At 51.9% G+C, this 285533-nt stretch overlaps 1 protein-coding gene and 1 long non-coding RNA gene across 3 annotated transcripts; one reads left to right on the plus strand and one right to left on the minus strand.

The window, feature by feature from the left end:
• The first annotated feature begins 14413 nt into the window (after positions 1–14413).
• TRABD2B (TraB domain containing 2B) lies at positions 14414–231871 on the plus strand. Of its 2 annotated transcripts, XR_009258143.1 has the most exons (8): positions 14414–14789; positions 16833–17393; positions 192222–192368; positions 198753–198927; positions 214435–214525; positions 217608–217877; positions 226448–227285; positions 229568–231871. XR_009258143.1 is itself a non-coding variant. In XM_058717455.1 (7 exons), the coding sequence occupies exons 1-7, from the start codon at positions 14688–14690 to the stop codon at positions 226665–226667; spliced, it is 1566 nt and encodes a 521-aa protein (XP_058573438.1). In that variant the 5' UTR covers positions 14414–14687; the 3' UTR covers positions 226668–231871. The 2 variants fall into 2 exon arrangements, 1 of the variants encoding a protein (XP_058573438.1); XM_058717455.1 differs by having other exon boundaries at positions 226448–231871.
• On the minus strand, positions 231253–239703 carry LOC131504761 (uncharacterized). Its single transcript, XR_009258144.1, has 3 exons — positions 239557–239703; positions 237571–237620; positions 231253–231772 (listed from the first exon to the last, which is right to left on the minus strand). It is a non-coding gene; the product is annotated as an uncharacterized LOC131504761 (long non-coding RNA).
• Positions 239704–285533: the final 45830 nt, after the last annotated feature.

The following is a 285533-nucleotide window of genomic DNA, read 5'->3' on the forward strand; positions in this document are numbered from 1 at the left end:
TCCAAAAGGTACATGGAGGAATACAAATGTTTTTAACCTAAAAACTTTAAACATAAAAAAAGAAAGATGAAGAGAGAAGAACTCACTTTTCCAGATACCGACATGCTACAAAAACATGGTAATTAACACACTGTAGTACTGGCACAAGACTGGATAGACCAATACACCACTGGTAAAGAATAGAGAACTCAGAGAATCATACACTCACTCTCACACATGTGTCATGATAGATATCCTCTGTTCACTCTTTTTGGTTTTTTCCCCACCCTGCTCTACTCTACTCTTGCGCCAAGAGTCTGGCGTCTCTGCGTTGCATTAACTACTCCCTTGCCCTGTGATTCCTAACTGAGTCTGGCCATCGAGAGGCACAGGAGGGACACTGGAGGGAAAAGGAGATGGAAGAGGGATAGCTATGTCCTAGCTCTCTCCCTGCCAGGCTGCAAGTAGGCCCGGGACACATTCCTCTCTTAAAGACCAGAAGAGGAAAACCGGATCCCTTACTGAATACCACATACAGAGGTGGTATTATGTGGATTAAAAGGACAAATAAGAAAGGTAAAAAATAAAGTTAACAGAAGAAGGCAAAAACATAAATGGAACACGTTGAAGAATATCTTTGTGACTTAGATATGGGGAAGAATTTCCCACACAAAATGTTAAAAAAACAAGGAAGTAAGCAATAAGGAAACAGATACGAATTGGATTTCATTATTAAAACAAGACTTCTTATACCATAAAAACATTTATTTTTCACTTTATTTATTTATTTTGAGGGATACGGTGAAAGCATGTGAGTGGGGCAGAGCAGAGAGAGAGGGACAGAGAATCGCAAACAGGATCCATGCTGTCAGTACAGAGCCCGATGCAGGGTTTGAACTCACTGTGAGGTCATGACCTGAACAGAAATCAAGAGTCGGACACGTAACCAATGGAGTCACCCAAGCGCCCCAAGAGTATAATTAAAAAAAAAAAAAAAAGATTTCTTATCAATGAAGGGGACTATACAGAAAATAAATAAATAAATAAATAAATAAATAAATAAATAAATAAATTTCACAATGTTTAAAACGGACAAAAGATTAACATTTAGAAGATACAAGAAATTCCTGAAAATCAACCAGAAAAAGGAAAACTCAAAGCAAAGGATCTACATGGCAATTTTCAGGAGTGGAAATCCAAAAAAAGACAAAAAATATATGCAGAACTGTTTAAAACCATTGGCAATCAGAGAGATTGAAGTTAAACTACAATGAGATATCATTTTCTATAATTTACATGAGGAAAAATGAGAAGGCTGGATATTGGCAAGGTTAGCAGAGATATAGGATTCCCTATATCCCTCAGACTGGCAGGATTATGAAATGGTGGAGCTCTTCTGGAGAACATTCCCTTTCAGGTAGTCAAATTCAGTATATGCATATTTTATAATTCAGCTATTGAGCTCCTGGGTATGCATACTCCCAAAAACTTATAATCCAGGTTTATAAGAGAATATGTACAAGGATGTTCATTGCAGCATTGTTTGTGGAGTCAGGGAGTTGGAGGCAACCTGTAAGACCATCACTCAGAGAGCAAACAGGTAAAATGTATGGGATACCACCATTGCATATTATGTAGCCATCAGAAGAAATAGAAATTGATTGTAAGAGCATATTCTGTGGTGCAAACAAGTAAAAAAAGAAATGGACTAATATAACAATACCATTTACACACATTACAAAAATACAGGCATACAAAATAGCAATGTGTATTTTTAAGAACATACACAAATGAAAAATACACATTCAATTACTGATAACAAGAATAGAGAGGGAATATCATTACAGATTCACATGATCATCTCAATAGATACCAAAAAAAACCAAAACCAAAAACAAAAACAAAAAAACAAACTTGTGGGAAATAAGAATTTACAAAATTCAATTGTATTTTATATACTTGCAAAGGAGTTATAAACTGGAAAATTTTTAAATGCTGTTTATAAGAGCATTAAAAACTACCAAATACTTAGGTAACAACTTTTATAAAAGATGTATAGGGGCGCCTGGGTGGCTCAGTTGGTTAAGTGGCCGACTTCGGCTCAGGTCATGATCTCGCGGTCAGTGAGTTCAAGCCCCGCGTCGGGCTCTGTGCTGACAGCTCAGAGCCTGGAGCCTGTTTCAGATTCTGTGTTTCCCTCTCTCTGACCCTCCCCCGTTCATGCTCTGTCTCTCTCTGTCTCAAAAATAAATGTTAAAAAATTTTTTTAAAAAAGATGTATAGGTTATATACACTGAAAATCACAAAATATTGCCGGGGGAGTTAAAGAAAATCTAAAGAAAGATAAGCCCTGTTTATGGACCATAAGATAATATTATTAAAGATGTAAATTCTCCTCTGACTTATCTGGAGATTCATTGTAATCTCAGAAACTCAGCAGTCTTTTGTGCAACAATTGACAAACTGATTCTAAAATTTGTATGAAAATGCAAATGACTTAAGGTAGCTAAGGAAATTTGAAAATGAAGAATAAAGTTGGAAGACTTTATACCACCTAGTTTTATAACTAATTATAAGCTTATAATAATAAAGGCAGTGGTGTTGTCATATATATATATGTATATATATGTGTGTGTATATATATATATATATATATATATGTATATATATATATATATATACAATGGAACAGAATAGAGAGTTCTAAATATAGGGCCACATATAAGTAACCAATGCTTTTTTATAAAGGTGCAAAGGCAATTCAATATAGAAAGGATAATCTTTACAACACATGGTACTGGGACAATAGATATTCCTTTCTAAAAAGAAAAAAAAAAGGAAGCAGCAGCCCTTGATTCTTATTTCACACCTCATAGAAAATGGATCACTGACCTAACTCTAAAACCTAAAACGGTAAAACTTCTAGGAGTAAACAAAGGAAAGAAAGCCTTAGTGACCATGGATTAGGCCAAGATTCTTAAATATGAAACAAAAAGCACAAATTATAAAACAAACAAAAACATTGATAAATTAGATTTCCTAAAAATTAAAAATATTTGCTCTCCCAAAGGCATTTTTAAGAAAATCAAACTGCAAGCCATATCCTGGGAGAGAATATCTGCACAACTATGTTTGGCAAAAGACTTGTGAACAGAATATGGAAAGAGCCATCATAATCCAGTAAAAAGTCAAATAGCACAGTAATAAGCGAGCAAAAAATTTGAACAAAGGATTCACTAAGTAAGAATGTCAAATAAGAACATGAAAAGATGCTCAACATCACTAGTCATGGGGGAAACACACATTAAAACCACAATGAGGTACCATTCACACCCACAAGGATGACTAGAATTACAAAAATGGGCAAGGTTAAGTGTTGGTGAGGAGGGAAAACAGCTGGAACTCTCCCAACTCACATTTCTTTAAATGCCTGACAGTGGAGTGCTCTAGTATGTTACCAAGTAGTCGTAGCAGCCATCAGGAACATGAGCTATGCACAAAGTTAAACGAAAAACACAGACACGGTCTCTACCCTCATGAAGCTTCTATCTAGCCATACTCTCTCCCTTTGTATGTGACAATCCTTTGACTTCACTGCCTTAAGAACTCCTCTGTTTTCCCAGCCCTGAGCTAATGTTTTGTGTTATAGCTGGAAACAGTGACCACTCCAGCCGTGGTATGTCTGGAAGTCTGGAGGAAAAAGGATCTAGAACCGTGAGGAAACAGTTGGCATTGACTTGGCTAAACCGCGAGCATGAGCTGCTGATTTGAGAGGAGAAGAGAGAGGTGGGACTGCTAAAACACTCTGGGCAGATTAAGAAAAAGCTCTGAGGCAGAAAATTCAACTAATCGGGGGCGCCTCTGCCACTACGAAGGCTGACTGGATTCCAAGGCCACTGCGTCTCTACGGAGGCAGTGAAAGAACAGGAGTTACAGTCGGAATAGCTTGGCAGCTGTAAGATCTTGGAAAATCAATTCATCTCTCTTAACCTCCAATCCCTGAGCATATAGATGTCAGATGAATAATGACTTAGTAAAACAATGAATGAGAAAACTGTAGAATGTTGGAACCAACATTCGTTCTAGACACAAGGAATTTTTTAAATGGTGATCAGGACAGTAGAAAGAAGCAAAATCTTTTATATAAGAAATGGAGGAAAGAACAATGAGACACAGAGTGACCTGGTCTCTGTGAATGTATCACTAGCTATCCTGAAGAAAATAGAGAATATTTGCTCCATGTGATCCCAAGGATGGGAGCGAGGCAACTGGCTGTTATAAGGTATGGAGACGCATACCTCAGGCAGGCAGATGCAGATTCAATACGTAGAAGTTTCTGAGTGCTAAGAGTTGCTTACAAGTGGAATTGGCTACCTCACAAGGTAGTGAGCTTCTTGTCACTCGATGTCATAAGCAGCATCCAGGTGGGATAGATAAAAAGGAGTATCAAACACAGCAGGTGAGAAGTAGAGAATCCAACCCAAATTCTGAATTGAGAAAAGTGGAGTTTTGAATACAGATATGGTGAGTTTGAAAGGAAGGCAGGGCATGTAAGTAGAGGAGAGACTGCCTGTCACTGGAGATACAGATGGGAAAGTCGTTATGAAAATGTCCATCGCTGAAGAAAGTCAACTGACTCCCCGTTACCGGTTTTGGTAAGCAAAGGCCAAGTGATTCTAAACATTTACAGAAGTGTGCTGGTGGGTGCCCTTGGAGCCACTGCCGGCTTGTAGAGTGCCTTGTGGAATCAAACATAGATGCAGCCCACTTGCTGCTGGCTGGATGTCAGTGCCCACTCACCTGCTCAGCAGAGCACCCTTGTGCATGGTACAACCTACCCAACTATCCAGTGCAGGCCACTATGCCACAGACACCCACAACTTTTTCATAAAGTGTCCACGTCGCACAGGACTCATGGTCGTTTATAACATTCTAGAAGACCATGAAAGTGTTTATCCTAGGAGAGGAAATACTTTTGAGTTCTCTTCTTATTGGTATTATTAGTAGTAATCATAAAAGTAATATTCACAGCCCTTTACACACAGTGCTTTCACATCCATCAGCTTGACCCCCATGCCAATCTGTGAGCTACACATTGCTATCGTTTTCCCTTCACAGATGAGGAAATTGAGATCTAGAGGGATTAAGCTAGCACGTATTTTGCAGTTACAAACTCCTAATCACCAGGGAAATGTATACATTGACTTGCACAAACCACATTGATCCTGCAAGGGCCCAAATAAAAGGAAACAGTGGATAAGCACGCAGGGCTCCCAGAATTAGCTGAACCACCAATAGCCCCACTTAACCCATTTACACTTGACTTAGCTCTGCTTGAGTCCTTATTGACAATCTCTATAATCTCTCTATCCTGCCTCAGCCTGGGTCTCCCATTCCAAATTTTGGTCCACTGTGATAGCCTTCTGTTCTTGGCTCCTTCTATTCAGACACTCCACACAAATGGTTCTACTCAGAACAGCCCCTCCTCTGACAGGTCCTGGGAACTCCCCTTTTTGAGATTATCTTGAAGGCAGCCCTCATCTGTTGATGAAGGCTGGTGCGGCTGAACGTCTGTCCCAAACATTCTTTTCAGCTATACAGATGGGTTATGTTGAGTCATCCATGGGCTCTCCCAGGGGCTCCCTTGTGAACAAAGAGAGATGGTTGATAGGATTAGATATTCAGTCCAGAGGGCAGAGTTCAGTCTGGATCGGTGGTCAGGGCTAGAGGCTGACCAGTAGCCCAGGTCAGGGTGTTGATGTTCCTCTGAGAAAGTACAAGTATTTACTTCACAATGACTTTATCCACCATGCACATCATTCACATACTTGCTGCCTTCCCTGGTGTAAACAACAGAATGAAATGTCCTAACAAGGATTAGCCTGCCCATTGTCTCTGGATCTCAAGCCCCTTGCTTTCTCTAGTGCTTATCAAGGCCTTCTCCAGTGGAGCCCTCTCTCCCTAAAACCGGAAGTTCCTTCCTCTGGGCTAGATGCTTCATACCAGCATAGAAACACGATATAAGACTCATGTTTTAAAAAGTCTCTCCATGAACCCTATGTTCCTATGCAACTCCACTGCTTTACCCTTCTCCACAAAACCCAAGAAGGAGTTGTCTGAACTGGTTGTTGCTGCTTCCTCTCCTCCCTCTCTGTTCTCAACCCATTGAGCTTCTGTCCCCGGCTGTCCACTGAAATGGCTCCTGTCAACCTTCCTGTGGTCAAATCTAATGCTCACTTCCCTGGTTTATTTCACTGGATATCTTGACCTCTCTCTCCTGGGATTTCTTCTACTTCTGTTGCTTTGGGTGAAGGCTTCTCTCTCGAACCAGAAATGATCAGGTCCTCTGGGCTTAGACGCAGGCTTTCCTTAATTCTCAATCTCTGTCTTTCAGATGAGCCCTTAGTTTTTTTTTTTTTTTTTTTTTTTTTATTTTTTTAATATATGAAATTTACTGTCAAATTGGTTTCCATACAACACCCAGTGCTCATCCCAAAAGGTGCCCTCCTCAATACCCATCACCCACGATGAGCCCTTAGTTTAAATATCATCCTATGCAATGGAGCCTAAAGGGATCCTTCCATCCTGGACCTCTCCGCTGAGCTCTAGGCTCCTTTGTAAGCCGTCTCCCAGCACTGCCACATGGACCCCAGTAGGCAGCTCATATCCAACATGACCTAAAATTGGATTCTCGTTACCTTCCTTTTACTCAGCCTTCCCCTCTCTGTGAATGCAGCCAGCTGCTTGGGACAAAAACCTCAGCATTCTCCTTGATTCCTGTCCCCCTCACCCCCATGTCACATGTGCCACCTTTGGCTCTAACTCTGTATGATCCAAATCTGCTCCGTGGACAGAGCCACCACCATCCTCACCCTAAGTAATGCCCTAGTGCCCTTCCTGGACCCCTGAAGGTCCTCACCCACCTCCACAACACGGTCTGAACCATGTTCTAAAAATGTGTTCTTGTGCCCTACACGTCTGGCTTTGCTGGACTTCTCTCTGTTTCCTAAACACGCCAACATGGGTTTCTCTTTTAGGGCTTCACCCTCCGCTGGGAATGTTCTTTCCCCAGGTCTTTTCCTGGCAAACTTCTCATAATTCACCAGACACTCCATCACTTCTACTATCTCCACGGGTAACGGTTACTTCTATATTATTGTTCTTCATTAACTAGAAAGTAAGGTCTGTGTGAGCTAAGACTCTACCTATCTTGTTCACCAATTCTTTAGCACCAAGATCGATTAGGCTCGCAACACACATGCAAAGCATTAATGAATGAATGACCCCTCTCATGCTCTCTGATAGTCGCCATCACTCCCAAGCACCAGTCTCTGAAGCAGGCACCTGCTAAGCGTGAGCTCCATCTTTCTCTGGAGCCACACTGCCTTGTGGCAAACCCTGGCTGCACCGATAACTGGCTGTGTGACTTTGGGCAGATTTTGGGCTTCAGTTTCCACACCTGTAACATAAGGATAATAATAGTATCTCCCTCATCAATTGACTATGAACAAGTGAGATGGAACACATTTAAATAAAGTGACAGAATGGTGCGGGGCACACAGTAATTCTCAATACAAGTTAGTAAAGATTATGTCCTCAAAATAGCAATTCTGTAAGGCAGGATTCTTCAATCTTAGTATGACTGATATTTTGGGTGGGCTAATTCTTTGTTGTGGGAACTGCCCTACTCACGGTAGGATGCTTGACAGCATCCCTGCCTCTACCCACTAGCTGCCAGTAGCACGTTCCCAGTAATGAGAACCAAAAATGTCTTCAGCTATCACTAAATGTCCCCGAAGGGACAGGAAGGGCACAACCATTTTCTACAGGCATATACTTTTACTCCTGTTGACAGGTATGAATTAGAAGTTTGCAGAGTCTAAATAAGTGGCCCACGGTCTTAGGGATACAAAGAGAGGAAGCAAGGTTCAAACTCCAGTCTTTCTGGCCCCACAGCACATGTTCTTTTCTCCACGGCTTACTGTGCTCGAGGCCCAAGCCCCCCTCCCTCACCCTGGTCAGCTCGCACACTCACAGATCCGTGCTAATTACATAGCAATGTAGAACGTTATATGTGGTTTGTTATTTTATATCCAGGAACATGGTCTATAGCCTTCATTACATAAAGCAGCTGTGTGTATACTTGGGGTCTAAGTGCTATTTAGTGGTCAGCTCTATGGGGTATTTTGTTTCAGGCATCACATTTCTTTTTCCCCTTTCCATACCTCTATTGAATCCTGAAAGGAGGTATGGAGCATGGCACAGCTTGGGCTAGACTGAAAGGCAAAAGTCTCCTAAATGACGATGGTCCCATGTCCTAATGAGGTTGGGAGACACAGTGCAGGATGGGCCATATATGCAGTGTGAATTGGCCCCCCAGTGGTTGTGTGTGTGTGTGTGTGTGTGTGTGTGCAGAAGCCACACCCAGTCAGCCCATGCTACCTGTACCACCTTCCCATCTGTGTCTGAAAGGAAGCAAGTGGTTAAGTAGAAAGACGTAGACAGTCCAGGCCTCTAATTATCAACCGTGTGACTTGAATATGCCATGTGCGCCCTCTGAGACTTGGTTTCCTCATCTTTAAAATGGGTGTGAAAATATCTGTCTCACAGTGTTGCCGAGACCCTTTAGATAAAAGGTCCTGCACTGAATCAGTCTACCACAACTCCCAGCTGCCCTTCCTTCTGCACTTGCCGACGCCCGCGACCATGTCACCCAACCCCCCACTCCAGCCCGCTCTCGGTACCACCCTCTTCTCCAGCCAGGATGTTCTCTTCCCTTTGCTTTCTCTCTCTATTTAAATGCTACCTTTCCTTCGCCGCCTAGTTCAAATCCCCACTGCTCCTGGAAGATGTCCTTGACGCTTCAACTCCCACTGACTTCTCCTGGACTCTTACATCACTCACCTGGCAGCTAAATACATTGTAACTAGTCACCTGAGTATTTCCATCTTGTTCCAAAATTGCAAGTAGCCAGAGGTCAGGACTATATTCCTTCATGCCTCACACACTATATAGTACACCTGGGGACCCAATAAGCATTGGTGAGTTAACAGTCAACACACACGATTGTTGTTGTATCACCTCTGTCTGCACACATCTCATCTAGAACCTGAGTCACCCTTCAACCAGCACCTGCAATTTATGCAGAGCAAGCTAAGAAGATTATATCCTTTGAAAGCCAAGATGAAGGGCTTTCCACAATCACGCATGGCCCTTCCTGCTGTAGTCTTATTTCCAGCCCTTCCCAACGGTTCTTGAATTCTCTCTCCCCCCCCATGATTATTCACAGCTCCCCAAATATGTCAGACACTTACACTTCCACGCCACGGCACATGCTGTTCCCACTGTCTGAAATGACCTGCCTCTCCTCAACCTCCCCGTCCAAATCCTGCTCATCCTTAAAGGTCAGCTCAGATATTGCCTTCTTGCAAAGACCTTTGCTGAGGTCCTCTCTCCTAAGGTTGTTCCCCCCAACACACACACACACACACACACACACACACACACACACACACATTTGTCTCCCAAATTGCACTATTTGCATCTGTCTCCCTCACTGGATGGCAGGCTCTGTGAGGACAGTATCTGAGCTGATCCCTCTGTGCTCTCCACACCCCACTCATCGAGCTGCACCACCGGTGGTGGTTTGTTTTTTAAGAGTGCCATCTTGTACAGCAACTCTGATCCTTTGTTGTGCTTCTATGATCTTGTGTCTATTTCCCTACTTCCATGAGGGAAGGCTCTTTTCTGAATCACCTCAGTGTCTGATGTTTTTCTAGTTGTTTCCATCACTCTAGACTGTCTTAAGCATGGCTGACCGCTGCGTGGTCCTAGAATCTGCCGTCCTTGCCCCCACCCCATCCCCAAGGCAGTCCTGTCTTTCAGTCACCAAGGATTCACTTCCAGACAAGGAGGGCTGGGGTGGAGGAGGCAGAGTCTGGGGTGGTAGGAGATGGGCACAAGTGGCATAGGAGCTGAACTGAACATCAGGCCAGGCTGAGGGCAGCCCTCAGGCCCAGAGCAAAGTGCCTCCTTTGAGGTCAACTGAGCATGGGAACCCCTCATCTCCTTCCCTAAGAGACGCCCTGTGGCAGGACCCAGGGCTCCTGGATCTGCTCAAGAGGCAGATTTTGTTGGTTTAGTTCCGCTACAAGGCTTCTGTTTCTGCCCAGGCTGTTATAGCCTACAGATTCCTGGTACTCATCTGATTGAACATCAATTAAATTGCAATAAAAGGAAAGTGGGCCGGATGTGCCCTGGGAGAGGGGGCAGGTGGCTGCGTCCACTGCCTGCTTCCTGAGCCCTGTGCCTACAGGCCCGTGGGCAGGCAGGGGCCATGGATGCTGCACTCTTGCGTGGGACACAGAAGACCCTTATAGGTTATCTGCTCTGTGAGCTTGTTCATACTGATGGCAAGGAAACTGAGGTACAGTGAGGCCAACGGAACTCCCCACAGCTGCTCAGGGAGACATAAGCAAAAGCACAGTGACTCTCTAGGAGTTTTAGGGGTGTTCATCCAGGGCTTCTCTCACTATACCAGGTGGGAGAAAAAATTATTGGAAAACACTAAGACCTTTGTTCATGAGGACTGTCTCCTGGGGCTCTAAACTTGTTTGTTCTTTGTTTTTTAGTAACAGCTTTATGGAAATATAATTCACATACCATATAATTCACCCACTTAAAGTGTAAAATTCAGGGGTACCTGGGTGGCTCAGGTGGTCAAGCATCTGACATCAGCTCAGGTCATGATCTTGTGGTGTGTGAGATTGAGCTCCGCGTCGGGCTCTGTGTTGACAGCTTGGAGCCTACTTCAGATTCTGTGTCTCCTTCTCTCTTGGCCCCTCCCCAACTTGTGCTCTGTCTCTCTCTCAAAAATAAATAAACATTTATAAGTAAATAAATAAATACATAAATAAATAAAGTGTATAATTCAATGGTTTTTAGTATATTCAGAGCATCGTGCAAACTTTACCACAATTAATTCTAGACTATTTTCATTACTCCCCAAAGCAACCCAGGACCATTCAGCCAAGGTCCCTTAATCTCCCTGTTCCTTCTAACCTTAAGCGACTACTAATCTACCCTCTTCCTCTATATATTTGCTGCTTCTGGACAATCCATATAAATAAATTGTATTATATATGCCCTTTTGTGACTGGCTTCCTTTTATTCAGGGTAAAGTTTTCAAGACTGGTCCATATCATAACATGTATAAATACTCCGTTCCTTTTTATGGACAGATAATATTCCATCATGTGAATATATCACATTTTGTGTGTCCACTCATTTACTGATGGACATTTGGGTTGCTTGTCCCTTTTAGCTATTTTGAATAATACCACTACCTTGTGTGGATGAATGTTTTCAACTCTCCACTGAGGAATGGAAAAACCTGTTTGTTCTTGCACCTCATTAATAATATCAGTAACAAGGCTGGTGGAGATCCTAAAGTATTATTGTACACATTGACTCAGAAAAATAGGACCTAGGAAACTAGGTTGAAAAAGAGAGGCACAGAGACATTAAGTGTCTTGACCCTGATCACACAGCCCTAGGTTAGGGCCATGAAGGAAGAAGTCATAGCTGGCATTCGTGACAATTAGCCAACGAATCTTTTATAATTTTAGGAAAAAAGTCTCGGAACATTTTAAAAATCATGCACACATGCACCATCACTTTAATGATATGGATCCACTTTTAATGCCATCAGGTCCCTTCTTACCCTCTATCTGTCTCAAGTCTTCTAATTCTCCATGAAGAACATCACACTGCCTCTCACTGGAATTACCTTCTCCTGATCCTCAGCGGTTTCACCTCACCCTTACCGAGCGAGCACATCCTTACCTACTCCTTCACAGCAGGCAGCTTTGGAGCCATAGGGAGCAGGGACTCTTCAAAGGACTTCTCTTTTGTCACCGCTGTGGTCTTGGAGCTCTGTGTGTGGGAAACACGGAGCCATGCTGTTGTCTCACACCACCCGGGCACTCTGGCCTGCTCTGCATCTGTCGCCAGATGTATGCTGGCCTGAGACCCAGGTTGCTCTGGATCCTAGTTGGTTGAGCCATATGAAATGGCCAATATCAGTTATTTGGGGCCTACAAAAATGACAGTCTAATGTAGTTCAACCTGCAAGTGTCTGGTGTCCCCCTCCTTCCCTCCTGTGTTCTGCCCAAAGGCCCAGGTCTTGTGCTCTGAGCCCTTCTGCCCCTCCGGGCCAGCTGTCTTCCTTGCCCAACCTTCTAGAGTGGCCATTCTCCAGCTGCTCCACTGGTGCGTGAAGACGTGAGTGCTCCGGAGGTGATGGGAAAGCACTGGGCTAGGAGTCAGGTCACCTCTGCAATGACTGCCTGTCTCCTCACTGACCTCTCTGCCCCCAACTGGCCCCCTACAGTCATGTCTCCTAAAAGAACAGATCAGCTCCAGCCACCCTCTAACTCACATCTTGCCATGTCTCCCTGTCACATAGTGTATGTAAAGTACAAACTCTTCAGTCTGGCCAGAAGACACAACTGAAGCTCCTGCCACTGGCCTTTTGTTCAAGCCATGTCCAACTGCTTGCAGTCCCCTGGAGGAGTTTATGCTCTCTTGGCTCCGCACCTGGCACCTGCTCTTCCTCCACCTGGGAGACTTTGTGTGGCTCCTTCACTCAGCTACCTGTGACTTACCCTTCAAGACCACTCCCAGGAGTCTTCCCTGAGCGTCGGAGCTGTGTTGGGAGACCTTCTTCTCTGTTCCCATTCTCACTGCTTCTGTCTCTCCTGGTACTCATTGTCCGTTTTTTTTTTTTTAACTTTTTTTTTAATGTTTTTGTTTAGTTTTGAGAGACAGAGCACCAGTGGGGGAGGGGCAGAGAGAGAGGGAGACACAGAATCTGAAGCAGGCTCCAGGCTCTGAGCTGTCAGTACAGAGCCTGATGCAGGGCTTGAACTCACAAACCGTGAGATCATGACCTGAGCCAAAGTAGGCCGGTCAACCGGCTGAGCCATCCAGGCACCCCTCATAGTCTGGTTTTAATGGCCTTTTTGCATGTCTGACCCTGTCTGCCTATCTGGGCTATGGGCTTCTGACAATTCTACCAAATTCATACTTCAATCTCTGTTGTCAGCATAGGTGTCATGAACTTTCATTTAACAGATCTAAGCAAGGCTTCTGTGACTCAGTTTCCCCATTTGCTGAAAATGCAGAAGCTTGCCCCTGTCCCTTGGTTTTCTCTAAGCTTCATTTGCCCCTCAGGAACAGAAAATTGGATTTAAAGGTTCTCTCAATTCCCATGGTGTAAGGATTTGGGATATGAATCTTCCCTGTTCCCTGGCCATTTACAGGGATCCTATGTGGGTCCAAGGAAGTTAATGGGAGAAGATTGTTCAAATGGAGGTGCCAAGGAATTGTGAGGAAGATTACTTTGCTGTTCTGTTTTGTTTTAGTTCACCTGGTGTCTGCAGGGCACGTACTAAGCACATGCCAGTGTTAGCCAGGCACTGTATGATACAAAGTTGTAATTACCAGGTTCCCTGGATTTCCTTTGAGTGCTGCCTTCCCAGCCAGTCTGGGAGTGCCTGCCCACTCCTGCTTCTTTCGCTGTTAACTCCCTCCGCGACCTGCGCATCAGATGCTTTGGGCGATGCTGGCCCAGGTCCCCGGAATTCGTCCCCTAGCCTAGTCCCAGTCCACGGAAGATCCCACAGAGTTTGGCCGAGCGGGGCCTCGGCCCGGGCGCCCCCTGGCGGCCGCGCACCGAAGCTAGGGCCGGCGGGGAGCGGGCCAGGGGAAGGGGGAGCGATGGGGGAGGAGGAGGCACGGGCAGGGGAGGAGAGGAAAAAGTTGCGCTGGGAAGTTTGGAAAGTGGGGAAGTGGCTGCTGCGGGTTTCGCCTCCCTCCGCGCGTGTGTGAGGGAGCGAGCGAGGGAGCGAGAGAGGAGCGAGCGAGCGCCTGCCATGCCCATCAGACCCCGCCTCGCCGCGCCCGGGCGCGGAGCTCGCCCCGACTCCCTGCGGCCCGGCCCGGCCCGGCGCGGCCCGGCGCGGCCCCGGCCCCCCGCCCCCCGCGCCGGGTCCTCCCTTCCCCCCGCCCCGGCGGCCCCAGCCCCCCGCCCGGCCCGGCTCCGCGCCGCTCTCCCGCCCTCCTCCCTCCCTCCCTCCCGGCCGCGGAGCAGCATGGCGGAGCCCGGGCAGCGGCCGCGCGGCCGCCCGCCGCCCCTCTGAGCCCGGCTCTGGGGCAGCCGGGCGCCCCAGACCCGACCCCCGCCCCGCCGCGCCCGCCGCCGCACTTGTCCCACCGCGCGCCCCCTGGAGCGCCGCGCACCCCTGGGACCCTTGCGCGCCCGGCTGCCCGCGTAACTCGGGACCCCGCGCGCCCTGGGAGCCCGGTACCGCCCCGGGACCCCGCGCGCCCCTGGACCGCGACGCAGCTCCGGAACGTCGGCGCGCCCCAGGACCCGCGCGCTCTCAGAACCCCGGGCTGCGCCAACGGGGCTGCGCGCCTGGGGAGGGGCCCGCCCCAGAGGGTCCCCCTCTTCCAGCAGACGGAGCCCCGCCCCAGAGGGACCCCCGGGTCCGGCAGGGACACCCCGCCCCGCCCCAGAGGGCTCCCAGCATCCCGCCGCTGGAGCCCCGCGCCCCAGAGGAACCTCCTTGCCCAGCTGGGGGCTCTCCGCCCCGCTGAGAGGGCGCCGCCCGGGAGGGTCCCCGCGCCCCGCGGGTCCCGGCAGGATGCACGCCGCCCTGGCGGGGCCGCTGCTCGCCGCCCTCCTCGCCACCGCCCGCGCCCGCCCGCAGCCCCCGGACGGAGGACAGTGCCGGCCGCCCGGATCGGTGAGCGAGCGCCTGCCCGGCCACTCTCCCGGCCGTCCGGCCACTCCAGCCCGTGGGGACGAGGGTTCGGGGGTCCTGCCTTCCGCACCCAGCTCAGCCCACCCGCTCCACCTCCGCCCGCCGGGCGCTGCCTCGGGCGCCCTTCCCTGCCTCCTGCCGCCCGGGCTCCAGCTCCGTGCCGGGAGCCGAGATGGGGCGCTCCCTCTCCAGCTCCCTCTCCGCACGCTGACGCTCTCGGGCTCTCCTCGACTTTCGGTCCTGCTTGGACGTTTCCTCCCTGTGCCCCTTTGACTCGCTTCTTTCTTACTTTATCCGTTGTTTACCCTTCTGGTTGCTCTCTGCCCACTCCTGACCGTGTTTCTCCCATTCCTTGCTCTACTCTGCTCTGACTTACATCAGACCTTTCCGCTCTCCCATTCCCACTCTGTCCCCCTTACAGACAGGCTTCCCTCTCCCCTGTCCTCCCACTCTGACCTAAAGCAAGCTTTCTCCCTGGTGCTGGTTCCCACCTCTCTCTCCCTCTCCAGCCCAGGCCCCCCGCACCCAATCCTCCAACTGCCCCCATTTCACAAAAAGGGGGAAGATTCCAGAGGAGAGGAAAAGGAAGTGCCAGGGCAAGCTGGCCTAATATCTCCTTGGGGGTTGAATAATTACTGGTTCTCTTAATTTTCCTTCCCAACTACAGAATCCCTTGATTTCTCTCAGCATCCCTCCCTCAAAGTGTAAATTAATGCATGGAAAATAACCCTTAACTGGAGGCCAGTGACTAGGAAGAGGTTGTATAGGGTCCTCACTCACTGCCCAGTTAGCAGGGAGTTAGTGGACCTTGGGCAAGGTGCACCTCTGCTGTCCTGACTTGTGTGGGAACGGGGAGGTCAGAGCTAGTCTAGCTCCAGTCTGCTGGGATCCACGATTTTTGGTTGTTCGGAAAAAAAAAAAAAAAAAAAAAAAGGTACTATTCCCCCACTCACCCCATCACACACTTTTCATTTGTGCTAGAAGCAGGCAGAAAAGTTTTGAGTTGACCTCAAGTTTGCAGGTGGTCAGTGGGCAGTCCAGGGGCTTTTCTGGATGGGAAATGACTGCCTGAGAGAAATGATAGTCCCTTTCTCATGCCCCTTAACCCCTGGTCCTTAGCTAGATCTGGAGAAAGGATCCCTGTCTCCATGCCCCTCTTTGCCCCTGTGCACACTCCTGATCAGAGCTTCTGTCTGAGAAGATGCCCGAGAGTGGGGGGGTGGAGGCCAGGTACAGCATTTTAGGGGAGGAGCCTGAAGCACATTTCTTGGGATGAATTCTAGGGAATCTTCCCCTCCCAAATCAGGGCCTTGTGACTTTACTTAGGCTGCAGCTTATAAAGCACTTTCTCATCTGCAGTGGAGCAGAGTAGCCGACACCCCAGACCTGCCCTCCAACAAGAAAACCTTATCCACCCCAATGAATGGGAAGTAGCTGTTTAAATAGGTGTGCTATTTTTAATAGGTGTTCTGCTTTCAAAGTGCTCTTGGCATGTATCTTCTAATGGTTGGGTTTAAAAGTTATATGACTTCCTCCCTTCTTGCCAGAGCAGGACTCTTGGTCCCCCTTTCCCCACCCTCCACATGAAACACCACCGGTGAAGGTTTGGCTTGGCTGAGCATGAATATTCTCAGGTGCTGTGGCAGTCCTTGGCACTCAAGGGGGAAAGCTAATCATAACGAGAGAGCTTCCTTCATTGTCTCCTTCCTCTGTGCCTGGTGCTGCTCTTAGGGCTTACTCACATATACTGTGTCTTTTCATCCTCCCTGGGGTAGCTGCTCTCACCCCCAGTTCACAGATGGGGAAACAGAGTCTTGGGAAGTGGAACAGCGTGCTTAAGATGATCCAGCTAGACAGGTTTTGAATCTGGGTCTTTCAGCTTCCACAGCCCTTGCTCTTTCCCATGGCCCCATGTAGGCCTCTGCCTTCCACCCCACCTCCACCTGCCTCTGTCTGTGCAACCCCTGGTTTACTCCCCTGCCATTAGCCTCACTGCCTGCCTTGTCCTCCCCCCTTCCCCTGCAGCAGAGGGAGCTGAACTCTTTCCTGTGGACTATTCGGCGTGACCCCCCCGCTTACCTGTTCGGCACCATCCACGTCCCCTACACCCGCGTCTGGGACTTCATCCCGGACAACTCGAAGGCAGCCTTCCAGGCCAGCGCTCGTGTCTACTTCGAACTGGACCTGACGGACCCCTACACCATCTCAGCCCTGGCCAGCTGCCAGCTGCTGCCGCACGGAGAGAACCTGCAGGACGTGCTGCCTCGGGAGCTCTACTGGCGTCTGAAGCGCCACCTGGACTACGTGAAGCTGATGATGCCCTCGTGGATGACACCAGCACAGCGGGGCAAGGGGCTGTACGCGGACTACCTGTTTAACGCCATCGCGGGCAACTGGGAGCGCAAGAGGCCCGTGTGGGTGATGCTCATGGTGAACTCGCTCACGGAGACTGATGTGCGCTCCCGAGGTGTGCCCGTCCTGGACCTCTACCTGGCCCAGCAGGCCGAGAAGATGAGGAAGAGCACCGGGGCCGTGGAGCGGGTAGAGGAGCAGTGCCACCCGCTTAATGGGCTCAACTTCTCCCAGGTAGGCACTTGGCTTTCCCCGGCCCCCGGAAGCGGCCAGCCCCTTTGTCCTCTTCTCCCATTGCCTTCCTCCTGCTGTAGCTGGAGCCCTGGCCTTCTTCCAATGGGAGAGGCTCTTTCGGGCTGCGAGGCAGCTCTCTGGCTGCTTTCGGGGTGGGTTGAGGGCAAACTGGTGTGTGCTAGAGTTAGGGATGAGCGTTTGGGTGTTTGCTTCTCTCTCAGTGGTGCTACCTGTTGGGGATATACACTCCCCACTTGCTGTGCTTGCCTGAGCAGAAAGAATTTTCCCGGGAACATCAGAGTGAGGAAAACAAAAAGAGTGAGTTGCAGGTTTGCGTCCAGCTTTCCCGAGGCCCTGGGGTCTCCAGAACAGAAGGCTGTCCTGAAGCTGTTGTGTGGGCACCACCCCCCCAGGCAGCAGCGTGCATGTGCAGAGTAAGAGTCATGGTTCTTGCGGCTTTGCAGGCAGGGGAGGTGCAGTGGACCTGGTGCCTGTGTGACTCTGGGTTGTTGCTGTTGAAGGTTAAACACTACTGAATTACCCAGGCCTTTGCATTGCTCTAGGCGGCCCTCGGACCTCCTCCCTAGGCCTGGAGGAAGTCAACAAGGATAGTTTTGGGGTTAATAATTTCAGAGAAATGTGTTCACTTAAAGGTTGACCGTTTTGATTTCTGAACCTCAAGAATGGGGGCAGGGAGAAGGGAAGAGCTTAGGAGGTTTAAAGTCTCTGGCTGCCAGAGACCTGATCCAGCAAAATGTCATGAAAAGCCCCATCTCCATGGGCAGAGGTCACTTGCAACTCACTGGCCCCAAACTCAACTCTGAGACCCTGGGAACAATGAGTTCACATCTGTGCCTTGAGAACAGGCTGTCAATCCTGAGATCCAGGATCTGAGTCAGGGCCGGTGGCTCCTGCAAGGAGGCCCCAAAACAAGGCATGGGCCAATGCCCTGAGTGAGGTGTGGCCCCCAAGATGTGTTCCTCCATTAAGGAGACAGCCTCATAATTTGGCCAGGCTAGAAACTCCACCACTGGGACCAGACCTGCTCGCTGCTCCCGAGATGTTGCAGACTCTTCACCAGGGAAACAGCGGCAGAAACTGATCCCCCTTTGGAGATCTTCTGGCCTTTGTTTTTCCAGGGGAAATGCAATATTGTCCCCGGGGAGGTAAGAAGCCAGATTGATTTGCCGGCCAAATGAAAGGCGGGTTTGTCGGTTCCCCTGCTGGCTCTCCCATAATTGTGGAGTCCTTACCCAGAGGGCCCCGGTGGCAGGAATATTGGGGCAGTTAGTCACGCCCCGCAGGGTTCTGACTACGCCTGACTCCTTCTCCACGGGGGAAAATCCTGTGCATTCTCTGGCCCGGGCACTGAATCCTCTGAACATACCGGCTCTCTCCCTCTGAAGTGACTTTTCCCTTGCCAGCCTCGGGAGCTGATATTATCTGTATCGGGCTCCCTAGCGCTCACCGCCCATCTCATTTTAGAGGCAGGTTTGTGGGAGGCCTCTCTGTTCAGAGACCTCACGTCTGGCCTGGATATCTTTTTTAGGCCGGGGAGGTGGGGCGTCCAGCATCACTGTCCGCACCCTCTTTGTACCCGACCACAGAGGAATCCGAGGAGAGCTGGAGCGAGCACACAAACCCTCTGGTTAAACAGCCCCTGGCTTTAATCTGTCTCTCTTAAAACAACAAAACTATCTTTCTTCGGCGTCTGGAAACACTGCTGCTCAACCAAATGACGGCTTTTGGTAGGTTGAAAACATTTGCTGGAAAGTGTGTGAAGTTATGTTTTAGGAAAAGTTCCTGAGAGCCATTTATCGGCCAGCAAGGAGCCCGCTGACAGTCTCCAAAGCCCATGTTTGAAGATCAAACGGACTCAAATCTCTGGTTTCAAAAATGCACGCACCCCATCACCAGCCTGGGCCCGCTCTTAAAATTGTTCTTGGGTCCAGCTCCTCAAGAGGGCTGCAGGAAGCAAGTCCAGAACAAAAGAGAACAGGACTCCTCTTGGTTCCCTAATCTGTACACCCTTCACCACCTGCCAGAGCGTCCAACCTCGCCAATTTGTCCTGTTATCATTTTGGAGCGAGGTGATGAAATCTCTCCTCCATCCCTGTGGGCAGCTGTGGGCTAACTGGGAAAGGAGGGATTCCAGAGACTGGGTGGATGGGGGTGTTAAGGGTCCTCAACCCCAAAGTCAGAAATGAACAGCCTTCTCAGTAAAATCGTATGTGCGCGTGCACAGTTTGATATGAACATCTGTGATGCATTATTGTACCGAAATATCTGTTAAGTGCATCAGATTTTTATTTTTTCTTTCCTCTCAGCATTACTGTTATTGCAAAATATTTGGTGGTGGGGGGGGGGAACAAGGAGAGAGGAAGGCGGGAAAAAGAAATCTTAAAAGAGAGAGCCTTTTTGTGAAGCGCTGGGATTTTAGTTTTAATTTTAGTATTTCTCAAATGTTTGTATTTTCTTCTAGGCAGAAATACCACATTTTTCCTTGCTAAGTGAAGAAAGAAAGCGTACATTTTCAGATTCCATGGGTGGGAGGAGCCAATGAAAAAGTCTCTGGTCTCTGATCTCTGTATAAACAGAGAGTGTGGGACCCAGCATCAACATGGGCTTGCGGCGTGGCCTTGGGCAAGTCCGTTCCCCTCTCCAGACCTTGTTTTTCCTGTCTGTGAAATGAGATGCCGGGATTAGGTCATTATTCAAGCCCCTTCCAGTCCTGACATTTCAAGCGACAGTTATAATCAATTCCACATGCCAGGCACCCTGCCCGTAGGAGGCATGCTTTTCCATTTTGTTGGGTGCTCTCCCAGGTGAGCATTCAGAAGGGCTGGATGACCTGCCCAGGGTCATGTGGCTCATAAGGAACAGCCACTCTACCTGCCCCTAAATGAAGTGTTCATGTTGACTAGGTATTTCTTGTCCTGCAATTCTTCCTTCAGTCCTTTCTGCTGTTTCTTTCTCTCCATTAGGACCTGAGGGCTTAAAATTTTACTTCTTGAAGAATTTATAATTACAGAGAAGGTATTTCCTTTGGCTGTGGGGCTTGTGAGAGGATGCTAAAGGCCCTGATGTGTTACAGACGGCTCACACAGTGGCTGAGAGCAGACTTCTAGGTTTCAGTCCCTGCTCTGAATCTAAAGCCAGTGACTTGTGTATAACTTCGTGTTCCCATCTATCAAATGGGGCAGTAGTGACTAGCCTTTCACAATTGAGCTGGTTTTGTGAGGATATGAGAAGACACTCCTTGTGGGAGTTTAGAGAGAGTATAAAATGACTACCTCGATGTAGGTTCTGTGCTTGGAAAACTGTTCAGGCTGGCTCCAGGACAGGGGGAGAGGAAGGTTGCATGGGAAGCCTCATCTCTGCTCTGTTGGCACCTTTTCCCATCAGCCGTGTCCACTGTCCATCCCTTGTAGAACAACGCAAAGCTGGAGTGAGATGGTGGCGGCCCCTGTCCTCAGGGACCTGGGGATGCCTGAGCCTTGAGCCAAGATCTTGTGACAATCTTGGGACCTGCAGATTTCAATTGGCTCTGTTGGCTGCCTCCCGGGACTGGCACTGGCTGCCACCAACAGCTGACCTGATTAGGAGACGCCCTTCTCCCTCTAGGGGGCGTCAGTCCTCCCCCACCCAGACTGGTGGAGTCACTGGCTGAGAATACCTTGAAGTCCTGTACTTCCCGAGGAATAATATAGCAAGGACCCTGCCACCATTCTGTACTTCGCCGCGTTTTAACAAACATGCCAATGTTAGCCACTCAATGTGTGTAAAGCTTGAGCACTTGGGCACAGCCACTGAGGGCATCCAAAATGTTTGTAAAATACTGCAGCCCCCTCAGTGGGGAGTTAGAAACCACAAAACCATCACTGATTGAGCTCTGTCTCCACACAGGGCACTGCATAAAACCTCACAACGACCTCGCCTTTAATCCTCACAGAGATGTGACAAGTCATATCATCATATCTGTTACAGACAATGAAAAAGTTGTCGCGTGGCTGTGATTACACAGCTAGGCCAGTGGAACCAGGATTCCAACTCAGGTGTGTCTGACGCTAAAGCCCCAGCTTTTCAGACATCTTGAAGATGAATTCATTTTTGTTCTTAATAGTGAGATGACATTATCTGGTGACGTGCGTGTGCGCGCGTGTGTTGGAGTTGGAGGAGATCATCTTTTTTTGCTAAAAAAATGAAATGAAATAAAATATGATAGAGATCATTGAAAAGTGCTGAAATTGATTTGACTTGTAAGTTGGATCTGAAGGTGATTCTAAAATAGGAGTTGCCAAAGACATTCTGGGTACCAGTTGCTTCCTTGGAATGATGGGCCCCTAACATTGGCTGAGCCAGCACAGTTAAATAAAGAAACGTCTCCTTTTAGTCACAGTGCCTGTATATATATCCTGAGGGGCCAGCACATATTATTAGGTGCTCAATAAATATTTGGGGAATGAATGAATGAATGGAGACTGTATAACTGGAGAAACCACCATATGACCATCCCTGTTTCCCTTCTGCCATCCAGCACTGTGGGATGAATGAATGAATGAATGAATGAATGAAGACTGTGTAAGCCACAGTGAAGAACCTCCTCCTTGAACTTTAATAGCTCTAATAGCTTTAATAGTGCATTCCTACAGGGACACAAAATGTCGACATCAAGTGGGTAGGTAGTTCACAAGCAGACCCTAGCCCTGACTCCATTCCTACCTTACCTGTGACTTTGGGCTAGTTCTTACCTTCTCTGGGCCTCGATTGCGCCCTCTGTCCCTCGAGTGTTAGCTGGATGATTTCCAGGGTCGACCCAGTTCTGACTTCTGTGGTGCTCATCTATGACCCCCGTATCTTAAAGGCCCTGGGCCACCCTGAGATTTTGAGCCTGGGAAGGGCTGACAGTCTGGTCTTCAGCAGGCCGCTGCTGACACCTAATTCTCTGGAAGCCTGTTGGTTCCAGTGGGTGATCCTACTGCCTCCCGCTGCCAGTCTGCGGAGCAGAGAGCACAGCCTGCCGTGGCACAGCCCCTGGACACCTGCCCGGTCTTGGAGCCTCTCCTTCATTAGGGTTCCTCTCCCTCACTCGCTTCCTCATTCAGCCAGAATGCCCTGCTGTGTTGGGCCAGTGCAGTGCTGGGGGCAGACCTGGGAATGGCCTAGTTTTTACCTGCAGAGGGTTCGCTGCCCCGCCAGGGAGAGTGGCTATTATTAGTCCTATTTTGCAGCCATAGCAACCCAGGCATGGATCTCGTGCATCAGTCCCTCCTGTGACCTGATTCTCCACCCTCAGACTCTGTCTTTCCTTTCTCTTCCTGTTGTATGCCCCCATCTTTCAGCACCCGGCTCTCATTTCCCATCCTCCAGAAATGGCCATTCTCAAGCCCTGCCACCCTCCCTGGGCCTCCATGGCAGCCACAGCAGCACCCACTGTGGCCCCTGGAGCCATAGCACTGGTCCCTGCTCATGGCCTCCTGTCAGATCTACGTGCCCTCCCCAGAGTGAAGGGAACAGACACCTCCCTTCGCCTCCGGACCATGCTGAGCCTTCTTGTCCCCAGAAGTTTACTCCAGAGAGTGCGAACCCCTCAGTCAATATCGGATCAGGGCAAGTTGGCCTTGTCTGCACCATGTAACTCCAGATCCTAGACTGAGAAATAAGGTTCTCCTGGCCCCGCCTCCACCCCGTGCTTTTGTAGGCTGCCATGCCCTCTGTGTCTCTCACAGGAGCCCTGTGGTTGGGAGCTGTTCAGCAAATGTCTGTCGCATGGTATGGGAGACCCTCTGGGGAACCCCAGCGTTGACCCCTAGGCATGTGTATTCTCAGATTCTTTGTGTGCACCGAGAGCTGTTTGCAAAGAACCCCTGCTGGCTCCACAGTCTCTATTCCCTCTCTCTGACCTGGTTAACTCAGACTTTAATATTGAATATATTTTTCCAACCTATGGGGGGAGGAAAACAAACTCAGAAGCAGACACACAGGATGGCTTAGGTACGGCCATCAAAGGAGAAGGAGGCCATAAAGCCAGAGGTGACCACGATGTCATGAAATATTCTAGTCTCAGAATCAGAAGCTCACAGCATGAAGTCTTCCACACTTCCACACTCTTCGAATCATAAGCCAGGACTCAGAGGCTCAGGGAATCTAAGAATGGTGAAATCTTAGAACATTAGGCTCAGATGCATTTTTCGACTCGAAGAATCTTCACATCATGAAATTCTAGCCTCTTAGCTTTGAAGAATTTTCAGCTCATAGACACAGACTTTTAAAATCTTGGAGTTGGAAGGGACCAGTCCTCAAGAATTCCAAAAAGCCCCATCGGCAAACATGTTCATCTCCTTCCGACGACCTGCCAGCCCATCTCAGGCCAAAGGGAGAGAGCCTGAGCAGGGAAGCACTTTGTGACGGAGATAAAAATGGGAGTGTGCCTTTGTTAATAGTTCCCATTTGCACATCTCTCAAAGCTAGGAAGAGGTCGCCTGGTAATGCAGCTTTCCTCGGGAGGAAACTGAAGAATGTGAGGAGCGCGGCGGCTGGCAGGCCAGGCCGCCGCCCTTCTTCCCTCCTGAGTTTGCCTCTAAGTAGTATCCACTTCACTCCTTTTATCCCCCATCGCTGGCTCTCTGTCCACCTACTTAATCCACAGGCAGCTGGTGGCCCAGCCTTCGGTTGTGCTAAGCGGCTGCCAAGCCGTCTCGCCGAGCAGCTCCTCCAGGATCCTTTTAAATCTGTGCAATATATCCGCTGGAACACAGAACTGTTGCCCCAAGCTTGGAAACGCTGTTGCTTTGCTGAGCCCCCTCCCTCTCCAGGAATTTCCTTCCTTTCTCTTCTATTTCTGAATCCTAGGAAATTTCCAAGGCTCAGCTCAAAGCTGTGCCTCCTCCAGGAAGTCTACCCAGAATGCTCCTAAATCTAATCTGCTTGGGAAGACTTGGTCCCTGCTTTCCCTGATGGCCCAGCCACATATGTTCTTTCCCTCTGTGGACTTTTTTTTTTAATTTTTTTTTTTTTACATTTCATTTATTTTTGAGAGAGAGAGAGAGAGAGCATGCGCACAAGTGGGGGAGGGACAGAGAGAGGGAGACACAGAATCCGAAGCAGGCTCCAGGCTCCGAGCTGTCAGCACAGAGCCTGATGCGGGGCTCCAACCCACGAACCATGAGATGATGACCTGAGCCTAAGTCAGTTGCTTAACCGACTGAGCCACCCAGGCACCCCAGTGGAATTGTTTTTATGAAATTTTATGATATTCTTTCAGTGCTTCTGTATTTTACCTAATATTATAAAAATGACTGAGATAGTCTTTTCTTTTCTTTCCCAATAGACCCTGATTCAAAATCTAGCTCCAGATATGTTCACAGTTGATTACAAACTTAGGTGGAATGTGCTCCAGTTTTAAAGTTGGGGCTTTGTGATGGGGCTGGGGTATTGGCAGCTCTGGATGCTAAAAAGGGGCCACATCTTGGCCTCTGTATGCACAGAAAGCCCTCAGACGTCCTGCCTGTCGCAGCAGATGAGCGCACTGTTGCTGGCCCATTTGGTTAGGACGCTGTGACATCCATGGGCCCTGTTGGATTTCTCTCTCCATCCTGGAACACTTTGTTGTCTTCTCTTTCTCATCTGTTATTTGCAAACAAAGGCCTCCTTTTTCCCCTCTTCTTTACCACCCAGAGCACACGTGAATCTCTGCAGGCTCACTCACCACCCTCCTGCTTTATTTTCATTTCAACGTGTTTAATTTAACCCCCCGACTTGCTACTTTGGTTTTGGGCCCCAATGATGCTGACCTGTTCTAGTTCTTCCTCCTTCCCTCCCTCAGGCACAGTCCTTGGTCGTGCCTCCATACATTTCCTTGTGCCAGTCCCTACCTGAGAGCCCTTCCCAGTTTTTATTGTTTGGCTAACTCACACTCCTCTGAAGTGGTAAGGATTCCTGAGGGCAGTCATTTTAAAAGTCTGGACTCTTCAGATGCCGCTGTATAGCCAGACTTTTATCCTTGGTCACCAGGTTGGACTGTACCCTATGGGCAGATGTGACCTGATCATAACTCAGCAGTTTGAATTTGGGTGCAGTGATGGACCTAAATCCAAAGCTTTCAGCATTGCGGGTCTTAATTAATTAATTAATTTATTTATTATTGAGGTGACGTCACATTTCAGGTATACGACGTACTGATTCAATATTTGTATATATTGCAAAATAACATTGTGTTTTAAAAGGATTGGTGGATGTCTTAGTCTGCTGACTGCTGTAATAACAAACTACCATAGACAGAGCGGCTCATACAACAGAAATTTACTTTCTGACAGTTCTGGAGGCTAGAAGTCTGAGATTAGGGTGGGAAAGGTGAAAAGAGAGAGTGAGTGAGAGAGAGAGAGAGAGAGAGAGATGAATTGAGTTGAAAGGTGGGAAAGAGATAGCTTTCCGTGTCTCTTCATAAGGGCGCTAATCCTGTCACGAAGACCCCACCTTCACGGCCTCTTCTAAACCTAATTATCTCATAAAATCTCCATCTCCAAATACCATCATTGTGAGAGTTAGGGCTTCAGCATATGAGTTGGGGATGAGGGGGACACATTCAGTCTCTAACAGTGGGTGAGTTGCACCTGTGCTGCCCTGAGTGCCTGACTACCCTTGAAAAGAGCCAGGTCGCCAGACCAGGCCTGTGCAAGTCAGAGCCCTGGGCCATCCCCAGCGACAGCCTGGGACCTTAGAACATGTGCAGTGTCTGCAGTGGAGGCACCTGTGATAGAGTCTGTGTTCCCCCCTCACTAGGCGAGGTTGTTTCCCGGTGGGGGGAGAGGGGGTCTGCCAGCTTTCAGATCAGTACCTGACCACCACCTCCCTCCCCTGCAGGCAGTGCAAATATCCCTCTGCCCTGTGTGCTGAAACCTTGACACCCTTTATTCTCCGGGTTCACTCTTTTCTTGCCATTGGGTCGGAAGGGCAAGGGGAAGCCTTAAAATTTACTTTTCATATGCTCTTAAGTTGTGAGCCTGTGCTTTTTTTGTGTAAAGCTTTCTCCCCACCTCCCTCATTCAGAGGAACATCTGGTCTGATTCTGCCTTTAGAAACAAGAATTAGTCTTTATGTATATGGCACAGACTGGGCTCAGGAACCCCCACCACTGCAAAGCTTCCAGGCATTGGCCCAGGACAGCTCAGGGCTCCTGCAGGGTCCAGGATCACTGTACTTCTAGAGAGTGTCAGTAACCTTGGACTAGTTACATGACCTTTCTGTGCCTCAGTCTCCTCATCAGTCAACTTCATCCAGCTGCTGTGAGGATTTATGGATTGGCATAAAGCACTGTAGTGCCATACCAGACACAAAACCTGTTCTTTGTAAACACTAGCTCATGCTTATTATTGGATTTTTAAATTAACATCATTACACAATTTTTCAAGAAATGCTTTGTAGTTCCCACTTTGTGCCAGACATGGGGGATGTGCTGGAGATCGAAATGTGAGCAAGAATGATGATGCTGTCCCCGCCCCCCCACGCTGGCTGCTTGCTTTCTGAGTCGGGAGGAGGTGTAGGGGGAGGAGGTTCAGGGAGGCCAGGGCAGGTAAGGCGTGTGGGGAACACAGAAGACTGCGCACTTCTCAGTCCTGGGCAGACCTGGGAAGGCTTCCTGGAGGAGCCTAGATCTGAAGGAGTAAAAAGTCAGCAGGCGGGCATTTGGGGTGCTAGGCTCTGGAGACGGGCGGGGCCTACACGGGGCGGGGGGCAGGCGCTGGCTGTGTGTCTGGGGCTGTCTGCAGTGCAGCATGGCCCTTCTGCGTGGGCTGTGGTGACACGAGGCCGAGTGAAACAGCCTGCCTGAGGTATGCCCACCTCCGCCGCACCCCGGCGCCCCTCGGGGCCAGGACCCAGCCAGGCCGGCTTTGCCCGGTCCCGGGGCCACCTCTCGGGACGATTCAGGGAGCGCAAGTGCAAGTTTCCTAAAAGCGCGGGGCGCGCGGGAAGGGCGGAGGAGGGTGGGTCCAGGCACCACCACGCCCGCCCCTTGGCCTGCAGGGCCACCGCAGCGGGTGGCACGGGCACCTCCGGGCGAGCCGCGCCCGCCCCCTGCCTGGGAAGCCGCAGGGCAAAGATAAAAGGCGAGGCCTTTTTTGTTTCCGCTGCTTCTGTTTAAGGGACTTACCTGCTTCCTCCCTATTAAGGTTATTTAAAGCTTCCTGGCCAGTTTTATCTCCTAGGGACTTAACGCGCCTGCTAGGCCGTTGGTAATTCAAACCTCCGTCCCATTTTAAAGCCCTTTTTGAAAAGGAAGATGCGGCAGAGAAAGCCTTTTGGAAATCTCTCTGGCTTAGCACACAAGGTTTCCATTTCTTGAACTGCTCAGCCTTGAGGTTGAGACAAGACAAGAGCGTCATTGGCAGTGGTAATTCAACCATTTGCGCCGCGCTTTGCAATTTCCAGTCTTTTACCTGCATTACCGCCCTTCCTCCCCTCCCCCACGAGGACACCTACTAGGGGCCTACTTCAGTTTCCTGTCCTTGCCTCCGATTTTGGACTTCCAGTGCTCCCCTCCTCCTCCATCTCCAGCTGGGTGGCTGTAAACATCCATCGGCTTAGGAGACATTTTCCAGCAGGAGACACTCTACTGGGGCTGAGAAAGCTTGAAGAGCTGTGGATTGGTCACAGGAAGGGTTAACTGAGACACTTCAGGACCTCAGTGCTAATGATGCTTGGTCATTGTGCTTGACCTTGACTGAGATGTTTCATTGACCCAGCGAGACATAGCTCCCGGGTTTAGGCGTGCTGGTTGTCTTGCAGGTGATTTTATATTATTCTGATTCCATCAGTAGAGTTTTGGCCAGACGGTGGGTGAGAAAGGAGTGCAGGATTTTTGATGGAGACGATGCAGATTAAACAGGATCAGGGCCCTGGAGATGGGAGTGGAAAAAGCCATGCAGGGGAAGGAGACCCTTAAGCGAAAGTGCCAGGATGGGAACATGCAGAGGGTATGCAAAGAAAAGTGTTTCTACTCCTCCCTCCACTGACTTTTTCCTTCCTTTTCCTAATCAAGATCCCAAGAGAGCCATTGTTATTTAGTGCCCAATATGTGCTGGGCCTCTGGTTTATCACAGTAAACTCCTAAAACAATCCTGAAAGGCAAGTATTATTTTCTCCAATTTTGAGGAAATTGAAGCTAAGTACTTTGTGCAAAATGGTGGAACCAGGATTTCTACTTAGATCTTCTGATAGACGAGCAGAGAGACTGGGCTGGAGTTGGAATTCCCACTCCATTACTTTGGCTAGATGACTGGGGTGTGTTTTCACATCTGAAAAAATGGAGTTCACAGTATTCCCCGCCCACCCAACGTGTTGTGAAGACTAAATGAGGTAATGCATATAAACCACCTAGCTGAGCGCCTGGCACTCAGTAGGAGGTGGTGAATGTTAGCTGGGGCAGTTGAAGTTGTGGTCATTTTAATTATTGTGATTGGCTCATTTTCACACTGTTTGTGTCTTGAGGTGAAACCCATTCCGTAGAGAAGATGGTTCTTGATCCCTCAGTCTCTCAGGCACCGAGCAGGGATGGGTATGCTTGGTTGACCTGATTGAAACCATGTGACCCGACCACCCAGAGCGTGATCATTTCTTTGCTGACCATCTGGTGATGTGTAATGTCTGACTGTACTCTTCCTGGGTCGGCTTCCCTGTGATCTCTCACTGTTCCCTGGAGTGCGGACACATCAGAAGGAGGGATCTAAACGTTTGGGCTGGAGACCTAGGCTCCAAGCCCAGCTCTGGCACTGGTTAGATCCATGACCTGGGGAGATTCCCCACCTAAGGGTCCTTTCCCTCCATTGTGAATGGGGTGAATGTTACTAGCAGCAACTCCAGAGTCCTGGGGAGAATCACGAGATACAGCCTGGGAAGGACTTTATTAGCCCCTAAGTGCTCTATGTTCCTAGTAGTACTCAGGGTGCAGGTGTTTTTCCTCTTTTCTTTCTCCCAGAGAGAAATATGGGTTTGTCCTGCCATCCAACAAGGGAGAGTGCCTACAGTGTAAAGCAAAGAAGCAATTACCATTAATTTATATGGAAAAGTTTGTGAGCATTCCCAAACCCAGAATATAATCTCTCAAGCTTTTCTGATACCTTAGGACGCATCTTGCTAATGGGTGCACGAAATAAATCGACATACAGCACCGATGCTCACAGACACAGTTTGAAGCTAAGGTGGCTTGAGTGCTTGCTGCCTCTCTAATGGCTCACTGCAAAACAAACACTGCATGCTATTTTCACTTGACGCCCCTTTTCATAAAGAAATCCTCTTCGGATTTCTTTCGGTTGGCGAAAACAGGTACTAATGTAGGTCTTTTGTAAAAGCAAATTGGCGTAAAGTGAATTTTCAAAAAGCGGGGGATACCTGTACCCTGTAAGTACTTAACGAATTGATTTTTTTTTATTATGAAATTTATTGTCAAATTGGTTTCCATACAACACCCAGTGCTCATCCCAACAGGTGCCCTCCTCAATACCCATCACCCACCCTCCCCTCCCTCTCACCCCCCATCAACCCTCAGTTTGTTCTCAGTTTTTAAGAGTCTCTTATGTTTTGGCTCCCTCCCTCTCTAACCATTTTTTTTTTCTTCCCCTCCCCCATGGTCTTCTGTTAAGTTTCTCAGGATCCACATAGGAGTGAAAACATATGGAATCTGTCCTTCTCTGTATGACTTATTTCACTTAGCATAACACTCTCCAGTTCCATCCACGTTGCTACAAAAGGCCATATTTCATTCTTTCTCACTGCCACGTAGTATTCCATTGTGTATATAAACCACAATTTCTTTATCCATTCGTCAGTTGATGGACATTGAGGCTCTTTAGTTATTATGAAACTGTTCATCCTTTCATCCATTCCTTCGTTTGTTTGTTTGACAAGCACTGCTGGGAATGACACTGTGCCAGGCTCAGGTGCAGGCTCTGGGGTTCAGAGATGAATGTGGGGCTGGTGGGGAAGGGAAGGGTGAGGAGACATGAGGAGAGAGGTGCCTCACTGCCGAATGCCAGGAATGGGTCTGAGGCCTTGACAGGCACTGCCTCATCCATCCCCCATGACCATCTGTCAGGTTGTACTGTGTTCCAGCCCCATTTTGCAGGTGAGGAAACAGACACAGACAGCTTAATTCATTTACCTGTGGCAACACAGCCGGTGGATGGAAGATCTAGAATTCAAACCCGGGAAATCTGTCTTCAGAGCCTGTGCTCTCAACCCCTCTGCATCTAATGAAAAGGAACTGGAGTGTGATAGTCGGGGGGGGGGGTCTTTTTCTGAGACTAGAGGTATAAAATTTTGGTGGGGGTGGGCAGGGACTTAAGATTTCTGCTCTGGGAAGAGAGGGTGAGCTGGTCAGTCCATTGGCCGGGACCTAGGGGGAGGAGAGAGGCCGTGCTGAGGACTGAGAGCAGAAGCTGACATTGGCAGGTGAGGGGATGGCAGGGCAGGCTGAGGGCCCAACAGAAGAGGAAGCTGTATGTTTGTAATGTCACCCATGTGTGGGACACTTCTCTGTGGGGCTCCCTGGTGTGGATGGGGGAGCAGGAAATGTGAGAGGGCCACCCCAGCCTCCAGTCCTGTGGGGTCCCCATTCAGTGTGCAACAGTAGCTAGACAGAATGTCAGCACCTACTTGTGTGTCATTGTTGAGCACTGACGCTGAGCCTCCAACCCCATGGTGGCAGGCCTTTGCAGGGGCTCGGGTACTCTGGAGGCTCTACAGATGCTACCAGGGTGGAGAGGACTGCATCCTTGCTGTCCGGGAACTGTCTTTGCTGGTGAAGATGCTCCATGTGTAGATGCTAGACAGACCCCCTCCTTATCAGACCTGGCTTGGCTTTAGTGTAACGTCGCCTGAGCTCAGTATTGAAGGACAAATGGGCATCCCGGGTTCAGGAGGAGCAGCAAGTACGGGGCGGGGGCTTGATGGAGACGCTGATCCCAACTGAGGGACTGTCCTCACTCACATGTGGAAAATGTTTATGGGAGGTATGGGAGACTAGGGAATTGGCCATAGAGGCTCACGGGCCACCTCATGGAGGCCTCACAAACCAGTTGAGAAGTTTGGGCTTGATCCAGGTGTGCTGGGGGGCCATTGTCCCCCAGTCCCATACTTTGCAATTCATTCATTCATTGGACTGGAGGGTCTCACCCAAGTCTGCCTGGGAATTCTCAGATCCCTTGGCTTGAGGAAGGAGCTGCCATATGAGGTTCTTTTGTCTCATCGGATCCAGGATGTTCTTACTGCTGGGCCCGAGGAGGACTCTCAGCTTCTGGAATAGGAACTTAGAGATGTTTTCTCTTAGAACTAGATCCTGAAAGTAGTCTGGCCGCTGAATGAGACCAGCGGTAGCTATATATTACAGGGTCTTTTGTGGGGGGAGCCTGAGACCTTGACCACCATTTCTAAAGTACTTAGTATAGGACAACATGTCCCTGCATTTCATGTGACCCTTTTAATGGCTGACCTGGGGGAGTCCACCTGTTCCCCTGGGGTGGGGTGAGGCAAGTGGTTCCTGAATGCTCCCCAAGCAGAAGTAGGGGGTGGAGGGATCTGTGGTCTATACACAGCCCTTAGATAGTGAGAGCACTGGATTGGGAGTCCAGCAGCATGAGCTCAGGCAGCTCCCTCCCCTCACAGACAGCCCTTAGAGGGTGTGAGAGTGCTTGGTAAACCATAAACCGCACCCCCGCCGCGGTAAAGTCAAAGCCACTTTCTAAACCAGCTCTGACCTCACTGGGAAAGGGCATTTTTAATTTTATTGTCTTTTATATATTTATATGTCTGTCTCCTCCAGAGACTGAAGTTCTTTGAGGGCAGGAGCCTCATCATTAGATGAGGTTTGCCAAGGGCCTGGCTCCAAGTATGCACTCAGGGATCTGTGTGTAGCTGTAAAATTACTGGCTGTATCTACACATCATCGCCTGAGTATCCGGGTGGAAAGCAGAAAGTCCCTAACCGCACCCCACATTGTTCCCAGATTTCCAGATGTTTGGTTCCAGGAGGTTAAACATCTAGGCAGTGGCCTGCATTTCCCACTGTGGCACCCAGGCATTTGGCTCTGAGCAGCCGTGACTCCTGAGCGCCTTCTCGCCCTCGTGTTACAACCATCTCCTGGTGGGGCTGTGGTTTCCCACTGGCCCTTCATTCCCACAGGGGCCTAAGTGCTTCCACTGGGCCACCCTGTGGGTGGGAGCTGATTTTCCTGGGATTGGAGGGATCTTCCCGGCCCCCCCCCCCCCACCCTCCTTCCTCACACGTCCGTGTTTTTTCCAGGGCACAGAGCACAGCTTCTGTTTGCTGGCCATTCCGTGATCCTCACACAATATAAATGAAAGCTGCTAAAACCAATAAATTCAAACCATGTGTGGGCACTGGGGAAGAGCAGGATGTCAGAGGCCTGCCCTGTGAGGTGCCGTCAGCTCTGACGGCACCCGAGCTGATTTGTATATGAGAAAAGTAAATATCCAAAGTGGTAAACAGCCTTGGGTCTCTCATCATCGCTGAGATTTAAAGGCATTTAATAGGAATACATCCTCGGTCTCTTATAAACAAAGAGAGATTCTCTGTGTGTGCTGACCTAAATTCTGCATTTTTATCTTTGGGAAGGCGAGCCAGTCATTCTAGTTGGGAGACCACAGGCAGTCTGGGCCGTTGGGTTGAGTCCTTTCTGGTTTTGGCAGTTGGTCTAGCACTTTTGCTTTGCACAGAGCTACCTTTTCATCTCTCTTTGACCTTAGAGCAAGTGGGACAGGTGACCATTGTCACTCCTGTACCAGTGAGGAACATGAGCCCAGCGATGTGAATTGACTTGCCCAAGACCACATAGCAGACCCAAGCTGAGCCAGGACATCTGTCTTCTCTCCTCCTCTAGAACCCTCTAGCTCTCCAGTCCTCTTTCCAGGAGTGGTACTTCTGTTCTGTCTAACGTAGACTCCCAGAGACCTCCTGATTAGCCCCTTCCTCATTTGCTCTCCTTTCCAATGTCTGCTGGAACCTGGCCCTCCGCTGGGTTCCTGCTTCATCTGCTTTTCTATTCAGGCCATTCTTATGTTCCACCCCATTTTCCTTCAACTCTGGACACTTCCAGTGGCCTCCTAATTGCACATTAAAAACGGATTAATCCTTAAAATTGCATAACGCTGAATATGCCACACACATATATGCAAATAAGTACATGTCCTACTGGTGACATTGGAATCACATCAGTAGATTGCCTCAGAGTCAATTTCAGTGGATTTGATATTATACAATGGTCATGTGAAAGATGTAGTGTAAGGTTATGTACTATTGTACTATGGTCATGTGTAACATGACACCATTGGGGGAACTTGGGTGAGGGGTATTCTTTCTTACAACTGCATGTGAATCTATAGTATCTCAAAATAAAAGAGAAAACTTTAATTAAAAAATGAATTAACCTTCACAACATAGTCATTCTCCCATGCCTGCTGCATGCCAGGTACCTGCTCTAGGTACTAGGCATAGATCAGTGATCATAAAAGAAAAAAAAATGCCTGCCCCTACCTCCCTCAGGCCTTTGCTTGAATGAGGTCTTCCTGTGACCACCCTATTCAAAATTTCAAATCATTCCCTTGAACTCCCTGTCCTTCCCTTTTTCCTCCAATAGCACCTGTCACCAATTGGTGTCCCTATATTTTACTTTCTTATTTGTTTTTTTGCCCTTCACCTGATCACTGGAATGTCGATCCCATGAGAGTAGAGATCTTTGTGTTGTCTATATCCGTAGCACCTAGGACATGGTAGGTGTCCAGCTAATGTTTGTTGAATGACTGAAGGTGACAGACAAGAAACAAGGTCAAGGCAGGGTGAATGCTACAGGAAAGCAGTGCAGGGGGAGGGGCTGGTGTAGATGTCATCATTTCTATCTAGAGTGGACTGTCCGCACACCTCACAGGTGTATGAGGGGTTGAGTCCTGGTGGTTTAGACTGTAACCCATCATTAATGCTCTCTTCCTTTTATTCATTCACCAGATATTTCTTTGAGCCATCACTCTGTGCAGGACCCTCTAGAGCAGGTAGAAAAGGACCTTGCCCCAGGAGGCTTATGGGTAGTTGGGAAAGACAGGACAAGAATGTAAACAGCATGTGAAAAGGAAGAACAAGCCAAGTATGAGAGCTGCGGCAGGGCTGAGGAGGGAGGGCTTACTGCAGCCAAGGCATTTAAGGAAGGAGGAGGTGTTGATTCCTGGCCTTAAAAGTCTGGGAGGATTTCAGGGTTTTTTTCTGGTCCGGTGGGGCTCAACTTACCAACTTCCTCTTCCATGGTTCTCCTGGGGGGCACCACAGCCCTCATGAGACTGCTCCCCGCAGGTGGACCTGGACGCCTAGCTCTGCTTATGCTGTGACCTCTGCCCAGAGTGCACTCTCGTCTTCCTCTTGTCTCTCTCTAAATCCTGTTTCTTCTTCCAGATCTAGCCTGGCCCTTCCTGTAGGAAGGCTTCCTTGATTGCCCCAGCTCCCACAGTCAGTCCTCTCCGAACATCTGTGCCATTTGTAGTCTGTACCATACCATTTGACCCCTTGGGAGAGAGTTTTGTGTTGGCCCAGCTTCACTGTGGGTGGCACTTGAACCCCCATCTAGGATAGGAGCTGGCTGCTAAGCCAAAGCAGTGCTTAGGGCTGGATTGACTTAAGAGTAGTAGAAAAATGTGATTCACCCTCAGAGAAGGCGGGATTTGTTATTTTTCTTCATTGACCCCTACTGTCCTCATTTTGAACCACTGGAAGTTCAGTTAGGGGAGAGCCGAAGTCTGCCTTGACAGCCTTTCAGAGCACGTGGTGGACGAGCGCACAGCAGTAGCCCTAGACTGCTTAACAGACTCCAGGGCCTCCTCTCTTTTCTGACATCATTGCTGCAGTCTGTGCTCAGTGAATTCTTACAGAAAGACACGAAACATCTTTACACGAAAATATCTTATGTACAGTCACCTCACGTGGTTTTTAAAATTTTTTTTAAATGTTTTATTTATTTTTGAGAGAGAGAGAGAGAGAGAGAGAGAGAGGGAGAGGGAGAGGAGGGGCAGAGAGAGAGGGAGACACAGAATCCAAAGCAGGCTCCAGGCTCCAAGCTGTTAGCACAGAGCCTATCACAGGGCTCAAACTCAGTAACTATAAGATCATCACCTGAGCTGAAGTCGGATGCTTAACCGACTGATTCACCCAGGCACCCCTACCTCATGTGTTTTTAAATAAAATTTTTAAATCTTAGAGCAGTTTTTGATTTGTAAAATTATTGAGAATATAGTACCCGGTTTGCCCTTTTATTGAGATCCGACATTAATTAATTAATATGGTACATTAATATGGTACATTTCTCATGATGAATGCACTGATACTGATGCATTGTTATGAACGAAAGCCCATCCTTCCTTCAGATCTCCTCAGTGTTCCCCTACTGTCTATTTTCTGTTCTAGGATCCCATTCAAGATGTCGTATTACATTTACTGTCATCTTTCCTTTTACTTCTCTTGGCTCTGACAGCTTCTCAGACTTCTCTTGTTTTCAATGACCTTGACATGGAGTATTCACCAGATATGTGTCCCTCAATTGGGACACCCCATCTTACTTTGATGTTTTTCTTCTTATTAGACATTATGCATTCAAGGGAGGAAGACCAGAGATAAAGCACCATTTTTATCCTATCATATCAAGAGCACACACTATCAACCTGACTTACCACTGTTGATACTGATCTTGACCAGCTGGCCGAGACAGTGTTTGTCAGATTTCTCCACTGTGAAGTTACTCTTTCCCCCCATCTGTCCTTATGGTGCACATTGGAAAACAGTCACGATGAGCATCCCAGCATTACTATGTGCTGGGCACTGTTATAGATGCTGAAAAGATAGTGGCAAAGGAGACAGAAAAGGTTCTTGTCCTACATGAAACTTTTATTTGAGAGGATTTATGAATGAATGAATGAATGAATGAATGAACGAATGAGTGAATGGTTTCAGAGTGTGATAAGGGGCATAGGGGGAAAAAAGGCAATAAGCTAGGGAGAGACCAGGGTGCAGGGGCAGGGGTGGGGTGGGGAACGGGAGAGGAGCAGCTGCTGTTTTCTTGGGCTTTGGGGAGAAGGTGCCTTTCTAGCTGAATCCAGGAGGGTGAGGAAGAGCCAGCCATGGATGCCTGGGGAAGGCCCATTCCGGGCAGAAGGAACAGCAGATGCCAAGGCCCTGAGGCTCATTTAAGGAACAGGAAGAACGCTGTGACCGGAGCCCTGCATGTCACGGCTGTCAGGAGATGGAGCAGAGAGGAGGTGGGGTGAGATCTTGCCAGGCCTACCGAATCTAGGAAAGTGTTTGGAGTTTCTTCCAACGGTTGAAACTATTGATTTGAAGCAGGTGCAGTCCTGTTTGCTTTCATATATAAAAGACAGTCGGGGCTATGGTGTGCAGAATGGGCTCTCCTTGGGGCAAGAGCAGAGGAAGCTGGGAGACCACGTGGATGTAACTGAGAGATAATGGTGTCTTGGACCTGCTGGGAGCAGGGGAAGGTGAGTTTGGCTCAGTTTTGGAGGTGGAAGTGACAATGCGTCCGATGAACTGCTCGTGGAGAGAGAAAAAGCCAGGTGCACGCTTGCACATTTGGGTCCAGTGCTGTTAGCTGAAATTAGGGGAGGCTGGGGAGGGAGCAAGTTTAGATGGTAAAAGTACAGACATTGCGGGTCCAGCAGAGAAGCTCCTCTGGAAAGCTCTCTGTCAGGACCAGTGCTAGCAGCATCTCTGGGTTGTATCACGTACCTGCCAGGATTGGAATGGCGTTCTGTTGGTTCACGCTTTGCTGTCTTCCTCAGCAGTTCACACTGCTGATGTATGAGATGCGGACGGCACACGTCCACGGCAGGCAGTCTGGTTATGGAAAGCATAGCCGCTACTGCAGGGCCTGGCTGCCCGCTGCTTCCTGCTGAGCCCGGGCCGGCCACTGTGTGGACGCCCTCCTGCCTCTCCCTGCGCCCGGCCCAGGGGAGGTGATCTTTCCCCATCCCAGCCACCTCAGAGGAAGCGTGTGTTGGTTTGTGTTGAATTACGTCCGCAGTGGTGCCAGTCAGCAACTATTTGTTCAACACCAACTACTGTGTAATGCTGTTTTAGGCATGGGCTGTGGTCCCTGTATAGGTGAGTCGGTAAGATATAAATGTACTAAGGTGATGGGGTATGGGCAAAAAGTACACAGCCATATGTGTATAGTGGCCAGCAGAGAGAAAGAACATGTTCCCAGGGATACCTGGATCAGTCAGGGAGGACTCCCTGGAAGAGGTGGAAACAGAGCTGTGAATCTGAAGGGCCCTGAGGGGACTGGACCATGTGGCCAGTGTTTCTGTTAGGGAATTGGAGGGAGGAAGGGCTGGAAAAGTCGAATTACGGCCCATCTACCAGTGTGAGGGGCAGAATACGTGCTCAGAAACTGTTGCATGAGTGAGTGTTTGGAAAGCAGGCTGGTGGGAGTGCCCGGAGGGCGCCTGATACAAAGATGAGGAGCCCAGTGTCCCTTGTGGGCCGTGGGGAACCACTGCCAGCTACCCCCAGTGGCTATGAAAAGTGGAAGGAATCAGAGCCTGAAGACAGACTTTTGAATTTCTAGCCAGTATTTAATTTATTATAATAATGATACTGCTTCTAATAACAATAATTTTTATAACTACTTAATTAGCATTATTTTTGCCGGGAAGGCACTGTTAGTTACATGCTTGGCCCCTGTCTGTGTGTGATTACAGATTATTGACTGAGACTAAGAGGGGCTTTTTTATCTTGAGGTTTTGTTGCTTTCTTTCCTCTTGGTCTCTGCTGATAATCTGCCTCACTGTTGGCTCTTTAATCTGTTTGTGTTCCATGAGACACCACAAAAGCACACTTTCTGACAAGGTCAATATGCCAGCTCCTCATGGTAACACTTAATCACTTAGGGAGGTCTCACTCTGGGGTGGGGGTGGAGGGGTGGTGGGAATGGAAAGTCCAGATTGCTTTGATTAACTGCATTTTTCTTTCTGGGTGAGTGGGGGGCTTTGGTGGAAACCTCGGTCTTTGAGGCTGTTCCCAGGAAATCATGAGAGTGACGGAGGAGGTTCTGGAGTCTTGGGCATGGATGGGTACGGCTCACCTGGGCATGCTGGGCTGGGTGCTGTAGGAATGCAGGAAGAAGACACCTGTCTTCCTTCTAGGAGTTAGAACCTGTGAGGGCAGGGGGTTTGGGCCAGGTAGGCCTACCTGGCACAAGGTGGACCTCAGTAAATTCTCATTGGTTGGATGAGCTTTTAGCCACATGGTAATTTGTTTTAAGGATTCAGATGGGTGAATGATCACTTCCTACAGGATTCGCTAGCCTGGGCATCATGGAAGAAATGGTGTTCAATATAGCGCTTTCTCCACTTACAACTGTACCACATATGTACTGATTAGTATATGTGTGTATGTGTACTTATATATGCACTAATAACTGGCTACCTGCTTCCCGCCATCTTCTTGTGCATTGTCAGGTTGTTTCTCCCCACTTTGTGGATGAGAGAGGTGGCATTCAGAGAGGGCTGAGAGCTTCATTCATACCACCAGGAGAGCAGGGATGTAACTGATTTATTCACCGGTCCGGCTCAGGGTCTGGCATGGTATTCGTACACAGAGTAGATTCTCAGTGCATACGTGTGGAGTGGGTGAAGTATTTGGAGAATAAACTGTATTGGAGGTCCTCAGACAGTAGGACATGTAGCCTTGATACAAACCCAGGCCTTTCATTTCCAAAGCCTGGTTTCTTTTGCCGTCTGCCCAGTTTCATTAGGCAGAAATGGGGTGTTAAATTAGATTACTGTTAAAAAATATTCACTCCCTGCCTCCTCCTTTCCCCATGCTCTGGATGTAGGGTTTGGCCATGTGACTTGCTTTGGCTTCATGTTAGGGAAAATGTCTTACTGGCTCCTGGGCTTCGGGCTCTGTTGTGTAGACTTGCTGTGGCCAACGAGATGTTACTAGATGTGAAGCAAGCACCCTCTCATGCCTCTGCCAACACCATGAGAGGAGAATCCCCCAGGTAGCTGCTGCCCCTCTGGCCTGGGTCCCAGAATGAACACAGCACACCTGAGCCCAACCCACGACAAAGAGCCAAGCCCAGATGGATGTGCGGCTGGAGCCCAGCCACGCTCAACCCTCGTCAGCCAACCCCAGCTGGCCCACAGTGAAAATAAGCGATTATTGCTTTAAGCCGCAAAGTCTTGGGGAGGTTTGTTATGCAGCAGTAGCTGATTGGTGCAGACAAGAAGAGTACCTCAGGCAGGGGCTGGCCCATATGGAATGGAGGGAAAGAGGGCATGGAGGACAGGGGGGTGAGGCTAGAGGTAAAGGTGTCAGCTAAGTCTCAGAAAGCCTCTAATGTCAGTGTAAGGAATTTAAGCATTTTCCAGTAGGCAGTGGGAGGCGCTAAAAGTTGTTGAGTACAGAGTGATGAGACCCAAGCCACCTGTAGAAGGGTGGGTAGTTTGAAGATAAGTACAGAAGGTGAAAATGTAGAGAAGAGGAAACCAAGGCCCACGGGCCTGTTAGAAAGCACTGTTCTTTGCCGCCTGCTCTGTGCCAGAGCCTAGCACTGTGTCCCTTATGTGGTAGGTACTTAATAAATATTTGTTGAGTGAATACATGTATAACAAAATTGCCCAGGGGGTTGATAACGAGGGCTTGAGACAGTAGAAGCCTCTGACAATTCAGCCATTGACCCATTCATTTATTTGCTCGTCAGTGTGTGTTGAGGTCTTCAAGTGGATGAGTGGTTGCATCTGGGTCAAGGCTGGACAGAGACTGAGGAGAGACCTGTAGGACTCTTCCCCGTACAGTTTGGAAGAGGGGTCTGGCCGCCAGGGAGGAAGGACTGGGATGTGAGAGTGAGGAACAGTGGGGGAAGTGGAGTCAGGCGTGGGGAAGGGGTAGCCTCGAGGGTGGGCGTGTGTTCCTTTCTTGGTCATGAGGACACAGTCAGGGCGGGCAGCGTTGCCACTGGCTTCCCCTGGGACCTAGTAACATTGCTTGTGCTTCTGCGAAAATCCACCACTAGTTCTGCAGGGACCCCTAGGTTTGGGAATTCAGGTTTCCTTTTAGACTAAGTTGTCTGATCTTTTCAGGCTTTCTGCTTGCAGCCCTCCTTCATTCGTCTGCCTGGGTCGGGCCCCAGGCTGGGTGAGGGGAAGATGTAGACGACTGACAGGTGGTCCCCCGCTTAGAGGAATGCATGCAAAGTCCAGTCATTCATAAATCCCTCAAGTGTGACTTTCACAAATTGTGGCCCTCTCCCAGCCTGTTTCCTCCTCTGTAAAATGGTCATCCAGAGGCCTGGGTTCAAATCCCAAGTCTGTGCCTTGCTGGCTGTGTGACCTCGAGCAAGTCACTACTTGAGGAGTCTCTGAAAGCTGGTCTGGTTCCTTTCTTGCAAGGTGTGAAGATCTCGCAGTGGCATGTGTGACAGAGGCTAAGCAAGAGTGTCAGCTATTAGAAAGAGCCCAAAGCTGGCTGAGATGAAGAGAAGCCTGTTCCGCTACGGCCCGGCCCGCATCCTGCTGCTGAGAGCGAACTCCCCCAGTGACCCTTTGTCTGCACCTGCCCCAGGTCAGGGATGGCAACCCCCCACCTGTGGATCCGCTGAGGCAAGAAAAGCAAACAAGCAAACAAAACCTCCAGGCTTCAGTGATAATAGCATAGGCCAGGAATGTAAGCAGAGTTCACTTCCTGTGTTAAGGAGGAGCTAATGGTAGTGGCTGCCTGAAATCTTGGGTTGAGAATGATTCTGAGGCTCCCTTGCACTTATTGGGACACAGGACCGTGATGTAGGAATGACAGGCACAGGAGAAACTGGAGGCGGGAGATGTACCAAGTGCTTTCCAGGGCGGATATCTTTCTTTCAGCTGCAGGGTCAGCCAGCCATCCATTTATCATTCATTCAGAAAATTGTTACTGACGCACCTGCTCTGTTTCGGGGAGTGTCCTGGGTGCTGAAATTGCCACTCCAAAATGAAACCGTGTCGGGGCCCTCGTGCATCTTACATTCTAGTGGGAACAGACATGTGGCAAAGAGTACACATAATAAGTGAATAAAATAGTGGGCTTGAAGGTAACGTGTGCTGTGAAGATAGGAGGACCCTGAAGAACACCTACCCTGACCCCCAGTCTCAGTCTCGTCTCATATACTCAGAGCAGCATCTGACCCCTAACATGTGGGTGCTTCTGCCCCTGGGGCTCATACACGCTGAGCCACGAGGGTAATTCTAAGGGGTGTTGTGGTCTTGGAGTATGTGTGTACGTATGTGTGCGTGCAGGCGTGTGCGCCCTTGTGCACATGCACATGAAGGTGTCATTCTGTGTTCCTGAAGCCAAGATGAATGACTTTGGATTAAACATTGTTTGGCATTAGCTGTACTTCCCTAGCTGCCCAGATAACTAAGTTATTGTCCCTTCATGGCCGCTCACGCCCAAGGTCCTGGCCTTCTGGCAGCCGGCTTGGGGGTTTGGGGGGACGGAGGGCTTGAAACCGCAATTATTGTCATAGGAGCAGCCTGCCGTCGGCCTTCTTGGGCTCTCTCAGAGAAGGGTGTACTGAGCAAATTAGAATTTAAAATAAATATTCATGAGGAAGTGTGCATCTGGGTCATGAACATGGAGTTATCACAAGACAGGGATGTTATTTGTTTTGAATCAAATATTAACATGCTAATTTCACCAGTTCTTATCTCTCTGAGAGCAGGTAATGTAAGTGTCCTGACGAGGCGGTACTTTCCTGCCTGGTTCCAGTTACCATGGGAACCAGCCAACCGGGGTGGTGCCCAGCACGTGCCCATCACTGCACCGTGTATATAGTCATTGGGATCACTGGTCCTTGGCAACCACATTGCACCCTGTGAGATAACACACAGTGACACCTCACTCAGTTTAGAGTGGTCTCTCCCACCCAAAATGAGTTATCTGGATAATAAAATCATAACCCTTAGGCAGCATGATGTTAGCTGACATACCCACTTTGGATGGGAAGCTTTCAAAAGTATGTCTGTCAGACACAATGGCAGACTCTTCAGTCGGAGAGGTCCTCTCCGGTGGCCCCAGCCATCACGCGATGAAATGCATGCAGCAGATGACCCAGGGCTGCTGTCATTCCTTAGATTCTCTGAGTCTTGCTGACCATTTTTCCACCTCCCCCACCAGAGTCAGGCTGCACGTTGTGACTTCTTACTGGATTCAGCATCCTTTCAACTTACTGGCTGCTTTTAATCTTTTGTGAAGTAGGAAGCTGGAGAACCAGATTTATTAAAAGTGAGTCCAAAGCTAAGCTAACTCATTTCAGATGAGAATACTGAAGCGTTCTCCTAGGAGTCAAGTGCACGAGTGTGGTGTGGTATCAATTTTGTTGTTTGAACATGTATTCTGGACATGGGAAATTACTAGACAGGGGACTTCTGGATACACGAACTATCACCACGTGTGTGTGTGTTGTGTGTGTGTGTGTGTGTGTGTGTGTGTGTGTGTGTGTGCGCGCGCGCGCGTGTGCGCGCGCATGCGCATGCCCGCGCCTCTGTGTGTGATGGGAGATACTGGTAATTAGTTAATTCAGTTTCTGTAGGGCTCTCTCTTGGAATAAGGGTCCAGTGTGTTCTTCACAGCCCCGATTAGTGGATCAAAACTTCCAGGAGGCTGGGGTGCCTGGGTGGCTCAGTTGGTTAAGCGTCCGACTTCAGCTCAGGTCGTGATCTCATAGTTCCTGAGTTCGAGCCCCACGTTGGGCTCTGTGCTGACAGCTCAGAGCCTGGAGCTGCTTTAGATTCTGTCTCTCCATCTCTCTCTGCCCCTTCCCAGCTCATGCTCTGTCTCTCTCTATCTCACTCAAAAAGAAATAAACATAAAAAAATTTCCAGGAGGCTGATTTCAGCTCTGTAAAGGAAGAATTTTCTGATAGAGAAATCTGGTTGTCGAATGGCTCCCTTGGGGGGCCCATGAGTTCCCATCATAGGAGCTGTTCCAACAAAGGCCAGGTAACCTACTCATCCAAGCACATGGTTGAGGGCCTTTAAACATCTCTCAAGTGATTGACCTGGTCTTTAAATTTTTTTAATTTGTTGACTTTGTTAAAGTATAATCAATGTGTACTAAACTGTATATATTTGAAGGGTTGGCCCGATTATTGTTTTAAAATCTGTTCTTGAGACTGGGAAAGGCTATGTTATCCCGATATAAGTCTGCATATCTGCTGCATCCTGCAGTTCAGGTTGATGACTGTTGTGGACTGAATGTTGGTGTCCTCCCCAGATTTGTATATGGAATTCTTAACCCTCAATGTGATGGTATTTGGAGAAGTGGCCTTTGGGAGATAAGAAGGTTTAGATGAGGTCCTGAAGGTAGAACCTTCACAACGGGATTAGTGCCCTCCTAAGAAGAGACAACAGAGCTCCCTCTCTGTCTCTCTCCCTCCCTCCCTGAGATGTGCGGCCACAGCCAGAAGGTGGCCCTCTGCAAGCCAGGAAGAGACACCTCCCCAGAACCCAGTCTTGCCCGCACACTGATCTCGGAGCTCTAGCTTCCAGAACCATGAGAAAGCATACTCTGTCACCTTGGCTACCTCCTCTCTGATGTTTTCTTTTGGCAGCCCTCTTCCCAGGTGAGGCTCAGTTACTGAACTTTCTACCATGTGTCCATCAGGCAGTCTAGGGGGCTCCCCCTTTCATCATTCTCACTGAAAGCTGAATGTAGATGTACTTCTAAGGTGAGACCTTCATCATAAACGGCTAAAACTGGATGGCATTTCTTTTGCTGTCATATGACAGCTGGACAAGTCAAGCGCCCAGCCTTAAGGCCATAAATACTGACAAGCATGGGCCGCTGCCTTCCAGAAGGCTCTGGGTGGCATGTGTCCTTGTTGGGGAGCAGCCACCTGGGCTCCCGTGGCCAGAGCTGGCGAGAGCTTCCAGATGTCCCAACGTACAACCCTGCCACCTCCCTGCTGTTTGTGGCTGACTCAAACCCTCAGACCCTGTGCTGATGTTCAAAAGGATTTAATAGGCCTCTTTGTAAACGACACCAAACAGTTGTTCAAGTGACATGTATTGCTTCATGTGGCTGTGATGCTGAGTGGCTTGGGTTTTTGTTTGTGTTCATTCCCTCCTTTGTAAACAGTGAGGAGTGTCTGACTATAAAATTGTCTTCTTGGTGGGTTAGGGAGGGTAGAGGGAAGGGAATTCTTCCTTCCCTGCTCTGCTCTTCATGGCTCAGGGACTGCCCCAAGTCCAAATCCTTTTTGGAGTACCACAGCTCTCTGTGACTTCGAATGCCCAGGCTGAGAGGTTAGAGGTGGGAGGGGCTCTCGCTGACTCTAGCCAGCCCCAGGTCAAGTCCTGTCAAAAAAGTAGATGGATGGGGCCTCTGGGTGGCTCAGTTGGTTCAGCATCCAACTCTTGATTTTGGCTCAGGTCATGATCTCTGGATCTGTGAGATGGAGCCCCATGTCAGGCTCTGTGCTGACAGCACGGAGGCTGCTTGGGATCCTCTCTCTCCCTCTCTCTCCGCCCCTCTCTCTGCTCATTCTCTTTCTCTCTCTCAAAATAAATAAGCATTAAAAAAAAAAAGAAGAAGAAGAAGAAGGCAGGTAGAACCTGTTTTCCCAGGTACTGAAGTAGGAAGAGGGTATGAAGTCACATTTAGAGATGTGGTAACTTTGTCAGAGGCCCTGCTGAAACAGACTACCCCGGAGGTCAGTTTCCTTCCTGGGTTGGGGAATGGGTCAGCTGGTCAGCCACCCTCAGATCATGGGAGGGAAGGGGCAGTCAGATGTCAGATGTCATCAAGGCGAGCCAGAGGGCATCTGGCTGGCCCTCTCTGCCCTGACATCTTCTGCAGGAGTTTAGTAGAATCTCTGGCCCCAAAGCGGATTTTATTTTGTGAGGAGGAGGATGCTTAATTGAAAGTCTGGATCTGTAACTTGGTCCTGGACCCTGTGAGATATTCCCATCACTTTGTAATGTGAAGATGCAGCCCCCAAGTTCCCAGGAAAGTCAGACTTATGCCCTTGTGGGAACCGCTTCACCCTCCCATCTGATAGGCTATGTTATCCATAGCATCTGGGGAGGCATCTCCCCTCCCCAGGGCCTAGAAACCACAACGTGGACTTGGGGCTTGAGTTGAACCTATTTGATCTAGTCCTGGAAGAAAAATCAAAGGCTGTTGAGAAGGAATCAGGTGCAGTGTGTAAAGTCCCTGAATACGTTTCCACACAAAAAAGACGTTTTCTTTGGAGACCAGGTCAGCTGGCTCAGCACCCTGAATGGTGGGAAAGGCGCTGGAGAGTCGGGTAGAACTCTGGAATGAGAAGTGGTGTTTGCTTGTGGAAGGGGGCAGTACCTTTCCTGGGCAGGGCCTTGGGGGTGGGGGGGGCTTACCTGCACAGTACCTGGTGAGGGGTGTTGTGGTCCTCCCCGGCACTGCCACCACCCGTCTGCAGCATGAGAGAGGCTGCGTGAAGGGAGCACCCCAGCCTGGGCCCCACGTTCCTCAGCTGTGTAGAGGATACTAGTAGAAATCCCAAGGCTGTTCAGTATTAAGCAAACAACTAAAGCAATATTGTATTTATCAGAAACAAAACTGCAAAGGTAACTCAAATGGCAAGTTTTTACCCCCTCCCCCACCAAATAATCTATGGCCATCCATGGCTGCAACTGTTCTCTCTTTCCTGATCAGAAGCCTGGGCTGGCATTTTGACAAAATCACTGGGCTCAAGGATGCAGTTTGTTTAGCACGGGAGGTATTTCAAAACATGACACTCAACAGGCATTGGGTGGGAAGGTCTTTGCTCAGTAAAGAGTTGAGAAACCATGCTTCCAGCATTTTGGAATTCTTAACGAAGGTTATGTCCTTCCCTCAAGAACACTATGGGTGATCTTTGCCAACTCTTCCAACCTTAAAATTGCAGAGTGTCCAAGACTTCAGGTCTGAAAAGCGCTAAGCCCGCTCACAGGAAGCTCCAAGGTGCCCTCGGCACCCCCTGCACTCGCTCAGGTAGGGATTCTGTGTGTAATGTAACCAGAACACTCCTTTTTCATCTCTGTTAATTTCCAAATTGGCTTGTTAAATCTATACATTCCAGAGACTTGGTCCAACATTCCAGGGAACCTGTCCACGGACAATCAGAGCAGAGGGGTTCTTTTCAGCAGGATTTGTTTAAGCAGAGGGAATGTGAAAGAAAAAAAAAGATCTCCAGAACAGACGATCTTCATCTTGCAAAGGGAACCTCAGATGGTAGCCTCACAGTTACCACGGCCCGCGTCCCTCTCGCTTCACGAGGGGTCTAGATTGGTCCAGCTTTGGGCCCAGCCCAAGTTCACTTCCTCGCATGTGAGTGGAGCTCCCACTGCAGATAATACGCTGTTAACCCGCAGCCCAGCCAGAGAGTCAGTACAGTCAACTCCCGGCTCTTCTTTTCTGCGTTGTTGCTGTTGGGACACAAACGTGAACGTGTGTCTGAAACGTCAGAGCACGGCTGCCAGGGGAGGTGTCCGTCTTGCTGCCAGATGGGTACATAATGCACCACACATGTGAGCAGGGCACTGGGGACTTTTAGCTGGAATTAACAACCGCACAAGAACTGGAAGCAAATAAATAAATAACCCAAGTGTTCAAAGGCCGTTTATCAGCTCAGTTTATCTCCACTGCTAAATGCCAACTTTTTTTCTCAACTTACCTTTTCCATTCCTCTGACCTTCAGAATTCTTCCCACATTCGGGACTAATTGACGTTGTTCTGGCGCTTCGGGCTCTTGCTTAAAGGAATGGCCTGCTATTTTTTTCTGAAGGGCTTTTGGAGGGGGGGAGTGTGGGGAGAGGAGATCGTTTTCCTATTCTCCAAGAGAAGGCAGCTCCGAGCAGTGGGGGGGTCAGGAGAGACTAGTTCTGGTGCCCAGCATTCTGCTCTGTTTATCGCTTGTCACCTGGAGGGGGAGGGATGGGCAGTAAAAGATATACAAGCCTTGTGCCGGTGTTGCCCTGCCGTCCGTCGCTGTCTTCAGCAAGTACGTTTTGAACACCTAGTGAAGGCGTGTTGCCAGGCACCTGTCTGGAAGGTGGTCCCTGCTCAGGAACGAGCAGTGGTAGGCCTACAATCAGTATTTGAATGAATGAATAGATACCGGAATTACAGGAGGAATTCAGTTCCAACTCAGAGGTAAATCAGCAGCCAGCCTTACCTTGTTACCACCTGCATGGTGTGTCTGCGTGTGTTGGAAATAGGCACCCACCCCGCGGAGTGCCTGCAGTCTTCCTCTTGGGATCCCTTGAGCGGGAGTCAGACTGCATCAGTGTGTGCGGTGGCCCTGCCCGCTGGGGTGGGATATGGGGGCAAACAGAGGGGTGATGAGCAAACACCGGAACTGGAGCGCTTACGTTCATGTGCTAAGGTCACCACGTGGTACCAGGGCTCTGTCTCTTCATCTGCCACCTGGAGGCATATTAGTACCCACTTCAGAGGGTTGCTGTGTAGCCTAAATGAGTCAATATGTATAAAGTGTTCAGAACAGTGCCTGGAACAGAGCGAGCACTAAATAACTATTAGCTCTTTTTCATGTTATTATTATGGGGACAGGGACAGGTATCGGGATCTGAGTGTCGAGAGAAGCCGTAGGACGGCACGGTTTCTGGAGGGGTGAGAGGGTGGAAGGAGGGAGAGGTGCAGTTGGAGAGAGATCGTTTGGTGCACTGTGGTCAGTTTGAGTTGAGTTTCTGAGGCTGTAGCTCTCTCTAGCCCTCAAGTTCTTCCCTGGTGGGTGGGTGTCTACAGTGGTAGAGGCAGAAGGTCATAGGTGAAATTTGGGGGGCCAGCAGCCTCCTCCTGGTTCTGGTTCTGAGCAGCAAATACCTGCCTCCCAACACACACACACACACACACACACACACACTCACACACTGAATTGCAGGTAATATAACAAACAGCATCCAGGAAACTGGCAAGATGAGGCAGAGCAGTCTGGAGCCCACTAGGTATGCCAGGATCCAGTGATTTGTCTAGTGGTCACCAGGCATACGGAGGTAGAAGTCTGATACAGGTTGCCCAGCGTTTCTGGCAGGCGTGACTGAAAGAAATCAGGTGTGTGGCACCCAGGCCACACGCCCTGCCGCTGGCATTGCTGATCCGTGCACTCCAGGCCTGGTGTGAGGATCACAGGAGCAGAGCCCTCAGTGACCTGCATTCGAATGGGAGGCAGGTGGAGAGGAGGCCTGGAGACCCCCGAGGCTAACCAGCTAAGATGGAAGGGGCTCCATGAAGGCCGTCAGGACTTGGATGACCAGAGCCGAGGCATTCCCGGCAGGGGTAGGCAGTCCAGCCAAGGTTGAAGTGGGCTTGTGTGCGATGAGATCCAGAAATAGGAATAAAATTGTGTGCCTGGAACACAGTGATGGCCTGTGCATGTAGGGGAGAAGCCGGGATCAGACTGAGGAGTCACAGCTGGGGCAAGGCAGCTTTAGAAGCCACGCTAGTGATGAAGAGCCACTGGCTGTGGTTGGAGCAGACTTAACAATGAATCACGTGGCAGCCCAGGGTCTCTACTATCCTGTATCTCTGTGCTGGAGACAACTGGATCGGGAAGGAGACGCAGGGCTCTGGAAGGGTGGTGGGAGGAGCAAGAGCTTGGGGCAGGAGATGATGAGAGGTGGTTGGACTTTCTTAGCTTAGTCATTGTAACCAACAGCCTGCAAAGCGCAGAGGCCTTGGTGGAGGCAGGAGGAACAGTGAGCAGAGGAGGGAGAGGAGAAAGATCATGAAAGGAGAAGCCATTGGGCCTAGTGGCTGATGAGATGCAGAAGACACGTGTGTGTGGAGGGGCATGCAGTTTGGGAGGCGAGGCCCCCGTGGGTAGAAATAAATTCCACTCCCCCCCGAGGACTCGAGGAGAACGTGAAGGGCCCCAGTGGACAGGCTGTCAGCGGTGGGGCTCCAGGGCCAGAGATGAAGATTCAGGAGGCCTCGGGGGCAGGGCTGAGGCTGTGGGCGGGGAAGAGAGATGCGCAGAGAGAAAGAGGAGACAGTGACAGAAGTTGGGACAGTAGCCATCCTCGGGGCCAAGGAGAGAGAGAGGAGGTGGAGCAGCCTCGGAGGCCTGGTCACCGTGGCCCTGCAGCTGTTGCCGCGTTGTCCAGGCTGGCCCTCTGCTGAAATCCATGGCCCCCGACACACATGCACCCCTGCACGCCTCACAGCTCGCCCCCGGCCCTCCATCGAGTGCCAGCTCAAGTATCATCTCCTCTGGAACACCGCCCAGCTCCCTGCCCCAAGTGCCATTTTAGTGACTGTCCCTCTGCATTCCCTCAGCCCCTCCTCACCCACTCCAGCACTCAGATGATGGGGCACTTCCCTGTGCTATCCAAGGGCCTCCCCACCAGACTGCGAGCTTTGCAGGTCTGTTCCCTGGGTGTGCAGTGCTACAGAGCCCTTGGTGCAGGCAGGCACGCTGGAGGTGGTCAGCTGGTTGCAGGGAGGGCCTAAGCAGGGAGCTGGGGCACATACAGTCCTGGAAAAGCCCTTGTGGGGGTGCTCAGCCTTGGCCTTCGAGGCTGCAACCTGCATGGAAGGTAGGGGGACACACCCCTTGTCTCCAGCTGCCCTACACCGGCTGTCCACCTGGCCCCTCGCCCGCCTTTTACTTGGTGCCTTCTTTTTTCTACGGTCTTTTGAAGCTGTAACCTGAACTTCTCCTGTAGCTGGACACATAGTAGGCCCTCAGAAAATGCTTCTTTGAATGAGTTGTGGCCTTATGTAAAGTGAGAAGCGAGAGGGCAAACTGAGGAAGAGTGGAGCTCAGGGCGTCTTGTTCTCTGAAGTCATTTGAACACGTACAAGGGAGCCATTGACTGGAAAGCACGCAGAGTGAGAGGCAGGAGCCCTGGGTGGGGGTTCAGCCCCTACTCAGCCACAACCCCGGGTGAGTCCCATTTTCTAAGCATCTTCTGAAGTCAAGCATGAAGCTTGCCGCTTTCACCAAACAGCATTGTGTTTCATTAATCCACAGAGCAACCTCATTCCTCTACTGATTCGTTATCTCCATCTTGTTTAAGAGCATCGTGTGAAGTTGCAAGAGGTGAAGTGTGGCTCAAGGTCACAGAGCTGGCAGGTTTTACGGGTTGCCAGATTGTGTGTTCCTTATTTGCCACCAAGATCAATTCTCTCCCAAGTGCAGAGCTACGTCAACACCTGACGCCTGGCCGGCTCACAGCCCTGTGAGCCACTGGAAGCAGAAAAGGTTTGCTTGTGTCTGAGAAGAGGCAAGAGTGAGCCTTCAGGAAGGTACAGAGTGGGAGGGAGTCCCGTGTCCTGTTGAGCCCTATGATTCTCAGAGCAAGGGACCATGTGACTTGAATACACAGTGTTTAGGGCCAAACTCTGTCTTGGATGCCTGGAAACATTTGACATGATGTCATGAAAAGCTATGAAAGTGTCTCTCCAAAGCTCCAAGGAAGGAATTAGGCTTTTGCACGTACGTATGTGTTCAATTTTCAGCTGTCCTGATTTCTCTCAAAAAGCCGCTGGTTATTCCTCGGAGCTGGTCCAGGCCCCTGTGTGCTTCATCTGCACTGGGATAAGCCTGCATGCCTGGCTTCTCTTGTCCCATTTTTCCGGGCTGGTGGCGCCAGCCTCAATGGCATTTTTCAATCACGCACTAAGGCACTAAGTAAGGCATTAAGAAAATTGAAACGCAGCAAACATTCCCCAACCCTGAGTGATAGCTGGGGGCTGCTGAGGTGCCTGCAGATTGAGCTGGGGACCTGGGGCAGGGGTGCAGACCAGGCAGAGAGTCTCTCTGCTGTCACAGCGGAATGAGGCCATCAAGGAGATGCTGGCCTTCCCCCGTGGGAACTAATAGCAGGAAAGGGCCAGAAGAGAAAGACGGGACCTGCCCTTGGGGAGGTCACAGTGTCCCCAGACAGGAGACAAGTCATGTGGGAGAGCAGTTATATAAGCACAGAGGTAATTGGTCTTACTCATTAGGAGCTCAGCAAATACTAAGAGTGGATAAAGGCACAGATCCAGAAGCCCTGGGAATGGCTCTGCTCTCTGCACTGTGCATCCTGCCCTTGAGGGGCTCACCAAGTAGTGGGAGAGACAGGTATGCACATGTGAGTCCAGGAGTGGGTGACAGGTGTGATTGAGGGCCCTTAGTTTTTGGGAAGGAGTCTAGAGGAGGAGGAGTTTGACTTACAGAGAAGAGGAGAAAGAGTGTCTTAGATACAAGGAATAATAGCCAGTGGATAGAACCAGCCTGGTGAAACAGCTTGGTATGCTCCTGGTGTGGGGCGAGTTTAGGCGTGGCTGCCCTTTGCACCCTACCTAAGGGTCACCAGATGTCCTTGCCTGAGGTCTCAGTGGAGCCCAGCTGCCAGGATGGGCAGTAGAGGCTATAAGGAGGGCTATATTAGTGGAGGCTTCCTGGAGGAGGAAGTATGTCTATCTGAAGCTACCGTGAAGGAGATGGTTTGGGCAAGTAGGAAGGAAAGCAGGACAGTAACCCCATGAGAGCACAGAACCAGGGGCCCGATGGGACTATGACATGGACGGGGGGCAGGCTGAGAGGTGCTTTGCGGTGGCACATGGCACCATGTCTGGCACCTTCGATGAGGCTGTAGCTCACCTGTTAAAGGGGCCAAAAAATGCCAGGGATGCCTCCTTGGGTCAAGAGAAAGCTCCTGCAGTAGGAGTGGCTGCTCTGTGGTCAGGTCCCGAAGATACTGAGTGTCTGAGTCAAGGTGTCAGAATAGTTGTCTTTTATCACTCTGTGCCTCAACTTGACTAGCTGGAAAACAGGGACATGGGAGGGGGGGACCTCTGGCTTTCTGTGATTACCTTGCCAGGCACATCACTCCTGGGACTCAGCTGCACCTGTCACCTCACTGAGCATTTGGGAGGACAGATGGTGACAGTGAAGTCACTCAGAGCAAAAGCTCCAGACAAACGTGAGGGCTCAGGAGACGCTGGGACCTTTTCTAACTTGGTGCCCACCAGGAACTGCCAGCCTGCTCTCCACAGCCAGGCCCCAGCCCTTCCGCTGATGTGCTTCCCCACCCTTTCCGCTGTTTGTCCCCTTGGGTTTGAGGACAGCACACGCTGGCCAGCTCCACCCCACATCTGGAGGGACTTCCTCAGGCCACATGGCCAGAGCCTGCCCCCCCCCCCCCCCGCCACCCGCCCAGGGCCGACTCACCCACGCGCCTGGCAGCAGCACTGCAGGCAGGCCCACCTGGCACAGGAGCCTGTTCGCCCCGGGAGGACGGCGTCCAGCCTGCTCCAGGCCCAGGGTCCTGGCTCCAGCGCTCTGAGCTCACCGAGGTTTATTTATTTATCATTTGTTTGGGGCGAAATGGGAGAGAATCGAATCCAATGGGCTGTTTTAAGCAGCAGTTGGTGAAAAGAAAGGCATGTCTGTTTCTCCCGAAAGAATCCCCTGCATTGTGGCCGTGGCCCCTTGGTTGGGTTTCAGCAGACAATGCCCTCCTTTCTGCCTGTGCCCGACAGCTCGCCCCCGCCCGCCCGCCTGCCTGTCTGCCCTTGGTCCAGTGGGCCTGCCACTGCCCGCTTGACTTGGCTGCTGGGCAGGAGACGCCTGAGGAGGCCCTGGCTGATCAGTCTGATCCAGCCCGGCCTACCAGCCCTGCAGGCCTTCTGGGGTGCTGCACCCCTGTGACCTCTTAGGTTACTCTGGAGCCCTAGTCCACAAACATGTGTTGAGAGCACACCCTGTGCCAGGCACTGTGCCCGCAGAGGTGAAGCCCTCCCCTTCCTGGCGGGAGGCTGACGTTCAGGTCTCAGATGAGCCCCGGGCCCGCCTCCCGCCACTGCCCGCTGAGTTTCCATTGCCATCTTGCGGAGGGAGAAATGGAGATGTGAAGGAGGTGGGTGATTTGCTAGGTTCGCATAGTGAGGTGTCTGTGGCTGAGATGTGCGGCTGCGCCTTTTCGCCACTTTGGGTGGAGGCAAGGACCAGTGGGTCAGCAGAAGCTGAGGGTGAGCAGGACAGCCTCCACTGGCGACCTCAGTATTCCCTGTCTGCTTGTCCGCAGCCTCCCTTCCCACCCACGTCATAACCTGGCTGAAGCCACTCACCTCACAAAGAGTAAAATCGACGTCTTGCCTGGCCTCTTTGTGCTCCCTGTTGGCCTCCCCAGCTTCACAGATACTTCCCCTCTTTGGCCTCATTCCAGCTTTGCTGTTTCTTCAGCTCACCAAAGTCATTTCTGTCTCAGGGCCTTTGCACCTGCAGCCCATCCACCTGAGACTTTCTTCTCTGATGCTGGCGTGGCTGGTCCTTGACAGATATTGGACGGGCACGGGGGGGTGGGGTGGGGCAGGGGTCATGCAGTTTAAGTGGTCTCCCCCCACCCACACTCCTTAACTCCTTACCTTTCTCTCCCCTTCTTTATATCATTTGTCACTTTCTGAAATCACAGTACTTATATACTTACCTGTATTTCTTTCTCCCCCACTAGGATGTAAGCTCTTTGCCCAGTCCATTCGAGGAGCTTTGCAAATATATATATTTTTAGAATGAATGAATGAAATCTGAAGTGTTATGTATTAATTTTCAGGGACTTTTTCTCAAAATACTTTAGTGTTTCCTCTGGCAAGTTTCTGGGACCCCGAGGACAGAGATCTGAAGAACCATGACCTAGAAAGTTCTAGTCATAGTGCAGACTGACAGGGAGAGGCCAGCAGAGTTGTGCAGAGAAGTTAGGTGACCGGGCTTCAGGGGCAGACAGACTGTGGGGCCTTGAACAATTTACTTAGCTTCTTTGCTTCCATTTTCTCATCTGTAAAATGGGACTAATCACGGTACCACCCTCAGTGATTGTTTTAAGGAGTAAATGACTTAATAAATAAGAAGTACCTAGAATGATGCTTGGCCCATGGTAAGCATCGTATTAGTATTATCTATAATTACTGTTATTAGCATTATCATTTATTAGCAATTTTACTATTAATAGGAGGAACAGTACTGTTATATTCCAAGTCAGCTCTGACATTTACAGCCCATGTACCCTTATGTTAGTCATGAGGATGTAGTGAAAAAATACACCTCATGTGCTCAGTGAGGTCATGGGAGCTGAAGACATGGGCCAAAGGAGAGAGACTCCAGGGGTGGGAGAGAGGAGCAAGGAGGCTAGGCTGGGGGTGGAGTGGGGCCAGGAAGAGGAAGTGACTTAGGGCCCAGGGAAATGGGGAGTGTACATAACCGAGAGAAAGGGAAACATCTCAGAATTTTGAGGGAGGAATGCAGAGATTAAGGAGGGGAGGGAGGAAGAGCATCTTATTCTGCCCCTTGGGAAGGTCTGGGAAACTTATAGAGGGGTAAGGAGCCTGTATTTCCCTTCCCAACAGACCAAAGGCCAAGAAAAGGATTCGGGGTAAGGTCTTTGAGCTGGGCTTCCTCTCTGTCACCGTCCTGAACATCCAGATGTGGTCCTGGTTTTTACATGCAAGGAGCAGAGAGAGGCAGGGAGGTCTACACACTTGGAGTCTGAATCTGAAGGCCATTCTTCACACCCTGTCTCCTTGCTCTTTGGTCAGAGGCATCCGGAAGTGAAGCATTAATGGCCTGAGAGAGGTGTGTTCGCCACCAGTTATTCCAGGTACTGTGGGTCGGCTGGGGTGACAGATGTGGAAGTTTCATTTTGGACTCCACCCTTTCTACCTTTTATGGCACCATTTTGCTTCAGGGTCTTTAGCCCCTATCTGCTCCCCCTAAAGAACATCCCTGGCACGCCGTCATCCAGAGAATGCCCTTAGGATTACAGCACCTTTGCCCCAAGATGCCAAGAGTCCTTGTCCCCACTCTCCCAGAGCCCATGCCCACTATTTTGTAGTCTTGGACCTCAAGATTGCAGAGTCTGGGCCATCAGATTTCAGGACTTTCCACTTCAAGATTCCAGAGCCCATGGTCCTCAAACTGAGAAGTTTGGTTGCCACAATTTTCAGAGCCTTCCAAGGTACCTTTCTGACCTCTACCCCATGCTGTCTGGTCTGCTCTGTCCCTTGCCTTTCTGCCTGAGGAATCCTGGACTAGGAATCGGGCCTGGCCCTGGGGCTTCTGATGGGTTGAGGTACATCTCCAATAAGCTGTCCGCCTGGCTGAGCCTCGGCGTCCTCACCTGTAAAATACGGGGGACAAATGACCTCAGGGGGCGCTTGTGAAGATCTGGGAAGACGAAGTGTTGGGGAGGAAAGTGCTTTGCAGATGTGAGCTATTCCTGTTTTAGTGCCTGTCAGCCCTGCTCAGCATCAACATCGTGACACTGGAAAATCCAGCTACGTGCCCTGCTTGTCTTGGCTTTCATTTGCTCCATGGGCCGTGTCCACCCTTTGCTGTTTACCCAGATTTTTAACTCAATCCACTCCCCAGCTCCTCCAGCCCTCTCTTCTGGTTTCACTGTTTCTCGGCTTTCCTGTGCATGTTCCAGGAGTGCCCAAGTCACGATTCATACCTCCTCTGCTTTCACCTCCTCTGTTCGTGCCTCTGTTGCAGCATGCCACAAAGCTGCTTTGTATACAGGTTATATATGTATGTGTTAATTATGTTATTATGTTAATTACCTCCTGCCTCCGTTGCTTGTGGGTCTTTGGTGTCTAATAGCATTAACTGACCTTGGGCCGGGTCCCTGGTCTTTCCGAATCTCAATTTCCTGACTGCTAACCTGGGAGAAAGTAACACATACCTCATAAAGTTGCAGTGACTAGTGATGGACAGAATACTAGCCTTCAAGCATTTAAAGAAGCTGGTGGGGACTTAGTAGGCACACATAAATATTAGGAGAGATGGCAAAATAAAGTGGGAAGAACATAAGCTTTGAAGCTAGGTTCAAGCCACAGCTATGTCCCATGAGAGCTGTGTGACATTAGGCAGGCCTCTTAACTTTTCTGAGCCTCCACTTTCTCATCCTTAAAATCCTTAAAACCGGCATAACAGGACTGCAGCAAGGTTTGGTGCTAGTGTTAGAAAAATGCATGGAAAAGAGCAGGCACTTAATAAATGGTACTTGTTATTGTCTCTTTACCTCCTTATCGAAGAAACCTAGTCTCACTTATCTTTGTGCACCCTGTTGTAGATAGCACAACCTAGTCTCTGAAATTCATTGGATTGACAAAACTAATAACCCAGATGGAAGAGACCACAAAGAGGAAAGAAAGTGACAATATAAAGCTTCAAGAGAACAGAGGAGGGAACTCTTCCCAGCTCGTGACTTTGTGAGACCAGCATCACCCTGGTACCAAAACCAGACAAAGACATTTTAAGAAAAGAAAACCATGGATCAGTATTCCTCATGTCCTCAATGTGGGTGGATCAAAACGTCTCATCTAAATATTAGCCAGCCACATCCAGCAGTATAGAGAAGGTTAATATATTAGAACTAAATGGGGGGTTTTCCTGGGATAACTGATTTAGTGTTCAAAAGTCAACTAATGTTAATTTACCGTACCAATAGACTAAAGAAGAAAACCCATATGATTACCTCAGTAGATGGCAGAAAGAGCCTTTGACAAAACTCAACACTGTTCATGATAAAAACTCTCAGTAAACCAGTATGAGAAGGAACTTTCTTGGTCTGATAAAGAACATCTACAAATGACCTACAACCAACATTAAACATAAGAGTGAAAGTTGAGTATTTTCCCTAAGATCAGGAACAAGGCAAATCATATATCTGATAAAGGATTCATATCCAGAATATATAAAGAACTCACAAAACTCAATGATAAGAAAACAAGTACAATAAAAAAAAATGAGCAAGCTATTCTAACACTTGTCAAAAGAAGATATAAGAATGGCAAATAATTACATGAAAAAATGCTTAATGTCTTTAGTCATTAGGAAAATGCAAATTAAAGCTGCAATGAGATGCTTCCACATACTTATTAAAATGGCTACAAATAAAACTGACAATACCAAGTGTTGGCAAGTTTAGGGAGCAACTACACCGCTCATATGTTGCTGCCGGAAATGCAAGGTGGTCAGCCACTCTTTGAAAAACAGTTATGCAGTTTCTTATAAAGTTAAACATACGCTTGCCACACCCAGAAATCCCACTTTCGGTATTTACCCAAGTGAAATCAAAACTTACGTTCACACAGAAACTGTACACAAACGTTTGTAAGTGGCCTTACCTGTAACAACCCCAAAGTGGAAACAACCCAAATGTCCCTAAACTGGGGAATCGATAAGCAGACTGTAGCACATCCGTACGATGGGATACTGCTCAGTGATGAAAAGGAAAAAGCCACTAAGACAGGCAGTACTGCAGATGAATCTCCAATGCATTACGCAAAGCGAAAGAAGTCAGATGCAGAAGGCTGCACTCCGTATGATTCATGTGTGTGACATCCTGGGGAGAGGAACAACTAGAAAGATGGAAAACAGTAACAGCTGTTGGGGGTGGGGATGAGTTTACTACAAAGGGACACAGGGGAATTCTCTGGGGGTGTTGGAACTGTTTTATATCTCAATTTGGGTGGTTATATGACTATTTGTGTTGATCAAAACTCAAAGAACTATACAGTAAAAAGGGTGCATTTTACTGTGTAAAGTATGTCTTAATAATGAAGAAAAAAAAAGAGCTCCAAGAGCAGATTAGCAAAAGCTTTAAGGTCTTTGGAGTAGGTAAGGGGTTTACTCTGGAGGTTTCTTCCTCTCTCTGGAACATGGCAACAGCCCCCTCCTCCTCATTGCCTTCCCTGCTTCCCACCTTCCACCCCCACCTCCTTCCTGCCTTCAACCCCCAGAGAGCTAAACCAGAAATGCAACAGAGCCCTTCCTTCCAAAGGCTCCCCATTGCCTGTGCTGTGAGGTCTGAATCTGCCCCGTGGCTCAGTAGGCCCCCTGCCATCTGTTCCCTGCTCACCTGGCTTCCCGGTCCTGCCAAAGCTCCAGGAACACTGTCCTGCTTTGTATTTTCTGCCCAAGTCAGACTCGGTCCCACATCGGTGTCTTTGGGGGCTGTTCCCTATTCTGAGAATTCCAGCCTTCTTTCTTCTATCTACTCAGACTCCAGGTCTCCGTTAGGTGCTCCCTCCTGGGGAGTCCTCCCACTACAGAGCTGCATACTTCCTCCTCGCTGTTCCCAAGTCAGTGTCTTGTCACATCTGTGACGGGTGGCCATGGCCGTGTGCGGCTCACATCTTTCTTCCGGGGAAAGCCTGCTGCCAGGGAGTGCAGAGAACTGATGGCCTCCAGGCCTCCAGTTGCAGTGCCTTGGGGATCTGCCCCTTTGAACCGAGTCTGTGCTCCTCCCGGGCAGCCCCAGCCAACAGAGCCCAGCATCTGTGCCGGGACCTCACCATGCCTGCTCAACCCACTCTGCAACCTTTGTTGGGTCAGCAGGGACGTCCTCCGAGTGGCTTTGGTCCATTGCTCTTTTTCTCAGTCCTCCTTGGCTCCTCTACCCTTTTCCCTCACCATGAACGACCTGCACGGAAGCCTTTCCCTGGCTGCTCTGCCCCCTCTCCCTTGACCTTTGGCGGGCATTACCCCAGTAAGTCACTCACACATCTACCTCTGTCTTGGCTTCTGTTTCCTGAAGGACCTCTCGTTGGTTATTCCTTCTGTTGCTCTTTACTTCTTCCTCCACTGACTCTTAATTCCTGCATCCATTCAACAAATATTTCTCAAGGCCCACCCACCACTCACCGTGCCCACCGTCCACAGCTCATTGCCAAGGTGGCTCTCTTCCCAACGCACCCAGCTGGATCCAACTTATCTGCCTCCGCCTCCCCCAGTACAAACACACACAGGAATTCCATGCCCTGTGGCCCATCTGTTCCTGGGCTCTTATATTCCCAGGTCTCAAAATGTCATCTCTTACTGCCTCAGTGGCTTCCTCCTTCGGGGCCTTCTGTGAGCTCTAGGTGAAGGCACCAGACCCCCGTGACTGCTTATGTTCGGGTGCAGAAATTACTAGTTGGGTGTCTGAGGGACTCCCATACAACTGTTGTCGGGATTGATTATAAGAGGTAATGTGTGTAAGGCAACAAGCATGTGGCCTGGCAGGCAGCAGGTGCATGGTAAATGCTTATGGTGGATTTCTGGTAAATTCCATTTGATGTCGTATCTCACAAATGGGGGCTGATGATTCCTTCTGTTGTATTCTGTGTCTTGTTTTATTTTATCCTTGCTACATCTCGTACAGTTGGGAAAGAGAGAGTCGGTGGCACCCTCTGTGTTGTGTGATTTCTTTCGTGAGACGCAGGATACAAACGGCCATGCCTCGTCCAGGGCTGCAGTCTGTAGTCAGGAGACCTGAGTGCTGGCTGTTCCAGGAGCTTGATACATGACCCTGTCCTTCTCCAGGCCTCAGGGTCACCCTCTGTAATAGAGAATCAGACTGTGCAACTAAGGTTCTGCGATGAAGTCCAGAAGCGATAGACATGAACTTGGATTTGCCTTTTTGCTGTGAGATTATTTGTGCTTTTTCTACTTCCACCTCCTTTCTCCGTGCAGGCTGAGAGTTCACCATATTGACTTGTAATGTGGAGAGTAGATGCTGAGTAAACACTTTATAACTCAGTATCACTTCCCTTTAATGGTTTACCTGTGGGGGAACATAGGTTTTCTGTCCCCCGCATTTGAGATTTCTTGTCAAACGTGGGGGCTGTGAACCGGTGTTTGCTTGAATGTTAGCTGTGTGCCAGCATCATCTTGTGTGCCGGCTCTCACTGAATCTTCAGAACCCCATTCTAGGGAAACCAGTGTTATCCTCGTGTTTTTGACCGGGACACCAAGACTCAGGGAGGGGAAGGAACTTTCCTAAAGGCTCGGAAGGACCCAGTGATTGAAGTTTGAACCCACTGCTCCCTGGTTCCAAAGCTTTTGTGCTCTTCTTTTGAGGTCGAGTGCTTTTGCCTTCAGATTTTCAAAAAAAGAAAACAAAAGCCCAACAGGTAACTCTATTTAGAAATGACAATTCAGGGAGTGCTTGAGGCCCAGAAAGTAAGGAGCCTGTACCCTCAAGGAGCCAGCCTAGTTCAGATCCCAGCTGTGCCCTTATACTAGCCTTCTGGTCTGGGGCAAGTTCCTCAACCTCCTCTGTTTCCATCTCTTCATCTGTGAAACGGGTGCAATAATAGCAACTACCTCTTAGGCTGTCGTAAGTATTAACTAAGTTAGTATGCAGAGAGCTTATAGTAGTGCCTGCTTGGTAACTTGTAAGTGTGCCAGAAGTGTTGGGAATTATTATCAGTAATGTTGTTATTATCGTTATCATAGCCATCATTATTTTGATCCAATCCTGGGACCTGGTGGGTTTCTGCTAGCTCTTCCGTTCTGGAGGGCACTAGGTGGGTGGCAAGGGATGTCCTTCTGGGGGCTGTCATCATAGCTGTCAAGCTGCAGTCCAGCCCATTTGACTCATGGTGAGGGACGGCACGGTGCCTGAGCCCTGCTTGGCCAGGGAGACCAGAGATTCCTGGAATAATGCTTGATGATTGCTGGAGCAGGACCCTGAAAATGTATAAACACCCCAGCTGTGGAGACACTGCCTCCTCTGCTCTGGCCCCATCACCCTGCCCTACCCCTTCCAACCCTGGCCTTGCTCTGATCTTAAGTGCTTAAGTGCTCAAGTCCTCTGGGCTGATGAGCCCAGGAAATGCCCTGCTTTTTCTCCAGGAGTGCAAGAGGGTGGAGAGAACGGGACCACACAAATGGCATACCTGGAACTCTTGGCTTCCCCAGTGAGTCAGGGAGCCTGAGGGCGAAGGGGCTAGACGAGGTCCTTTCAGACCAGTTCTCCACTACCGGGTGTGAGGGAATCTGGTTGCCTTACCCTTTTCCCGAATGGTGTTCATGCAAACATTCCCCGAGCTCCTGTGCTGCATCAGACAAAACGAAGTTACCGAGTATTAATTGGACAGTGGCATTCTATTGACTAACATCTGTCAAACACTTAGAATGTTCTAAGAGCTTCACAGCTGCACATCCATATAATCCTCACACTAAAACCCAGCGGGTAAGTTCTGTGATTATCCCAAGTTTGCCCATGAAGAAACTAAAGCACAGAGAGGTGAAGTAACTTGCCCAGGGTCACACAGATGGTGTGTGTGGAAGAGAAGGGACTCAAATACAAGTAGCTGGGTTTCAGAGCTACCACGCCATCAGTCTCTCGGGAGATGAAGGCAGGTCAGCACAGTTCAGCAGTACTTCTCAGGCTTTCTCTCCACCTTGAGGTAGGCAAGGCTTATTAGCTGGGTTTGTAAATAGGAGGAGCGGAGCTTCGAAATGATGTGGCGGGTTCACACGGCTAGTCAGTAGCCAGATTAAGTTGGAACTCAGGTTCCCTGGCTCTTAGTTTAGTTTTTCCTGCGTCTGGCTGTGTGTGTGTGTGTGTGTGCACCCACCTGTGAGTGTGAGTGTCTGCGGGCGTGTCCATGTGTGTTTCTGTGTGCTCACAGGCACATGTGTGTCTGAGTGTGCACACAGGTGTGTGTGTGTTAGGAGGGAGTCCAGTGGGTTAGAGAGGGTACTGCGACACAATGGAAGCTGATGGAGCCTGAGGGATTCTGACCTGAGAGCCTAGGCAAGAGTCCTGGCTCTAGCGCCAAGGTCCTGGGACCTTGAGCAGGTCCCTTCTGCTCCTCCCAGTCTCTGGCTTAGGATGTGGGATTGGCCGGGAGGGTCTCTGGCACTCTGTGCCGCTGAGGAGCTGCAGGGAGCCGGGAGTGGGTAGGGCTGGGGAGGTGCCCCAAGAACAAGATGTTTGGGACTGAATCAGACAGCCAGCAGTGGGTGAGTGTGGGCAGGGAGTGTCATTCATATGCCCTGACTGCTCTTCTGGGCTGGCGTCCAGGAATAGCTGTGGTAAGATCTACATTTTTAAAGTGGGTCTTAATGTTTTTCACTGCTGGAAAATATGCCATTATGGGCATTTTTCCCCTCCAAATTCCTGGACTGCCATGCCCCCCAAGCTCCCCTCCCACACTGCTCACTTTCTTTTCTCTCTGACTGAAGCCTGTCTATTTTTATTCCCGCTCACCGCCTCTGTCCCTTGATCACACACAGAAGGACCGGCTCAGGTCTTGTTGCTGTCTGTGTTGGGAACCTGTGACTGCAAAGATGTGACTCAGTTCATGGCTGGGCAGCAAGGTCCTGCCCGGGAAGTCAGGCTGGCCGACGGGAGCAGGGCACAGAAGTGGGGTATAGGAGGCTTCCGGGGCCGGCACTGCTGTTCGTCGAGGGATGTGTGGTGACCGTCACCCTGGGAGAGGCAGCGCCAGCTCGGTGCTTTCCAACGTGCGCAAGCCTGGGCAGGCTCCTTTATCCTTCTGTGCCTTCGGTTTCCTCGTGAATGAAAATTGAGATAATATGTGAGTGTCTAATGGTGCCTATCCGTAGTAATCCCCAGCGCATTCCAACACCCTTTCATTGTTTTTGAGGTGCTCGCAGTCTGACGGTGGGGACAGGTAACTGGCCCGTAACGGTGAGACAAGGAGGGGGGGACCTTGCTGCACTGGATGTCCTACAGGGTGCTGTGGGCTGGCAAGCATCTTTTGTTCCTCCTGGAAGCCAGAGGAGAATTTCCAAGCTTGTTCCTTGACGAGTCGGAGTTGACAGGACAGAGAAGAGGCCTCAGGGTGTTGTAAACAGAGGAGCAGAGAGTGTGAGCAGAGTCACGCCTGGGGAGCGCACGGTGCCCGGGGCCACGGGGAAGCTACTGGGGTAAAGGGGCATCTGGGACAGTGTGGGACCTCAGGCTGGAAAATGAAGTTGGGACCAGATCGTGATAGGCCTTCAGTGACAGAGCTTGTCCTGGGGGCACTGAGGCCCTGCAAGTTTTTTTTTTGTTTGTTTTTAAACTTTGTTTGGATCTCAGAAGGACCACTCTGGGTGCAGTGTGGAAGGTGGAATAGAGAGGAAAAGCTGGAGGCAGGAAGGTCAGGGAGGAAGCTGTGGAAAAGTCCAGAAGAGGAGTCCTGAAGTCCTAGGCTATTGTGAGCCCTGATATGTAAGATGCTCTGAATACAAGTTTCAGTGAAAGATGTGGGAAGGAGGAGACAGACTTACTGTGTGACCTTGAGTAAGCCAGGTATCCTCTGAGGGCTTCAATTTTTCCATCTCTAACAGTGATATTGAAATAGTCTCATAATTAAGAGCAGAGCTAGACTCCTGGCCCACTTCTCACGAGTTGGGTGATTTTGGGTGAGTTACTCAGCCTCTCAATGCCACTGTGATTTTTATCCATAAAAGGGGTTGACAGGAGTACCTGTCTAAAGGGCTTGTTAAGAGGATTAAAAAAGAAAGCCAGACAGAGCACAGCGCCTGGCCCATAGCAAGCCTACACGACTGCGCTCTCATTGCCATTGTTTATTGTTTATTTATTATTATTATTACTGTCATTTATTTAAAAATTTGTTTTCAATGTTTATTTATTTTTGAGAGAGAGAGAATGGGGGTGGGGCAGAGAGAGAGAGGGAGACACAGAATCCGAAGCAGGCTCCAGGCTCTGAGCTGTCAGCACAGAGCCCAACACAGGGCTCGAAGTCACAGACTGAGAAATCATGACCTGAGCCGAAGTCAGACACTTAACCGACTGAGCCACCCAGGGGCCCCTTATTATTATTACTGTCATTTAAAATCTTTTCTTATCATTCCATGATAACAAAATGTGTAGAACTCCCTGGGTGAAATCACCCTATCCACCCTTACATCCTTATCCCCCATGCCCTACGCTGCTCACTGAGTGCCTTCTCTTCCTTGTCATATTGAGTTTTATTGGATTTTGACTCCCCAAAACTTTTAAAACATTCTGCCTGATTAATTAACAGTAATGAGAGAATCTCCGCGATGGGGGGGGGGGCATTAGGAATTTGATGTCAAGAGCCTTGCTCCTTATGCTCTTCCGCGATGCTACTACCCCAGGCACTGAAGCTGGAAAGCTCTCTCCTGCCTCCCGATAGATCTTTTCCTAAGCTCTTTCTTCCTCCTGACACGCTGTGTCTGTCTGCCTGTCTCTCTCTTTCTTTCTCACATGTGCGGGCACATACGTACAAATGCACACACTCTTACTTTTCTATCTGTGGGAGTCAGAGCCTGTCAGAGTCAACCACTTATCCCCCGTCTTCCAAGAAGCCTTCTCTCCCGTTGTGTGCACGGCCCCCACCCCACACTTCTCAAGTGTCGTTTGCTTCATGCTTCAGTTGAATTGAATCCAGCCTGACCATTATTTTACGGATAGGGACACTGGATCCCACTGAAAGGGAGGTAGAAGACCCTCTGCTCCCTTCCACAGCCCCTGTCCCAGATAGCAGGATTCACCTGGGATTCCCCCAGGCTGTTAGTAAGGGAAAGTCACAGAAAACACGATTTCTCCAGGCAGGAGAGAAAGCTATCTTTTCCTAGTGGTTCCAGAAAGAAGACAGACTGAAACATGTGTCTTCATGTACTCCCCTCCCCCCACCTTGCCACTTATGTTTGGCCTAAGATTCAAGACACAGGAGACCATAGTTTTCAGATAAACAGATGGGCAGGGGAAAAGGTTTGTGGACTATTCCAGAGAAGGATGGAGCTTGGGCTAGAATAGCCCAGATGTCTTATGAGTCTTTAATTTTGAGCTTTTTCCCTTCTTTCTCACTTGCCCCTCTGCTCTGTCCTCCACCTGCCCTGCCCTGTCTATACCTGTAGCCTGAACCCCAGTCACAGGTATAGCACCCTAAAGGAAGAAAGAGCCTGTGAGTGGTCTGTGTGTCCCTTTCTGTTTGGCTTCTGGTCTTTTCCAGTCCTGAGTTCCCTTTCGCCTCACCTAATTTCCCTCAAGCTCTGCTCTGTGGGCCTGTGCCCGGGGTTTAGTGGCTATGATATGTAATTTAGGCCCCGTTTGCGGCTGGCAAAAAATATAATGAGTGGTAGAGCCGGAGAATGGTAATCTTGTTGGAGACCGCTGTGGGATTGGGGTGGGAGCTGGGGGTTTCCCGTTTCCTCTTGGAAAGGGAAGTCATGACAGATGTGTGCCCCCCCCACTCAACAACCCTTCACCGCATCTGGGGTGTTCGTTTTCTCTCCCCAGTGTCTAGGTTTGGGATGTTGCCCTCTGTCGCCGACTGCAGATGGTGAGAGCCTCGCTCAAGGACAGTGGGCTCCAGCAAGGCGGGAGGCAGTAATAAGGTCGGCCTTGAGAGAAGATGCCTTTGGGTAGACACTGGCCTGGTCTCCATGAACCCTGCTCCCTCATCGGGGATCTCTGGGCTTCCACTTGTCACAGGAAGCTTGTTTTTTAAAAATCCTGTCCTTGTTAGAAAAATAAAAGTGTTGGAGCCTGCCTCAAACTCCCTCTAAATCCCTTCCCTCTTTTGGGCCTCAGTTTCCTCATCTGTAATGATGATGATGATAATCCATACGTACTGGCCAATATGTTGTAAATGGTTTCCACGTACCTATTCCTTACAGCATTCCGATGTGGTAGGCACTATTCTCATCCCCGTTCTACAGATGAGAAAACCGAGGCATTGAGTAATTAACTTGGCAAGATCACACAGCTCGTAAATGGGAGAAGCAGAATATCTTTGACAACAAGGGAGTGCAGTGGAGTTTTAAGCTCCCTTCTAAGTCTAAAATATAATGGCAATCTAGTCTTGAAATTTTCTTATCTTTTTCTCATGCCTCCTGCTTTGTGTACCGTCCCGCAGTAGCTGGAGACATCCTTTCATGCAAGTTCTACCTATTCTTTAAGACCCAGCCCTTCCATGAGCTCCTGACTTCTCCAGTCCTAGTAAAGCTCCTCATTGGCATCTGGGTGCCCACGTGTTTGTCTGTCCTTCCCTCACAGCTTCCAGGTCCTCCATTCTTTTTTCTTATTGCTTTTGCATCCAGCACACTCTGAGCTTGTCGCTGGGAGGACGGCAGGATCTTGGCCATCTCCCTGCCTCCCTCTGCCCTAGCGTAGGGCTGGTCTTAGGGGAGACTGTTGTTTGACCCACACTCTTTGTGAGTCTGTAAGCGATGAAGTATCCAACTCATGGTGTCAGCCCCAGGGAAGCCAGTCTTCTCTCTCTGATCCTCCAGAGCACTGCGCCCTCTGCACTCACCTGAGTTGTTGCTAGGAAGGGCTCTTCCCTGACCTCATCTGAGGGACAGGGAGAGAGCTCATAATTCTTGAGCCCCTCCTGGGTGCCAGGCACCGTCCTAGGTGCTCTCCCATTTCTTCTCCTGTTTACTCCTCCTAACAGCCCCGCAAAGCAGCAATCATTAGGGCCATTTTTGCATTTGAGGCTCAGAGAAGGGAAGTAATGTGTCCGAGATTACATAGCTAAAGAGCGGCAGAAGTGGAATTTAAGCATGGATCTCTGCCTCTGAAGTCAATGTTCTTTTCTTCTGTGGCTTTATTTCCCAAATCTGAAATTACAAGGCACGATGGGACCTTTGGGATGCCTCTTCGAGGCATGAGTAATCATTTAGGAGATATGGTTTAGATACCTAAATATTGGGATTTCTAGGCCATTCTGGTGACGTAAGTGGCTAGTGGGAGATGATATTTGAAATTAGGACTAACCCAGAACACTGAGGTCTTTTGGTCCCTGTAGAGATGTAGCATTTTTGTCTGCAGTCATATCTTGCTTGCTCATTAAGCATTTGTCTACTGCCTTTTTAGTCGACTTAAACATCCTGCCAGTGACAGGTGACTCCCCTAATTGTATTACCTACTTTGCACAGCAGGACTTTCTTCACATGAAGTTCACTCAGCGGTCACTTCCTGAGCACCCGCCTTGTGTGGGGTCGGACCTGCTACTGCCCACCGCCCTCCGCCCGGAAGCTCTATTCCGGCCAAGTGCAGTATAGCGATGAGGTGTGAAAGCACAGGCTGTGGGGCTGATGTTTGGTGTTGGAATCTTCTGAATTCAAGTCTAACTCCATTGTTTGACAGCTGACTGACCTTAGGCAAGTCACTTAACCTCTCGGAGCTTTTGTTCCTTCTTAAAACGTGGATAAAGACAGTTTCTTCCCACAGAGATGGGGTGAGTAGACAAGATAAGAGGCATATTGTACCCAGCACAGACTCTGACAAAGACAGAGCGTCAAGCAATAGCAGGTGTAATTGCTCGTATTGTGTCCTATAGTAGAGAAGGCTTATAGGGAGCAGTCACTAACCACCTGCTGGGAAGTCCAAGGAGGCCTCTTGGAGGAGGTGACGGTAGAGCTGCCCCCTGCAGGGTGAGTGGCAATTTGCCAGTGAATAGGGACAAGGGCATTGCCAGGGCTGGGCTGCATTCTCCAGCGGCCCGTTTCACTAGGAGCTCTGTCTTCAGCTTCATTTTGAGAGGAGTGGAGCAGGCTCATCTGAGTACCACCTCGAAGGTTCTTCAGGGTGCAGGAGGCGCCTCTTTGGGGCTCTTATTGGAATTTTGGGCCCCCAGATTCCTCCTCTAGCCACCCTACTCTGTGTCCCGTGTCTGGCTCTGAACCTCCCCCGCCCCTCCCCCCCAACCTCGGAGATGCGGCCGATGACGAAACGGAGACATGAGTCCTGTTTGTGGCTCCATCGACTTTGGAAGCAGATCATGGGAATTTTCTGAATCTGGGCCCCCAGCCAGAAGGCATTTATAATCAGACATGGAGCAATCATTAGAGCAGAAACAATAAATTACAACAGCACCGGAGAACTCCCCAAAGCTGCTCACGCGAGTGGGAATCCAAGGAGCAGGATGCCAGCGGGCCGCCGGGGGCCCTCCCGCCCCGCCACACTCAGGCCCTGTCCCCAGACGTCCGCAGCGAGCGGGGCCACAGCAGTGCTGCCCGGCTGATGTGCACTGCAGGGACAGTGGGAGGAGGGCATTGGAGTGGGGAGGGGTCTTGCGCTGAAGCTTTTCAGGCCCAGGCCCCGGAGACGCATGCGGTCAGCGTAGCATGCTGGCAAGGACCAGAGTCGCGGGGGTCGGAAGACCTGCTGTGCAGTTTTCAAAAGGAGGGACTGCAGCGGGTCACCGCCTCTCCCCAAGACTGGGCTTCCCTGAATGTGAAGTGGGAATAGTAGTGTTTCCCATCTTCCAGGACTGTTGTGAAGATGAACCTGTTAAACAAGTGCAAGGCCTGGTGCACAGCAAGTGCTTCGTGACGTCAGTCCTCCCTGGCCCTCCCTTCTGCCCCTTCTCCGGGCTGTGCCATGGGTGACAATTGAAATTTCAGCTCAACTGAGTCCGTTTCTCACATGCACCAGCACATTTCAAATGCTGCGTAGCGCTCTCCCGTGTTGAGTGGTCACCGTACAGCACAGCACAGGTACGGAACATTCACATCCTTGCAGAATGTTCCATTGGACAGTCCCCTGGTCCGTCTGATACCTGGGAAAAGTTTGCCCCAGCAGATATTCTTTGGGCCGGGCCCTGGGGCTACAAAGATTATTGAAACTCTTTTCTCTCCCTCAAGGAGCACACGGTCTGCCAAGGGAGACAGGCAAGCAGTGTCAGCAATGCCAAGACGCTGGGCCCAGAGGGAGCCACCTAAAAACACCTACAGGGAGTTGGAGAAGGTTCTCTGGAGGGAGAATACCTGAGCGGATCTGGAGAGGACGCAAGGTGGAGAATGACATTCCAGGCAGAGTGGCTGAGGGAACGGTATTTCCAGATAGAAAGCTGGAAAACTGGGTGTGTGTGTTTCCGTGCACGCTCATCACTAGCAAAGCATGGAGTGCCAGGTGGGAACTGGCAGGAGACAGGGGCCACATCAAGGAGGGTCCTACCTGCCAGGAGGTGGCGGGCAGGGCTCAACACTCCTCGTCTAACTGCCTCGCTCCCCCTTCCCCTGACGGTGCTGAACCACAGAAAGCTCAGACCCACAGAGGGGTGTTGCATGCCCCGGGCCTGAACTGCTACAGCCACCGTCCTCTAAGCTAGTCACTTGGCAGCTGATAGCTTGTGTTACCCTCCCAACAGCCCTGTGGGACAGGGGTAATGAACCCCCGTGTGAAGATGAGGAAGCAGTGACTTGTCCAGAGTCAGCCTGGTACCCAGCCTTGGGGCCGGGCCGGGCCTGGCCACCTGGGATCTCTCCTCTCTGAACACCAGAGCCCTGCTGTCTTATGGCTGTCACAGTGGATTAACTGCACCTGCTTGGTCGCTTGGTTCCTTGTTCACAAATGCCTTCCCCTGCCGCGTGCATTTTTTTCCTGGGCATATCCCTTCTCTTCCCTGCATCATTACCCCTCTCTACGGATTGTTCAGTTCACACCCGTGTCGCAGTGTCTCCCATCTAGAAACAATTCTCTCGACTCAAACCACCTCCCCAGCTCCTGGTCCATTTCTCAGCTTCCCGCTATAGCTAAGCTCCTCTATTGACTCACCTAGTCACTGCCCCTGCCTTGCTTCCCACTCCCTTCCCAGCCAATTGTATCCTCACTGCTGCTCTGACACCACTTTCGTTAAAGCCACTACATGACCTCCATTTTGCCAGATCAAAGCATCCATCATTTTAGTCCTCTCCTTGGTATCCCTTCTTTATCTGCATTCCAGGTAGCCTCGGCCAACACCACGGTCCTCAACACCATGTTTGCACTCCCCTTGCATCGTCTCTTTTCTATCACGAATGCAGGTAGAGGTCTTAGAATTGGGGCCAGGGTTGGTAAGGACTCAGTAAGTGTGGAACTAGCTAGTGCCGTGCTGATTACTCCTGAGCTCTAGACTGGTATGTTCAACTGTTAACTCAGCAACTTTTCCCGGATGCCTATCAGGCATCTGAGATTGCACATGTCTGTGAAAGAACTCTTGATGTCAGGTACCCCTCCTGCACCTCCCAGTGCCCCGCCAAGAGACCGTCTAGGTGAATGGCTCGAAAGCCTGGGCGCCATCTTTGATTTCTCTCTTTTCCTCTCCACCCCCAGATCCAAACCATCAGCAAGTCCTGGCAGCACCGCTTCTTCCTAAATTCTGAATCCTGTCTCTCGCCACCTTCCCCGTTGTCACCACCCTCACCCAGGCCACCCGTATTGGTCGCAGTAGCCTCCCAATGGGTGTCCTTGCTTTGGTACTGCCGCCTGCAGTTTCTCCTCCTACGGAAACCATAGTGATCCTCCTTCCTCCCAATCATATGGCTCCCCTGCCTAATCCTTCCATGGCTTCTTCCCTTCACACTTAGAATAAAGTGCAAAGCCTTCTCCGTGCTCTGTAAGGCCTCCTGTGACCTGATCCTGCTGGATCTCGCCGTGTCTCCCACCTCTGTTTGCCTGCTCCAGCCTCTGTGTCTGCTTTGCCACTCCTGGAAAGAAAGACCCAGCTGATTTCCTTCCCAATCCAGGGCCTTGGGCTTACTGTCCCCTGCCTGGCATTTTCTTTCCCTGGATCATTCCATGGCTGGCTCCCTCCTTGGTTAAGGCCTCTAATCAAATATCACATTTCTAGAGAGGTACGCTCTTGGAAAGTAATACCCTTTTCACTCTGTGTTCCTTTATTCTGCTTTATTTTCTCTCCTGATGTTTGTCACTACTTGGCCAGTGGGTTATCTATTGCCATATAACAAACCATCCTAGACTCAGTGGCTTCACAGTCCTTTTATTGTGCTCACAACCTGTAGGTCAGGGATTTGGACAGGAAACGGCTGGGCCATTCTACTCCAAGTACCATCTTTTGAGGTCACCCAGGGGGTGTTCAGCTGGCCGTGGGGCTGGTGTGGAAAATTCGTGGAAGCCCACTCTAGAAGGCAGGTGCCGTGGAAGACCGGCTCGGCTGGGGCGCTCGCCCCCTTTGCGTAGTCTCAGGGGCTCTCCACGGAGTGTCTCCAGAAGCATGGCTGCACTTGTCACGTGGTGGCTCCAGACTCCAGGCGTGAGCACTCTAAGAGACAGGAAGCCAAACTGCCGGTGTTCTGGAGTCCCGGGCCAGAACACTGGCACCGTGGCACTTCCACCTGTGTCTCAGCGTAGTCACAGAACCCGCCTAGATTCCAGGAGTGGGGGCGCAGACCTCACCTGCTGTTGGGGGATGTCAGGGGCTTCGTGGCCACCTTCAGTTTGCTGCGTCTGCTTACTTTTCCGTGTCCCGTGGAATTCCTCGGAATGTAGGCTTTGCGAGGGCTGAGACCTTTTCTGTTTTAGTGACTGCTTTATCGCTAGCACTTGAATCACTGCTGGGCACGTAGGAGGGATCAGAACAACCAATGAGCGAATACACGAATGAATGCATGGTTATGTGTAGAATGACCCATTTATCGTGTGTGGGTTTGGGTTCGTTATTTGAAAATATTGAGATGGTTTTTTTTTCCTTGGCTTTTTTGTGTGGAGTCTAGAGTGTTCTAGAGTCGGGAGAACTTTAGAGAGCCTCTAACTCAGCCCCATGAAGGTATGGTCAGACCTTTCTCTCCCCACCACCTCCTGCCCGGGTGCACCTGCCTTATGTGTCCTCCACTTGGACAGGTGTGCTGACAAAGACCCTTAGGGTGTGGTCTTTGGGAGCCACCCGAGTCCACAGATGTGTGATCTGGTCCCAGCTCTTCGCACAAGCTGCTGTGGGCCCCTAGGTCAGACCCTTTCTCTCTCTGGGCCTCACTTTTCCTATGTATAAAGTGAAGGACTTGGCTGTAGATGGCATTCTGACCCTCTAGGGCTCTGAAGACAGGTCCCTGAGGGAGGGAAACAGAACTTATGGGACTGGAAGCCTCAAGATGTTTTTGGGGGATAAGTGATTCTGGGGGGAGTGCAGGGAATGAATGGGCAGTAGTCTCCGTCGTTAGTCTCCAGTCTCCATTAGCGTGCTGCCCACCACACGCGGAGATTTGTGTGTGTCCCCGTCACACAGCTGCTTTTGAGTCTCCTGCGCCCACCAGCAGTCCCTGAGGGGCAGAGTGGGGACGAGGAGGGTGGACAAAGTGGGTCTGGTTACCCATAGCTCCCTTCCCTTCCCCCTGCCCCAAACTGCCAGTGGCCTTGCTCGGTCTCAGGGTGTGGAGTCAGGGAGCTGTTGGAGTCAGCCAGGAGCCAGACCCTGATCCAAAGGGATCAAGGTGTGGATACCCAGAAAAATCCCACCGCCCGTCAGAAAGGGGCGTCGCCCTTTGCTCCTGTCTGCCCTAATCTCTGGGGCTCAAACTTTGTCAGAGCCAGCACTTCCCTCATAAATCACCTGGCCTCCTGGTCTTTCTCTTTCTTCTTTGGGGTCTTCTGTCAGACACCAAAAGACATTCGGGAAATCGAACACTAAACCTTAGCTGACCATGGCTCAGGAGCCACGTTCTGGGAGGGAGGAGGGGAAGGTCGCAGTGTGATTTGCAGGGAACTGGAGGGGTCTGCAGTTCAGCCTCTCCCAACACCTGAGCCACCTGCCTCTCTGGGTGCTGGGGAATCAGGGACGAGGGACAGTCGGTCAGTCCCTTGAGCACTGCAGTGTAAAAGAGTCGACGTGTGTGTGTGTGTGTGGATGGAGCTGGGGGCAGTGGGGAGTGAAGTCTACACAAGTAACCAGCTATATTCCTACTGGAGTCAGTGCAGGGGATCCTGGGAGAGGGCTTTTGGCTCAAGGAAGGTGCGGGACGAGAAACAAATATACAGGTGAAAAGCAGCAGGAAGAGTATGCAGGTAGAGGGAACAGCCTATGCAAAATCCCAGAGGCAAAATGGAGTGTCAGAGAAGACTCCCTGGAAAAGAAGGTGCCCAGCCAGCATCTGAAGGGGGGGCCTGGGGAGAGGGCATTCCAGCCAGAAGGATCAAAGTGGGCAAAGGCTCAAGTGTGTGAAACACCGCAGGTGAGTGTGTTACGTGTGCCCGTGTGTGAAGACAGCGGGGGTGGGGGTGGAGTGGGGCGAGGACAGAAAGCCCATGCAGCTGAGGGTTGGCAAGCCAGTGGCGAAGGCGGCCTGGCAGGAAGTGGCCAAGGTGAGTGTGGAGAGAGATCGTCACGGGTCCCTCTGGCTGGCCAGAGAGAGGCCAGAGGTGAGGACACGGGTGAGGTGCTGGCAGTGGTGTCCAGACCGAGCCCAGCCCTGGCTGCTGGGGGCGCCCAGACCCTCCTGCAGCCGCGCTCTAGGAGCTCCCCTCTGTGTCAGGCCCTGTGCTGGGTCCCGGGCACACCGAAGAGTGCCATCCAGCGAGACGGGGACGGTTGTACAGAGCAGAAGGCAGTGGGTGACACTGGTACTTCCAGTGCGATTGGAGAGGACAGGAGGGGGACCAAACTTTTATGTCCTTTCAGCAGCATTGCTTCAGTGCCTGCTCTGTGCCGGGGTCTGGGCTAAAGTGGTGAGCCAGCTGGAAGTGGCTCTGAACTTATAGTTCAAGGGGAGACTGATACACACGCAGGCAAGGACAGTACTCTTCAGGAAAGGGTACGATGAGGGGACAGCGCTGAGGGGGGCGGCTTGAAAATAGCTGGGGATTCAAGGAAACAGTGAAGGGACTAGGGTGAGGGAGGGAGACGCCTAGGACTCTCAGTGTAAGGAGATTCATCCTCTCAGGGTGGTGCTGGTACGGGGTCGGCCCCTGAAAGCCAGGGCCTCTGTAGACTTTGTAATCTCAGTACCTCTCTTGCCTTATCCCAGTCTGGCCTTCCAGGAAAAAAATAATTTCTAAACTAACATACAGGCTGAGGTATAAAGGTTGAGTAGGAATTAGATGAAGAGGGGGCTTGTGGGAAGAGCATTTCCAGCAAAGGGAACAGGATGTGCAAGGGCTCTGAGGCAAGAGGCACCCGCACTCGGAGAACTACAAGTCATGTGTTTAGCCAAAGAGGTTCAAAATGTGCAGCTGAGACGTAGACAGAGCCTTGTAAGTTCTAGAACAGTTAGAGGTTTTTTTGGGAAGATCATTCTGACAGAGGGGATCAGTATGGACTTTCTGGAGTGGATGATGTTTGGGTTGGGCCCTGAAGGGAGAGTAGAATCATGAAAATGGGAGGAGCAAGAATGCCTGAGCTCAGAATGAGGGCCTGGGGGACGGTTCAGCCACACGTGCATCAAGCTGACGTGCACTGTGTGCTGGGCACTGTTAGTGAGCCACGCAGCACCTGTTTGTAGATTAGCTTTTTGCTAGAGGGTTTGATTGGGAACTTTTTGGAATTTAAAGGACCAGGTGATCTAAACTTTAAATTTAAGGCGATCTTTAAGAGCCTTGCTGCCCCCTGCCTAATCTTTCCCTTTCCTCAGTCCACTGCGTGTGTCTGTACTGTTGGAATAGAGAGAAAACAGTAGAGTGCTTTCACAGACTCGTGCACAGCAACCATGGGATATGGATTTCAGAAGCAGCAGAGTGTAGAAAAAACACACTGTGACCGCCAGGCATAGGACACTCCCTGTGCAAGGTGCCTGACATAGCATCTCATTTTTTTTTAATGTTTATTTATTTTTGAGAGAGAGAGACAGGGAACGAGTTGGCAGGGGTAGAGACAGAGGGAGACACAGGATCTGAAGCAGGCTCCAGGCTCTGAACTGTCGGCACAGAGCCCAACGCGGGGCTCGAACTCACAAACTGTGAGATCATGACCTGATGCTGAAGTTGGACGCTTAACCGACTGAGCCACACAGGCGCCCCCATATCATCTCATTTTAATCCTCACCATTATCATAAAAGGTAGCAAGCTGTTATACCCATTTTACAGACCGCAAAACTAAAGCTCAGAGAAATTTGCTTTCTCCCAAGTCACAGAGCGTATTATGGCAGAGGCAGGGTTTGAACCCAGGTTGCCCTGATTTCAGGGTGTGTGATCCTTCCTTTGCACCACACTGCTACCAGGACCCATGTCTACCACGTATTAACGGTGCGCCCTGCAAGTGACTTAGTCCCAGCGAGCCTCAGTCTCTTCCTCTGTAACACGAAGGGGTTGGCCTCGATGGACTAGAACAAGGTGTTTCAAACTTCACTGTGCCCATGAAGCACCTGGCCGTCTTGTTCAAATGCACATTCTAATTCAGAAGGGCCGGGGGTGGGGCCCGGGAGTTGGCACTTCTGGCAAGTTCCCTGGCGATGCCGATGCCTCTGGTCCATGGCCTACACTGGGAGCACCAGGGCTGGGTCCTCGCCAAGGGCCCACCTATCCACAGAGACTGCCTCCTGCTGGGGAGAGGAGTGGAGGCACCTCTCAAACCAGGATCATTCAAGACATACCTTTCCATTCCGTTCAGCTTCTGTGAAGAGGTCGGGGCAAGGAGGCTGTCTCCCCCTTCACAGAAGAACTGGAGGCTCAGAGGGCACTGGGCTTGCCCACTCCTGGTGATGTCTGGCCGGTGTTCTTATCTGCACTTGGTGGGGGGCATTCTCCCTTAACCATCCTCTTCTTCTTGGTCCCTGGGGGGTCAGCATCTTCAATAGGCCTCTCCCATCATGGATGGCCCCACATTTCTCCTAATGGGACAAAGAAACGGCATCTTCTGTGGCTGCTGGGGCGTCAGCCTACCCCTTGCCTGCAGCCTGTGTGGCCTGGGGAGGGTGTGGACTCTCTGGAGGGAGGAGCCCTGGAGGAGGAGCTGGCTTACACCTGGGAAGCCTGTCGTCATGCCCGCAGCCGCTTCATAAGGTGCCGCCATGCTCACATCCTCTGGGATGGCTTTAGACTTGTTGACTTGGAAGGGAGAAGATACTGGAAGGGTGAATGTTTGCAGATGGATTTACAGGCCCCACATTTACCTGTATCATCAGGGAAACGGGGCTGCAGGACTGAGTCACCCTGAGCAGGAAGGCCGCACCTGGCATCTCTGGTGGTCTGTGCCCCCCAGCCCTCGGGGCCACTGTGCACATGCACCAGGCCTCTGAGGGCCGGTTCGGTGTCGGCGTTCACTTTAGCTCCTGCTGGTCCCCCTTCTAGGAAAGCCCTCTCGACTCCCGCCCTTCTCAGTCGTGGTCCTTCCAGGCCCTCCAAGGCTCTTCTAGGGGGCTTTCCCACCCACCTGCATTTTTCCCTCCATCATACAGTCCAGCACTTGCCTAACCTTGCACCTTGTGTATATACACGGGTTGCATGGACTTGTTTGTGGGGAGATCTTGGTTTTCATTCGCTTCTTGAACCTAGGTACTAGTATATACACTGCATTTGCACCTCTCAGCTCAGTACACAGTCAGCACTTAGAAAAGGCTGCTAGGGTGGGCTCTCTGAAGCAGGGGGCTGGAGGAGGGAGGGGATGGGCCGAAAACTTTGCACCACCCTGCAGCGCTGCATGCCCCCGAGAAATCGCCTTGGCCTTCTTCCTTTGTGAAAATGTTTGAAAGCTATGCCCCGCCCACCACCACCCCCACTCTCCCCAATCCCTCGGTACACGTGGCCATTGGGTAGCAGTGACCACACCTTCCAACTGGAAAGGGACCTACTGCCCACTCAGCTCATGGCCCAGCCAGTTGCCTCTTAGTGCAGTGGCAGGACCTTAGGCGGGCTGGGTGGTCTGCCAGGGGAGAGGTTATAGAAGGACAAGCTGGCCTCTGGCTGCCAGCACCAACAGCCCTGAGCAGGAGAGCCCTGGCAGATCCAGTAGGATAGAGGCATAAGAACTCCTTAAGGGGAGCTAAAGCCCCCAGGCAGCCCTAGCTCCCCTCGAGAGGCCGGAACACCTCTTTCTGGCTTCAGCAGCCCCAAGGCGCCATGATTTGGTCAGGGCAGAATCTCAGAGAGGGAAAGCAGATGTACCCTTGGCACTGGGCCGTGTCGTGGCGTCACACGTCACTTCCCCAGTGTCATCCCAGGCTTGGGTGTCTTTTCCTCTGTAACATGGTGAGCAGCTGATCGGCAGGGACCCATCCTCCTCTTTGGTCCTCTTCCTACCACACCTTGACAGGCTTAGACTTTGGGGGCACTCCCTCCTCCCTTCCGTAAAAAAAGGATAATACTTGTCATGCGACTTGATCCAAAAACTGGACAAAGTAATACCCGTGGCTTAGCGTGTGCTTGTGTATAGTAAATGCTTGAGGAAGTATTAACTCCATCTCTTGTACCCCCAGAAAAGACTTCACTCCATAGAATAAAGTGAGTGGCCCCAAGACTTTCTGTGCCCCTGAGATCTAATCTAAACCAAAGCAGTCCATGAGGCTCCAGCCTCCTCTGCACAACATACAATGGAGACAATAGTGGCAGTCACCTCTGTGGGATGTGTTCAGTGAGGATTAAATCAAAGAATTCCTATGAAATAGACCCTGGTAAAGTTATCGGCTGTCAGTCAATGTTAGCTGTTGCCACTGCTGCTCTACAGATATTTTCCCATTCACTCAGCTCTCAGTTTTTGAACCTCATAAAGTAAAATATTAACCAGGATTATTCTCAATATAAAATATAAAAGTTCTTCTTTTGAACCCCTGTTCTTTATCATTCCTTTCTCTTTTTTTAAACGTTTATTTACTTTTTTAAATTAATTTTTAAATGTTTATTTTTGAGAGAGAGACAGTGTGAGTGGGGGAGGAGCAGAGAGAGAGAGGGAGACACAGAATCTGAAGCAGGCTCCAGGCTCCGAGCTGTCAGCACAGAGCCTGATGTGGGGCTTGAACTTGGAACTGGCAAGATTATGACCCAGGCCCAATTTGGACGCTTAACTGACTGAGCCACCCAGGCACCCCTAAAATGTTTATTTATTTTTGAGAGACAGACAGAACATGAGTGGGGGCAGGGCAGAGAGAGAGGGAAACACAGAATCTGAAGCAGGCTCCAGGCTCTGAGCTGTCAACACAGAGCCCGACGCAGGGCTCGAACCCACAAACTGCGAAATCATGACCTGAGCTGAAGTAGGACACTTAACTGATTGAGCCACTGAGGCGCCCCTGTCATTCCTTTTTTCAATTTAATTTTCTGATCTGATGCCTTTTCAGTTCTGCTCAGTTTAGAAAGGAGAAAAGGCTCTGTGGAGGGCTACTCAGACCCTAGAGTCTGTTCCAATATCATTCCCCTGAACTGTGAGGAGGCCAGAGGGTGGAATAGAGGTGTTTTTGAGGGACAGTAAAGGAATTGGAGGTGTAGGACCAATAAGAACTAGAATCATGAGAGGTTTCTGATCTATTTTATGAGGTAGAGAAGCTGAACTTTCTGATTGGCTTTCAGAGTGTTGGTCAGCGTGCCAGAAACATTAGGGGACTGGTGCAGTTACTTGCTGGGCTGGATGACTTCTCAGGAATCAAAGAATCAAAGCCATCTGGGGTCACAACATGACACTTGACCCTGGGCCTGAGCTGAGCCCGAGTTCTGCCTCTGGCCGCTGGCAGAACCTTGCCATTTTCACAGTTGCAGGTCCTTAGTCACTAAGGGAGCACAACCACCAAGGGTGAGGATGACTCCTGTACCCTTCCCACCACCAGGCAGGGGAGCACTGGTCCAGTCCTTGCCACCACCCAGAACCCCTTTCGTTGAAAGAAGCAGCTGTGCAAGCAGAACAGGGGGAAGAGGCTCCGAGTCTGTGTTTTCTATCCTTGGTTCCGTCCGTTCCTTCTTCCGCTAAGCGCAGGCAGAATTACTCTTTGAAAATGCCACACCGTTTGTCCAGCGGCCCATCTTGGGTTCCAGGAGTACCCACTTCAGCTGAGGGGCAAGTAGGGGAAGGTGGGGAATAGACAGAGGCTCGAAGGGCTGGGGGCTCTGTCCTGGTGAGTGGGGTGGTCTTTTATCACTAGGTTGTACCCGGTCACTGCCATTCCTGTTCTCAGGGGAAGCTGGCGCGCTTGAGTTCCTTAGCGGGCCATGTTCCAGGGCAGGAGTCCTCATCCTGATCATCAGACGTCAGCTGGAGTGAAGAGCTTCTCGGCTCACAAAGCACTGCCGTGTTGTCTTCTGCTTTGATCCCATGTCACAGTCCCTGTGGGGAGCAAGGAAACAGGGCAAGTGTCTCTGGGACCCCTTTCACCTGTGGGCACCCAGCCAGAGCTCTAGAGCAAGGGAGGCCACCATGTATTCAGGGGCATGGTCATCTTCTCACCCCGAGTCCTCAGACCCCGGGCTCTGCAGCTATCCCTCTGAGTGGGAGTCTATTGAGTAAAGTTCAGGAACATTCTAGATCATAAATTCCAGGCATAAGTCAGGGTTCTCTAGAGAAACAGAACTGGTAGCATTGGTTGCAGTTTGAGTTTAAAGGCAGTCTGCTGGCAGAATTCCTTCTTCTTTTTTTAAAAATGTTCATTTATTTTTGAGAGAGAGAGAGAGAGACAGAGCGCAGGTGGGGAAGGGCAGAGAGGGAGACATGGAATCCGAAGCAGGCTCCAGGCTCTGAGCTGTCAGCACAGAGCCCGACACGGGGCTCGAACTCACAAACCGTGAGATCATGACCTGAGCCAAAGTCAGACACTTAACTGACTGAGCAACCCAGGCGACCCAGAATTCCTTCTTCATCCAAGGAAGTCAGTCTTTTTTTTAATTAATGCCTTCAACGGATTGGATGAGGCCCACCCACATTATGGAATTCAAAGTCTGCTAATTAGAAATTTTTCTTTACAGTTTATTTATTTTTGAGAGACAGAGAGAGACAGAGCACAAGCAGGGGAGGGGCAGAGAGAGGGGGAGACACAGAATCCGAAGCAGGCTCCAGGCTCCAAGCTGCCAGCACAGAGCCCGATGCGGGGCTTAAACTCACAAACTGTGAGATCATGACCTGAGCTGAAGTTGGATGCTTAACTGACTGAGCCACCCAGGAGCCGCTCAAAGTCTACTAATTTAAATGTTAATCTCTTCTAAAAAAAAAAAAATACCTTCACAGAAACACCTAAAATAACGTTTGATCGAATATCTGGGTACCCAGCCAATAAAACGAAGAGTTTACCATCACACCATTTCACATCTGAAGAGCCAGTATTAATGAAAAAAAACCCTTTCTAAGCCCTTCTTCCCCATGATCCTCTGACAGCCTTGTGGAATAGTTGGGAGTGGCCAGGACTAATTGGTTCATCCTGTGAATACGATACATTGAACCCTGACCTTGTGGCAGGAGCTGGGTTAGGCCCAGCAAGGCACCCCAGTCTCTTCCCTCTTAAGAATCCAGTGGTGAAGACAGACACTGAATGAGTAATTACCCAAATCTGTCCTATTTAGTGTTCGTGGTGGTGAGTCCCTCAGAACACAAGTAGGACAAGCTGTGTGAGGACGACTGGCACGGGACATGGCCTAGGGTCAGAGATGAAGGGGACGTTTCTGAGGAGGTGACATTCAAGCTGAGCCCTGAAGGGCGAACAGGTCGGGGTAGGGGAAGGTGGTGGAGGAAAGGGTTTGGGGCCAAGGAGCCATGCATGTGAAGCCCGTGAGGTGGGAAAGGGTTTAGCACATCTGAGAATTGGAGGAAAGCTGGCAGTATCCACGGGTTGTGTACTGTGCAAGTGAGGGAGAACCTGTTTTGAGGCTGGAGAGGAAGGCAGAGGCAGGACTCCAAGCTTTCTGGGTCCATTCAGGATCTTTAACTGTAGCCTAAAGGCACAAGGAGCCCCTGAAAGGTTTGAAGCAAGGGAGTCACTTGAGCAGATTTGTCCTTTTGGGCAAGTTGCCATCAATGGACTGCAGGGAATAGCCCGGAAAGAGTTAAAGTAGATCGGGAGCCTTAGGAGGTGATTGCAGACTTCCAGTGGGGAGACCGTGGTGACTTAAGCCAAGGAAGTGCCATGGGGGTGGACAGCAGAGAAGACCTTTGAGGAGCATCTCAGAGACTCAGCAGAAACCCATGTTTGTTTGGACCTGGGAGATGAGGAAAAGGGAGGAATCAAAGATGCATGCAGTTACCCCCCCCCCATTTATAAAATGGGGCACTGAGGCCCAGAGAGACCTGGTGTTTTGCCCAAACTTACCCAACCAGTCATGTGCAAAGCTGGGGTGCAGCCCAGGCCCACCAAACTGCACCCCTGGCACATTTCAGGCTGGTTTTCTTTAATTCAACTGGTTCTGTGTGGTGCTAATAAAGCTGAAGCTTAGATCCCGTTTTGTGACCCATCTCGCCCATTTTGAGTCCTTGACCGCAAGCTTCAGCCCTGACTCTGGGATTAAGCTCTGGCGGCATCCAAGGACTAAGCGATTCCCTGACCCTAGTAGTCACCCACTCAGTCCTGCTCTTGGCCTCTGTGTCATCCTGCCCAAGCCTCTTAATTCTGCCATCCTCCATATAGGAAGCAAGCCGCTGCTCTGTGCCTGGCACCAGGCTTGGCCCTGGGCCCCAATTCGCTGGTCAGCTCACACTGCTGTTAATCCAGGGCACCAGAGGAGAGGGTGGCCAGCTGCATGGAGCCCTGGGGGCTACAGCAGCACAGACAGCAGAAAGGCCATGGCTTTGCAGATAGACAGTCCTGAGTCTGAACCCTAACTCTGCCACCGTTTAGCTGTGTAGCCATGGGTAGCTTACCTTGCCTCTCTGAGAATGTGTCCTTACTGTCAGTCGGAGACCCCAGGACCTACTTTATAGTTGAGGTATGGATTAGAAATATTGTTTGTATACAATATAGCATATTTTAGGTACTCCATAAATATCAGGTCCTTTAACTTTTATTGCACACATTTATTGAACAGCTACTACGTATATGGATGTGGGGTCCTTTACTGGATACTGGGGATAAGAGGTAACCACCAGAGCCTCCTGGCATTGTCAGAATTTCTAGCACAGTCCCTTGCACATAGTACATGCTTTGCAAATAAAAGCCACAGGGGGTTTCAGAGACAGTTGGCCCTGCTAAGCCCCACACTATCATGTTCTCAGAAACATCTTTGCAACATGTAGCAAAAATCCAATCTGTTTTAAAGTGGAGTGGACTGGGGAGAGAGAGAGCCCCCAGCACTGAGGCATCCATGTGGGGCTCCTGGGGGGGGACAGTGACTCTGTGTTTCCTATCTTGTGACGAACACTGTGCACACCACAGTCCAGAGATTCCTTGGAAGCCTAGAAGGTGCTGGGAAGAGTCAGGAAGGGCTTAGGAAGCTTCTGTTCTGCCTGCCAGCCTCACCAAGGGCCTGCCTTCCTACATTGCCAGCCCCGTGCAGCTCTGCATCTTTAGAGATCACAGTCTCCAGCCCAGAAATGCCTCCACTTCGGGAAATTCACAGGTCAGCCTGACCCAGTGGTCGGGTCCACCCTGACCTGGCACACCTGGGGAGTCTGGGGATGGGGAGAGACACCACCAGGGGAGAGGTTTCTCAAGCTCCAAGCACACGTGAAATGCTGAGGTCCAGTTTGCCAGGCGCTGAGTGAGCGTGGCTGGCTAAGCGTGGTCAGTAGGCTGAGGATGCCAACCTCATAGGTGTGGCTCGATTCCTCTAATGAAATGAGTGGCTGTGTAGTCAGGGCGGGTTGTGCAGTGAAAGGAGCACTGTAATTGGAGTCCAAGAAGGTGGATGGCAGTTCTGGATGCATTTCTGACTCTGTGAACCTGGGAAGCCCCTCCACCCTCATGTAGCTGGGCCATCACAAAATCGGAGACAAGCCAAGTGACAGCTAAGAGGAACCCCAGGTCACCCACAGCATCCTCCATTTGTTCATCCTGAAGCACCTGGTACACACAGGCCTGTGCTCGGTGTTGTGGAACACAGGGTCCCTGTCTTCAGGAGTTACCGTCTAGGACGGGGACGGGCATTGCCAGGGAACCGGGCACAGGGCACAGTGTGGCTGCATTCTGTTTCTTCCTGCTTTGACTACAAGAGTCTTGGCTACTTCCAGAAACCAGACTCAGAAGACCTAAGTTTACCCTCTTCAGGGCCCTCCTGAGGACTGCTTTCTAGCCACCGGAGCCAGAGGCCACAGCCCCCAGGACAGGGTGGGTGGAGAAGCCCCTAGGGCAGCCACCCAGCTTCCCCACAGGCCACCTTCATCAGGCAGCACTCTTTTTGGATGAAAGTGCTGTGTGATCAGAGTCACGTGGTCTAGGTCATGCGTCATTTTGAGGACGGGAGAGACTAGTGTCCTAACCTGCAGCACTGTTGATCTCTGACTTTCTGGGGATTAGGCCTGGGGGCCCCCAGAGAACTTGGCTTGGCTTGCTGTGTGACCTTGGGTACATCACTTCCCCTCTCTGGATCTCACTGCCTTCCCTGTACTAAGAAAGATAATAGTACCTGCCTCTCCCTGTCCCTACAGATGCTGAGCTCTTACTATGTGCCAAGTATCAGACACATATAACCTCACTAGTCCTCAGGCAAAGCTCTGATACAGATACCACGGTTATTCCCATTTTACCATAAAAACATCAAAGTCTCACCAACTCGAAGGTGGCAGACCCTGTCTCAAAGGCTTTTGAGCTTTCTGTGAAAGGGCTGTTCAGGGAGCTAAGGCCTGTCTGCTTATTCCTAGATCCCTCTCCATCCCCCGTCCCCCATTACCGAGGGAAGCACTGCTTAGGCTCTTTGCCACCCCCAGAAGCCCTCCCATCACCTCTTCACCTGTTTCAGTCCTCCCAACCTTCCTGGCCCAGCACCAGCACGCTCCTTCCTCTAGAAAGTCCTCCTGGATACCCTCCCTTCTGGGCTCCTACAATTGTGGAGAATCAGTTGCACACAGTAACTCATACCGTGTGCTTGGTGTGCTGTGTGGGAGGCACTGTTTACACAAGCTGATTAGAAGAGTGGCCCAGCTCGGGCACAGGGCCTGGCATGGAGATGTGACCCAGCTCGAGCATGGGGGGGGGGGGGGTGCCACAGTGAAGTTCTCGTCCCTTGGGGTTATCCTCCCTACCACTCTTACCCTGTGCATGGTTCTAGTAGAAGGTCCTTGGGAGCTGTCTGTTCTGGTTCAGTCCTGTCGTTTTACACAGAGGGAGACTGAGGCCCATAGGGAAGCACCTGGAAGGTAATAGTGGAGTCCACCAGCAGCCCAGCTGCTGTCTCCAGATTCCCTGGGAGGGATTTAAGGACACTGCCATCTGCCTCCCGCTACCTGCAGGGGGACTAGCCTCAGGCAGCCCTCAGGAGACTTCACCGTTCGGCTCACCAAAGATTTCCGGGGCTTCCTGTGGCAGAGAGATCTCTCAGTCTCTTTGGATAGCTCGCTCTGGGAAGGGCCATGCCGTTCATTCGTTCGCCCAGCCAGCCAACCAGCCACCTTCATTCTCCCTTTCACTCTCTCGTCCATCTCTGTATGTATTTACTTCAATTTTTCACTTGCTCATTTAATCATTTTCTCACTGGCCCACTTACTTGTCTATTGATCCATTCATTTAACAAGCAAACGCAGAGCACTGAGCCCATGCTCACTGGGGAGACGGATAATCAAACAGACCGCTGCAGCACAAAATGATTGTCTCAGACAGCGGGCAGGCTGGAGCGGGGGAACAGGCTCCAGGAGGGCGGGCTTTGAGGGGACACCCAGTGGAGGTGGCATCCAAGGGGGCCTCCCAGGATGAGCAGGAGCTCTCCTGGTGGGAGAGGAGGAAGGACTGCCCATTAGCTCCTAATGAGGTTCTCCAGGGCCGCTTGACCTGAGCTGCCAAAATCCCTCTTTCCCCGTCAGCCTGGGCAGAAGGAAGCCCTGTGCAGGCTGCGGCCCAGCTCCAGCTGGATCTGTTCACCTCTGGCCTTGGCTCTGTGGCTGCAGTCTCTAGTTTTCCCCAGGCTGTGTGGGGGTGCAGGAGGTGGTAAGTCTGGTTGGGTGCGAAGAGCTTGGTCTTCTTTCTTTCTAGTCCCATCTTGGCTTATGGCCAGTCTTCCAGATGATTATCTGGGGTGCATACTTGCACGCAGCCTCCTCTTACTACTGCTTGCCTGCCTCAGAGGAAAGGAAGAGAAGGAGAGTGGGAGGGAGGATTAGTCAAGTCAACAAAAATGTCTTTATCTGGTAAGACAGCAGTTAAGACCACTGTGTCTGGAATCAGACAGACCTGGATTCAAATTCTACTCTGCCGCTTACTACTTATGTGATCTTGGATGGGTCCCTTTGAACTTCTTTCCCTCTCTGTAAAATGTGACTAATAGCATCTAACTGGCAGATTGCATTATTCATACGCCCATTCTGGCATAGCGGAGGTTCTCAAAATATGGTGGGAAATGTTTTATTATGCATCCACTCACTGCATAATTGTCCAGCCCTTCCAACGTGATGGACTGCCTGCGAGGTGTGGGGATCCAGACAAATAAAGCATTCACAGCCCAGCCACATGAGACGCACAGGTGAAGCTGCTCTTTTTATGCAGCCTGATAGAGCCTGGGTCTGAGGTCCCCTCAGGGCACTCTGAGTAGCCGTGGAAGGCTCTAAAAAGAAGGCAGCAATCTAACTAGGCCTTGAATGCTGAATAAATGCTCTAAAAAGAAGGCAGCAATCTAACTAGGCCTTGAATGCTGAAAAATTCCATTTTTTGTTTATTTTTTCCTGAGTCCATACAGTGCCTTCCGAGGGAATGTTTGGGGTTGGTCCTCTGTGCACCGGACTCAGTCTGTGACACCTGACCGCGTGGCTTCTGGATACATCCATTGCTCTGCAGCACCCACTGGCGGCCTTGGTCAAGTTACCGAGCCCTCTGGGGCCTGCTTCGTCCTCTGTCAATGGGAAGATAATACCCACCGCATCCAGTGGTTGTCAGTGCCCACACTGAACTGTGTCACATGCCCCAGCCAGTGCCTGAGACATAGTAGGTGCTCTCGAGATGTGACTTCTTGTCACAGCTGAGATAGGGGCAGGGCGGAAGCTTGGAGAGTGGGCTTCACTGGGGGAAGAGAAGAGGGCGGATAGGAGGGCATTAAAGGAGGGAGGACAAGCCGCCCTCCTGCCCCCTTCCTCTTCCAGCCCCAGGTCCTACTGCCTCCCCAGTGCCCTCTTCTCCAGCCACATGGAGTTTCTTGCCTTTTGCACTAAGTTTTGTTCCACCTCCATTCCTTTAGCGGCTGCTCCTCACCCTGTGTCAGATGCCACATTCCCCTTTTCCACCTGAACTTTGGCCTTCTGCACTCTGTAAAGTGCCTCCTCCTCCTGAAAGCCCTCCTTGACCTACGCTGTCCCTAGTAGTTAGCCCCTCCCTTCCTGAATGCCCTCTCCTTACCCCGTTCGCAGCACGGCTGGTCTGTTTGCTTAGCTGTCCCCTCACCAGGCAGACTGGGAGGCCCTTGGGGCTGCAGGCACGTGGGACCCATCTTTGTGTCTCCCGGCTCCCGGCAGTGGTGGGCTCCTTCTACATGCCCAGTGAATGTTTGAATGTTGAATGAATGAATGTATGTATGAATGAACGACCACGACGGGGAGAGTAAAGCAGGGGAGGCTTCTTTAAGGGCCTGTCCCAGCAGTTCTCACCTCCCTCTGTTGCTTCCTGCCCTCCCCCCACAAGCCTGTAACCCCTCTGCGAGTGAGGGGCCGGAGAGCCTGGCCATGTCTATGCCGCACCAGGGATGCCTTTCCTGCTCTCCTTTTCCTTCAGGGCTGTCTGCGGCCTCCTTAGCAACTCCGGGTCCTTGCAGACCTGCAGAAACAACTTTCCCCTCCCACCCAGCCGCGACACCCCCCCCCCCCCCCCCCCCCCCCCGCCAAAGCAAACACAGCCGCTGCCGGAGAGCCACAAGGGCTTGCAATGAAAAACAGGTGTCTTCCAGAGACCTGTCAGCCCAGGCTGTGCAGCAGCTTGGGGTCACCGCCTGGGGGCAGGGGAGGGGTGGGGGCGTGGCAGGGCTCACCCGGTGTGTTCAGCTCCTGGGGCCCAGCATGGGGCGCAGCAGCCACCTCATACCCTTGTCACAGGAGACCGTGACTAACCGGAACATCACCTCCCAGGCCAGGGTAGCCAGGGCACTCTAGCTCCGACTGGGTCCTCGTTGGGGACAGCCCTGGGGGGACAGCTAGGCATGGACGAAGGCATAGCTGTCATGTCTACCCCACTGTTTTAGACTTCTGCTCCATTCCAGGGAGTGAGAGACCATGAGTGTCCTAATCACCTGGCTTTAATCCCCTGCTAGGCCCTTGTAAGCTGTGTGAACCCAGGCATCTTATTTTTCCTCTTGGAGTCTTACTTTACTCATCTATAAAATGGGTCAGTAAAGATTCTCTCATCTCAGGGATGGGACTAGGGGTGGTAGCTTATACGTGCATGTGTATAAATGACCCCAGCGCAGGGCCTGGGCTATAAAACTGTTATTAAAAGTCAGCCCCCATGCCTTGGGCTCCAGATTCCATCACTAAGGGACTGCGTCTGAACTTAGGCAAGGCATGTTTAACTATCAGGAGCCTTTAAGAGGCATCCTTAGCCTCGACCCACTGCTCTGACCTCCTGAGACCAGTCCTAGGGAGGTGCTGCTTGTCTCCCATACAGGCCGGCACATCTGTTACCACTCCCGGCTTTGGTGTGTGATGTCCCCTTTGCCTGGAATGCCTTCCTCAGTCGTCTCATCCCTCTCAGTCACAAGGCATGCTCACTGAGCACCGAGGAGGCACCAGGCTGCTCTGAGCACTCAGATATGCAGGTGAGTGAGCTCCGTCTCCTCCCACATCTGCCTTGTGACACCTCCCTGTCCTGGGGCGCGATGTTCGCACACCTGTCCTCCCCATGACTGAGCTCCTGGAGGTCAGCCACCATGTCTAACCAGGTCTCTCCCCGCAGCACCGGGCACAGAGGGCCATGTCTGTTTGATTTGCCATGGAACCTCAGCATCCCTCTGAGAGCCTGGGAGGCTCAGGGCCCAGCCGGTGCCTGCTGGCTGGACAGGTGAAGGGTCCCGGCAAGTCTGGCTCCCCTGTGGCTCTTGCTGGAAGGGTAACTCCATCCCCATTCTCCCACCGCGGCCAGTTTTAGATTCTGTTGACTCAGCTCCCTCAGCAGTGCCAACACACGGGCACTTTCTCTCCTCAGAGGGGGCTGGGTCCAGACACTCTGGAAAGTTTGGCAATGGAGGGACAGAGGCCGGTGGGTGCTGCAGTGGTCTCCTGTGTTTGTACTGGAAGCAGTCTCCTTGCATGCCAGCACTCACCCCTGATTTCAATTATCCAATTGCACACTGCTGCTAAAATTGCCCGTGGGCAAGCGAGCTGGCTCTGGGCCCCTTCCTTCATTAATTCCAACAGTCCATCACGTGGCGCCCAAGCAGACCTGCTCTCCTCCCACGGCAGGCTCAGCAGAATCTGTCCAGGTCGTCAGGACCGGAACCTGAGAGAAGGGGGCGAGGGGAGAAAACCTCCTGAGAAAAACATTGGTGGTGGTAAGAGGCTTCGGCTTAGATCCTTGCGCCTTCCTGAGGCTCCGGGGTCTGCCTCACACTTGTGTTCCCAGGCTGGCTCTGGCGTTCCGAGGGTCGGGCCAGACTCGTTTTGCTAAGGTGACTAGGAACGAAGGCGTCTGTGACAGTGGGCCCAGCCTGCGGGGACATGGATCAGGGTTGGGACTCACAGCCTCACCTGCTAGGAACCAGAAGTTTTCTCAAAGATGGATGATCTCCTCCTGTTTCCAGTTATCCAGGCCCTGCCACACGGTGTGTTTGGGAACACAGGAAGTCTCCAAAGAATCTGGAAGCCTCGAAAGTCAGGAGTTTCCCAAAGTGGGAGGCCACCTGGGGCTGTGGATGTGACACAGAGTCTGGAGACAGGCAGGGCTGGGTTCCCCTCTCGTCAGGGCTGCTGTGAAGATTACACAAGATAATATTTGCCTGTGGAAGTGCACAGTAGGTTCGTCCCCTCCTCTCCACGTTGCTGTATCTGCTTGCTCATTGCCCTTCCCGATGTTTTGATCAGAAGGGATATGTCTGCTCTTCTGGAGTCAGGCAATGGGGCAGCGTGACAGGTGGGAAAGGAAGGGAGAGCAGGCAAGTGGGGACTCTGCACTGTGCTGGACACCTTGATGGGAATTCATGGTCGTGGGGTGCTGGCCGCCCCCAGTTCCCATCCTGCGTCTGTGCTGGGGCCTCAAGACACAAAAAAGTGTGGCCACCTGGCACATCATCTATTAAAGTCAAGTGGGGAAGGGTGGGCACCTGTTCCAACCATGAAGGGCAGAATAGACACCAGATAAGCCTCCAGCTGGATGTGTCTGAGCCAAAGGTTCTTAGTGGCTGTCTCTCCACCATTTAAAATGCTGTCATTTAGGTCACTCCCAAGTGTCCCTCTCCTGGTGGGATAATCACTGAGAACCATATTGGCTTATTCCAGCCAGATCCTGTGGGAGAGAAGGCCATGCCCTCCCCAGTGCCTGTGAGTGCTAAGGAGAGAGTGGGTCTGTGTCTAGACCAGGTTGGGGGGTGGGGGGAGCAGAGGAGCCTCAGGGCCTGAGGGAGCAGGGGCAGCATGGAGAAGAGACTTGGGGAGAATACCTATAGCGCTGGCCTGGACCAGAGGCAAAGACTGGCTCTCGGAAGAGGGAGCTGGGCCTGGTGGGGAAGAACTGAAGCAAGGTCTGGCTTTCTCACAGCCGACAGCTGCCGGCCCCTCGGGGATTAGCCAGCTACCTGCACACAGCGCGTGCCAGCGGGCTGCGGCCTGGCCTCTGCCCGGCCGGCTGCACCCTTCCCGGCTTCGTGGCCCCAGACAATTCATCCGAGCCTCTGTCCTCTCTGCCGCCCCTCGGGAAGGGTAATGGCTGGGGGGCGTGAAATGCAACTCGCCCCCCACCCCACACACACACCTACACCTGGGAGGAGGGAGTTTCCCTATCGCCCAGGCCCGGGCACAGAGGGGCTGACCTTGGAGGCTGTCAGCCTGGAGTGACCGGATGAGCCCCAGTGTCCTGTCCCCCCAGCCTTGGGCGACCCTGTCAGCCCTCCCTTGTGTATGGTAAATCCCCTCCCCATGAGTTGGAACTCGACCGCTCCAGGAAATGTTGTTACAAATTGTTTTTCCACCAGAGCACATACTGGATTTTCCATGGCACCTCCAGCACATTTTCGGGAAATCCCAGGTGGTGGAGATGGGGGCTGAGACCCTCCAGAAAGGCCAAGGCCCTGGCAAACCAAAAGACGGCTGGGTTTTATTTAATCATAAGTGCACATACGTCTCAACCTTTGAATACTGGAAAGGAAAGAAAAAAAAAAAGCCAAGCAAACCAAAAAAACACACACATCGCTTTGCTTTGGAGGGTAATTACTCTGAATTCAGTTAAACCAACTTGCTCTAGCTAACTAGATTAGTTTACATCTTGTGGTAGAAAAAGAAATACAAATTACTTAGATTGCAATAAACCATGTTTTTCTAACTAAATAGATTAGTTTATATCTTGTGGCAAGGAACAAGAAGGAGAAGGGCTCAGAAATGCCTGTTTGCTCGCTCCTGCCCACTCACTCATCCAGGGAAGCGTGTTTTCCGCATGACCTCTAGCCCCTGAACCCTGTGCCTGCCTCAGCCCCCTCCTCCAAGAGATGTAAAGAATGGAGACTGGGGAAAAGAAAACAAAACCACCTTCAGCCCAGTCGCGTTGATGAGGAGACCAGAGTTGCCCCGTCCACACAGATTCTAGTCACTTCTCCAGACATTTGCTCACTGACTGCCTACCACGTGCAGGGCAGAGATGGGACCCAAGGAGCCACACAGGGCTGGTTTTGATGCTCTGCTGTCACTGGTTTGAAATTCTTAATAATTTAGGAATGTGGGGCTCTATACTTTCACTCTGCACTGGGCCCTGCAAATTATGAAGTGGGTCCTGGAGGAGAGACAAGGGGTAGAGGAGGCCAGGACCTGCCCTCCCAGGAGCATGTAGCCTTGTAGGGGACGGGTCCACGTTAGTGTTCATCAAGTGGATGTGTGCCAGGAGAGAATTGACAGTGCATTGTTTTAAGTGATTCTAGAAGCTTCAATGACTTCAGGGGTCTTTGGACTTTTTTTTTTCACCCTAAAAACAAAAGACACTTGCTCCCGAATGTCTGTGCCTTCCTATCCTAAGACTGCCTGGGAGAGTAAACTGTAGTGGGTACCTGCAGATTCTGAGGACACTTGTTTGATGGGTGTCTCTCCCAGGCCTGTCCAGAGGGGGTCTCCAAGGGCCACTCCAGTGGAGAAAATTCATTTTTAACCATCAGAATGCAGCCCATATGTTATGTCTCACTAAGGTGTCCCCTACCATGCATTGTCTCACTGGGTTGTCACAACCACCTTTTGAGGCTGTTGGAAGGAATAGGGATTCAACCTAAAGGTAGAGTGACTTTAGGTGACACCGCTCTATCTTCTCCCTTGTAAAAGTCCTGGCTGGGCGTTTGCCTGCCCCAGGAAGGACCCAGCCTCCTTTGACTTAGACGCAGAAGGTGCCGCCTTTCATCCGGGGGCATTGGACACGGCTGCGTCAGTGTTCTGGGCCTGGGCAAGGAGAGGGGCAGGCGTGGGATTAGACCTGTCAGTATTGTCACATCCCATCAGCCACAACTGGGATCCTTGACCACACCTCACTGCAAGGGAGATGGGAGATGGGGTCTCTTCTGGGTGACCGTGTGCTCAGCAAAAATCAGGAGTCTTATTGCCATTGAAAAAAGTGAGAGAATGGATGTTGGGGATGAAAGCCCGGTCTATGCCATGTGAGGTGTGGGTACTTTGATCTAAGTTTTATGAATGAGGCCGCAGGCTCAGGAGAGCAGTGATTTGGCCTGCAGCACGCAGGTCTGGGCATTTTCTAAGTACCCATACTGCTTTATTGTTCCGGGGGTACAGGCTTCGGGAAGAAGCCTCCTGGACTCCAGGGAAGCACAGAGAGGGTACATCACCCATGTGCAGTTCCCCTGCAAGGCCCTGTAACTAACAGTTACTAACTTGTTCTCATACTTACCGAGGGACAGGACACTCACTACTTCCCCTGGCCACCGTAGAACCTTGTTGGCTCTTAGTTGCTATTGTTTCTATGATCCTGGACTATGATTCTGTTACTAGATCCAGAGCTATAGGGGCTGATTGACAGGGTTGCTGGTCCAGGCAGGGGAGTCAGGAAAGGCCTTCTGAAGAAGTCATGCTTTCGGAAAGTCAGTCTTGAGGGATGAATTGGAGTTATTTCCTAGCCCTTTGACCCTGGGCAGGTTGTCTAACCTCTCTAAACCTCACTTTCCTCATCTGTAAAATGGGCATAGTAGGAGTACCTACTTCATGAAGTTAAAGTGAGAATTCTAACACATCTGTGATATTTAATAGATGTCCATTTAAGAGCACACCCAGCAGAAGATATGGCAGGAGCAAAGGCGAAATGATGAGCAACATGTAGTCTATTCAGGAGGCTAGATAAGAAGATGGGGATTGGGGGCAGCAGGAGATGAGGTAGAGGGGTCAGGGAAGATCTCCCCCTCCTCAACCCCTCTCTGCTGGCCTCGATTTGTATCCTGCAGCTTTGCTAAGTGCACCTGCTCCTCCCATCCAGGTGGGGAAATTGGTGGGCTCGTGTGTGCTGAGCTGGCTCCTTGTGAGCATGGGGTGGGGCAAAAGCCGTAGAGGCTTGTAGGTGAGCTCTGCAGAAAGGAAGGAGGGGAAGGGACAGAAGAGGTGGGGAGAGATTGGAACCAGGAGAGAGGGAGAGGCCAGGAGGCAGAGAGTAGGAGCCAAGACAGCCTGAGCACTCAGTTTATCTAACAGGACAGCATCAACCCTGTAGGTGGTGGGAGGGAGGGCATGAGCCCCATTCACAGATGAAGAAGCTGAGGCTCTGAGGAATCTGTGACTTTCGTAGTTCACCCAATTAGCGACCCGATTCTGAAGGTTTCTCTTTCTCATTTTCTTCCCTTAAAAAAAACAACAACTCACAGTGATCGGTATGTATTATTATAGAGTATGTAATCCTTATAAAAGATACAAACAAGAAACTGTAAAATTCCACCTTCTGGTGGGGTAAGCGCTGTGAACATTTGATGGATATCTATCCTGACATTTCCCCGTGCAAATCTATGTCTCTCTCAATGTATGTGCATGTACATGAATACGTATTTATGAAAATGGGATCATCACAATACAGACTGCCCTTTATTCAGTCAACCATATATCATGAACGTCTTTTCACTGCGGTGAAAACATAGCCATGCTATCGTTTCTAGTGGTCACAGAGCACATTTACATCATTCCCAAATTTCCACAGGCACACAGGAAAGAACATTGATCAAGATGGCTTTGTAATGATAAAAGAAAAGATGTCCAGAAACTTTGGAGTGAGTAAAAAGCCAAAAACTACCCAGTCCTTCTTTCCTCTCATGCTCACTCCCCAAGTATACTATTCACCTGGATTTGCCTCCCCGGGTGGGCTCTAAGCCATCCTGTCTCCACTGAATCTTGCCATTACCTAACTTTATGGCTAGAAGGATCCCGGAAGCACATTTCTTGAGGTCAGTTATTACACAGAAGGGAAAAAGGTCAAACAAAACATCATGAGGGTTTTCCTGCCAACTTGCTTCCTGGAATAGGAACTCTTGCCTCTACATTTCTCACGGTCTCCAGGCTCCTGGGATCCTCCTCCTTCAGGTGGAGAATAAGCAGGGACACAGTGGGCACTAGCTTTTCCCACCTTGACAGGGCGTGATGGAAAAGGCACCAGACCCAAAAGTCAGACAAACCAGGTTCAGATCCTGGCTTCCCCCCATATTTCTAGGGTAACCTCAAGTCCTGGCTCATGTCTGAGCCTCAGTTTCCTATCTGTTAAGTGGAAGGGAAAGAGGGAATATCAAGGGTGGTTGGTGGGTCTATGGTACAGAATGGAATGACACTCAACAAATTTTTTTTGAAATTATAGTGGTTTCTATTCTCAGAATTTTCTTTTCTTTTTCTTTTTCTTTTTCTTTTCTTTTCTTTTCTTTCTTTCTTTTTTTTTTTTTTTTTTTGAGCGAGCATGTGTACGTGTGAACCAGGGACAGGACAGAGGGAGAGGGAAGGGGGGGGGGGGGAGAATCCCAAGCAGGCTCCATGGTCAGGGCGGAACTCAGTGCAGGGCTCCATCCCACAACTGTGAGATCACGACCTGAGCCAAAATCGGGAGTCGGACACTCGAGTGACTGAGCCACCCTGTTGCCCCTCAGAGAATCTTCTTTAAGAGCGGTGAGCCCACCTGTTCCTGGTTAAATATCCCCTTTATTCAGTGGCTGAAGAGAGCTTAGAAGTCAGAATCCAGTGACCATACACTCTCTTGTAAAAAGCTGTGTTCGTAGCCCAGCCCAACTAGTGAACAAACCCCATCATGAAAGAAAGTGTTTCCAATAAGCATGAAAGTGTATTTGCCAAGGTGGCTTGGGCCCTGCAGCCCCAGCTGCTGGAGGTTATGACACCCCTGCCTGAATATCCATGGTCTTGCCCTTGGAACATGTGTGTTATTGGAGCCAGACTCCTCCACACCAGTGCTGGCTTGTACTCACATGGGCTGCCTGTCATGTACAGGCAGGAGGCTTCCAAGCCTACTCTGCTGGACAGGCCCCGGTTGTCTGCAAAAGGGGCTGAAACTGGGCAAGCCGTGTGTGTTCCGAGGGCACATCATGCCTTTGCCAAAGGGGACCAGCACCACAAGGGATTGCAACCCCGCCCCGCCAAGTTCTTGGCTACCTTCAGGAGCCAGGCCAAGGGACCTATGTGTTCTTTGCTGCATTATTAAGCCGTCTTTTGCTTTTAAGGTTCCCAAACCTGTCATAACATGGGCCGTCCTAGCCAAGATTCTGGGCCCCTGTCCCTTGAACTATGGGGGCAATGTGGAGAAATCCCACTTTCCCTGCGGGGTGGTTGACAGCTGGCTGACAGCCCCCATCCAGGCTGCTACCAAGAGGGGCTGCAGCCATGCAGGTCCAGACTTGGAGAATGGGTCTCCTCCCCATGGGGAGGCTGATGGAGGCCCGCCACCTTCCAAGGCTATTGGGAGGAAGGGCACATGTCAGACCGTGATTGGAACTCCTGGCTTCTCGGAAAGGTCCTCCACCGCAGAGGGCCCGGAGCTGGGCGTTAGGTGGCCTGGCTGAATCTGGCTCTACCACGTACTCGATGCCGACCGTCAGCCTGTTCCTGCACTTCACCGACCTTGGATTTCCTCCTCTGTACGGTGTGGAGGATAGTGGTGTCCACCTCGTAGGGTTTGCTGCCAAGATGAAACAAGATATGAGTTTCCTCGACGAGTTGTGTGAAGCACTGAGCCCCATGCCTCGTATGTGGCAAGCACCGCACTGATGTCGCCGTTACTGTTTTTCTTTCACGGGGCCTTAGGGGGGTGTTGGAACGGGAGCACTCAGAGCTGGGAGTCAGGAAACCTGGCTTCCGATCCTAGCTCTGCCATGGGCCTATGGCACAACCTCGGGCAGGTCTATACCACTCTGAGCCGTCATTAACTCTCTTCTCGGCACAGTGGTGCTGTGAAGGCCCCTAAGCCCAGGGGTGAGGAGTGCCAGGGTCTAAGAGTGGCGGGTACATGGGATGGGGGCTGGTAAGACTCCAGGTAGGATTAGGAGGGAGGCCTGGCCCAGAATGAAAGCCTCTCCTTTTGTACCCCTTCCCTTCCCTTTCCCTCTGACACCGGTTTAGTGTTGCAAACATGTAAGGCGGCACTCCCAAATATGTGTGCCGTATGCCCCCCGACACATGCCAGACAGACCAGGGGCTGAGCAGGCAGTGGCAAAGGGGAAAGATCTAGTACGGAGGGAGGGGAGAGGGAGAGAGGGAGATGGCGAGATGGACGTACAAAGAGAGAATGAGAGAAAGATGAGAGTTTATGTGGCACAACAGAGCTGGGGACGTGTGGGGTTGGCCCTAAATAATGTGCAAGGGCAGATTTCCCATCTGAAGTGGAAGGTACAGCCATGGGAGGCGGGGCCGGTGGGTGGCTGGGGGAACCATGTCCCTGCAAGATGCTAATTCATTTCTGATGTCTGGGATAGGGAGGTGGTGGTGCTCAGTCCCTAGAGAGCTCCACCCAGAAACAGGCCCAACGGGGCTGTGTTGGAGGAATCTTCAGACATCTTCCTGTTCAGACATCTAGCTAGCGCCCCCTTCCCTGTCCCCAGTGGGCTGCCAGTGGCCTGGCCGGACCTGCTCCTCTGGGAATTTGGTTCTCATTGCTCCTCCCACCAAAGTTTTCCCCAAGACTTGGATCATCCTTTGAGGAAATGAAGGAGTGGCATTTGAACTTAGCAACCATTTATAGAGAACCTACCGCCCTCCAGGCACGCGCTGAGCACTTACACATGTGTTGCCTCTCATAATTTGATCTTTTAAGCTCCTCTTGCCCCATGAATGTCTGATCTGGCACCTTCTATTTCTTCTTAGGTCCACAGTTATCTGTACCCCCGTCTCCTCCCCTTGCTCTTGACCAGGAGCTTCTCAAGGGTAGGCTCGGCCTTTGGTCTGTGTGTCCTCCAAGCCCCAGGCTCCAGAGTCAGCAGGTTGACTCACTTCTGTTGAATTAAATCTAGTTAATCTGCAGGAGGTTTACTGGATTCAGCTTAGGTGACTTGCAGCATTAGGAGTCAGCTATACCGGGAGAGGGGAGGGAGGAGGTAATATGTGGAAGCAGAGTGCATCATATATGGAGGGCGATGCGTAACTCAAGTGAAAGGGTGGCACTAATGGTGGGGTAAGTGCCATGGGAATTGTCTGGGGACGCTCCGGCAGAGGGAAGGGATCCTGGGATCCTAGGCACTTGGTTAGGGGACCTTTCTTGTGGCAGCATTTTCTGGCTCTACTGCTATAACCACAGTAACGTGGTTTCCTGCAGGGATTGGGGATTTGTTCCAACAAGAGTTTGCCTGAAATGGGGAAGGACTCACAATATAGATGTCTTCACCTACAGAAATCTAAACCCCCCTGCCTGGTGTTCCGAATGTGGACCATGTGACCATTCTACCTTCATTTCCTCCTGCCTCCTTCCCTCCCCGCCAAGCTTCATACGCTCCTCCTCGCAGCTTCCCGCACAGCTTGTGCTCCCCTGATCCTAGCCTTTGGTCACCCTGCTCTCATTCCTTTTATTGGCCTCCCTGATCCTGACCCATTACCACATCCTTCCCATCCCATCCATCCTTAAGGTCAGGCTCAGATCCCTCCTCTTCCAGGAAGCCTTCCTTCATTTCCTTGCTGCAAACATCAGCCTTCTTTCAGCGCCCTGTTACGGCTTCTTCTGCATGCCTCGTGCTATTTTATGCTCAAGTTAGGTTTTGGGGGAAAGTATCCATCTGTCTCCTCCCCCCAGAGTGAACTTTTGAAGGACCTCTGAGTGAGGCCCAGAGGGCATGCTCTGTGAGTGCGGGTGACGGAAAGCCACTAACTCAAGGAGGCAGACAGATCCTGTAGCCCGGCCTGGTGCAGCCTCTGGCACAGCAGGGGTTAATCAGGGGTACATGTGATCAATAAATATTTACTGGGTGTTAAGTGTTTAGCCTAATGCAGGATTTAACAGCCATTCTCATTTATGGTAATGGGAGGCATGTGCGACCCTGGGGGATTTGGGGAGGGAGCCCCCCCACCTGCCTTTAGACCAGCTTCAGACACCCTCTCCCCCTCCCAGACTCCAACTGCCCCGTGGAGGTGGAGTTTCAGCTTCTAATTATTTTCTTGGGTTCTCTGGTCCTGACTCCACCCCAGGCAGTTCTCAGTCTCTCCCTGGCTCCCTCCGCATAGACTCCTCACCCCATTTCCATGCCTGGCTCTAATATTGGGCACTGGGGACGCGGAGGTGAGGCAGACATAGTTCCTTCCTGCCAAGGAACTTCTCATTTCTCATTTCTGCTCTGAGAAATGATTCCTAGCCCTTTTTCTTGCACCGTGGTTCACAGCCGAGTCTGAAAGGACTTTGGGCTCAGCTGGGGAGGAGGAGAGGCACAGCTGGATCTCTGGGGAAGGACAAGGCGTAGGGAGTGTGCAGGGCCCTGGGGGCATATGTGCAGAAGCCCCGGGTGTGGGGTGTGCAGAGACCCCAGGGGTGGGGAAGTGTAGAGGCCCCAGGGGTGGGGATTTGTAGAGGCCCCAGGTGTAGATGTGCAGAGCCCCCAGGTGAGTTGATGCACACCCTCAGAGTGTACCCCCCAACAGACATCACAGGACCGGAAGCTGAGATGGACAAGTAGGCATCACTACAGTGGCTGCTGGCCCAGAGGAGGCCCGGGGGCTGTGGAAATAGGAGGGGCATCCCACTCAGCCTGGGGAATGCTCCTCAGAGGAGGTGATCTCAAGCCGTGTGGTGAAACCAGCCAGAGAGGAGGGAAATGACATTTTAAGCGGAGAGAATGATGTGTACCAAGGCCCAGAGACGTGTGAAAAAAGTCTGGCATGTGAGAGACCATGAGGAATTTGTGACTAGATCTGTGCCTTCCAGCCTGGTAGCCGCTAGCCACATGTAGCTATTTAAATTTAAATTGGTTACATTTTAATTGGTTAAAATTTAATTGGTTAAAATTAGATAGAATTAAAATTCAGTTCCTCAGTCACACTAGCCACATTTCAAGTGCTTAACAGCCACATGTGGCTGGCGACACAGCTGTATTATAGAATTTCCATCATCCAAGGAAGTTGGATTGTCCTGCGCTGACCTAAAGTATAGAGTGGCTGGGAATCATTGGGGGAGAGCCTGCAAGGTCACTGGGGTCAGACTGCTAAGGACCTTGAGTGATGTGTGAAGGACTCTGGGTCCCCTTCCTGTGGGAGGGCGGGTGTCAGTTCTTCCCAGAACCTCCATCTATTCAAACACGGAGGCTGCTCATTTACTCCCCAGCCACTTTATGAACTCCTATGCTGTGCCCTTATCCCTGGCCACAAGACAGGTGTATACTGAGAACCTGGCCTCTGGAGGGGATCAGAAGCTTCCCCAGGAATGTCAAGGCTATGAGAGTAAGAGGGTCCTGTGAGAAAGCAGCAAGCACAGCACTTGCCCGCCACCCCACCCCTGGCAGTAAATTCTCAGTGAAGGCTGGGCAGGGCCAACGCAGGAGGATGCAGCCTGTGGAGGCTTGGTTGAAGTTGTCTGGCAGTTCATGAACAACAGATGCCGGGGCAACCGTGGGGAACGGGCCAAATGAAGGGTGTGTTGGAGCAGTAGGAGTGGTGGAGGTGAGCAGGATGAGGGGGCTGAGCATGGCAGATAGCTGCCTGTTCCTGGGGTGCCCAATGCCTCCTTGGCCCAGAGATCAGTTTCTCCCTCTTCTGTGCTCCGCTCCAGGGTCACCTCCTCGATGAAGTCTTCCCCGATTGGTCAAGAAGCCTTCTGGGTTTCACCAGACACGAGTCCCACAGACTGCAAATATATCCACCTCATTAACTAGACCCTGGATTCCTTGAGGGCCCAGACCTGCTCTGTTAACTGTGCTCTTCCCTGGCCTGAACCATGCTTCCCTCTCTTCCCTGTGGGTCTGCCTCCGTTGTTATCCCTCTGCATCCAACTATCTGTTTGTGTCTCTGTTTCCACCATTAGACCGTAAACTGTCTGAGCACAGGGGCTGTGTGGTTCAGCTTCCAGGTACCTGAATGAATGAGTGAGGGCAGGAGGATTGAGCCTGTTCTGTGGCCACCCTGTCTGCAGGCAGACAATGTGCAGGTGGACAGAACCAGAAGGGGGCCCGTGAGGGCTGGGGGGCATGACAGAAGGCCGAACAGGCACGGCTCCTGCTCCCTCCTGCTAAGCCACAGGATCTTCTCCCCCACCCCACCCAGTGTGACCTGAGCAGACTCCCCTGGGAGGGGACCCCCTGTCTGCTTCTCCTGGGCTCCACGTCTCCTCTGTGACAAGGGTGCTCTCCTCCCCTGCTGGTTGACTGCTGGAGAGAAGATAATGGCAGACCCCTTTATTTCTGGGGCCGGCCTCTAGGCAGAAGGGCTTACTCCAAGTGCCCCTTGGTAACTCGTGCAAATTGTTCCTGACAACCCCACAGAAGGCCAGGCCATCTGCCTTGCCCTTTCGCAGGGCGGAAGGGGCTGGAAGGAGAGATATTAGGTTTCCACTTCAGTCAATACTTTGATGTTCAAAGCTGTTTAATATTCATTAAACCAGTCCTTCAGTTGTAATTGCAGTCATTACCCTCCCTTTTATGATTGTCTGTAAATGTTATGGGACAGACGGGCACAGCTATCCTAATGATGGAGGGTTTTGATGACGGATAAAAGGTTCAATAGAACCCCTTAAATCTGTGTCCTTATCTTTGGTGCTCACTCCCACCGCTTTCTGCTTTCTTTTGCTCTTAAAAGATGGTATTTGGGATGAGAGAGCAGGATGGCTCCAGAGGGGTCATGGTTAGTTAATCTTACAGAAACTAAAATGTGGTCAGATGGTCTCAGACAGAACCCAAATGCCCACCCCCCACACTTGGGCCCAGCGCCAGATCAGGCACTGAGCCCCGACCCCAGTCCCAGCCTCAGCCTTGACCCTAGCCATGTTCTGCGCATCGAGAGAGGGAAACTAGGTTATCAGAACAGGGTTGGACCTTAGAGATGTCCGTGCTTTATCTCTGCAGAGGGGTGGGGCCTCCTGCGGAGAAATTCAGAGGCTTTGCAGTCAGACTTGCTTTCAGTTTCTAGCTGCGTGACTGGGGCAGCTGCTGAGCCTCTGCAGTATTCAGTTTGCTGATCTCGTAGTTACAATATCTACTAGTAGAGTCATCACGAAGACCTCACTAAATAACAGGTGCGCAGCTCATGCCACCGCGCAGCACTCGCACCGCCCCTTGAATTCCCGCGAGAGCAGGCTGGCCCTTTGCTGAGAACCCTAAGGCTGTTGGGAGGGGACACCGTGGGCTGGCCAGCTCCTGGAACATGAAGGGCAGGGTAGCATTTGCCGGCCTCCCCAGCCTAATGTCCCCTCATGCACCCTTTTGTGAGCTTTCTGGTGTCACAGGTTGCGATCTCTGGCAAGCAGCCCCTGAGACGGTTTCTTGTGCCCAGTGTTTATTAAAGAAGGCTTTGCGATCAACACCTCTGTCTGGAAAGGGGGTCGGAGAAGAAGCAAACTGGGCAGAGGAGATGCAGGTCTGAACGCTTTCCACGGGGAAGCTTGGATCTGAGATAGCTGATTAGGTCTTTATGCACCTGCCCTGATGCATCATTGGATGCATTTCCAGGAAGGGCGGGACCTGAGCACCGCGGCCCTGTGGCCGAGGCGAGCCTCAAAGCCTGCTTTCTGACAGCACTGCCGGCAGCTGGGGCAGTCCTGCATTGAGGCGGGATCTGGGGGCCGCATCACCCTTGTGCTCCACAACCAGAACTCAGGATTATTCCCAAGTGCTTCCTAGAATAGGTACCTACCCACCCTAGGCACATGCACACATACATCACACACACACACACACACACACACACACGCGTGCACACACACACCACCGCTGCACAAATGCACAAGGCTTATCAAAATCCTTTCTTTCTTTGAAATACTGTAATATGCCCTCCTCCAGAAAGCCTTCCTTGGTTAGGAAGGACAAATTCCATCTCTCAGTACTCCTGAGATATTTAGGTACAATGCCAGGAGTAGATTTCCTTTTCCCAGACAGCAGAATAACTGGCACTCTGTGTTATGGAGTGGGTCTCAGCAATGTTCAGGTGACCTTGGCACAGCCTCGGTTGAGGAGACCAAAACACTGGAAGGAGCTGAGCCTGAAGCACTGGCTGGTTCCTCCTGTCCTGCTGGTCCCACTCTGGGGGACTTGCTTCTCTGGGTGTGCCAGAGCACTTTAAAGAGCAAGGCCTGGGCCTTCTCCATGTCTGTGGGAGGTCCCTGAGGACACTCAATTTGATTTTGCTTGTGTGCTTGCCAAGCTCTGTTGGGCCAAGTAGGAGACGCAGCCCTGTGCTCATAGGAATCCCAGCCTGGAGTGGAGGTCACATGGAAACAGAGGACCGTAGCCCAGAGGGAGAAGTTCAGCGACAGAGAGATGTGCAAGATGAGCTACTCTGAGCCCAGCTCAGGGTCTCACATCCAGCATGGTTACATCATGCAAGTCCCATCAATCAAGTGGGTGCTTGCCAATGAATAATCAGATGATGAGAGCTTTCTTCTCCAATAGCGAAAGGATAAATGTAGGTGGTGAAGGCAGTGAAGACTTGCTCAGTGAATGAGTGAATGAATGGATGAGTGAACAAGCAATTAAAGAAATCTGCAGCTGAGTAGAATGGATCCCCAACCCCTTATTTGTCTGAGAATTCAGTATGGTTTGGATTTTAGAGACCAAAGTATGGTGCATATCTTTTAACACCCCACTGGGACTGGGAACAGCAGCCATAATCAAACACATTAATAGTTTTGCAGCAAAACATGCATATTCACCAAAAGTGGGATAGACCAAGACTCTGTATAGCCTCGTGTAGGTTAAGGTCAGGTTACCAAAGACCCGTGGCTCTTCAGTGCTTTCTGGATCCTTAGAACTGCCAGTAAGGGAGTGGGGACCAAGGTCCTTTCTGGCTTTCTAAGTCTCCTTGAAGGCGGAGAGCACCTACCAAACCCTGACTGGGCTGCACGTAACTCCCTTACTCCCTTCTGATCCTGAGCTGGGCCTCAGCTCCTTGGGTCTCTCCTCTTTCTGTTTCTTTCTCTGTCTCCCCCCCACATCCCTCCCGGGCAAACCTGCCATACTGAGGGCAAACCTCTGCCATGCTGAGGTCAATGAGATAGGAGTCTCAGATCAGGTCCAATCACACATTATTAGCATTCTAATGGCACCTGCTAAGTGAGAGGGTAGTGACTTTTATCAGAGGGAGAGCCAGAGCAGCCTGGACTTAGGGATGGGGATGGCGGAAGGTCGTGCCTGTTTTTCCAGTCTCTGTTAGGGCCCAGGGCTCCAGCACTGTCATAGCCCTGACTGACAAATTGCCTCTTCCACAGCCCTCACCAGTCCCAGCTGGGGGCTGTATGCTTTCATATATGGATTCTTTCTTTCTCTCATTGGCTCATTCATTCATTCATTCAACCAACAAGGTCCTAAGCATGTACAATGTGTCTAACGACTGGGTGATTATGTTAGGATTATTCAGTGAATTGGAGCAGTATAGATACTGAAGGAAAACCCTGTTAGGATAAAAGTAAATTTCAGTTATTTTTTCTTGTATTGGATCAACGTCTAAAACTTGTATTAGATAAGATGCTGTGGTTTGCAAGTCCTTTTTGCAAGTGTTATTTAATCCTTACCAACAACCCTGTGAAGGAAATGAGGACAGGAGTGTATGTGGGAAGGAAAGCAGTGGATGTGATAGGGTGGGCCCACCTTGCCTAAACAGAGATGAGCTATTTCTTTCTCGGATGCAGTTTGCTGTTTGCCAAAACTTACAGCACAAACTTCTGTCTTGAGGGGCGCCTGGGTGGCTCAGTCAGTTAAGCGTCCGAATTTGGCTCGAGTCGTGATCTCCCTGTTAGTGGGTTCGAGCCCTGCGTCGGGCTCTGGGCTGACAGTGCAGAGCCTGCTTGAGATTCTCTCTCTTCCTCTCTCTCTGACCCTCCCCAACTCACGCTTGCACTCTCTCTCTCTCTCTCTCTCTCTCTCTCTCTTTCTCTCAAAATAAATGAATAAACTTAAAAAGAAAACCAACCTTCTGTCTTGACAGCCTCTCTCTGGGGGATTTCCACCTGTGGGAGAGTCTGTTCTCTGGACATACCTCCGAGCCTCCTGGCTTCCAGGCTCGGTGAACACTTCCTCATCCATCAAGGGCCATGCTGTATATTACTGCTCGTTGACAGTTTAAGAAATAGCTGTACAGTGGCCTACAAGCTCAAAATGCTGAGCTGCTCCAGCTCTCTCTGTCTCTCTGATCATCCCCTACCCCCCACCCTACCCTCCACCGCCCTGGCTTCCTTGCACTGTCTTGCCTTAGGGCCTTGCCTTGCTCTGGCTGTTCCCTAGGCCTAGAACACATTACCCGCAAAAAGGGGCATGGCCTCATCTCTCAAACGTCACCTCGACGAGCACTATATTTAAGTTGCATCCCTAGTGCTCCAGTCCCCTGTCCTGCTCCATCTTTCCCTTTTTCCATGGTACCTCCCCACCCGCACCACCCAAACAGGGTACACGATTGACTTTATGTCTCTTGTTTACTGTCTGTCTCCCCCCCAGACACACGACAGACTGTAAGATCCAGGAGAGCAGGGATTTTGGTCTATTGTGTGCTGACTATCCCAATACCTAGAACAGTGTTCAGCACATAGTAGGGGTTCAGTATATATTTCTTGAATTAGTATATGATACCTTCCCTGATGCCTGAGAAACTTGACTTAGTGCCTTCCTCCTCTGTCTGTAGTGGTTTTATATATGTGTATATATAAAATATGTATTTATATTTATATTTTATATATCTTTTAAATGTTCTTTTCAGCCTTTGTAACTAGCTCCAGGCTGAGAGCTCTGGGAGGGAGCTGAGTTTGCTATTTCAGCTTATTTGAAAATCCTGATATGCAGGGGGCACGTAAGAAACCAGCCTGAATGCCTACTGCATGCACTACTTTTACTGGCACTCTTGTTTAACCATCACGACACATCTTTTGAATTCGTCCCCTTGATCCCCACTTTTCAGACAGGGAAACTGATGCCAAGGAGAGTGGAATTTCTTGCCTAAGAAAAGGCAGCACTGGGCTCCAGGCTCAGAACCCAGGTCGATGTGAATCTAGAACCACATTGTCCAGGCTGAGGGGGACGGCACCTCGGAGGTGGCAAGCCCAGCCTGCACACGGGACGCAGACAGGTGGCCAGCCTGGGCTGCCCAAGCCCACCTGATCCCTGTGGACCCCGGTCTGGGCCTCGGTGCCCACTCTTGCTGAAGCATCTTTGGGAAGCAGACCATGGTGTCTGAGACTTCTGCCCCTCCCATCTCCCTGCCAGGGTCCCTGTTGCATTCCAGGAGGGGTTTAGGCAGTGTAAACCATGTCGTTAGGGAGCAGGTGAGAAATAGCCCCAGCCAGAGGGAGGCCTGGCCTGCTCCTATCAGCTGGCGTGGGCTATCCTGCCTGCTTGAGCCCAGCATTTCCTTATTAGCCTTGAGCTTCACAGCCCACGCTGCCTCCCCTTAACCCGCCCTCCTGCCTGTAACCCCAGAGCCCCCGAGCTCCCCATCTTCTCTCTCCTCTGGGCCCTAGGCCAAGCCTCCACCGGCTTCCCTCTGCCAGCCTGTGAATGTCCCTTTGTGCGGCAGCCCTGACACAAGGTCCTTCCTGGGGAGGTGTTATTTTCATATATTAAGAGCAGTCATTTTATTTCATAAAGATGGCTTGTTTAGTGGGGCTGGCGGTGGCCCGAGAGAGGTCGCACTTGACATGCAGGGACAGCCTGCGGTTTGGGGCTGGAGATCACGATGTGTGCCTCTGCGGCCTTGTGCTGGGTGCTGTGCTCCAACGGCCGTTGCTGGAGTGAGTCCTGATGCCTGGGGCCGAAGTACCAGGTAGCTTTTCCCTCTCCACTGGTGGGGCCTGTCCCCGTGACGGGGAACGTGGGCAGGCCCGAGAGAAAGGCAAACACGGGCACCATGAGGCAGGGCCGGAAGGTGGGGGAGCATGGGTTCTTTTCCAGCTGCATCCCTGCCGCCCCCTCCTCAGCTGTGGGCCCTGAGGAAGTCTCTGCCCTCTGGGTCCCCATCAGGAGAGACGATGACCCCAGGGCTACCATCATGCCAAGGGACTTTTACTTCGGCCTCCCCGGAGAGGAATGCTGAAAATAAATGAGGAGTGAATGCCGTCTCCTGCCACTGTGGGCCCCTCAGCCAAGCCAGGGTGATGGACGGGGTGACAAAGCCTGAACAAGGTTGGTGCCAGGACACCTCTGGTTTGCTGCCGAGCAAAACACCTGGTCCTTGAGGGAGTGAGACATGGAGGCAGCCGTACCAGCTCCTCTGCTCAACAAGGAGCCTTTCTCTGACTGTGGTGGGAAGGGGCAGTGGGGTCCAGGGCCGGGCAGTCCCAGGGCACCCACTGCCAGGCAGCAGGGTTGTTGAACTTGGAAATGTGCATGCTTCCTTCTGCTCAACAGAGCAATCCACAGCCCGCTGCAGCGCTCACACAGGGCGACCAGATACAGTCTGTGCTTTATGGGAACTTCAGTGAGAAGCGGGTGTTGGGCTGGGCCTCCAAGCTGGGGGCGGGGTGAGTGGACCGCGTGAGACCATCCGCTCTCCCTGAGCTCGTCCTCTGTGCCTGGGAGTGGGGCTCTAGCTGTGATGAGGAGTGTCCTCTGAAACTCCAGTGTTCCTCTCCTGGGAATTCCCTGGAGAGTGTCAAATCTACAGCCTTGGGGTGGGGCGGGAGCTACCCCAGCTGATTTTGTCCTGAGGGCTCTTGCAGAATCTGTCAGCCCCTTTAAGATGTGCTTTAAGATATCTGTTCAGAACAGACCCTCTATTGGCTCTTCCCTTCCCCTGTCTCAGTTCTTCACTTTTCTGCCACCTTCCTGGGATCACATCCCAGAGTAGCTGCTTGAGTCCTTCCCTCAGGGTCTGTTTGGGGGGAACCCAATAAAAGGCAGACTAGACCTCCCTCTGCCTCACTCTCACGGTCTCCCTGTAGCAGGTCCCAGGAAGAATTGGCTGAGCAACTAGAAAGACATGCTCCTTTTTCTAGTTCACCACATCCCACATGCCCCTCCTGGAGGAGCTGCTTGCCTGTGTCTACAGCCGGCATGCCTCGGTGCTCCTTCTTCTGCCCATGGTGCTCCCTGGTCACATGTCTCATGCAAAGCCAGCATGACACAGCACTTCAAATATTCCCGGTGCCCCACCCCCTGAGCCTCATTCCCAGATGAGAGAATTTCCCACATCCCACAGGCATTGGGCTGTGTGGGGAGAGCCCCGGGGTCCCAGCATCCCATGACAAATGGAGCGGCCCTTTTCCCCCCGCTGTTGTCAATTATGTCAAATGATCTACTGCTACAATAATAATAGCTGCTAACACGCACGAGGCTCTTTGTAGCTCATGAAGAAGCTCTTCCCACGCATTTCAGTTCATGTTTACAGCAGCCCCAAGAGGCTGCACTACAGATGCTAAACTTCAGACTCAGAGATAAGATGTGACCCAGGCAGGAACACGCAGCTAGCAGATGGGAGGGCTGGGTCTGGAACTGGGCCCTCTGACCCCAGGGTCATTTTATGCAATAATATGCATCTGGTCCGGATGGCCTTTGAAGTGTACACGGGCTGTCACACTTGTGGCAGATGTGAATGGGCAATGTCACTCTTACCATCGTTGCTGTTGGCTAGCCCTCCACTCCCTCAGGCAGGACGAGCAGGGATCATTGCTCCCATTTTTCAGATGGGCACACTGAGGCCCAAAAAAGAAGTGGCTCCCAGTGATTCACACTGAATGTATGGTGGAGCTGGGATTCCAGGTCAAGACCCCAGAGTTCTGCCTCCCCTGCCAGAGACGTGACAGAGACGCCCTCAGAGACCCCCCTGGCATCCTTAGACACCGGTCAGATGCTCGGAAAATACCTGTAGCAACACCATAAGCCACCAGCCAGCCTGTCCCCCAAGTTCTTTGACCTTGAGGCTTTTCCTGGTGCCGTGTGTCCCCAGAGCCTTTCCCCCGCATGTGAAGTTTGCCAGGTGATGTGGCTTCATCCCGTGCCAGGGACTGTGTGGATGGACAACTGCGAGTGACATGCTCTTCATGGAATCCACTAATTGTGCTCCAGAGTCATTCTGTGCCTGCTGCCAGGACCACCCTGGAGATCACAGACCCACACGTCCTCACACTGCCAGGACGCAGCCCCCTCGGCTCACAGATGGGAAAAATAAGGCCGAGCAGAAGCCCAAGGGCCCAGGCTCCCGGTCCTCCACCACTCTGCGGCGCCACAACCAACACAAGACCTCCCCAGGCTTGGGGAGGATGAAGGCAGGGGTGGGAGCCACAGATAGCAACGGGGGAGGACAAGGTGGGCTGAGTGACAGGCGTTTCGATATCCCACCCGTCCACACCAGTGCTGTGCCCAGTTGGAGAAAGGGAAGGTAGAGGAGATGAAAGAAAGGCTTGCTTCCCCCCTGTGGATGGGCTCACGGGGCCTGGGCACCCGGCCTCTGCCCAGAAGCCTTGTTCTCAGACAGCTTTCCTGACCACCATGTCTCCAGGAGCACGCACTGGTCACCTTCTTCTCTTCCCGTGTCCCGTCCTATTCTTGGTGGCACTTGTTGCTACCGGGTATCATGTAGCTCGGGGTCGATGTGCTTGTTGTCTGTCTGCCCTGGAACCGAAACACTGTGAGGACAGAAAACGTGTCACGTTCCCTGCTAGGAGAATGGCCAGCACTTGCTGAGCGTGTACTGGGAGGCAGGCACTGTTTCAAGCACTTTATATGATTGATTCGTTTTATCCCCTTAAGCCCAGTGAGGTATGAACCATTCTGTCTCCATGACACAGGTATGGAAGGCACAGAGAAGTTAAGTAACTTGCCCAAGATCACAGTATGAAGTGTCAGAGCCAGGGAGTGAAGCCAGCGGTTTGGCTCTCACTTCTAGAATCTCTAGTGTTCTTGCTGTGTGTGTCCACAATACCCTCACCCCACACCCCAGCTTCTTGCTGCATCCCTGGCGTATGAAACATGCCACATATACTGAGGACTCCGAATAGTATTTGCATTATTATTTTTAAAGGTAAATTTTTATTTATTTATAAATGTTTATTTATTTTGAGAGAGAGAGAATGAGCAGAAGAGGGGCAAAGAGAGAGGGGGACAGAGAATCTGAAGCAGGCTCTGTGCTGACAGCAGAGACCCCAATGCGGGGCTCAAACTCGTGAACCGTGAGATCATGACCTGAGCCGAAGTCGGACACTTAACCGACTGAGCTGCCCAGTTGCCCTATATTATTTGAATTTTTGAAGAAAAGAAAAAATAGGAGTGAGTGGGTGAATTAATGAACATAGGCTAAGAATACAAGCAGGCTCAAGGGAGAGCATAATTAATTCTCGGAGAGTGGATCCACAGTGCGCTATTTGGGATGGCTGGGGTAGGAGAGACCTGTCCTCGACTGTGAAGGCAGTGCCATGCCTGGAGGGTCATTGTCTCCCCACAATCACTTTCAGGAACTCATCACCAAAGCCAGGATCCTGAGGCGGCCCTCACAGAATCCAAGAGTTCCCCCTTCTGATGAAGCCAGGCAGTTCACAGCCTGTCGAGCCTCTGCCCTGTCCCACTGTGGACAAGGGGACTTTCTCATGTTTTTTCTCCTCTCGTCCCTGGAACAACCCTGGAAGGTAGCAACGGCCCATTTATTCAACAACTAGGTATTCAGTGGCTTCTGTGCATGGTGTATGCAGTGACAAATTAAAGAAGGGTGCTCCCCTTGAGGGGCTGACAGTCGGCTATCAACAGGCTATCGGGCAGTTAAAATGCGGGCATAATGGCAAAATGTGGGAGGAGCAGGGCCACAAAGGGAGCCTACACCAGCCTGGGGAAGGGTGCATGGGAGCCAGGCTTTCCTGAAAAGACAACAACCAGGAAAGTCAGCTCAGCGAGGCTGGTAATTGCCCAACATCACGCGGCCAGGAAGCGATGCAGGGAGGATGTGCCCTCGAGTCTGCCGTCCACATGCTGGGAGCTGAAGGCCCTGAGAAAACCGTCTGTCCTGAGCAAAGCCAGGGATGAGGAGGACAATTCCTAGAAAACAAATCTTTTATTTTTAGGCATTTGAAAATTGTTTATATAATCAACTGAGTCCAATCGTGGAACAGAAAATGATAAAGAAGTCAGTAACTGTATCCACTCGGCTTGGTAACCCTGGGGGATGAGGCACGGCCACCAGCTGAGGAGCCATCTGGCCCGACGCCACTCCATATGGACTCCGTGGGACCCTTCCTCCACTGACCTCATGGTGGCTTTTGCAGGGTGTCCAGAGCCCTCGGCACCTTTTATGTAATCCCACCATGAGCATAAATCAGTCCCCGTTGGTTTACCTTTTTTCCCTTTCCTATTCCTCTCGGTGCCCTCATAAAATTTTAAAAGCTTTGCATGTCAGACTGCACTTCCCAGGGCCCTAACATTGGAGACCTGGTTCCTACCCACTGTTTCACTGCACTGGCCTTTCAGGAGCCGCGGGGCTGGCCTGTGTTCGGAAGACATGATGGTGTCAGTTTCCTCCAGATTCTGTGATGCCCCCCCCACCCAGCTGTTACCACCTCCTGCCCCTCGTGCGCATTGATAAAGCCAGCGGCCCTTACCCTCCTCAACCTATCAGCACCCCTTCCTTCCTGAAACACTTCCTTTTGAACGTCACCCTCTCTTGGCTCTCGTCCTACCTCCCTGGATGTGCTTTCTGTCTCCTTTGCTGGTTCCTGTTCATCTCCTTGACTTTAAACTTCGGAGGGTCCTAGGGCTCAGTCCTCGGCCCTTCCTACTCTCATTCCCATTCTTATTCTGCACCCAGGGGCTTTACACTTCTGTCATCAGCCCAAACTCACCCTTCATACGGGCTCCCTGGATTCATACACCCACCTATGTGGTAGAACTTCCCCCGGATGGCAAATACACACCTCAGACTCCACCGTCAGATGGGCGGTTCCTCACCTCAGCAGGTGGCCGCCCCACCCTGCTGGTTGTTCGGGTCACAAGTCTTCGGGTCCTTTCCCTCATATCCTTCACCCATGGTCGACCAGCAGATTCTGTCCTGTCCATGTTCTGAATACGTCGGGACTCCCAGGCTCCTCCCCACCTCTCCTGCTACATGCGGTGGCTCCAGCCACCATCATGGTCCAGGCAGCAACTGGTCTCCTAAATGCCCCCTCCTGTCACCCGTCGCCCAGCCCCAGTGTCCGTGCTTCACACAGCAGCCGGAACAGTCTTTCAAAACATTACATCTGAGCAATTCATGCTGCTTTGTTCAAAACTCTCCGTGGCCTCCCAGTTTTGCTCCTCATAGAAGCCATATCCTCACTGTGGCATGAGAGCTTTTGCATCTGATCCCAACTGTCTCATCTCCTACTGCTGTGACCACTTCCATCCCCGGCTCTAGCCACACTGGTCCCTGCTCCTCCTTGAACACACAAAACAGATTCCTGCCTCAGGATGCTTACACTTGCCTCTCCCTCCTCCCAGAACACACTTTCCCCAACTGGCCACATGGCTTACACCTCATTTAAGCCAAGCTTCTGTTCAAATGTCACATCCCTCCTTACCTACCTAGCAGCCCCCAGTATTGTCTTAGCTCTACACCCTGCCTGGTTGTCCATAGTACCTTTTACTACCTGACATACATATTTGTCATCTGTTCCCCCACCAAAATACAAACTCCAGGAGAGCTGGGACTTGGCTTTGCTCATTGCTATGTGACCAGTGCCCCAGCATGGTCCCCTGGCACATTTTCATAGTTAACACTTCTATAGCATTACTGTGTTCATTGAGAACTATTCCAAACACTTGTGAGAACAATTAATTTAGTCCTCATGACAAACCCGTAAAATAGGAACGATCATTATTCCCATTTTGTAGTTGAAGAAACTGAGGCAGAGATGAAGAAACTTGCCCACTGTCATACAGAGCCAGGATTGGGACTGAGCAGTGGCTCTTAACCACTACACCCTATGCTTCTTCATGGTTGAATGCAAGAAATCCAGCCACTGAGTGTCTGTTGTGTACCAGACGTTAAGAATATTGAGGGCAGCCATGTAAGTGTCCCACCTCCTGGCACAAAGCATAACATAGCAACCCACCTCCTGGAACAAAGGTGCATGTGAGATTCCTGGCCAGACCGTAGCCTTTTAAAGCTGGCTACAACCACTTTGTTCTCCAGGGCTCATAGTAGCTCGCCAGTGAATATTTATTCCATGAGTGAATCCATGCGTGTTCAGGGACAGTGGAGGCAAGAAATCTAAATGTACTTCCTTCTAAAGGAAGCCCCTTTTGAGTGAGCATTTGAGGAGGTGTTTGGCCTGGAGCATTGGGCCCGTAGATCCTTTGGCACAACTCTGGGCGCTCAGTCCCCCATGGACCCTGGGCTCCCTGGGCAGCAGGAGCCTGAAGGAACGCTTTCCCACTGCCTGCCCCCACTGTGGGATGTTGACCTTGGGTGGGCACAGCACCACGGCATGTCCTGGGAGAGCAGGCCAGGAGGGGCAGGGTGGGGTGGGAGGCTTGCACACAGCGACCGCCTCTGTCACCTCTTCTGCCACTGGCCTATCGCTGATTCCACTCCTGGTGTAACCGCCACCTCCACGGCCACCGCCATCACCCTCATGCCGTCATGGCCGGCACTGCCACCCACAGCACACCAACCACTGCTGCTGCCACTTCCGGGGCTCTCGTCACCCCCACCCCTGTTGCACTGCCTGCCAGTCCGTCCTGCGCAACCGCTGCCCCTGACGTCGCCCCGACTTCTGACTCTGTCACCCAGTTCCGCTGCAGTGACTCCTACCGTTTGCAGCCACAGCCACTGGTATTGTCATCGCCGTGGCTAGTAGTTGTTATTAACTAACATAGGTAGGGTGCCGTTGCACTTGCTTTGAAGGCCACAGCGGGCTGGGAGGTGGGCGGGGCGTCTCCTGCAGAAGAGGAAAGGAGACTCAGGCAGAGCCATTCAGCGGTGCAGACAATGCCACCCAAGCAGTAAAAAGCTCAGAGAACAGAAAGAGCTAATCACTGAATTACAAAGGGCCCCTCCAGATCAGAGCGTGTGCTAGGCACATGCACAGATTTTAACCACTTAATAACATGAATGTTGAAGACATGAATGTTGTCTCCCCCGTTTTTGAGCCCCAGAAAGGGTAAAGGTTATGCCCGAGGTTGCCCAGCTGATCAAGTGGCAGGGTACTGCCTGGCTTTAGTGCCCACGCCTCAGGGGTCAGGGAAGGTGTATTGAGGTGGAAGCGTCTCCAGTCCAGGTTTCCAGAGACGTCCGTAGTAACCCTCCAACCTAATGTTGGTCACCGATTCTCAGCAGCTGTGGATCTTAGACCTAGTAGCTGAACCTCTCTGGGTCTTATTTTGACCATCTGCTGGTAATAGGTGCCTCGCCTCCTGCACATTTGTTATGGGAGAACTCACACCGGCCCGGGTCAGTGTTAACACCGTAAGGTTCCATCCACCCCTGGCATTCGAAGGGTCAGTACCTGCTGCCCATGTGGCTGAGCACCCACAAGCCACACACTGCACTGGGCAGCCCCACACACTCCCCACCCTTTATTCTCCCCAAACCCCAGGTGTGAGAATATCAGCCATTCCCAGTTAACAGATAAGGAAACCTAAGGCTTAGAGAGAGGTGACGTGAAATGGCGGAGGACACTCAGCTCCTGCACGGCAGGGCTGGAACCTAAGCCAGGGCCCCCGGTTTCACGTTCTGTGCGGCTTCCACCGATATGTCCACTCCCATACCGAGGAGCATGCTGGGTCTCTGAAGGACACCATCACCTGGCAGTCATCCTACAGCTGTGCCCTGGCTTCTTGCTGTGACAGTCTCCACCCTCAGGTGGGACGCTGTCTGGTGGGAGAGACAGCACACAAATTCCCGCAGAGAATGAAATGATTGTCAGGGGTGCTGAACGGCAGGGGCTGAGGGGGGTTGGCACGGGGACCAAACCCAGGGCAACACTAATGGTGTGACCATAAACCCCACATTTCGGTGGCTTCACAGCCCCTGCATGGGTACTTTTGCCCGGCCCGGGACAAAGTCAGGGGACCTAGGCGAGGACACCTGGCAACATTTGTGGGAAGGGATGATGGAAATCACACAGGGGCTGGCTTTAGGGCCACACACACTGGCAAGTAGCCTCCATTCCACAGAGCAGAATCAGTCACATGGCCTTGGCCACCTGCAAGGAGACTGGAGAGGCACTGGGAAGAAGAGGACAGGGGTCTGGTGGGCAGGTGGCAGTCCCTGCCACACCCAGTTTGGCAGAACAATTTAAAGAACAATTTCTTTAAAGAAGTGGCATTTTGGAGGAGACCGGGCGATCAGGCCCAGCCTCTCTCCAGGCAGCACCCAGCCCTGTTGGGAGAGCAGCCTGAGCCCCAAGGTCCTCCCAAGGTCCCAAGGGTCACAGTGCCTGCAGATGAGAACTGCACCTTCCGACCCAGAGTGGGGGGCTTCCTTCAGGCAGAAGGGCCCCTTGCTCCACTTCCAGCCGGACGGAGGAGGGAGTCCTATGGAGCTCTCTCTGGAGAGAACCCAGAACCCAGTTGATCCTCCCCAGGGGTTTTAAGGCTCCTTTGCCACTAGAAACTGCCTTTCGTACCCGTCAGGCTAAAGATTTTAACCCCAGATTTAAAAGGACCGGAGAGATCAAAAGCAGATGCTCCTGGAAGGCTGTCTGGGGACATGGCTACGGAGGAGAAGACAATTCATCACAGAACCACGCGAGCCCCCGTTCAATAATAAACAGATGTATTGTGGGGAGAAAAGAAAGGGATGGGTGTCAGCCCCTTGATTCATTTGTCTCCCTCTCAAAATCACCTCCATCCCAGGCTCCAGAGGGCAGACGCGGGTGCTTTGAAGCGGAGACATCATGTCAGGGAAATGGAAACATTTCACGTTGTAAATCCTTGGGGTTGTCAGAGAAATCCTAATGAGAGAGGAAGCTGCCGGGGGTGGCGGGGAGCACCCAGGACTGGTTTGAGGGGAGGGGCCTAAAGGCAATTCTGGGAGACAGGAACCTGGCCCCTTCCCGCCTGATTGATCCTGTCTGCACCGTTCTCCAGCCTTGAGAGGAAGCAGACCCATTTCCCCAGGGTGCCCCCGTTGGCAGTAATACCACTGGCACTTAGTGCCCTTGGCAAGATCCACGTGCCATGCTCACATTAAGGCTGTTTTATTGCCTTTATCATGTAATTACCTCCCAGGGCTTTCACATCTCTCACTTACGGTGAAGAATCTGAAAACGATTTGACAAGTCGTAGATTTAAGCGTGATTACCTCCCAAGACAGGATATCTCTTGTCTCTATTTAGGGGAAACTGAGTCATGACTCTCGAGCCCCACTCCACTCAGAGCCACAGATGAAGCCTTTAGTCATAATAAGTACACACTTGCAGACTGGGAGAGCCAGCAAAATGTCAAGGTTAAGATCTGGGGCTCTGGGGTCAATTAGTCCTGTGTGTGGAATCCCAGTTACGTGACTTAGAACTGTATGACTTGGAGAAAGCCACTGAACTTCTCGGAGCCTCAGTTTCCATCCTGCAGAATGGGAATAGGTCTAAGAGGAATGGCTGCCCATCCCTAATGCTGGGAGTTAATAACAGGTGTAATGACATGCTTGGCCTGTTCAGTAAATCATTCCTATTATTTCTAACAGATCTGCCTCCAAGGTAGACCCACACTAAGGTATAGATTAGTAGCCCACTTAACATTTTATGGACTTGAAGCTTAGGGAAGGGAAAGGCTTACCCGCTTTGCACAGGGCATTAGAAGTCAGCCCTCTGAACCCCCACTCAGGGCTTCTGCTCCCTACCCTACTCCTGTTTCCATGGTCTCAAAACTTGACCAGGTGTGATGGGTGATGTTGTGGAGGTACAGAAGATTGGAGGCAGGTGACTGATTAGAAGTCTATTAGGGATGTAGAGACTCAGACCAAGGCAGTGGCCTTGGGGAATGTAGAGGAGAAAAACTACTTGAACAATTATTTAGAAGGTAAAATCCCCACTTGACCATTTCTGGCTAATTCACCACAATTTGTCTCCCGCCCTGAGCACATGCCTGGCAATGAGTAAGCAAATAATACATTTTTTTGTTGTTGTTAAAGAAATGGAAGAATGAATGAGTGCGTGAATGAATGAATGAATGAATGGATAATTCAAAGAGGCAGAGGGAGGACCCACAGATGACTTCCAGGTGTCTGGCGTAGTCACTGAAATAGGGAGCACAGGGAAAAGAACAAAATTCAGAGAGTGATTTATGATAGAATCAGATCACTTGTAAACTCCCTTTGTGTGCAGGATCCAGAGGCCATAAATTCAATTCCGTCCAGTCAAGTGGACTTACACTAACACCAGTAGGTGTCCAGCATGAGGAGAGGTGCAGAGGGATGAGAAGTAAACCTGTGCCTCAGGGGAGCCCACAATCCATTGTCTGCATTCCTGTTGGACTTCCAGGGGTTAAGTGCACCGTGGTGCAGAGCAGTTCGTATGCCTGTTTGGTGGGCAGACAGCAAGGGGAGCTTAGGGAGGAGGAGTTCCCTGGGGGTGGGTTGGGCACAGAGGGCTCCCTGGAGGAGGCAGGACTTAAACTGCTGGGTTGGGTGATGAACTGGATTTGGGAGAGGTTGGAGTACCAGATAGCAAAGGTTTGGACCTGAGGATGGGTCCTGTGCATGAAAGAAGTAGTTTGTATTCATCCCAGCATCTCTGATATCCAGTAGAGGACTTAGCATTGAGCAGGCAACAATGAACTTCAAAGCTTCTTTAATTCACTCCTATATTCTTGACCAGTAGCGACAAAACAGCGATTCTCTTCGGCCATATGCTTGAAGGTTGAAGGCATTCCAGACCTGTAAATATTATTTCCAAAACCAACTGGTGCGTGAAACTAGACTTTGATTAAATATTACAACCACCATTTGGTAATGGAGCATGAGACTGTCATTTATCAGCAAGAAATGTGGACATAATAATTCATTAAGCTCCTTGAGCTCTCTCTGACTGAGCACTCAGGACAGAGGGGGCCTGGAGAGGTTATGTTTTGTTTTGGCTGTTTGTGGGACTCATCTCCAAATTGCTTCTAAAAACCGTTAGCTCCCCAGGAGGCCCCAGGCTGCCGCCCTCTGAGTGTCCCGGCCACTGAGCCACATGGAAGGTCTCCATTCATCACCATGGACTCCCTGCCTTCCCCCTTCAAGCCAGTGATTTGGGGTTAGAGTGCATATGGAAGCTTCCCCTGCTTCATTAACCGCCTGCCCACTCCTACAGTCAGAGGACCCACTCTTGGAGGGACTCATTGTTCATTCAGTAGTGCTTCAGATTTACCAAATGGCTGGTGCTGTGATGGGCACTGGGGATACTGTGGAGAACAAAAAGAAACACAGCTCTTGCCTTCAACAAATCTACTGTCCAAAAGGAGGTCTGCAAGCAAATAAACAGTACACAGGGATACAAAATGTAAGCATGGAGGCACCAAGATGGCACCCAGCCCGGCCTGGGTGTCAGGAAGGGCTTCCTGGAGGAGGTGGGACCTAAGCTGAGACCCAAAGGATGTGTGGGAGTTGCTTAAGTGATGGGGGCAGAGAAGAGTATTTTAGGTGTAGGAAATAGGATGTGACATCTCTGGGGTTGAGGGAAAACATGGGACTTTTGAATGACTGAAATAATTTTGGAGTTTTGAGTATGAAGCAAGAGCCAAGACTGGAGAGATGAGCTGGGACTACTTCCATGAAGTCTTTGAACCGTATCCTATTTAGGGGGTTTTAAGTGGCCTGGAGAGTTGAGGCCCTGCTGTGATTAGGTTTGTGGCTTAAGAAGACGACCCTGGCTGCTGTGTGGGGAATGGGCAGCATATGGACTGGACTGGCCATCATCAGAAGGACAGGAATGAACCAGATGCCTTTCACACCATGCCTCTGGGGACCACCAGCAAGTGCATGGGTTGTGGGAGCTTATAGTCAGGATGGCTAGGGTTTGCTTCTGGATATCTGAGTAGCTTCAAACAACAACGTCTGATTTCTCAGCCATACTATGTGACTGTCACAAATCAGCCAGGGACCTCAGAGCCGCATGGAGAATGAGGACAAGCCAATTTCACACTGATGTTAAAGCTTCCACCTGGAAGTGACACACATTATTTCTGTTCACATTTCAGTGTCCAAAGAAATGGCCATTTCTGTTTTCAAAGAGGGTAAGAAAGTGCCACCATATTTGGGAAAACTGCAGACCCAGACTATTTGTGGATGTTCCTAACAACCAGCACTGTGCGGCTTTCTCGTTGCATAACCATCACAAAGGTCGGCCTGCTGCTTTTAGAATTTATTTCCATGTACCTGGGCACGTTCCATCCTCCCACCAGCCCTGAGAGGCAGGCCCAGCCATCCCTTCCAAGCCACCGGGCTCAGTGCCCTAAAATCCCCACGGAGAAAGAATTACTGTTTCAGAAACTTTGGGAAAGATGGGGTGGGTGTGGACCTCCCAAATGCTCTGTGCATGTTTGATACTTTCCGTAAAAGGAGCAATGGAAGCAACTTGCTATATAAAGAGAAAGCCGGCGGCATTTCCGCATCTAAGCGAGACACGGTCGGGACGGGGCAGTGGGTCTGCCTTTGCCACGCCCGTCCAAGTCCTTGGAGCACCCGCCTCCCTGGAGTCGAACAACATGATTGGAAGAGTGTTCTGCTCTTGCGCAGATGTGACATACGCCCTGGGGCATTCCATTTACTCTGTGTTTGGTTAACTCAAGTCTTGATTTTGTGACAAGGCTGAGGGCTTCAGGCTCCTGGTCCCTCCAGGTTTGCAGGGACGGCTCCAGGCCATCTCCCTGTTAGGCTCCCAGACCCTGGGCCATGCTTTCTTCTATCACTGAGTCTCCTCCACTCCATCGTCCCTCAGCTTCCCTTTTCTCCTTCCAGGTACCCCCTACTTATCTTGTTGCCAGTAGGTCTGAGTGTAGGGGGCACCTGGGTGGCTCAGTTGGTTAAGTGTCCGACTCTTGATTTCTCCTCAGGTCATGATCTTGGGGTTTGTGGGATCGAGTCCCATGTCAGGCTCTGCGCTGACAGCATGGAGCCTGCTTGGGATTCTCTCTCTCTCTCTCTCTCTCTCTCTCTCTCTGTCCCTCCTTTGCTCATGCTTTCTCTCTCTCAAAATAAATAAATAAACTTAAAAAAAAATTCTCCAAATGACTGAAAATGGGCATGAACATCAAGCCTAGAATACTCATGTTTTGAGCTACAGAACTGTGGCAGTATGAGAGCAAGAGCTCTGGGAGAAGCCACACCAGGGGTTACATCCCGACTCTGCTGCCTGACTAGGGAAGGCTGGCCTTGGACAAGGTAGGTGACATCCCTGAACCTCCGTTTCCTCCTCCGTAGCCTGGGGCGCGGAGGTGGAATGGGTGGGGATGCCATGAGCCGGGCGAGGCACAGAAAGCACCAGTGTCTTACACGGCGGGAGCCCCTGGAGTGATGGTCCGCGTGTGTCGAGTAAAGGCACACTCACACTTAGGGAGAGAGGCCAAGCCACTAAGTGACTTGTCCCAGGTCACACCGTGAGCACCAGGTGGGGCAGGACCTGCAGGTGTTCTGGGAATGAGCAGCCTCTCTGAGACTCTCCTCCCTATCCCTGGGTCCCCAACTCCCTCTAGGGACCTCCCCCCAGCCTCCTGCCCAAGAGCATCTCCAGCTTTGGCTCCCCGGGTGCCTGTTTCTTCACTCCCAGCTTCCTGGCTCCTCAAAAGAAAAATTTCCCCATTACTGCCCACTTATGGCTATTGCCTCACGACCTGATTGGAGGTCTGCAACCCGGCAAAGCTCATCCTTGGTGAAACCAGCCCCGGACCCTCATGTAGGTGTCGTGCAGACACGCCGTGTGCATGTCGAGGCCAATAGACTGTTCCACCTGAACCAGACATCGGACAGGCTGCGCTTTTCAAAGCTTGGTCCCTGTGCTGGGGTGCAGGGGGCAGCAGAGCCGAGAACAGGCAGCCCCCCACCCCCAGCCCCGCGAGACTTTTGTAGGGGCCCAGGCTAGAGCTGGTGAGGCCGGAGCCAGAGGATATGCCCCAGGGTGAAGATGGGCCACAGGTGGAGACAGACTCGGGGAGCAGGCCTTGGGGAGACTTGACGGCAGAAGAGGGGCGATGGTCTCGGCAGGCACTCAAGCACACGTGTGCAGTCACCACAGTGACGTCCCCACGCGGTGGCAGCCACAGGGGGCGCGAGGCGGGACACGTTTGTGCCTTTGGAACCCTGTGTTTGCTGGTGTTTACACAGGGAGTGGAATTAATTAAATGCCGCAGGGCCTCCTCGGTCGCTGAAAATAACCCAGCCAGGCCCCCAGCAGCGTGCCGCCTGCCTTGCTGTGGTGGGGCGGCGGTGGGGCGGTGGCCAGGCTCCTCCGGCCTCACAGGGCAGGAGGCACACGGCTCCCACGACGGGGATTAGTGTGGCCACCGCTCTCTCCCCACAAGGCAGCGCGTCTGAGCCAGATGTTTTCCGAGCCCCGCCGGCTCCCCCTGAGCAGACGCACGGCACAGACAGATAGCCCGGGAGGATCGCAAAGACACCGATCCAGGCAGGGGAGCACTGGCCCACCCGGACACACACAGTTTTACATGGACACTTGGGGCCTGCACGGCCAAACAAGCATAGCCTGGTCATGTGCAGATAGGCCTGGCCCAAGTGCCTTTCGGGACCTGGGCACATGGTCACACACCCAAACTCACAGGGACATGCTTGGATGGGGTTTCAGAAATAGAACCCCACAGCCTGCTCCTGGACGTACCTTTTGCTAAAAGTGTGACCTTGGATTTCTTTTCCCCTCCCTCCCCTCCCCTCCCCTCCCTCCCCTCCCCTCCCCTCCCCTCCCCTCTCCTCTGCTTCCCTCCCCTTGCTTTCCATCCGGGTTCTTTTCTTTTCTTCCCCTTCCCTTCCCCTTCGCTACTTGCCCTGTTCAGCCTATCAGGCACCCCACTTGCCCTTCCTTTCTTATATCATGATGGTGGTGGGGCTAGGTGGGAAATGGGACAGATATACCTGGTTAGCCAGCCACACTTTGGTTTCTTTCTTTTTTAATTGAAATATAATTGGCATATAGCATTGTTTAAGGCATAACATGTTGATTGGTGTATTTATGTATTCCAATATGATTATTACCTTAGCTAGTGAACACCTCTATCACATCACATAATTATCACATAATTTCTTTTTTGTGGTGGGAACAATTAAGATCTAGTCTCCCAGCGACTTTGGAGTTTATAATAGAGTACTGTGGACTATAATCACTATGCTGTGGTCTTTACTAGTTCCAAGTTTATAGCCTTAAACAACGTTTCTCCAATTCCTCGCCCCACCCCCCCACCTCTGATAATCACTATTCTACTCTCTGTTTTTACAGGCTTGGCTTTTTAAGATTCTAGGGGCACCTGGGCGGCTTAGTCGGTTAAGTGTCCAGCTTTACCCTCAGGTCATGATCTCGCAGTTTGTGAGTTCGAGCCCCGCGTCGGGCTCTGTGCTGACAGCTCAGAGCCTGGAGCCTGCTTCAGATTCTGTGTCTCCCTCTCTCTCTGCCCCTCCCTCATGCTCTCTCTCTCTCTCAAAAATTAAAAAAAAATTTTAAAAAGATTCTAGGTATAAGGAATGTCATATAGTAGTTGTCTTTGCCTGACTTCTCTCTCTTGGATTTGTGTCTTAACCTCTTTGTGCCTATGTTTCCTCAGCTGTAAAGTGGGATGACAGTAGCACCAATCTCATGGCGTCATTATGAAGATGCAAATGAGAAAGAGAACAAAAAGTTCTTAGCAGAGTGCTTGGTGCTAAGAACATTAGCTGATATCCTTTTCTCTCAACACTCTCACCAGGAGCTCATATGGAAAATGGGACGCTCAGATATATTCAGACACACAAAGACACATATGGACCACACGACACAGAGGAACCACAGATCCATATACATAGGGGTTTACAAACGAACTTGTGTAGACCTCGCACCCACGCCCCCTTCTCCACTACCACCACCACCAGCGCAAGCTGATTGCAGGCATACGACTGAACCATGCAGAGCTGAGGCAAACCAAAGGCATTCTTGGCCAAGGAGGCACATACTGTGTGGTGTGGTTTCTAGCCGCTAAAACACACAGACTGTTCTGTACGTCATGGACCTACAAGCCAAGAACCAGTCTTCCCAGCCTGAATTTAATGACCTTCCGTGCTCTGCCTCTGCCTCCCCACGTTGCCCTAAGGGGTCCCCAAAACAGTTCCACCTGAGTTCTAAACCATTGTGAAATGAAAGGAAACGATGGCAGATGGGGGCCCAGTATAAAGTTTTTGCTGAGAAAGTTCAGATTGGGGCTCATAACTTATTGCAAGAGATGAACGGGTCACCTAGCTAGATCCCAGAATGGGGCAGGCTTAACCATGCAGTTCCAGACAGTGCTGGAAGAGGACAGGCACCTTGCATGGGAAGGTCTGTCCAGGTAAGACTTGGGGCCTGGAGGGCAGAGAATGTGTGCACGTGCTGTCTCCGCCCCCCCCCCCCCCCCCGCCGCCATATCCTTCCTCACGTACCTCCACCTTAAAGCCTTCCCTGAAGTCAAAACAGCTGCCGCCTCTGCCCTGTCCTCCCGTGGCCCCAATCCTGACCTCGTGTCTGTGTCTTATGCTGAGTAACAACACGACCGCAACTTGGCAGCTGAGAACAACACTGATTGTCTCATAGTCCCTGTGTAATCATTGTTTTCCAATTTAAAAAATAAAAATAAAAACCATCGGGGTGACTGGCTCAGTCGGGAGAGCATACAACTCTTGATCTTGGGATTATAAATTTGAGCCCCACATTGGCTGTAGAGATTACTTAAAAATAAAATCTAAACAAATAAATAAATAAATACCTTCACCCAAAAGGAATTTTGTGATTGATAGATTGGTTGATAGATGTATTCATTTCTTCCAGGAGTTCCTCTTCTCTGGATGTTCAGGGGAGGGAATGGGGAGACGCAGTAGACAAGGAGTAGACACTAGTATCTGAAGTGGGGGCTAAAAAGTGCACCTGGACTTTGGCCTGCAATGGGGGTGGCCTTGCCATGCTTCTCTACCCACATCTCGGTCACAGCAGTACAGCCCTGAGCCGAGGCTACCTTCTGGGCCCTGGGCCCGGACCACCTGTGGCCCTTGTTGGGCCCCCTGAGAAGTTATAGACAGCATCTGAATTGGCCATCTCTCTTTAAATCTAGTTGCAAAATGTAAACTTATTGTAGAATTAGAAAGTACGTGGATAAATTTCCAGTATAGTTTTGATCATAATCCTTGTTCTATACCACATTGTTATCACTGGTCTATACTTGACCTTTTTTTATTTTTGCTTCATTTGTAAATAGTGTAATAAACATCTGTGAACCTGCCACTCAACCCAAGAACTAAATTTTACTAGTGACTCACATCTACCTATGTGATCCCTTCTCTCCTGGCCCTTGTCACCCCAGGGATAACTCTGTCTTAAATTGTGTATTTCTTGTTCCTTTCATTTTTAAAAATATATCTGTATCATATAGATGCTGTTTATTGTTTGATTCTGTGTTTTTATTGTTTTTAAAAAAATTTTTAATGTTTACTTTTTGACAGAGGGAGAGAGAAAGGGAGAGTGCAAGAAGGGGAGGGGCAGAGAGACAGGGGAGACAGGACCTGAAGCTGGTTCTGTGTTGACAGCCCAGTGTGGGGCTCGAACTCATGAACTGTGAGATCATCACCTGATCCAAATTCAGACACTTAACCAACTGAGCCATCTGAGTGCCTTTTTATTATTTTTAAAAAATGTGTATAAGCAGGGAGAGGGGCAGAGAGCAGGGTAGAGAGAGAATCCCAAGCAGGCTCCACGCTGTCAGCAAAGAGCCCAATGTGGGGCTTGAACTAACAAGCTGTGAGATAATGACCTGAGCTGAAATCAAGAGTCAGAGGTTTAACTGACTGCCACATAGATGCCCCTCTGCCCATGTTATCTTTTTTATTTTTATTTTTTTTTGAGAGAAAGGGCACAAGTGATTGAGGGGCACACACACACACACACACACACACACACACACACACACAGAAGCGGGGCTCACCTGGGGCTCCAGATTTACCCGAAGTGGGCCTCGAGCTCACACGATGTGGGACTCAAACTCACGAACTGTGAGATCATGCCCTGAACCGAAGTCAGATGCTTAACACCTGAGCCACCCAGGCTCCTCCTGCCTGTGTTTTTCAGCTCCATCACCAAGGGGATGATGCTGTGCATAGGCTTCTCGGACTTGCTTTTTCATTCTGTATCACAGCCCTGAGAGCTGCCCCGATGTTGCCTGTGCCAGCAGCCCATCTTCTTCCCAGTCTGGGGACGTGCAGCGTGATATGCCGTATGATAATGATCGTCTCATCCTCGCCTACTCACTTCACACGTTTTACAAACCTGTTCTTAGGAGCTGTGTAACATCTTATTTATGGAAGACCATATCTTTGTATCACTTCCCTATTATTGGATTATGTATAATTCTTTCATTGATGCTATACAACATCCCTTCTGGTGTTTTCTGCAAACTTCTCAGGCCTTTCTCTTAGAGGGAGTTCTGAGCTGCAAAACTGCTCGTCCAAAAACTGTGCATGTTTTTAAGGGTTTTGATAGGGATAGCAAAATAATGTCCAGGAAGCTTCTGCTAATCCCTGATTTTTCAAAGCCTGCCAACTTGGGACACCATTTATTAGAAATGGGAAGGAGGTGCCTGGGTGGCTCAGTCGGTTCAGCATCCGACTTCAGCTCAGGTAATGATTTCACAGTTCATGAGTTCAAGCCCTGCATCGGGTTCTGTGCTGACAGCTTGGAGCCTGTTTGAGATTCTCTGTCTCCCTCTCTCTCTCATCTCTATCCCTCCCTAACTCATGTGGGCACATGCGCACACATAAACGCATTCTCTCTTTCTCAAAAATAAACATATATTTAAAAAAAAGAAATGGGGAGGGGAGACAGGTGGACAGACGACATGTGTCTGTCTCTTTCTAAGGGCCTACAGCTGATGTCACTTGAAGCTGGATGCGCCCTGAGAGTGGAGCGCGGACCCAGAGACCCTGGCCCTCGACCCTGCCGCCTTCACCCTCCCTCGGCCACCCTGGCCTTCTGTGAGCTCTGTCAGCACCCTGAGCTCTATGGCCTCAGTGGCCTTCACAGGGGTCTCCTCCACCAGGAGCACCATCCCACCCTGCCCCATCTGCCTGCCCCAGTACACTGGGAGCTAAGTTCTGGCCTTTGCACCTTTCCTTGAATTCCACCAGAGAGTGCTTTTCAGATGTCTGATTCAGTAGTGCCTCTTGCCTGTCGCCAGTATTATTGTTTGTCTCTAATTAGATCCCTTTGTGATACTCAGCACAATCTGTAACATATATGTCTCGCTTCCCCACCTGCCTGTAATCTTAATGTGAACAGAGGCCATGTGCGATTCATTCACTGTGACACCCACTTGGTTCCTGGCACAGAGTAAGAACTCAACAAACACTTGTTACTGGAAGAATGATTGATGAATGGATGGATGGATGGATGAATGACCTAGCATGTAGCACAGCACACAGTTGGTGCTTAGTGTGTGCATAGTTAAAAAATTTTTTTAATGTTTATATATTTTTGAGAGAGATAGAGACAGAATGTGAGCATCAGAGGAGCAGAGGGAGAGGGACACACAGAATCTGAAGCAGGCTCCAGGCCCTGAGCTGTCAGCACAGAGCCCGGCATGGAGCTCGAATCCACCAACCATCAGATCATGACTTGAGCTGATGTTGGACGTCCAACCGACTGAGCCACCCAGGCGCCCCTTAGTGTGTGCATATTTAAGGAGAAAGTAAAAATGACTGAGCACCACCATCAGAGATCTCTGGGCAGGAGGCAACACGCACTGACCCTCAGGACCAGCCCAGCCCTGCTGGACACCGTGGGCCAGTGCTGGGCTGGGGTGTTTCTGGGAAACGGGACTGCAGTCCTCTGCTACATGGACCTGTGGCTGCGTCTGCAGAAGATCTGAATGCTGGAGACACAGGGGTTTTCTCCGCCCTTGTCCTGCCACACCCACAGCTTCCATGCACTTTAGCCTGTCTTCCACATGGAGACTGCTTGACCCACTGACTTAATGATTGAGCATTCCAGAACTGGGATGGGCTGGCCAAACCGGGGTCTGTGCCCTGAGCCAGGAGTCAGGAATAGTTACAGTTCCAGGGTCACCTGGGCTGGGGTCCCCCTCACTGGATCTCTGCTCTGTGCTCTCAGACTCTTGGCAATTATGACATCACATGTTTCTGAGTTAGGGTGCATTAAGGCTCCCTGTGAGTCATTTTATTTGATTTTTCTAGCAGCTCTAAGATCTCAGGACTGTTCTGCCCAGTTGAGGATTAGAGAGGGCAGCTGACTTCAAGGCTACACAGCTTCTAAGTGACAAAATCAGGCTTGTGCGAACACAGACTCTTCATTACTGTTTTGGTGGGAATAGTGAAGTGGATGAACTCAGTTCCTGCTGACCTCTAGGAGGCGGGGGACGCTATCGGGCCGGGGTCCATTTCCTTCTGGTGTTCCATCAGTCTTGGTTTTCAGTTGTGGAAAAGCATATCCATCTGTCTTGGATTTGATTTGTGACATTATTCTTTCACATGTTTGTTTCATAAATATATATCGAGTGTATGTGCGGTGCAAAGTATGGTAGAAGGTCAGTGGGCAGCACGAATAAGAGTGGACATGAATGTACAGAGAGGCCACGACTGTGGCCAGAGTTGCAACTGGTCTGTGGCTGGCTTCAGACCTCAGCTGGAGGTCAGGATCAGAACTCTCTGGGGTTTGGGACATTGGGGGAGTGTAGTGGCCTCCCCAGGGACAGATCAATCATTGTTCTTAGCTGAAGAGAAAGCTTGGTGGTGTCTAAGCTGTAAGCTTTAGGCATTATGGGCAGCATACTCAGAGCTGTGTGTGTGTCTGTGTGTGTGTCAGAGAGTGAGAGAGGGAGGAAGGGAAAAGAATGCTCCCTGCCCTCATTGTAATGGGAAAGCCTCAGGCTTGCACTAGACTCCAGAAGAAGTCTCAGCGGGGTGCTAACGTGCCTTTAACAACTTGGAGCAGAGAGTATTTCCTATCTAGGCAGGGCTGACCTCCTTTTAACACCTAAGGTTCAGCCCACCCCAGAGACACATTCCCAACCTCTCGGTCTGCACCCTTGAGCCTACAGCGCCAACCTTCCCTCAGCGTACAGAACCCTGGGTGATGGCACTAAATCTGTCACCGGAACCCCTTCAGGACCTGAAAGCCTGTGTACAGATGTAGGTGGAGCAGCTCCTGGGTTCAGGAACAGTGAGTGGGGAGATGAGAATAACCCCTGCTCACTTTTGGGCCTCAGTCTTCTCATCTCTAAAATGGAAGGACAAGGGAAGAGATAACTATTTTATCTCTAGGGTCCCTTCCAGCTCTGGTTTTCAATTGCTCCATGTCTCAGTAGACTCTGAATAGCCAGGCGAGTATGTGTGGCCATGATGTCCCATTGTCCCATGTTTATAGCCAGTCTCTTGTTTTTTTTTCTGCAAAAAACTCCAGTGGGCTCTGTTTACTATGTAGGGAGATGAGGGGGAAGGGACAGAACTTTTGTTCTCACTTTGTGGTTGGGAAAACTGAGGCTCTGCCCTCCACAGCACAGCTCCTTGAATAGCAGCTGGCTTTGGTGCCAGGCCTGCTAACCATTCCTGGGCTCCAAACTCAGCCACGCCACCGAGGTACCAATCAGAAGATCCGGAAGGCCAGTGTCAGTGGAGGAAATGTGTGGTTTTGTCTCAACCCAGCCAGCCTTAAGCCTGCACGAGGTTTCTCATTCAAGTGTTCACCGACTTGTGAACGGTCTGTCCCCCCTTCCACCTCATGAACTGCTGGTAAATTCTTTTAAACTCCAGCACACAGGCCCACTTCCTCTGATCTCCTTTGGCCCAGTGAGTGGCTCACTCATTACCCATTTTGCCCATTGGGAATTCGGCCCCTGTACTCCCTGCTCCCACACTAGACCGGGCTCTCCGGCAAGTTTCTGGTTTTGCAAGTGGGGCTCTGCCTCCTGACCTCTATTGGCCACACCGTCTTCTTTCTCTATGACAAGGCCACAGCCTGGCCATGGCCTGCTCTGCTCTGAGGCATGTGACAGCAAGCTTTCCCGTCACCCTGTCCCCTTGGCATCAGCATCCCCTCATAGCACATGTTCTTTTTTTTTTAAGTTTATTTATTTATTCTTGAGAGACAGACAAAGAGAAAGAGAGAGAGAGAGAATCCCAAGCAGAGCATCCCGATGTGGGGCTTGAACTCACAAACGTGTCATCATGACCTGAGTCAAAATCAAGAGCCAGACGCTCAACCAACTGAGCCATTCAGGCGCCACAGCCCATGTTCTTATGTAGAAATCCACTGCTTTCTCTTAAAAAGGAAAGAAAGCAAAAACAAACTTGATTTAGTGTCAAAATGGCCCCCAGGTGCACCGCTGGTCTTCTGCCCCTTGCACTCATTCTGCAGGTTCTGACCTAGTAAAACAGCATGCCAGGCAGCTTTCTAGTCCCCAGGGCCTGGCACACGGTAGCTGGCTGGTGTGGCACTCTCAGGCTCCACGGGGCCACGGAGGCCCTGCGTGGTTAGAAATGTGTTCAGACCTTCCCAGTTGTCCACCTCTAGTGGGAAATCAGTTGCATGGTCTACACAGGAAAATCTGGTGTAGACACACCTGGAAGATGATGCCATGCCCTGAATCCCAGCTGGCTCCCTGCTTCCCTTGTCCTGGCCTTGGGGGTCTGCCCTTGTAGCATAGTGCCCTCTCCCCAGCCATGTGCAGGCTGCTGACCCTGCCCGTTTTGGTGGTAAGGGGTGTGTGTTTGGAGCGCTTTAGAGAGTAAGCCAGAAATGGATGCCTCCACCCAATAAATTCGGTGAAGACTGTGCCTGGCATTACCACGGCAGGCACTTTGGGAAAGCCCTTTTGTGGCATTTGGGGAGGCCACACACCTTCTTCTTCCCCATCCTGGGTCCTGAGCTCAAACGTGGGAGGCGTCAAGGTCTGGTAGGCACGGGAGCCCGGAGGGCCCCCCACTCCCAGGCTTGATGTCTCAGACCCCAACCCTGCGCCCCTTCCCCTGGCCTTCAAGCTTCTCAAGAGTTTCTCTGTGCCCAGGTTCTCCTCAAGCCTCATCTTTTCCTTTAAGATAAAGACAATAGCTTCTAAGGACTGGTTCACACAGGACCTTGGTGGTACCTTCCCGGGCCCTTTGAAACCACACCTCCATCCTCCACTGGGCTTTTATGGCTTTGCTGCCCTTGAACAGTTATCTTACCTTTCAGAGCCTCAATTTCTTCGTGTGAAAGATGACACTACATCCCACCCTCCTCATGGGCTATTGAGAAGCACATGGGGCAAAGAGCAGAAACCCTTGTGGTGTTAGCAGGTGTTTGTTAGAGAGGAGGCAGCTGTGGGCAGCCTGGCCACAAGCACAGCCAGTCGTTGGCAGACACATCTGGGGCTCCTGGGCTGCATGCTAGGGCTGGTGCCCACAACAGGCATGCTCCCTTCTGAGAGCAGTCCGCAGGGGAGGTGCCTGGGAAAGGCAAGGCTGGGGTGCTGGGTGGGACCTGGTCAGCACCAGAATAACAGCCGTGGGCTGACATCATACGTACTCACCCACTTGGTGCCTTGAGGAGGCACGGCATTTGATGCCCAGCCTCTCATAGTTAACCCGAGAGCAAACGCTCATCCGGCAGTGTGCTGGGCTCTGTCTTAAGTACTTTAAAATGTATCAACACACTTAGCCTCACAGAAACCTCATAAGGTAGGCCATGACTTTGTCCCCAATTTACAAATGAAGAAGCAGAGGCACCAAGAGGTCAAGTAACTTGCTAATCACCAACTAGTAAGTGAGTCTGGGCAGGTAGTCTGGCCACTGGGTCAGATATTAACACTAGGCCAAATGGCTTTAAGAATATTCTTAGCAGACACTTCAGTCCTCTGACTCTCTCACTTTGCTTGTCCCTTAGCCTTCCCCTCCTTTACCCCACCCTTCACCTCACCCCAGCCATACTGACTCCCCGCCCATCTCTGCTCAGCTGCCTCCTAGAGCCCACATGGGGAGCAGAAACTCCCACCTGGGCTGGGAGTCAGGACCCTTGGTTTCTTGCTCTTTCTGCCCCTGCTCCTAGTGGGGCCTTGGGTCTGTCGTTTATCTCTTCATCCATCCATTCATTCCTCCAGATGTTATTCTTTCCAAATATCCCTGGGTGGCAGGGATGGTGGCAGAGAGTGAGGTCTATGAGGCCAAGGGATGCAGCAGCCTGGTCAAGGTCATCTGACACTACAACAGCCCGAGTCATGTCCTGGAAGAGGAGTGGAAAGTCATCCCAGAAGACCAGACATAGGTCTAGAGGGGCGGGAGCTAGACAGTATGTGGCAAAATAGACATGAGCTGATGGAATCAGGTTTCCCCAGGGAGTGTGGGAAAAGCATTGCTGTGACTCCCTACAGATTGCCTGCCTCCCTATGGTGGTCATAGCATCAGGCTGCTTTGGGCTTACACACCTGGGTGTCATAGGTATAACATGCACCTGAACACAGAGCTGCCTTGCCTCCTAGGAGCCCACCGTCCAATGGGTCATGGGTAGACACTTATTCCCCCCAGGGGCAGACGTGGAATGACTCAAATCCAAGATACCCTGGAAACATAGCTGTGCACAGAAACACAGGCACCTGTTGGTCCTCTTGGTCCCTCCCTGTCCTCAGAGAAGCCCCTGATCACTACAGAGACCGTTTTGCCTTTGAACCTCGATCCAGGCCTTGCTGGTGCTGACAGCTAAGGACTTCCAGGGGCCTAGGAGGAAGTGAAACATACAAGGAAAAGAGAGAGCATGGAGTGGACATCAGGCCCCACCACTAACTGCTTGGGCCCATGGGGGTCATGGGGATCATGGGGATCTGTGAAGCAATGAGCAAGGGGGAAGGACCAGCTGCTCTAATACATCTTCTCACCTGCCCTGACCTTCTTGCCCCACAGCATCTGAGCAGCCTGTGTGAATCTTGCAGCAACCAGCCCACCAAGGGTGAAGGGTCCTCACCCCCAGGAGGCTAGAGAGTTTTCTCTTCAGTCACATCAATGTGGGGGGTGGGGAGGGAGTGCTTTCCTTTCTTTTTTTTTTTTAACAACAATGTAATTTTCTTGAAAGCAAATGTATTTCCTTGCTGACTCTAAGCCATCTTGCCTCTTATCAGATTTCAAATCCGATCCAGGTCTGGTCCTTGTTAGAGCAGGGAGAGTGGACGGAGGAGGGACTTGGGAGGGCCTTTCTGATTGACAGGTGTGCAGGGGCTTCCTGGGCCCCTCTCTCTGATTTCAGCTCTAGTAACTCTTTGCCCCTTACTGCTGGTGTCCTTGGGTAAGCAGCTGTGCCTCAGTTTACTCAACTGTATGAGGGGAACAATAGCACCTACCTCATAGCCTTGTTTGTGAGGATTAAGAGCTAACACATGTAAAGCACTTCGAATCTTTTCCAGCATACAGAAAACCATACAGAAAATGTGTGAGTGCGGCCCTCATTATTGCTGTGGTTATGGTCGTGATGATGCTCTACCGCTAAGGAACTGGCGGCCAGGCCTCCTGCAGTTTAGTGCCTCCACGCGTGTGTCCTCCCTGCCTAACGCCCTCCTTTGTCTCATCTGCCCACAGGTCTCTACTCCTTCATCAAGACTCAGTTCAGGCTGATCTGTGCTCTCTGACACCCTTGGTGGGCAGGTCGATCGTGTCCTGAGGCTGCTTCCTGTGGCACTTGGACACACTTGGTGTCCATCATGCTGTCTGCTATGTCCTCGTGTGTCTGTCACCAGCCACCAGGCTCTGAGCTGCTCGCAAGCAAGGACTCTGTCTCTGACAGGAGCACAAGGCCTGGGAGTGGGGGCTGTCCATTTCTCCCCTTCAGTGTATGTCTCGATCTGGTGAGGGCCTGCTTTCTGGTTCCTAGATGGCTGTCTGCTAGCTGTGTCTTCAGGTGGTGGAATGGACAAGGATGCTCCCTGGAGTCTCTTTTATAAAGACACTAATCCCATTCACGGGAGCTCCACCTCATGGCCTAATCGCCTCCCAAAAGCCCACCTCCAAATACTATCACCTGGGGAATTAGTTTTAAACATATGAATTTGGGGGAAGGGCACAAACATTCAGTCTCCTGACTGGAGCCTGACCTGATAGACTAGGGCCTCCAGTATCCTATTGTTCTGATGGGCTATATCTAAAGAGAACCTCCCCTTCCACAGCCCGGCTCTCCTTCTGTAGAATGGCCACTGGGACCCTGATCTGGTTACCTCTGTGGCCTTCAAGGGCTCTTTGGTTTGCCTTGATTTCTCAAACTGTGTGTGACAGGGAGGGAATAGACGCCATGTGTTTCTGATCCAGCTCCCTTGTGTTCAAAGGCAGCGTGATTTTGAGTGATATCTGATGGCCTTTGAGACTCAAATCTATGTTCTTCAAGGCTTCTTTTCCTGCCCTCACTGCTTCTCTTTTGACAAAGAGGAAGCAGCTTGGCCAAGAATGGGTCAACACGACAGCCCCAAGTCTTGGCAGAACAGCTCCCGCTGCCCCCTGCTGGGTCTCTGACCCCGCCTGTCATGGTGAACTGCCCTTGTAGGCATGGCAGGTTCACTTCCAGTGCTCGATGGGACTATTGCTCAGAATCAGAAAATATTTTGTCGTGTGTTATGTTCAACAAGTCTTGAGAGTTTTCCTTTTCTGTCCCCAGCTTATCGTAGCAACATCTGCCTATTCGTTTAGTAAACTTTTACTGAGAACCAACTACATTCTAGGCAATGGAAACATGAATATATATAAAACAGCTCCCATCCTTCAGGTGGAGAAATGGACACTTTATAAGAGACAATTCCTGGGGCCCCTGGGTGGCTCAGTCGGTTAAGCCTTCAGCTTTTGGTTTCTGATCAGGTGGATGATCTCAAGGTTCGTGAGTTCAAGCCCTCCATTGGGCTCTGTGCTGACAGTGCAGAGCCTGCTTGGGATTCTCTCTCTCTTCCAGTCTCTCTGCCCCTCCCTTGATCACTCTCTCTCCCTCTCTTTCTCAAAATAAATAAATAAACTTAAAAAAAGAGAGAGACAGTTCTGTGATGTGGGGCTTTTTGGGGAAAACACAGAAGATGAACTTAGCTCACTTGGGAGAAGGCAAGAAGGAAGAAAGACAAAGGGGGATTGATTGGGGAATCTTTCCATTGAACTCTCCCCTGGCTACTGTGTGATGCTCCTGGGCAAAGTCCAGAGCGAGGCCCCAGGGGGAAAGGATGGTTGGGATTAAGAGTTCCCTGATTACCAACAAATAAAGAAGGACATCTTGCTTTTACAAAAATGACCAAGGACATCTGCCCAGCTGGGGATGGTGAGGCCTCATAGTACAGAATCCCCATCTGCTTCTAGGCTCATCACAGCTGAGTGGAATGACATCCCCCGATTTGGGCCACACTTTTGAGTTTACATTCCATGATCTCAGTTTCTCTTCCATCTGTCCTTTCTGCCTTCGTTCAGAAGTGTGTCCTTCGCACCAGCCATACGTCAGGTGCTGTGCAACTCTGGGAACAGTGATGTGCAAGGTCAACAGGCCTTGGCTTCGTAAAGCATCCAGTTCAGGAATTCATGTTATTTTAAGCTAAAAAATGATACTATCCCTGCAGATACCAAGTGCCAGAGGGGCTTGGGGACTGCTGGGTTTTTCCACATTGACATTTGCTGTAAAATGGTTCCTCTCCCCATTTCATAGATGGTGTTTTTTGGCCAGCTCACCTCCCACCCCCTTCCGATAAAAACGTTTCCTCTTCCTGCCCTTGAGGTACTAAAGGAATCCAAACCCCATTGAAGGCCTCCAAAATTGGACCCTCCCAAGTGTTTTGCCCCTGATAAAGCATCACTTTCAATGGTTCATCTCCAAAAGTTTTGTTATTGATTCCAGTTACATTTTGCAATACTCTTGTTGGTTGCTCATATGTAAAAACAAACTTTTTTGCGTTGGCTTTTCTTTTTTTTTTTTTCCTCCCATTTCTTGTTGTTTCCCACATCGTTCCAGTGAATGGAGAGATTAGTTAGTGCATCATTTTTGGGTTTTTTGGTTTTTTTTTTTTCCATGAAGGACAAAAGTTAAACATCCTGTTCTGACTGCAGGTTTCTGGAATCCATTAAAACCCAAAATGTCACAGGAAAGCTATTCTGCAGCCTGCACAAACACAATTTTACACTTCTGATGTCCATTGAGCATGCTTGTCTGTCCTTGGAAGGGATCACCGTTTTCTTTCTTCACTCTCTCTGTCCTTCCCTCCTTCCTTCCAGAAAAATGGAAGGAAGCCAATGTATGTCATGCTAAGTACTTTACAAACATTATCTTATTTAATCCTCACAACAGCCCCTTCTGAAGCTCAGACAGGCTGACGAACTTGACCCAGGTCGCCCAGCTAGGAAACGCCAGAGGCAGCCTTCACCTTGTTGCATCTTTATCTGTCTGCTCCCTCCCTACCAGCCAGCACCTCCCAGGGTCACGCCCAGATGCCACACCATGCTCCCCTGCCGTGCAGGAAAAGATGTAGACACTGCCTGGGTATCCATGCAAGCCAGGAAAGGGCTAATGTTTTCGCCTTCCCTCTCGGCTCAGCTGAAGACCACGTTTTCTCATTTGTAAGCGGATGTGCCACTGCAGATGTCACAGCCAAGTATGATTTCAGAGCCTCTGCGTCCACAATCCAGGGCAGCTCTGTAAATGCACTTGTCATGACACATTTTACTACCTTGCGGGAGATAGGCAGGTGGCTCTGAAGTCTGACCGCATAGCTAAGTGCAGGGAAATCTCTTACCAGCTGGTGAGGGGCAGATTGGCTATGACAGGGCCTGAGAATGAGGGTCTAGCTGGCTGCAGCTTTGCAGTCAAATCTGGGTCTTTGAAATCCACTAATAGCCCGTGCCTGGACGTAGAGGCCCCCGGGGCCTTTCAGCCTGCCTTCATTTGGGCGCTTGTTAGAAAGTCAAGGAATAACAGGCCTGGACGGGAAGGCTGGGGTGGAGAGGGGTCCATTGAATTGCATCACACGCTCAGCCAAGTTCTAAAGCACCAGAGGAACACAGCCAAGGGGCCTCCTGGCTTATCCTTCACCCTCATCCCAGCACGTGCCTTGGGAATTTTCCAGGACTCTCCTGGACTAGGAAAGGTTTGGGGGGTCTGTGCTGGTGACAGTGGGGTTGGCAAGCTGTCCTGGCTGGGCCACTCACTCTTTTAGAAGCCTCAAGGAAACCGAGCCAATGTCCCTCTTCCAGAGCATGGCCCTCATCCTTGGGGAACAGGCAGTATGGGCTTCCTCTTTGCCTCACAGTGGCCCTGAAGGAGGTCAGGTGTAGAGAAATATTCAAGACTCCCAAAGCCAAATTATATCTCTTGAGCCTTCTCTGACTTCCTAGGGATTCAAGGTCCCCTTTGGGGACTTTGACAGAAATTTGTTCTCTCTGCTCCTGATGATCTCAGCCAGCCCTGAGCTGAGACGACTGGCCTGTGTCTGCCCCCTGGGACTCTGACTTCTGAAGGATGCAACACTGTTGTTAGAAACTAGGTGTGCACACTGCACCCTGATCTATGATGTTTTATAAGTCAAGGATGCTCTCCTGCCACACTGGGGGCTCCCTAGCATGTGGACAAGGCTCACCTTCCTGTTGGCACACAGGGCCGAGCACAGGGTCAATGGGAATGAGTACCTTGACTTGTGGTGGCGATTAGCAGTCGCCATAGTGATAATAGCCCCTGTGCTGTTCTAGGCCCCTCACAGATGAGGAGACGGAAGGACAATTAGCAAGTGGAAAGTGGAGAGTTTCCCCCAAGCCTGCAGGATTCCAGATCTTCTGTGTGTCTGTATAGCAAAGTCCTCCCACCTCCCACAGTGCCTGCCTCCCTCCTGGTCCACGTGTTTAACTCAAAGCATTGATCTGGCCGGAAGTATCACTGCCATTCAAAGGAAGTGACAGTAGCCCAGGATGCAAGGCTGGAGGGCCATTGGAAACCACCTGGTCCAGACTCACCACTTTACAAATGAGAAAAGGAGGCCCAGGGAGAGGATGGGACCTGGAGCTGGGTGGAGGACCAGTGTCTCCTCTTCTAAATTCCCACAGCTGCATTTCCTGGACTCTCTGGAACACTGCCCATGCCAGGAAGTTGTATTCTTTTCTATAAAGGTGAACCATGAAATGTGTAACAAAATCCCACCAAACTGTGAAAGCTCAGGTGAAACTTTGTCACAGGCATGGGTGGGCTGGGTCAACAAAGAACCCACCAACAGGCCATACACCAGTGTCGGGTGAAAGGTCAGTACTTATAACCTGCACTGCATGAGGAAGGCCTATAGGTAAAGTTATGGAAAGAGAGGAATGAGCGATGGCAGGCCAGGCAGCAGAGGCAAGACCACCAGGAAGGAGGAAGCTGGGCCTCTTTCCCCACTCCTGGCTTCCTGGTCCCAGCTGCAAGCTAAGGGGATACTCACTGGAGAGGGGGCCCACGATAGAGCGTGATGTTGAGGGCAGGACTGTCACTCAACAGAGGTGCTTCTGAGAAGGGAGTAGATCGCTAGAGCATATGCCCAGGACCCCCTGTGCCCTCCCTCCCACCAGCAGTCAGGCCTTCCTGTACATCCAGCCTGCCCCCATGATCAAAGAGCAAGGAGGCCAACACTGGGCATCCAGCCTGAGATGGGATGCCTGGAACAGAGGGCAGTCAGGGCTCTGCATACCTGGGGTAGGGTTCAGGAGTGTTTGACAGGAAGGGGGAGGCCTGGAGCTACTGGGGAAACTGAGTCTCACTTATTTGCCCAATCTTGTGCACTGTAGGGCGTTTTACATCCCTGGCCTCTACCAACTCCATGCCAGTAGTATACCCTCCCCTATTTGTGACAACTAGCAATACCCCTAGACATGGCTGAATGTCTCCTAGGTGTGGGGGGAGGGGGCGGGCAGGGACACAAAATTTCCCCCAGGCAATTAAACTGCTATAGATAATCAAAGAATTTCAACGTAGAAGGAATTGTTGAGGTCACCTAGGCCAGACCAGCTGTAGCCCTGGTTCTTCCAGAACCAGCAAACAACTCTGGGCCTGGTCTGCTCCCTGCAGCACAGGGGGTTGAAAGAGATGCTCACAAGGCTAGCATTCCATTGGTCGATGACAGCCTCATTTGACTAAAAGATGCTGGGACCCAGAGGAGAAAAGGAAGGTGCCTGCTGTCACTCAGGAACCCAGGACTCATCAGTTCTCTGTGTCACTGTAACAAAGATTCAGTGACTGGCACCGTTTCCCACACAGACTCGAAGCCCTGGCTAGTCTATAGGGCATTCTTTCTGGGCGCCCAGTGCTGTGCCAGGAGGTGCTAGTTAAGAGACGAGGGGAAGGAGGAGACAGGGCTGTTCCAGTGGGTTCTACTCACATGGGTCATAAGGCTGGGTGCACACAACCGGGGAGAACTTGTGCAGCTGTGCTAGTCCAGAGGGAGATGCGGGTCTCAGTAGGAAAGAATTCTCGGAGAAAGGAGACTCAAGCTGAGCCTTTGGGAATTAGAAAGGGAGTTTAAGGAAAGCAAAGGAGCAAGAATGAAGGCACAAAGCGGTGATTTGATAGTTCAGATCATCCCGCATTTAGCTCTCAGGAGAACGGTGGCCACAGGACAGCAAAGACCAGCAAGGACTGTCTTGGTCAGCTTCAGGACCCCCGTGTCGGACCAGATCTCAAGGGGGTGGGGGGTGCAGTGCATTCGTACCAAGCAGACTCACGTCTTCATTCCCCCACACCCCTGCTGGGTTGCCCCTACCTGGGCTGCCTCCCCCACACCCCACCGTCAGCCGCCCCACAAGGTTGTGTGAGAACTGAGTGAGCTCCTGAGGGTGGGGTAACTGTGTGGAGCCGCCTGGTGTGAGGAATGGGCTTCACCAGACCCCAGGGGGTGGGATAGAGGTGCCAGGGCTGGAGGTGCCGAGGAGTTCACCCTCAAGGGGGCAGCTGGGCTGAGCCTTGTCCCATTTGGGCAGGTGGGGATGATGGGACACGTGCCACTCTGGGTCAGGCGGTGTGATCTCTGCTTCTCCCAGCAGCGTGGGCCACAGTTAAGGCAGGCCCTCACCCGGGTTGTGCCCGCCTGCCTGCCTGCTGGTGCGTGCAGAGGCCTCCCCTGACTCCAGGGCCAGGCCAGAAAGGGGCCGCTGCAGAGCCTTTTCTGAATTCCATGGTCAGAGCTTTACAAGTCAAGGCCAAGACAGGTAATGCCTACGGGCACGTGAGCCTGTTCTCAGACGTAGTTGTTGGGAAGAGGTAAAAGTGGAGGGTAGGAGGTGGAACTGAGCTCTGGGGCTGATTCTGGATGCAGGGGCTGGGGTCTGACTGGAGCTCATGTGGGTCAGCCAGGCCGGATGGGCCCCTGGTAAGCCACATCCATTTCTCAGCCGTGCGTGGCTGGCTCTGGGTAACCACCGGACCACAGCTTTGGCAGTAGGAGGGCATCCAGAGGTGGGAGGGGCAGGCCAGATGGGAGAGACAGGGCAGGAGGAGGAAAAAGGAAGGAAGGAAGGCCTTGAAAATCTGGGGTCTGCTGAAACAAAGCATGATGCCAACCTCAGGACAGGCAGCCCCGTGTCTCAAGAAAATGATGACCTCCGAGCAGGAACCCCTGTGCTCCTTACCAGGCTGAGCAGAGGCCATTGCTTGCCTGGTCACAAAGATAGCCTCCTAGCAGGCTCCAGGAACCGTGTGAGTGGATGTATGTGTGCACGCTATGGGGAGGGTGTTTGTGGCTGCGTTTGGTTCACAGACCAGATGAGGCTACCACCGTGACCACCACCACAGTCCCCACTGTGCCCAGACACCCCTGTAGTCCCCCACCAGGCCCCCTAGCCTGAGTCTGCTGGCTCAGCCGCTCCAGAGGGCACAGGCAAACCCTCCCAGTCTGGCCAGCTTCTAGAAGAGGCCGCACTGCTTGCTGTCTGCCATTTCAGGATGAGACAGAGGGAAAACACCAAGGGCTTCTGGGGCAGGATGGTCACATTTGAGTCTGTATCTGCACAAGCCGTGTGGCTTCGGAGGTTGCTTTCCTTTACTCAAGTTAGTCTTCATTATCTGCCACGGGGGATGATAAATCTTACTTTGCAGGCTGTTAGGAGTATTAAATGAGATAGAAAGCGGTTGCTGTAGCACCTCGCACACAGAAACTATTAGCAGTAGTTAGCACGTACTGAGCTTTTATTGTGTGGCAGAAACAATGCTAAGAGAACTTAAGGACAGTCCCTGTGTCCAGGCAACTGGCCACTCAGGGTAAGGGTAGGATCCCCAAAGAGTTCTCTCACTCCCTCACTCCTTCTTTCGTGCTTGGAGGCCTTCCCTGTACACAGCCTGTGCTGGGATGGACCCTGGGACACTGCCGTGGATCAGACCTGGTATCCCAGGAGGTCACCTAAAGGGAAGACAGGTGAGCAGTCAGGCCTCAGGCAGAGTGCCAGGAGGAATTTGGAGGGACACCCAGAGTAGGTACTGAGAAGGGGCCCTTAAGCTTCCCCAAGGAGAGGTGTGTGGCCCTGGAAAGATGAGTAGGAAGGTGCCAGGTGGGTACACACAGTAGGGCAGGGCCAAAGCTGCAACTGTGCCCTGGCCCTGAGCACTCGGGCAGCAACCTGTGGGAGTAGCTTCCGGAAGGAAGCAAGCTCAGGACACAAACAGGCCGCGGATTAGGGAGCACCTGCTAAGGGCGCAGGTCTGAGAGAAGGAGAGGCCACTTCAGGAAAATCCTTGCCTTGCACCAAGACTGACCACTTAGATGCAGAAGTTGCCTTTATGACAGTTGTCCGAGCGCAAAAGCCACAGTTAAGAAGGCAGTACCAACATATTCACCCAGCAAGTTGTTGAAACTCTGCCAAAATGTCCCAAACTGTCCTATTCAAGCGCCATCTCCCAGCCTAGGAGAGCTCTGAGTGACAGCCCCTCCCGAACATCAACAGCCAAGAGCCTCCAGTTCTTTCTCCTTTTCCTTCTCCTCTCCAGGCTCCCAGCTCCCCGCCCTCCTCTCTGTGGCCTGCAGGGCCCGGGGCCTCATCATTTATCAAGATAAAATCCATCAAAGTCTCTGGGAAGGAGGAGGATAAAATGAGTTCGTGGGGGTAATAAATCTCCTTTACCATTGGTGGTGAGCAAGGAATTCATCCCAGACTGTGCTCTTGAAAAATGAGAGGGTGTGTGTGGACAGTGTGTACCCGGGCACGGGGGTGGGTGCATGGGGGCAGTGAGGCGGCCCCCGCATCGCCCAAAACCAGAGCGTCATGGCCAGGCCGGGAAGACCTCGGGAGCCCCTCCGGGCAGTGTGGGGGAGCACGTGTTCTCAGCAGCATGGCTGAGCTGACAACCAAGGATGAGGCTCTCAGCCTCTCCAAACTGCCCTCCCGAGGTCGAGAGGGAAGGCTCTGGAAGGCCAAACTTACTCTACACCTGAGAGCTAGTTGCACCCATCCACTTAGGCCTCTCATCATCCACACGCGTCTTTGCTCACTTCATTGTCTTAGGCATTCATCACTAATATTTCCTGAGCACCTACTGGGAGCCAAGCACTGAGCCTGGGTCAGTGGCAGAGCAGGGAGCCTGGGTCTGCGGGGAGCACGGGAAGCAGAAGGACCCGCAGAGCAGAGCAGGGGCCAGTCCAGAGTGGGGATGGAGGGAGTGTGTGTGGAAGCGGGCAGCAGTCCTACAGATCTTCTCTCTACCCCCTGTGGAGGGTGCCTCAGTCCCTGCTTACGAGAGGAGGAGACAGTCTGCCTTAGCGCCACTCACCCAGGCTGAACAGCATTTCAGGGGCTTTGCTTTGTGAGCCAGCCTCATGCTCAGAGAATGTCTTGTCCATCCTTCAGGGAAGGTGGCTTCTCTTCTCCCATTTCTCTTCTTCACCAAGCTTTAGTCAGAACAGCACGGCAGGGGGCTGGGGAGATGTCCATTAAATGAAGAAGTAAAGCGTACTTGGGGTCCTTGGGTGGCTCAGTTGGGTTCAGCTCAGGTCATGATCTCCTGGTTTATGAATTCGAGCCCCGCATCAGGCTCTGTGCTAACACTTCAGAGCCTGGAGCCGCCTTCAGATTCTGTGTCTCCTCCTCTCTCTGCCCCTCCCATACTCATGCTCTGTCTCTCTCTGTCCTCAATAATAAATAAACATTAAAAAAAAATTTTTTTTAAAGAAGTAAAGCGTACTCTATTCATATGATGGAACACAGAATGAATGACCTATGTGTGTCAACATGGGTAAGTCTCACTTACATAACATTGGGTTAAAAAGGCAAATCACGGCAGCGGGGGGCACCTGGGTGGCTCAGTCATTTAATTGCCTGACTTCATTCACTCAGGTCATGATCTCGCAGTTCATGGGTTCAAGCCCCGTGTCAGGCTCTGTGCTGTCAGCCCAGAGCCTGGAGCCTGCTTTGGATTCTGTGTCTCCCTTTCTCTGCCCCTTACCCACTCATGCTCTGTCTCTCTGTCTCTCTCAAAAATAAATGAACATTAAAAACAATTTTTTTTAACGGCAAATCATAGGGATGCTTGGGTGGCTCAGTTGGTTAAGTGTCCGACTCTTGATTTTGGCTCAGATCGTGATCTCACACATTGTGTGAGCCCCACGTTGGACTCTGTGCTGACGGCCTTCCTGGGATTCTCTTACCCTGTCTCTCTGCCCCTCCCCTGCTCACACACTCTCTCAAAATAAAAAAATCAAAAATTTTTTAAAAGGCAAATCATAGAACAGTCTATGCAGTCTTCCACCACTTATGCAAATTTAAAACCAGAACAGTATTCCATATTGTGCACACACACATATGCATATAATAAAAGAATAAGAATGCAGACAAAAAGGATACACACCAGCCTCAGAAGTGGTTGCCTCTGGAGGGGAAAAGAGGTGAATGGGATCAAGGAGGGGGCAAAGGGACCGCTGATGCTACGATTTTATTTCTTTTAAAAAATGTGTGATGCAGATACAGAAGATCAGTGTATGTTACATCTCAGTGGTATATACATACATATTGGTTCGGTTTCTCTGGTGAAATATTTCATCTTAAATAAAAGATGTTTAAACAAAATGCAGACGGTCTGACTGGAAACCCGCATGAACCCCGTGTCTGAGGGCCTCTGACATTCCAGCCCTATGCAGGGTGCCCTGCTGGACCTTTTTTTACATCAAATCTTCCCCTCATTCCAAGAACAAGGCCTACGAACCATTTCACAAATAAGGAAACAGACCCAGAGGTGGCAGGCAACTTGCCCAGTGTCACACAGCTAGTGGGCAGAAAATCTCAGCTTCAGACTCTGGTGCCTCTGACCCCAAAGCCACACTGTCTCCTCTACTTCTCACCACCTGCACAGACTGCCTCTCTCCATAAAATGTTACCAACTCAGACACCAAACGAAATGTGAGCCACCAGCTCAAGGGGGAGACATTAGAGCCTGACCTTGAATGTCGGGCCTGCAACCAACTGGCAGCGACCTTGGGTGAGCTCCTTTCCCTCTCCGAGCTTTACTCGCCCTCACTGCACAGTGCAAGCGGTGGGGTGGCTTCCCCAGCGGGGCCTCACATGCCCTTGTGCGCCTCATACTTGCTAACGTGCTTGTGGCACCTACACGCTGCTGAGACCCTCACCGTCACATCATAGAGGTCTGTGGCTTATCCCAGGCAGTTAACAAAGTGACTCGGTTTCATTGCCGATTGAAACATTTCGGCTCCACTTGCACCTTGATACGAGTATGTCCTCAGAGGAAGGACTCCCCAGACATCGTCCCCAGTATTTTCCTTTTCTGCTCAAAATGGAGGTAGACTCTCTGGAGTGGGGAACTCAGTAGAAGGAAGGGGACAGAGGCTGTGAAAGTCTTGGGGGAGACTGAGAGCAGGTGAGGCATTCAGACATCTTCCTGTGGCCCCCTCCTAGTTCTCTTGGTTGTAGTGTGTGACTCATCCCGCCAATGCTGGGGGTCACAGGCATTATGCTGAGAATTTAAAGTACACTTTCCTAATTTCTTGCTCAAGAGCCCACCTCTCAGGCTCAGATTTAAGAGAGTTGTGCAAAATGGCATAGCTAGTAAGTGGCGGAGTTGAAAGCCCTCTTTCTGACTCCAAAAGCCCTGCTCATAACCATTACATCGTATTATTGTTGGGGGGAGGACGTTCCAAGTGAGGCCAAGGGAGAAGGAAGCAGCAGTGAGATCACTAAGGTCTCTAGAAGCCTTCTGAGTTGCTGGTCCTGCAGGTGTGGGAGCTATGGCAAGGTTCAGGCACCAGAGACATGATCATCTTTGTGGTTTAGAAAGTGGGCTCGGGTTGTAGCCTGGCGGGAGGTTGTTACAGAATCCAGGCAGGAGGAGCTTGGGTGTGGCCAGGGATAATCACAGTTGAGAAGACAGACTTTCAGGGCCATTTGGAGTTTAATAAATATTGGATGGATGGATGGATGGATGGACGGATGCATGGTGGGATCTGGAAAGAGAGAATAGGAATCAAAGATGACTTCCAGAATAACCCATATTAACTAGCATGGTCTGCAAGGAGTCCCTGTGCTAGGCACCCTGACATCCTTTAAGACTCTTTCTTGCATGACTTTCCTAGTATTGACCTACAGGGAAAAGTTAGAGCTCAGACGCTGTAGGAAATCCCTCTGGAGTTATCCCCAGCCCCGAGGCTCAAGTCTAGTGACCACCCTCCTGTGGGGACCTGCAGGGCCCAGAGTGCATTTGAAGGAGATGCTGGGCAGTGGGAGGCAGGGCTGTCCAAACACAGATGCCGCCGGAGGTGGGGTACAATATGTACCAGCAAATATTGACCCTGCCCCTTTACCCAGGCCAGGCCCCCTCCAGACAATGCCAGGGTGCATCGGTGGCTCTGGGCCCTAGGCTGCAGGCCAAGGAATGTGGACTCCACAGCAATCTGTTTGCTCATCCCCCAGAGCTTGACATTCCCCAGCTCGACCACCCCCTGTGAGTGGCCCTGGGCCCCAGTACCAGCCAAGCCCCCCATTCGGGCTATTTGCACAGGGGCTGCTCTGCTTAGCTAACACTCATTAGAAAAGGCTTTTCTCTGCTGGGCGTGTTTCCAGGGTGGGAGGGGGAGCTCTCCTACCCACACTCCTTTACTTGCCCCACCCATGCTGGCTGCCTTTGGGAACCCATGGAAAAGGGGCTTTTCAACGTCAAGGAGACTATGAGAATGCAGCCAGGCCTCTGCAGAGGTATCAGTCCCCATCACCCTCATTTTAGAGACAACCAAGAAAAATACACTTGGAGTCATTCAGTTTGGGGGTGAGTATCATGGTTGTTAAGAGCTTTTGAGTCAGACCTCGGGAAGGTGAAGTTGGACAAATTACTCATCCTCACCACCCCACCACCTCCCCCTGCCCCACCTCCCCACCTGCTGGGTAGAGACAACAGCAGCGAGATCGAGAGACCTAATGTCTAGTAAGTGCCTGGAACATAGCTGGTGCTCGATAAGCAGACGCGGGTTGACTCAGTGGGAGCCTGCCAGGGGCAGTCACAGTGTGCTGGAGAGTTTGCTGATTCTGCCCTGAGCTGAAGTCCCCAGAGAGTTCTGGCTGACCTGTCTGGCAATGGCATCCCTTGTAGGCTGCAGGGATGGTTCAGATCCTTGGCCCTGAGTCGCCACACAAGGCCTGTTTCCAGCTTTATCCAGCTCCCGTCATTCAAAGGGGATCATGAAGATGAATTCCGTAGTGAGTGGGGAGGTGGGGAGAGACCAAATCTCAATTCTGTTCATGGTCAGTTCTGTTACTGTGGCCTGGAATTTTGGTCTCCAACAGCAACAAAGGTGGCCTGGCTTGAGAGTCCTTATGAGTGGGGCTCCTCGAGGCAGGGAGCCCCCAGGCCTCCCCAAGCAGCTCTGCCCTCATCACTTCTCTTGCTCCTCTCTGGGCCCAGTTTTAGTTCCAGAGCACCCGAGATTTCTTGGGAGCTCAGCCGTGCCAGTGGCCACCATTGCGGCTTGTGGGTGTTTGGGTTTGGGGTTATTTTTTGGCCAGTTTCTGCCTTTCTGTTTTGCTTTCTCAGCTTAGCCCTTAGCAAAGAGCTCTGAAAGGGCCCTTGCCATCTTCCCCTGCTTTGGCTTGCGCTGGTTTCTGGCTGTTCCTTTGTCATTTCAAGGACCTACTATGTGAATCACGTTGATTAAGTGCACAGATTCTGGAGCCACATGGCATGGGTTCACATCCCACCTCTGGCACATATTAGCTGAGTTATCTTGGGATACTCACTTCTCTGAGCCTCAGTCTCCTCATCAGTAAAATGAAAATACTATTAGTAGGGTCAGTGGAAGGATTTAGGAAAGTGATGCATGTGGGATGATTTGCTTGTGTCTAGAACTTAATTCAGCAGCTGTGAGATACATGTATACACACACACACACACACACACACACACACACTGTCATCTCATTTAATTTTCATCTTGGACCTGTGAGGAGGAGATTCTCACTCTCGTTGTAGTTGGTGGTACTGATTTCACTGCCTGAGCTCACTCACCTGGCAGGTCACAGGAAGGACTTGAACAGAAGCCTCCAACTCTAGAAAACTATCTGATCCTTCTTCAGCTTAAGTGTAACTCAAAGGAAGATTTCTTGCTGAACATAATGTCAAAACTCTCTCTCCCTCCCCCCTTTCCCCTTCTTTTCTTGTCTCTCTGCCCAACCCCAACCTATGACTCAACGCTGCAGATCCTAAATGAAGTTTTTTGGTGACCTGAACCTAGGAGTTGGGGAAATGAACTTGGCAGAGGGAGCACAATCCTCTGGGATGCTGGGAATGATGAAAGCATACCCCTTAGAATCAGCCACCCAAGAGTCAGGGGAGCTGACGTATCGGTATTCCTGTTCTTGTCTGTCATTGGTCCAGAGGGAATATTCATCCCCAGCACTGGCCTGCTCAGGCAGAGTGGGATCTCATGCTTACAGAAGGCCTCAGGCAAAGGAACGCAGGCGCTGGCAGTTGGAAGTTGATTGGGAGTGTTAAGGGGAGGGGACATGGGCAGGGCACGGGCAGTGTCGAGGAAGCATCCTGGACATCCATCTGTCACTGCACACATGGTTCTGGACTGTGATCATCTGTTTCCTGCTGTCCCCTCCAGCTCCTTAGGGCAGATCTCATTCGTCACAACACAGGGCTCACAGGTACATTGAATGGATGAATCTAGATTCTTAGACTACTACTCTTTCAGGGCAGAGGGAGGCCTTTGGGTCATTTTGGACCACCTTCCATATGACGTGTGGGTCCTTTCCTCATATCATGTGCAGAAGCTTTCCTACCACCCCTCTTAGCAAACCCAGCACTGCTGGGGACAGCCTGCCCCATCATGAGACAGCTTTGACTATGAGAAAGGACTTCACTGTCATCTGTGGCCACTGATTCTGTGTCCAGGCTTTGTCCCTGCCCTGGGTGAGAGGTCCTGGGCCAGAGAAGTCTGCAGTATCCTCTGAGGACTTGTGGCTGGTGGAAGATTCCCTCAGAAGGCACACCTCTTGTGCTGTACCCTAATGAAACAGTTGTCTGTGTCCAGCTGTCTCCTTGCTGAGGGTGGGAAATAGATTTTCTTCTGCATACACAAGTAGCTCAAAGACCCAAGGAGGAGGAATTTGATCTGGGGTGAGTGCCTTCGTTTTGCAATTCTCCTGTGAGTCTGTGGGCCAGTGCTGGCTGGGTCTGCAGCTTCTTCTGGAAGGAACAGGCCTGTGAAACCCTCGGTTGTGCCAAATGTCCCATCAGGGGATTCTGCTTTTGGCCACAGTGGGTGGGGACTGAGCAAGAAAGCGGTTGTGTAACCCCGGGTGCTGACCGCAGCTGTAACAAAGGCAAAAGCACTGGGTGGGGGCCGAGTTTGCCTTCAGAGGCCAGCATGCCCTGTGCTCCCTCCCCTCCCCCGGCTTCCAGAGCAGCCCCATCCATCCCATCACCCAGCAAACTAACCTCAGAAGCTCACACGTGGTTCAACAAAACAGCAAAGAGCCAACACCCCTGCCGCCTGCCAGGCTGGGAGCCAGGCAATGGAGATATCGAGGCAAAGATGCAACTTCTGTCATCTCAGAGTTCTAGCTATCCGAGGCTTTGAGAGGTGCCTATTGTCAGTAAGGAAGAATCAGATCTGGGAATCAGATACGTGGATGCAAGTCTCATCTTGGTAAATCTTGAGCACACCACTGCCTTAGTCAGCTTGGGCTGCCGTAACAAATATCACTGACTGGGAGCTTCACCAACATTCACTCTGCACAGTTCTGGAGGCCGGGGGTCTGAGGCCAATGTACCCGCAGGGCTGGCCTCCTCCATGGCCTCTCTTTTGGCTCACAGATCCTCTTGCTCACTCTGTGCCTGAAGGCCCAGTGCCTGTGTCTCCTAATCTCTTCCTGTGAGGACACCAGTCAAATTGGACTAGGGTCCACTCTAAAGGCCTCGTTTAGCTTAATTGCTCCTTTAAAGCCCTATCTCCAAATATAGTCCCATTCCGAGGTTCTGGGTTAGAGCATCAGCATATCAGGTTGAAAGGGTTGGTCACACAACTGCGCTGCTCAAATTTCTCATCTGTAACCCTGCCCGAAGGCCGCTGTGGAGCTCGGGTTAGGCAACGTGCACGCACCCCAGAACCACCACGCAGGTGTGAAGGGATGTTAATTGTGGACTCAGACGGACCGAGGCAACTGGGGCATCTTGGGAAGCCATAGAGGAGATGTCTTGGGGGCATGTGACTCTCTGAGAAGACAGATGATCTCTCCCTTCCCTTTTCTCCTGGGGCACATGGTCATGAGCTAGGCCCGTGGGCCCGGCTGTGACGGGCATGATTTATCATGATTCTCTGCTGCAGAGGAGGTGTGGGTGGCTGGGAAATCACGTCGGGAGGAAGCAGGTGGCCCGGACTCACCTTCCCTCCCTGTCCAGGTCACTCCGCCGGCATTCCGGGAATACTTGTGGGCCCTCAGTTTCCTCGTTTCTGTCACAGGCAAGGAGAGAATTGAACCTAGAAGCTCTCAGAGTTGTGCAAGCCTGGGTGCTGACCGCAGTCTGTAACAAAGGCAAAACCACGGGTTGGGAGCCAGCTTTGTTTGCCAGGGCCAGGCTTGGCTGACTCTTCTCTGGTGTTATGACCGTGACTCTAGATTCTTGGATTCTCTAAGGGCCTGTGACCAAGGTCCAGTCCTGCCCACTTGAAACAGCCTGAGCCCTGACCTTGGTCACAGCCTGAGTACAGACCCTGCTTAGAGCCTGAATCCTGACCCTGGTCACAGACTGGAGTATGGACCGCATACTGCATGCCGCTTGCATTATGGGAATCACACCTAAAATGTGGGGTAATATGTGGATCCCCTTCTCCTCAGCACTCCATCTCCCACTGAGGGGCTCATTTAGTTAACATTTCTGGTGGGGCCCTCATCAGAGAAGAGACGGTCCCAACCCACCCTGCCCCTTTGTGTTTCGTCTGAAGGCTGGGGGCCTGGGGCTGGGGGAGGCCATCTTCCCCTGTCTTGCTTCCTTTGGGTGCAGCAGAGGCTAGGCAGGGTTGGAGCAGTGCAGCCTTGAGAGATATGTTGCTCAGAAGAGTTTGTCCCAAGCTCCAGGGCCCTCAGGTAGCTGGAATTTATGGTGTCAGCCCCACCCCATGTCATTAATAAAGGAAAATTAGCCCTCTCTGGGTGAGGACATTTTTCACTGGAGTCTGAGGGCTGTAATGAGGCGCTATCAAAGCCCCAACGTGCCATATGAATTTTATATGCCCTGTTTCCTACAAGTTCTGAACAGCTCGGCCGATTTATAAGGTAATGATTTTTCCATCCATAATTTCTTTCGTATGATTTTTGTAATGTAGACATTTCCCCCTCCTGGCTGGGCTGTGCACAGCGTGGTCAAGTAGATTAAGGCAAGGCAGGGAGGGAGAACTTTCCTCTGTAGCTCAGATCAGTGTGCAAGGGCCACGCGGCACTGTAGTGGCCATGAGGGAATCCTGAAATCTGTCCCACGTCGGGTGCTGACTCCTGGCAGCCACCTTGAGCAAGTGATGGCCTCCCTCTGGGCCTTCGTTTCCCCATCTTTCCAGTGAGAGGGCACTATTCAGACAGTCTACAGAATGACGTCAAGAACAATTGCGTTCATCGCAGCCCCGCGCTTCTCTTGTGCAGACCTACCCTGTGTCAGGCACTGTGCTGGGCACTGCAGGCATGAAGATGAGTTCAGTACCGGCCCTCCCTCCAAAAGGAGCTGACTGAAAGTGGTTGTATGTTTTGAGAACATAGAAATGACTGGTCCTCTCAGAGGGCAGCACGGAAGGCTTCACAGGGGAAGCGCTTACAGAGAGCACTGTGAAGGAGAAATCATTTTGCCTGGCCAGGAAAGACCCACTTCAGACTTTGTCAGTGGAGGTGATGTCCCCTTCAACTCCATCTGGGTCCTTGGCAATGGGCCCAGCTTCCCTGAATGCAAGACCACCTTCAAGGTCCCCCAAGACACTCCAGGGGAGCTGGCTCCAGGAACAGTCCTTTCCTTTCTCCCTTCCAAGGCCAATACCTCCTCTCCAGCTGCTCCAGTGGGGAGGAGGTGGGAGCAGAAACACCTGGGAGGAGCCCCTGCACGCCCATAAATCTGTCCCTCTCTATCCTTTGATGTGGACACTCCTATCTCCCTAGGATCACTGCCCAGGAGGTAGCTATTGAACTGAGGGTCAGAGGGCACCCAGCCCTCATTTTTGAGTGAGTGTGTGCTTTAACCTCACCTGGCCTGCATTATGTTAAGCCAGAAGGTCTTACAGGATGTGGGTCACGCCTGTCCGGGCGGGTGCTGCAGCCCCGTATGGTCAACCATTATCCACGTACCAGCCCCGCAGTGGTTTGAACTGTCAGAAATTCGGCAAGTCCTCCAGACGCTTGCTCTGTAGGACTTAGTGAGCCCCAGCAGGGATTATTTTCCTTTGTTCCCTGACTTGAGCAGCCGTGCGGGTGTCCCTGAGACCCAGCCTCCATACGTCACAAGCCTCACTCCCTGTCTCGCTCACCTCCCAGACGCCTCAGAGGTCAGGGCGGTCACCGATTGTTTGACCAGGAGAGGAGACCAAGCCCAGAGCAGTTGCATGCCCTGGTGTGCAGCAGATCGGAGAGACAGGATCAGAACTCAGGCCTCCCAATACTTGCACGGGCACACGCCTTTTCTGCCAGGTCGGCTCCTTCTCATGGCCCAGGTGCAGCTGACCCCCCCCTCACATGTGAGCCGGACTCACAGCAGCCGGGCAAGCATCGGCAAACCCAGAGGAGAGCATGATGGAAACGGTGATGGAGCAGCTCTTGGCACGCCTCTTTCTCGCTTCTCAGAAGTTGGTACGTTTGCCTTGGAAAGAAAAGCCACTTTAACTTTCCTGTAATAAAGTTTTCTAATTAACTGGAAAGGGAAGCATGCTGAAGGTATTAACCACATCTTAGCTATATGCTTACTTGCTTGCTTGCTTGCTTGCTTGCTTTCTCTTTCTGCCCCTGCATCGAGAGCCTTTAGGAGTCTTTGCACAGCAGCTGTTAAAGTATTGCCAGAAAGTCAGACATGGGACATGCATAGTGCCTGGTCAGTCACCCAGACCACCCCCCCCCCTTTGCAAATGCGTGACGACAGGTGCACCCCTCCATCCCTGATGTGCCCAGTGTGCAGGTCAGCCCTGGAGAAAGGAGCCCCCGCCCCCATGTGAGTCCAGGACGGAGATTAGCATTCACTAAGCACTTACTATGTCCCGGGCATCATTCTGGGGACTTCCAAGTTCAATAAAACATGTTCATTTCCCTGGAGAAGCCCACAGTTTAATGGAGGCTAAACACATTAGGAGGAAATTACTCAGATTATAAAAGTATATTCCACACCACAAAAAGAATATAACAATTTCTCAGCAGCCACACCCCCTCGGGCCACGTACTCCTATACTTTATACCCCAAGCCCCTAAAGATAGACTTTAAACACCCACTCAGACAATGAATTTGCTACACACTCTCCTGGGAAAGGATAGTACTTTATTACTATTAGTATTGTTAATTATTCTCCTTGCCGTTAGCAGGTGCTGGAGTCAGACTTCTTTGGTCCATGTTCAAACTCCACCATTTACTAGCTGGGTGACCATGGGCAAATTACATTACCTCTCTGTGCCTCAGCCTCCCAGTATGAAAAAGGAGAATAACAGTGCCTGTATTATAGATCATTTGGCAGAGGTCATGCCTAAGGAGCATTTAACCCAGTGCCAGACACTTAGTGAGAACAAAATAATTGCTCACTGTTGTTGTTATCCTAATATTAAAGAAGAGGAAGTTGAAGCTTAGGAAAGTACAATATGCGAAGGGAAGTTTAGACCAGAGACCAAAATCCTAACCATGATGCCAGACTGTTATCAGTCACTAACACGCTAACAGACAGGGCACTTTCCCTCACCCGCAATGACAACTCCATCTTGATGGGAAGGGGAGCCTTCCTCACAGGCATCGGAACACGGTGGGTAAAGCTGGTCACAATGTGCACCTGGTCAGTTCCTGGAGATTGACGGATGGGGACAGAGAGGCTGAGCAAGTACCCTGCAAGATGGATCCTCACCCACACCCATGGGCCTCCCATCTCACAAGATGCCACCGGTTGGTGACTAGTGCCAGGATCTCCTGCCCTGGAGGGGAGACCTGACCAGGTGCATCTCTGGCTTGCTCAAAGAGCCACAAATCTTGCATTCTAGGGTCTCATCAGTCTGTGACTCAGCAACCTGGGGGTCTTTGATTCTGAGTGTTTGAGTCAAGGGGTGTAAGCTTCTGTGAGTGTCCCAGCGTAGAGTACACTCCAGTCCCGGGCCTTTGCTCATGCTGCTTCTACCGCCTGGAACGCCTTTATCCCTGGATCCCGCCTCTTGAAATCTTATCCTTGTAGGCATGGCAGGAGCAGATGTTCCAGAATCCGCCATCCCCTCCTTGGCGCTCACGTTGCATTATGCTCCAGACTCTTAGGAAGTACTAAGTTCATTCTGCTGCACCCTAGGAGCAGACTTTCAGCCCATCTTTCATGTCTGGCTGGAGGGCAAGGATGAACTTGGGCACACCTGGGTTCTAAGTGCTCAGCACAGGGCCAGGCCCGGTCGATGCTCGTGTTGCTGACATGGGTTTGAGTTGGAAGGTTGGGCAGTGTCTGGGCAGTGGGAGAAACACATCATGATGATATGAGCACAGACACAAAAGATGGACTTCTCCCACCTCCCGCCTGGGCCGCCAGCCAGCCCTGGACCGGTCCCAAGTCATATGGACCTTGTCTAAGAAAAGAGCCACCCTCCCGCCCCACCACTGAGCAGGCGTGGGCACACACAACTCCTGTGGGCTCTGGGAGAAAGAGGCCCATTCAAAGGGTAGCCTATAAAACCTCTTAGCTCGCACTCAGAGGCTTATATCACCCTTAAAAGTGTGGTCAGCACGGTGTTATTGCTCTGCGGCTGCAGGGACGGCGACATGATTTACCTGCGTAATTAACTGGTTGCTGCACCCAAACTCTAAGCAAACACAGTGCACTTGGCTAAAATTACCTGCTTCCGAGTTCCCGCTTTTCGTTGAGGGGTTCAAAGGCATTCCAGGAGCTAGTGCTGAAGTCGGCTTCTATTGGGGCTTTCTTCCCCAGGTTATGGGCCTGGGGCTGGGAGCCCATCAGAGAGATTCAACAACTCTGGCCATTCCATTTCCAAAGAGACCCATTCTGAGTTAGCACCTCAGGAGAGGGAGGTAAATGATCTTGTGTCGCGTTCCCTCTGCTTTCAGGTCCCACGCACACCTCATCTGTCTTCTCCTGCGAGGGTCTCTAATTTTCAGCAGCTTTTGACTAAGTTGGTAATTTCTTCTTCTTGAAAAAAATGTCTGTGAGAATTTCAGGCCACCCTCTCTCTGCCTCCTGCCTGCCTGGCCACTCCTTTACAGCCGCCCGGCTGGCTCCTCCTTGTGTCCCTGACCCCTAAGCACCGAGGCCTGTGGGGCTCCTTCCTCAGACCTGTCCCTTCTCCCTCCTCCCTCGTCTTCAAAGCCACCTCCCAGAGGTCTGCCTCGGCCCTGGACTTCCCTCCTGAGTCCCAGACGGTTGTGTTCAGTTGTGTCCTGACATCTCCATCTGCTTGTCTAGTAGGTGCCTCAAAAATTAGCAGACCCCAAACCAAACCCCGAGTCGTCCCTATCCCCGAACCTGCTCCTCCCCTGGTCTTCTCTGACTCAGAAGACGGAGCCTCCGTCCGATAGCTGCTCAGGCCCCGGCAACTGGCCTCACTCCTGGCTCCTCTTTTCCCTCATACCCTACATCCAGTTGGCCAGCACGTCCTACTGGCTCTACCTCTGTGGTGGATCCAGAGCGTTGCCGTCTCTCCTCTGCCTCTCTGGCCCCAAACCCACCTCCTCACCCACCATCCTCACCCGCCATCACCGAGGTGACCTCACTCCCCGGATCCCTCCTTCTGCCTTTGTCCCTTTGCGTTCTGTCCTCCACACAGCAGAGTCTGCTTCTAAAAGGCAAGTCAGGGGGTGCCTGACTTCGGCTCAGGTCATGACGTTGCAGTTCGTGAGCTTGAGCCCCGCACCGGGCTTGCTGATGTCACCACAAAGCTCACTTAGTATCCTCTGTCCCCCTCCCTCTCTGCCCCTCCCTTGCTCGTGTTCTCCCTCCCTCTCTCACTCTCTCTCTCTCTCTCTCAAAAAATAAAATAAAGCATTAAAAAATAAAAATAAACATTAAAAAAGAATTAAAGGGCAAGTCAGGTCTTACCAGTCCTGGCTTAAAATCCTCCATGGCTTCCCCCTTACTCTGAGGAAAAGCCAGTGTCCTCATGGTGGCCTGTAATGACTCCCCATCCCTACCCTGTTCCCATGCTGACCTCACCTGGTGCCTTTTCCTCCCTCACCCCTTTTGCTGCAGGCTGGCCTCCTGGCTGTTCCTCAGCCATGCCAGCCATGTTCCTTCCTCCTGTTGGAGACCTTGTTTGTCTCCAGTGTTCTCCAGGTCTCCCCCACGGCTGCTCTCAAACCACCTTCAGGTCTATGCCCAAGTGTCTCCGTCTCGGGGAAGACTTCCCTAACCACACTACATAAAATGTACACCCTGCGCATGCCCTCTTGATTTCCCTTACCCTGCCTTGTGTTTCTCCATAGTGGTGATCACCACCCAGCGTACGAATATGTTTACTTGTCAATTCCTGTCTGTTCCGCTAGAACGTAATCTCAACATGCCAGAGAGTTTGTTTTGTTCACTGCTGTATCCTTGGAATCTGAAACAATTTCTGAATGGAGTAGACACATGCATATGAATGAATCATCCAGTTCACCATTTGGTAAGGGTTGCAGAGGAAGAAAATGAAGCTCGGGGAAGTAAACCACTCGCCTGGGTTTGCACAGCTAGCAAGCAGCCATCGTGGGAACCAAACCCAGCTCTGGCCGCTGTGTCCTGTCACAGAACGTGCTCTTTCTTTTTTTGGTAGAGTTTGGTCTTCCAAACCGTGTCACTTGGAAGCTTTACCAAGGTCTGGTGCTGAAGGAGGAAGGGAAGACATCAGTAGGTAGGGCCAATCCCCTCCCTCTGGGAGGTCACAGCCCCAGTCAGGGACCAGGCAGCGTGAGAAATCAAAGCAGGAGGTTGGGGATTGCTCTGTGGAGGGTGGCCAATGTTTAGAGGCAGCCTGAGGATATATGATGCCCGGAGACAGAGCTTCCTGACAGGTGAGCCAAACTATGAGCCCTGAGCCCTCAGGTGGTTGCCCAAGGTCAGGGGTGACCAGAACTCCTGCCTTTCCTCCCAGTGTGCCCGATGTCATCATTTTCCATCTGAGTCTAGAGGGAAGAGGCCTGAAAAGGGAACCCAGTGTCAAATAGCTGCATCATACCAAGGACTTTCTACAAGTTTTTTGTTTAAATTTTTACCACACTCACTTTGTTGTCAAGATAACAAGGCAGAAGAGAAAGTGGGGCAGGCCCTACAGGGTCTGTCCAGAAAGACTAGCTCAGCTTGGGTCCTTAGCTCTGGGGAACCTCTCCCCTCTTCTCACCCTTCCCCAAGCTGAGGTAGTTGCCCCCTGGCCCGTGCCTCCCGTGGCCCCTCTGCCCACTTTTCCCTCTGGGCTGTGGACTCCTTTGGACAGGGTGCTCCAAGGCAGGTACAGCTCCCCTCCATCCCTGTGTGGCACCTCTCAGATCCTGGCAAGCAGTATCCGAGATACCGAGTGAGGGAGGGAATGAATGAGCGCATGGAGACCTGGTGGTTTATGTGACTAGTGCAAAGTTACCCACCAGGTAGGTGACACTTCTGGGCTTCACAGTCAAGCCTGGACACTCCTGCAGTGTCCAGTCAGACAGGGGTCTTGTATTGTTGCTACAGCATCTGGATGTGTGTGTTGGCCTGGGCCTACCTTGGGAGATGAGAGAGGTGAGGCAGATTGCTGTGGGATTCCAGTGAGAAAGAACCCCAAAAGCCCCCATGTCAAACCCAGTATGCTTTGTTCTGCTCTCATTTGGATCTGGCAGCCCGGGGATTGCAAGGCCTCGGAAGGTTTTCTGGATTTGAGAAGATGAGATTAGGAGGTGGTCCATAGCCACAGAGCTAGAGGGAGATCTCCATCCTTACAGTGGAACACTGATTTTTTTCTCTGCTTCATAATCCCAGATAAATGACATCGAGCCCCAAGTTGATTCCTCCTCACCGGGCCCTGATTCAGGCAGAAGCTCAGGACTGCCAACTGGGAGTTTGGAGCTCGTAACTCAACTGTGGGCAGGGGCTGGGGGGCCTGATTCCAATTAAAGATGTCAAATGTATTTATGGATTATGCAATCAACAGGTATGCAGCAGCCTCGATAGCCGACCGGGCCACCCTGGAGATAGGCCTGTAATTAATTAATCCCAGTGGGCCTGCCAAATTCTGTTTCAAACATGAGTGCTCCAGGGGATGTTGGGGACCGAATCGGAGGCCTGCTTTAGTTCCTGCTTCGCTTCAGGGAGGGCCAAGGAGCTGGGTTGGGGGTTCTGTCTGAGCAGAGAAAAAATATGAGACTCAGGGGATCTGGGTTTGAATCATGGCTCTACCACTTACCGGCTTGACTGGTGTGACCTCGAACATGTTACTGAAACTGTTGGAGTCTAGTCTCTGCTACTGAAAAGGACAGCCCCAGCATGGGCCTGCTCAACCTTCTCATTCGCGACATGGATGTGTGCCCACAGATAAGCAAAGCAGCCACTCCCCATAAGGAATAACTGCTATGGAAAGCATATGCCCATCCTAAAATAGCTCTGAGCCTCACTTTACTCATCTGTGAAATGGACTTGCCAACCCTGCCCTCTGGTCTCTCTTTGGCCCTTTGAATTCTTACCAGCTGACAGAGAGTCAAACAAGATTCTCAGCAAACATGGGCTCCGGCCAGGTCCTCAGTTGCACCCCAGGGCCCAGAACTGAATTTAAGGAGATAAATCCCTCCAGGAACCCACAGTGCATGGGGGGATGCCCACACCCACCGGGATTACAGGAACGGGGCCAGCAGTGATGGCAACAAGCTTGGCCATCGCTGGAGGGCCAGATGCTGCGCTGCCTGCTGCCCACGGTTGGCTCAGCATCCTCGCCTTTACCAGGTAGATGGGGCCTCTGCCTCCCAGCTCACGGTCCCAGAGAGGTCAGAGTGCAGCAGATGGCAAGCACGTGGTCCTCTGACTCTATCGTATAAGGTGTCGCATTGCTGGCAGTTGCAGTAGTGGGACAGGTAGCCGCTGCCAGCATTAGCCGGGTCACCGAGCACTTCACGTGGGAGCTGAGCCTGTTCCGGACCTGGTGGCTTTGAACCCCTTAGTTTCTCCCTCTTCCCTTCCCCTCTGAGGTATAATTTGCACTGGATAAAATTCCCTCTGGCTGCAGGCTGGAGCATGGACCGTAGGGATCCAGCGAGCAGGTCGATGGGCCAGGTCAGGTGGAAGACAATGAGGTCTTGAGGCAGGTGCTGCCAGCTTGGGAAAGAGAAGGCCACGGCATCCGGAGATATGTAAGAGGCCTGCGTGGCTTGACTAGGAGACTGGTTGGATGAACATGTGCATGTGTGTGCGTCTGTGTGTGAGCCTGCACGTTGTATGTGTGAGTGTGTTGGTGTGTGTGTATATATTGTGTGTGTGCACGCATGCGTGAGTATAAGTGTGTGTGCATGCATAAGCATGTGTCTGCACACATGAGTGTGTGTACATGCATGAGTGTGAAGTAGGGAACAAGGAGACAGGACTACGGGAGAAGCCAGACTCCTGGCACATGAGGAGGATGGTCCAGATTAAGGCTGATCCTGTGTGTCCCCTGCCCGTCCCTACAATCGGTCATGGCTGTGTCTGCCAGAGCCCCACGCTTTAGGCAGCAGGCTCTTTGGGAACAGAGTCTGTGGTGGGGTTGTGACCTCTTGGGTACACCTACAACATTGTGTAGCATGTCCTGTCATGAGAATGCTTTGCACCCATGATCTGACCTGACCCCCGTTCTGCAGGGCCTGAGGCCCAGAGTGGCCTCCTCATGGCAGAGGCCAAAGCAGGCCTGACTGTGTGTGCCCTGCCCACATCCCCCACACATGAGTGTCAGGGGCTGACAGAAACCTGCCAGGCAGCAGGCTGCATGCCCTTCCAGCTCTGGCCGGCTTGCCATCCCTGTTTCCTTTTGGGAATACTTGGGGACCAGTCTTGACACTCTGCCTGAAACACTAATTCCTGTGTCTCCTTCCCACGCACTTGGTCAGGGCCCTGATGCACTGAATCTGCTGCATGGCCCTCTCTTAGTCCTTTGTCCTCCTAGGCCTCTGTCCCCATCTGGTTGCACCAGACGAGTTCCTGCCAGTGCTGGTGGCTTGTGGTTTACGCTACATCTCTTTAGTAGTGCCACCAAAGGGATTTAGTCTTCCCCAGGGGATAACTTGGGGGTGAATATCTAAACCTGCCAGCTGTGACCCTAACTGACCCTAGAAAGCATCATTCAAAGGAGGAGCAGGACACAGGAGGTCCGGAGAGGTGAATGGAATCCCCAAGGCCACCTAGGGAGCTGTGGGTACCCAGCGCCTCAGAGAGCCAGCAGGTACCCCAGAGGTGGTCTGTGGCCCCACTGCTTAGGGGTATGAACTCCACTGCCCCCTCCAGAGATAGAGTGCTCACCCTCCTCGGGAAGCTTCCCTCAAAGGCCTCAGCCTTCCTCACACGTCCCATCACCCAAGCAAGACAACTGACACTCTTTCTTGCTAGAATGTCTCCAGGTCCCTGGGTGAATGACCTCTAGGAAGGTTGCCCTGGCTCAGAATCTAGCCATGGGTGTCTGATAAGCGAGTGTCCCCAGCAGGGTGAGAAGGGAGGATAAAGACCAAATCTGACTGCAAGCAAACTGCACCCTCTTCTCTCTCATGCTGCTTTCCCCTGGTGTTACTTTCATTGAAGCTGATTGCTTTCCTGAAATTTAATCCCAAATTGTGAATTAGCCCTAAGTTAAGCAAAGTCCGGGGCTCTGCTGCCCTCCCAGGCATATGTCCCACCTTGAGAGACCAAGTGGGTTCTGGTTAAGAACATGATCTTTGCCCCCAGACTGCGTGAATGCCATTCCTGGCTTGACTCTCATTCTGTGACTTGAGCCTATTATTTAATTTCTCTGTGCCTCAGTTTCCTCATGGGATGAATCAGGGATGGTATTAGTATCTGCCTCATAGGGTTGTTGTGAGTATTAAATTAGGAAGCCCATGGAAAGAGCCTGGAAGGGCATGGCTCTTGGTGAGCAATGCGATTCCTACTTCCCTACTCACTGGCCTGCAGTATGAGTCTTGGGCAATAATCGCTCTCTGGATTGTTTTCACTCCTCGCTCTTAGACCTTTCAGAAGGGCTCTCAAGCCATGGAAGTTGTGTTGCACAGAAGCCCAGTTAGCTTCTCTCCAGGCCCTGCAGATGGCCCAAGTGATACAGTCAACCAGGAGGTGGGTCCAAGGCTCGGGGCTTGGCTTCCATCATGAGGAAGCTCTTGGGGACTTGTACAAGAGCAGTGACAGGGGAGGAAGATACAGTGGCCTGGGCAGGACAGGGAAGGAGAGAAGTGGAGACTGTCAGGAAGGTTGGCTGTGGAGGAGAAGTAGGTGGTACAGGGCTGAAGAAGGCTGTGGTGGTCCCTTTAAGAGATTTTAAACTGGCCTGGTCACCCTTGAATCCCAAACATCTTTCAGGGCCAAGAACCCATTCTTAGCAAGATGTCCTAATGTGGGAAAAACGCAAATCCCACCCGTCTTGGTGCTGAGGTCATGACATTTCCTGCTAAGAAGTCCACTGTACTGTGGGCCTGGCCATGGACTCCCAGAGCCCAGCAGGGGACAGAGATGGATCCCACCAGCAACTTTTTCTCTAGTTCCAGTCCTGGCCTCCTGAGCCCCAAGGCCCCTCCCCTGTGGTGTGAACTTTCACAAGATCTTAGCCTTCCATCTGGATGACAAAAGAGATAGCAAACTTCAGTTCGGTTTAACAAACACTCCATCTACTGGACAGCTACTCTACACTAGGCCCCAGGGACCCAGAAATGATTAAAAGTGCATCTCTGCCCTTGGGTTGCTCACAGTTCAGAATAATCACCAACATTTATTGGATACTTACTGTATGCCAGGTACTCTGATGAATAGGGACAACACATATGGCCCCATTTAATTCCACATAAACAGTTGTTTGACTATTGCACAGAAGAAACTGAGGCTTGGAGAAGTTGAATAACTTGCCCAAACTCACACACATAAGAAGGCCAAGGAGCAAGATTCACAACCAAGTTTCCAGTGTGGCTTCTGTTCCCTCCAACATGCACAACACATTAATTTCATTATCGGGGATATGGGTAAACCTGTGGGTTAATTATAGCCATTTGACTAATGAGGAAACCAAGACTCAAGGTGGGAAGTAGCTTGGCCAAGGCCATCTAGGGATGAAGTGACAGCTCTGCCATGTGAACCCAGATCTGGAACTACTTGCATTTTGAGTTATTTCCTCAGTGATTTCCTTGGGTCTTATAATTAATATCTTAACCTATAACAATCTAGTTCAGATTAGTATCAACTTAATTACAATAGCATATAAAACTTTGTTCTTTCCCTCCTCTCCCTCCTTTTTGCTGTTATTGTCTTACAAATTATATCCTTTAGTAATGTAGTATAAAACCCATCAAAACAGATTTATAATTGTTGCTTTCTGAAGTTGCCTTTGAAGTTAGATAATAGAAAAAAAAAGAGTTACAAACAAAAAAAATCATTTATACTGTCTTTTACAGTTACCTGTAAGTTACCTTTACTGTTGTTCTTGATTTCTCCATGTGGATTTAAGTTACTGTCTGGTGTCCTTTCAACTCAGCCTGAAAGACTGCGTTTAGTGTTTCTTGTAGGGATGGTCTGCTGACAGCAAATTCTTTTCGTTTTTGTTTATCTGAGAATGATTTAATTTCTTCAATGTTGAAGGATAGTTTTGCTGGATATAGAATTCATTGACATTCTTTTCTTTCAGTACATTGACTATGTCATCCAACTGCCTCTGGCTTCCATGATTTCTGATAAGAAATCAGCTATTAATCTTATTGAGACGTATGATGAGTCATTTCTCTCTTGCGGCCTTCAAGGCTCTCTATCTTTGGCTTTCAACAGCTTAATTAAGATATGTCTAGGTGTGATTCTCATTGAATTTATCTTACTTAGAATTCATTGAGCTTCTTGGATGTATAGATTAATGCTTTTCATCAGGTTTGGGAAGTTTTCAGCTATTATGTCTTTAATATTTTTTTTTCTTCCCCTTTCTCTGTCTCCTCTTCTGTAATTCCCATTATGCATATATTGACACACTTGATGGTGTCCCATAGGTCTCTGTTCATTTGTCTTTAGTCTTTTTTCTTTCTGTTCCTCAGACTGTCTAATCTCAGTTGATGTATCTTTAAGTTTGCAGATGCTTTCTTCTCCCTGCCCAGATCTACTGTTGAGCCATTCTGGTGAATTTTTCATTTCATTTATTGTACTCTTCAACTTTATAAGATGTGATTGTTTCTGTTTGTTTTTTTTTAATAATTTCAGTCTCTCTATTGATAGTCTATATTGAATAAGACATCCTTCCCATACTTTATTTCTTTAGACATGATCTCTTTAATTCTTTGGACATATATAAAATAGCTGATTTAAAGTCTTTGTCTAATAAGTATAACTTCTGGACTCCCTCAGAGATACTTTCTATTGATTGCTTTTTTTCCGTTTTGGGGCCATAGTTTCTTATTTCTATGCATGTCTTATAATTTTTTTTGTTGAAGACTGGGCATTTAAAATAATATAATATGACAACTCTGGAAATCAGATTCTCCTGCCACTTCAGGGTATGTTGTTGCTGTTTGTTGTTATTACTGTTTGCTTTTCTAAAACAATTTTGGGGATGCCTGGGTGACTCAGGTGGTCTAGCCTCCGACTTTGGCTCGGGTCATGATCTCACAGTTTGTGGATTTGAGCCCTGCATTGGGCTCTGTGCTGACAGCATGGAGCCTGGAGCCCACTTCCGGTTCTGTGTCTTCCTCTCTCTGCCCCTCCCCTGCTCATGCTCTCTGTCTCTCAAAAGTAATAAACATTAAGAAAATGTCTTTAATCCAATTCTGTAAAGTACAAATGCTTTGTCACGTGTAGCCACTGGAAGTTTCTGCTCAGTTAGCTTAATGGTCAGCTAATGAGCTCATTTGCCCCAACTGTTATCCACTGCCTCAGACTGTTTTGATGCTAAACTATTATTACCTCTGATTGTTTTCAACAAATACCCCTGAGGAAATATCTGTTAGCATTGCGCAATCTCCAAGTCAGATCAAATACAGACAGACAGCTTTGACAGTGGGGTTTTCCAGGGAATCATCAGGCAGGTCCTCAGGTGACTGTTGTCTAGGAATGAGGCTCTAAAGGAACTCTGACACGGTTTTGTACCCTCCAGCGGCTGCCAGGCTGCTGATTTCCACTGTGATTGCACGTGTTGGTTTTCAAGGCTACCACAGAAGAGTGTAGGGGCTGACAACAGGACAAGTTAAAATGCCACAGAAATGTCTATTTTTACTGAAATCCAGTTGTTTTTTCTTGAATAAATGCTCCCTGGATTGTTGCAAGATTTTGATTAACTTCCAGAGTTCTGAAAAAGTTGATGCTGACTAGAGTTTCAAGTGTTCTTATAGCTTTTATAGAAGAGAGAGTCTTTTGGAGGTTTTTACTTCACCAAATGATTCACTGATGTCCAGCTCCTTGCACTTTTGCCTGGAGGCAGGATACATGGGCATGAAGAGGAAAGTTGGGCAGAGAACACAGAAGGCAATATCCTGAGGATCTACTAAGTGTCAAAAGGCATGGTTATAACAAAAGTCATAGGAATTCTCAGGGGGGGTATGATCAAGGTAGACTGAGGTATAGGTAAATGTTACTGAAGGAGGTGAGATCTTGGGTTGCCATGATTGCCAAGAGGGAAGATGCCTTCACTCATCCCAGCATCTTCTATCACCTGACAATCTCTTACACAAGTGGTCATTCACTGGCCAGACCTCCGACTAGGACCTTAACCAAATGCCACTGCTCCCTCTGGGAGACCTGGTTGTGGTTTTAAAACTGCAGCCTCTCTTCTAGGCTGCACCTTTTGACCTACTCAGCCAGGTAAGACCTAAGCCTTTACCATAAAACCTAGCACCATCTTCTCCTGGTTGGTGGTGTTTCCTTTCCCCTGCTGATCTGAGCTCAGGACCGGACGAATCTGGTCTCGGATCAGGACTCCCCGTCTCAGAGCCTCTCTGCCACCATCTCCCACAGTGCCTGGAGTTCTGCCGTCATCACTAAATTACTATTGCCTTGTCCAGTCATCTGTATTTAATAAATTCTGATTTCCTTAAATGAAAGTTCCAAAGGGTTACTAGCCTGGAAGTCACACCTGGTGGGTTCTGCCACTTACCATATGTATGCCCTAAGAATACGATTTATGTGGTCCTAATTTCTGAACCTGTAAAATAAGGGGGAGGGTCTGTAAGAAGCCTTTGAAATTCAGAGCCCAGGACTGTGACCAGCTGGGTGGGGGTCTTTTTTCCAAGGAGTCACAAAGTCTTCCCAGCTCCTCAAAGCAGGGTTAGATGGCTCTCCGGGCTCCCAGGAGTTCTAGTGCCTCACTCTGTCCCTTACAACTAAGCACACATAGTGCCTGTTTGCAGCTGTGTCTCCCCAACCACACTGAATATGACAAGGGTGAGAACCTCCCAGATTCACCTCCATGTCCCTGGCACCCAGCACCAGGGCTTATATACAACAGGTGCTCAAGTAATGTTGGTCTCCGCTATAAAGTTCTCGGGACTTCCTAGAGTTTCCTGATAGTCTTACCACAATCTGTTAACACGCAGGCTTAATATGTGTGCAGAAGACTATGAAACGGGGAGAGGGAAGGAAGGATTTATAGCCCTTTAAGGTTTACAAATGTTCTCACACCTCTTAGCCATTCACTAACAGGTATTTATTAAGCGTTGTGCATATAAGATCACCCCCCAAAGAGGATTGCTGTTGCTATCCCCTTTTTGCAGGTTAGGAAAACAAGGTTCTGAGACGTGCCGTGCCTCTTCTGCGGTCACAGTAAGTGTCAGTCTGACTGGTCCCAAGACCCAGGGTTCCCCCTCACTGCATCCACCTCCAGACTGTCCTGTAAGAGTCTGACTCACTCCACCCCAGGACAGGAGACACCTATAAAACATGAGCTTCAGAGGGCAGGAATTTTTTTTACTGTATCCTGATGCCTAGAATAGCACCTGGCACATAGTAGGTGTTCAATAAGCACCGGTCTAATAGGATGAAGGTAAAGGATGTGTGACGGCAGACTCCAAAGAGGCCTGGTCTGAGAAGAAAGAGCCATGGGTCTTCAGCACTTCAGCACCGGCCTGTTCCAGACCCTGCTCTCTTCATCCCCACAGCAACCCCGCAAGGTGGGAACTAGACACGGAGGCCCAGGGGAAGCACCTGACTTGCCCAGTCACCTGACTAGTTACGTGACCAGCTAAGGATTGAACCCGGCTCAGTGCAGTGCCGGAGCCAGGCTCTCTCTGTCCTCCAGCACTCTGACTGTCGAAGTTGAAAAGATCCTGAGGGCCAGGTAACCTAGTCTCCTCGATTTATGGAGAGAGGGGAGCGATTGCCCCGGCACGGCAGTCCAGCTGCCAAGCTGCCATTCCTGGCGCTCAGAAGTCGCCCAGAGCACACACCCTGTGAGGCAGAAACCTGTACCGGCTCCCTGGGAGCCGACAAATGTCTCCAGAACCCAGAGGTGTGCGCACACGCCCACGAACACACAAAGACGGTCATGCTGCGCCCGCCACAGCAAAGGAGCCCCAGGCCCCTCGGAGTGTATTTTAAATCCATTCTGACTCCCCAGAAAGTCTGTTTTTGTTATTCACGCTGACCTTTTAAACTCCACGCAGTCCTGCATTTTTCCCGAGGCCTCAGTAGGACCTATTAATAATTCCGCTCTCCCACCAAGGCTCTGGGCTGCAGCCGGCTCTCTTATGTGCTGTAAAAGCCACCCCCCCCCCAACTGCTGGCGAGTTCACCCTCCTCTCCAGACATTAGAGGGGAAAACAGAGACTCCCCCCTTCTACCCAGCCGTGGGAGAGGAGGCCATGTGCACGGTCGCAGCCTATGCTCTTCAAAGGTGAGGACAGGTGGTCTGGCCTCCACCAAGGATAGGATCGGGGTACTCGATGGCTGGGGGAATGTGACTGAGCCGGCCCCCTGCCTCTAGCTGCTTTCTCCTCTCTCTGAGCAAACATCTCTGCAAATAAATCTCCTCTTTCTGCCTTTCTCTCTCTCTGCTGGGTTACTGCTTCAGTTTCATTAAAGACTCTGGAAACATTCTTCAGGCTCGGCCGAGATATATAATACGGAGAACAGAGATTTGCTTCATAACCCACAAACTATTAAAAATATTAGTGTCCCCCAGAGAGTCTCTCTTAAAGATTCCTTCTCCCTCTCTGCCTCCCTCTCTCCCTGGCGCACAGTGCCAACAATAATGCAGGCGGGCTGGTCTGAGCTATTTCCTTGAAAGAAAATAAAGAAGAGATAAGACCTTGAAGAAACCTCTCTTTGTGCCTGAATAATATCCGTCATCCTATACGTCTAGCTAGAGCTTTGTACTCGTCAAAGCCCCTTTCACCACCCTTATCTTGTCTGATCCTCAAAGATGTGCAAAGTGGGGTCATGTCCTTTATGTTAGGGGGGAAACTGAGGCCCTAGAGAAAGATTGAGCTTTGAGGCAGAACTAGATCTGGAACCCAGCTTCTTCTGGTTCGCAGCCTGGAGGGTTTTCTCATTCAAGTGAGTGTATTGAGTTGCTTCATCTCTCAGTAGCAAAGCACGTGCCCTGTGTGTATGAAACCCCTGAGCTCCCTCTGCCCTGACCACCTACTTTGATGTCATTGCGGGTGAGTTGGCTTTCACTTATTCACCTGAGGCATGTTGAGGGCATCCTGTCGGCCAGGCCCATCCTTGGGGCTGAGAACAAGGCCAGGAGTGAATGTGGGTGTCAGACTGCCACTCTCAGGGAGGTCCCATCCAGTGACAGGGCCATCCCAGGGAAGGGCAGTGAGACCCCAGAGAGACCAGAGTGCCCAGGGCACAAGAGGACTCTTGACCAGGCAGGAAGGGGCCTCAGGAGTGATGCTCAGTTGGGATTTCTAAAGGTGGACAGAAGTTAGGCACAGGGGATGGAAGAGAGAAGCAAGTTCGAGGACCAGAGGCCAGAGATGTTTTGGAAGAACAACTGAGGCATAGCCATGGGGTCAGCAGTGATGAGAGACGGGAAGGGAGAGGCCCAGGGCCCTGACGCTCAATGACAACTCGGCTTTGTTCCTAAGAATGATGGGGTGCGGCAAAGGACCTTTGGCCGTTCCTGGTTTTTTTAGGAGTGTCTTAAGTGCCGTGTGTGAATTTGTCCATGGGATATCCGCTGAAGGTGCTGTGGGTGCTTGGTTCTGACTCGGACCCTAGGGTTGATGGAGAATAGAGTGAAGAGGACAGAGATAAGGGAGGGAAGACCAGAGAGACGGCCTGAACAGGGGAGTGGGGGCAAAGAGGAGTGGCAGGTTGAGGAGGTGGGAGGTAGGCTTGGGGACCCAATGCAGGGCAGTGACCAAGATGTGGGGTCCAAGCTGACTGAGGACCGGGGCAGCTGCTCCTGCAGGTGGATTTGGGTTTTGAGCCCTGTGTGACTGCTGAGAAAACCGAGTCATAGAGGAGTGACATGCTAGCTTTCCATGGTGAATAGTTGCGGAGTCAGAACGGAGCCTCAGCCCCTGTCCCTTAAGCAAGCAGCTCCTGAGTGCCTCTGGCCCCCTCCCGCACCACCCCAGCTGTACTCTTTGGGGGCAGGGAGAGGGTGTGAGTGACTTCAGGGCTCCAGAAGGAACAAGCCAGAGGCTTCTCCTCCAGGCCAAATAGGGCCCTGTGGGCAGCTTCTGAGGTCTGAGAACCCAGCACATTCCTTGGGTCTTGCCCCCTGGGATGTTTAAAATTAGCTTCTTATAAGAATTTGAAAAGCCAAGGCTGGGCCCCTTCTAATGTCCAAGCCTAAGGGACAAGGCTGGCACAAGATTTCTCTGGGTCATCTTGGACCAGTGATTGTCCTCTCCAGGCCTCAGAGATGAGATGACCCTCTCCCATTGGGCATCAGATGAGAGCGTCCTCTTCTGACCACAGTACCCACCAGCCCTGCTGTTCTGTTGATAGCGTGTCACCCAATAATGCACACAGGAGGCGCACCGAGCTGGACGCAGCCTGTTGTAGCAGAGGGACCGGTGATAAACGGGTCGGGTCTGGCCCTGCCTGTGCTGCCTGCTTGAGGTGACACCACTGTTGGCTGCACATGTCACGTGAGCAGGTGCAGTTCCCGAATCTTTTAAGAACCCCACTTTCTAAGATAGAGGTTCTTGATGTTGAGACTCACTTCGTCACTGGTTTAAATTCAGCCCATCTACACTTGTTGGGATGAGCACTGGGTGTTGTATGTAAACCACGTTGACAATAAATTATGTTAAAAAAATAAAATAAATTCAGCCCATCTAGAATAGGAAAGACCGCAGGCAGCTCCTGGGAGAGGCCTGGGGATGGAGAGCTCCTTGGGGAGCCCACATCCTGCAAGGGGCCACTTAGAAAGAGGTGCTGATGAAGGGGGCTTGCACCACCGGCCTCAATGAGCTTGGCCACAGAAGGGGACCATTTGATGAATGTTCTGTGAACATTCATGAACTGAGGCCATATGTCCTTTCAAAGGCTGCAGCAGCTGCTGGCCTAGTGGCCACTCACAGTGAGCTCCTGACGCAGTGGAAGAGGGAGGAGGGAGAGGACTCGTCACTCCCCAGCCCTCCTGCCCACACTGTCCCCTCCCTTGCTGGGGGACCAGATTACTGACTAAGGGCCCCCCAGCCAGACTTGGTGGGGGATTTTCACTTCATCAGGGGCCTGTTTAGGAGGAAGGAGGGAAGTTTGCAAGACTCCAGAATCCGAGGGAACAGCCAGCAGGGTGGGGGAAGGCGCTGCTCTGTTGTGGTCACCTTGGGCCACAAGGTGGGGGCCCAGAGGGTGGGAACTGAGCCTGGGAGAGAGAAGGAGGGAACATCTTCACTTGGAGCACCTGCTGTGTGTGGCCCTGTTTGCAAGCTTTTGAAGAAGGTAACATGAGGAGACTGAGGCACAGCCAGGGGTCCCTGGTCTGAGGCCACAGTGCCTGTCTGACCTTCCTGGGACCCCCACCTCCTTAATCCCCAGCATCCCAGCTTTCTTGACCGAGCCTTGCAGTGGCACCTGTAAGTGGCTGTCCCACCCACGTGGTAATGCCCCAGCTTGAGTCAGTCATGTATTTAAATCCCTCCTGTTAAAAAAAGAGGGGCCTCACTATGGTCCAAAGTGTTGGTGGTTGTCCCTCTCCAGGGCCTCAGCTCCTATTCTGAGCAGGGATAAGTGGCTGTTCGGATTATTTTTCCCAAAGAGACCCTTTCTCAATTTGCCCTCTGTTTTCCCCAGGCTCTGAGAGATCTTGACCTTGCCACAACAAGACAAGTCAGGTGCCTCAGGGATCTGAGGAGAAGGAGCTGCTTCTTTCAGGCTCTGGGCCTTCTGGGAGTCTGCTTAGTCGTTTCCACGCCGATGCTTCTTGGCCATTTAAGGGTCGCACATGCAGGGCAGAGGCCAAGGCACTTGCCATGAGCCACATAGACAGAGGAGGAGACCAGCGTTTAAACCCAGGGGGTCTGGCTGAGGAGCACATGCGTGCAGATGCTCTAAATGTGCCTCTTGATTTGAGAACTCAACCAGCCCACCTGATCTATTCACGTTTCTGGAACTTTCCCTGGTTGCCTCCACCATCACATGCCTCCCATTTCTCAGCCGCCTGAGGCTGGATCTGGGGAGCCTGCTGTGATGGGTGGTGTGAAAGGGGGCAAGCAAACCTGGGTGGACCCTGAGCAGCCCTGGTAAGGGACCCTGAAGTGCCCTCACCCTTCCCACTTTGCAGCCACACACCCATCCCGCCTGGTCTTGCATGGAGCTTGGATGTTGAGGCCCCAAACTTTCCCCATCCTTTCCCAAAGACTCCCAGCATATAAGGTCACTACAGGAGGGACTCAGGACCCTGCTCAGATACTTCCTGAACACCGTCTTCTATAAAATGTCTTCCTAGAAACATCCCTTCACCCAGGACAGTGCCTCTCAACTCTGAACAGCATGGTTCCTTCCTTCTAACTCAACAGAAACATCTCAGACCCTCCTTTACCTATTCAAAGTAAATATATATTTTGAAACAAGTTGTGTATGTAAAATACATTAGATATGAATTCAATATATTTTACATTAAATAAGATATATCATGAGTTAAACCCAACCAAAAAACAATGGTAAAATTGGAAATGTCCTTTTCATTTAGAAAGATGTGTCGCCCTCAGTCGTTCATCCTGCCTCTTGCACCTGTGCCGTCCCTGTTCCTTTCAGGGCTCTCTCTCCCACAGCTCTTCCCCACCTGCCTCCTCTACATCCAGCAAGCTTCAGAAGCGCAGTGACTTCGAAGTCAGGCAGGCAGGGTTTCAACGCCACTTCCTCTACCTGCTAGGTGAGCTGTGTGCCTGGGCATGTGGCTGCACTTCTCCAGGCCTCAGTGTCCTTGCCTGTGGAATGGGGAGGGCAACCCATCCACCCACAGGATGCTGTAAGGATCAGTGGGAGCATGGGGTGAGTGTCAGTAGGTGGTCAGTAGCGTCCAGCGTTGTATTTTCAGACCGTCAAGGGGGAGTTGATAACCCTCAGCACTGAAGGATTCCCCTCCGGCCTTGCCTCTGTGGCCTTGGAGGGGATTGGACTTACTGGTCTGTGTTGCCTAAGGAGGCCGATCACCCAGGCCTGTGAAAAAAGAGGAGTGAGGGGAGAAGCACGAGGAATGGCTGGTGGGTGCTAGGCTCCTGGCCCCGGGGCCCCTTCCCTCCCAGTTACAGCAAACCTGGGCAACTGCTCCCCTCCCTCACAGTCCTTGACACGTCGCCCAACTGGGGGTCCTAGCCTGAGCCCCCTGCCTGCCAGCCCTAGGCCAAGGTGACTTCCCTGTGCGTCACTGAGCCTCCTGGTGAGATAGGCATTAACAGCCTCTACTTTACAGTGAGGAAATCCAGGCCCAGGAAGGATGAGGGAATCACCAGCATCGGCCCCAGGACCTTTGGGAGGGAACCCAGTCAGCCGTCTGCATTAGCTGTACCTGCAACCCTCCCGAGAGAGGGGTGCTGTGCTGTTTCCGCTGGGCCCCGGGAAACCCTACCGAGGGTGGGGGTGATTACTGGAGCCCCTCAAGTCCCACCCCTTACGTGGCTTCCCAGTGGGACTTCCAAACAGGAACTCAAAGGCTTTGATTCTGGGCCAGGTGAAAACCCGGAGGGTAGACCTGCCGGGCCTCTGCAGCCTTAACAGTGCCGTTCCATAGCAGAGCCTCCGCTCTTCTATCAGGCTGGGCTGAAGGCCTCTCTGCCACCACCCCGTTTTCAGTCTGGGGCAATGTTTCCCCTCTCCTCCCGGCCCAGCAGCTCCCTACGCCCTCTGCCACCTGCAAAAGCACACTGCGTTCTCCGGAACTAGACGGGTCTACAGGACAGCGCCCTGCCCTGGAGCCCTGGGCCTTGCTCAGCTCCTCATCACAAGGGCGATGTGAGTGGAGGCAGGTGCTCCCGGTCAGGCAGGCCAGGAGGCGCCTGCCCCCAAGGCCTGTCCCCTCCCTGCCAAAGCCTCCAGCCCCAGGCAGTGACCCAGGCATGACCTTGCTGGGGCAGCACGGCCCTAATTCTCACTTGGAAGTGAATTGAGAGGACATGATTTTCAGTGCATTTGCTCCAAGAATGTGCTGACGCTACACCAACGTGGCAGGCTTTCCGCCGTCAGCTTCCTCCTTGCAGCGCTGTGTTCGGTACTTCTGCCTTCCTGGCTCGCACTAGGTCTCCAGAGCGCAGTCCCGGGGGAGAACCCCGGTGTCCCAGGGGATGCACAAGCAACAGCAAGACTTGCATCACACTGATGGCTCTGCCGGGCCAGCACTGTTTGGCATTCAACTCCCTAAAAGTCTCGTGACTCCTCAGTCACTGTTCCCTCAGGGAGGAGGAGTCCACCCCTGCGGTGGAGGGTCTTCAAGGCAGATGCTACCCTGGAGATACTCACGGGGAGAGCCGAGCCGAGTGTCCCAGCCCCCAGGCTCTGAATTCACAGGCGTCCCCAGGCCCGTGCCCCAGGGGCTGGCTTCACAGGGACTGCCTGCTGAGATGCTGACAGCGCAGCCCCTGGCGACATCATCAAGGTTGCTTGTCTGCCTCCAGACACATGCCCCTAACACCAGCTTACAGATACGAGGCCCACTCCGGGGAAACCAGGGGCCGGGGTGGCGCTGGCTCCAGGACCCAAGGCTGTCATCCAGGATGGCGCTTTCTCTGTGTGACATCTTGATGGGGCCACAGACTTCTGCAAGACCACCTGGATCAGGGGTTAAATAACGCTCACAAGGGTGCTCTTAATTGTTGGTTTCCTGACCCTCCAGTGCTGGAACAAAATTGCAAAGTCACATTGGGGAAAGGTAGTGCCACAAATAATGATCACAACGCTGTTGGCCACTTAATGTCTCTGTGCTTCAGTTTCCTCATCTTGAAATGGTGACAATAACAGCACCTATCTCTAGGGACGTTAATGAGATTAAAAGAGTTAACAAATGAAAAGCATAGTATGTATGTTATCTTCAGCTTTCACAGCAACCCTGCAAGAAAGAAGTCCCTGTTTTACGGATGAGGAAATACCCTGGAGAGGTCAAGGGACCAGCCGCTGTCACCGAGTGAGTGACATTTGAGTCCACAGCCAGATTCTTGGTCTGTGCCCCACCCCCCTCACCACCTGTGGTGAGGGAGCCTGGTGGGAGGTGCACCGACACCAGCCTGGTAGAGCCCAAGGTGGTGGATGCAGGGTCCGCACTTCACGCCAGAACCTCAGAGCCAGGCAATGGTCCGGTTTCTGGGATTCATAGATGCCTGAAGTAGAGAGGTAGGTCTCTTCCCGGAGTGAGCCTGCCATGTGTGGGAGAGGAAGAGAGCCCAGAGTAACTCGTAGTAGGTTGTTATGCCCAGGGAGGAGCAGGATCTCCACTGGAGGAGAGTGTGTGTGTGTGTTACTGCGTGTGGCTGTGTGTGTGTGTGTGTGTGTGTGACCATGTATGTGACTGTGTGTATTTGTGTGTGACTGTATGTGTAACTATGTGTGTGACTGTGTGTGTCCATTCAGGTGTGTCTGTACATGAGACTGCACAGGGTCTCGGTGATGTGATTTGGAGCATGAATGAGTGAGAATGTGTGCATGCACGTGTGTGTGAGTCTGCGTGAGAGAGAGAACACCTTACCCCGGTACTCAGGATTGGGCAGGCAGGTTGCTTACCCTTTCTGGTTGGCTGAGAGCTAATCAGCGGGGGCCTTGTTGATCCAAGCCCTGTAGAACGTTTTCTTCTTCCCATGTCCGCACCAGCATGTGAAGAGGGATGATGACAGCCTGAAGGGTATACAAAGAGGGTGACCAGGGTTGGGGTCATCTAGAATCCATGCCAATCCTGAGAGAACTGGCTCTTTTTTTTTTTTTTTTTTTTTTTTTAATTTTAGAAAGAGAGAGCGTGCAAGTATGGGAGAGGAGCAGAGGGAGAGAGCGAATCTTAAGCAGACTTCGTGCTCGGTGCCGAGCCTGACACATGGCTCGATCTTACAACCCTGGGATCATGACTTGAGCTGAAATCAAGAGTCGGACACTCAGCTGACTGAACCACCCAGGTGCCCTGAGAACCAAGTCTTGAGAGGGGCTGTCCACCTGTAGAAGGGCCGACCCACCCTGAATCTCTGCAGCCTCTCCAAGATCACAGAGCACAGATGAGTTCTGGGGGGCCAGTAGACTGGCCTAAGATAGGCAGGCAAGGTCCCGTTCCATGTGACAAGTACTTTCTAGAAGTTGGAGTGGTCTGGGGGATGGAGGTGTGTGGCAGGCTATTCAGGAGCGCTGACTCTGGTGTACAGGTGTGGGCACAGCCCCCCATACCTGCGTGGCAGACCATTACCAGGGTACCTCCTGGTCTGGGGAAATAGGAGGGATCCTTCCAGTCCCAGTTCCTGCTCCTGCTTCCAAAGCCAAGCCCTGGAGCTGACTCGAGCTCCTGTGGGTCCCCCACAACTTCTCAAATGGCCCTGGGCTGTCTTATACCCATTTTTCAGAGAAGGATATGGAAGACTCAGAGAGGTGAATTGATTTGTCATGACTTGAACCCAGAGCCTCCTACTGCTAATGTGATTCTCTGTCCACCGTTCAGGGCTCCATAGCACAGAGCCTCGTGCAGAACAGCACGATTAGCTGTTAATGCCTATGATTAGCATGGATGTGTGGTGGCGTCGCCCTGGCGCCTCTCTCACTGGGGCCCTGCCAGGTCTGAGGGCGAGAGTCTGTGCCCATCAGGGGGACTTCGGGCAGGAGGGAAGCAATGGGGGAGGGGAAGGAATCCCAGGCACCAGCACTGCACAACAAAACACAACACACACCTGGAGGGTGGGGCACAAAGACCTGGAGCAAAGAAAACCCTCCCGCCCCTACCTACGTGACCTTGGCAAGGTATTTGACCTCCCTGAGCCCTAGTTGTGTTGTGTTTAAAGCTGAAATATTCATAGTTGCAAGACTGGGTGAGGAGGAAATGAGATCTTATACGTGTGTGCGTGTACAAAGTTCTCAGGATGCAACAAAACAGTATCTGTTGACTTGTGGTCATTCCAGCATAGGGAGGGAGGCGGGACCGGCAGGATAGGATGGGCAAGAAGCAGGGGGGGAAAGATAGCCCAGCAACCTGTGCCCTGGCCTTGCCCACCCCCGCGGGCCTCACCAGAGCTCCCAGTCCTCTCTCCCTGTTGGGGGTGGGGCGGGGGGGCTCTTGCCAGGTGCCCCAGTGGGCTTGGAGTGGGCCAGGACCTCACCGGCTGGCTCAGGAGCAGATGATCCACGGGCACATCCTACGGTCTATCCGAACACGTGCTCCTGCACCGTGTGATTTTGGGCAGATCTCTGCCCTGTCCTGAGCTTTGTTTGCCAAGTGACTTGGGCCCGGTGGTATGTGAGCCCTTCTCCCCAGGCACCAGCACCTTGAGGCTGAAAGGATAGAGGCTCCGGGTCACTGGACTCGCACAGGAGGACCTGGAATGGTCATTGGTAATAAAATGCCACCAGGTTCATTCAGTCATTCACATGTAATATTTACTGAGTGTTTTTCACGTGCTGGGGCTAGAGAGGTATTTGTGAACAAAACAAATATCCTGGCCCTCGTGGAGTGTCTTACTTTCTAGTGGGAGGAGATGTAATCAGTGAGTAACTAGTATCGTGTGTTAGAAGGTGGTGAATGGACATACATATAGCAGAGTAAATGGCCCTGGGAATGCCTGGGAAGGGGTTACCATTTTCAATCCAAGGAGCGGTGTGGACCCCATTGAGAAAGCGAGGTTAACGCGAGGGTGTCAGGCACAGCTATTCCCTCCTGTGCACTCCCTTGGCTCTCTCCTGGGACAGGGTAGCCCAGTGTCTCTGGTCTGCTTCCTGGAGGGCAGCAACTATGTCTGATTCCACCTCTGCTTCCTCAGAACCCAGCCAGGGCTCAGCCCACATAGGGGCTCAGATGTGTCTGGAGCAGCAGGCTTGAACCTGGGATCAGGGGGGCCTTGTCACCCGTGTTCCCCCGGAATGGGAAATCCTTCCCGGCACAGCCCGCCCTCAGAGGGAATGCCAGTCCATAAGGCCCTGGCCTGGACGACACACCCAGGGGCGACAGACCCTGCTGTGTTGATTGCCCAGCACCGCGTCCACACCAGACCCAGAATTCCATCTGCTGCCAAATTCCAGGGCTGGAAATAATGAGGCAAATTGTCCCTCGCCGCTGATTGACTTTCAAGTTGCTCTGCTAAACTGGGTGCAGTTGAAGTTTTCGCAAGTCTCCCGGGGACCCCGGGCGGCTTCAGTTTCAGCCTTGTAAAGAGCCGTTAAGATCCAATCAAAATAAATAAAATCAGATCCAGGAAAGCGATGTGTTTGTGACTGCAAACGAAACACTCAGGATATTCATGCTGAAGCCCAGCACCCCGCTTTTTTGCAGGGATTCCTTACACTAGACTGGCACGAACCCATGATCTCACCGGCATGTGTTCTCTGAGGCCTGGGGCCTTCGGGAGCGTCCTGCCCCTGTGTGACGGGAGAGGAAAGTGCAGGGCTTGAGCACAGTGTGACCCAGAGGAGAGTCCCAGGCCCTTGGCTTACAGGAGGGGAGACTTCAGCCCTGAACGACTGCAGGGCATTTCGTGGCCTGCAGTGACAGCGGTGTGAAAGTCAGGAGAGCAGAGGCCTAGAGACACATGGTGTAACCACGGAATCAGAAATTCCCAATTGTAGGAGGCCAAGCCCTAGAATGGGAGTACCACACCGGGGACTGTCAGGTCCTCAGGCGTCAGAACTGCAGAGGGCCAAGTCAGGGCGTTAAATCCCAACTCAGAGAATCACCAGGCTGGGCAGCTCAGAGAACCTCTTTCGGAGTGCTCTCCGCCCACCCCCTCGCTATTCTGGACACACCGGGGAGCAAACAAAAGCACCAGCAGTGCTTCCCCTTCTCCCTGGGAGGGGGCTGCTTCCTGCCCAGCCAGCCGCCCCATCCCCGGTTCCACGTACGCCCCCTCCCCTCAGCCTTAACGACATCCTCTGTGCAGTGCTTCAGCTGCTAGTTTTGATCAAACCCTGGAAGAAAAATCAAAGGTATTTGAGAGAAAAGCCCTATGCAACGCCAAGAACCACCTCCCCAGTCCTAAGGTTCAGGGAAATTAGGAGGGCCTTTCTGCAGCAAGATGTGTGTGCCCTGAGACATCCCTGTGAACAACACCCTCCTGCAAAAGCAGGTCCCAGTAGGAGAGGAGATCTCTCAGGGTCACTCCAGGGAAGCGGTCAGAGGTGTTTGGAAGTCAGGCCTCTGGTCCCCGCTCCCGCTGTCCAGCTGCCTGACCCCTCCAAGAGCTGTATTGGTCATTGCCTGGTTGGCGCTGCATTTCCATTCTCCAGGCTTCACCCAGACCAAGCCGGAGGGTCAGACGGGGCCCGCCTCCGTCCTGCTGGTGCCAGGCCATGCTTGCAGGCAGGCAGGCCCGGGGCAGAGCCCGTCCTTCCCCGGGCTGGGCTGCCCCCCACACTCGGCATGCTGAAAGGCCCCCTTGTGCGGCCGCCGTGCCTCCCCGCCGCAGCGCGCAGCCCTGTTCTCTTACCTCATAAACGGCTAATTTGTTACATATTTTCTGACGCTGTAAATGGGAGAACAAAGACCTTTTCTCTCTCATATTTTCGTTCAATTATGTTTGTGGGGGAACCTGATCCCCTTCAAAGGGGGGCCAAGGAGCTGGGGGGAAGCCTCCCAGGCTTGCTAACCTCCCAGGCCTGCTCCAGGGCCCGGACCCCCAGGGCTGGCCGTAGGCTGCTCGGGCCCGGGTGCAGCCAGCGGGGAGGGAGGCCAGGGGCCCCCTTGGGGTCCTGTGAAGGGACTGGGCCCTCATCTCCAGCACAGATGCCAGTCTCAGGAGCAAGTCAGTGCCTCCAGTGGGAGATGAAGCTTCCAGGAGGCAGACATTAGGGCCACATAAGGAAGGCCCCCTCCACAGCCCACATCCATGCCCCGAGATGGCATGGTCCTGCGGGTGGACGATGAGCTCCCGGCCACAGCGCCAACAACCCCTCTCTCTGTACTGTGGCGTGTCCCCCACAGAGATGTGGCAGGCACCTGGAGTGGAGTGGCCTTTGGAAGAAAATCCTGGAACTGAAAACCCTCAGACTGTCCCGTTTCTGAGGCCCCACCTAATCCCGAGGCTCTGGCCCATGTTTGGGCTTTTGCCCAGCTCTGGCTCAACATTTGGGTTCCCCCAGCTCCTTCCATCCTACTTTGAAAAAGCATACTTGCTGGTTTTGAACACTAGTTCTTCCCAATTCGGGAACCAGGGGGCTAGAGCCTGTTCCTGGAGACCTGGCTGCCCAAGGATGTCTTTCTACAGTGAGCAGCCCCACCTCTCTGTCCTTCCCTCCCTTTAGGGGATAGCTGAGAGTGGCAGGTCCTGGAGTAGGCCCTAGGGACGTGAGGGGGAGCAAAGCAGACATGGTCCCCACCTCCGTTGTGTCTGCACAGCAGTGGACTGAATCCTGGTACGTGGCTAAAATGGCCAAATTACCTTGATTCATCTACCAATTACTTGCTGTGTGACCTCAGCCACTTAGCTGAAGCCACTTAGCCACTCCGTGCCTCCTTTGCCTCATCTGTAAAATGGGATGGAAATGATAACTACTGCACTGGGCTGTTGGGGGATTCAGTGAAATCATATTTGAAAAGAGTTTTGTGCAGTGTCTGGCATGGAACAAATGATTAGTCAGTGGTAATTAAAATTCTTATTAGGATAAGCAGACATTAAACAAATGGTTGCATACATGAATATATGAAGACAGTCTCTGAGCACTCTGAAGAAAGAGTATAGGGTGTCGGAGAGCTTTGAATGGGGGCCCCTGGAGGCATCAAGGAAGGAGTTTTCAGGAGGTGATGAAGGCTTGAACCACCATCTGAAATATGAATAAGAATTAATGGAGCAAAAGAAAGGGGTGATGAAATTGGCAGGCCTGGCAATAGGACCAGCCTGTGCAAAGGCCCTGAAGAGGGGAAGAAATAACATACTCTGAAAAACTCTGTAAAGGCAACATGTTGACAACACAGAGCAAGGAGGTCAGGAAATGAGATGAGTCTGAGGAGCAGGTGGGGCCCTGCCAAGCACAGCTGAGAGGGCCGTGTTGAAGAAGTCATTCATTATTCCTAGAGCAGAGCCATGAAGGTTTAAGCCTGGGAGTGCCATGATCTCATTTATGTTTTTTTTTTTAAGTTCACATCCACACGCAGCATCCCTTTTCCTTGTTAGGCCCAGAACCAACGGGGCCTGCGTCAGGTCAAGGATGTTCAGGGTATATATAACAGACAGCCACCCTTGGCCTCAAGGCCCAGGATCACCCTGTGCGGCACCCTCCAACAGCAAGTAGAAATAATAGTAAAAAGGACTGAGTGGAGAGAGATGAGGCTGAAGACACAAACATGGCAGAACCAGGTCTAGGACTGGACCATGGAGAACGATCGATGGAGCCGCTTGGTGCTGGGAAGCAGGGAACTGAAGTCATGCTAATTTCAGTCTCCCCAGGACTGCTGCACGGCTCTTGGCCCAGAGGCAATTTTTGTTACATGTTCAAAGGTCAGTCTGTGGTTAGGCCTCTTCACGGCATGAATAGTGCATAGGGAAGACCATACTCGTGTCCTGAATCTATCATCTATCAATCTATAATGTATCTATCTATCTATCTATCATCTATCTGTCATTCTATCATCTATTTATCTTTCTTTCCATCTGCATCTCTCTCCTTCACACACATGTGCACACATACATTCCTACACAACTCCTGGTCACTCAGAGTGCCTGACACCCCTGGCCTGCTGCTGCCCTTCCCAATTGAAGAAGCTCGTAAAAGAAGAAGACAGACATGGGCTGGAGCTGAAGGGAGGCCTTCTTGAGGAGGTGAGCTGGGGCAGGATGCATGAGTGGGTGTGGACGAATGGGGGCCAACAAGGAGCCCTGCCCCCCACCCTGACCTCCCCCCTCCCCACCGCCCTGATCTGGCAGGGCCCTGAAGGCCAGTTCAGGAAGGGCAGTGGAATGCCGCCTTGGGCCTGAGGCCCCTTGAGAAGCTTGCAGTCAGGCAGCGAAGTAAGAGGCTGGAGCACTCCTCCCTCTGCCCACAGTGGATCCTGGAAGCTGACTGGCCCTTTAACCAGCACTTCTGGGGGTCTTTCTCTGTCCCCACCGGCCCACACTCGGCCTGCCTCCCGGGTCAGAGGGGTGCAGAAAGAAGCCTTGGGTAGCCCTGAGTGTTTCCCGTCTGTAAAGTAAGCAGATCTTTGCTCATCCAGAATGTATCTGACTTCTCTGTATTCTTTTCCCAAGACCCAAGGCTCAGATTTCAGTTTCACATTCTTTTGCCTCAGGTCTAAAAACATTTTCCTTTTCTGTGGTGGGGGGAAGAAGGAATAAGGGGCAGAGGAGACCCGAGCTGCCCAAGGAAAACAGACAGATGCCTCACTCCTGCCTTAGTCTGCATCACCTACTTGCTGTGTGGCTTTAGGCACCTCCTGCCCTCTCTGGGCCTCAGCGCCCTCTTCATGGAGTGAGGAGCCCCTGCAGGACCTAATGAACCCTCCCTCACCTGATCTTCTCGGCTTTCCCATCCTGTTGCCAAGAAATGTCTCCTGTGACTTTAAACAGGTGAAAAGCAGGAGAAGTTGGGACTGCATTTTAGTTTTGAGGCCAGGTTCTGTGCAGTCCTTGAGGCCAGGTTCTGTGCAGCTGTCTCCTCTGATGTGTGCTAGCAAGAGTGTCCACCCCCTTGACTGTCAAGGCCACAGGCCACATGCCAGCCCCACGCAGTCTTCTCTCTTTCCTGCCATTCTTAGCCTGCCCCTCCTCTGTCCAGCTGCTCCCCTGAGAGTGGCTCGAAACTTCCTAAAGTGGAGGAGGGCGGGGGAGAACCAGTCCCCGAAATTCACAGCAGGAGAGAGGGGGCAGTGGTGGGTGAGGAAAGAGACTCAGAGCCCTGAGTTGGAGGGTTCTAGAGCATCTAAGCCAGGAAGGATTTGGAATCCCAGCCTGCTTTACTCCTTCCATGAGTCCCCACAGCCCCAGACCCAGGCAGGGACTCCTCACCTCTCCTGGCCCAGAGCCAGCTAAGACTACCGCCAGGAAGCAGCCAGAGGACAGCTTCTCAATGGAAAGCCTGAGGGTCATTCCCCATTTCATCACTTCAGTGCTCCTTGCCTTTCCTTGCATGAAGTCTTAGCTCCAGATCCCCCCTCTGTGCCTGCTCCCTCCCATCTCATACTCCTCACCAGCCAGGCCCTGCACTCCAGCCCAGGGGATCATCCGCACGTTTCCCCAAAGTGGCCAGCTTCTCCCCACCTCTACATGGACATCGACACCACCCAGAATTCCTTCTCTTTCTCTTCTGCATCACAAAGGCAACCTCCCCCCACAGGCACCATTGCAGAACACCTCCTCTGAATCCCGGAAGTGACCCTGCCCCCACTCGTCCCCCACTCCAAAGGATGAGTCCCCCCTGCTGCTCCTCCCACAGCCCTGAAATCATCCCGGTACCTGGTTTTCACAGGTGTGTTAGCATGTTGCAAGGCTTCCTTGAGCACCTCCTTCCTTGCTCCACCCCACCCCTGACCTTGAGCTCTTTGAGGATAGAAATGATGCTGATTTGGTTCTGTGGTCCCAGCACCCAACACAGAGCCTGGCACTAATCCATATTGAACACTGAGGAGTGAATGAGAATCCAGTCTACATGTGCTGGCGCCTGCCCCTTCTCAAAGCCACCCTGCTGCTCTTTGGGAACAGAAGCTTCTTAAAATGCCCTGAGGAAGGACAGTAATGTTTATAAGGGTTTTAGGGTGTTAGCTCACTAGCCAGGGAGGACAAATCTTATTCTCCCCACTTGGCAGATGGGTGAACTGAGCCTTGGAGAGAAGGGCCTGTCCCACATTCTCATAGCAGCCCGTCACCAGAAAAGCCACAACAGGAACTTCACACAGCCATGTTAGCAGGACCCAGATTTGAGCCTGGACCAGAGCCCTGCCCTTTCTGCTGCTATGCACACTTGGTCTCTGAAGCACTTGGTAGCCTGCGATGTAGCAGACAAACGATTTCACTCGTCAGCATTGAGCGCCCCTCACCCCCGGGCCACCTGGGGGCGCCCGCTCTGATGCCACCCTCCCTGGCCGCTGCCCAGCACCAAGAGCAGAGGTCCTCACTCAGCTGGAGGGCCTGTGAGACACCCCCCCACCAACCCCGCTCCGCCCTGCAAATTGGTAATTGCCGTGCGGTCAGACCAGAAGGAATTAGACAAGCCCTCGAGGAATTTCATACTGATTTTGCGAATGAAAATGGAGACATGCCTTTTGAAGTCTAGGCAGCTGTGTCAGCAGGCAGGTCTGAGACAGCAGGAAAAAGAAAAACTACAGCTTTCAACCAATGGATGCAGCCACTTCATAGTAATAATGGTGGCGACGGTAACCGTGGCCACCGCTGACTGACCGCCTACCATGCGGACCGTTGTCCCGCTGCAGGTCTCCGTCTGCGCATCTGGGGTTCCCAGCCTCACAGCTGTCAAGCCCATGTCTGAAGATCTGGCAGAGAAGGGCTGAGAAAGCCAGCTGGCTGGAGTGCAGAGCCGTGGCTGAGACTGAAGGCCCTCCCCGCCGGACCCTCTCCTGGCGTGGCCTGACCTGACACGTCTTTAAGAACACCACGCACTTCCATATGCCCACCACCTTGACCACGCTTCCCTCCCTGCCCCAGCCGTCCTGCACAGCCCGGCCTGAAGCCTGTTGCTTCACCGACATCCCGGCTGTGTCAGAAACTCCCTCCGAGACCCCGAAGGCCCCAGTGTTTTCTGTTTATCATTAATTTACCCCTTAGTTTTATAATTACCAGCGTCTCTGTCCATCTCCTCCACCACCTTAGTGTCTCTCAAAGCTTTATGCATGAGAATAGGTTGGCCTAGATGATTCTCTGGGTCTTTCTGATACATTTTGCTCTTTTTTTTTTTTCTCCACATGCAGTGTGTATTCAATTTAAGAAATCAAAAGTGGTTACAGGGGAGCAAAAGAGAGTCACAGCAGAGAGTGGCCCCAGGACAGGGAGAGCTTGAGGCATTAAGTCTGGGCAGAGATGAGGCACTGGGCCACATCGACCTGACCGTGGGGAGTGTGGATGTCACTTATTTTTCTGAGGTTGGCTTCCCTGTCTGTAAAATGGGGTCACCGATGGTGGCTGTTAAGAAGAATGAATGAGCTTCCATATGCAAAGTGCCTAGAATCGCAGACTGTCTAAATCGTGGGATGATGGGGGGATGGCTGTTCGAAAATGCTGTGCTCATAGAACATAACTTCCAGAGGTGAAATGTACTCCCACACTCTCTCGTTTCAGAGGGACCCTGTGACCCGGACAGTGGGTCCCATGAGTGAACTGGGTCAGAGTTGGCAGCACCAGAATCTGGGTCTCCAGCCTGCTTCAGGCTTATCTGTGCCTAAAACTGAAAGCCGAGGGAGCCCTTTGTCCTCCAGGGACAGACCCCAAGCCTCTGGGTGTGCCCCTTCCCCCGTACCCAGCCTGCTGTCAGCCTCCCTACCCAGCGGAGTGCTAATCTCCTCGTGTGGGTGGCTCCGGATTTGTGAGCATTTCCTGGCATGACTTGAAGGACAGAAGAGGAACTCCGGGATCTTTAAGGGTGGTCTTTGGGTGGAGAAACTAGGCGTTCGGAGAAAAGAAGGAAAGAAAGCTAGGGTGAGTCAGCCTCTGCTGCCCGCCCAGGAAAGCACAGAGGGCTAGGCCAGCCCACACTGCAGTGCGGATGTGGAGGATGTGGCCGGCACCGCCGGGGTCCGACTGGTGGGCGTTTGTGGAGCTGGGATGGACCTCTGTGCTGGAAGCCGAGTCCATGGTTCTTTGGGTTGTGGCTGGGGTTTGGGACAGGGACGGTGAGGGGGAGGGAGGAGCCTGCTCCCTCCCCCCACCTTCAGGAGGAACACAGCTGCCTTCGTCTTCCATCTGATCTTGTTTACCCCTGTCCCCGCGGATTCCAGACCGGCACGGCCACCCCAGCATTCCTCTGCTCACACTCTGCGGGCCTGCTCATCTCTCAGGGGGGCCAGAGGCCTTCAAGGGACGTGCTCCCCACTGCCCACCCTGCCATGCCTCTGACCATGTCCTGGAAATCCCTTCTCCTTTCCAGATGGACCCTCTGTTCTCCCTGCTTTGAGCCAGGAGCTGAGGTGGCATCGCCTGGCCTCCCTTATCCTGATGTCAGTGGGAAGCACTGGCAAGAGATAGATGGGGGGAGAGGAAGGGAGTTGGGATATTTTGTGCCTCTGCCACCCTGCCTTCCTGCCCGCCTCCGTGGCCCAGGCCATGGAGGGGTAGCTGTGCCGTCCTCCAGCGTTCAGGTCCCTCACCCCTTGCCCCTTTCCCTTCAAGGCTTAGGGGCAGGAGAGCTTCCCACCGCTGCTGCTCTTCAGTGCCCCAGCATCCCCCATCCACACCTTTGTCAGTGTTCCCATCACTTAACATGCTTCAATTACCCTTGTAGTTGAACTCACTTCATTACAACTCACTTCATTGACCATGCACCATCTATTTTCTGTTAGGTTCCTGCCTGAGACAGGGATCTCATCCACTTGTTCCCCTTTGCTCACTCCTCTCTAGGCACACTGGCCTTCCTGTTTCTCACACCCAGCAGGCCTACCTCTGCCTCAGGGCCTTTGTACTTGTTGCGTCTGCCCACAACAGTCTTCTCTCAGGTATCCACAGGACCACCTCCCTCAACTCCTCCAGATCTCTTCTCAAACATCACTTCTCTTTGTGCCTTTACTGGACATCATCCCTAAAATGTCAACCCCTAACACACACACACACACACACACACACACACACACACTCACACACACAATTTCCTATTCTCCTTATTTTCTCCCTAGCAACTATCACTCTCTAACATAGATGCTTTGCTGGTTGTTTTTGTTTATTGTCCTCTTCCTCCCACTGGGATGAAAGTTCCCATTAGGGCAGAGATCTTTACTTGTGTTTACTGCTGTACCTCCAGGGCCTACAACACCATCCAGTACATAACTTCTCAACAAATACTTCCTCAGTGAATGTGTGAATTGGTCCGTTTCCCAGATGGGCAAACCAAGGCCCAGAGAAGGAAAATGACTAGCCCAGGACTTAATAGTATAGATTCAGATGGAGACTAGGTCTCTGGTCCTACCTGCCAGCCCAGAGCCAGCCCATGGCTCCAGGAAACCTTGTGTTTATTTGGAGGCCTGCTGCTCAGTAGCCCAGTGTCCGGAGACAGGATTCTGTGCCAGAGGCCCAGGGGACCCTGAATACTAAGCAGGAAGCAGGGAAGTCATCGGCATTGCTTTGGTGCTGTCGATGGGGCAAGGAGAATAAACAAACAAAACTCAACCAGAGGCTGGTGGGCTCTAACCTCTGAGAAAATCTCCCCCAGGCTGGGGAAACCTTCCCATGAGGCTGAGCTGCCCCCCACCCCCCACCCCAGCCCAGGGCACTGACAGACTGATGTAGCAAAGGGTCCGGGTCTCTGCTTTCTCAGCTCTGTGCCCTGAGGGGGAACTGCGGCCCGGCAGGGAGCTGCCTCCGGATGGAGGTTCTGGGATGGTTAACTTGCTCAGCTTTTTATTCATTCATTCTACAAGTACTTCTGAGACATTGACTGCTTGTCGGGCGCGGTGCACTCTGCTGGAGAAATAGCTGTGACCAAGTCAAATGATTTGCCTGCCTTTGGCGTGTCACTGTCGAGCAGGAAGGACGAGCATGAAGCTGAGGAGGGCAAGCGACCTAGAAATCCTGGGTGCCCTGGGGGTGCTAAACAGGAACCCACCTAGTGCATGGCCCAAGGATGTCCTCCTGAGGAAGGAGCCCCTGCAGCCAGGTGAAAGGGGAGTGTGAACTGATGGGTGGAAAGGTGGTTTCAGGTAGAGCAGGAGCAAGGGGAAGGGCCTTAGGCTGGAAAGAACTCAGCACAAATGAGAATCTGAACGAGGCTCCATCAGGCTGGGGCAAAGAGGGATAGCGTGGGAAGGTCCTGTACCAGGTAGGTTACCTTGACACGGGTGACCTCCTCCCTCTCCTCACATGTAGCTCTGACAGGGCCCAGGGCCAAGGTTCTAGCACCCCTCCTTCTTCCCAGCTGACCATTCAGACTTCAGGCTTCCCACACTCATCCCTACTTGTCTGTTTATGTCTGTTCTTCCTCCCAATGACTGGGTGGAGGTAGCTTGGCAGGTCAGGCCCTGGGGTAACAGAGAGAACCTGGACCTGAATTTGAATCCCAGTTCCAGTCTAGCAACTTGAGAACCCCGTGCAAGTGACTTCACCATCCTCAAGGCCTCAGTTTCCTCACATGTTTAATGAGAATAACAATCCATTCTCCAGAAGGATTATGTTAAGGGATGGTTCTCAACATCCTTACAGTGGCCCATTGAGCCTGGCATACTAATCAATTCTGACCTCATGTCCCATCCGCTGTCCTCATTGTTTGCTCAGCTCCAGCTACCCTGGCCTCTGCTGCTCCTCACATATGCACAGGGCCTTTGCACCTGCTGTTCCCCCTTACCTCATCACTCCCTGCCTCCTTTCCTGCTTTATTTTCTCTCTGCAACACGTACTGTATTTGTCAGGGTTGTCCAGAGAAACAGAACCAATAGGATGGATAGATAGGTAGATTTATTTTAAGGAATTAGCTTATGCATGGTGGAGGCTGGGAAGTCCAAAAGCCACAGGGTGAGTTGGCAGGCTGGAAACCTAGTAAAGAAGCACTGAAGCCTGATGCTGCAGTTCTAGTCCAAAGACAGTCTGCGGGCAGAATTGTCCTTGACAAAGGAAGTTGGTCTTTTCCTATGAAGGTCTTCAACTTATTGGATGAGGCCCACCCTCATCCAGCTGTTATGGAACATAATCTGCTTTACTCAAAGTCTACTGATTTAAATGTCAATCTCAAAAGCATCTTCACGGAAACATCTAGCATAATGTTTGACCAGATATCTGGGTACCATGTCCTAGCCAAGTTGACCGAATTCACCATCATAAGTGCATCCCTTGTTAATCTGGCACCCACAAACATCTCCTTAAAGCATACTCATAACATACGGTTTAACAACAGATAAAGACAATAACAAGATCATAATTCCACCCCATGTGATACAGCGATCCTGCGTACAACCAAAATGCCTTAATGCCTTCTCCAGATGAGGATGCAAAGCCTTTGGGTGATGCTTACTCTTCTCCTTGATATACCAAGCTTCCATACTATCATGCGAAGTTAACAATACTTAAATACTGTGATACAAAGTCACTATTTCTTGTGCTAGGATGGAAAAAAGAAAAAGAAGAGAGAGAAGAGAAGGTTTCCTACATACACACATAGTCTCAACAAAATAAAGAAGAAACACTCTCACAATGAGTCTTTTGTTTCTGTGACTGGTCATGTGCTCATAGCTACCTTCTTCTACTTCCACTACCACTACTCTAATGCCTTTACCTTGAGCGAGCACCTCAGCTGGTTTTGGAGGGGTGACCCAGACCTTCATTCCTGAAGGCTCTGGGCCCTTAGTGGTCCTGCCTGGATTGGGTTGCTGCAGTTTTCCATTGATGTTCGTTAATCACAGGGCAGGGTGATACTGAGAGGCGCCCTGAGGGATCTCCGGTGCTCCAGACGTGTTCTCCTCTACTTCCCTGTGGAGTAGCAGGCCATTTTCCCTGCTCGTCAGGATCAGTCACGCCAGCGAGCACAGTGACTCCCTTCTTCACCTGTTGATTCAGACGCGGGAGGAGCTCAAAGTGGCCGGGGGCAGTCTTGATCCCCAGTTCAATGGAATCATTGTTCTGTATGTCTGACATGCCAGATGCTAATACTTTACTGATCATTTTGTTTACTCTCTGTTTACCCCCTGCAGGTAAGCCCAATGAGAGCAGGATTTTGGTCTGGTCTGTCCCTAACGAAATTCCCAGCATCTAGAACCGTGCCTGGCACATGGCCGGTTGTCAGTAAGCATTGCTGAGTGGGTCGGGGCCTTGGCTGTGATCTCCCGGTGCTTCAGCGTGGGTGAGAAGTGCTCATCATCCACCTCAGAACCTCAGTCTGAAGGCCAGGTCTGTCCCAGGGAGCCCAGGGTTGCAGAATGTTCTCTGACAAAGGGGGTCCTGCCGCCTCTCCTCACACTGACAGTGCTGGGCCAGCACGTGAGCACAAGGCCTCAGTGTTCACCATCCCAGCCCACTCAGAACTGTTTACTAGACTAATCTGGAACAATAAACCTGTCCCCACCCTCCTGGCGCCTGCCTCACTCCATCCTAAGCCTGTGTTTGAAGATGTGTTTAAATTCTGGGCCTACACTCAGCAGACGCCACAGGCTGGCTCCTGGCGGACAATCACTGGCGAGGGGGGCGGCACTGGGACGCTCAGGTCCTCCTGATGGCTCTGTCTCCACACGCAGCCCTCCGGGGGGAGCGAGGCGGCTCTAGCCTCCATCCAGTGTTTGTTATTTCATGTCAAAGCTTTCTCATAAACATTATCCTAGAGTGGGACACGGAGGCTTTGGGCAAAGAGGGTTTGTTATTCTAAAGTGGCCAGGAGCAGAAGGCGTGGTGGCCCAGGAGTCCGGGAGCAGCGCCAGGCTTGGGAATTCAGGGTGAATGGGAGGGAGGCAGAAATCAGGACAAGGCTCTCCCGTGCCTGTGCACAGGGTCTTGGAGGTCCCACTTACCACACCCTCCACTGTCACAGCCAACTGGGATACCTGCCTCTGAAATGAGCTCCTCACAGGTGGAAACCAAAACCAGTTCATCCACCACCATCCCTGCAGAGAATCGACAGAAAGTAAATGTTCGTTGAGTGAATGACTAAGTATAGCTTCCCTATATCTTTTGGAAGCGCCAAGAATGCTTATGAAGAAGCACGTATTATTTTGAAGTTCTAGTCATGGGAACCTGGTCTGGAGCCAGACAGACGTCATTTCAAAGCCCAGCTCTGCCCTTTACAAGCCACGTGGCCTTGGGCCCCCTCTGTTTCTTTGGCTTCCTGTCTATGAATAGGGACGCCATCCCACCAGCTGTCTCCCAGGGAGAGCAGAGGGAAGCCCCAGAGGGCAGTAGTCCACTAAGAGGATGGGTTCCAGGGCTGGCCTGCCCAAGCCTGAATGTGTGTCCCATCCCTCACCAGCTTTCTCACCTTTAGTGAGTTATGTAACATCTCTTTGCTGTAGGGTTTTTTAAAATCTATTCATTGGAGCTAATACTAAACTTAACTCAGAGTTGCTATAAAGCTTAAATAAATTAATATAAGCATAGAAGATTCCTGACACATAGTAAGAGCTCGATAAACATGGCGACCCTGGTAATGAACTTTGAAAGATGCAAACAAAGGATGGCTCCAGGTGGGAGGTGTGGGGAAAGGGCATGTGACTCGGGTCAGCGGTCCTCCTTCTGAAACAGTTCCTGAAAATCTGTTCTTCGACAGTGAACGGTGAACAAAGAGGCAGGCTTCCTCCCTGACCAAGTTCCTGGTCTACACAGGCAGGAAACGGGAATCACCTGAGACGGAGGCTACATGGGCTAAGTGCCAAGACCAAGGGAAGCACCAACCCCTGCCTGGGGGTCAGGGGAATCCAGAATGATGGGTTTGGATTTCAGTCCCGGCCCCACGACACTGCCTGGGCCACACTGGGAATGCCTCTTCAGTGATCTGATCTCAGTTTTCTGTATGCAGCATGCTAATAATAAATACTCCATGGCTATTTCTGGCTATTTCGCAAGGCTCCAGGAAGAAGACAGGTGTGGTAATGTGTGTGGGATGAATGTGGGCTGAGCCAGTGAACATCCAGAATCCAGCCCCAATCTGTGGCACCGCAAAGGGTCTTGGGCCGGGCATCAGGCTTGGCTTCGAGTCTGCTCTGCCCCCAGCTGCCTGTGTGGGCTTGGTTGAGCTCTCTCTTGCCCACTTTGGGCCCCTGTCTCCTTTCCTCTTCTGTATGGTGAAGGCACAGAAAGAGAGCAGTGGTTCTCAGACTGGGCTCCAGGGAACCCACGGCCTCCACAAAGAAGCCTTGGGGGTCCCTCCTACAGTGGAGCATTGAACTGGTAGGACTTCAGGCTCTAGCTTGTCTCCTCACATCAGTCAGGGAAATTTCCATTTTTATCTACTCCACATACTGAGTTCCAAGTAAGGTTCCTTTAGAAAACAATAACAATAAAAAGGGATCCCATGGCCAAAGAAGGTTTAAAAACCACTGGACCAGATGACGTGTAGGGGCCCTTCCAGTTCCAATCTGGCAAAGTTCAAGTCTGACTATTTTCTTCCGAGTTTTATTTACCAAGCATTTCTCCAGCTCTTACTACATACCAGGACTGTTCTTTGCACCCTACAGATTGTACCACACTTAACTGAAACACCTCCTAGCTTCACAAAAGCCACATGATTGCGGAAGTGACTCCATGTGTCTAGGGAGGCCCAGGGGAGCCATCTCCCCTCCAGCCAGGTCTTCTGGGCACCCGAACGGGTGACCTCACCGCAGTCCAGGTGGTGCCGACTCTGAAGAGCTGCAGGTGTATACAGCGGCAGGGTGTGGTCACGGGAAGCCCGCATATCCCGGCCCCCCACCCCCCGTTCAGAGACGGAGAGTACTCCTGCTTGACATGGACACTTTCAAGCGAGGCATGTTCCGTGTGGGAGGAAGTGCCTGTTGCCTTAGTGATGTCCACAGCAACAGGGCCACTGCCTCCTGTGACTCATCACGGCCACCGTGCTGCCATTGACACTCTGCACCAGGTGGCTGCAGATCGAATTTCAGAATGGTTGCCAGAGCCTGGAGAAGGCCTGGAGGTGGGGTCTGACCTCATCTCCAGCCAGCTCATTAGGGTAGCGGCCTGGGCTGCTGAACCCTAGCACTATCCAGCTCCTTGCCTGCCAAAAACAAAGATGGGAGGGGGTTGGCAGAGGTGATCTCTTGAGCATGGGCTTGGCCTCGTTGTCCATGTCAGTACTTTAAGTACCTTATTGCATGAGCTTTTCTGTTCAGATTATGTATTCTGGAATCATGTGACTGATGTCACTGGTGGGGACTTCTGCCACAGGGTAGCAGCATGCTCTAAACGCAGACAGAGTGCCAGAGTTCTAGGGGCTAGTCTGGAGGGCTTAATGAGTAGCCTTGAACTATGAAGTGGCTGACCTCAGCAGGTGGCACTAGGTGGCACTAAGGTGCTAGGGAAAGGATGGAGTGACATCCTCGCTTTACCGGGCACTGTGCTGACATCTGCAGATACAAAATAAATAAGATGCAAGTCCCATCCTCACGAAGCTCAGAGCCTAATGAGAGAGCCAGGTAGCTAAATGGTGATTACAATCTAATGTTCCCGCCGCGGTGGAAAGAAGCACGGCGGGTCACTTATGCGCCACCACACTGTTCTCAGTGCAACAGCACCGAGCATTTGCTCAGGTGTCCGGACCCAGTTGCAGGTAGGCCCTGCCGAGCTCAGCCGGGCTTACTCGCGTTGTCCGTTGGCTGGACTGGGATGGCCTTGGTGGGACAAATGAAGCAATTCATCTCTGCCCGGCCTCCAGTGGGCTTGCGTGGGCTGCTGTCAGGGCAGGGGAGGGACAAGAGGAGACAGCAGCCATTGGTGCTTTCAGGCCTCTGTGCGTAGTGGTTACTCATCCCATCGGCTATAAAGCAAGTCCAGGGCAGAATGTCAGAATGGGAGGGAGCCAAAGAGTTCCATGGCCAAGGGCATGAATACATGGAGAGGGTAAGATTTGGGGCCATCACAGTATCAGTCTGCCACACAAGGAGACTGTGGGGGCCCCAGGGAGGGGCCTAACTCAGCCCCCAAGTGGTCCAAGAAGCTTCATGGAGAAGACATTTGAGCAGACCTGGAAGGCCAAGTGTGAATTTGCAAGTGGAGAGCAGAGGCAGGAGGTTTTCCCGAACAGAGAGCATAATGTATAAAGCACAGAGACAGAAGAGTGCTGAGTAGTTAGGTATTTGGAGACATGCAGACTGAGTGGGAAATGAGGTCACTGACCACAGCAGGGTCCAGGTCACTGCCTTGCAGGCTCTACTGAAGAGCTAGACCCTTATTCTGAGGGCAGGAGGCACTTGTGAAAGTTTTGAGAAAAAAAAAAAGAGGGAAGACAATCAGATTTTTTTTAAATTTTTTAATGTTTATTTATTTTTGAGAGAGAGCAAGAGAGAAAAAATAAGAGCAGGGGATGGGCAGAGAGAGAGAGAGGGAGACACAGAATTCGAAGCAGGCTCCAGGCTCTGAGCTGTCAGCACAGAGCCCGACACGGGGCTCGAACTCACAAACTATGAGATCATGACCTGAGCCGAAGTCAGATGCTTAACCGACTGAGCCACCCAGGCGCCCCCGGATTTGTGCTTTGATAGAGAACAAACTGAGGGTTGATGGAGGGAGGTGAGTGGCAGATGGGCCAGATGGGTGATAGGTATTAAGGAGGGTACTTGTGATGAGCACTGGGTATTGTATATAAGTGATCAATCACTGAATTCTACTTCTGAAACCAATATTGCACTGTGGGTTAACTAACCAAAATTTATACTTAAAAGAAAGGTGACTGTGGCAGAAGACTATGGGATGGGGGAGTGATGGGGGGCTGCAGGGAGGGGATGGGTTGCAGTGGGCCCAGTGAGAGATGCTCGGGGTGGTGAGAGGCCAGAGACTGTGGTCCAAGATGGCAAACAGATAATGTGCAAACAGAATGAGCAATGAGGACTGGTGGGCAGGCTGGGGCCGGGCAACAGCAAGGACAGGTGGCCTGACACTGTTTCCTGACCTTCTTCCCAGGAATTACAACAGCTTTTCCCTATATCGGTGCTAAAGGGGTCTGGGATATGCCATCACATGAAGCTACCTCCAGTCCCTTCCCCTCAGGGGCCTCAGTTCCCCCCATCTAAAAATGGGACATTTTATTTTTTTTTTCTCAACTTTTTTTTTTTTTTAATTTATTTTTGGGACAGAGAGAGACAGAGCATGAACGGGGGAGGGGCAGAGAGAGAGGGAGCCACAGAATCGGAAACAGGCTCCAGGCTCCGAGCCATCAGCCCAGAGCCTGAGGCGGGGCTCGAACTCACGGACCGCGAGATCGTGACCTGGCTGAAGTCGGACGCTTAACCGACTGCGCCACCCAGGCGCCCCAAGGGACATTTTATTTTTTAAAAAAATTTTAAGTGTATTTATTTATTTTGAGAGAGACAGAGTAAGATGGGGAGGGGCAGAGAGAGAGGGGGAGAGAGAATCCCAAGCAGGCTCTACACTGTCATTGCAGAGCTCGATGCAGGGCTCAAACCATAAACCATGAGATCATGACCTGAATCGAAACCAAGGGTCAGACGCTTAACCGACTGAGCCACCCAGGCGCCTCTAAAATGGGACATTTCAGAAGATTTTTCAGGGCCCTCTTACCTTGGGCAGGCCGTATTCCATTAGAACCATGGTCCCCATGCCAGAAGCAATCAGAACACTAATGTCACCCCCATGGAGCCTGTTAAAAATATACATCCTGGGCTTCACCTCAGAGATTCTAATTCTGGGCATGAGGACTGGGGTATCTGATACGTTCGCATAGCACCCCACATGATCCTGATGCCAGGCAGGTCTGGCTAGAGTGCAGCTATATTCCCAGGGCCTGGAATGGTGGCCGAGAGCACAGAGGAGCTTCAGGATACATGCTGAGTGCCAGCAGGGTCCTGATTCAGAGAGGCCCAGCTCCTAAGGCCTTTGCCTGGAGTGAGGGTGACTTCTGGAGGAAGGAGCATTTGGGTTGGGCCTTGACATCTAAGTAGGTTTTTGGTTTATTTTGTTTGTTTGTCTTGCTTCGTTTACAGTGCTCTTGATTACCAACTTAGTCTGTGCTCATTCTAGAACTTTCCTAAGCACAGGAAAAGAAAGGAGTCAAAAGAAAAATTCACCCATCATTCCAAAACCCAGACACAACTAGGGTCTCATTTTGCCACGTTATTAGATAAGATGTTGATAGCCAGAGCAGGAGTGGGGACCCATGTGGGCCAAGGACAGGAGACGACAACAGGCTGAACACGGTGGGAGGCCAGAGGAAGCATTCAGGCTGCACCAGCCGGTGTCAGGCCCCACACGCCTTCTCCGTCTCAGGGCCTGTTGCCCCAAAGTCCAGAGCGAGGAGAGCCAGGCCTGGAGGTGTCAAGGCCCTCAGCCAGGGGTCCTGAGCACAGCCCTTATTCGTCTCTGTTTCCCCTGCACAGGTGCTGTTTGCCCTGAACCAGACCCTGCTGCAGCACGAGAGCGTGCGAGCAGGGAGCCTGCAGGCACCCTACACCACGGAGGACCTCATCAAGCACTACAACTGTGGGGATCTCAATGCTGTCATCTTCAACCACGACACATCCCAGGTGAGGCACCCCTCCTCTCCGTGGATAGCTTTCAGGTCCCCAGTTCCGACGGCCAGGCCCATATGAACCTATGAACCTACCTAGCATTTATTAGACACCTGCTATGTGCCAGGTGCAGGCAATCTTCTTTCTGCCATGGGAACCAGGACCTATTGGTATTCCATTTTACAGATGGGAAAACTGAGGCTCAAGGAAGCAAAGAGATTTGCCCAAACGCACACCACTTCATTGTTGCGTTCCCAAGTAATCAAGAGCAGCACTCGAGTCTGGTGTGTGTGGGAGAAGCTTAACCTCTAAGAATGGGGAGGCTCTGAGAAGTTCAGCTCACAATCTGGGGAAGTTAGAGCCCAGGGGGGAGAACAGCTCATGGTGAGACCTTGCACTGGAGTCCAGCTGGGGGCATTCTGTCTTGAGTCAAGTCCTGGAGGAAAGACTACCACAAGCTGGGCAGAAAGTGAGAGGCACCCTGGGGAGCTGAGCAGGACTCCTCCAGGTGTGTCCCCATTGCCCTCAGTAGAAATTCCAAGATACTTCATCTAGCACTCGAGGCCTTCTGGGTCCTGCCCTCTGCTGACCTTGTCACAGCCAGGTGCCCCACCACATAGACTTTGTTCTGCTGACCTGTACTACATGCCGTTGACCCGTGTATGCCCCTGTGCCCTTATTCAGGCTCCTCCCTCTTCCTTTCCTCCTGCTTGGCCACAGTCAATTGTTACCTCCTCTGAGAAGCCCTCCCTGACTGCCTAGATGGAATTAGATATTCCCCTAGGCCCCTCTAGGCCCAGTGTGCTTTCTGTCACAGTGCTTGGTTAACCATTCATTCAAGAAGAGGTCACTTCCCTGCTCAGGACAGTGCAGCGTCTCCCCATTTTTCTCAGTGTCTATAATGGCCTCTGTGGCCCCGGGGTCTTCCCCCACCCCCGACCCCATGTCCTCTGCCCTCTGCTCACACCCACCGCTGGAGCCACATGAGCCTGCAAGCTGTTCCACGAGCACACTTGGCATGTTTCACCTTTGCACTGGCTGTTCCCTCCTCCAGGAATGCCCTTCCCTGGCCATCACCACAGCTCACCCCCATCTTAACTCAAACATCACAGTCTCAGTGAGATGGGCCCCAACTCCCTGAACTAGAATTGCAGCCTGACCCCCCCCCCCACTCTCTCAACCCCTTTGTTATGCTCCTCTTCCCCCCACCCCGCCATGGTCTTTGTCATCTTCTCACATACTTACGTCTTTTGATTCACTGATAAGTGATTGTGTTTTTTGTCCTTCCCCCCAGAGCATGTGCTCTCTGAGGATAGGCATTTGCACCTGTTTTGTTCATCAGTATATTCTGATCAGCTAAAGCAACTCCTGGCACAGAGCAGGACTCAGTAAATAGTTGCTGAAGGAATGAATGAAATTGTAAATACCAGGAACAGTGCGATGAAAAGAGATATGGGGCGGGAGGGTGGTTGCAGAGACAGCTGCCCTTGTGGGGCTGCCAGTCTCCTAGGAGACATGGGGACATTCCACAAGCAATGGCATCTAAGTGTGATCCTTGCTCCAAGGGAGAGTAGAGGGTGCAACCGGGGCCTTTGGCAGGAGCAGAAGGTTAAATGGACTTGGGGCAAGAAGGAAGGATGCCTGCAAGGTGAGAGGTCAGAGAAGAGCCTGACTTGGCCACGGACAGGAGGAAGAGGAATGTTCCAGCAGAGGCTAGAGAGAGCAGAATTAGGGGCGTGGGTGGGTCCAGAGGTGCAGCCAGGGACCAGGCCGAGAGGTTCTGTGTGTGCAGGCCACCCTCTAGACCCGGAGCTCCCTGAGGCAAGAGTGTGCCGCTCCTCTCTCTCCCTCCCAGTGCCCAGCACAGGGCACCGTTCAGAGTGAGTATCAGGGAACGGCCGTCAAGGGAGTGGAGGTGGGTTTGTGTTGTGCTCTGTGCAGTGTAGACAGTGAAAGGAAGGATCTGGAGACCTTGCAGAGGAGGCTCAGGACTCTGAGAGCTCCGATTCTGAGTCTGGGTGTCTGAGAGCTCTGAGCCAGAGTCCTGCCCTGTGTCATTTGCTGGGAGAGAGAGAGGCTGGTGAGCACTGTGGCCGAGGGGACCTTGCCAGCACTCAGGACAGCCTGGCCATGAAGTAGCTGGGCTGGGCTGGGCAGGACAGGGCCCTGTTATGCCTGTGGCTGATGCTAAGCCCAGAGAGGGAGGAACGGGGTGACTTCAAGGCATAGTAAGCTCAGGTTTTCTTTGAGCTTGTGTCCAGAACCGCTGATTTGTCTCTGGCAGGTGAACTGCACTGGGGTCTCTGGGTGGTGCCCGTACTTGAAGTAGGACAGAGGGTGTGGTTGGATTGGCCCACCCAAGTTAGAATAGCACCCCAGGCTGCATTCCCTGTACCCTCTGGGTACAAAGGCAGGGAGGGACTAGACAGCCCCGTCCCCAGATGCAGAAAAGCCTAGAGTCAGGGTAGCAAGGCTACATTCAGTGCTCCTGTTCTGGTGGAGAAAGGGTCTAGGTGACATGGGGCTACATCTGTAGCTAGAGGCCAGGAAGGCGGTGGGAGGCTGAGGACACACGGGCTGAAGGGGGACAGTCACTGCCTATAGTCAGGGAGGAAGTGGTAGTGGGGCTGGGCTTGAGAATGGAGTCGACCAGGAGGGGATGATGGGAGGGGCTGGCAGGCAGAGCAGGCTGCCTGGGTGGGGGTGTGGGAATGTTGGGGGGGGGTCCTGTGGAGAGATCTGCGGAGCGGGGGGGCAGATCATGGGGGTGGGGGTGAAAATGCCTGCTGAGGGGCAGAAGCCCTGGAGCTCGAGCCGGAGAGTGATGTGGTCCAAAAGATGCCTCTGGCCTCAGTGCAGAGGATGATGAAGGGGCCTCTAGAGGCTGGGGCGGGACAGGTGCAGGGCCCAGGATGGGAGACAGGGGCTGGGTGCCCCTCAGTCTTGATCTACCTTGCCTCCCCACCCCACCGTCCCACCTTCAGAAGTGGTTCATGGCTCAACCTCCCGAAGCTCCCAGGTCACTGACACCATCAATGCCCTGCAATCAGCAGGGTGACCCCAAGGCCCCTTCCCCGGGAAGCCTTGTCTGAGCCCTCAGCCTGTGTTAGGTGTGAGGCAGCCATATATTTATCATCCAGACCCAGACAGTTTAGAGAGTGAAAGGTCAAATATAATTAAGAGGCTGAGTCATGAGCAGGCTTGGAGAAGTCAACCCTAGCCATGAACCTAGACCACCCTAGACAAACAAGGACTCATGGTTATCTGCTAGGTGTCTACTCCAGACTCCCACATCCCTGTCACAGCATGCCCTGACTCCCTTACTGGGCCGTGAGCCTCATCCAGGGAAGCCTCATCCAGGGCAGCATCCTAGGCCCATGGAAGTTCTTGGAAGGTATCTGTTGGATAGATGGACTAAAGAGACAGAATGAGGCCATCGAGGTCAGTGACATCAGTAGACCTGGGCACTTGACCACCAGACCTGACGCTGTCCCGGTTGTAGGCCAGGGGAGCCTACGCTGAAGGCACTCCCTACAGCCCCACCGCAGCTCTGCCTGGCCTATCTCACCATCCCACCTCGGACCCGTGGCTCTAAGGCCCTGGGGACCTAACATGTCCTCTTTAAACTTCTATGGTGCATCCTGCACTTAAACTTATCATGGGAGATTTAAGGCTCCTGACAAAACTAATGACATCATTAATTTGTTTCCCTCTCAGCCTGGGCCCAAACCCAAGTCCCATCCTTGGCATGGAGCCAGGGCCCATCAGCACAAAACATGCAGAAAATGTCAGCCAGCTGCCGGACAGCCCAGGAAACCCTGGTGGTTAGCCCAGCTCCTTTGTGGCTTTGACATTGCACTTTCTGGTTCTTGTCCTTGTTAAATTGTTTTGGCTCCCTAAGGAATGAATGGAGATTCATCTTTCCACAAATGCACATTCATGGTCAGGAAGCAGAGGAGACCCTTGGGAGAGGGGAAGGGAAGCAGAATGCTGCCTTCATGGCTCTCTGATGATTCTGAAGGCTTCTCTTTGTCATCTCCATCTCTACCCCTGCCCAAGGCCACCCTTCCCTGCAGCCTCTGCCGTCACAGGGGTGAGGTGATGAAGGCAGATCCGTCCCCAGGCTACTTCCACAAAGCTGACATTTAGTCAGGACTCTCTCTGTGCTATGCACTGTGCTAACAAGCACTTTCTAAAGCTGCTCTTACTTAATTCCTACCACAGCATATATTACTCCCATGTTACCAGTTTGGACACCGAGTCTCAGCACGAGTAACTTGCTAGTTGTAGAGAGGCGGCCCAACTGGTAAGTGGCAAAAGAAGGATTCCAACCCAAGTTATCCTGGCTCTCTGGCTTCAGGACCCACATTCATCACCACCACCATGCATTCGTTCACTAATTGAACAAATGTTTATTTCTTGGTATAACATCCTCCCACATTCTTTCCCACACCTGAGGAACCAAAAGGGCCATGTTTCCAGAAATAACCCTTCTGAGCCACAGCTCCTCCCCAACTCAGAAGCCTTTCCTAGTTGCATCAAGTCCAAATGTGGCCTGCTTTCTCAGGACTTCTGATCATCCCTTCCATCATTGGTGGAGGAGGTGAGAGCTCCATGCTTTCATTTATCCATTTGCCAAACAGTCCCCAGGCACCAACTCTGATTGGGCCCTGGAAGGACTGCTGCATACAGTTGTGCAGGTTGTGTACTGAACAAGTTTAGGTTACATTAGTCATATTGGTGCCTTGTCATCCCAGAACAGCAAATCAGGCCTTAATGGCAGAGAAGTCCCTCCCTTTCCACTCTGGGGAGCACCCTGGTCCTTGGCCAGTAACTATCAGAAACAGACATCCCAGCAGATATCAGAGACAGATGTCCTAGCCCTGTCCAAATCCCTGAAGGTTCAGCCTCTGCTGACGTCTCCATTTTCTTCAGAAAGAGTGTTGACAACTTGTCAGTGGCTCTAAAAGCCACGTAGCTGGGCCGCATGACCCTTGGGGGCTAAACCCTGCAGGAATTTATTCTCCTCATGCCAGACTCTCCATCTAGCTCGCCCATCAGTCAGCTAGGCCTCATGTCCTGTGCTTTAGCCAGAGTTGATGAAGAGAGAGAAATAGAAGAGGGGACTCCAGATGGAAGTCTGAGCACAGAGCTTGGAAGGTGGAATGACAATGAGGGATTATGGGGAAATAGGGAGTACATTCTGACTCACTGCCTCAGTTTCCTCAGTGGCCCCTGGCTTCTTCTCAGGCCCCACCCACCACGGGAGTCCACAGTCCTGGAACACCTGGACCCAACAACCAGGCTGGAAAGACAAGATGTTGGGAATGGAAGAACCCAGGAGGAGACAATGCAGTGAGGAAGGACAGAACAACTTTACATTCAAGGTTCCAGAAACCTTACTGGGCACCTACTTTGGGTCAGGCATGGGGGCCCAGGAATGACAAAGGGTCTGTCCCTGGACTCAGAGAGCTCTCTGCCTCATTTAATAACATGTCAGTGAAGCTTACCCCCGGCCACGTAACAGGGTACGGATAGTGCACTCAGAGCTGAGAAGTGTGGAAAGTTCCAAGCCAGGCTGTTGAATAAACCCTCATTATGGGAGGAAGCCACGGTCCTGGAGTTGAAGTTTTCAAGAACAGATGGAGGGATTTGGTTATGCCCTGGGAAATAGTGGAACTGGGAGTGGGGAAATAGTAGTGGCCAACCGGGGCTCAGGCATGGGGAAAACCAGAGGCTATGACCTCTCCTGTCATCTCTGGAGGGTGGGCTGGGCTGAACACAGTCCATACAGCACCCACCATCACAGAGAATCCCCGTCTTACACATGAGGAAACTAGAGCTCAGAAAAGTTAACTAACTTGGCCAAAGTCACACAGTGTCAGAACCAGGCCTGAATCCAGATCAGCCGGATCCCGTGCCCTGTGGCCTTTCTGCCGCACCAGGCAGCTGAGCTGACCCTCCAGCCCCACTTGCTGACTTGAGTTCCTTGCACACTGGGCTGGGTGCGGGAGGCAGGACACTGAAGGAGCTGAGAGCTGCCCCACCCCCCAGGCCTTCCGCATCTGGAAGCTGAGGGTCAACCAGGGAGAGACACAGGCGCGATTCGTGGGAGGCCACAGCCCAGGGCTCTCCTCCTTGGGCTGTTACTTTGCTAGCTGTGTGACTTTGCACTTGTCTCTGGAACGTTCCACTCTTGCTTTTTTCACTTGTAAAACTGGAATAACAACTCCTCTCAAAGCATTTTTGGATTGATTAAAAGCACACGCAAAATGGATAGCCCCCCGTAGGGGCCACTTAATAAAGGTAAGTTGCCCGCTTGGCTGGGCTGTGTGTGCTTACTCAAAGCCCACCTTGCCCCGGAGAGCACTGAAGGCAGCCTCTGTCTTGCCTTTACAGTTGCCCAGCTTTATCAACACCACCCTCCCACCGCACGAGCAGGTGACCGCACAGGAGATTGACAGCTATTTCCGCCACGAGCTCATCTACAAGAGGAATGAGCGGATGGGGAAGAGGGTCATGGCACTTCTGCGGGAGAACGAAGACAAGATCTGCTTCTTTGCCTTCGGAGCAGGTTTGGGCCGGAGTGGGGAAGGGATTATTTGCAGACTCTTTAAGGGCTTAGAGATTTGTGAGCCCCTCCCCTGACCTCTACTTCAGGAAGGAAAAAGTAGAGGCCCAGAATGGAGCGGGAGAGGCCACACAGCACCGTTCTCCTGTTTCTAGCCAAGGGCTCCTCTGTAACAGGCCCGGTTGGCCGGAGTGACCTTGCCAAGGCCAGGACAACTTCTGTCGCTCATTCTTGCCCCAGGAGGCTGTGTTGAGAGCCCAGAACCGAAACCAGCTCCCCTGCCCACCCAGTCTCTTGAGCCCCGCCTCTCCTACGAACCCAGGGACAAGCCCGTGAGCACCGTGGGGCCTCGTTGGGGAGAAGGCGGGCTCCGGCACCCCATGTCCCAGCTCCACAGCCCAGCCCAGCCCCCTCCAGGCGCGTGACCTTGACACACCACCAGCAAGGTCTCAGGCCCCTGGTCTGTGAATGGGCAGGACAGCAATGACTATTTGATGAATTGAAATGTCTACCTTATGGAAGACTTACAAAGATTAGCGGTAACATTTAAATAACCTAACGGTGGGAACTCAGAATGGCAGCGAACTTCCCCATCCTCAGCAGCTTCGTGGGACTTAATACAAGGCTTGTCGTCCCACTGTGGGTCATGAACTTGATGCTTCTCCTGAGGGCTCTAGCCTCTTTGTGTAGAGGGAGGTCTAGATGCCCAGTCTCAGGGCTTGCTTGGCATCTCCCTCACTGTCCCTCCTTTCTGTTCCTCCCTCCTCTCCCTGACTCCTTCTTTCTTTCCCTATGGCCGTCTCCCATGCTAACAGCGATGTCTACAATGGGACCAGGGGATTGCATTTGCCTCCTTTATTAGTCAGCTTTTGCCCAAGAGCCACAGCAACAGAAATGTATTTTTTGCTCATGTGGGTGCAGTCCACCTCCTGCTTTGTGAGAATAAGCCAGAGGCGCCACGCCTGGGGGTGAGAACTCACTACCACTGCCTCTCTGCCATCCCTTCCCCAGCCCCTTGGCCGTGCACTGCCTGCCTGCTCAGGCCAGCGCAGATCGGGTCAGGCAGTCCACGTACCCCTGTGTGACGTCCGCCTCCCTGCACCCCGCCATGCAACCCCATACCCTTCAAGGGGAGAGCCAGGGTCCTCTGACTGTGCCCGTCTTCCCTCCTGTGTGGCCTCCAGCATGGAAGAGGTTCGTGGGTCAGCCCCTGTGAGGCCACACCTGCAGCTGGACAGAAAGAGTCCCGGCTCGTGTTGGGGCGGCCATGGCCCAGTGTGGCCTGTGGCAGATCCCTTCCCCTCTGACAGCCTCGATTTCCTCATCTGAACAGAAGTCATCAGAAAGCACTTGGGCCATTGATGATTCCAGGAGCTGTTCAAACAGTTTTCAGAGAAGAGAGGGATTCCTGTAGGAGAGTCTGGAGAAGAAGGCAGGAGTAGGACCTTGACTGACTACGTGGAGAGGGCAAGGCTAGCCTCCAGGTGCAGATACCTGCTGGGGACCTGGCATGAGTCAGGACAGCTTTGGGGACAGGTGCAGGGGAGGGAGTGCTCCCAAACACACCCTCTCACTCACCATCCAGCTGCCACCCTAGCCCTCTCCCCATGAGCATCTGGGCAGTGCTCCTGCTCCAGAATGATCCCCCAGTGACTACAAAAGGGGAACCATTCCGAACCAAGCCAGCCTCCAGGCATCTCTCCAGACCTAGGAGGAACCAAGCCTGATCCTTGAGGGAGTCCACTAAAAGATCCAGCATTCCACATGGCCCACCTGAGTGGTAGGGCTTCCCTGCCCCACCTGTCCAGGGCCCCAGACCAGAGCCACCCAGGGTCTGAGGCTAGCTCTTTCCTGTGGGTGAGGAGACAGAAAGCCTGGAGGTGAAAATTACAGCAGCGTGGGTGGCCCTGGATCCTGGCCACCTTCTCCTAAAACCCAAGTCCTTGGAGACACAAATGTCCACTCAGGCATTCGGCCAGCATGCAGGCACCATGCCCTCCTCTAGCTTCTTGCCCATGTCTGAGATCCAGCTGGTCCCTGGTCAGTCCTGTTGACAGACCACTGAAACGACTCCTGTCCATCTGCTCCATCCGTCCCCATCACCACTGTCCCAGTCCAAGCCTCCATCAGCTCTAGTCTCCTCACTCCAGCTCGGCCTTTGCCGCCTCCAGGCTGCTCCCCACAGCATAGCCGGTGGCTGCTGCTGGCTCTTGTCTCCCACGCACCCTGCCTTGAGCTCCGGGAGGGCACACACCACATAATCATCCTGTGTTTGTAGTAACATGTAATAGGTGTCATGAGTGTATGGAAGAAAGAATGAGGGAAGGAACGAACAAGTGTGGGAATGTTGGCCAGATCCTCCCTTCCTGGTCTCCTCTGGGCCTGGTGGACAGGGCAGCAGGAACGTCAGGGCAACGTGAGCCCCACCTCAGCTCTCGAGGACCTGCTATCCAATAACAACAAGCCCAGAGCCATGTGTGGACCTTGCTGGCAGCTGCACTGGAGGCTCAGCCACTCCTAAAACAAATGTTCTCCCCCGCATTGCACATCCACCCTCAACCTGAGAATTTCAAAGCTGGATGCAGCCTCCAGGCTCAAGCCTGTCCACCTCATCTGAGCTCTGGATAGACTGAGGTCCCTATAGGTCAAGATACGGGTCAAGTTCATGGCAAGTCAGGGAGAGAGGCAGGGCTGGACCCCAGGCCCAGGAGCTATGATCCAGGAACTCTGTTCTCATGTGCAGTCAGGGAGCCAGCTGTATACACCTGTGACGACCACTGTATTGTCATGGAATATGTCCATGCACAACCCAGAGCGAGAAAAGTCCATGCCTCCCTCTGCATTCTTATGGCCACGTGACTCCCAAGTCCCATGTCCTGTGGCAGCTGAAGAGTTGTGTGCAGCACCAAGACCGGCACTCCTGGGCAGTGTGCAACCTGCAGACACCCCCACTCCCCTCTATGCACCTCTGTCTGCGGGCCTCTGCAGTCGCATCTCAGCCCTTCCTAGACCATCGGGCACTGACTCTTCACCAGACCATCCTCTGTCTGGTCCTCAAAGAAGACCCAGGGTCCCCAAGGCCATGGGAGGGAGGGAGGACCTATGCCACTGGAAATATTCCCAGCCGTCCCCCAGATGTGTCTGCTCATGCAAAGGTCTCTCAGTTCCAGGCTCAATGGGTGTCTCTAGGAAATACCTTAGAAAACAGAAACATAATGATAAACACCTCTGCCTCGCCCTACCCCCCCCTGCCCCGGCTGGGGCTTGCCTGGTGTCTGAGCCAGGCCCCTGCTGGGGTCTGCCATTCTAGGCCAGCCTCAGGCTCCGTGGGTCCAGAGGAGTAAGCTAAGGCACACAAGAGAGCCTCCACCTGCCTGCCCCACCCCCCACCCCCACCCCCGTGCCCATCCAGACCCTTCCTCAGCCCACCTCTGCTCCAGATTCCCTTCCCGAAAGCCCACAGGTACAGACGGGGATTTCCAGTGCTGATGGCAGTCTGGCTACCCCTCCTCTGTTCTGTTCTACAGAGAGATTCAGTACAAAGAGTAAGAGCTTTGGTGTCAGGATGCTTGTGTATAGAGTGTGGGTCTACCACCGTCAGCTGAGAGACGCTGGGAAAGCCATTTCACCTCCAAGGGCCTCAGTCTCTCATTTGCAAAATGGGCATAATACACCTGCTTCATCAGGTTGTGCTAAATATATTCATTTTAGATCACAGGATTAAAATTCTCTGCCATAGTGGAGAGATCCTTATAATAAAAACTCCTCCTATGTGCCAACCACCACTCCAGGCTCTTAGCCTACGTTACCTTTGACCTTCACAATAACACCACGAGATGGGTTTTATTATACTCATTTTGCAGATGAAAACTAAATCCCAGAGAGGAAGAGTGGCTTCCTCAAGGCCATGCAGGCAGATGTCCAACTGGAATCCTGGTTTCTAGGGTCCCTAGTCCTAGCCGTTTCCTCCATACATGGTGCCCTTGCTCTAGAATTCCTGAAATGTTGATGGGTTTGTGGGAAGGGTATCGTTTTAGGTGGCGCATCCCACAGAAGAGTACTCTCCTTAGTGTTGTTTCTGTAGAGAGCCACACGATCTGACCTCTTCTGGAGGTTACTCGGTGGGCTCAGGGGCAGGTGGGGTGTGAACATGTATGACAATTCTGACCAGACCTGGGGGACATCTGGGGGTGACATCAGACAGAAGCCCTGTCCTCCAGGAGGTGTGGTTGTGGCCAGTGTGCAAACCCAGACATTCTGGAATGGCCCAAGCCACTGCCATGGAGGGGAGTGTCCAGGGGGAGGGAAGGTCCTATTCCTGACTACCAGCCTCAAGGACAAGCTGAAGGGTCCCCAAAGATCTTGTGCAGATTCTTGGATTTCTTCTGCTCTATAAACAACTTATAAAATAGGTACTAGGTGGTGAGTTTTTATTAACTAAATTTATTCAGTTTACAGGCTTATCTAATACTCTGAAATTATCTCCTTTCTACCATGTTTGAAGTTAAACATCTTTTGCTTTAAAAAAAAAAATGATAGTGATGTAAGGCAAAGGGACTTTTCAGAGCCCTTACTTGGCAAAATAAAAATTTGTAGCTGTATTGTTGGCCCTACCCACCCAGCTGTTCTTACCGTGGGAAAGAATTGAGCATGCCTGAAACATGATGGAAAGAAAGACACAGGAGGGGTGAGGCTGCTCAGTGGGGAATATTACTAGACCCGTCTTGCAAGAAGGCAGGAAGGGTGGGGGCAGAACTCAGGTGGAGGGTCTGGCCTGGGTAGAGAAGAGCACTTCCTTACCTGTACTGGAAGGAGGGAGGAAGCTGGCAGACAAGTCATTTGCTAGTGGAAAAGTAACCTGATGGCTTTCTCATCAGAGCTCCGCTCTGTAAGGTAGCAGATGCAGGCATCTGCAGAGAAAGAAGAAGAAAGTGGAGGGTTCTTGGTTTCCAGAAAGAACGTTTGGCATGAACGCAAGCAAGACTGGCCATAAGAACTGGCCTGGACGGGGAGTCAAATAGCTTTCATCTCCTGGGACAGCTGGCATTGATTGATTGGTCGTGGCTGCCCGGAGTGTGATGGTATAAGGGGTGATAAAACCGAATCGGGGCTCAGAGAAGAGGTCGCGATTGATTAGTGATGTGTGCCTGACCAGGAGTCGGGCACATGCCTGCCTTACATGTGTTCTGACTGCCTGGAACACAGACTGCTGGCTGGCATTTGAGGGCCCACGAACCCACGAACCCACAGTGGTCTCTAGTCATGGGTTGCAAGGTTTTCTACAGCAACGCTGAAGTGTAAATGTCAGTGCCGTCCCCCAGGCCTTCTCCTGACTTTATCCTAGTACCCACTGCTTCATGGGCATCCCAGGGTATGTGAACCACTCCAGGGCAGGGTCCTTACCTCCTCAGAATCACCACCAGCTAGGGGATGTTCTGCAAAGACATAGTAGACCAAATCAGCCAGAATCAAGTTCATTATGTTTAGTCATTCCATTAGTCCCCCAGGCCTCAGAGGGATAGGGAGGTCTCGGTCCCAGGCACCAAAAGAAAATGACCATTTTGTCCCTAGCTCCAGGAATCTGGGCCTTCTTGAGATGTTTACTTATTGGCTATCCTGGAATCTGGGATCGAATAAGTAATGTAGGAGCTGGCAGAGCTGGGTTGGAGTACAAGCCAGACTCAAAGGTGGACTGGATAACCACTAGGGCCCGTTCACTGAAAACCCTAGAGCCGGTGGTAACCCGTACATTCCAGAATCCTAAAGTGCTCTGATCTGAGTATGGTTCTACCTTCTGACATTCCAAGCCCTTTGATCCTGTTGTTGGAAGGTTGGTGGCTCTAAGAACCCCACATTTTGCTTTGATTTGCTTCAGTCACTCTTGGATCCCTTGGGAGGGTTTTGGAGCAAAGAGCCTTCCAGCACCTGGAGATCCCTCCCTGTAGGGCGGCTGCCGCCTACACCCACGGGAAGCAGAGGTCCAGGCACAAAGCGAGATTGGAAGAGTTCTTGGGCGGGCTGTGTGAGCAGCAAAGACAGACGTGGTAGCTGCTGCCCCAGTGCCCGCACACCCAGCTCATCCGGCCTCCAGGCCACTCAGCCTTTCTCACCCCAGCCCTCAGGCCCATACTCAGAAACACGCCGGGGGGCCGGGACACAGAAGCCGATTGGTGGTGAAGCCCCGGGCCTGAGAGAAGGAATGGGATCCCAATGCATCAAACACCAGTAACATCTTTTTTATTACTAACAGCAGCAATAGCTGTCTGCAGGGTGGTACGATTCTGCCTGAAGGACGTTCATATGACCTCTATGTCCTCAATTCCTCTTGGCGGGAGACAGGGTGGTATTATTCCATTCGGCAGATGGGTAAGTCGAGGTGCAGACGGGAAGTGAGAGAAACAGAAGCCGAGTGAAATGTTGGTCACGTTGATAGGTCATTCTTACTGATGGCCAGTCTCCTCCCCTCAAAATGAAAACTCCAGCTACTGCTTGGGCCCTCTGCTCTGCTGAGAGTGCCCTTTTCCTCTTCTGCCTGGGCTTTCCACGACCTCGGAGCTGGGCTATCACAGCCCTGCATGATTTCCTTATCACAGGTCTGCTTGTGCTGAGCACTCTGTCATCTCCCAGTCTAGAAGGGAAGGGAAGTCAGAGAAGGCTTCCTGGAGGAGGTAGGAACCAGTTAAAACTTTCCCGCTGCAGGTCCAGCTGCTTTCCAGCTCCTCATCATCCCCATAGTCATCAGGACAATACCCACACCCACCTCCCTCCCACCTGGGTCCTCCACGCCATAGCCTCATGAACAGAAGCTCCTTGGAGCTCGTGGCGGAGCATAGGAGAGAAGCCATGTCCCGTGTAGGGCCTTTTAAACCTTAAAAACACAGGATGCAATGAACAGGCAGCACACGCCCAGCCACTTTCTCCTCTCCCAGGGGCACGCCCACGGCCTGCCACATTCCCCTCACTGGAACACGAGGCCACAGCATCCGGAAGTGTTTCAGAATTTCCAACGGTGCTTCAAAGGGCCCTCCTCCCCACCATGTGCACATCTGGCAGCTGGCACGCCTCCTCAGGGCTGTGATCCTTGGCCAGAGTCACCCTTCATGTTTCAGCCCAGTGCAGCCAGCCAGCCAGAGGAACATCCCATCTGCTAGCCTGTCCCTAACGGGAGCCAACCCTGCCCTCTGGAATGGGGGAGAGAGGAGACTGGAGGACCTGTGTCCCAGGCTGGACCTGTCGGTGAGCCAGGGTCTACGGAACATCAGCCACAGGCTCGGCACTCTTGCCGGGCCGTGTGGGGAAGGCAGGAGGTGAAATGGCCTAGATAAAGAGCGTGGGCTTCAGAGCCAGTCTGCCTAAATTAGAAAGCTAGTGCTTCTCTGTAGAGGAAGTCTCCTGGGCAGACCAGGTACTTCACTTCTCTGATGTCAGATTTCTCCTCTCTAAATTGAGCCTGAGAGTCGGTGCGCTTGCACTTGTACTGGCCAGTACCTGGGGCAGCACCGTCACTGGATAATGTGACCTCTTGTTATTATGACTTGAGTCCTGGCCCCTCGGGGCCCACAGTCCCCCAGGGACAGGACTCCCCACAGGAGACAGCAGGGCCATCATGGGGATGGGGAGGTGGCAGGGGGAGGCAGAAGTAGCCTCTGAGCCTCTGAGGACCCAGATTGGACACCGCACAGAGACCTCCAGAGCCGGCTTCAGCTCCAAGCAACAGTGAGGCTCAGGAGCAGCTTGGCCAACGGGAAGTTCTCCTGGGGTCCCGGGTGCTGTAACTCCAGGAAAGGAGCCTCTGGATGTTGTAGAGTTACCTTGGCCATAGCGAGCCCTGGGCCGGGCACCACCCCTGCAGTCACAGAACTCATTGCAGTCTCTGTCTCTGGGGCTCTCCCCCAGCGCCTCTTGGTGACCTTGAACCACTGCACAGCCACTGCTTGGGGCTAAGGCCGTGTCAGACCCCAGGAAGAAAGGCCTCCATGTCTGACCCACCTCAGGGTACCCAAGGCCTGGGACATGCCAAGAGGTCCCAGCAAGGGCTTGCAGAGGAGGAGCTGCTGGCTCCAGGCCCCTCAAGGTGCAGATTGACCTAAACCCCCAGGATTTATGCCCTCACTGATGGGGTAGGGTACAGGCACCAGGCTTCCTCACCTCTAAACAATGTTAATTGAAAGAGGATCTGTTCCAAAGAGAATGAAAAGGCTCAAACCCTGGAGCTTTTAAAAGAACCAAGAGGATTAGCTTGCAGGCATGGGCCTGGTGGCGGGTGGGAGTGCATGCTTCTAAGAGGAAGTACACAACTGGGGGGCGTCCTGAAGGGGACCCCCAAACTGGGCAACTGTCAGACAGGTGTCGGAGGCCCAGAAGCAGCTCCAACCCCAGAGGGAGCCTGCCCATGCCCAGGGAGCCCCGGCCTCATCAGCTGCCTCCATGAAGCGCCCTTTAAACAGACACGCTCCAAGCCATGGACAGGCTTAGGCAAACCCCGGTTCCGCCGCTTTCTGTCTATATGACACTGGGCAGGTTCTGGTGGCCTCAGAAGGATCCTAGTAAGGTCGGGTGAGACTATGAATCAAAGAGTCTAATTCAGTCTGACTTTTAGAGAAATGGCAGGCGGGGATGCTTTTCTTGGTATTTGTATCTATCCTCCCATTATTTAACAGCAGAGCTGAGCTGACCAGCTGAAAGCTCAGGGCTCTTTGTTGCTAACATCCTGGGTTCTGGCAACCTCCACAGAGGAGCAGATGGCAAAGGGGGCAGAATCGGGTTCCACCCAGACACTCTCAGCTCCCTGGAGGGTGTCTGAATCCCCTCTGTGCAAGCCTGACAAGCACTCATTGCCTCTCTGCTTACACACCTCCAGGGATGGAACACTCACTCCCTTACAGAACTGGACAGTTGCCTGGGAGAGTGTTCTTCGGGCCCAGCTGAAACCCGCCCCCTTAGTCTTGTCCTGCTGCTCCGACCCTCACCATCGCCCACCTCCCCTTTCACTTTATATTCCAACACCCAGAATCACTGGTGGTGGCCTGCACACCCACACCCTTTTTCCCTTTGTACCTGTGCAATGTGCTATGTCCTCTGTCGTGAAAGCCCTTCCTTTTCAGCCCCATAGCCCCTGGTGGCCCTCCCTCGCTGCTGGGCTCTCACTGCCCTGTAAGGGTTTGCCTGCCTGTTCTCCCTCCCCTCCCTGCACTGTGACCTCCTCCGGGGTGGGGACCATGTGTCTCAGTTCCTGGCACAAGACTGGGTGCAGGGGAGGCGTCATTCTGGCCCTTACTGAACAGAAAATGCCCCCACCCTGCCCTGGGCTGGCTGGTGAACCAGGAGAAAAAGGACCCAGCTCTGCCAGTTTCCCAGGCAGACCTTCCTTGGGAGATCAGAAGCCCTGTGGTACCCCCAGTGTCCATGCATCCCAAAGTCCCTCCATGCAGCCCTCCTGTCACACTTCCTCAGGAAAACAAACACCTCTGTCACTTGACATCCGGCCGGCTAATCCTGGAAGATAGATTAGCATTTGAAAGTTTCCCTTGCATTAATTTCAGACAGAACATAAATATGAGCTTGGGATCCCTCCTCCAGGAGGAAAATGCTGGAAACCCAGCGAGCTCACTGGAGAGAAAACGTGTACTGGTGGAGGGGAGCCCATGTTACTTCGGAACCTTTGGGGGAACATCTGGTTCTCCCCTCTGCCCGGCCCCCCAACATTGTCTCGAAATCACCTTGTTAATTGGTGTATTCTTCTTGCTAAGTGCTCACATGCCTTTCCCTCCGATCTGGTGAACCCTGCAGAGGCCACACGTGGTTGACAGCTCCCTGCCCCCTAATGTGACCTCAGGATCCCTTGCAGATGCTAATGCTTCGGAGCGAACGTATGAGAGCGTGCCGTGAGCTATGACATCTCCGGATGGAAGTGAGCTTGGCCTTTTACCAGCTGTGTGACCTGGGGCAAGTCCTTTCCTCTCTCTGAGCTCTCCTGTCCTTGTCTGGAAACTGTGGGGGTACCTCGACAGGTTCCCAAAAGGATGAAGTGAGATGACACGGGAGAACCACCGTGTACCCAGGAGACTCACTCAGTAGGACTTTGTGTTCAGGTTATCAAATGATGGAATCGTAGAGGTGGGAAGACCCAGGGGACCATGTAGGGCAACTGAGGCACAGAGAGGGGAAGGACACTACCTGAGGTCACATAGCCAGTTGGGCTGTTGAGCCAGGTTTTCTGTCCTACCCCCAGATCAGGGTTCTTGGCTCTTGGTTCTTGGTAAATGGGGGCTGTCAGGCTGTGGCCAACAATGGGTAAAGGCTAGATCCAGCCTGTGCTCTGTTTGCTGAGCCTTGTGCCCTGGCACAGGCCTGCTTACACCTGGAAGAAGGGGAGCCTTTTCTCTGCACTAAAACGTCATGGGGCTGTGCCCATGAAGAGCAGGACACCTTCCCCGTTTGCTTATGAATGTCCCTCAAGTGGCACCCTCGCTTGTGGGCTTAGAGAGATAATCACCACACCAGCCCCACCTCCTCTAGCCCTGGCCTGCCCCCTCCCCACTCCATGTATGTCTCCTCGATCCCACTCATCCTGGGAGTCCTGGCTACATGAGTTCCTCCTCCAGGAAGTCTTCCATGATATCCTCAGATCAGTCTCTCCTCTACCATGCATGCCCCTTGTTTTCATTTCTGGGTTCTTTTTCTCTTCTTTCCTCTTTCTTTCTGTCCTCTATCTCTGTCTCTTTGTATCTCTGCCCTTGTTTTTGTTTTCTTCTATCTCTTGCTTTCTGTCTCAGTGTCTCTCCTTTTTTCTCTCCCTCCTGATGTCTCTGTGTCTCTTACAGCCTATCTCCCAGCCCCTCTCTCCCCACTCTCATCTGTCTGTCCTCTGTTTCCTTGTGTCCTGGTGCTCTTTTCCTCTCTCTGTCTCTCCCTGAGGGTGTCTCTCTTCTCTCTCGGCCTCTGTAGCCTCTTCTCCCCTACTCTCTGTCTTTGTGGCTCTGTGTGCTCTACCCCCTCACTGTCCTCCCTCTCTTTCCTCCTCTCCTCACCCATGTAGCCTCTGCAGATGAAATGGAACGTGCCTTCCTGCAGAGAGCTGGCCAGAGAACAGCTGTCAGTGCTGGAAGTCGCTGCTGAGCAGTGGCCAGGAGACCCCAGGAGCCTGGGCAAGCCACGCAGGCTAAGCCCCGGTGCTTTGGGGCCCCTTTGGAAACTTTCCACACCTTCCCTGCAGGTTCCAGGATGGGTGTGGTGACTTTTTCAGGATTTGTGACCTTGGAGGCAAGCCTAAGCCCCGTCTGCCAGCGTCTGGGGACAGCAGGCACTGGGCCCTGACTCAGGCTGGTGCAAGGCCCAAGCTCCTGGGATTGGCGGAATCTGCAGGAGCATCACCAAGAGGCCGGGCGGTGGCGACAAGGGGAGGGGATCTGTGAGCTCAAGTCTTCTGGGGATAGAATGAGATCACGGCAAGGATGTGGAGTAACAGGTTTTGTCATTCATTCATTCAGCAAACATTCGCCAAGCCGCCACTGTGTGCCAGACTTGGGCTTAGCGCTGGGGTCGAGGATGAATCAGGCATGGCTCCTGCCCTCAAAAAACTCACAGTCTCCCAAGGGGCTTGCTGGGAACACATTCTGACAGGGGCGGCTCTGGGGTATGGGAAGATCATTCCAGCTGCAGTGAGGTAACAAGGAAGACTGTGTCTGCAGTGGTTCCAGGCAGAAGCTGCTGGTGACCTGGGCTGGTCAAGCATGGTTAGGAGGAAAGATCGGGGCACTCCAGTGATTGGATGAGGAGGGAGACGAAGAGTCGGGACACAGCCCATCCAACTTGGATAACAGAGCTCAGCTGAGACGCATCCCAGGAGGGGAGGGTGAGTTGGATTTTGTAGGCTCTGGCGGATGTCAGGTGGAGACGTGCAGGCTGCCCGTCAGACGGGCCTGGGCTAGGGCAGTAGTTCCAGAGTGGTCTGTGTTGTATGGTAATTGCAACCATATGGGTGCGTGATTTGTCCACAGATTGTGCGTGAGAAGAAGGCGATGGGGCCCCCACACTTACTGGGCAGGAGAAAGAGGAACCCACCGAGAAGGTGGGCACAGGGCAGTGGTAGGGCTATGGAGAGAAGCAGGATAGTGCAGTGTCATCGTGGGGTCCTGTGAAACTAGGCCCAGAGAGGGTGGGGTGGGGACCATGGTGGGACCCGGGCTTGGGAACCAATGGCTTGTGCCCGCAGTCCTGGGGCGCAGGCTGCTTGGGTAGGGTGCGTCCTGGCGCTGTGCAGAGAGCCACGTCCAGGAGGGGGACGGACACCGTCTCCTTGCCCTGCAGGGACGGAAGTGAAGGTGGGCGTGACTTGGAGAAGGAAAGATGGAATTTGAAAAACCTCATGGCTGATTGCTTCCAACTTCTCAAAGTGTCTGAAGTCTTCTGCTCACAGTAAGGGCTAGCACCGCTGAGGTTGAGGGGACGGACAGGGCGCTGACTGGACACTGAAACGCTGTCAGGCCGTGCTGGGGATCCAGCCACAGTTCTGTAAGGCTCAGGCCTTCAAGCACCCCCTCCGCCCACTCCAGGAACGTTCCTTTCAGAGTGGCTACACGGCCTCAGTAAATACTCAGTGCTGCTCCCGTGCCGCCGTCATGCTTCCCCTGGTGGCTCCTGAAATCCTCCGGCGGACTGCTGCTGGGCCTGGAGGCCCTGGCCTTTAAAGGGTCTCCGTGGAAGTGGGGAAGGAATCGCCTCTGCTGCCAGCAGTGAGTTCCAAGAACCGCTGGCAGGGAGTTCCTGCCACCCGTGTGCCAAAGGCCATCGTGCCCAGGCCCCCTTCCAGCTGCGTCACACTCTGGGGGCAGTCACGGGTGAGGATGACTCTGTGGCCCCACCGGGGACTGGCTTAGCTCGTCACTCTGGAGTGCACGCTGGGCTTTTCCAAAGGGCATTCGCTCCTCCTGCCTCATTAGGACCTTACAGCCCCACCAAACGGATTAATGCCGATTTGACACACAGGAAGACTGAAGCTGGGGGCAGGGAAGCCCACTTGCTCAGGAGATTCACAAACATGACAGGAGCTTGGGTCTCTGTCCTCAACAGGACTGGGTCAAGGCTGGAACCCTGGGAGGGGCTATTCATGCCTGTGTTGTCTGTGTGACTTCTATAGCCAGCTTCCCAAATGAGCCTCACTTATCCCCTAGCCTCACACATGCTGTTCCCCCTGGCTGTAACAGCCCCCCAGCCTGTGCCCGATTCTCATCCTCACCTGGCTAATTATCTTTTTTTTATGTTTACTTATTTTTGAGAGAGAGAGAAAGACAGAGTGTGAGTGGGGCAGGACAGAGACAGAGGGAGTGACAGAATCTGAAGCAGCTCCAGGCTCCGAGCTGTCAGCACAGAGCCCGACGCGGGGCTCGAACTCACGGACCGTGAGATCATGACCTGAGCCAAAGTCAACCGATTGAGCCACCCAGGTGCCCCTCGCCTGGCTAATTCTTATCCCACCCTTCCGCTAGCAGTACCTCCTCCAGGAAGTCTTCCCTGACTTGAGGTTGTGCTTCCCTCTGCCTAGTACTTAACCCAGATCAAAAAACCTTGATTCTCGAGATGGAGTGGCTGGAACAGGTCCCCGTCTGTTCACCACTGGCTAGCACTAGATGTGCACTCGCTCAGTGTTTGTCAGATTAATGAACTGAGCAGGTAAAGAACAGGAGGGAGAGAGGGAAGAAGGGAGGGGTCTCCGAAGTCAAACAAAAGCCTTCTCCATAGAGTCTGAGAGCAGGGGCGCCGGCGGATCCCTCCCGTGTACACAGAGACATTGGGAGCATTCGAGCGTAATGGATTTGCCCGAGGTCTCAGAGTGAGCATGATGGGTCCTGGACTGGAACCCGGGTCTGTCACTCCCAGACCGGTAGTCTTTTGCGGTGATCCCAAGGTGGATTCCAGGCACCATGGCGGACCAGTGAGGGACATGAAGGCGGCCCAGAGGTGTGCAGGGCCATCCGGCAGAGCGCTGCAGGCTCTGCCCTCTGTCCACCCGCTCGGCGGTCCCAGCCTCGCTTCCTGCATGCTGGAGCCTCTCCGTTCCCGCGCAGCTTGTCCACTGTCTGTTCTCCTCAGACCTCCCTGGGGCTGTCAACATGCTGACCTTCTGGCTCCCCACCTGTCACCACCTGTCACAGGCGATTAGAGTAATGGTACAGGGATCTTTCCCCAGGTTCTGGGGCGAATGGGGAGTAGAGGAGAATGTGCTGCCCACGTGAGTGGGGCTGCAGGGCAGGCACACGGGCTAGGAGGCCGCAAGGGCCACTGCCACTCTGCCCGGATTGAACAGGTGGGGAGACTGAGGCCCGGGGAGGAGGAGGGGCTTGCCAGCGTGCCGACTCCCAGCAGTTACCGCCTCCACTCACTCGGCCTCCCGAGGACTCTTCCTAACCAGAGTCTAGGAGAGCCTTCACTGTGTTCCTAGACCTCACACCCACGTCCTGCTGCAGTAGAGCCATTTCTGGGCTCATCTGGGGCTGTGGGTCTCTGCATTCTGAGCGATCGGCACAAGGCTGGTCACAGAGCAAATGCACCATAAACTTTAGTTGAGTGAATGATTTGTGGGTTGCGTGAGATGAAGACCCCCATCTCCCCCACCCCCCAACACACACACACACACACACACACACACACACACAGCAGGGCCACCTCTGTGGTGTTCCGCTCTCTGTTTGGACCTCTTCTGTGCCACTGCCACTGTCCGCTGGACCCTGTAACCATTGCAACCATTTGCTGCTCTCTCCCTCCCCAGCATCTTACACCTTGTGAGTCTTCTGGGGCCACCCCAGGGCCTGGGTTGAAATATGTGGTCTTTAAATGTTGGATCAGAGGTGAACAAATGAATCCACGAAAGCCCGGGTCCAGCCGACGCTGAGAGAACAGTGGAGCCTGGTGAGGAGACAGTCATGAATATGCAGAACCCACCCCCGTGCTAACGAAGGGCACCTCAAGTTGCTGGTGGAACTCACAAAGATGAGCCACAGACCTGTTGAAGGCTTGAGGGCTTCCTGGAGGAGGTTTTCTCAGAGCTGGGCCTTACACGACCACTGTAGGCTGACACAGGCTTAATTCACTTTATTTTGCTGGTATAAAACTTGCGGTGACCGCAGCCAGAGCGTGGTTCCTCTGCACAAAGACTGTGCTGTGGATGTTGTTACAGCCTGGGGCTGAGGTCAGCTTAATGGCACGATGCAACGTGAAACACTTGTGAACCTTTGCTACTGTGCCAGCCACTCTTCCCGTGGGCCTCGCAACAACCCTGAAGGCCGCTATCACCATCATTCCCACTTTACAGCTGGGAATGGGGCACAGAAACTGGGCCTGGGGAGGTACCACTGGTAGGCAGCAGAGCCAGGATTTGGACCCAGGCAGGGTGGCTCCAGCACAACTTCCAACTACACTGCACTGCCCTTGGTGTAGGCCACTGGCCTGAGGCTGTCCTGGTTGCTGCCGACTCGGCAGGTGGCTGAGCCCACTCTGTCCCTTGTGTTCCAGGTCATTTTCTGGGAAACAACACAGTCATTGACGTCCTCCGGCAGGCGGGGCTGGAGGTGGAGCACACGCCCGCAGGGCAGACCATCCACAGGTAAGCAGCTGAGGCATCGGGGGCACGCACCCGGCTGGCCTGCTGCCACCATCCATGAACCGTGCCCGACCCCGTGCTGCGTGGCCAGCCTGCACCCAGCCTTTCTGCTCGGGCCTGTGGGGCAAGCTGTGAAGAAGCCTTGCAGGGACCGGCCTTCACCAGGCAGCCAAGAGTGGAGGGGCCGGGCTGGAGGTGGGGGGACCGAGAAGGAAGCTGGTGTGCAATCTCGGCAACCTGGGGGAGGTGAGGTTGAGGGGTGGGGCAGTGGGAACAGGAGGAGGGGTAGGTTCTGAGCTGCTCAGCATTTAGGGCCAGGTGAGTGGGTGGGGTGGAAGGACTCTGTGGGACTCCTAGAGACCTGGGGATGCCCAGCCCTGCCCACACCCGGTCCTCACCTTTTTCTGACCACACCTCTTGGGGGGCCCTCCCACCCCTGACTTTCCCACCAAGGTACACTTACTCCACTCAAATAGCCATTAGTGGCCATCCTTTTCCTCGGAAGGGTTCCTGTCCCCACCCTAGGCTGGGACTAGGTGCTCAGGGGTCAGCTGGGTCCACTTGTGGTCCACGGTGCCAGGGCAGGCATGACAAGGTGTCAGCACACTCTGGGCAGCTCCGGGGCAGGAGGGTGTTTCTCTGCAGCCTGCCCTCCAACTGTTACGCAGGAACCTTCTTCGCTGGCCCCCCAAGGGCGACCACAGAGCAATTTCAGCCCCAGTCTCTGGCGTTACAAGAACTCGAGTCAGAAAGAAGCTTGAATGGTCACAGTGAATCTTTATACACCGGGCTCTAAGCCCTTTTAGCTCATTAAATCCTCACAAGAGCTCTATGAGGTAGAACGTGGAGTACCCCCATCTTAAAATTGAGGAACTTGAGGCCCAGAGAGGTGACATCACTTGCAGGACACACGGCTTCTGTCACTGCAGCCGGGCTCTAGAGTCTTCCTCAGCTCCTAACTACTCCCTGTCCCCTCCCTGGGCGCCGGAGGGGGTGGGTGTGCTCGGAACACCTAAGGCTTTCCTCCTTGCTCTGCACAGATGAGGCTTGGGGCCCCCCAGAGCTTTGAGCCTCCGGCCTCCTAGCTCTGGGCCAGCACTCTGCTCTCCCGTCTCCATGGCCCTTCTAGAGGAACTTAAAAACTCCCTCACTTTGGACTCCTTCCTCTTTTGATCATCTGAGTCAACCAGACGAGACTGATGAACATTTGAGTGCGGCACAAATCCGGTCTGCCCTGGGCCAGGGCAGGGGTGTGTTGGAGGAGTGAGGCATCCAAGGCAGCCTTGGGGACAAGGCACTCCTCATGCTCCCCTTCACAGCCCCAAGGACTTCACCTTGAAGCTCATTGTGTCTTTCCAGGCCAGGCAGGGCGGGCAAATGGGCCGGCGCTGCTGCCTCGACTCCTATTCATCTCAGAGCCCAGGCATCAGAGGAAGGTCCCCCACCTCTCCCGCCTCCCCGCCCGGCCCTGCTCTGAGGGCTCTCAGCCCCAGGCTCCAGCGCACGCCGAAATCCTGCGGGTGGGGCGAGGAGCTGGGATGCTGGGGAGGCCCCAACAATAAAAGCCATCATCGGCCACAGGTGCTTCCTGGACCCATCTTTTTGTCCGCCTGTTTTGAATTATCTCCCCAGCAGCTGCAGCATCTCCTGGGCCCTGGGAATCTGGGCTTGCTGTGGGGGATGGGGATGCACAGGCTGATCTGATGGCCTTCCCCTCTCATGGAGAGAGAAGCCCCTCACCCCATTGTGTGTGCGGGGGTAGAAGAGAACAGGCTTCTCACCGCCTCGGGTGCCGCCTCGCCCTTCTACTCCCGATACCACGTCCAGCCTTCTGCCAGGGTCTGAGGTCCTCCCGAGGGAGTCCATCTGGGCCCCAGAGAAGAAAGAATAAAAGGGAGAGGAGCAGAGGCTGTTCCCAGGTTAAGGACCTGTGTGTATAGCACTGCATGGAAAGTGAATTACACACACACACACACACACACACACACCCCTAATCAGTGCTTTAGTGCCTGCTACAGCCAAGTCCATGTGCTTATAGGCCAATATCAAAGAACGGCTTGTTGTGTGCCAGGCACTGTGTTAGGACCTCATCTCATTTGTCCTCATGACGATCTTACGAAGCGAGTGTTGTGACTACTCCCATCTCACAGCTGCCTGCCGCTTGAGACGACTATGTCACCTGCCCTTGGTCACACAGCCTGTAAGCCATAGAGCCGGCATGTGAACCCATGTCTGTCCACCTCTAGCTGGAGCTCTGACCTGCTTAACACTGTTCTGCCTCCCCAGAAAGATGCTCAGGGAATAGCTGTTGAATGCACAGATGGCTGGTTGTGTGAATGATACAAACCACCGCATTAATATTTTATAATTTTTAGTTAATACTGTTAACTACTAAAACAGTTCCACAGCTTACTGTTTGCCAGGCACTGTTCGCAAGGCTTTGCCTGTGGTAACTTAGGAGACCCTCATGCTGCCCCTCGGAAGCGCAGGCTGTAGCGCCCCCATTCTGCAGAGACGGAGATGAGGCACAGTGAAGTCAGGTCACTTGCCCCAAGCCCCTCAGCCAGAGTCTGTGGAATGAAAGACCCCGAAGAAGACGAGATAGGCCCCCGGGGCCTGCCCACAGCTCACTCCCTCACCTCCTACTAGCCTGGACTCAGGTGTCACCCTGCACTGACCAGAAGCACCCCCCGCCAGCCTAGCAGCCTCCACCTTCAAGCTCCCTCTCCTGCCCTCCCCAGCGGCTCCCACAATCTGACATCCTTATTCTCCAGCTCTCACTTCAGTGTGAGCTCGAAGAGAACAGGGACGTGATTTGGTGACCGCTTCTGCCCAATTTCTAGAAAGGTCCCTGGTGCAGGGCAGGTGCCCAGGAGACATTTATTGAGCCAATCAAAGAAAGAATGGGTCAAAACTCCATCTCTGGACATGAGACAGTGGTTTCCCTGGGTTCCTCTCGCCGGGCCCAGCAGGGGCACCCAGCCTTTCCCCTGCTGTGACAACCTTCTCACCGGGCTGCACTCCCTGTCGCACGTGACTGACACAATCCCACACGTGCACCTCACATGCTGTTGCCCCTTTCCAGCCCTGCCGCCCGGAGCCCCGCACCTCCACCCGAGGGGACCTCGGCAAGCCCGGCCCCGGTGACCCCAGCCGCCGCCCTCCCCGCAGTACCCTCGGCAACCCCCACCGTCCCGCCTGAGGAGGAGGACCCAGCCCTGTCCCCACACCTCCTGCTCCCCGACAGCCTCAGCCAGCTGGAGGAATTTGGGCGGCAGAAGAAGTGGCACAAGAGGCAGAACAAACACCAGCGGCCGCGACAGTTCAATGACCTCTGGGTCCGCATCGAGGACAGGTGAGCGGGGGGAGGGGCAGGCCTGTCAGGAGCCGCGCATCTCTCTGGGTCAGCCCGGGGCACCCTCTCATCCCGGGCCCTGCTCGGAGGAAGTGAGCCATGTGGGTGCTTGGGTGGAAACTTCTGGGATAACTTGACTCACCCCCCGATTCACAAAGTCTCTTCCTGTTCATCCGTCAGGGTCTACAGAGTATGCTCACATATGATTTTTCATTTGTATTCTCAAAATGAGAGCAAGCACACTTGTCTGCATTTTAAAGGCAAGGAGATAGAAACTTCCTTCAGGTGCGGTAGACAAAAGCCTGCTTTCCCCTTAGCTCCATTTGTCCCATGGGCCAGAAGGTGAAACTGGGAGAAGATACATCGAAACGTCATAAGCTCCCTGCGCCTGGAAGGTCTTAGTGGCCAACACCCTGGCAGGGAGGCTGCAGAGGGCCTCACTCTGCCAGAAAGAGATGGCAGGTGACGACGGACAGCCTTACTGCCGTGGGCTGTCTCTCAGGAGGGGAAGGGGAATCTGTGATAAATGATGTCAAATATGGGCAGGTGCAGAAATCATCCTGCTGTGCAGATAGGTATCTGTCCCCTGCCTGTGTTCTTCTGCCACCCCTGTGCCACCTTCTCAGCCTGTCTGTTTCCAAAGCTCCTGACGGAACCAGGATACTGTCTCCCAATTTCCACCAAAGACTCAGTATAGAGCAGTCTCCCTAGATTCTGCTTTGGGGTAGGAATCTCCATATGTAATGAGCAGTGTCACCAGAACACCCCGGCTGTCCCAGGGAGTGGTCATCAGTGAAGGTCAGAGTCCTACCCCCCGTGGTAGCCCAGCCCTGGACATCGTACCCCAGCAGTGGGCCCTTGCAGACTCCAAGTCTCACCTGAACCCTAAAGATCATCCTCCAGGATTTCCCCAGAATGCCCAGAATCATCTGGGATACTTATAAACAAACAAATGCCCAGGCCCCACTGCAGACCTCATAAACTTGCACCTGCAGGGCATGGGCTGGCAAGCTGAGCGTTGAGTCTGCACTTGGTTGAATGTGTGCCGCAGAGTCTTTGCAGCAGCTTTGGGAAATGTGGACCCAGTTCTGCGTTTACAGATGGTGAACCAAGGCCAGGTTGGGGACGGGGGGCTTGTCCAAGGTCACATAAGCAATCGGGGGCTGCCTCCTGCACTGTCTACTTCACGGTCCTCCTGCAGCCAGGTCTCTGAGTCATCGACAAAAGGTTGACATGTCCAGTCCACTGTCTTAAAGTTTTGGATGTGCACTGTTCTGAAAAGACTTCCAGCAAGTAAGAGTGGAGGCCACTGCTCCTTTGGGCCATTGGTTTCAAAGTGTCTGACTTGGGTTACTGGGAAATGTACTTCCACAGAGCCCTGGCCAGCCTGTCCCACCGAAGGCAGAGGCACTGCTATGGCTAGATTAGCCGTGACGTTTGGCTCGTGTGCCCAGCGTAGGCACCCCCTCCAAACCAGGAGCAGGGGCGTGGGGTTACGTCGGAGGGCCGCTTCTTCCTTGCTGAGGAGCACTCACAGGCTGCCAGGAAGGAGCAGGGCCGGTGCTGGAGCTGGCAGCACATAAAAAGCTCCAATCAGAGGGTTACTCCGGGCCCTCGACAACCTGCAGGGGTGACTGAGAGACCCAGCCGGTGGCAGGCCCAGCCCAGGGGGGGACAGGAGCCTGGCTGTCAGCTCCAGCAACTGACCCCCCAGCGCTAACCACTTCTGAAAGCTAAATTTCGGCAAACGACTCCAAACAGTTTCCTTTTCACAACATGTAGCTCTGAAACACAGAGCCCAGTTTCAGGATAAGAAAATAGCTTTTCTTTGGCAAGAGGGAGCCCTTTCTCCCACCTAACAGGTAAATTATGGCTGGATAACTCTCTTCCATCTTGTTGGGTTGGAGAAGGAAGTTTCCCCGGAAGGGCACCCTGCTTGAGTTCCTCGATGCTTCTTAGGCAAGCAGGCCCTGAGCTCTGTCACTCCCAGGGGACTCATCCCATCCTCCTAGGCTTTCCAAGTTTCCAGCTCTCTGAGAGGGAACAGAGGACAGCTCTCCGAGGGGGGACCTAAAGCCCATTCGTGGCCATTCTAACAAAACCATTCTCCTTGGAGCTGTGATTCCATTCTGAATTCTCTCATTTTCTTGCCCCCAAATCTGGCTGGTGCCGTCCATCACCTCTCCCAACTCATGCTACACCCGTGACCCGGCAGCAGGGCCCCTGCCCAAGGGCACTGCCCCAGCAGCCTGGGATTCTCCAGTGCTGCCTGCCACTGCCCAGTGAGCTTTCTGCTGCCCAGCCTGGACACAGAGCATGGGCTCCCTCCAGCCTGCAGCTGCCTCTCCTGCGGGCCCTGTCCTCACTGAGCTGTGTGCTACCCCTCAGTCGGCCGTGCCCAGCCCATCTCCCACCTATGCCGTTGCTTTTCTCTCTGGGTGGGGGAGGCACGAGGCTCTTACAACCCTCATGTCCCCAGTCTTGTCAGTAGTCCTGGAAGTAAGCTTTGTTTGACAAAAAAGGAAACTGAGGCCCAATGAGGTCAGGTAACGCCCAAAACCCACACAGCAAGTGAGCTGTGGAGTCAGAACCCACAACCCAGGTCTGTCTAATGCTAAGGGTCACATTCGCCCATGGCCACACAAATGCCCCACCCTTGCCTGGCAAACATCCCCATCCTCACTGGCTGAAGTGTCCCTTCTCTCCTCTCCCACAACCCACAGTTCCTGCAGGTGCCCCAGTCTTAGCACAGTCACACAGGCTGCAAATCCTCACTTGTGTCCCAGGGCCCGGAGGCCGGGAGGCACCAGATCTGGGCTGGACTTCTGTGGCCACCGGGGGCCTCGTGAGGGTTTGTTGACCACATGCCTGAGTGAGACAAGGAGGGAGAAAACTGGGGGTAGAGGCTGGCCAGACCACCACCTGGAATGAGCTCCCCCCCACTCACCCCTCATTACCCAAGACGTAAACACACGGGAGGAAGTTTAGAGAAGCAGCAGCCCTGGCAGGGTGATTAATGAGGACCCTGTGGAAGGGGCCAAGTGCATGTCTGCAGATGGCTGTACAGCAGGGGCACAGAACTCTCAGGAACCCCACATCTAAGGGCCAAGAGGGGGGACAGCAGTTCAGGGTTCATTCCCATGCTGGCTGTGTGCCTACATACTGCCCCAATGAGAAATGAGACTTGTGACAGTCCTCAGTCTCTTTTAAATATTTATTTATTTATTTATTTATTTACTTATTTGGGGGTGGGGTGGGGAAGGGAAGAGAGAGAGAGAGAGAGAGAGAGAGAGAGAGAGAGAGAATCCCAAGCAGGCTCTGCACTGTCAGCGTGGAACCTACACGGGACTCTATCCCACAAACCGTGAGATCACGACCTGAGCTGAAATCAAGAGTCAGGTGCTTAACCAGTGGAGCCACCCAGGTGTCCCCTCGGTCTCTCTTTTTGTCAGTGAGGGCCTTGACTGGGTCCATGATGGTCATGGCAGCCCCTCTGCTCCCCCAGCCCACGGCTGGGGTATGTGCGCGTATGATGGGGTTAGAGGGCTGGATAAACAAGGGGACAGAGTGCTGGATGGAAGGACAGTCATGAGGAGGTGGGTGCAGGGAAGTGTTGGGCATGGCCAGAAGCGAGGCGCAGTGGGCATCAGTACTGGCCCAGAGTCCTGTGGGTGCACCATGTAGGGGCGGGGGGTACAAGACACACACACACACAGAGCGTGTCGTTGTCTTCCTGGGCCTCACTTTCCCCGAGCTTTGAGCAGATGGCCAGGGCCCCCTGGAAGAGGAAGACCCCTCTCTGGTCCGCCCAGGGGGCATCCTGCCTGAGGTTCCCCGGCTACACTTTCTCTTAGCAAAGCCAGGCCTTCTCCCAGGGGGCTCCAGGGTGGTGGTGTCTCTGTGTGGGGCCGGAATGCTATGGGATTCGAGGTGGAATCCCACCCATGGGGGATTCTCTTCCCCCATGAGAAATGGGAAGCAGGACCGCTCCGTGCATAAAAGCACAGACAAATTCAGGCAGAACAGGCTTCAGACCCCGGCCCTTCCTTGTGCTTGCTTTGAGGATTAGAGAGTAAACAAGATGATGCTTATAGAATGGTAAGCTGGCCCCAGACCCCTGGTGACACTTGGTGACAGTTGTCCCCAGAGTTGCTGGTGGGACTCTCAGTCTGGTCTAAGATGCCACTCTCCCTCTCTCCTCCCTCCCCGACAGGAGCTGCTCGTGGGCCCTTCGCACGTCTTAGGTTTCAAACATAAGTGGGTGCTGCCCACTCCCCCGCTTGACAGGAGCACACTGGCCACGTGCCGGTTACCCAGCCCCGTGTTGAGAGCTGGTGGGGACAAAAACAGAAAAAGTCTCAGGTCGTGGCCAGGCAGGGACGGCTCCCTAACACGCTGTGGCTGAATTAGCCCTGGAGCCCCAGTCAGTTTTCCTGCACCTGCGAAGGGATTGGTCCGCCAGGGCTGTGGGGAGGACAAGGACATTCCCAGCAGAGAGGGCCATGAGGGCAAAGGCGTGGAGGCTGGCATGGGCTTTGGACATTGGGATATCAGGCAGCAGGCAGACCTGTCGCTTCAGGTCTCCGACCTGCTTGGCCCGGAGAGGCTGAGGCCAGACCGGAGTTGCCGTGGGGTCTCCTCCGGGTGGACCACAGGGAGAGCTGCACCCTCAGGCAGCAGGATAGCCTATCAGGTGGGTCCCCCTCACCCAAGGCCCATCTCCACACTGTCTCCCTGGAAGCCTCTGAGGAGGTCACCTAGGGCACAGCCAGCATTCCCTAGTATTGGAAAGAAAGCCACAGCCTCTGAGACCCCCAGAACCCAGCCCCAGATGGCTCTTCAAGACCCTCTAAGTACACGGATTGGCCTCCTACTCCAGGTAGCCCTCTGGAGGGGCCTCAGTGGGCAGACAGCTGACACCATCACAGGCACCGGCCCTCCTTTTCTGTGCTTTATACCCTGAACTTCTGCCTAAGATCTCACTTCTAGCTTCTGCTACTAGAAAACATTTTAACGTCCGTGGGTCTGTACCTGCTCCTTCATTGTACACGTGGGGAAACTGAGGCCTTGAGGACAGGACTTGCCCCACGCCACGTGGCACACAGGGACATAGGGCAAGCTAGAACAGGGCTTCAGCCTTCCTCCCAAGCAGCGGGGCCCTTCCCCACGTGAGGGGCCCTGTCAGCTCAGAGCAGACTCGGCCCCTTGGTGCCAGCCGTCTGCGGAGCCTGGGAACACTCTCAGAGTGTTTGCTTTGGCTTCGAGGCCACTTTGCCATGAGACGCTCTTCCCCTGCACGGGCCTGGGGGCGTGGGGGGATCTGGACTGGGGGACTGAGCTTTGTGAGCAGAGTGGGCTCGGAAGGCGGGGGCATTTGGAGGGGCTTTCCGCACCCCCCCAACTCCGTTTCCCTGGGACTCCTTCCAAGCAATAAAACCCCCGCTCAGGCTCCAAGGGGGAGTGTGCATCTTTGGTTTTAAAAGTGTGAAAGCAAATGCCTTTGGGCGCCTTTCGAGACAGTTTTCATAACTCCCACTTGGCCTTCCCTCTGATGGCGGGGCTGCCTGCGGCCAGCCTGGGTCCCCAGTTCCAGGCACCCCAAGTGGCACATAGCCTCCTCTCCTGAGGCCAAGCCTCCTAGCCTCCTGGCTGCTCAAGCCAAAAGGATGGGGCAGCCGCTAGGAAGGGACCATCACAGACGCTTTGCGGAGCATGCAGAGGTTTTCTTTGCATTAGAAGAGAAAGGGAGGGAAGGGGCTAAGGTAATGGCTCGAGGCCACGGGAGGCCTCACCTCCCACCCTGGCAGGCCTCCACGCACAGGTTTTCCAGGTCTCAGCAGGAGGCAGCACGCAAGCTCCTGTGCCCTCCAGGCACCTCTGTATCCTAATCCCCTTCAGGCTGTCTCTTCACCTTAGAAATGGGGATAATGAGATGACACGCGTACAGCATCACAGTGTCTGCTGGCTCAGGGGAGGCACTTCACAAACGGAAGACCCTGGTAGTGGGAGAGGCAGACACAAGCATGCTAATAACGGCGCCAAAGGTGGCCAGCGCCACGTAGCGTGCCCACCGCGTGCCAGGCGCTGCTGTGAGCGCCTCGCCTACGGAAGCCCGCGCAAGCCTCCCGTGCACACGTAGTTACCTGCGGGTGACACAGCGGGATCAGTGGGACACGTGCGAGGTTTGGTGGGCAACTTCACTCTCCCCGGGGCCTCCACGGGGTGGGGCCACTGGGCCAGGCCTTCGAAGGTGGACCGGAAATGACCGTCGATGCGACCGCAGAGGGTGGTGTGTGCTGGCAGAGCCCGGAAAGCTGAGGCCGGCCAGCACCAGATGGTGCGAGGTCTGGGGGCTCTGCAGGCTGCTACAGGTGGGCATCACCCCAGATGTTGTGGGTTATGAGGGACATTCAAAGCCACCTGGTCTGCCCTCCTCTCCTGTTCCACAGGCACACCGTCTATCCAGGAGCATCTTCCTTCTGTGCATGGGGCATATGACACACTCTTGTTCCCTCCTTTTCTGATCGCTGCTCTGGGAGTTTCTAAAGACTGAGGAACACACATGGCAGCTGTAGCCACCAGGTCGAGGAGAGCCTCGTGTGAGGATGTGGCATGTTCTTGTGGCTGGAGCATGACCAGGAGCAGAGAAGGAGGACGGGCCGGGGAGCGAGGACCTCCTCCTCGACCGAGGGCATGTGGACGCCCGCTCCCAGAGCAGAGGCCCCAGCCCTGAGGCCGAGCCAGGCTGTGTAAGAGACGTCCAGCCGGGAAGGCAGTGGGGCTGGACCGTGGTGGTGATGATTACAGAGCTCACATGATGCAGCGACCCTGTCCTAGCACATGGAAGCGCAGGCCCCGGCAAGGCAGGGGGTTCCCTGCTCACCCAGCAAGTGAGCAGCTTACTGGGCAGGGGCAGTAAGCTCTGGAAAGGGGGCCGTGTCACGCAGGGGAGAGGCTGCCCGCACCACAGACACCCGGGGAGGGGCAAGCCTCCTGCCCGCGCATCAAGTGCTGGGGGGCACCTACTGTGTGCCCAGTTCAGATCCCAGCCTTGCTGTGAGTCCTGGAGCACGTTACTTAACCTCTTCGTGCCTTGGTTTCTTCGTAAGTAACGCAGGGATTAGATCGGACCTGCCTCGTAGTATTGCCATGAGGATTAGAGGTTAATGTGTGCAAAGCGCTGGCACAGAGCTGCCGCCAGCCAGGGTAAGTACTTCTCTGACCGCCAGGAGCACCCTTAGCCACGTGCAAGCTCGACTCTGACTTCACAGCTGGCTGCTGTCACCTCCTCCGGGAGGCTTTCCTGGCCCTGCCCTGCATGGGGCCCCTGTGCTGTGATGGAACTTGCTGGATCCTCTCTCTGCCTCCCCTGCCAGGGCTCCACTAGAGGAGGTGTGGACCCAACGCCCCTGGGGCCCCACCTCTTTCTTCATCCTGGAGGCTTCTCCGGCTGTGTCTTCTCTTTGTTATGCCTCTGTCCTTATCTTTCTTTGACCCCTCTCTTACTCAGTCCCCTCCCTCTCTTTGTTCATCGTCTCCTATTTCTCTCTTTCCGGAACTTGAGCAGATCACCTGGCCCTGCCCTTCCCTCCACTTCCCGGTGACACCCGGCCCCGGCCTCAGCCGGCTTGTTTGTTCTGTACTTAATCTCTCTTTATTTCTCCGTCTCTCCCTCCCTCTCTCTTTCATAGGTTCTCTTCAGCCAACAATCTCACCCATTGCCTCCAAAACCGGATTCTATGTTTATAAGTCCGTGAAGGATCACACCTTTCACTAAGACTCCCTGTGTTTGTGTAAAAGGCAGCTGACCCAGGGCTCCTTCCCAGGGGGTGCTGCCCCCTCCCCCTGGGACCTGGTGCCATCTATCCCTGAGCCCCAGCTTTCTCATCTGGTGAAGGGGGTGATGAGCCCCACTGTGAAGGTTTGTTTTGAGGCCAGAGAGACTCTCCATAACTGGTAGCTGTGATCACCAGGGCCGGGAGATGGTGGGGTTTGGGGGTGTTTTGTTTCCTGTTTATCTCTGGTGGGAGGGGAGGGCGCAGGACGGCACCTGAGGACACAGGTGTGGAAGCTGATTGCCCCAGTGGGATCCCAGACCCAGCTCCTTCACGGCACTTTAATTCTTTCTGCCCTGGAACCCATCTCAGGCTGTTACCCGTGAGGCCTCAGGAACCCAGCTGGCTGGCTGTGTGGCTCTGGGCCACTCACTTTCCCTGCCCGGCCCCTTGTCTCCTTCTCCATTTTCTGAGAAGAAAACAGAGGGGCGTCTGGGTGGCTCAGTTGGTTAAGCATCCGACTCGATTTCGGCTCAGGTCATGATCTCATGGTTTGTGAGATTGAGTCCCACATCGGGCTCTGTGCTGACAGCACAGAGCCTACTTGGGATTCTCTCTCTCTCTCTCTCTCTCTCTCAAAATAAATGAAAAAACACTAAAAACTAATAATAAATAAATAAACACATAACATGAGAAGAGAACAGATTCACTGTTGCCTCCGAACCCAAGGCCAGATCCCAGGATGAGGCTACTGACAGGTGACTCCATGGTTCTCTGCTCTCTGTCTCCCTCCAGCACGGCCGCCTCGCCACCCCTGCTGCCCCTGCAGCCCACGCACAGCTCCGGGACCGCAGGGCCACCCTTGCAGCTCTCAGAGCGGCTTCAGCAGCAGGAAGAGCAGGGGCCCACCGGCAGCTCAGCGCCCCACTGCCTACAGTCTGCCCTGGGCCTCCTCCTTGCCATCCTGGCCAGCATCACAGCCTCCCTCCTTCTGCACACCCTTGGGCCCTCCTGACCTTGGTCACCAGTGCAGAGAAGCCAGAGAAACCACAGGAGGGTCTGCGGCCACACCCCACTGCCCGTGCCACCACCTCCAGGGTGCCCGACACCGTGGGCAGTCCAGACGGGATCCGTTAGAACATTAGAGCTTTATCGTACCCGAGTTACATCTTCTTTTTTGTAGAAGGATCTTAATTTCCCATAGTGCTATGGGGCTCTTTTGTAAAATATGTGTCCATATTAAAAAAGAAAAATGTATTTATTCTACCGATAAAACTATTTTTATGTGGCCTATGTTAACCCTTTAATTAGCCCCAACACCAACCCAGGAAGGGAACCCAGGCTGTCAGGACACCTGCAACCTCATGCAGACCGTGGCTTTTAACCGGCTTGCTCCTAGATCGGCAGAAGCCTCCAGTGCCTCGGCTTGGCTTCTCCCGCCACGGGGTCCTCAGAGAGAGGGGCAGGCAGACAGGCTTAGCTTTTGTGAAGCTGGATTGGGGAGCCAGAGATGTGAACGCCGACGATCCTTCCCTCCCGTGGATGCATCCTAGGGTGGGAAGATACTTTAGGAAAAGAATGCTGCTATTTTGAAAACCCTGAGTGTCTGTGAACTGGCCCTCCAGAGTTCTTGGTAAGTGTTTTGACCAAAGCACAGGAGGAGGGGAAGGATGTTGGCGCTGAGGGAGGTCATCCCCCAGCCCTATGTGTCAAATGGTTACATTGAGATCCAAAGAGAGGAAGGTGGTTGCCCAAGGTCATGCAGCAAGTGGGAGGTCCAGGATGTGAATCCAGACCTCTCTGTTCTGGCATCATTCATCTTCTGTAAGCTTGGCTTACAGAAGAACCTGTTGGAGTCATAGCCAAACAGAGTGAGCTGGGCCAAAGGACAGGAGTGGGCATAGTAGGGACAGGGGCTCTAGGAGTTACATGGTAATAATAACCCTAATGAAGGCCACCATTTATCCAAAGACTGCATCGTGGCAGGCACTTTGCACACTCACTTTATCACTGATCCTCATGCCAGTTCTGTGAAATGTGATTGTCCCCATTTCACAGATGAGGAAACTGAGCCCCTCAAATAGATCAACAGACTTGCTCAAGGTCACTTAGCTGGGACATGGCCCCAGATCAGTGTGATTCAGAAACAATGCTTGTCCCTGGGCCATATTTTGCCATGTTCTCTCTGCACAGAGAAGCTTCAGGGAAGGCAGATCTCACCCAAATGGGGCAGCACAAGCTTCTTGCTCCAGCCAAAGAGACCACTTGGCCACAGTCACTCATGTTGGCCCCTCTGAACAAAGGACTCTAGCAACAGCCTGTGCCACATGTCTCATGCCCCAACTTGTCTTATCTCGGAGACAATGAGAGGCTTTCCTATCAAATGAGAGGCTGTGGGGTGGGGAGTCAGGGAGGCAGAGCAGCCAAATGAGGCAGGCAGGAAACTGAGACTCAGAGAGACTGACCTCCCTCCTCTGCCTCCAAGGCGGTAGCTGAGAAAGCAGAGGACTGAGGTTAGCTGCCTTCCAGCCCTAACTCCTCACAGACTTTGGGAACCTGAGAGCAGAAAGGGCCCCTCATTTGACAGATAATACCAGTAAAAGTAATATGGAGTCCCAAGTCTGCTGACACCGAGCCCCGTGCTACACAGCATCACCGCACCGTGGGTTTTCCTGGCAGGCCTGGCATTGGCTGATTAGACCCAATGCCGTTATGCCCAGTCCAGCAGCTGTCTCCCTCCTGAGATGGAATTCTGGGCAGCTTATTGGATGGTCAGAAGTGCCATGAGCATCTAGGCCAGCAGCTAAATTCTTTTCATCTCAGCCCTGGATGGACGTGTTTGAGCTTGAGATCTGGCAGAAGCCCCAAGATCTGCTTCAGAGGGTCCAGCCGGCCCCATGGGCACCACACTATAAACTGAACTTGACCCCAACCAGGGCTGGAGTCCGTTTATCTTTGGCAGAAATGTGACTTCCTATTTCTGAGCGGGAAAGGGCTTAGCTGACTTATAAAGCAGGCACAGAAGGCCTGTTGGACATCAGACAGATCGTGCAGAGCACTCTTTGGATGAGATAAGTGTAAAGGAATTAGAAATACATAGGCCAGATTTCCCTCTGTTCAGGGCAGAGTGTGGCATGAGATGCACCGAGATAGAGCTTGAGGTTAATTAAAGATGAAGCATTTGGGTAAACAGTCCAGGTACCTGACTACATGCCCAGATCTGTGCCAGGCACGGGGCCAAAGAGGTAAATTAACACAGTGTGTGACTATCGAGCACACACAGTGCCAGGCTCTGTGCTGGGGCCTAATCTATGCACCTTGCCTGTCCCGGAGGAACTCCTCATCATCGCGATGGAACAAGCAGACCAGTCCTACGTTCCTAGAAGCAACTTTAGAGGTTCTCCTATCTAGGCCCCTGACCACAGACAGACTCAGCCTTCACCTTCCCCAGATCCCTCCTCTGGACAGACTGGGAGATTCCAAACTTTCCCTCAAGCAAGCACTCAAGTGTTTAGAGAAAGATGGATGTCGGCAGAAGGGTAGGCGGGCTGATTAGGTAGGCATGTGCTAACGGGACAGGCCAGAGCCCATGTCGACCCGACATCTACAGCCTAAGTTCACTGATCCCTGAGGCCCACCCACCGGCCAGGGTTTGAAATGAACTGAGCTTGCTGACTTATGTCCCAGAAGACCTGAGGCATCTGTGGAAATCCGCTTAGCTGGGGCACTGGAATTCTCTCATCCTGAGCCAGGGAACCACCACTCCATCAGTAGCCACTTACACACTTTGCACGATCTGTCCACCACTGCTGACATTTTTTTCCGGCACGTTCTACGTGTCTAGCCTCATAAAGTCCCCTGTTGCTCTGAGAGCATCTGTGTACCTTTCTTACGGCTTTTGTGTTTGACCTTCAGGTGGCAGAGAAGATGGAAGGACTGAGACCCAGTGGGTTAAGTGACCTGTCTGGGGTTAGGCAGCATGTTAGTGGTGGCCCTAGGTCCCCTGTGTCTCAGGAAAACTGACCAAATGACCCAGGGGCGTTCGGGGAGCTGTCAGCATGGCTATGCACTTCTGGTTTTCCTCCAGGCTGCTCTGGTGCACCAGCAGCCAGGTGAAGGCAGGGAGAACGGAGACGTTAGGCTGCCAGGAGCTGCAAAGGGCCACCAAGGGCCCCTCCAACACTGAGATTCAAAGATCTGGAGTCTATGAAGCGTGGAAACTTGCACTGACTGGAAAGTTTACCTTTGCACCAAATAACCATGAGCTGATTTTTCTCATATGAAATGCTCTGTCATCTCCTGCACAGCCTCAGCTAGACTTGGGCAAGCCTCAGGGCTCAGGACCCTTGTTCTGCCTGCCCAGTCTCCAGCCCGGTGCCGTTGTCACAATGGATCCCAAAGAACAGTCCTCCACCACAAGGAAAGTTTGTGAAAACCACCTGGAAGGCCAAGAGAAGTTCCACCTGGGCATTGCAGCTTTGATGGTATCCTGTGTGGTGAGAACAGAACTGGGGCTGGTGATAGCGAGTGTGGGGTAAGAACGGAAGCCCTCGGCCTGGCCTTCCAGACCCTCTGTGATCAGACCCTGCTGACTCTGCCAGCCATCCTATTTGTCATTTCTAGAATAGACAGATGTTTCCTGGACCTGGAAACTCCCTTATCTTTCCCCAGATCCTCATTTTTTGACGATTAACTCAGATAGCACTTCCTCCAGGAAGCCCCCTATGATTCTTCTGTGTTTTTTTCACATCACAACACCCACTGATTAGTGTTGAAACTGTGTAATAGTGTACCTGCTCTCCTATCAGACTGTGAGCTCCTTGATGGCAGGGGTCACGTAAATTCATCTTTGTATCCTCGTCTGACATGAAGGGGGCACTCAGGAGATGTGTAGAGAGAGAAGGAGGATGAAAGGAATGAAGAGAGGAAAGGAGAGAGACGGACCTTAGCTCTGCTAGAGGAATAATCTCTACAAAGCCAAAGCTGTCCCCTGCAGGTGGTGAGTTTCCTATCAGAAGAGGTGTGAGCAGGGCAGTAGGCCCGCTGGCTGGAGATGTGGCATGAGAGCTGAAGTCTTGGCAAGAGACTGGTGTAGATGACATTGAGGGTCCCTCCTGGCTCTGTAATGCTCAGGTTCTTTGAACATTGTTATTTTTCCAAAAATTAATCTAAGCAGCCAAAAATATCACCCGGGCTGGCCGTCTAAACCAGTAGGGTTCAGGAATCAGTCCAGCCTCACACCCCCGTTCTTCAGCAGCCCAGCCAGGCCTGATGTGAATTGGCAGGCCTGCCTGCTACCCTAAGGCAGGGGGTGCTGCGGGTGGTGGGGGAGGGCTGGACTGGAACCCAGGGCCCCTGACCCCAGCCTGGAGCTGCTTCCCTCCCTGCTCTCGAGCATGTGGGGAGGGAAGAGATGGGCCGTGAGGACTGATTGATCCCCTACCTGGCCCTTTCTGGGGAGCATCAACCCACCCTCGGATCTCCCCATCCTTTATCCAAACGTTGGCTCTTCCTCTCCAGAGGTGCTCTGGATACTCCTTCACGTTGCTGGGTGACCTTGGGCAAGTCTCTGCTCCTTTCTGAGCCTCCATTTCCTCATCTGTTAAATGGAGACCTAGTTTCCTGCCTGTGCTGTTCTAGCACGCAGGAGTGCTGTGTGCAATTTCAGGGCCCCATGAAGGTGAGGTGCCACTGCCCTCTTGGCTCAGCGATCGGCTTTCCTCCCAGGCCCCACGGGCCGCTTTGGGATTGGGACTATGTCACAGGCAGGAAAGGTGGTGGAGTAGCGTGCCTTAAGGGTTGCTCCGTCGCCAGACCCACTGCAGGCAAAGTGGGCTTTGGATGGGACCCGAGTCTCAGACATTTCCAGCGAGGCTGTGGGATGTCTTCGGCCCCAGTGGCTGGGGCAGCAGGGCCTGACTCCTGGCCAAGGGAGGTCCCAGCTCAGAGGAGAGGCAGACAGAACTGCCCCATTCCCAGGCCTCAAAGAGATTGCAGAAAGTCCCCTGCTGACTCATTATGTGACACAAGCTTCAGCTCTTAATGTATTTGAAAGATACTGGTGATGTTGTTCTTGTAACCACCTCTTCCCCTCACCTCTGTGATTTATCATGAAGAGTCCTTTAAGAATACAGAAGACAAAGAAAGATGCTATTAATGTTATTTTGCCAAAAATATTTTTGTAGCATAATATATTAATAAAAGACATTATGAACTCCGTGGAATGGTGTCTCTGTGTGCTGGTGGCTCCCCTTCTCCTGCCAGGGAACATCTGGGGAAATCACCTCTGGAGGTCCAAGACCGGAGGCAGTGGTTTGGAGGAGCTGGAACGGGCCCATTTTCCATACAAAAACTTGGGCAGATTCTGGGAGGGTGGTGTGGGCAGGGGTCCAGTGACTGGAGAGGCCTCAGGCCAAGTGGGATCCAGATAGCCCTGTCCAGCCAGAATGAGCTGCCCAGGGGGCCAGGGAAAGAGTTGCCCACGTGAGCCACAAAGCTGGGATCTGGGGTTCACCCTCAGGGCCCCGTTTCCCTCACTCCCTCACTCACCAAGACCAACCAATTCTTCCTTATTCACCTTCCCCCTCTTTCCACCCCCACTGCTCCACCCCAGCCCAGGCGTCCTCGCCCTCTCCTGAACCACTGCCACCTACGGCTGTGCCCTGCAGTCCCCTCCCCCTCCCGCCAGGCCCTCTGTGACCTGGCCCCTTCCCGGCATGAAGCATCTCTACCGTGAAGTTCTCAGTTTTCCGATTCCTTTCCTAGTATTCAACACTCCCATTACTGCCTCCCTCCATGTTTCCTAAATTCATCCTAGCCTTCACCACCCCTCGCCTTCACACATGCTGTTCCCCGGCACTGACCATCCCTCCGCACCTCCCCCGCTCCTTGCTCATTGCTCTGTGGAGCTCCTACACATCCTGCGTGGCCCAGCCCTGGTGGTGTCCACTCCAGGAGGCCTAGGCTCTTGAGTGGAGGTAGCCACTCCTCCCCCTCCCCCACCCTGTTCCCACAGCACCTGCTCCCTGTGCACCTGGCTTGTGCTCAAATGACACGATGTGCCTGCCCTTCCCCTCCCCTTCCTGGGCCAGGACCGTGGCTGTTCATCTCTGAGTTCTCAGCCCCGAGCACAGGACTTGACAGCTAGTGGGTAACCGTGGAAGAACGGTGGAGTCAAGGAGGAAGGAGAGGAAGAAGAACGGGAGGGAAAACCGATTAAAAGCCTCCTTTTCTATCACAACCGACGCCATAGTTCAAGCGTCAGCGGGCTGGGCTCTCCACACGGTGCTCCTGCACAAGTTCCCGGAGGGAAGACTTCACCCCTGGACCTTGGGAGAGGGGGCAGGTCCTGAGATGCTGGGAGCGGGAGAAGCCTCCCTGTGTTCTGAAACCACAGGGCCTTCACCAGAGGTGGTTCGCTGGCCGTGGTCCACACGTTCTCGCTGGCTCCTACCAAGAGTTACACGGACCGGCCGTGTGGGACCCGCCTCCAGAAAAAGGTAATACAGACGATACGGCCGGAGCTAACGCGTAACGTGCATTTATGATGCACAAACAGTGTTCTAGACATTCACGAGCCTGAAACCGTTTCTTTCTCACGACTACTCCCCGCTGTCTCTATTTTACAGATGAAGGAGTTGGGACGCAGAGAGCTTAACCTGACCACAATCACATAGCTTGTAAATGCTGGAGCCAGACTGGAGCGCCAAGGAGTCAAGCCCCAAGACTATTGTGTTCGCTTTCACTCGGCTGTGCTGAGCTGCCACGTGTGGGCTCGGCCCATGAGGAGGGCGAGGGGGTGTCTGTGTCCCCATCGCACAGGCCAGGTGGGCTAGGTCGGGACCCATCCGTGGCCCCGTGCCACAAGCCTCTTTCTCGTCGTGGAGGCCGGCAAGATCTCCGTCCCACCCACCCGACTCTGGATGGAGGTGCACAAAGGGGCCTCGCCTGCTCCCTGCCCCGTGCCGCCACACTGGTCTGCGGGGTTGATACCAGTGGTCTGAGAAGTCCTGCTGTGGCCTGTGACCCCCATGTCCTCTGGCCCTCACACACCAGCTGCTTTCATGAAATGAAGCTCCTGCCTCTACCTGCCTAGAAGCCCAGTGGGAGAGTGAGCCCTTGCCCTTCCTTGGGAGACATAGTCCTCACGTGAAGTGCTCCCTGCAGGACAAGCTGTGGCCAGGAACGGGGTCTCAGAAACGATGGAATGGGTGACTAAGGGGACAAGCAGGTGGCAAGAGGGAACACTCAAGTGTTTGTACGCAGTACACTCGAGGGTCTGTGCTTCCTAACCTGGGAGCCCCAACGCCCCCTCCTGCCCTGACAGACCGAGTCCCTTGCTCCGAGCTGGCTCCCACTGAGGTGCTCTACTGGAGAGAACCAGGCTGCTCGGTCTCATATTCGAGCGTTGGATGCAGGGGAACCCTGTCTCAGCCCCAAATCTCTGCAGAGCTGCTCCAGACAGGAGGCTTCTCTGTACAGATACAAAACTCAGAGCTGAGCCTGTGGGGGAAGCCGCGGGAAGTTTCCAGCTCCCAGGAGTTGTCCCTAGCGGCCCATACATCCTGTCCCCCACACCCCACCCCACAACCAGGTCACAGTGCTGAGGAGGTAGTAGTTCTCTGGCACGGGAGGTGTGTGACGGGGTAACTCTCAATGGAGAAGAGATTCCCACCGCAGCGTAGAGGCTGGCCAAGGCCGTCTCTATCTCCCTCTCCTCTACCTGTCCCTGTTGCTGTCTCGCACCTACCTCCGTGCCCTCACTCCTTATCCATCTTTCTATTCCTTGATGCCCTCCTTCCCACCCCTGAACGTCTGCAGCCCTGCCGCCAAACCTTTCAGCTGCACCATCAGACAGTACCCTGCCTGCCCCCCGCACCCCTGCAATGAGGACCACAGCCTCGGCTCTGCCGTGGTCTGCTTGTGTGGCCTTGGGCGAGCTCTGCCCCTCTCCGGACCTCAGTCTCCTCTTTTGCATGGGAGGAGGAGCAACTTGTGTTCACTAAATCCCTCTGAGAAAGAGCAACACCTTTGGAAGACTGTCTCACGGGGGTTTGAGGTAGAAAGGAAAACTATGCCTCCCCCTTTCACCAGAGGGGGAGGGAAGATACTCCTTATGCTCAAGGGAGGAGTTTCATCATTTTGTTCCTGAAAAGGCGGGCAAGGGAAAGCAGGAATGGAGAGAAGGAAGGAGGAGGGGCGAGGAGTGAGGAGGATGGAGAGGCACCGAGGGCGGTGGGAACAAGGCCTTCCCACTGGGGAGAAGACCTGCAGATGGCGGTCGTTTTCCTGGCTGCCGTGGGAACCCCAGCTCCATCTGCCCTGCCAATCTCCAGAGCATTCCCCGCCACTTGTAAAGATCTGGGAGAACCACGGAAGGGGGCTGATTTCATGGCCAGGTTGGCATGGTGTGAGGCAGATGTGGCAAGGTCAACGACAGGGAGCTGGAGGCCAAGAAGGGCACAGGAGTGAGAGCCCCCGGGAATTCAGGGACTCCAGGAGGGCTTGGACCTCAGCCACAGAGCTGGGTGTCCAGGATGATCCTAACCAGGCATGCTGGAGCAGGAATGCCTGAGCCACATCCGGGTTACAGGTAGACAGAAAAACTAAGCGTGGACGGGCCATGGGCTTCCGTGGGCTAAGGGGTATGGGAGCTCCAGGGTTCCCTGAGCCAGGCAGGAAAGCCTCCCTGACATTACTACTTCCAGGCCTGCCACAGCAGAGAGCGCACCCTGACCTGGCTGACCGGGGCCGGGCCGGGCTCCGTGGGGCCAGGAGAGCTGGGCCGGCCGCTGTTACAGCACCGTAAAAAGAGATTATTTTCAGAAAATATTCATAAAACCTTTTTCATGTTGGTTCTGGGCTACAAACAGTTCTTGTGTTTTCTTTTTTCATATTTTCCATTTCTTCCTCCCTGATCAGTCACAAGAAAAGAATGATAACATCTCTGACCTGGACACACCAGCCCCCAGGCAAGCGCCCGAAGGACACTTCTTAACTCTCATCCTCCTGTCTTCCCTGAGACTCTCGAAGGATGGAAGGGGCTGAAGGAGGTGGCAATAAGGGGTGGGGGGGGGGGGAGGGAGGAACTGGGGAAGAAAAGGAACAATACACAGAAAGACGGGGTGAGGATCCAGAGAAGGAGCCAGGGACTAAGGATAGAGAGACCGACGGTGCTGGAGAGGTGGAATGGGGAGAAGGAACGAGCAGTCAGAGAGAAGGTCAAGGCAGAGGGTCAGGCCCACCGGAATGGGAACACATCAGGTTCTCCAAAGAGCCTGGGACCTGGGACAGAGGCTGGGATGGGGCGAGAGTTGGGGAGCAGGATGCAGGGACCCCTAGGGGAAGGCCCTGGGAGCAAGCCCTCTACTCCTCCCGGGGAAACTTGACAACACGAACTGCTTCCAGGGCCTGCCTGGCTCCCCAGACTCAGTAGAACAGCCCCTCACTCTTCATCCCCTGTCCCTCTCCCCACCAGGACCGTCCAGGCTCGGCCTGGGGTATGGCTGGTCATCAGGGAGCCGGGGGCCTGGCCCCAGGCATCGCCTTCCCCTCTCAGTGTCTATTTCCCCATCTCTTTAATGAGGATACTAAAATTGCTTCTGACACAGGTTACAGTGAGGTTTTAATGAGATGGTGCAGGTAAAAATGCTTTGGAAACCAAGGCCCAACACACAGGTTAACTGTGATTGCCACTCAGGCGGGCAGCAGAGATCAGCCCGCAAGAAGCCGGGGGCCTGCAGATGTCTCAGCGTGCATGGGAGCAGGGTGCAAGGCGGCAGCTGGGGACGATATGGCCAGAGAGATGAGCCAGGGCAGGCCCGGACCACTTGCTGTGCGCATCTAGGAATTGGTACAGTATCAGGGAGCCAACGGGAGCCAGCGGTCAGCTGTGTGACCCTAAGCACGTCCCTGGAGCTCTCTGGTGTGCGGTCGCCCAAGGATTCGGTGAGCTAACTCATGCAGGGTGCTGAGAGCCATGTCTGCCACAAAAAAGTCAGGGCATGCCAGCATTATGGTCTTTGATGGATCTGTGGCCTTGCTAACCACCCTGGCTTCCCTGTGAGGTGGTAGGGGTGGGTGGGTCCTGGCCTAGGGCGAGATAGGAAGAGGGGCAGAGAAGGAGGGGGGCCGGCTCTCAGGAGCTGATTCTCACACCGCAGTCTATGCCTGAGACTGGTCCCGCGCCTGAGTTCTCAGGAGAGGTGGGGGTGGAGGAGACGAACAGTGCATCCCTGGGGACCTAACTGAAAGGACCCACTGGCTTCGGACCTAGAGTGTGCAGGGAAGGTTGTGGCGGGAGGCTGGGCTCGGGCGGTGGCTGGGGTCCGGTGTGAGAGGCTGTCACCTGCCAGCTGTGGCACTGGACTTTGCCCTGGGGTCAGCAGGCCGCCCAGGAAGCTTTAGCACCAAGTGGCACGAAATTGTGTAAAAGCCTGATGCCCTGGGCCTAATCTCATCCTCCCACTGAGTCCCAGTTTTCCCATCAGCAGCATGCGAGAGGATAGCCCTGATCCCACAGAGTTACCATGAGGGCCTAGGATATGTCAGTATAGAAAGGGACATTATAAAATATTTGTAATAAAATGGGACATTGAACCTGGAAGGGCTAAGAAACCCTGCTCTACATATTTCTTTCACCCATGAAAAATGAGAAGTCCTGAGAGATTGTGCCAGATCCTAGGATCTTCAGCTAGCATCCTTTTACCTTATTTTCTACTCCAGCCTTTTCTGCCTCATTTTCCAAAAGAGAGTAGCACCCTTCAAGGAGTAGGGAGGTAGAGTGATACGTTGCAAAGAGCAACGGGCCAGAGCCCAAGACTCTCTTTGGCTGCTTACTGGTCACCTTTCATCAGGCGTGTCCCTTAACCTTCATTCTTATTTGCCTCGTCCCGGAAATGGGGATGAAGATAACTTACTTTGTAGCCTGTAACGGTGGCTGAGACAACGGGTCAGAAGTGCTTCATTTCTGCAAAGGCAACATCAATGCGCGTTATTATGAGTGTTGAAAGAGGAAAGGGGCATGTGCCCTGAACTTCCACCATCCCCCAGTCTTTACTCAGGGACCCCAAGGGGTGTAAGTGGGAGATTATGCCTAATTCAAGCCCCAAAGTGGGTTTCAGTCCTGCTCTGCCATGGACCTGATCGTAACATTAGGCCAATGACACCCCCTTCTTGAAGTTCAGTTTCCCCATGTGAAAAAAAGCAGAACTTAGAGTAGATGATCTTTAAAGAGTCCCCTAGCTTTTCTAGGCTAGAACGTCAAGATCTTCCTCCACCCTCCAACCTCTCAACTCAGCTCCTCGGCTTTGAAACACCTGCTCTAAAGCATTGGTTTGGGCCACATGCTAAAGCTCACCGACTTGCTGCCACCATTAGCGGTTTGCAGCCCAGCAGCCTGACTGACTTATAGAAGGGCCATTGACTTCTCCAGGGCGCAGGAGCTTCAGCTCCACATCGATCAAATCCAAAATGTGCAGTAGGGATTTCCAAGCCGTACTACAGACCCCAGACCTCCCTCAGCCCCGCATCCCTAAGACCACCTCCTAGCTAACAGCCTTCGCCCGACCCCAGATGCCTCCTCTAGCACCTCAGACACATTCGAGCAGAGCCCATCTTTAAACAGAGGTCCAAAGGCACGCCCAGGTATGTGGTGGCTTGTGGCGTGGAGAAAAGGCTCACGGGTGTTTAAAATGGGGGCAGGGAGAGCAGCCATGGGAGGGTGAGAAGGAGCCACCGGGGAGGATTTTCCCAGAGAGATGGATACGGACTTCTGCTGGCTGTGTGCCTGTCGGGAAAGATGCGGACATGTGGTAGAGGAGGCGTCTGGGCCGGGCAAAGGCCATTAGCTAGAAGGTGGTCTTAGGGCATGTGGGGCTGAGGGAAGTCAGGGGCCTGAAGCCCTGACTCTTTGGAAGTCCTACTGTGGATTTGGGGTTTGATCAACGACTGTCACTAAAAGTCATTTGTTCAAGAAGATGGAAAAAAGTTTTGTCTCTCTGGGCTACTGAGGCTCCTGAGGAATGCAGGGGGTGTAGCGGGGCCAGGAAATTCAGGAGGCACGGAGGGCTGAGCCAACTCTCCTAGCGGGCCCGGGCCCGTCAGCCAGAGCAGGAAAGAGAAACAAACACGGGCCACCGGATCTGGAGCAGGCACGAAGCCCCCACTGAAGGAACCCTGAATGTCCAGTCTCGGCCTCCATCTGCGGGGGGCTGCCTGCTGCCGGGCACACAGGCTGCCGGCTCAGACCCGTGTGAGAAGTTCCTCCAGGGAACTGATCGTCCCCCACCCCTTCAAGCACTCCTGCTCCCAGGCTTCCCAGGAACGCAGGCCTAGGAGAAGAGGTGCTTTGCCTCCTGTGGTTTATGCGCCATGAAGCCACTCCCTCCTTCTCAGAGACAGCTGCCCAGCCCGCTCTGGCTCCAATATAGCACTTCCCTTTCAGCTTTTGAATTTCAAAGCAAACCTGACTGCAAACAGATGGATGGGGTCATAAAAATCCCCCAAGCAGGGAGCAAAGAGGCTCATGGTTGTAAAAGAGAGGCTCCTTTGGAAGAACATGTCCCTGCACCCATGCTGGGGTCCTGCCTCTCCAGGCGCCCGCATCCTGCTTGCTGCAAACACACCAGGCACGTCCTCTTCGCCTTCACCTATCCCAATTCCACCCGGCTTTCAAGGCTCAGCACGAGCCCAGCGTTTCCCAGGCAACCTTCTACTACCTGCTCTCCCAGACCCTAACCTTTGCATCCACGAGCCAGCAGACTGCTCTTGCCTTTGAGCTCCTAAGGTACTGACTCCCTGTACTCCTTCACCTACTCCATACATCTTGGCATTGCTGGCAATTTTTGTTTACATATCTTATCTCTCAAAATAGATCCGAGGCCGAAGATCAGAAAACACCTTACCCTTCATGACTAATCCAGTGTTGGGCGCGAGACTGATGCTGAAGCGATGCTAACTGGATGCTTTTCGTGAAAACGCAACTTTACATAGCTTAAATAACAGTGGAAAGAAAATGGAGGGAGTCAGTATTACCAAAGCAGCTGCTGTGGGGACTTATTATGATGCAACACAGGAAGTGTCATTCTACTGAGCACTGGGGGACCCATTTCCAGGGTGCACTCCAAGCAGGAAGTGACTTCATTCAAAGAGATGCCCTATTATGTCCAGAGTGAAGAGAGTCATTGGCAGAGGGAACAAAGACAGGACAAAGGGCAAGGAGGTCACGGAGTAACGTGAGTGGTAGGACTCATGCAGGCTTTGGAATCACACAAGCCTGGGTTAAATCCCAGTTCTGCTATTTACAAACTATTTGACCCTGTGCAAATGACTCAAACTCTGTGAGCTTTGGTTTTGTTACCTGTAAATGGGAGCGATAATAACACCTATTCTGTAGGATCCGTTGTCAGGAGTAAATAAGATAATGGCGCTCAAGATTGGCTAAGTGTCATCAAAGAGAGCCCTGCAGGCCAGGCAGATGGTGGCAGGGAGCCATCTCTGGACTAGCAAGACGAACTGACATCCAATCTAGTTGGAGGAAGTGAGACGACTCCTCAGAAATTCAGATGTTGTTCCCGTTTACTGAAAGCTTGCTATGTGCCACCTGACTTGTAAAGAATAGTTCGATCTTCACACTGCCCTTGAAAATGATCATAATGCCACCCAGAGGGCACTGATGTCCTCTTTTTCTTCATCTCACCTTCCTGCCCAGCCTAGCAGAGGCCACTGGCAGCCTCCAGTGAGGGGAAGATATCACAGGGCTTACTCTGAGCTGAACGGAGCTGAGCGGGAGACAAACATTTCGAATTTGGTGAGAAATTTAGATTGATTTTGATCAGGGGAGAGTTTGTAATACAGGAAAAGGAGATTCTTCCAACACCAGATACTGACAGGAAAGCTCTTGGATCCACACAGGACATGATCCAGGGATGGTAAGGGACCGTATAACCAGCTGAAGGGAATGGTTGGGGAAAGAAATTAAAGTTGTTCTCTCTTTGTACCCCACCGAGTCCAACCAGATCAATCAGAAGGTTATATTTGGCAACCGGGCCAGTGGTGTTGGCCACGTAAGCAGCCATCAGTCAGGAAAGGTGAACAAGAATCCAAACCAGACCAGCATGGGGATTCTGCTCCCAGCTGCCTCAGTCACCATTCTCACATAATCACTGATGTGGTGCTTCAGAACAATTAAACCCAATTATGATTGTGTTAAGTACATAGTAGGCTGTGTATAATTTCATTCCAGGGTAAGGCTCAAACTCTCTCAAAATGGAAGTCCAAATTATATTTAAAAAAAAAAAAAAAAGCCTGAAGATTTTGTTGTGTGGATACATCTGAACAGGGTAGTTTGTCAGAGTCCGGATTCTGAGGCCAGAGAGAACAAGGGCATCATTTAGTGGGCACCACCACGTGGCAAAACATCTGCTCAAAGGACTCTCCACACGAGATCCTTGAAAATGGCTCCTCTTGGGCTTAAAATGAGATCTTGATTCACCACTGTGGCACTCAACCTCCTGTCTCACATGGAAAAGGCCAGTATCAACCATGGACAACCACTCTCTTGGGGCCCTTATTTTCCGGGCGTGCCCATGCAGGGTGCTGCTGTGACTCACACGCTCTGCCTGCCCGTGGCTCTGAGGTGTCAGCGCTACAGGCCCTGATATATAGACATGGACACTGAGGTTTGGAAAGATCAGGGACCTTTCCCGGGACCTCACAACTGAAAAGTGGCCACAAGAATGAGAATTAAGCCCCATAAGACTCTAAATTTGTGCTTTTTCAACTATCCTAAGTCGGGGTCTGGTCCAGCCTCAGTCCCTGCTTTTTGGGGCCTCAAAGTCTGTTGTGTCCCCATCTTACTGGCTTTTGGCCCCTGGCCTGACTCCATCTTTCAAAGAACTGTCCCTAGATGGCCAAGCAGAAGCCTCCTTCTCCTGTGACCCCCTTCACACTATACGACTTGCCCCCTTATAGCTCACATCAGTCTCACTGATGCAATCCCATTTATAGGTAGCCTGCTGTTTTTTTAAATGGCTCCCTCTGTTCGAACCCTCTTCTCTGTCCATGCTCACTCCCTTGGTGACCTTGGCCAATCCCATGGTTCTAAATAGTCTGTGATGAGTCCCAAAGCTACACACCAGCCCAGCCTCCGCTTGACATCCAGCTGATTGAGGGGCCTCTGCACTTGGATGTAAGGAAGCATCTTCAAAATGGAACTTGCGATTTCTGCCCCCAGTCCGTTCCTCCCTCTGTGTCCCACCTCAGTATACGGTGCCAGTGTTCACCGGGTCCCTCAGAGCAGACACTGTGGGATTGATCGTGATTGCTCTTTCCCACACTCCCTCTATCATTTCCATGCCGTTGTTTCCACCATTAGAATACATGCAGAAGCAGGGCCACTCTCACCCTCACTACTACCCTGGGCTGAGCCGCCTCATCTCTCCAGCCTCCCAACTGGCTTCCCCACTGCTCCCAACCCCAGTCTACCTTCCACAAAGTCACATGGTCCTTTTAAATGTAAATTAAATCATGGCAGTCCCCATCCCTGCATCCAGGCATTCCCGAGTGCTTTCCCATCAGACTCAGAATGAAATCACCATTGCTTACCCCAGCCAACTAGGCCCTCCCTGATCCGGGTCCTGTCTGAGGTCACACCCAGCCCTCTTCTTGCTTACCCCAAGCCAACCTTACTGCTCCTTACCATTCCTTGAACATCCGTCGCACCTTTAAGTGTTAGGACCTGATGCTTGCTGTTCTTTCTGCCTATAATGTTCTTCCCCCAGATCTTTGTTGACATCTTCTCGCCCCCTTCACCTCTCTGCTTCCCTGCCATCTTCTCCCCTGACCATCCATATAAAGCACTGCCCAGGGCTTTCTCCACCCGTGACCCTGTATTCATTTTCTTCACACCACTACTCCCCACCCGTCCGTAGTGCAAATTTCTTTCTGTGCCTGATGTGCCCACCGACCACTCCTCTAGAAGAACTAGAGCGCCGTGGCTCACACCTTCTCTGCCCCATCTCCACTGGCTGACTCACAGCTCATGCTCAAAAAATATTTGTGGTGTGAACGTTGAAAAGTTCTGCTTGTGGTGACATTAGGGTTACATATGTTAACAAGATGTGTATAATTACAGGCAGATTGGAGGCCTGATCCCAGACCTCAACTCAGGGACTGACCCACTGGCCAGATCTCAGATGTGTGGTCATGTCTATTCCTGGCGGACCCTGAGGAGCCGCAGATGAATAAGACATGCCCCCGGGGATATGACTAGAGTCTGAAGCAAACAACTTTCTTTCCAACCCTGTGTGAGTGGACCACCAGTTAACAGCAGGGTTTCTCAACCAGGGACTGCTGCCCCACCCTTGCACTATTAAGGACACCGTTCTGGGTCACAGTGGCAAGAACCACCACAGAAGCAGTACCAGTGGCCATGAGCGCTGACACTGATTGAGTTCATCTTTAGGCGCAGCCTGGCACTGAGTGTTAGGGATACTGTGGGTGGTAAATCAAACACAGGCCCTGCCTACAAGGGATTCAGTCTAGTGGGGCATAAATAAATATGTTAAGGGTGGTGATTTCCAGATGGGAAAACTGAGGCTCAGAGAGGGAAACTTCATGCAAGTTAATGACAGAGTCAGAGAACCGTACCTTGGTGAGGGGGATGGGAGGGGGCTGGAGCTGGGCGAGAAGGACCTCCATTTATTGTGTCAGGCTCTGGGCTTTGTGCTCCATTTGGAATACCTCATTCTAGTCTCTCCACAACCCTAAATAGGATGTGTTAGTATCCTCTGTTACAGGTAGGAAAATTAAGTCCCAGAGGAGGTGCAGAGGAAGCCCATGGGCTCCTCAAAGGAATGATGGAACTCACCCCCTCAGACGGCCAAGGGGTAGGGGCACCTGGGTGGCTCAGTCAGCTAAGCATCTGACTCTTGATTTCAGTTCGGGTCATGATCTCACGGTCATAGGATCAAACCCTGAGTCAGGCTCCGGGCTGGGTGTGGAGCCTGCTTAACATTCTTTCCCTCTCTCGCTCTACCTTTCTGCTCGCTCCCCCTCTCAATCTCTCTCTCTCTCTCAAAAAGAAGGAGAAGAAGAAGAGAAGAAGAAAAGAAGAAGGAGAAGGAGAAGGAGAAGGAGAAGGAGAAGGAGAAGGAGAAGGAGAAGAAGAAAGAAGAAGAAGAAGAAGAAGAAGAAGAAGAAGAAGAAGAAGAAGAAGAAGAAGAAGAAGAAGAAGAAGAAGAAAGAAGAAGATGATGATGGCAGCCAAGGGAAGATTCAAAGTAAGAAGAGAAGGAAGAGACAGGGCCACAGGGGAGGTGGGGCAGGGAAGGGATGCCAGGCAGGAAAAGTAGGTTTGCCCTGTGTCAGTCATTTGGCCTGAGTCTGACTGAGAGAAGGGGAAGCTTACCACCTTGGCTTCCTCATCCAAATTATCAGATTGGCAGGACAGGCCCACATCTATGTCCTGCACAGTCTGGGGATAAAAAGCTGAAGGAGGCCTGCAAACTCTGGGAAGGCTACTGGCGGAAAGAACACCTCAGGGCTTCCAGAGCACCCAAGAGGGGCCCCACCTAGATCACGGGAGCAGAGTAGAATTAGAGAAGGCTTCCTGGAGAAGGCGCTACAGGAGCTAAATCATGACGAATAGCATTTCTGAAAGGCAAAGTCACACAGTTGAGCAGACAGCATGGCACAAATTCAGTCAGCCTCATCAGGACACAGGACACCCACTCCTACCACCCATCCATGCCATCCCACCCCACCAGGCCCCCCACCCCTGCTCCTCTGTCAGCCCCTGGTCCCTGGAGTCTTCTCATTCTGCTGTCCCTTCCCTTATTATTCTTTCCCACTCCTGTGCTCTTCACTCACAGGGGAAGATCTTCACTGAGGCCCTTGGTTGGGCCTCAACTTTCCTCAACTTTCTGCCCGGCCCTGACCTCAATATGCCAGCCAAACTGACTGCTTCCATGTAATCACCCCTGGTGTCAGCTAATGGGGGTGCCCTCTTCCTCCTCTCATACTTAGGACCCTACCTTCTCCCTCACCTCCTCCAGGGCCTTGACACATCAGTTGACCCTCGCTCCTTTGTCTCCTTTGACTCCTTCCTCCAGAATAAAATAAGGCTTAAGTGCTTTCCACCCTGTAACACTACTCCTCCAAGCCATCAAGGGATTAATAAATAAAACAGCTTGACCCTAAGATTGAAAACTTGAACAAAGATCTTCTGAGTTCTTCAAAGAGCATCTGTGCCTTCATAGTCATTCTGACTTCATTATAAATTTACTCTCAGGGTTGAATATCAAAGTCAGTACCGGTATATTTAGAAAACTTGTGATTTGGTCTACCTTGTAGAAGGTGCCATCACCACTGGGAGGCAGACCCATGGAGGTAAGTGTTCTCAGTGGATGAGCCATGCAGTGTCCTGGATACAGGCTGTCACTCCCCTGTCTGCCTCTGCTCACATAGCCATGTATTTGTCCAGTATATTCAACCTGCACCAAAACCTCATGTTTGACCAAAAAGTGCTCCAATGCGTTTTAACATGTTTTCATGACATCATCGTTATACACTGAGCAAAACAAAACAAATAAAAAATAAAAATGGCCAAATCATTAGCATCCCTGTTTTCACACAACTCAAGGGTAAAGAGTCAAGTTAACCTCATTCATTAATCAGCTGTTTGCCTCTGAGCTCATTAAATGTGCTGTTGGATGGTGTCATTCAATAAAGGCACCTTCCCAGTTTGGATGCCTCTTACTATCATGAGTTAGATCCTGCCATTGGTACACCATATAGATTTAGCAAGCATTTTTTAATCTGCTGACTTCATCTTTTAAGCATAGCCCAAGGCTTCCCATAAAAGAAGCGTTTAGAAAATGTGTATTTGCTTCTTTGATTTAGATATGAATTTTGGAAATTAGAATTGAAAAATTATCTCAAGTTTTACCACCCCACCCCAGTCCCACTCCCGCTAAATTGTGAGCTCCAGGGAACTGCGATAGTGTCTAATTCACCTTTTGAATTCAAGTCTGCACGTAGCACAGGATCTGGTCCTGTATATCAGTCAGTGACTGCCACAAATATACTGTATATCAAACTGTCCAAAACTTAGACATTTATTCCCCTGCTCATGAGACTGTGGCTCAGCTTTAGCTTGGCGGTTCTAGTCTGGGTTCAGTGGGGTAGATTTGCTCAGGATGAAGGTCATCTAGATGAGCCCCAGGCTACAAGGTCGGGTTCAGGCCTGCTCCATGTGTGTTCAGGCTGGGGCAATCTGAAGGTGCAGTGGCACTCTGGAGCTGTTCCTCTCATGGCAGTCATGAAGAATCAAGCTCCTGAAAGTGTTCTGCGGTCATATCCAACCAGCATGCCAATGACCAAATCAAGTCACATAAACAGATCCAATGTCAATGTGAAGAAGAGTTTATGCCCCTCACTACAAAAGGACATGGCATAAAGAATTAACACCAACGCCCCTTAAACTCTTCCCAAAAACCAGAACAGGAAGGAACACTTCCAAACTCATTCTATACAGCAACATTACTCTGATATCACAGCCAAAGACACTGCGAGAAAAGAAAATTACAGACCAATATCTCTGATGAGTATTGATGCAAAAATCCTCAATAAAATACCAGTAGATGGAATTCAGCAGAACATTAAAAGAATTAAACAATATAACCAAATGGGATTTATTTCTGGAATGCAAGGATTGAAAAAAAGCCAGGGCACCTGAGTGGCTCAGTCAGTTAAGTGTCAGACTTCGGCTCAGGTCATGGTCTCACAGTTCATGGGGTCAAGCCCCACATCGGGCTCTGTGCTGACAGCTCAGAGCTGGAGCCGGCTTTGGATTCTGTCTCCCTCTCTCTCTGCCCCTCCCCACACTGAGCTCCATCTCTCTGTCTCTCTGTCTCTCTCAAAAATGAATAAATGTTAAAAAAAATTCTTAAAAAAAGCTTACATGATTATTTCAACTGATGGTAGAAAAAAATCATTTAACAGAATTTAACACCCTTTTGTAACAAAAACACTCAACATAGAGAAAACCCTAAAGAATCCACTGAAAAAACTGTTGGAACTAATAAATAAGCCAATTACTTATTTAAAAAGTGATAAATAAAAATAAAGTTGTAGGATGTAAAATCAATATAAAAAGTCAGTGTATTCCTATACACTAATAATGAACTATGAGAAAGAGAGATTAAGAAAACAATCTCATTTATAATTACATCGAAAAGAATAAAATACCTAGGAATAATTTTAACCATGGAGATAAAAGATGTGTGGACTAAAAACCATAAGACTTTGATGAAAGAAATTGAAGAAGACACAAATAAATGGAAAGGGATTCCATGCTCATGGATTGGAAGAATTGGTACTGTTAAAATGTCCATACCACCCAAAGCAATCTACAGGTTCAATGCAATCCCTATCAAAATCCCAATGTTATTTTTCACAGAAATAGAACAATTCTAAAGTTTATATGGAGCCATGGAAGACCCCAAGTAGCCAACACAATCTTGAGAAAGAACACAGCTGAAGGCATCACACTTCCCCATTTCAAACTATATTACAAAGCTATAGTAATTGAAACAGCATGGTATTGACATAAAAGGAGACACAGTGGAACAGAATAGAAGCCCAGAAATAAAACCACACATATCTGGTCAATTAATTTATGACAAAGGAGCCACGTATGTACAAGGAAAGGATAGTCTATTCAATAAATGGTGCTGGGAAAACTGGACAGCCACATGCAAAAGAATGAAACTGGACTGCTATCTTATACCAGACACAAAAATCAACTCAAAATGGATGAAAGACTCTAGCATAAGACTTGAAACCATAAAACTCCTGGAATAAAACACAGGAGGTAAGCTCCTTGACATCAGTCTTGGCAATATGTTTTTGATTTGGCAGCCATAAGCCAAGGCAACAAAGCCAAAACCAAACAAGCGGGACTACATGAAACTAAAAAGCTTCTGTATTGCAAAGGAAATTATTAACAAAATGAGAAAGCAATCTATGAGAAAACTATTTGCAAAATATATATCTGATGAAGGGTTCGTATCTAAAATATATAAAAAACTCATGCAACTCAACACAATGTCAGCAAAAACAACAACAATAGCAATCCCATTTAAAAAAATGGGCAGGGGGCGCCTGGGTGGCTCAGTCAGTTAAGCATCGGACCTCGTCTCAGGTCATGATCTCACCATTAGTGGGTTCGAGCCCCGCGTCGGGCTCTGTGCTGACACCTCAGAGCCTGGAGCCTGCTTCAGATTCTGTGTCTCCCTCTCTCTCTGCCCCTCCCCTACTCATGCTCTGTCCCTCTCTCTCAAAAATAAATAAAGATTAAAAAATAATTTTAAAAGAATGGGCAGAGAATCTGAATAGATAGTTTTCCAAAGGGGCACATGAAAAAGTGTTCCACATCACTAATCATCAGGAAAATGTGAAACACAGTGAGATATCACCTCATACCTGATAATAGCTAGTATCAAGAAGACAAGAAATAACGCAGTGTTGGCGAGGATGTGGAGAAAAAGGAACCTTCGTGCACTATTGGTGGGAATGTAAAGTGGTGCAGCCACTGTGGAAGACAGCATGGAGGTTCCTCAAAAAATTAAAAATAGAACTACCATGTGATCCAACAATTTTATTTCTGGGTATTTATCCAAAGGAAATGAAATCACTATCTTTAAAGGTTTTTTGGGTTTTTTTAATCGTTTTTTTTTTTTTTTTTTTTTTTTTGAGACAGGGAGAGACAGAGCATGAACAGGGGAGGGTCAGAGAGAGGGAGACACAGAATCTGAAACAGGCTCCAGGCTCTGAGCTGTCAGCACAGAGCCCGACGCGGGGCTCGAACTCATGGACCGCGAGATCATGACCTGAGCCGAAGTCGGGCGCTTAACCGACTGAGCCACCCAGGCGCCCTGAAATCACTATCTTTAAAACATACCCGCACTCCCATGTTTCTTGCAGCATTATTCACAATAGCCAAGACATGGGAACAACCTGTCTATCAGTGGGTGAACAGATAAAGAAAATGTATATGTATATCTATCTCAGCCATCAAAAAGAAGGAAACTCTGCCATTTGCAACAACACGGATGGCCCTTGAGGGCATTATGCTAAGTGAGATAACTCAGACAGACAAAGACAAACACTGGATGATGTCACTTTGTGTGTGAAATCTCTTTTAAAAAAAAAACTGAACTCATAGGTATAGAGAACAGATCAGTGTCGCCAGAGTAGGGAGTAGGGGGCAGGCAAAATGGAAAAGGAAAAACAAAAAACAAAAAAACAAACACTTGACAAACTAGGAGTAGAAGGAGAGTACCTCATCATAACGAAGGCCATGTATGGAACGCTCACAGCCAACATCACACTCCCTGGTGAAAGACTGACAGCTTTTCCTCCAAGATCAGGAACAAGACAGGGATGTGCAGTTTTGCCACTTCTATTCAGCACAGTACTGGAAGTCCTAGCTGGAGCAATTAAGCTAAACAATAAAAGAAAAAAATAAAAGGCATCAAAACTGGTAAGGAAAAAGTAAAATTATCTCTGACTGTGGGCACATGACCTTCTATGTTGAAAATCCTAAAGATTACACTCCCCCTCCCCACACGCCCTTGCCCATGTACGTTCCGCATGAAAAAGGGAAGGGAGCAGAACATGTCAGTCCTCGGGCAGGCAGGGCTCAACAAGAAAGAGAAGGTGGTGGGGTCACACCTGGTCCCTGCAGTCTCACTAGCAGATAAGTCATTTCCTTCCTTAGGAAGGAGGAAGCAGAAAAAGAGGAAGCTTCGCTTCCCGACTCTTCTGAAAGGGTGGGAGTGCCTGTTCCCAAGGTAGAAGAAACAACAGGAAGGGAAAATGGTTGTCCCTACAGATGTGTCCAACATCAAGCTTCTTCTTCCCCAAACATGGCCATCTTCCGAGATTCACTATCTCAGTGTTGGCAGCAATATCCCTCCAAGTGCTAACACCAGCAGTCCGGCAGTAGGAATGACCATGTCCTGTGAACTTCACCCTTCAGGGTTTTGGACCTGCTCGTTTCTGCCAGCACTGCTTAGCTGAAGCAATTGGGCTAGCTACTGCGTAGCCTCCCAACCAGTCTCCCTGTATCCATTCAAGCCTCTCAGCCCCTGTCCACACTTGAACCAGACCGATCTCCAGGAACAACCGGGAACATGTCACCTACCTTGCATTCACCCTTCAGCCCCTTTTCATGCTCTTAGGATAAAGACCACAATCCCCGTTGTGCGTGGGGTGCTGTATGGACCGGACCCGTCCCCTCTCCATCCTCCTCTCCCGCCCTCTCTCCCTCTCTCTGGTTTGGCCTTGATTTCTCTTCTCAGTTGCTCAGATATATCATCTTCTTGACCACAAGCCCTGTGCATGTGTTGTTTTCTCTGCCCAGAAATTCCCTCTCTCCTTTCTCCCCTGGTTCACTCTGGGCTACCTTCAAATATCACCTCAAGCACCTCCCGCTGGGCAGTCACTGTTGATGATCCTCCCCTTCTCCAAAACCAGGTCACTTATCTCATCACAGGCCTTCCCAGGTCCTCACTCCCTTCCTCCGGGCCCCCATCTAGTGTGGGCTGATCAATGTTGGTAACTCTCACTTTTCAAATGAAACATGACCTTGGGAATGAAGATGCTCAGCCCACATTTTATCCCCATCATCTACCACAGTAACAGGCACAGGGTAAGCTTTGGTAAGGGCTTGTGGGATGAACGAATGAGGGTCCTCAGCTTACTTCATCTCTTCTGGACCAAGCACATGCTGGGACATCTCTTTCCTCTTTCTCTCCTTCTGTCATTCTTCTCTCTCCTCCTCATTCCCCCGGGTCCTCCCATCCCTCCCTACTCTCCTTCCCCCCAGTGGATAGTTCCCTCCACTTTGCTTTTCTCTCTTTCTTTCTGCCTCCCAGAGTCCTGACAACGTTGCCAAAATTTCTCAGCCCAAAACTTTTGTAGCCACAGCACCACCTAGAGTCCATCTCTGAGATGGGCCAACCCTAGAGGAGTTGACCGCTGTCCAGCCCGGCCCAGCTCTGCTTTGGCCGGCTCTATCCCATGTTCTGGGCGCATCTCTGGGTCCTCACACCTCACCTTCCTGGCTTTGAGACCTCACCATTTCTACTACCCTCTAGGTGTCTAATGGAGACTTTAAAACAGACAGCTACAGCATACGGAGAGGGTCATCAATGTGGGTCAAAGTGGGATCTTCCTCTAATATTTGATCTCGCTGTCTTTCCCTTCCTCTCTCTAGCTCTGTTGCTCACTGTTCAGCATTAGCTATAGTTTCAATCGGTATCACAATACATCAAACAGCTCATGAGTAACAACAATATTGAAGGTCCCACGTGGAGTTCCTCTACAAGAGGAACTTCAGAGCTACTAAGGAAACAATGCGAATGGGATTCACTTAGTCTCAGCTACCATTGCTCTTTCTCTAAAAACACAGGCTTCATTCTGGAAGTTTGGACCAGGCGCCTTAAAAGTGTTCCAGCAATTTCACCATGTGTCCAGAGCTTTATGTACAGGATTCTTGGTGCAACATTATATAGAATGGCAAATGTGTAGAAACACCCTACCTGTCAAACAATACAAAACTGGCTAAGTGAATTGTGGCACATCTCCTTGTTTGAATACTACACAGCCACTAAAAATAATGCATAAATGTGTTATAATGTGAGGACACCCTTGTAAGCTATTTTGTGGTAGAAAAACAGACAACTTGTTAGGAATTATGATCTCTACTATATAAAATAAAGATACAAGTGAGGAAAGATTACAAGAGAACATTCAAAGATTCTTTGTGATTGTCCTAGAAGGTTCCTTTTCTTCCTAAAATATTCATAAAGAGCATGGTTTTTATTTACAATGAAGTATTAGAATTAACCCCCAAATAACCAGAAAATCTGAGAGAAAGAAATTAAAAAGTAGAAAAGCCTGGATAAAAATTGTTCTCCAAGAGTCAACAAGACTCCTCATCTGAGACCGGGGAATCAGTCTCTAGAATATTTCTTCTCCACAGAGAGTTCTGAGGTCTCCTGAGACCCATGTGACTTAAGGTCAAGAAATACGAGTGAGTCTGTCTATTGCCATGGGCTCAGCCAGAATCTCCTGGGTGTGTAGCAGCTGGGAATGTATTCTGGGTGGTTGAATCTTGGCAGCAGGGAACATATCTCAGCCACCGTATCTGCCACAGAGACCATGGTCTAGTGAGAGGAGCAAGGCAGACATGGGAGACAATGCCCAAGATAAGTGCTAAATGGATCAAAGATTTGAATATAAAAGCTAAAAGTACTATGAGAAGCATAGAAAGAAAATAATTTTATAGTCTCATAACAAGAATGACCTGTCTAAATATGATAAAGCTGAGAAGCCACAAATGAAGGAAACTACTCAATTTGAGTATACAAAAATACAAATATATATGTGTGTGTGTATATATATATATATATATGTGTGTGTGTGTGTGTGTGTATATATATATATATATATATATATATATATACACACACACATGGAAAATACAAAATAAAAACAAGGGGCCAGCTTAAAGCCCTTCCCACCGACAAAGTTGTGATCATCTAAACATCAAAAAGAAGGAAGACAAGGAGAAGGAAAGAAAAAAATGTGGTTTATTAGAACAAAGTAAGTTAATGAAAGGCTGCCAATTTGTGACACTTAAAAAAGTCAATATAAAGCATGCAGAAAGGAGGCTGTCATTAAAAGATAAATGTAAAAGGTAAAAGTAAATCCATTTTTATTATATAACTGAGTAGAGACAGTATTCTGCCAGGCACTCCACGGTGAGGGATTAGCCAAATGTCTTAGGGAGGAGAAAATTCACGCAACCCCAATCCCTCATCTCTTATCAAACCTCCAGATGACTTCATTAATTTATAAGATAATAAAAGGTATCTAGAAGTCTTAAATAATGCTCCTGGATCAGACCATCCAGTCTGGCGTGTTGCCTCGCAGCCCTTGTTGGAAACCCTTGGGAGAGACATCATGTCCCATGCCCAACCAAGAACCAAATGGTGTGAGTCACTCTTACTTTTCTTTTCCAGTTGGAAAGTTACTGTAACCCTAGGTGAGTATCTAAAAAAAAAATCTAAGAAACTAAGAAGGTATAAAATCAAGTATAAAAAAATGAAGAAATAAATTAACCCAAAGAACAGATGCTTTTAGGATAAGCTTAAAATTCAACATAGCCTTAAGCTTTAATAATTCTGTTCTATATATGTTTTATCTGTTTGTTTCACGAGTTTGGAGGATTCAAAAGCATATTATAAAATATGTAATTGCAGTCTAAACTATGCGAAGAAATGTGTTTATTTAAGTTTATGTAGAGTGGTTAAATATTTGAGAAAACTTTGTTTTAACATCTAATTATTAGATGTTAATGATTTAATAATATACTTTAAAATTTTTTAATGTTTATTTATTTTTGAAAGAGAGAGAGAGAGAGGGAGAGAGAGAGAGAGAACGCAAGCAGGGGAGGGGCAGAGAGACAAGGAGACACAGAATCTGAAGCAGGCTCCAGGCTCCAAGCTGTCAGCACAGAGCCCGACGCGGGGCCCGAACCCACGGACCATGAGATCGGACCTGAACCAAAGTCAGACACTCAACTGACTGAGCCACCCAGGTGCCCCTTTAATAATATACTTTAAAATATTTTTAAAATACCAATAGTAGTGGGTCTTTCTCTGTAAACTCAAACACTCTTTGGTCATTGATTCAGTTACCCAATGCTATGTACAAATTGTCCCCAAACTTAGTGGCTTAAAACAACAATTATTTTATTATATCTCTTGATTTCATGGGTCAGGATTTTGGGCAGAGCTTGGCAGGGCAAGTCTTCTCCACAGAGTGTCAACTGGGGTCACTTAGTAGTTTTTGGCTAGTGACTAGGCCGGGTTAGAGAATTCAAGACACATTCACTCAGATGCCGAGTGTCTTGGTGGTGATGGCTGGAGATCTGGACTTAGCTGGACCTCAGTCATGAGGTCCTAGGGTCTCTATGCGTGACCTCTCCAACAGGATAGTCGAACTTATTACATGGTGGGTCAAGGCTCCCTGAGACAAAAACAGAAACTTCCTGTTTTTAAAAACAATTTTAGTGTTTAATTTTGAGAGAGCTGGGGGAGGGGCAGAGAGAGGGAGACACAGAACCCGAAGCAGGCTCCAGGCTCTGAGCTGTCAGCACAGACAGTATGAGGGTGACTGTGGAGACAGGGACAGCCTCAGAGCCAGAAGTCCCCACAGTCATAGGCAGAGCCTGTAGCACACGCTGTCAGGAAGATGGTGAAAAGACCCTGCCCTTGCACATTCCCCTGTTAGAGGGGCAGCAGGGCCCAACCCTGTGCTTTCATATAATTTCATGGGCCTTGGAGAGAGTCGGGAGTGGGTTGGAGACAGAGAAGCTGCCTCGGGGAAAGAGGTCTGGAACAGAGATCCGGCAGCCCCTGAGAGGTGCATCACGGTAGCCCAGTCTGCCCACGCCCAGCCAACACAGCCTAAGGATAGAGCTGGATTCTGAGTTGCCACACCTAGGACAAGACCCAGTTTTTTGATCAACTCGGACCCACAGAAGCTGAGAATGAGACCAGAATGAGCAAGGTGAGCCCGCACGGGGGAAGTGTTTTCTGGCACAATTAACCTTCCTCCTGCCTTCCTGCCTCGCACATCCACAAAACCCACCTGACCTCCTCTCTTCAAATGACCACTGTGGTCACTTAAGGCCCAACCCCAAAGCAGTGTGACACAGTGATCAAAAGCAAAGGCTTTGAAATCAGGAAGATCTCAGTCCAAATCGCCTCCAGAACTGACTGGCTATGTGACTGAGTAAACCACCTGACCTCACTGAGCCTCAGTTTGCCCATATATCCACCTCATAACGTTATGCTGAGGATTCTGTGTGATAACATGCATCTCATACAGAGCACAGAGTCCAGTGTATAGTAATTACTTAACAACGAGCAGCACACACACACACACACACACACACACGTCGCCCCTCTGCTCTCACTCCATCATGACCCACGCTGGCCTGTCCCATTGTTGCACGTTGTGTGTAGCCATGGAATGGCCTCCCCGGTGACGTTGATGTTTCTTGCACTGACTCAGCATCTGAGCACTCCTCCCCAAAGGCAAGTTAAGTGGCACATTGTCAGGGACGGAGGTTTATGCTCCCCTGTCCTCTGGATGGGGCACAGGCTCGTACTGGTTGGGTGCCTGTAGGAGCACAATCAAGACTGATCAGGCTAAATGGCCAATTTATGGCTTCTCTTTGAACAGGCCTTAGATGATTACCTTTTATGAGGCTTACACTTTAGACTTAAGATGTAAAACAGAAGCCAGGGTTAAGAGGCAAATAATGGGATATTTTATGTGCTTTCTGGAGCAAAAGTCCACAGCTTTATTGCAGTGGCTATAAAAGAACATGATTGGAAAAGCCTTGAATGAGAAACCCACGGTGGAAAGAATGCTGGGTCAGGAGGTAGGAAGCCCACATTTCCTGGCCTGTCCTGCAGGGCCAGCCAGCTGACTGCCCTGCCTGAGGGATCCCCATGTACCAAAGACCCTTCCATTCCCAGCCATGCACAGTTCCTAAGTCTGCAAGTCTAAGATGCCCTCTTCCCAGGATTTCATGATTCCAAAATCTTCAGATTCTCCAATTCTAAGATCCTAATACCTTATGATTCTATGATACTAAGACTGTGAAATCTTAGATTAAACTATCTGGTGACTGTAGTAAGATATGGTGGGGGAGCATGGCGGGGGAGCCCCAGAGACCGGGGGTTCACCTTTCGAGCCACTGCTGACCATAGTGTGATTTTGGACAAAATACTTAAGGGGAATCTCTGTTTTCTCGCCCCTATGATGGGGACACAACTGTGGCCATGTGATGATGCTGTGGAGAGGATTAAAAGGAAGGGCCCCCTGCAAAGCACTTGGTGTAGTTTCTGGCACAGAGCAAGCTCTTTGGTAGTTATTATTACCATTCTAAAATTCCATGCATGCAACGCTCAACCATCTAAAATTCTGCAATCCTAAGAGTGTACTATCTTGTGATTTTAAGTCTGTGGCTCTTCAGAGGTTGAGTATTGAGTCTAGGTTCCCAGGGCCTAAGGCTCTTCCGTCCCATTGTGGGAGAAGGGCTGTCAGCCTAGCCGCGGCCACCAGATGGCAGGCTCGGGTTATTCCACCCTCTGTAAACCTGCTGCGAGCTAAGCGGTGGGACCATCCCCCAAGTCTTCTCTGGGGTTCTCACTTAAAAATTCCTTTCTCTGACGGGAACAGAATGAAAGAGGAGGGAGGGGAAATTACAATTACTATGTTTTTCTTATCCATCCAAAGATCAACAGTGCAAAAAGCAAGGGGACCTGAGCAGGAAGGTGGTTTTATTGTCAAATGAGCTTAATCCAATGCCATAAAAGGCACTTAATGGCTGCAGCCTGGAAAGGTGTAAGTGGAGCCGGGGAGCCATACCCCACCACGTCCAAACCTTCCCAGCTTCTCACAGAGGTTACCCACTGTCTATCGGGCTGTCTAGAAGCTGTGTGGTCCTCAGTGCCCTCAGCTTAGACATCCATTGGTCTGGGAGGGCAAGAATTATCATTGCCATGTTTACAGAAGACAACGCAGAGGATCTAGGGGGTCAAGGATTTATCTCAGATTCTTCTGTGGTAAGGCCAGGATTCCGATGGAGAACAGAGTGTGCTGTGTCCCTAAGCTGGGACAGGCACGGGAGGAGGGATGCATGACCTAAGGTTAGCCTAGCCATTTGGCAAATGCCCCCTTCGAGTCAGGATCTGTGCTGGTCACTGCCCCGTGCTCTCTCTAATGTGATCCTTTCAACAACCCTTTGGGGAAGGTGTTTACAAGTGCCAAGTCTGAGGACTCAGAAAGGTGAAGGGACCTGCCCACGTTGATTCAGAGAGACCGAGCCAGAAGTCAACCTGGGGGATTCCCAGGCCAGACCCCCGCCCCTGCTTCTCCTCCCACCTCGAGAGCGCTGCCGGGAGGGTCCAGCACCAGAGACACCGCCCTGGGCGACCTTGGGGGAGGCCCCTCCTCAGACCTGGGGCAGCCGGGACAGCAAGGAGGAGGCCTTGGCAGCCCGGATAAGGCCCTGAGCTCGAGGAGGCCAGCGGGGGCTCCCCTGCGCCCGGGGCGGGCGCCGCGGCCAATATTGACTTTGGTAAACACCATTTTGCACGGAGCGCGGGCCGAGGGCGGGGGCGCCCTGACCCGGGGGGCGGAGGCAGCGGCTCCGCATTTAGACGAGGCCATTAGCCGCGATCGATGGCTGCGCCGCTCGCTCCGGCCGCCGGGCGCTCCCAAATGAAGGTTAAGTTTGCTCTGCGCCCCGGCGCGGCCGGCCATGCGCCCGCATAATGGTCCCGGCCCCGGCGGCCCCGCGCGCCCAGGTTAAGCGGAGGCCAAGGCCCCCACCCCCTCACCGCACTGGACGGCGGGGGAGGAGCGCAGGCCGGCCGTGCCCTGTGGTTGGGCCCCGGGTGAGATGCCCCGGCCCGCTGGCTGCGTGCCCCGCTGCGGGCTCCGGGGCGCTCCCGGAGGCTGCAGAGTGTGGCGGTGCCAGGCCTTTGCTCCCCGCGGCACCGGTTTGAATGCATGGTGCGCTTGCGGGGTGCCAGAGTGCCTGGGGTGCACCCTCACCCCCCACCCCACCCTCGGGCCATGGGGCTCCGTGCCCTGCCTCCTGGGGCAAGTTCCTTGCGCATCAGCCTCAGACTCATCCCAGGAACAGGTGGGACAGGGGAGCCTGGTGCTGGTCCCGCAGGGATGTGTTCGCACTATGTTTGTGGCTGTGGGAGAAGACACGTGGGCTGTGTGTGTGGACACCGAGCGGCTGTGCCCCAGGTGTGACTGTGACATGTGCCCAGTAGTAGGTCTGAGTAAATCGGGGCAGTTCCCGGCTGGAAATCCCCTGGGGCCTGTGGAGCGTTCTGCAGCTCGGCTGTGGCACACCTGGTACCTTCTGGCTGTTTCCATCTAATGACTCCACCTTCACCATGAGGATAGTTGTCAAGGAACATATTCAACGAATTCCTGGAAGTGCCCAGTGCTGCTGTGAGATCACCTTCATCCTCACAACTATTCTTTTCTCTGCTTTTTACAAATGAGAAAACTGAGGCACAGAGAGCAGAAGCGACTTGCCCAGAACCACAAAGTCAGCAAGTGGCAGGACTGGGATTCAAACTGTGCTCTCCCCACTGCACCCTGCTGCTGCTGCTGCTGCTGCTGGCCCCCTCGGGACAGGTGACCTAAAATGCCGGATCCTCGGAGGTAGGGGTGAGGGGAGGGCTGTGTGAACCCACCTGGACGGTTAGGTAATGTCTGCTGCTCCATTTTGAGATCCTGTTTATCTCCCACCTTGCAGCTGAGCAGAGAGGCTCCGAGGGTGGGAAAGGCAGTTGCTGGGGCTCCTTTAGCAAATTAGCATCAGCACGGGGATTAACGCCCAAGAGGCCGGGGCCCAGCCCTGTGCTGCTTGCCCTGCAGCCTGTGGTGGGTGTCCTCTGGGAGGGGGCTCTCGTTCCAGGTGTCAGCCATTACAGTGAGTGTGACAGGGTCATGAGTGGGGAGGAAGCTGGAGGAGAAAGAGACCCAGTCAGTCTCCCCACCAGGAAAGATGCCTTGCTCTCCCTTGGACAAGACCCTGGCCTTCTCGTGGCCCTGTCCCTAAGCAGTACACCAAGGCACGTGGACTCCTGGGCGCTGAGCAGAAGAGGTGATGGGATGGGCCAGAGGGGTTTGCGTCCTACCCTCAGGGCTTTAGGGAACGTGTGGGGACATTTTGTCACAGTGGATGACCCCAGGACGCTAATTCCCTGCATAAAAGCCTTGCCTGCCCAAAATGCCAGCTACATCCAGAAGGACCTGACCAGCAGTCCTGAAGAGTCAGGGAAGTGGGTGGCCTTCAAAGACTGGGGTGGCCTCCTTCCTTTCACTCCCCCCAACCTCCCAGCTGCCACTATCTTGATTAGATAAGATCTAAGAGGCCTAGGCTTCTTCCCATGGTACCTCCGCCCTGGTAAATGAGTGACAAATGTTTGAGTGTGCAGGAAAGGGGCTTGGCCCTGAGCCCCATCCGGTTACCGTGGCAAGGCCATGCCACCCAGAGGGCCCACCACACCCTGTCAGGGCTCTAGGAGCTGAGGGTTCACCACCAACGCTCTTACCTTCTCTGCCATCTTGTCCTAACCCTTTGCTCTTCTCCCACCAGGGCCTAGAGAAGTAGGGTGACTGACCAAGTCACCGCCCAGAGTCAGTGGATCTAGGACCAGGGTCCCTAACTTTCTGCCCAGGTCTCTGTCGGGTGTACCTGCCCCTGGGCACCCACAGCCCTGCTTTACCCACCAGCATCTTCCTTAGCATTGCCCTCAGGGGCCAGTCTCAGCTCTGCCATTCATCACCTGGCTGTGTGACCCTAGAGGAGCAGTTTCCCTCTCCAGGCCTTAGTTTACCCACATGGAAAATAAAGATGTTAAGCCAGTTACCTGAGATAAAAATAAAGGCACATTATCAGCATTGCTTACCTCTCTGGGAGACCAACGTTCCCATCAGTCACTGCCACTAACCTTTTAACACAAGATGTGACATTCTCTGTCCTAAAATGACCTTAAAGGTGTCTGGGTAAGTGCCAGCAGTCACAGAAGAGTTGGGGGGGGGGGGGAGGAAGGGGAGATCTATCAGTGGCTGTCACCTCATGTGCAGTGGGAACAGGACAAGGAGCTCCTTGGACTCTGAACCCCCACATCTCCCACAGCCTCAGAATTATTCTCCTCTCTCCAGAGGGTGTAGAACACCCCCAACCCCTTTTCCACCAGGACCATGGAACTTATCAGTTTGGAATCTTAGGCTGAAGAGCAAGGTCGTGTGTCCAATCCCCTGAGTCATTTAAAGCCCAGAGAGATCTTGACCTGACACAATAAGCCAGTGGGGAGGCCTGACTGTATCTACTCCCTGAGATATAAGGGTCCATTACAGATGCAGTGCTGTTGTCAGATGCCGTTGGCACCTCCCTGTTGGTCTCGGCCTCATGCTACACCCACAGTCACCATCGCCAAGCCAGACCAGGTCCCGGGGATCTGCCATGCAGGTCCCAGCCGACGGGCTGGGCACCATGGACAGGACAGGGATGAACCACACATGCCCCTGCCCTGGAGGAGCCCGCAGTCTAATGGGGGAGAGAACGTGACCAAAAAGAAAGGGGACTTCGCTAAAGAAATAGTTATTGTGCTCGGCGCTGGGGATAGGCACAGTAGCAGGCAACATACAGGGTCCTGTCTCATGGAGAAAAGATGTCATTTTTAATCTAATATGTAATTACAAATGGATAAGAGCTACCAAGAAACAGCTCAGGGAACAACGAGTGCACCTAACAGGCCAAGGCAATGTACTCTGAGGGTAGGACACGCTCCCCTGAGGAGGTGATGTCTGAGATGATATCTGCTGGAAGCAGGAACTCACTCCACAGGCGCTGGCTGGGAGGGGGGATGACACTCCCAGCAGTAGAATCTGTGCACTCGGAGGCTCTTGGGTGGGAAGCAGCCTGGACCATTCAGATAACTAGACAGGGACCACTGTGGTCAGTGTGATGGTTCCATGGGTCCCACAGGGAAAGATAAACCTGGAGAAGTCAGCAGGCCCCTGGGAGCCACGGGAAGGAACTGGAATCTGATCCTAAAAGCAATGGCAAGCCACAGATGTAAGCGACAGAATGGGCTGTGTTTTTTAAAAAGCCCGTTGGTGGGGGCGCCTGGGTGGCTCAGTCGGTTGAGCCTCTGACTTTGGCCCAGGTCAGGATCCTGCGCTTCATGGGTGTGAGCCCCGCGTCAGGCTGTGTGCTGACACCTCAGAGCCTGGAGCCTGCTTCAGATTCTGTGTCTCCCTCTCTCTCTGCTCCTCCCTCGCCCCTCCCCTGCTTGCACTCTGTCTCCCAAAAATAAATAAACATTAAAAAAAAAAAATTTAAAGCCCTTTGGTGACAGTGTTGGGAATGAGTTGTGCACCGTGAGCAAGAGTGGGGAGGGTGCCCAGTGAGGAGGCTGTTGGTACGATGAGGCACAAACAATGGCTCAGATGAGATGGTGACGTGCATGCAGAGAGGACCGGCAGGCTTTGGTGACCACCAGGCTGAGGAGGCGAGGGAGGAGGACATGTCAGGCCCACTGCCCTGGGGATGGGCCGCTGGCTGGCTGCCAGTGCCAGGCACAGAGATGGAGCCCTGGGACTGGCGTTCTGTTCGGGACCCACCCGCATTTCTAGTCCCTTCGAGCCCCTGAAGTGAAGAGGTCGAGTCGGCAGTAAGGTGCGCAGTTCTTAGCCGAGCAGGGAGACATGTCATTTGGCAGAGAAATGGCAGTGGCAGCCAAGGGCCTGGTGAAGTCGTGCAGGGAGAGGGGGTTGAGTAGAATGAGAAGCAGGATAAAGGTAAAGACCTGGGGGAAGAGGACGAGCCCGCAAAAGACCCAAGAGAAAGCAGCCAGAATAACAAGGCATGGCCCCAAAGAGAGGACAGGCATCAGTTCTTCAGGCTGCTGTACAAACCCTGCACCTGTCAGAGGTCCATCCTCGGCCACCCGGCCCGCGTCCGCTGTGTCCGAGCACAGCCCAGGTGCACTGTCTGCCAAAAAGCGTCCCTAACCCGTCCTCTCCGGAGCCGCACAAGGTCTCAGGCTTCCCAGGATCCATTGGGCAGGAAGAGGTGCTGGAGGGAGTGGAGCTGGACAGCCCAGCTTCTTCCATGAGACACAGGCAGGCTGCTCTCCAAATGCCGGTGTCCCCGGCTACAAATGGAATGAGAAGTACTGCGAAGGGCTCTATTCCCTGTGAAGGTCGAATGATCAAATGCATATCAAACCTGTGGCTCATAATAAGCCCTCCCGAACAGAAGCTGCCATCTTAGCTCTTACCACCTTATACTGACATTATCTGCTCTTGTCTGTTGCTCCTGCCCAGCCCCTGAGCTCTTTTACCTGCCAGTTTTATCCATAGCATCACCAACACCGGGCCTGGGCCCCGGCACAGAGTAGGGACTCACTGACATCATAGTGACAGGGCTGAAGAGCTTGGTAGGGGCAGGAGACCGCAGGGTAGACTTCCTGCAGGCGGAGGGGCTGCAGCCAGCTTCAGTAGGTCCCAAGTGCCCCCTCCCGCGGCAGTGCGGTGGAGGGGACAAGAGGAGGGAAGGAGGATACCGGGAGAGGGGAGAAGCCCCAACATGTTTTCCCAGCCGAGGGCACTGAGAGCGACATCTCAGCCGAGCCACCATCTCCAAGCCACATAACCTCTTTGCCCTTCAGGCAGCCCCCAGCCCTGCCACTTTCCATCCGAGCTGGGCAAAAGTGAAATTCAATTCTTGCCCTGGAGCCATCCCCACGAGCCCCAGGCCTGGCCCCACACCCAGGTTTATTTGTGTGGGATTAGCTGAATCTCACAGCTGAGGCCTCCCTGCCCTGTGCCTGCCTGGACCCAGCAAGAGTTGGTGGCCTCCTCCAGCCAGAGGTCCCTAGTGGCTCCTCTGCCATCCTGGGCAGGGGCCCCACGCCCTGGGCAGAACCTGGACTCCACAGCTGGGCTGGAATCCTGCTCCCCCACTACACACAATGGGCAAGTCTGAGACACTGGGGTGTTTCTTCACCTCTCTGGGCCTCAGTTTATTTGCAGAGTGGGGGACCGACCAGGTAGGTCGCTGAGGGATTAGATTCTTACATAGTTAACATGCATAGTTCATAACGGGCCCAGAGGAAGGACACACACAGAGACTCAAATCTTAAGCACAGCACAGCAGATGGTTTATGCCCATCTGACTTAAGAAGAAACCGTGGCTTAGAGAGAGCCTGTCCGAGAACAAGTGGCACAGCTCCTAAGTAGCCAAACCAGGGTTCGAACAAAGGGCCACCAGATTCTCGGGCCCACAGCGGCAGGTGGCAGCAGGAACATAGCAGTTCCTGGGGGGTGGGCATCGCAACTTCTCAACTTGCCACTACTCTTTCCTCTAGCAAGTGTGAAGGTCATGGCCTCCAGCAGGTCCAGTAGCTCACTGCACCCCTCACTGGAAATCCAGAAGGCTCCATGACTCAAGAGCTAAGCCCAGAGCTCATTTCTGAGCATCTAGCCGGGGCCTGCCACCAGAAGATTTGTTGAGTGACTAAACGAATGAATTTCCAACTCTCTCTAGAAAGATAGATGGTGGGATAAGTAAGTAAAAGTAAATGGGAAGACGGAGGGAATTAATGTGAAGGACGCATTTAGTTATTAATAGAAAGTATTCCTATCATCTTGTACCTACCTTTTGCTCTTCCAACACTGATGGGCCTTCTACCCTGGACCAGGCCTGTGTGGGCTCTACAGACGCAAGTATGATAATGTTTAACATTGATTTAACGCTACCATGTGGTTGGCAGTAGTCCAAACATTCTACATGGATTTTCTCACGGAGCACCCCTAAGAAGTAGAAACTGTTATTATTATTCCCATTTTATAAATCAGGAAACTGAGAAATTAAGTACCTTAGTCAAAATAACTTGCAAAGAGAGTAGAAATCAGATTTATATCCGGCTACTCAAATTTCAGAGCCGAGGGGAAAAATGTTCTCTGCCCCAAGTGGCTCACTGGCTGATTGAATGAGATGCGTGTGTGGTTTAAATAAGAGAGAGGACTGAGATAGAGTATGTGGCATGGTGCTTGGCACAGAGAAAGTACTTTCTGAATGTGATTATTACGAGCACTAATTTTGTTGTTTAAGTATTACTACAAAAACAGTAATTTTGTTATCAGCACTTCCTGTCTTTGCCTCGGTGGCTAATGAGCTAAAAGAGAGAGAGAGAGAGAGAAGAAAAACAAAGAAAGAAAGAAAAAAGAAAAAGTAAATCCTGTAGAGGGTAACTAAGGCAGTCCAAATCTGATTAAGGAGGAAACTGAGGCCAAGGAAGGGGTAGGAATCCCAGCCCCTCTGTCCACCAAAGCTAGAGGCACCGGTGTGTTGATGAGTGTTTACCCCCAGCTTCAGACAGGATAAGGCCCCAGGTGCAGCCTTTGCCAGTTTCTGCAGAGCAAAGACTCGCCGTGGCTGACTTCAAGCTACCAAAGTGAGGTCGCTGAATAGCGGACCTAGACAGAGATAATCACATCGGCTCTGGAGAGCAGGTGTAAATCAGCTCCAGCGCATGGCTGGCTAGCGCCCCATCTCCCCAAGGAGCCTGGGGACAGCGGGGGTGGGGCACAGGCCGTGGATGTAGGACGAAAGAGGGGTGGACAAAACACAGAACCCCGGAGACCTCCCAAAGATTCCCCGGGGTCTTTCTTCTGCACGTGCTCAGGTAGTCGTGGTCCTTTTAAAGCACAGCAGGACTTTGGGATTAGCCTACATATCCTTCTCCGGAGCAAAAGTTGCTCTTTCTGCACACTAACCGATGCCTTGTAAAGTTCAGAGTTGGTGGGGCAGGCAGGGAGGGAAATGGTTCCTCTCAACCACCTGGATTATTACAAGACGCTGCTCCATGAGCACTGTGGCTTGCTTCACAGTCCCTGAGGGAAGAGAGCCTCGGCTGGGCTGGGCTTTCCCTTGGTCCAGACAAGCAGACCAGATGGGTCACTTTGTGAGTACCTGCACTGATCTATTTATCTGTTTAACACTGGGTCCTTTGCTCTGTGTTTCCTTCCTCCTGTGGCCTGTTCTCCCAGTACTGCCAGTTAACTGCTCCAAGGCCCAAAATGGAACACAGGCAGAGCCAGTGATCTGTGCAGAGGACCCTCTCCATCAGAGTGACCTAAACACCATGATTAGCTCTTCCTCTGTGTTGAGTTGGTGGTCATGTATTAAAATTGTCCTATCCAGGATAACTTCCCCATCTTAAGGTCAACTGGACCACACAACCTAGTGTGATCACAGGAGCCATGTGGCATCATATTCCCAAGTTCCAGGATTAGGACAGGACATCTTTGGGAAACCATTTTCGAAGTTCTGCCTACGACAACGGATAGGCTTTATAGAAGTGGAGGGCACTCTCCAGGAAAGCAGGAATGGGATGGACAGAAGCTTCCCCTGGGGGCTAGAACACCCAAAAAGTACTATGGGGGCACAGAGTGGCCAAAGTGATGGACACAGACAAGGAGGCAGTATCAGTATCGGGGAGTGTGGGTGAGGGGGAAAAACAGGAAAGAGGAAAAACAGGAAAAACAGGAAAGAGGGATACAGAAGAGAAATGCTAAAAAAGAATGCAGCCTTTTATCTGTAGAGAAGTTCAAGTTCGTTCTGCATCATTGAGGTGGCTCCCAAAAGATACTCAGTAAGTATGTGTGGAAGTAAAAGGCTGTGCTGCCCACTTCACAAGGAATGGGTTGGGGTGAGAATCATTAGATAGGTAGGATTAGGGCTGGGAAGGACCGAGTTGGGATGAATTTGGTGGGATCATACAGGTTGAGTTGGAAATAAATGGCCTGTTTAGACAGAAGAGAGTTAGCATAGGCTAACTGGGATAGATTGCATGGTGTCTAGATGAGCTGAGGTGGAAAGAAGTGAGTGGGGGTACACTGGCAGACTGGGTTCAGCTGGGCTGCACTGATCAGGGGCAGGCTGGATCGAACAGTCTTGGGTGGAGTGGGATGGTTTGGGGATGGACTGACTTGGGCGGGTTGGGACAGGTTAGGTTGGGGATTGGTTAGTGTTTAGTTGCAGAGAGAGTATCCACTCTAGACAGCTTAAGCAGAAATAAATGTATGAATAGGTTTTTAATGGCTTATGGAAATACTTGGAGAATTTTTTAATGGCTTATGGAAATACTGAAGAAACAGATTCTAGGCTGCATCCTCAGGACCAGCTTCCATGCAGTGCTGCAGGATTGGACCCCCAAGGCAACCTCTTCTTTCACAACCATCAGGAAGCCATCTGCCGAATCAGGAGCCGCCCATTGAGCTTCTGGCTCCAGAAACACGCTCTTCTCTATGTCCACACCAGCTAAATGCACACCTCAGTATGAAAGCATAGATAAGTTCTTTCTTCAGAAAAAAAAAAAAAAAATGTGACCAGAAAATTCCTTGGGAAGATAACAGCCAAAGCGGGAAAGTGTTCATAACTGTTGAAGCTGTGTGATAGGGACATGGGGTACACCATACTGTTCTCTCTGGTTTTGCATATGTTGTGTTTGCAGGTATTATTAGAGTGGATATCTCATTTCCTGCCTTTCTGTCCATTTGATTCATTTCTGAATGAATTGCCTTGCATGAGCGCATGGCATTGGGTGAAACCTACATCACATCCAGTCCTTGAACCATAGGGCAGCCTGGGAAATGTAGATTTTAGCTTTCAGCAGAACAAAAAGGCACACCAGAAGGAGAGAGGAATATAGGGTGAACAAGCCAGTCCACAGTGTCTACCAACACTGAGCTAGGTGGGGAGGAGTTGGAATGAGTGGGATGGGCGAGGTTGGCCTGGGTTGGGTAGAGGGGTTGGCCTGGCTTGCGTTGGAAGATTTGGGATGTGTGTGGTTGAGCCAGACTGAGCTGGGCTGGGCGGAGTGGGCAGGGGGTGGACTGAGATGGTTGATTTCTACTGGGAGCCCCTATGGTACCTATGTTTGGACACCGGTGCCATGTTCTTTGCATCCAGTGGAGCGTGAGGGCTTTAAAAGCCAGAGATAGGTAAGGAACACTTGGAGGATGACAGTTTTGCTCAGGGGCTCCTCTGTCCATGCCCCTCACTGGGCTTTCTCTCCAGCATCTGGGACCAGCCTTGAATCCCCTCTCCCCAGGCACAGGGCATTTCCAGAATTCAGCTTGACCCCCTCTGCCCTCCTTAAAGCAAAATCTGTTAGAGCAAGGGGCTTGAGAAATACACTCCCAGCAGAGAAGCTCGCAGGATATGTTGTCCCAGAGCAAAACCAAACCCAAAGTCAGTGTATCAGAGCCATGTGGTTTCCTCCCTTCGTTTCTGGTGGGAGGAGTTGTGGGTTTCATGGAATTCAGGACCAGTTCCGGAGTCCCACAGGTGCTCTATTCACGGAGCCAAGGAAAACAGGTACTGGCAAGCACACATGTTTACACACACCCAGAGTAATGCACATGAGCACAGGGCTTTCCAGTTTGCAACACATTTTCAGTTTATGTATATTCTCTCAGAATCGCACTCTGAGGCAGGGACCATTATGTAATATCCCAAATGGAGATGCTCACGCTCAGAGAGGCCAAGCGGCTTGCTCGAAACCCCACAGCAGAACTAGGATTCATGATTTTTTGTTTACATGAAACTTGTCTGTCTCCTTGACTAGAATCCAGCCTCCATGAGGTTTGCAGTTTTTCCCATCTTGTTCATGGTTATAGCCCCAGCATCTAGAACAATCTTAGCACATAGCAGGTGTTCAATATACATTTACTAAATAAATGAGGAGAAAAACCCAAGCCTCAGAAACCATGTTCTTTCCGCAACGATACACACACACACACACACACACACACACACTCACACGTGTGCACACACACACACGACTCCTGTGACAGGGGCCCCTTGTTCTCTGAGGTCTTTTCCGTCTCTGCTCCCTGGATGAGGTCATGGATTCATGCACAGACGCACAGGCTCAGTGTTAAGAGAAAGGAGGCCTCTGGACTCAGACTTCCAGGCGTGCCTGGCACTGTACTGGCATGATAGCTGCACAGCGGATGTCAACCCACTTCATCACCTGCCTTCACTTAGCCTCTCTTTCGGAGTACAGAGCAAAGGGGATACCAGGCAACTCCATTTGGAAATCGGGCTTGCCCTTCCAAGAGAGGACAGGACGCGGTCCAAGACTATGTCCCAGCTCAGGTCCAGCAGCCTACAAGTCTTCCTGCTCACCCGGTGCTCAAAACAGAGCCCCTTCAGTTTGCACAGCCAGCCCTGCGATGGAGGTGTCATTGTCCCCATTTTCCACATAAGGAAACTGAGGCTCTTAAAGAAGAAGTAATTAAATTTCCCAAGTCACATGGCTAGAGAGCACAAAGCATAGATCAGAATCTAAGTCTATGTGGCTCTAAGGTCCGTGGGGATTAGTGACAGAAACCCCCAGGCCATCCCTGAGGGGGTACCTCTCTCCTTTGTCCCTGGGTTCTGTGAAGGGCAGGGGCCGTATCCCCTCTTCCCTGCATCCTGCCTCTGCTCTCAGCCCGGGTCAGCATAGGGTGGGGGATGGGGGGGAACGTTTCTTGCCACCTCCAACTGGTATTGACGGGCGGAGTGACTATTGTAAATGCTACGGTGTTGTGTAATCAGTAGGAAAATGTGACTCTGTCCCAAGAGATGCCAATGGCATTTTGGAGAAAATCCTATCCTTGATTTTCTGGGCCTATTCAGTTGAAATGTCTGGGTGACAGGGACAGGCTGGGGGCTCTGATATGCGGGGCCTGGGCAGGTGGCTTGGCCTAGGAGAGTAGGGCCTGGAGGAGTGCACGCACATAGCACACAGGCAGAGGTTTGTGTGATGGTGGGTGTGCGTGCACATGGGACCAGGATAACGTGGCCAGAGCTCCCAAATCCTACTGTGGGCTCAGATCTCAACTCTGTCACTTCAGCTTGACAGAGGTCTGCTTGACCTAGTCTCTCTGTCCTCATTTCCTCTACTATAAAATGGGGATGGGGAAAGTGCCCCACTCATTAGTCGTGAGAATTAAGCGAGAAGGCGCAGTAAAGCAGCCAGCACCTGACAGAGCCTGGCCTATGACTGATGCTCAATAGATAACTGTTGAGTGAATGAATGAATGAACAAAGGAACGTGCATAGCTCACTCCCTGGAAGAAGGAGCATGGGACCGCAGAAAGAGGACAGCATGTGGAGTCAGGAGACCCAAATTGGAGCCATGGCTCACTTACTAGCTGAGTGACCTTGGGCAAGTCACTTAACCTCTCTGAGCCTCAGTTAATAATGGCACTAATCTCTGCCTCTCAGGTTGTTGTGAGGATTCAGTAAGAGTGCTGCTCTGTCAATGATGGCGTACTGTGCAAATGTTAGTTCTAATTATTCCCCACAATTATGACTGCTCTGCGGGAGGCACGTGTGTGCGCGAGAGTGGAGAAGGGCCGTGCGTGAGGGTGCGCCTGTGACCAGGCTGTGTGTGCATGTGTATTGTGTGTGGATGTGTTTGGAGAACTGGGGCCGTTAGAAAAACCATCATCCCTCTAAGTTGTTCTTTCTTTTGCTAAATTCAACCTGCCTGGCTGACATCGGAAGCAGGAATTAGTGGGAAGTCTGGGGGGACGGGATTAGTGGCTGAACTTTCTATTCCTGGAGACCCTCTTTTCTGAGGAGGTCAAAGCAATTTCCATATATTATCCTGCTGGCAGCTTGGGAAGGTCAGGGAAATGGCAAACACACGAGGCGTGTTCCTCGGATGGAGAAATCAAGGCAGGCAGGGTGGCCGCTGAGCCCACTCCTGCCCTGCCCCTTTTGGAACCACCATCCAAAGGATTCTGCAGCCCCCTGGGCTGGCCCCAGCCAGACCAGCTGGCAGTGGTACTTTCGTTTACATTCATCTTAGCGCTTATTGGAGTCCCCCCCGCCCCCTGTCATGGGGGTGAGCGGTGAAGATGGGGTAGATGATTAGAGCAGGACCCCAGGTCCCTTCCATGTCACATACAGCCATTGGAGGGTCGTACTCTATCCTCAATCTCCACCTTTCAACCTCTGGCCAGCTGTTGCCCTAACTTCCCTCTAGCGGTCCTTCAAGTTCAGTCCACCTCTTACAGGAAGCTTGCCTGATTGCCCCAACTGGCAGATAGAGAACCTATTCTTCTTTAAGCCATTGGAGCGATAGGGCCTGGAGAAGGGGCTTGGAGGCCCAGACACGTTGCACCTAGGATGTTGCGGGCAAGGCCAGGAAATGTTCTCTAAAATTGCTCAGAATAAGAGTAACCCAGAGATATGTGCTATAAATGTGGACCTGGTGAGCCTTGGGAGTCTCAGGGAAAGTTCTCTGAAGGGTCAGAGCAGTGATTCTCAAAGTTTGGTCCCCAGACCAGCAGCATCAGCACCACCTGGGAACCTGTTGGAAATGCCACCTCTAACCTCAGATGTGCATCGGAAACCCCGGGAGGTAGGGCAACAATCTGCGTTTAGGGAAGCCCTCCAGGTGACTCTGATGCTACAGAAGGTTGAGAGCCTCCTTGCATTTGCACCCAGGCACCTGACCCAGCCAGGTCTCAGGAAGCCCCACCTTCCCCATACAGGTTTGGGTTCACCCTGGGTAGGGCTCCTGTCAGATCCACAGTCCTGCAGAGGGGGAGGGGTACAGTTTTCTCTTCTGTTCTCATCAGTCTGCCCCAGATATGTCTCCTGTCCTCAGCTCTTCCACTGCGTCCCTACTAGGTGCCCTCGACACCCTGCCTCCCTGCAAGCCTCTCGAGTCTTATCTCTCTAGAGCAAGGATCCTACCTGCCACTTCCCCCATATCTCTTTTCCTTACCAAGACCTGGCCCTCGCTGTCTCTCCTCCTTGCCCTGGCACTCCCATCTCTGGATCAAGGCCCACATCTCTCCTATGTGGCCCCAAGAAAGTGGCTTCTGTCTCAGGGCCTGTCCATCTCCACCTATAAGGAGGAAGAGGCCTCCCTGGATCTGTCCAAGGCCTGGGACAAGGTCACTGGATTTCAGGGCAGTGGGCATAGGCAACCAGCTGCTCAAGTCCCAGCAGCGGCCAGACCCCTAGGTGCCCCGGGAGGGGTGCAAGGCTCCACCCCTCACCCCCCCGCCCAGCAGGGGTAGTCGCAGCAGCTGCCACCTTCCCTGATGTGCAGGTACTGTGCAGTCGCTGTACTCAACTCTCTGTACACCCCACACAGCCCCATTAAAAAAAAAATTTTAATGTTATTTATTTCTTTGAGACAGAGAAAGACAGAGCGTGAGCAGGGGAGGACAGCTGAGCTGCCAGCACAGAGCCTGATGCGGGGCTCAGACCTACAAACCATGAGATCATGACCTGCGCGGAAGCCTGACATTCAACGACTGAGCCACCAAGCCCCTCCCCCGTCCCACCCCGCCCAGGCCCATTCATCCACCCCTTCCCCAGCAATCTTGAAGGGCGCCATCTCCCCAGTTTTTCAGATTCAGAACTGAGGCCCAGAGAGGTTCTGTGGTTTTCCTAAGATCCCACAGCCAGCACAAGACAAATTCGAATCCACGGCTGATTCCAAGGCTCTATTCCTTAGCCTTAGCCCCGGAGAGAGCAAGAACACCTGTGCAGTGAGGTGCAACACAGGGAGGGAAAGCAGGTCCAGTCCGGGTGCGGACTCCAGTACTCGCCAGTGAGTGGCTTTGGGTCTGTCTCCGTTGTCCCATCTGTATAACTGGGAATAACAATTCCTGTCCTGCCAGCCTCGCTGGACTCCTATAAAGGACAAGAATACAGGTGGAAGCGCAGAGAAAACGGAGATGTCTCAACGTTGGGAGCTAGTGCACATCGTGCTTTAACAGTTCACAAGGTATACAGCATAGAAAGCAGGTCCCTCTGTCACCTCATGTCACCCCATGTCACCCCTGCCTCAGCTCACCAACCCTCTCCTGCACAATGGCAAACCGAAGCAGAGGAATCGGATGCCTCGCCTCGAGTCAGGCAAGGTGGTGGGGCCGGCCAGGCCAAGAGCCGGGTGCGCCTCCGACCACCAGCGCAAGGAGGCGCCATGGGCCCACCGCGAGCCCCAGCGGCGCAGCGACAGCTGTTCGAGATCTGCACACCGGCTCTCAGCTCCCAGGCTTCGCAGAGCGCCGGAGGTGCCTGGGGTTCCAGGGGCGCCGGGAGCGGTGGAAGAGAATGCACAGAGACTGAACTTGAAATGTGAAGTCCGGAAAACCAGCTGCCTCTCCCCGCTGTGTGACCTCTAATGAAACATTTGACCTCTTGGAGCTTCATCTATAAATACAGAAATGTAATTCCCTCCCCCTCTGTCACTCCAACCCAGGCGGCCAAAGGCTCCTAAAGCTACAAAATGAGATCGCTGATTCAGGCTAGCAGTGCAAACTGTAAAGCCCCATTCATACGGGAGGAATTCGCGTCTTTCTCCTTCGCCTTGGACTGGTGTCTGAAGCCCCTCAGTCAAGGCTTGCCTGGTCGCCGCATTCCCATTTTGTGGATGAGCAAATGAAGGCTCAGAGAGGTCGCTCTTTCGGGGGTCGCGTGGCCCATCGGGCAGGGGCAGACTGGTCTCCCCACGCCAGCCCCAGACTCTGTCCCTTTCTCTTCCCGCTGGCACTCCCTGGGAGCACGGACCTCGGGCGACAGAGTATAGAGAGCCGCCTCGATCTTCCACAGAGACGGGGATGCTCAGGAGGAGGCCGCGACAGTAAGAGAAACCCAGGGACCCCAGTGCTCGGACCCACCTCGCCCGGGCCCGCTCAGCCAAGGCCAGGGAGGGGATGTTCGGACCCAGTTCCGGTCCTGCTTCTAACCCGGCCGCGACCCGCCAGCCGCGGGCTTCCGGGACCGCTGGCGCCCGCGTGTGTGCTCGGGGCCGCCGCTGGAGGCAGAGGGTTCAGCGGACCCCGGGGCCCGGCCCCCCGCCCGCGCGCCCTTCCGCGCGCTCAGCCCGAGCTGCGCCAGCAAAGCCCCTCCGCTGGGGCGGGATGGCGGGGCTCAGGCCGCGGGGGTGGGGGGCCCTCCCGGCCGCACGGCCGCGCCCTTTGCTGCCGCTGTTTGCGCACACCTAATTTAGCTCTCATTACCCAGGCTTTCAGTTCGCGGACTCCGGGCCTGAGAGCCGCGGCCGCGGGGAACTCGGCCATCGAACCACGGCCCCTCGGCGCTAGCCTCTCCGCCCGGGCCGGGGAAACGCTGCCTCCGAGTCCCCAACACCTTGCGTCGTGTGTCTGTGTGCGACGACGACTGTCTCCACGACCACCACGTGCTGGCGTGTGAGCGCCTTTGTGTGTCCGCGGCTGTGTCTATACTGGCAAGTTGGAGGACGAGGCGGGGGAAGGTGCGCAGGGACCCGGCGCAGATGTGGAGAGGAGGGGTCCCGACACGGGACGGCGACGGGGGCGGGGGCGGAGGGGGGAAGCGAAATGATTCTCAGCTGCGAAGGAAGGAAGCTCTGGAGTCCCGCTCTCCCTGTCTGCTGCGACTGCTGCATAAACATGAGCCCCCCGGGGCAGTGGCCCGGCCAAAAATCCCCGGGACCTCTGCTGTGCCCGTCCAGCCGAGGTGTCGTCGAAGGAGCTCAGTTCCCCGGCCCACCAGCCGTTTGGAGCCTACACCACCTCGTGCCTGAGCGGGCCACCAGCGCTCCTTCTACAAGTGGCCCAGCCAGGGCCCGGAGAGGGTAGGCCACTCGCTGTGGGCGGCGACAGGCCGGGGGTGCCACCCTCGAGAGCCAAGGCGCAGGACTCGCTTGGCTGGGCTCGGAAACAGGAGGTCTGGGGGACGGGGAGGGAACACCCCTGACTCCCATGTCCTCTTCTCTCGGATCTCGGATCTCTAGCCCTCTGCGACCCCGGTCCTGCATACAGTAGGGGGTCCGCGGCCTGCCCGGTCCCTCCATCCCTCTCCCTGTGGCTGGTTCAGCCTTGTCTACGCTCAAGGGAATCAGCCCCAGGTGCCTTAGCTGGAGGTAGGGGTATCCTCCAGGGTCCCCCTCCCCCCCCCCCCAAGCAGGATTTCTTAGCGCACACGCCCTGCCTCTAGGACCTCGTGTCCCTCCCTTTCCCTTCCAGGTTCTCTGTGGCTCAGTCCCAGCCTCTTGTGCCTCCCTCTCCCAGGCTCTTTCTTGCTCTGTGACCCAATTTACTCATTCCACGGTGTCTCGCCTTTGTCTCTGTCTCTGCCTCTCATCGGATCTCGAGGATCTCCGCCTGCCCATGAAGCACACCCCCCCTCCACCGCCCCCGCAAAGGAACACACACCGGCAGAATCCGCCTTTTCAATAAAAAACGACAACTGGGAAACAGAGTGAATTAAAAAGCATTAACTTAAAAACAATCCATGTGTCTGCAAATGCGTTCCAAATGGCAGTCCTTCGGCAGGGGTGGAAAGGGGGGCTGGGGGGGCGAGTCAGCCACATGTTCTGGAGCCTCAGACACAAAGTGTAGAGGGGCTCAGCGCTTGGTGGTGGACCCCTCCCACTAGCCACCTGAGATGGCAGTGTCTGAGGAAGGGGACTTGCCTCTGCCCTCACCCTCAAGGACTCCCACCTGGTTCGCTACACCTTCCGGGTGATTCTGGCATCTGCCGGTCCCTCCTGCTCCCACAGTGCCTCCAAACCTTCCCATGCTGACCCCCAACTCTCCCTTTGCACCAGCCCACCCCAACCCCGTGGGCAGATCCACCCTCCCCCCCACCAGTCTTCCACCCCATATTCCTTCTGGCCTTGCCCTGCCCCACCCCCATTCTGCCCTCCTGCTCCTAGACCACCCAGCAGCCCTGGCTCAGGAGAAGTGGTTAGAACAAAGCTTTCCTTGGCCTGAAGAGACTCTCTAGGGAGCTGCACGCAGAAAGGGCACTCCCAGTCCCACTACCTGCCACTGCTCTGTCCTGCTAGATGCTGATGAGAGTTGTATCTCTGAAGGCCGCTCCCAGAGGTAACAGAAATAGGATGCTGTGCTTTGAAGCCCCTCATCAAGAGGGGGTACTCCCCTCTCCCTTAAGGTTCACCCTGCTGCCACCCAGACCACTCTCTGCAAGCTTCCTTTGCCTCTTTCCCTGGAAAGTGGAGGGATTGGAGTCCATCAATCAGGGTATAATTAGAAAGGATGGGACTGGGCGGGGTGCCCAGATTTCGACTGCCCCCTCAGTGTCTTCTCAACTGGGAAGGAAACCCTCACCGTAAACCAGATGGGAGGAAGATCTGGATTCTTAGCCTTGCTCAGCTAATGGTAATGACTACAATAGAGCGGTAATCATAACAGCACAGCAGCTTTTACACTTACAGAGCTGCTGCCGTGTGCTGTCCGTACTTTGGCTCAAAGAAATCACTAACAGCTACGTGACTTTGAGCAGTAGGATGCCCTACCTGGGCCTCAGCTTCCCTATCTGGAGGAGGAAGGGGTGGGACCTTCCAGGTTGGATAGTGAGTCTGAAACATCTGTGGTTGAGTCGAAATCTGGACAAGGTGTATTTGTTGTCACTGTTCCTGTCTAATGAAGCCACAAGCAAGCCAACTAGGCAAAAGTTGACTCCCAGTTATTCTATGTTCTTGCAACAACAAAACAAAAAAGCCATGATTTTAAAAAGCCCTATGAGCATCCAGCCAAAATGTTCTTCATCCTAATAGCAGTGAGTCATTTACTTTTATTTTTATTTTTAATGATAAAAGGGTTTTGTGTTCCTTATACAAGGAAGTCTTCCCAAACTCTCCTGGCTACCACTATACCACAAGCCTTACCAATGGCTTATCCAATTCTGGAGTATCCCAGTATGAGTATTTACACTGGTGATTCTGATAGAAGAATTTTAATTTGTGTTTGGTTTCCGAATCTGATATCAGATACCTGAAATCTCATCTGATATGTTATTCTCAAATCTGATTCTGATACAAGATTGTGATTGAGAATCACTGAGGCTGGGTTCTGAGAATTTTTGTTTCTATAGATTTATTTGAGAGCTTCTGTGTCTCCATGTGCTGTCTTACCCACCTACGTGTTCCAGGGAGGCCTTGAAGGTGTATCTATTCTAAACATGTAAATCTAGGTATGTATGTGTACACACACCCATGCAGGCATGTGTGTGTGTGTGTGTGTGTGTGTGTGTCTATGGGTATAGGTCTCAGGGTATCTCTGGGTATTCGTGTGAGCAGATGTGTTTCCTGGGTGAGGACCTGCATCTCTCTGTTCCCATGTGTGTGTCTCCGAAGGTGGGTGCCTGTGCCTCCGGGTGAATCTGTGTGCCTGTGATTTTGTGTCATGTTTACATAAGAGGGGAGATATTTGTGCCTGTAGGTAGACATGTCCTGTATGCCTGCACCAATGAGCCTACCATTTTCAGAGGCCTCCAACAGGGCGGAAGTTTCTACAGAGAAGGTGCCCCATGCAGGCCCCTGAAATGCCAGTGGAGCGGTCTCCAGGCTCCAGAGCTAGCAGCCAGTTCCTTTCCTGGCTGGGGAAGAGGAACGACAGATTTCGAGCATAAACACAGATCTCTGTGCTGAGCATTCTAATTCAGCAAGTCAAGTAGAAAGCCCAGGCAGCCGCCTGCTAATTAGCTACCCTGGGGACAAAATTGCCTGTGTTGGAGTGGATAATGTGTTTGCCTGTTTCCGTGGGATCCTTGACCACCTGAATGCCCCCCACCTCCCTCCTACCCTCTCCCATGGGTCTATCTCCCTGCACTCCCAGCTCAGAAAGATCATGCAGTGTTTCACTCTAATACATCGGCTTTTTCAAACAGGCCAATTGCTAAGCAAATGTCATTTGGGCCGAAGCACAGAAGGCTATAAATGAGATAAATGATCCATTTGAACAGATGAAGATGGGTCCCATGCTGGATGAAGATGAGCTAATAAAGTTCCCCACAACATCAAGGACAGGTACCAAGTCCCCTCGCCAAGAAAACTGTGCTCTCAGAGACTGGAGCGCCTCTGCAGCACAAAACACATCTTCCAGTACATACAGCTGAACAGCTCCCCAGTCCCAGAGAGCCTCGGGACCCCTCTACCCGGCTCCCTTCAGCAGCCACTATGGGCCGGTGAGAGCAGGAGACTTGCCAGGCCGGGCTGAGCGATAGCCATCTACTGCGGTTGGAGTCATGCCCTTCCCACGCTAGTGCACACGTATGTATACACACGCCACACATGGATACATTCACACTCGCAGCCGGGGCCCACGACTTTAACCTGTGCTAGGCTCTCATGTGCATGGTTCAAAGGCTTTGCATACACCAAATTGACAGCTAACCTTTAATTAGATCTCATGGAGCCACCTGTGCGTCAGGATGGGCAGAGACTGTAACAGAAGAGACTATAACAGATGGGGGGAGGCCAAAGCAAGCCTCCCCGCATCCTGGCCTTGGCAGACATTTCTAAGGCATACATATTAATCTCTAAGGGAGCTGGAACACATGGCCTCAAGAAAGGTCATTGAGCAAACGTGAACACAATGGAGGACCGAGATGGAGTCAGTATTGTCAGTCTCCTACACATACGTTGAAGCCCTAACCTCCGATGTGATAGTATTAGGAGGTGGGGCCTTTGGGAAGTAATTAGGTTTAGATGAACTCATGAAGGTGAGGTCCTCTTGATGGAATTAGTGTCCTTATAAGAAGAGGAAGAGAGACCAGAGCTCTCCCTCTTTCTGTGCCATGTGAGGACACAGTGAGAAGGTGGCCATGGCGAGCTAGGAAAAGGGTCCTCACCAGGGACCAGAGCTGTCAGCACCTTGATCTTGGATTTCTCAGCCTCCAGAAAAGAAAATTCTGTTGTTTAAGCCACCCGGTCTATGATATTTTGTTATGGCATCCAAGCTGACTAATACAGATACGGACTACGAATTATACTTGTGCACATTTGCAAACATTGATTCACGTCTGAGTACAAATTGCTGACACGCCCCTCTAGAGAGAGTAATGTCATGTGTACCACTCCCACCATTACTGATGGTTACACTGTGCTGGGTGTTTCACAGACTTTCCCTTACATTATTCTCAAGATAGCCCAGAGAAGGACACATTTACTGGCTCCATTTTACCAAAAAGATTAAATCTTGAATAGGCTGCTCAGGTTCGTCGCACAACTGCTAAATGAGAGAGGCAGGGCGTGACTGGGTGGCTCAGTGGGTTAAGCATCCAACTTCGGCTCAGGTCAAGATCTCATGTCCTGTTCGTGAGTTCAAGCCCCATGTCGGGCTCTGTGCTGACAGCTCAGAGCCTGGAGTCTGCTTCAGATTCTGTGTCTCCCCCTCTCTCTGCCCCTCCCCTGCTCATGCTGTCTCTCTCTCTCTCTCTCTCAAAAATAAATAAACATTTAAAAAAATTTTTTTTAAGAAATGAGAGAGTCAGGATTTGAACCCAGGTCTCCTGATTCCAGTGTGCATGCTTTCATGGTCTGCAGGGATAAAAGTAATCTAGCACTCAGAGTTGGGGGAGGGAAGCCTGACCAGGGTCCAGGGAGAACAATCCTGCTACGCCCGTGAGACCAGAGCTTCCATTCCCCAGGGCCACCTGACTTGTTCAGCCTTGCACCTTATAACCCAATTACTGTAATTGGGTACAGCTGTCTCCCAGAGCCACCGCTCCACAGGCATCTCTGAAGCCGTTGAAGAATTGGCTTGTGACTTTTGTTCAAAATAATGACCACGATACTGTAATAACATAAACTGATTTTAATATATGCCCAGCTAAACGGCAAGGCTTAGCGCCAGCGTTAGCATTTTCTGGAATACGGGATTATTTGACTCTCAGTACAAAGTCACTTTTCATATTAATACAGCTACATGTTTTGAATTAATAATGAGATCATTTAGTGGTGCGTTTGGGCCTGATCTCTAACTGTAGCCGCCACACCCCACACCCAGGTTCCCTCATTTCCAGGTCAGCGGGGCCTGGGGAGGGTTCCGGCTGCACGGTCCCACTTCTCCTGGGCTCCCCCGCCCCTCCCTTCTGAAGCCCCTCTCGTGCCTGTCCAGAGCTGCCCTGAGAATATTCTGGAGTCTTCATCAAGCCTGTGCGGAGAAGGGCCTGGAGCAGCCCTACAGACATGTCACATTCTTTCAGCTCTGGACCAGCACCCTGGCTGGCTCCCTCGGAAGAAAAATGAAGGTCTTCCTGACAGGCAAGCATAAATATTTTCTTTCCCAGCCTGGTTCAGATGGGGATGTTTGCCGCTAACAAAGTGGCAGCTGGCTATCTGGGAGTGTCTGAACGTGGCCCTCCCTGGCAGGGAGTGCGGCATCCGTCTCTGTCGGCACTCGTCAGAAGACAAGACCTCGCTGGCCTGCTTCCTTTGGAATGCGCCTCAGATGGCAGGGAGCAGGCAGGGAGCTCTCACAACACACCGGGTCTCGGCTTCTAGCTATCTCTTCAAGAGCTGGGAGTTTACTGCTCTTGGCAGTCAGGCCTATCAGGAGTGTGGCCATCGGCTGCCCGGCAAGGCCGTTTATCCCAGCCCTCCATCAGGCGGTGAAACTCCATGTACGGGGACGGAGGGGGTGCGCTGGGGCGGACCAGCTCTTCCCGCTTTGAAAGGTGCTCAGACCAGAAAGGGCAACACGACGTAATGGGAAATCGTGCTTTTCTTTGTAGCACGTGGCCTGGAAATGGAGCTGCAAGGCCCGGAAAGGTTTTGAAATAACATTTTGGGCTGGAGCCCTCCCTGCCCCCACCTGGAAATAGGTGTTAGGATGGAAAACAGGGCACCTCTCCTCACCACTCATCACCAGCCAGGGCTGTTTGAAATGAAAACAAAAAATTCTTCTTTAAAAGAAAATGTGTTTTCCAAAGTACTGTGAATTCTCTTCTTGACTCCCAAGTCCACAGAAGGCTGTATGAAGGCCCGATTCGTGGCTTGGAGCTATGGAGGCTGTTGTGGGAACCAGAAAGGCTGTTGGGGTTAAGTGTCACCAGCCCCGGGTTATTGGGGTCACCCTGTGGCAAGGCTTGCATTCAACCAACAAACACTTGACGAGTGTGAGGCCTCTGAATAATAAAAATAGATATTAAGATTTCGGGTCACCTAGGCCTGGGTTTAAACCTCCGCTGTAGGTTGCCTAGGGAAAGTTAGCCAACCTTTCTGGATTTTGGTTTCTCCATATGTAAGATGAGAACACTGATACAGATTTCACAGGATTGTTATATCCTACTGAAGACTCTCTGTGAAAGTGCCCACTGTAACACTTGACTCCTAACCAGTGCTGGGCAACGTGTTGAATTTTGTTGAAGATGCTCACAGAGGTGTCCTACAGTCTGCAGCATAAGCAGAGCTCCTCAGTTTTGCAGTCAATACCTTCTGGGATCTGACCCAACCCGTTTTCCCTCCCAGTGGTCAAGATTCTTCTACTGAAATCACTGTGCCAACAAGCCCAGCCTACCGACAGTTCCTCTGTTCGTGACACACTGCTGCCACTCCCATGTGCTTGTCCATGCTGTTCCACACACTACACCTTAAAACAGTCCACTGCCCCCTCGTCGCACCCTCTACCTGGGTGCCCAAGTATTTGGGGGATGACGGCAACTACCACTTATTCAGTGCCATGCGTCAGATGCTTCTCCTATGTTATCTTGGATCTTTAGTTTTCAAGGTCGGGAAAGACAGAGTCAAGAAGAAAGAAGAGAGGGGAACAGTAAAGAGTTTCCAGAAGGGGAATGATATGGTCATATTTGTCACAGAGGAAAGATCACTCTGGGCCAAAGAGGCAGCTAGAGGTCAGGAGGAGGCTGGGGTCAGGGAAGAGGCTGAGGGAGGGGTCAGGGAGGAGGCTGTCGCAGTGTCCAGGCAAGAATAGACAGTGGCTGTGGGTTCTGGATGGAGAGGCAAGGCTGGATCTGAGCCTTTGCTTCATTTCCCCGGGAAGAACATGTTTAGCGGCAGGCTCCATTCCTGCTGCTGGGATACAGTAGTGGACAGAGCGATGCAAGGTCCCTGCCCTCTGGGAGGGTAAAGAGATGTAAGACAAAATAAATAAGAAAAATGTAGAGTGTGTCAGGTAAGGATCAATGCTATAAAGAAAAATCAAAGTTAGGGAAGACGATGCAGAAGGAAGCAGCAAGGGGTAAAATTACAGATACGATGGCCACAGAAGGACTTAGGGTCACTTTTGAGAATAGTCCTGAAGGAAGTGAGAGGGCCAGATGACAGATGTCTGGGAGCACATCCCAGGCAGAGGGAACGAAGAGCCCAAAGGCTCCGAGCTGAGCAGAGGCTGCATGTGTCGGACAGGGAGGGGGCCAGGGAGCTGGAGGGGGGCTCACGGGTGACAGGATTAGGCAAGGTCAGAGATGAAAAAGGGCCTTTGATGGTCCCGGCAAAGACTCCTTAAGGCGCCTTACAGTCAGGGCCCTGATGGTGTGCCTTGGGCGGACCCCTCCCCGTCCCAACCCTGATTTCTCACCACAGAGGGTACTGCGGCATTGGGTGTGACTGCAAAAGCTTTGAGGTTCATTCCATGCACTGAGCAAAAATCAGACCTTCCTGAAGGCCCTAGATTCCACATGCTGAAGTCTTCGGCCCTTTCCAAGATGGACTTTCCATTCTGGAGGTGCTTAGATAGCAAAAATGGTGCTACCTGGGGAGGCACAAGGCCTGGCTCCCCCTCTCACTGCCTGCTGTCCCCACCCCCAGGGAAGCAGGAGAGGGGCTGACTTTGGGCAACCCTGGCCTCTAGGCCTCGGGCCCATAAACACCAGGTCACGTGGCATGGATTCTTGCCCTGGTAAGATTAACCTTCATCCATCATGCCTTCATTCCTTCATTTATGCTCCTCAGGATCCATTTGCACATTCATTCCCTCCCTTATTCTGTTTGCTTATTCCTGTCTTCACTCATTCCTCACACATTCACTCAATTACTTATTAATTTTCCTCCCTCATGGCATTTTATCACAAGGCTAACTAAATAAGTAATGGATTGTGCACCTTTCTGACTCCTCAGCTCAAAGGTAAGGGCATGAGGACAGAAAGCACGTCTTATTCACAGCTCACATCAGCCTCTGGGCCCCTGCCTGGCCCATAGTACGTGCTTTGTAAATGGACGCCCATATCCACCCGTTCACCGCACATTCATTCCTTTGTGTGTTGTCAAACCTCCGCATGTGCCAGAATCTCAGCCTGGCACATTTTAGCAGAGAGATAAGCAAAAAGAGAGTGTAGAGCTAACAACTTATCTGAACTCATCACCCATCCATCCTATCCATCCATTCATTTACTCGTTCTTCCGTAACATTTACTGTCATCACGCAGGACCAAATCCTCAGCCAGAAATGTGTTCATTTAGAACGATCAAGGGAAGGCGGAGACTGGGCTGGAGCTGGATCTTAAAGAATGGATAAAATTCCAGGACTGGTGGGGATGAAATGCAGTCAGGGAGAGGGAACTGTGTAAACAGAGGCTGCAAGAAAGCTCATAGTCGGGTGGGTTCTGACTGCAAATGGCCCCCGCCTCATTGGATGCTAGGAATAGCTTGGGGCAAATCATGGAGGGCTTTAACTGCCAGGCATAAGGGTTTGCTGTGCTCTGGGGGAGACCGACTTGGGCCTTTTCCAATTGTGGGGGGCAGAGGGGGAGGACAAGCAAGCACTAAAGGTTTCAAGTTGGTTGCTCCTGGGGCAGCATGATTCCCTGTTTTCCCGAAGGGGAGAAAAAGGCCTTCAAAAGATGCCTAAGATTCCCCAATGGGACACGCAGCACAATTGGCTCTTACAAAGCTTCATGATAGCTTTTGTGCAGTTCAACCAAGGTGTGTAGACCACATTTCCCTCCTCAAACACGAGAGCTGGTGGAAATCAGGAAAGTGCTTAGGGCAGAGAGCTGGGTGTCTGGACCCACCAGAACCTCCTGTGTCCTCTCAGGTGGAGTGGGGGTTTCTGTGTAAGCGTGGGTAGGCAGAGCCCAAGCCTGGACACCCAGGGCCCGTGAACTCACCTGGGAGCCCGTCTGACCACTAAATGAGGAGGTGTGGACCGCGTGGTGCTTGGCTCCTGCCGGCAGGCTTGGACCTGAACAAGAACAAAGTGTACTCAGCCTCTGGTTCCTCTCCAGTCTCCCAGCAGAGCTCCTGGCCTCCCTCGGGGCCCCTGACCAACAGATTTGCTCCTGGACTTAGGTCTCTGGGGGCACAGGAGATCCTCTGGCTGGGCGGAGGGAGAGGAAACATCAAATAATGATGACACGGTAGGGATGACTTTAACGCTTACTCTCTCAGTTGCGAATGCATTCGCTGACAAAGCACCTTCTTAATCATCGTCTCATTTGATCCTAGCAAGGAGCAGAGGGGATAGGTGAGTGGGGAGTGTGATAACTCCCATTTTAAAGATGAGAGAACTGAAGCCCAGAGAAGTAAAGTGACTTTTCTCCAAGGCACACGTCTGCTTAAGTGTTCTGCACTGAACCTCCGAACCAGTAAGAAGAACACGGCATCCTTGCTCAGCGAAGACAGCGTGGCAGATGTGAATGGCAGTAAGCGGTTCCCGTAGTTGCGGTGGGCCAGAGGAAGCTGTGATCTTTCCTCCCACTGTCCTGTGACCTGTGGGTTACAAGCTGAGGCAACAATCTGCAGCGGGGTTAGGGTGCCACAGTGTGGGGATCAGGGCTCAGTGTTTGATGAGGATCTGGGTTCAACCTGAGTCCAGTACTCTCAACCCCGGCCCGGTGTCACTGCCACCATACCTGCCCTGATACTGACCTGGGCAAGACCCTGTCTACACTGGCAGCCTCCCTCTCTGCAGTGAGAAGGTGTGAAAAAGAAGGCCTCTAGGTCCCTTTCAGGGTCTGGGCTGTTGCAACCAGATCAGAGCTCAGGATGTGAAGGTGGAGAGCGAGAGCAGGAAGTCCCGGGGCTCCCCGGGGTGGGGCAGGCCTCGTGTGGGAGATGGAAGGCACCAAAGCTACCCTTGAGCCACCCTATGACCCCTCGCCACATCTTCCTCTCCAGCCTGGGGGTCCCCTCCGCTTCCACATCTTGTTGACTTTGGAATTTACGAGGTGTGCCAATTGCCAAGGCCCTGGGACAATTACATTCCTGGACCCACCTTAGGAAAGCATCCTCCCTCCTTACTCCAGTATACACCAGCGGCCTGGAGGTGGAGGCAGGGGCACAAGGTGGGACCTCTCCACTGCTGTGAACAATTATAAGAGGGAAATTATTGAAAAGCTGACAGAAGAGAGAAGTCAAAGGCAAGCTACGTTCTGGAAGGAAAGGGGGAAGGACTCCTGGTCAACCTGATGGTTGTGTTCTGAAGCCGGCTTCTGGACTACAGGTCTGACTCCAAGCAGAGCTCAGGCTGGAGGGAAGAGCTTTATGGTATTTGCTTGGTTTATTGGCTCCTCAGAAAAGGATATGAGGCCCGGGCAGCTCTCTGGAGATAGGACCCCTGAAGGAAAAGCCGAGATTTATGGTTTCCGGAAACCCTCAAGGTTACTCAAGGCTGGGCAGAGCCAGCTTTCCTCCTTTCCCAGGTTTGAGAGAAGGAGTGCCTTTAGGTAAAAGAAACCCCAGAACCGTGGTGGGAACAATTCCCCATAATGCTTTCCCTGCTGTCACCTCCCGTGGTTCTCAGCAAGAACTCCAGGATCCTGTGGCCCGAGGATTTCCTCCTTCACAGAGATAATGGGGGACATGAGGCTGGGGAGGCTGGTGGGGTAGCCCAGGTCCCACACAATCAGCATCAGAGGAGGAACTCAGAGCCAACCAGGGCCTCCCTCTCTGAGCTCTTGCCACTAGAGTGACCTCGGAAGCCCAGTCACAAAATACCTGAGTCATCCCGACTAAAGAAAAATAATATTGCTAAGGCTAGGGCCCCTCTGTGTCACCCCATGCAGATCTGGGGCAATGGTCACCCACCAGGTGGCCCCCACACCAGCATGTGACCACACCACGGGAACTTGACCTTCCTGGGAACGCCCACCCCCACTACTCCTATGGACACTGACCCAGGCCAAGTGGCTGTGGACACAAATGTTTCGATGACAACCCTACTTCACAGGCACAAGAAGCTGGTTCCTGACATGGCTTTCCAGTCTCCCCGGCCCCCGTGAGCAGGGTAAATTTTATTTCTGGGCTTAATTAGGGGACATGCCATAAATATTCATGTAGCAAAATGAGCCCTGGCTCACAAGTGCAACTGCTTCCCGCTTTGGGGGAAGTTAACATTGTTTTCTAGCCCATGAGTAATGAGGCTCCACTGCTGGAAAGAGGAGCCTTTTTAACAGCCTCTTTAGGACAGAAAGAGAGCCACATTCGAGGCACCCATGCCCTCGGGAGTCTGCCTGGCCGTCCCAGGCCCCTCTGTCTCTCCAAAGCAGGGCAGAGCGGGGATCTCCTGAGGATCAGCCCTGAAGGGAGCCTTCACCAGGGTGCTCAGCAGAGCAGAAGATGTATTATCTGTGTCTTGAGAACAGCAGTTGGCAAACTACAGTCTGCCTGCCACTTGTTTTTGTGAATAAAGTTTTATTGAAACACAGTCAGACCCTTCATTTAGGTACTGGCTATAACTGCAGAGGTGGGTAGTCTTGCCAGAGAACTTGTGGCCTGCAAAACCTAAGATATCGGCCCTTTACAGAGAAAGTTCAACAACTCCTGCTCTAGAACCTTCCCTTCTCACCCTGGATGTTCATTATTATTAATAAAAAGCCCCATAATATTGAATTCTCCGGGCTCTAAGAAACATGGAGTGGTTTTAGAATCTTGTGATCTAAGAATCCTATCGCACAGACAGTGGAACCAGAATCCAGGCCCAGCCCCACCCCTTCCTCAGCTGTGTGATGTGGGCAGGCTACTTAGCCTTCTGTCTATACATCCTCATCTATAGACTATGGGTAATAACAGTACCTATCATATAGGGTTATTGTGAAGATTAAGCAAGTGAATATTTGTAATGTCCCTAAGAAAGTATTTAGCACAGGGGAAGCCTTATGTAAGTGTTCAGTCTCCTAGAATTTCAGAATCCCAAAGTATAGGATCTTAAACCCCCACAAACTTCAGCCTCTCTGATCTTAGACTCTCAGCTGGGGCAGGAGAACCCACATGTTTCTGACCGTGCTAAATGCTTTTCATGCATTATCTCCTTTACTCTCCGAAAACAACTCTTTGAAGTAGGAATTACTGCCTATTTACATATGAGGAAATTGGGATTTTACAAAGTTTAGGAAGGAGACTAACCCAAGGTCACACAGGGGTGAACTGTAAAGCTGGAACTGGAACCCATGTGTACCTGACTCCAAAGCCTGTCTCCC

This window comes from Neofelis nebulosa, chromosome 2 (genome assembly GCF_028018385.1).
Source record: "Neofelis nebulosa isolate mNeoNeb1 chromosome 2, mNeoNeb1.pri, whole genome shotgun sequence".
Classification (NCBI taxonomy): Eukaryota; Metazoa; Chordata; class Mammalia; order Carnivora; family Felidae; genus Neofelis; species Neofelis nebulosa.

Excerpts from the sequence above, each read along its gene's own strand:
- TRABD2B (XM_058717455.1), top strand. The coding sequence starts at position 14,688 with ATGCACGCCGCCCTGGCGGGGCCGCTGCTCGCCGCCCTCCTCGCCACC. Across the intron at positions 192,369-198,752 it reads TCAACCACGACACATCCCAG|TTGCCCAGCTTTATCAACAC; the intron begins GTGAGGCACCCC and ends TTGCCTTTACAG. Across the intron at positions 214,526-217,607 it reads GCAGGGCAGACCATCCACAG|CCCTGCCGCCCGGAGCCCCG; the intron begins GTAAGCAGCTGA and ends GCCCCTTTCCAG.